A 251192-nucleotide genomic window follows, 5' to 3' on the forward strand; every position below is an offset into this window, starting at 1 on the left:
TAACTTAATTTGGGCTTGATATGTACTCTATAGTTTCAACTTGAACTCACTGTGGTGACCCCGGGATTCATTCAAATCAAAACATCCAAATGAAATGACGACTTCTTCTGTTTTGAACGTATTAACAATTTTATTTACAATATATACAACATCCGGATCATTAAACATACATGAGAAATTTGCTGAAGTTTGGTTACAAGATTCCTTTTACACTCGAAATGGTATGGTTTACTTATTCTTTAAAAACAACAATTATTCAATTACTTCGCAACACTTACTTTTACTGTCAATCATATTTAGCAAGAAAAATATAGTTCTGAAGTTTAGTTCTGCCGATTTAGGAGTTGGTGAAAATACCTGTTCCCCCAGTATTACTCGCCAGGCAGTCTGTCTGTCGCCACTCCCGGGTCCACACTCCCTAATGGTAGCGGTGGGCCTTCGGCACTGCACTACGCCCAGCTCGAGGCTCTGGTACGGCTCACTGCGGCCCTGGTGCCGCGTAACTCTCTGGCTACAGATTGGTGGGGAACGGGGTGGCCATGGTTATTGAAGTTGGTTCCTTGTTTGGAGCGGCTACAGATGGGTGCTGCTATACCGGACTTCAGCTCTACAGGGCTTATGTATTTTGGCACTGACTAATACTATAGTAATTTTTGCCAAACTGGCTCAAACTGATGATCGGTAAACTGAAATTTCACCAATGTATCAGCTACCCTGGATCAAGTCATCGGTCTACACCTCATTTAGCACTCTCACACACTCTCTCTCTGACTTCTCTGGTCTTTAATGAATCTAGATCGTTTTTGCCCATTTCCTATATAAAACATACCAATTGTACATGCGTTTCAGTGTGAATAACCATGGCCTGCATTTTTAAGGTGTTACGTAAGTTGTTCCAGTTTTACAATACCTTGCGCAACGTCTGGTGCGTTGAATGCTCATGAATGCCGTTGAAGGCTTTTGTATGAAACGCGACTGCGCGCGGAAAAGATACCGAGTGCTAATTGGAGGGAAGTTCAATACGTCATTACAACGGGGAAAGTTAACGCGTGAATAGATTGACGTACGCGTAAAAGGAAAATACCAAAAAAAAAAAGAAAAAAAAAAAGAACGGGTTTTGACATACTCTATACCTATTGTTCTTGACAATATAACTTTCCTATGACCTAAGTCTTTGTATACCCTGACGTCTACCCTAGAGTCTAAGGACGACTTCAATCTTCAGCTTAGTGAGTTGTTGCACAATATCCCGGCTGGTGATGGCATCATTCTCCTTGGGGACTTCACTGCCCGCATTGGTTCTGACTGCAGTGCGTGGAAGAATGTGATAGGCCCGCATGGTGTTGGGAAAATGAACGACAATGGTCAACGTCTCCTCGAGCTCTGCGCTTCGTACAACCTATGCATTGCTAACACCTTCTTCGCAGGCTCTGTTCGCTCCAAGGTCACCTGGAAACACCCTCGCTCACAGCACTGGCACCAACTGGACCACATCATTGTCAGGCAGAGACAACTGCGCGATACCACCCACTGCCGCAGCTTGCATTCTGCTGATTGCAATACAGACCATGCCCTTGTTCGCTGTAAGCTTCGTTTACTACCCAAGAAGTTCCATCGTGCAACGCACAGAACATTGCTATTGACACTGTCGCAAATCACGACATCAGTCATGTTACTCAGTTTCAAGAGCTCCTTTCGGGTAATTTCAGCTCAGCACCAATCTCTGCCAACCCTGAAGGTGCTTGGTCTAGGTTCCGTTCAGTAGTCTACAACAGTGCTGTGTCTGCCTTTGGTCGCTGCTCACGAAAACAACCTGACTGGTTCCAGGACAGCATGGTCATACTGCTCCCAGCGCTAGAGAACAAACGGTCAGCCAGAAACAAATGCCGCTTGATCAACACACACTCCTCAAAAGCTGCCTTTCGAGCTGCCAAGAGCACTGTCCAGCGTCTTACTCGAGCAGCTTTGCAATGCTACTGGTTTCACCTGAGTGATCGCATCCAACGTTGTGCCGACTCTGGTGATCTACGCGGCTTGTACCAAGGCATTAGGGAGGCAATTGGTCCTACCCCAAAGAAATCTGCTCCTTTACTGTTGTCCACTGGTGCCATCCTCACAGACCAAACAGCACAGCTTGCCCGGTGGGTAGAGCACTATAGCTCACTTTACAACAGCGATGCTGCAGCCAGTACTTCTGCAATATCTGCCTTACCTCAGCTTCCCACCCTGAAAGAGCTGGACAATTCCATCACCTTGGATGAAGTGAAACATGCCATCAACGGCTTAAAGAACAACAAGGCTCCTGGCACTGATAGCATCCCTCCAGAGGTACTTAAGAAGGGTGGTAATATCTTGGCTGCAGAGCTCCACGCTGTTCTCCTGACCAGCTGGCAATCCCAGTTTATACCACAGGATCTAAAAGATGCAAACACCATAACCCTCTACAAAAACAAGGTAACCGACAAGACTGCAATAACTACAGGGGTATCTCACTGCTGTGCTTAGCTGGGAAGGTTTTTGCTCGAGTGCTGTTACCTCGGCTACAGGTCATTGCCAACAGAATCCTTCCCGAAAGCCAGTGTGGCTTTCGCCCATCCTGCTCCTCTGTTGACATGGTGTTTTCCTTGAGACAACTCCAGGAGAAGTGTGTTTAATAGAGGCGACCTCTGTACACGGTCTTCATCGACTTGACTAAGGCATTTGATAACGTGAGTCGTTCAGGCCTGTTTTCCATCCTAAAGCGCTTGGGCTGTCCAGATAGGCTTTTGTCTATTCTGATGTGTTTTCATGACGACATGCACGCCACAGTACAGTTCAACGGCTCAAGATCTGCTAAATTTACAGTTCGTCGGGGCGTTAAGCAGGGGTGTGTACTTGATCCTACCCTGTTTGGGATCTTTTTCTCAGCACTGCTACACCGTGCATTTCCCGAACCATCTGGTATCTACTTCACACACGCAGCTCCTGGAATTTCTTTGACCTGTCCCGTCTCCGTGCCAGGACAAAGATTCGGCATGTTCTCATCCGGGAACTCCTGTATGCTGACGACGCTGCCATTGTTGTCCACTCAGCAGATGAGCTTCAACATATCTGCAACTCATTTGCCAGTGCTTGCTCGGAGTTTGGCATGGTCATCAGCCTTGGCAAGACAATGGTGTTATCGCAAGGCCCAGGTCCCCCTCCCATGATCACCATCAATGGCACACCTCTGAGCGTGGTCAACAAATTTCAGTATCTGGGTTATACAGTTACCAGCACCAACTCCCTGGATACCGAACTTGACTCCCGAATAGGTAGGGCTGCAACCACCTTTGGCTGTGTTTGTGTTAGGGACAACCGGGCCCTTTCCATCAAGCTGAAGATTCGCATCTACGTGTCCTGTGTGTTGGGTGTGCTACTCTAATGCAGTGAGTCATGGCCGACCTACCGCCGTTAGGAACATCGACTGAACGCGTTCCATTTCCGCTGCCTACGTTCAATTCTTGGAATCTCCTGGCCAGACCGAGTCTCAAACCCTGCCATTCTTGAGCTCACAGGAGTCAACGACATGCTCACATTGCTGTCAGCTCGCCGCCTTCGTTGGTTAGGTCAAGTCTGCAGACAGGAGGACGGTCGACTGCCGAAGGACATCTTCTTTGGGGAGCTGGCTCATGCTTCTCGCCCCCGGGGTCGTCCAAAACTCCGTTACAAGGATGTTCTGAAGCGTGATCTGCGAACCTTCCAAATTCCAGTCACCTCCTGACAGACCGTGGTGCAGGACCGCACTCGTTGGCGATCCGCTGTCCATCTTGGCCGCTCTGCTTTCTCTGCCGCCAATATTGCTGATTGCGAGAATCGTCGTGCAGCTAGACACCGAGCTACATCGTCCTACTCGACGGGATAGGCCACTACTACTACTACTAATATCAGGGAGATTGGAGAAGTGACATGCTCATTATTTAGACATTATTTGCAACTTGAACGTCACGGCTCTGCCAACCACGATTCCATGCACATGATGCATGTGATTCTGTACCGTAGAGTGAGTGTTCTCAGATCTAGAAACACGCAGTAAAGTGACCGACATTTGGGGACTTGTTTTTGAATGAGTTGATTAAGGGAAATTCCCCTGCCCATCATTTAGCCCACGTTCCTCGTAATAGTCGTCATGCATCAGCACCATATTTGGGGAAATATCATCTTATTCATTTTACTGACTTTCCAACCCAGGACTTTGTTATTGAAATCCCTCACGATACTGATCAATAATCACTGAAGGATGCAAGGAGGTAATTTTCTGATGATTACGTTGTCCTATGCAAGAAGTATTGTCTCTGAATTTGATATGATTTTATAATAATGTTTCGACTGAATTCTTAGTAATTCGCAACATGACAGAGATGATTACTTTTGTGTGCTCAAACCCAGTCTCACTTTCTGAAATTGATAGGCGCATTAATAAGGGAATAAATGTGTGCTTCAGAGGTTTTTAGCACTCTGTTTAAGACCACTTAGAGTCTGGGTGCTGATAATTACCCGAGCCGTACGAACAAAAACGTCAAATATTTTGATTACTTTGACTTATGTGCGACGCACATCTAGCGAACAAGTAACGAATTCAGCGCATCCACTCGGATGAGATGCGTATGAGTTGCGTATGCAGTGCGCAAGTTCGCTATTTGTGCGTTTCTCATAAGTTACGAATAAGTTCAATGTACTGCCCGTTCGCAATACGTCGGCATTCGATATGAGTTCGTTCAGTGGGCATAGAGGTCAGCGTATTACCGCGTATGAACGGCTTATCCCCCTTGAACACATAGCGTACTCGTACTGCGCTCGACCGATGCGGGACCGATACGCTGCGTATTTATAACTTATGACCTGCGTAACGTCAATGCGCACCTCATAAGGAATTAGGATACGCAGAAGTGTGAGCAATCTCTGTTCCGAACGAGTAACGTGATAAGTACGGCGATAATACGTAGTCCCATCCTACATTGCACAGTTAGGCCTTAAGCCCCTGTCACACTTTCACGTATCCTAATTCCTTATAAGTTCCTTATCAAAATTTTTCAATACGCAGCCGTACGCTAAAAACGTCGATTTTTAAAAAAATACTTTTGAGTTATGTGCGACGCACATCTAGCGTACAAGTAACGAATTCAGCGCATCCATTGCGTATGAGATTCGTATGAGTTGCGTCAAGTACGCTATCTGCGCGTTTCTCATAAGTTACGAATAAGTACAATGCCCTGCCCGCTCGCAGGACGAGCGGTACTAATTCGTGCTGTATCTTCGCTGCAAGTACGCTATGTATACGGCGGCTCATATGCTGACGGGGTGCGTGCCGGGAAGTCAGCGTTTTACCGCCTATGAACCGCTTACCCCCCACGAACACATGCGGGACAGATGTGCTACATATTTATAACGTATGACCTGCGTAACAGCGTACTTGTTCGCTAGATATGCGTCGCACATTAAAGTCAATGTAATAAAAAAAAAATCGACATTTTGAGCGTACGGCTGCGTATTGAAAATTGTTGATAAGGAACTCATAAGGATTGAGGATACGCAAAAGTGTGACAGGGGCTTTAGCGATAGGTGTACTATTACGTGCATTAAACAACACACGGGACTGCTTTACGTCCCATCCGAAGGACGAAGTAGTTATGGTTAAGTGGCTTGCTTAGAGCACAGGTGTCCGGGCCCGGGCTCGACCCCACTTCCACTGTTGCCTCTGAAACACCAGAGCATGAGCCCGGAGTTCTTGGTGTTATGTTTATCTCCACAGGTTTATCAGAATTTATCAACTTTACAGAAATTCTTAAATTTTAAGTTGGAATTTTCCTTTAGGTTAAATAGCAAAAGGTAAAAGTACCAGTATTTCACTGAATGAATTTGAAGTTTGTCTACAAAGAAGTTTGGCAACACTGCATGAGGAAATTCGGGGTAAACGTTCAAGTGCGCCACGTTAGGGAACACCACTATATGCATATATTTGCAATTGGGGAAGAAAAGAAAAAATTCACCTTCAGTTGGGAAACCGACCCCCTTTTCCTGGTATGCCTGGAGCTAGGCCGCAATCTTGAAATCAAGATGGCGGCCGCGAGTACGACGAGGATCGTTTTTTTAAAGTTGAAATTTCTCATTTCTTCCCAAAGGTAGGTGTATGTGAACCTAACCACCACCATTTGCATTTGCAATTCTCACTGAAGCCTACAGGGGCGCATAAGGCAGTTTGAGGACTGTCTGGGGGTTGAAATCTGATGATTTTGATTGGGGATAATTATGATGAAAATGACTGGAATTTGTTTAATGGTACTCGCAAGAGAGATATGATCCTAGGCCTCTACTTCCGCCTGACCATGTGCAAATGTTAGAAAAGGGGATTTGTAGAGTCCTAGTTACTCGGACTACTGTTATTCAGGGTGAGTCAAACAAACCGAAACCCAAGTGGTGGGACCATTGTTTTAGGGAAGTTCAAAATGTAGGATATGAAAGCCCCATTCATAAACATTCGTTTAGTACAGGAATTATTCAAATCACCCTTTTTTTATGACACAACCACCGTTTTATGGTTCTGTCCACGGATCACAAACAAGAAATCACATAGGGATGTGTGTAAATTGTTTTCGTTTTCTGAAGGAACGCACACCTTTGTTGTGATCCGTGGACAGAACCTTAAAAAGGTGGTTGTGTTTAAAATTCTGTAACTTAAAGGAAGTACATAAGTGATTTGAAGGATTCTTGCACTAAAAGAAAGCTTATGAATTAGGTTTCCATATCCTTGATTTCGAAAGTAAGACATGCCAGAACGTCAATACAACCATGGTCCCAACATTTGTGTTTTGGTTTTCTTTACTCATCCTGTATTACTACAAACAGAATGGTAGTCAATAAATCCATACAGACTATCACATCCCAGGGTTTGCCCACCCCATTAAATGGACCCTTGGTTATAGTCACCATCCAATGAACCGTACTGACACTCAGAGAAAACTAGGCCTTCACTCTTCTCTTTACAATATTTATATTTATTTACACGACTTATCATACACACGATTTATATTCCTTATTAAATTCAGATTAAGGGGCAACTTCCAGTATTTAAATACAATAACAAATATTAGTTACAGCATAGAAAAAAAAGTGTCCGAGTGTCTCTTGTTGTCTCGTGTCCAGCAAATGCTCTATGCCCGTAGCTTTCCCACTTAGCCAGCGGAGTCCACACGGTCCTCTGGTCCCGCCGCTGCGGTCCGGTCTCACTCCTCTGGTCACGGGGACGCAATCCCACAACCAAGATCAAAAGCCCTGAAAACATAGCAATAACAAATTTGTTCGCCAAAATATCCAAACATTTCTGCGTAACAAAATTATGTGTTTGGCCAAATTTCCTCAAACGCAACTAGCACCTTCGTAGGCCAACACTTGTCGTTTTCTTATGCAATATAAGCCTTATTGTATTTTATACAAAATTAATGCAAAGTTCTAAACAATACATTTCACGCTTAATCTTTCCAAAAATCTCATAAAAATTAGTCTCCAGTTATTAAAGTGATATTATGTTCCCCACAAAATGAATAAATTCAGCAAAGTTTAATACAACAATAATTTTGATTTATAGTTTAACTTACAGGAATTGAAGGACTCCTGGCTTATACACTGCTGAATTTTCTGGTTCGTGAACTCTCATTAGTTCAGACTCAATGAGCTCTCAATAGCTCTGCCGCAGGCTGGCTATGCCCTATCTCCCTTGGCTTCTAAGTCTCAAAAAAACTACTTCGAGTCCGGCCACTGCCCTCTACTCTGAATTTCTCTCAGGAAGTCCCTTCTCTTACATTTAGTCATATGCATAAATTAACATGATAAGTTTATTCTGTCCACTCAGACTTCTCATTGCCTATTTAAAATTCACATTGAGTATTACGTAAACCCCATTGGCCAAGGACAAACTAGGTGTGGCTTAATTATTTAAACGTCACAGCCTCAACAAAACATGGTTTGGCTACTAGTAGCTCACCTATCCCCGGAATGTTGGGTATGAGAGCCTCAATAATTGTGTTACCCTCTACATAAAACACATTCCAACTTCCAGTGTACTAGATTCAGGCCACATAAAAATAAATCTTGTTGCTACAACCAATAAAGAGTAAATTCGTTTTATTAAAATAAAGTCACTCTGTGAAGCAGACATTTCACTAATATGTGATGGACTGCTTCGCCCGCCTGTTCTCCAAAGACAAACAGTTCAGAGCTTGAAGTCTCTCCGCATACGTTGTGGTTCCCCTTGCAACCTTCAGACACATCCTACTGACCCTCCTTTGGACTCAATCTAATTTATAAATGTCAGTGGCAGTGTAATTAAGGTGACCAGGCAGGCACTCCGTACTCAAGCACTGGGATTTATAAAGGGATGAAAGGGCCTGCGTTGAAGTACGTACCTCCTGCTAAATTGCTCCCTAATTTTAAAGAATTACGGATCAAACAGGGCAGCTTTCGGGGGAGATATTTTGTTGAGAAAATTAAATTTTAGTTGCCAGTAATTGTCTATCTATCAAAGCTCCAATCCAAGTCCCGTAGTCTTCAGACCTCCACGAAAGTAGAAGGCACAGAGGTGGATTCTAATTCTAGAAGTACATGTGTTATATGTATACATTATGTTCGAACGGCACCCCCTAACCCCAAAGCTAGCGTCAGATGCAATTTTTTTCCCAAGTGCTTGAATTAAATGCAACACACCACTTATTTCTCTTGCAATCCTACATACTGGCCCGTTATTGTGAGTCCCCGCCCCCCCCCTCCCCAACAACAATCATTCCCTTCCCCTATGTTTCAAGTTTCCCATTTTCCCAAATTTATGTACTCACCTAAATTTTCATTTTGTTTTTATATTCCAGTGTTCTTAAAACCACCTGGTGATCTAGGGTGCTATAAAGACAACACTGGCGATCGTGCTCTTGGAGGAAGTGAAAGGAAGGATGAGAGTTCCATGTCTTGGCAGTGGTGCATGTTTTACTGTAAGAATTATGATTATATGGGACTGGAGTTTGGTGACGAATGCTTCTGTGGAGATAATTCTAACTATTACAGGCATGGTGATGGTGAATCTGGCTGCAGTAAGACGTGTGAAGGAAACAGATATGAGGCTTGTGGTGGAGCAGATCGCATTCAAGTCTACAGAGGTAAGACATGAAACAATATTTCCCTCGCCGCTGCTTTGGGGAGGTGCTTTTGCCGCCTGCCTTGCACTTTACGCATTGAGCCCATAGTGACTGTAGGCATATGAGTCATTCAAAAGGAGACTCTTATTATCAGAAGAAGCAGTCGGACTATGGACTAATTCAGTGGTGGCCTAGTGGGAGGAGGAATTTAAAGAGGCCAAAGAGAACAGAGTTAAACGGGACTAGACGAGAGGGGATTCCCATCCCAGCCCCCTCCTTCATTTCCTTTTTTTGTTTAGAAAATTCACTTCAACTTCTATTTCAACGATGCAGTTAAATACTGTTTAAAAAAGACATGCTTGTTAGAATTTACACAATTTTAAATCAACTGTTTACATCCCTCACCATCAATTTTTCTCAATAATTGCAGCAAAAAAAGCTCTGTGCTCCAAGCCTGGTCAACCAAGTCATGGATCATACGACGTATCCAAACCTTACAGTTACGACCTGGGTGACTATGAATATGAGGGTGCTGTTTTACGATATAACTGCCTCAGAGGTTACTATTTTCCTGCCAAGCCCCCAACTGTCACATGTGTGATAGGAAAGACATGGAGCCCTGCCCACAGCACCTGCCGAGGTAAATATGGGAGAGAAAATACATTTTCCACCAATTTTTTGTTGAAATGAAAGTTCAAATATATCCAATGACAAGGATTTATATGTCAGCTATATAGAACAAATATTGAGTGGCTTTAACTTGTGAAGTAAGAGGAGTATTATCGCTCAGTAAAATCTGGACTTTTCCAGTGCACTCGGCTTTGCCTCTTGAGATGAAAAAGACAAGATTTACCTTGCTATAATATTTCTCCCATTTCACTCTGAGCCACTCAATATTTGTATACCAACCGCATCAGTATAATTAACAATATCATTTCAGACACAGTTTGGAATTCAATATTATTTTTTTAGGCATTGGTCAGTAGAAGCAAACTTTTTTCCTTGCCCTATTTTTAAGCAAAAGTTGAACTTGTTTCGAAAATACAATACACAGATTGAAACTATAATTGCCAGATGCATGAAATATCAGTAAACATTCAAACGCATTACAATTACTACAGGTGTATTACTTTAATCATGAATATGACAGTTCTGTAGTCGAGGTACTTATGATGGGTCCCAGGTACGTCATGAGTCTATTCCAAGTAAACCTCAAAGTCAATTCACTAGTCCGGTCACAAGTTAACCCTAAAGGGGCCGGGTTATTTTGACCATCTCTCAGCCAGGGGGGAGGGGCGGATACCGCCCCCCTAAGATCTCGGCCATCGAGTGACGAAAATTTTTGAAACTTGGCACATGCATAGAGCAACTCTTCCTAAACATACCCAAGAAATTTCATGACTATAGGTCAAAGGGTTTTGGAATTATGGCTAATTAATTATTCATATGTACGAATGGCAATTCTGCTCTGTGTACACGACGTATATGCGAAAATTCAGTTGAAAATTCAAATTGTTCGCTACGCGGCAACCCGTGGTCCGAATTTTACTAGTTTTTGGTATCAAAAGATGCGCAAAGCTCGAGGCTAAAAAGTCATAACAACTCGGGTCGCGAAATTCTTTTTTTTAGAGGCTATCACGGAAAATGTTGGGGGGGGGGCGGATTCCGCCCCCGCCCCTTTAGGGTTAATGAGGATAAACAAATTCAAACGAATGCCTTTGTCATAATTCATTTGAATGTCTTATGACTTGACACACTATACAGTTGAAAGAACTAGTCCCATTCTTAATATTTGTTAACCAAAAAGGTAGTATGGAAAAAATGGAATATGTATGCGTGCTGCTCTTCATATAGTTGATAGTTTGGTGTGTGTACTTGTGGCCGTACCAATTCTTGCTGTTATGAAGCTGTCTCGTAATGAACAGAATTCATGGAGAATTCCCATGTGACCTTGTGTTGTGATTTTTTTTGGGCAGCAGCTAATTTTACTGCCTGCAGTGATGTCCTCATTATATTACAAGAAACACATGTTACAAAGGTTTTAATTGGTTAAATCATGCAATCTTTTTCCCCAAGCATGTATACCAATACCACACTGTGATGCTGGTGAGTTGCATTGCACCACTGCCACTGACCAACAATGTGACCGGTGTGATGGAGACTATGGGCCCACCATTGGAGCAGCCTACTCAAGAGTCAATTATGGAAAAGAGTGTAGAAGTAAGTTGAATAAATCAATCAGACCATGTTTATACACAGGAATGCAAACACATTTTCCTTTCAGTAAGTATCACAATATTTTTTAAGTGTGAAGAACTGCATGAGTTCTATTTTGGCTGAGGTTAATGTACTCGGCAAATGAAGCGTACCTCACATGTCAATATACGACATTTACTTTTATAGTTATCGCAATTTTAATATCCACTTTTTTCCTCTTTTTTTATATTTATTTTGCTTTTCCAGGGGGGAGCAAGCGCCCCGCCCCCCCCCCCCTCGCAACGCCCATGCTTTCAGTCAAAATCAAGCAAGTGACTGCTTTCAACAATCAAGAGTTCCCGGCCCATATCAAGCAGGATTCATGACTGGCTGTAATTGTTTATGTTAAACTTCATACCTGTGCCTACACTTTGCCTTGCTTTTTTGTGTTAATTGAATTTGACTATACTACTTGGACTGCTGGTGACCAGCATGTGTAAAAGGCGTGGCAGGGGATCGGAAGAGGATTGAATTTTTGAGGGTCTGTGACTGTTCAGACAGCTGGAGGGTTTTGAGTATACATCACAATAATCAGTGGTACCGCACGGTACCTACAAGAAAGCCACTAGGCAACATTCACGTGTATTTCTAATGTTCATATCTGATTCTGTTAAATTAGAGCAGTGTTCTTGGAGGACTGACAGCAATGCCTGCTACCCAGGCTCCTGCAGAGACGCAAAGTGCACATGCAGCAGTGGATTCTCAGGAACAGACTGCAGAACAAGTGAGTAGAATGCAAATCAATTAATGCATATGAAGACTCTTAATGCAAACTATTAGGAAGACTACTTTATATTAGACCAACAGTGAGGGCATGGTGATACATTTAACTTGTGGGTCTACTATTTACATTGGGCATACCAGAGTTAGTTGTAACGAGTCACTGAATTTTGTGACTCGAGTCGAGTCATTTTAAGGAAGTGACTCGAGTCAAGTTGAGTCATTGGGTCAAGGAGGTCGAGTCGAGTCGAGTCGAGTCAAATTTATGCTCGAGTCAATTCGAGTCACTGGTATTTGAACATCATAGATCTAAGAAATTACACAATGGAAGAAGGAATAAAAGCCACCAGTTTGTTACGGAGATTTAAAGACTGTAAATTATACCAAATATAGACAGCATCTGCTGGACGTTTCTTCCAAAGATCTGCGTTATTAACTAAAAGTGAAACCTCGTTTTTATCTCTATTTGGCTTCGACTCTGGAATAATTTATACGCTGACAATTTCAAAACCAAAGTGCAGCAAATTGAATCTGTTTCTGGTTACATGTTTCTGATTACATTTACAATTTTATGGAGATATATCTAATTATTTTTCAGAACATAAATACATTTGTATCGTAAGTCACAGCAGTGTTTTCCCTGGCTAATGAACTGAGCGAGGTGGTAACAATTCAAGTTGATGATTTATTAATTGATATTTCCTTTTTTGCCAATCTTCACAGCGAGGTGGTGATATTGGCAAACATTGAGCGAGGTGGTCACTGAAAGTAGCGAGGTGGGCCACCTCACGTTTGAATTGGCAGGGGAAACACTGAGTCACAGCAAACTCAATATATTTTTGGACAGTTTTGGGACTCTATTGTTATTAGCCTTCGACTCAGGTCGAGTCTTTTGATGAGGGACTCGAGTCGGGTGGAGTCATTTGCTTGCAGTGACTCGGGTCGATTTGAGTCAGTTACCCGTTGAGACTCAAGTCATAATTTATAACGTTGAGGCATACTGAGATAGGCCTAAGTAGGTATGCCTCCATATTTTTACACTTCAGAAGGAGTGGTTGGAACTAATCACATCAGGATCTCATTCTTTTTCATCTTCTAATAGCCGTGAATAGATCGTGTTCCCGGAACCTATTTTATAAACTGTAAACTGTTGAATAGGATGCTGCCAGACTATGCATTCCAAGCCTCTGTTTCAATTTTTTAAACGTGGCTTAAAAGATACAGTATTATGTTTATAATCAGAAGTTAATTTGAAATTGTGCATCAGAGCAGACTGGTATTAATTTGTAATGAACTTTTATTTCATTGCTTTATTTCTACTCAGAAATGAAGACTTTATACTCGCCTTCAATTTGATATATCCGACTTGTGAATAAAGCTCTTTTGGTTCACGCAAGGTACATTGCCTTTTATTGTAATTTTAATGAATGTCCAAAGAGAAGTTTGGATCTTTGTTGCAGTGTTGTATTACTAGTATTTGGTACACGTACTCGAGTACTACTCGAGAACTTTTTTTTTTTTTTAGAGTACTCGTACTCGTACTCGCACTCGAATGTCAAAGTACTTGTATTTGAAATGACGGTACTCGTAATCGGGCAGCAAAGTACTCGTACTCGACATGGTACACGATCATCAAATTACTCGTAGTCGAATAGCAGTACTCGAAGAAAAAATGACGTATGCACCGTGGCCTTGTTTTATCGATACTTTCAGTTCGAAATGGTTGATTGGCTTGCGGAGAAATCGAAGTTTCCTGAATTTTCTGTGTGCACGTCCGGACGAACACATTTAACAGCTAGCCGTTGTCAGTCAGTGGGTCTGTATATCGGTCTGACTGGGCCCGGGCCAATTACGCACAATGAACTATTTGCCATAATTTATGGCTGTATTCGGAAAAAGAATTAAGTACTCATACTCGTACTGGTACTCAGAAGTACTCGTACTCGTACTCGTACTCGTACTCGTTCTCGTTCTCAGAAGTACAAGTAATCGTACTCGAAAACCTGTACTTGTACTCGGAAGTACTCGGTACTCGGAAAAAAGTGCTGCTTTGAAAACACTGCTTTGTTGCATTTAGCCTATATTTGAAAATAAACATGTGATTAATGGCTAAGACATTTAATATTTATTTCCCACGACATCATGATCAGTGGTCAGCAGTCAAGCACCAGTCTTATCAGAGTACCGTGCTACCCTTCAAGAGGGGACGACAAATTTAGAATCTCCTGCAGTCCAGAACAGTACAGCCACGGTCTACACCAATGTTCACAACTTTGAGAGCTTGATGATCAATTGGATAAGCTCCTACCAACCGACTGGACTTCCAGACCCTTCTGCCGGTGGACATCCGTACATCAAAAAAGTTGGGTTGGGTGTGGTGGAGGCAACAGTTGATGCTGTTGTGAATCGTGAGTTCATCCTCCAAAAAATTACAGTAGAAGTCGTCGTGTGCCAAGGAAAAGGTCGTTAGCAGCCCAGACACGCAAAAAAACCAACACACTTTGGGGATAATCGAGTTGAAACGTTTTGTGCTCCCATTTCTAAATTAAAAAACAATATAAGGCTGAAATTTTCACTTATGAAATTCGTTAAGAATTAAAATAATATCGTGCATTTTTATTTCAAAATATTACTTAATATTGAAGTTATTTAAATGTTTTTGCTAACGACTTTTAACCAGGAACTCCCCCTGCCTTATTCGTGAACGACCTCTGCATTAAACGTATGCTTAAGCGGTGTGATAAATCCTAATGACCTTTTGCGTACCCATGTAAGTGGTATGTTAGCGCACTTGGAACATTTCTTGTTACAATAGCATTACACGCTAACGACCTTTTGCCGGGCAAAACTAATGAACAACTTTGGTACGACTTTTTCACACCGTTAATTACATCAGTATGACGTAGACCTTGGAGACAAATTGTACATCAAATGAGAGATAATTCCATGCTCTACCGATTACCCGAAAATACCTTTTGACCCATTCTCGACCTAACGACTTTCTTCCTTGCAGTGAATCCTCTTTTAATGTAAACCCGAATTGAGCCGGTGTTATCTCTCTTATCTCCAAATTTTATTCCCTTCTGACGGTTTTAAGCACCTGATAAATGCCTACCATGCAGGGACTGCACTCTAAAAAAAGCATTAGTCAGATTTGACCAGAAACCAGTTAAATTTGACTAGCCATTCGGGGTCAGCTGGGTGCAACTGAAAATCAGTCAATCTGACTAGATTTTTCCAGTCAGTATTATTGACTTGGGAAAAATAGTTATGCCAATAACTGAATTTGGAGTCGAACCCAACAACTTTTTCTAGTCATAGTATGAAACTTTGCATGTTTAACTAAATTCCTAGTCAATTTTCAATAACTAGGAAAACCAGTCAATATTTTGACTAAGTTGTTTTTAGAGTGTGATGGTACCGCTTGACGTACTGAACGACTTGCCGGCAAGCCTGAATCAGTCCTCATTGTCCTAAACGAGCCTAGATTTTTCATGAATTAAATATCCAACTTAATATTCGTTTTTGTTCAGTAAGGAAGCCATGTTGTCTTTGTTTTATCATTGAAATTAATGCACAAACAACGGAAATCCTGAATTTGTCGGACTATGCCTGTACATGTAACATGTATGGGGTTTCAAAAAGGGAGCCAGAAGAAGTGAACAGTCCATGTTACACTGGACTCAGTGAAAGATAAACATCGAAGCCTGGTATGAAAAGGCCCAGGGTTTTTAAAAGGGAAAATCACCTCATCCACGCACCCGACGAAGTGTACACAGGTGATTCGGTTACTGTCAGGTACATTCTTTGGAACTGAATGTTGGCCATATTTGTTTTATTTTTATTTCAGTGTGCATACATGACTTAAAGGCAAATTTGGACAACAAAAACCTATTTCAAAACACAATACAATTCTGAAACTTCATATTGTTTTAATTGTTAAAGGTCAACTTCAAGATTGAGCTTTAATTGTGTGCTTTTTACAATTTCTCTCCATACTTGCCCTGAACCATAATCCCCTCTCCTTTATCTAGTGAATAACTAGATTGTAATACTGCACCATTCTATTTCATGCATTAAGGAGGGACATCAATGATATATCAGATCTTATCACAACCCTGCTCACGAACAAGTGGAGTGATTTTTACTCGAGACGACCCTGCTACAGACCTAGTTGTCTGTGAAAACACAAACAACTTGAACTACAATCACTGGACCCCAGCAACTGGAGATGTGTAAGCCATAACTGTTTGTACACTTGTATCTTAGGGGCATGTTTGATAAAACAGCTAAGAGCAACGGGACAAGGCAATTGCCAAGCAACTGGTCCAGGCCAGAGCACACAAAATTCTGTGCAATGGATTCAGACTTATGGCTATTGAATGGAATTCTAGTTATAATCTGGTGTACACAGTAATGTTGTGCATTGGGTTGGGTTGACCAGGCCATACCGACCTGAAACAATATAGATATATACTGTAAACCAAGTCAAAACCGAAACCGTTATGAACTCCCCAAATCCGAGCCGACCCGAAGAAATCATGCAAAAACCGATCTGAACTCACCCTTGTACGCGTGAACATGGTCGTCTCTCAGTTAGCCTTGGTCAATGCTCTCGTCGTTATTCGTCCCGTACGCGGTCAATCGTCGGCATATATCCTCATGCGCTAGCACATGCATGTAAAAATACAGCGCGAACAGCGACCTCACGCGGCCACTATTTTTATGCAAATCAGTTGGAGACGATGTCGAGCCTTGGTTCAATCGTCCATGTGTATTTTTGGGGGTGGTGCTCATTATGTTAATAGCCTTAGCTGACCTTAAATGTCGTTTTCTTATTGGTCGATCGTTGCGTGGAAACTTGCATAGTGAAACGTGGCACCGTACATAATCCATACACGAACACATTGTGTGCATTGATCTCCATATACATATCTGTGTATATGGAGATCAATGATTGTGTGTCTCTGCACACGGCACCAATGCACAAAAACTGTGGTTCCTGTCACGTCCGCAAAAGGCGGAATAGCTGCAAATAATTTGATGACGTCCGGATTTTCCAAGGTGTGATTGGACACTCCTCATATTAGCCCTGCCTACATTATCTGTATTCGCATACCAGGTCGTGCGCTGGAAATCTAGCGCAAAGTAAAGAAAAACATAAGCTTTGGCCGACGATTGAACCAAGGCTCAACATCGTCTCCAAGCAGCTAACATTGTTTGTACATATGACTTTATAAATTTAAAAAAGGTTTGTATCACTTTCTGAACAGCCCTGTGAAGTTTGTCACTGATGATTGAAATGTCATGCAGGCATTCTGATTTGTTTTACTACGCACATGAATAAATTCCTTGAGAAAACGCAAGCCACGATAACGAGAGATGAAGCTCGACTCAAGGAGTGCATATTTTACCTCCAAACTTCTTTGTCTGTTACAGACTGAGATATGATGTATTCACAACCAATGGTGGGTACCTGAAACTCTACGACAGAGACTCCTCCGATACCATCATCACACGCTACTATAATGGACAGACAGTTTCTAGGAGTTCAACTTTCACCTTTGACTTTGATGACCCCTACCACTGTGTGGATGTCGGCAGTGGATGTCGAACCACCATGCTGAATGCAGGGAACGATGTCACCTCACAGGTTAGCCATCTGATACTATTGTGTATACATCGTTTGGATTAGGTAGTGGGTAAATAGGTACATGTAAGACTATAGCTACAGTGTTAATTTTCAAATGACCGTTTAAGTTTTCCAGACTTCTATATCATCACAGGCTACTGTGACAGTCACTTGGCAAGGCTGGGCAGATGATCTCGCTGACATCAAAGAATACGATCTGCTGGTGCGACAGCTGTCAGGTAGCCATGGCAGTGAGATGACAGAAATCTTTGACAGTCCGGCTGTTTATGAAGGAGTAGCTAGCTCTGGGCAGACTGTCACCCTGCCCCATGTTGGTACGTTAAATTTTTGTTGGCTGAGTAGCTGTTATGTGAAAGAATTGACAAGAAACTTTGATTATATGGTATATTTGTTGATGGATTTAACCCATGCAAAGCCCAAAGCAGAGTTGCATCAGCCCAACCTGCCATTCTTTTAGATTAGACCATCTGTTCATGTGATGTTTAGTGTTAACATTTTCTCTGTGAAGATAATTTTACGAGTAACTTCAGCGCTGTGTGACTTTTTACCTCCCATTTAGCTAATGGAAAAGATGTCAAAAAACCTGTCAAATACTTATCAATCAAATTTCATTTGATGTCTCAACAATTGTATTAATGAAGCACGTACTTGAAGGTAGAGTAGATCATTTGTTGTTATCCAAAAAAGTAACTTACCAAATAGCTTGCTTGGTTTAAAGATGTTAATGACACGAAACTCCCTGTGCAATCATTCTTTCTGGCATGCTGTCATTTTGAATAAAATACTGAAAGCAGGTAATGTCCAAAGATGAGTCAAGTGACACATTTCGGGAAATTAAGGTCCATTAGTAGTAGGTTTGTTATTGGGCGAATCTGTGAATGGGTGTGCAAAGTATTGACAGACGCACGCGCATGTGTGGTTGCTATTATTTGTCAGTTAATTTAAGTGCGTGGCATCGCGTAGCTGCAATCAGCTGAATGAGAACATGTTTCCGATGCTGATTTCGTGTGCAATTAGTCAAAATATGACTTGGCAACATTTGAATTGAAATTGAGATCTTGTAGAATATTGTAACCTCGGAATATACAGCATTCACACAGCTAAAACTTCATCCTTTGGTTGTTGAGCACCCGTCTTCAGATTTTGAGCATTTTTGTTGCTTTATTACGAAGCAAATGACCAAAAGCTCTACTCTACCTTTAATCAGCCTAATTGTAATACATGTGCAGGAAAGTTCATGCCTGGTTGATGATAATTTAATGAGAATTCAGATGTATTGGGGTCTTCATTTTTAAGGTTCTTTCAGTTGAAATCCATATGAAGTTACTACCCCGTACTTCGAGTCCAGAATTATAACAGTTTAAAGTCTCAGTGCATAGTGAAGGCGTCACATCAGGTGATTGAGTCCTACTCAAGTGCACCAGTATTGTTAGCTTTTATCCACATATTCTCCAGTAACACTCTTCTCATTCTACATCCACTCTTCTCCACAGGTGTTTACTCCGTCATCCTTACTGCTGTTGACAACGCTGGCAATGTGAAACTCAGCAGGCGTTTTGTCTTCTTTGACGACAATCCCGATGATGTCACTGTGCAGAGCAACGCATCTGTGCGATTACTTTCAGCAAATGAAGAAGCCGACTACGAGTGGTTGATTGACCTCGACTCCAGCGGAGGGATGACATCAGTAGTTCTTGATTGGATGAACAGATTCGTTAATATTCATCACCTGAGTCAGGGATTGCTGAAACCCATAGGGAATTACGTCAGCGCTACTATTGACAGTGGTAATTATTTGTTTTAGGGAAAAAAATGAGAACGAGGTTTTGCGTAAGCGATTTTGATGTATCAGACAATGTCCTGTGTTCATCATAAGAAAAAGATCTTCTAACATTTCCAGTGTTTATCGGTGAGTTTACCATTTCTTCTATGGTGGCTATTGTTACGACAGCTGTAACGATATTTCCAACTGCTATCATTACGGCATTGCAAAAACACCATTGCGAATCTGTATCCCCCGTTTATTGCGAATCTGTATTCCCCATTCATCCAGCGCTGTGGTAGCTCAATTGTTTGAATTTTAGTTTTCTTTACTTTAATGTTTTTAATCAAATCATACTTTTACTTATGGAGATTTCATTTTCTTCTTTGTATTGTAATTATTGGCTTCTGAGGATTTGTAAAAAAAAAAGTAAAAAAAAAAAAAAAATCCATTTTCGGTTGACATATCAGCCAATACAACCCTGACGTTGAATACAATTAGGTCAGGGAACCAGACGGTTGATATAGATTCGCAATGGTGTTATTTCAATGCCGTAGCGATAGCTGTTGAAAATTCTGTAACAGCTGCCGTAACAATAGCCACTGCCAAACATCAGACAGCTTTCCCAATGGAAAGTTATGGTGCAACTGATTTGTTTTTATCAAGTAACCTTTCAGTAGTGTACTCTGAAATAATTAAGACCTAGCACTATGGAGTAAGGATTAGACCTTCAAGAACAGTATAACGATTCTTGATGATTTGTTTGCTCCTAGATTACGACCAGAACTTTGGACTTCGTGGCCGTGCAGCCATCCCCAATGCCCTTGGCGTGACAGAATTCCGCGTCTTTTACGACATTGACCACAGCGGTGGCAGGACCACTGTCAACGTCAGCGACGACAACTCAGACCACTGGAGTAATGAAGCTGCAAACACACAGGCGACCTACGACCTGACCCTAGTGGACGGTGATTCCATTCGGTTCTGGGTTGAGGCTAGGGACCTAGTCGGTCACTTTGTGAGGGACAGCGCGTTGGTGCACGCTGATTCATCCCCGCCTATAATTGAAGACTTCTGGCTGGTACGGGACGGGGAGGTGAATCTAGCCATTCATAACGCAGTTGAATTGCATAAAATGAGGTAAGGATTATTTTTTGTATGCCATTAACAATTGTTGACTGCTGTGATGTGGGATATAGCGCATCAGCGCCCCAAGGGTGTTCAGAAAGTCATATCCCACATCACAGCAGTCAACAATTGTTTTGTTATACCTCTGTCTTGGATTCTTTGGATTTTGATGTAAACATCACGAAAACAAACAGCAGTAAGCACAAAAATCATGACAATCCAACGACTACTCACATGCATGTCTCGTGTTCAAAACAGCTGATCGTCTGCTAGTTCGCTCATGTGTGAATGGTGAAAATCGCATGATATTACGAATCCAAAGCTTTATTTACATTTTGAGTTGATAGACGGATTATTACATTGTTCTCTGCTTCTTCCTTTTTTTTAGTGTTGAGTTCAGGACATACGACATTCACAGCGGTATCAGAACCATTGAATGGCTTCTCTTTGACAACTACACTGGCATAGAAATGGAATATGGGAACCAGACTCTTCCAGATAACGACACTGGGCCACAGATGGTACATGGCCATGGAAAAGTAGCTGCAAGAAAATTGCACACGGTAACTATAGGGCATTTGAGACTGCATTGTTTAAATTTTATCAGCTATTGAGAAACAAAATCCACATTTTCTTTTCAGTATAAAAATACCATGTACTATTCTTTTCGTAGTAAATATTAGACATGTATTTTGCACATATTAGTTTAAGGATTTTAATTCTCATTTAATGCTAGTTTTCAAATATGTATAGTCCAATTATCAAAGTAACTTTACTACGAAGCACTTTTCCAAAAGCATTAGACATTTTGGAGGCGAGCGGCATTTGGGTAGCTAATTCTTAGCAGTGACTTTTGCTTTTCATAGGAGGATTGTGATCCAGTCAGCTGTATGTGTGTCCCAGTCGGTGACTGTTACGCTGTAGACTACGGTTTTAAGCCAACCTTTCACATTGGTACCCATGACTACGATTACTTCATCACTCTGACGGTTACCAACCATGCAAGAATGGTAACCACCCAGACAATCCAGGTAGGCTTGACGTTGATGTTTATTTGTGCAACTATGCCATAGTTATAGTCAAGATATATATATTGCTTTTCATAGGAGGATTGTGATCCAGTCAGCTGTATGTGTGTCCCAGTCGGTGACTGTTACGCTGTAGACTACGGTTTTAAGCCAACCTTTCACATTGGTACCCATGACTAATTAGGAGGCCCCCAACAGAGGATAATAGCTAAGTCGGTAGCTAAGAAAGTCAATTTTGACCCGTGTTCCAGATATATCCACCCACTTAAGATATAATAAAGGGAACAAATGTGTGCTTGGGAGGTATTAAACACTCTTTTGAAGATCCGTTTGAGTCTGGATGGGTGATTATCAGCATCCAGCCTCTGACCGGTCTTAAACAGAGTGTTTAATACCGACCAAGCACATATTTATTCCCATTCATAAATATAGCTTTTCGGTCCAAAAATCAAAATATTTCGGTCCAAAAGTCAAAACAAGTCAAAAATAAAACTTCAACAACTTCACTTCATGTTTTTGGAAACACCCCTCAAGCTAAATAATGGAGTTTCCAGCTTGGGAGTAAAACGTAAAAAAACCTCTTTTTTGGGGGGAGATTTGTGCGTACTACGCGATGTCGCACAGATGCAGCTGTGGCAAGTGCCTTGTGAATTTATGACTATGAAATCTGACTCAGTGGTAATATTTCGCGTGCCTACGTGAGGATTGTGAACGTTCAACCAATAAAACGGTAAAAGGCACTGGTTTTCATAGGAGTCCAAATTTCATGTGACACTGGAAAAGTGTTTTAGACCAGCCAGCCATGTTCTTATCATTTGTTTAAGACCGGCCACGTGCCGGGCTCTTGACCAATGGGAATGGGTAAACTTTCCTAGGTATTGATGAATAAGGGAATAAATATGTGCTCGGTGGGTTTTAAACAAGTACGTTTAAAACCGACTTATGGCCTGATAATGATAATGGCCCGAGCCGAAGGGCGAGGGACATTGTCGGTGACCAGGCCCCATGCCGGTTTTAAACGTACTTTAAAATTATAAATTTGCAACGGCTTTGTTCAACAATTTTACTTTATGTTTTTTAAACACCCCTATTTATAGTATGTGCCTCTCCCGAGTAGTAGTAAAAATCTCTTTATGTGGACATTGGCGCATGCGTGATGGCGCAGAACGCAGTGGTGCCGGTGTATTGTGAATGTAGGCCTCTTATACGGGCTTATTGGTAGTATTGCGCATGCCTACGTAAAGATTGTGAACATTCAACCAATCAAAGAGTAAGAGAGAGACCAGATTTCAGAGGAGCCCAAATTTCATGTCACACCGGAAAGGTGTTTAAAACCAGCCCGCTGGTGTTTCATCAACAGTTTAAAACCGGCCATGTGACAGGCTCTCGACCAATAGGAGTGGTAAACTGTCTTAGGTATTTATGAATATCAATTCCCATACTTCCTAGCAATGCAGATATTCTTATTCCTACTGATTCATGCAGATAACAGTAGACACGTCAGCCCCCCAAGCTGGTGTGGTGCATGATGGGATACGTGGATCCAATGAGGTAGACTTTCAGGAAGGCAATGACCTCTCAGCTCACTGGGAGGGGTTCTTTGACAAGGAGAGCGGGGTCAAGTTCTACCAGTATCTGTTTGATGATTCCTGCTGGACCGGTAATACATCAATCAGCAGTGTCAGAGATTCGGTAGGTTTTGGATTGAGGCTTTCGTTCGTGCCACAGTGTTGTTTTGGTAGTCAGACTGTTGAAGAAATACAGACGTTGAATACGTGACACTATCTGACCTGCTGAGTTCATTACCAACAGAATGAAACGTAGGATTTGCATTTAGGTTGTGCAACCCGACCCGAAAGCGAAACCGACCCGACTTCAGTTTGGGATGGGTGGGTCGGTTTTTCCATCATTTCAGTCGGGTTGGGTCAATTTCGGTTTTACGTTTGCAATTTTGGGGTTGAGTCAGTTCAGCTAAGCCATCTTCTGAAAAACCCAAAATAAACCAACAAAAACTCGAAAAAAAGTTAGATGCAATATTATTGCAGAGTTATTGTGCCCGGTATTACCAACGTCAACCCGCTGTTCAAATTTGCATAATGGTTTGCAGTCTATCACGCACAGTCTATATCCGTTATGAGTCTTCACTGCACCGTACAATATGATTCTTAATACCGAGTGACGATTTTCACCCGAAGCGGGTAAGTTTAGGCACAAAAAAAGCGGACACAGTTGCTCAAGCCAGACATTCGGGGTTCTTTTTCAGGTCGGTTCGGGTCGGCTTTTGCTTGAGTTTTTGTCGGGTCAGGTCGGATTAGGGGAGTTCACATCAGTTCCGGTTCGGATTCGGTTTAAATCTATAATGTTTCGGGTTGGTTTGGCTTGGTCAACCCGACCCGGTGCACAACATTAATATTGGGCTGTTGGGCTGTTGGGCCGAGGCCAAACATATGTTTTGAACACATTTTAGCATGAGATAACTTATTCAAATTTTATAAACTTACCCTGAATCTGTCCAAATTGAAATATATATATATATGTATTTTTTAAACTAAGTCCAAATTGAAGCAAGGATGCAAGTCAGGTGTAAAGGAAAGCAGATGACAATCTCCATTTTTTGATGCAACCACCCTGACATCATTTAGGATTGCTTCTTTACGCCTACTGTAGATGAACAGAACAACCTCCACGCATGCAAGTTGGACAGCGCCCTCACCTGGCCAGTACTACGTCACCGTCATTGCTTACAACCGAGCCCTGGAACCCTCGGAGGCCGTCTGTTCTGACGGTGTCGTCATCGATACCAGCCCTCCTGAGTTGACCCAGATTGCTATCAGCTATGCCCGGATGGGGCCTGGTCTAGCTAAGGATGTTGAGGGTCGGGTGTGGTTCATCAACGAGCATCGCAGGAAGATAGAGCTGATGAATGCATCCAGTGACTGCAGGTAGGGACCAAGGACATAAATCCTGGGTGGGGTGGAGGCCACATTTTGACCGGGGTATGGGCCATTGGATCAACCCTCCGCTCCCAGACTTTTTTGGTGAGAAACAAAAAATGCAGATTTTAAGGTCATGTTCCAACTTTCAAACATTCCAAACGCTCCATGGATCTGTCATTCTGTTGTTCGTACACTGGTACTCTCACGCCTTGACTATCTGCAACTCTATCTCAACCGCCTACAAAAACTCCAAAACAAGGCTGCTTGACTGATCCATCTGAAGCCAAAGTATTTCCATACTTTCCTGCAATCAGTTTTCTCCACCAAGTTTTTAAAATTTAAGAAATGAGAGATGCTCTGCAGTAGTTTTAAAATATAAACACGTACATTTAGCCATATAACTGACATTCTCTACATTACATTAATGTACTTTTTAAAAACAGTGCTAAGGCTGCTGTGGTAGATGATTTGTCTGTTTATCCTGAGATGTCTGGCACCAACGACACCTCAGCAATTCTCCAAGGAGACTTAGACTGCCTCTGGATCTCAGCCGTCCAGCAGAAGTTCTACCTCCCGATCAACAAACACGTACGATTTACAGATACGCTTGACTGGGCTTAGCTGGGCTAAACTGGACTGCAGGGCTTGGTTGGATGGGATGGGCATGGCTAAGTTGGACTGAAATAATCTGGTTGGGGTTAAACTGGGTTGGTCTGGGTCGAGTAGTTGGTCTGGGCTGGGATTGGGTAAGCTAGACTGGGCTGAGATTGGCTGGCATGGGCTAAACTGGGCTTACATGTAGACATGCAGAGGATATTTTATTACTGAAGTAAACTTTTCTGATTCTGTGCTTGATTGTTGTTTTTTTGTCATTAATAACAGGTGATAATTTCTTGGACTGGAGAGGATGAAGAAAGCTCAATCTATGACTTTGAGATCGGTCTGAGCACTGACCCCTCCAATCCGACCCCTGACCTTGTGACCTTCATGTCAACATCGGGTCATGATCACTTTGTGATGTACCATCCTCATATCAGCCATGGAGCTGTGTTCCATCTGGTTCTGAAGGCGATCAACAAGGCTCAGTTATCTACATTCAAGGTGTGTGAAAAATATATTGTGCATAACAGATAACATACAAACCAGATAACTAAATGTCTATGCAGATGGAACATTACGTGATCTATATGGTTCTATTCCCGGTGGGAATGATTTTACTTTCCCCTTTCTAACACTAACTATACATAATAATCATGTCCTTTTGACCATCCTGGCTGTTTTCCTGTTTACTAGGTAATTGGGCCAATTATTGTGGATACCACCCAACCCATGTTTGATGGGCATGTCTCGGTCCATGCGGAGGATGAATACTTGATTGCTGAATGGGGAGATAGTGGCTTCATTGATGATGAGGATACCAGCCTGAGTTACAAAGTTGCCATCGGTGAGTCAATCTTACCTAGATAGTGTTGATTATTAAACCAAATTTTATAAATCAATGAATGGAGCTAGTATATTATTATTTTCATTATTTAGATCTTTCTCTTGATTTGATAAAGAGTTTTTTTGTGCATTCTTTCAGGGAGCAGTCCAGGTGGCACGGAAACTCTTGATTTTCAGTCAGAAAAAGACTACAAAATGGGACCATGTACATCTCTGACATCCTGCGCTGCGTTCTTATTGGCTGACCTAGACTGGCATCTCCATGGTGATCATGAGTATTACGTTACAGTCAGAGCACAGAATGGTGCTGGGTTATCTATGGTGGGGACGTCATCAGTTTATAGACACATCGTGCAGTTACCATCCCTGGGTGTTGTATTGGATGTCGCACCTCCTGGAGAAGGTGCAGTCGTCAACTTGGGGGTATGACTGTGAAGTAGTGTCTTTTAGGTTGTCTCTCATTGTAAACTGACATCATTTGAAAGGAATAAATGCTTGGCCGGTTTTAAACAAGTTAGCCGGTTTTAAACAAGTACGTTTAAAACTCGTTTGGGGCCTGGACGCTGATAATTGCCCGAGCCAAATATGAGGAACATTATTGGGGATCAGGCCCCAAGCTGGTCTTAAACGTACTTGTTTATACCTACCAAGCTAATATTAAATCCCATTCATGAATATCTTTTCGGTCAAAAAGTCACAAATGATAAATTTCCAATGATTTTGTTCAACCATTTTAATTCATGTTTTTTTTAAAAAAAACAGCCCTGTTACGGTACATGTATGTGTCTCTTGGGAGTAGTACTAACAATCTGCTTATATGGACATTGGCGTGCGAGTAGCTTACTGTGCAATGTTGCGTAGAACGCAGAGGTGTCGGTGTAGTGTGAATTTAGGACTCTGTGAAATACAGACACATTGGTGGTATTGCGTATGCCTAAGTGAAGATTGGGACCAGATTTCATAGTAGCAAAATTATCATGTGACATCGGAGAAGTGCTTAAAACAAGCCTGTGCTTTACCAACCGTTTAAAACCACCCACGTGACAGGCTCTCGACCAATAGGAATGGGTAAACTGTCTTAGGTATTTATGAATTAAACATTTAACACATGGCAGATGTTTCTGCTTGTCTGGTTTTGAGATTTTTGTGGCATCGATGACTGTGTACAAGGGCTTCAAAGTACAAACTTGCTTCAAGCATCTTATTAATTCTACTTCTAATTAATTTAGATGGTTAAACCACATTTTGTAATGTGTCTCCGCTTTATATGTTTTTTTTTTATTAAAAGAGTAATATTATTTAGAAATGTACCCACTCCTTTTGTTTGCTTGCTCATAGGTAGCCAGAGATATCGACGTTCAGATGGACACCACAAGCATCTCAGGCCGTTGGTTTGGTTTTGAGCATCCTCATCTTGATATCAACTATGAGATTGCCATCGGATCGGAATATGGTGCTTCTGATGTCAGCGGAGGTTTCATTGATGTCGGCAACGCAACCTCCTATCGATTGGATGGACTGGATCTCACACCACTCACGGTAATAACATGGACTTAAAACAGTTGAAATCATTAAAATGACTTTCCCTTATACTGAGATCTGACTTCATCTTGATAGTTTGTTTTCATCATCTTTGTGGCCATATTTTATTGACAGACCTATTACGTAACCATCCGTGCCAACTCTGAAGCAGGTAGCGTCAACCTTACTTCAGATGGTGTCAAAGTCATTCAGGCGGGTCAGGCACTGGAGGGAGCTGTGGCCAAAGACGGACTGGGCTGTGGTCAAGAAGAAAGTAATGCCTTTCAAATTTCTTAGAAAATACATTATTTAGAATGGTTGAAAGTCATTTACAATTAGTCACTTGTTTTTAAGTTTGAAAGACACCTCTCACGATCGGTGACTGTCTTTTGAACTATCCACCTGGGCTCGCTTGAACATCCTTCTACACTCTTGTCGAACAGTTGCACAGATATTTAAGATTGAAACTTTGATCTCTAGATCTGTCTTTCTTCTCTCTACTCTTTATTCACATTTTCTTTCCTCCTTCTGTGCCATCAGGATTCTCCCATTACTCATCTGTTGCTCATTAACCCTGTCAGGATGACATCACCTACCAGTCCCCAACTTCAGACATCTCAGCTTGTTAGACCCTCCGTCTGGATTTGTCCTTACTCTCTCTTCTTTTGCAGTTTCTTACCACCTCACTGCAGTGTCTGTATCATCAACCTTGTCAGGATGGCATCACCTACCAGGCTTCCACCTCAAGCATCTCAGCTCGTTGGACCATCCCCCGTACTCTCTCTTCATTCACAGTTTCTTGCCTCGTTCTTGCAGTGTCCGTGCAATCAAGATTCTCTTATCACTCATCTGCTGCTCATCAACTCTGTCAGGATGACATGCCCTGCAAATCCTCCACCTCAGACATCTCAGCACATTGGTCGATCCCTCTAGATACCTTCCTTCTCTGTCTTTATTCACAGTTTCTTGCCTCTTTCTTGCAGTGTCTGCACCATCAGGATTTTCTCATCACTCATCCGCTGCTCATCAACCGTGTCAGGAAGACATCACCTACCAGGCCTCCACCTCTGACATCTCAGCTCGTTGGACCATCCCTGAGATGCTGCAGCCCTATGTGACTAACATCATCTGGGCAGTTGAGCAGGAGGTTGAGATTTATTTTGGTAAGCTTAATCTGAAAATTGTTCTACAGAATGTTAATGGTTATCCTTACAAACTGTGGTTCAGAGTCCTTACAAAATCATTTTCAGTCTTTTTTCTATCGGTTTCCATCCAGTCTTCATAGTTACAAACTCAGAGTCTTTTACATTCAATTTATTATTTATAGGTTCCAATATGTAGATTGAAGTGGGATATATGTTGTATCTCTCACAGATGATGAGCAATCTACAACCGTGTGGATCCCAGTGCTCGATGATCAAGATCTCGGCATGGCATTTCATCATGTTGGAGATGGTATAGGGTTGAACAGTGGAGCTCACTACAGATCAAAGGTAGCAGAAACTTCTCCATTTATGGGGGGAAAGGCCCAAGGTATTGTCCGTACAGTGCAAATCTCACTCTAGTCGGTTTCTTTGTTTTAACAGAAAATTCATTCCAAGATATTCCTCTCAAGTTTCCATGCGTACTCTATATGTATGTGACTATAGGTTCAATTCTGCCACGTGAGTGTCTGCTTCCAACCCATCGTCACCGACGGATTCTGGGTATTGTCACAACCTCCCGAGGTCGGTCAGATCACAGTCATTAGCACTGAGACTATGCAAGGAAGGACAGAGCTCCATGTGGTCTTCCATCTATTTGCACATGATTACGTCCGTCATGACGACCCGCGAGAACTGATGGATTTCTATGAGTGGAGCATTGCTGAGGATGGTAGTGATGGAGCACTGCTGAGTCCGTGGATGAGAATCTATGATTTGGTGCTGACTGGAGATGTGGTAAGTGCACAATTGAAGCAGAAAAGAGGGACAGAGTAGAGGGAAAGTACAAGGTGATTCAAAAAGGAGTCCAAATGGCATCCCCTTTTTTTGTGGTTTGCTATCTCCCTTTGTTTCTTTGTTCTCTCATCCACCCTCCCCTGCATCTTTCCACACCTTTCCCACCTAATCCTCCTTTTGTGTTTCTTCTTCCAGCCCTGCATGTTTGTGTGCACCCCCATGTTAATGTATGTACCTCTGTCATTTCTGTTTTAGCCTCTGAAGAAGAACTTGCTAAGTTCGCAACGTCAGGCCACATTAATTTTTAGTTTTCATGGTTATGAGAGTGTTCTGACATGTTTTTTAATATGTGAATTGTCTTTATTTTGCTGAAATATCACCTACGTTTGTGATCTGTGGACAAAATGATAAAACTGTGTTTGTGTTTAAAGTCTATAACTGGAAAAGTACATGAGCGATTTGAATGATTCTTAAATACTTGGGCTTTCATATCCTAGATCTTGAACAGGCTACATGCAGATCTTGTTCAAAAAATAGGAGGCGCCATTTGGGTTTCCTTTTTTTTTTAATCACCTTGTATAACATTAAAGTAAACAAACTTTCTGGACAATTAATGTAATGGTACAATTTGTAATCCGGGATTTATTTGTCTAGGGGGCATTGTGTTTTAGGGTAGGATGGTTGTATACAAAAAATGTTTTGAGAGTAATTAGTTAATTCTTTCTGTAAGAGCTAAGCCATTTAACTTTTGTCTAGTTAAAAGATCATTGGAAAAGTATAGTTTGGTTTTTATGAAAAAAAAATGCTCCTGGCCTTAATGATGAACAGCGCAGAACTTGTGAACTGTTACTTCAATTGAGCATGAAAATTCCCAGTCATTTAAAGACCAATATTTCACACCCTAAGCTTTGAAAAAAATCTTCTTTTTAATCTTGCTGAACAGGCTTGCTTCACAGCATCCCACAGCGGGTTGCTAGACCTAGATATCTGTCTCCGGTTATCAGTGAGGGGCTACAATAAGGCTGGTCTGTCTTCCATCGCCAGCACGGAGATTGTTGACTGTGATGACGTGAAGCTGATCGTCCCCCATACTGTCATTGATGCTGATCGTAAGTTTCTCTTCGAAATTTGAATCAAGGAATCAAGCCCAGGATTCGGCAGAAATTTTCATCTTTGAAATACGGCGGGTTTCTCTCATTGTCTTGATTTCACGGTACTAAGATATGCTGTGCTTAAAGTATCGCACAACAAATGAAAGTGCCAAGAATCACACGAAAGTTTCAGGAAATTATCAGAAGAATGGTTCTGATTAGTGCATAATCAGAATAACATCCATCATGTGCCATATGCATGTGCTAACCAATGCTTGCATACATTGGGTTCCTCCCACATAACTCTCACAATAATCCTGCAATACCTGTTTTTCTGTTCATGCATCGTGTACACAACGAACGCTTCATATTTTTGTCTTGTTTTAAACAGATGAAGTCATCATTGAGCAGAATGCATTGTGGCGGGAACCAGACAAGAATTATATCTCATCTACGTCTTCATTATCAGCAGTCTGGCCTACTCTACGTCATAGGGCCTACACCTGGGCCGCCATTTTGGATACCGGATCCTCTGCATTTGGCAACTTGGACGATGGTCTGCAGTATCCCTGCGATCATCCAAGGGCGAAGGCTTGTGGGGAAACAGGTTGGAAGATTGAGAGTAAAATTGCTGAAACCCTGGAGAAGTAAAAACTATCTTTTGAGGTTTTAATCGGATTTCATTGAAAATTTTATTTGAAAAAGAAGTTTTTGGACAATGAAAAAGTTTGAAAGGATCAATGAGGAAGGGAAAGCGACTTCATCATTGGTAAGGTTAACCCTGCAGATAAAGTCACATCGAGTCCACAAAGAAATGCATTATTACGCAAGCTCAATAGACATTATATACGAAGAAACCAGTTTTGAGTGCGTTCTCAGAATGTATTTCACAAACTTCATAGTAAATTGTTGAATGGGATTGTGCCAGACTATTTTTGTGTTCCAAGCCTCACTTTCATTTTTTAGAATGAAAATTACAATATTAGGACACGTAAATTGTTCATCAGAGCAGACTGGTATTAATTTGTAATGAAGTTTATTTCATTGCTTTCATTTCTATTCCCAAGTTCCAAAAACTTAAGATTTGACCTCGCTTCAATTCAATGTGGCTGACTCGTGAATCAAGCCTATTGGGATTAGGATACAACACACTGTAATGTTGGTTATGGTTTCAACAGATAAAGAATTTGTCAACGTTCGTGATTTGGTCCTACATTATGGCCAGCGCTATCGCATTTGCATCCACGCCGATGAAGTGACATTGGAGCATGAGTTTTGGAATGAGCCACTGCCTGCTGTGTCCAGCTGTAGCGATGGCGTTGTCATAGATACGACCCCACCGACCTCTGGCTCTGTTTGGATTGGGTGGGATCAGCATCAAACTTACCAAGTAAGTTTCTCATTTGTCTGCGTTTTATTAAGCTTTTGGGGTACAAGAAAGGAGAGATTTTCACTATCAGATGCGGTAGTCAGTTGTAAATTGTTTTAGTTGTGGTCATGAAGTGATCTTTTTATTAATTGTAACATTATCTGGTTAACCCCTTCAGGCAACTAGCTAAAACCACAGGTGATTAGTGCACAAACTCTGAACACACTGATCTGATATACCGTCCCCTCTAGAGACGTGCACACAATGGGGAACAAAATATTGTATACGTCTCCACAGGACAATTTCTATAGATGAATACGTTGAAGTGAGATGAATCAATGAAGAACTCAGAGGAGATTATTCTCAGGTTCTGTGCCACTGCAGCTTTATTCATCAGACATAATGTAAGAGTGAGAGCGGGCGAACTGTTCACCTAATGTGCTTGCGCCCATACAAAGTAGTTCTCATGAAGTATCACAACATCCCTCCCCTTTTGAAAGTACAATTTCAGGAATAATTATTGGTGTACACATAAAACTGGAATTTACTTAATTAGCAAGCATTTACATGAAATGTGTAGTGATGGCTTTTCAATTGACAGGCATATGAAACATTGGTGGTCATATCTTACTGACAACTACAACTTTTGTTTCTCTGCAATATGTGGCACACAGTCTTAGTACCTTCTTTTCGAACGGCAACAAATTTAACTTTAGTACTTTTTTTTTTTTTTTCTTCTTCTTTTTTTTTGAACAGTAACAAAGTGAACTTTAGTACTTTCTTTTGAAATTTGACTTTGGTACTTTCTTGCTTTCTTCCTTTTTGAACGGTTAACAAATTTAACTTTAAACAACAATAAGTGTACTGAAACGGGTTTAATAAACATATGAAACTTTGAGTTCTGTTTCAAATCGTGTGGGTTATTTTTTTGTTTCCATATGAAATTAAATGTGAAATATCGTTTCTGAACCAAATTGTTTGAAGTATCTGCTATGTATAATCTGGGTGTGTGATATTATTCAGTGTATCTGGCTGGTTTTCGGATTGTGCGTCCAGATTTTGTTTTGCGAGTGACAGTCGGAGACTTGTTTCGATCTGTGTTGTTTCGGTCTGTTTTGTTTCGGTCTGTTTGTTTCACAGCTTCTGTGTCTAGCTTCTTGTTGGACAGTGGAAGTGATTCATCAGCGAATCGAACTCGTTTGGGCGTAGCCAGGGATTTCATCTGGCTGGGCATCTCACGTAGGTGGGAACGGTTGCGACGTAGTCTGTGTTCATTGGGTGTGGTGACTTCATATGATCTAGGTTCCTTACAGACTGTTGTGACTTCACCAGGCAACCAAGTGTGGTTCTGCTGGTCCAGGATTCGCACTCGTTGGCCAACATAGAGTTGTGGGAGTTCTTTTACTGCTTGTTTGGCATCATGGTCGGTCTTAATCTTTTGTCGTCTTGCCTCTAGCTGGTCTCTGATATCCTTAGCTTTCTGGGGGTTTGCTTGCAGGTGGTTGTTTGGCAAGGTAGTTTTTATCGGTCTGCCGAAGAGAATTTGAAGTCCACAGGGGTTGCACGGAGGTTCAAGAGTGCTATGTCGACATTTTGTCCAGACTTCTGGCATTTCTTGATCACTGACTTGACGGTTCTGACTGAACGTTCCACGAAACCGTTTGAACGTGGATAACGTGGAGACGAAGTTGTGTGCTTGATGCCCCATGTGTCACACATGTCTTCGTAGTGTTTGCCTACGATTTGGGGGCCGTTGTCTGACATAACCTCAGCTGGTGCTCCAAGGAGGCTGAATGTGTGTGAGGTGATGCCAGCAACTGCTGCACTGGTTGTGCTGTTCAACTTGTGAACGACAGGGTACTTCGAATGATAGTCAACTATCAGTAGATAGTTGTCTCCGTGGATTTCAAACAGATCAGTGCCAAGTTTGGTCCAGGGGGTCGAAGGTACTTGATGTGGCTCCAATGGTTCCTTTTGCTGTTTGGGTTGGGATTCCTGGCAGTAGGAACACGCTTTGACAAGTTCATCAATATGGCGATTGATGTTGGGCCAGTAGACCGACTCTCTGGCTAGACGTCTTGTCTTCTCTATACCCATATGGCCTGTATGGAGCTGTTGTAAGATATCCGTCTGAAGTGAGTCTGGAATGATGACCTGTCTTCCTTTGAAGATTATTCCCCAGGAGATACCAAGCTCATCCCTGTATGGCCAGTAGACCCGTAGGTCTCGAGGTAGTTCCTTGACGGAGTCTGGCCAGCCACTGTATATTATCTGACACAGTGCACTTAATACAGGGTCTCTTGCTGTTTCTCTCTGCAGTTGCTCTTGCTTAGACTGCCCAAACTGCACAAGGTCCATGCGCATGGTGTCTTGGCCTTCATAGACATCAAAACTGCCGACCAGTCTGTCTAGGGGTATGTCATCACTCTTTGTCGGGTTTGGCAATCTGCTCAGGGCATCTGATAGCGTCATTGTTTTCCCTGGTCTGTACTGTACGTCAAAGTTGTATCCTTGCACCTTAATTAGCAAGCGTTGCAGACGAGGTGGTGCACTCGAGAGGGGTTTCTTCCAGATCATCTCAAGTGGCTTGTGATCAGTGTGGAGTGTAAACTCTTTCCCCAAGAGATAGCTATGGAACCTGGTGATGCCGAACACTAGGGCTAGTGTTTCTCTCTCTATGTTAGAGTAGTTGGCTTGTGCCGGGGAAAGACTCTTTGACGCAAATGCTATCGGCCTGCTGTTTTGAAGGAGGCAGGCTCCCAGACCCTTCTGTGATGCGTCGACTTCCAGCACAGTGTGTATCTCTGGGTTGTAGTACTGGAGACACGTTTCAGTGGTGATGGAATATTTCAAGGCTTCGAATGCTGCTTGATGGTCATCCTGCCACAGATATGGCACATTCTTCTTCAGGAGATCCCTGAGGGTCGCTGCTTTGTCTGCCAGGTTAGGGATATATGCAGAGACGTATGTGATCAGGCCTAGGAATTTTTGCAGGTCTTCCTTGTCCTGAGGTGTTGGAATGCTGTGGATGTCCTCAATTCTGCCTGGGTCCGGCCTGATGCCGGTGTCGGAGTACAGTGACCCAAAGAAGTTGATTTGGTTGGTCTTGATGTGGCATTTGTTGCTGTTGAAAACTAAGCCTTCACGGCTGGCTGTTTGAAGTAGATTCAGGAGGTTGGCATCGTGTTCTTCCTCAGTACGGCCATATACAGCAACATCGTCAGCAATGCCGACGCATCCTGGAACCTGTTCTATGATGTCGTCCATGCACTGCTGGAAGATGTCTTGGCTGATGGAGAGACCAAATGGAAGGCGCTGGAAACAGTACCGGCCAAATGGCGTTCGAAAGGTGGTCAGCTCTTGGGATTCTTCCTCGAGCTTGACGGCCCAATACCCAGCTTTAGCATCAAGCTTCGAGAAGAATTTGGCTTGAGAAAATGCTGGGTTGAGTTCCTCCAGTGTGGGTATTTTGTGCGGACATCTTTTGAGGCTCTGGTTCAGCCGCTTAGGATCCAGACAGACCCTAAGTGTCCCATCTTGTTTCAAGCTCGTGGTTATCGAACTACACCAGTAGGTGTGATGGGTGACCTTTCTAATTACACCTTGCTGTTCCATCTTTTCGATCTCTATTTTGAGCTTCGGCTTCAGGTGTATGCTACACTTCCTGGGCGCGTCAATGCTCGTTTAGCATCCTCTTTATAATAGATGAATAGTTGCTCTGGCTTTGAAGTTTCCAATTGTGTCAAATTGGTTGGGGTACAACCTCACGAGGTCGTGGACCGACTTGATGGTGTCATGTGACAGATTTTGGGGTTCACCTACTCCTGGTTGTTTGGGTGATGCAGGGGGTTGAGGTGACGATTCAGTGGAGTGGATGGTGACCACTTCAAGCTCGCAGCACATGGGCAGGCCAGCTATGGCTGGTCCAGGGACATCTACGACGTAGAATCTGTTCTTTGTCCACTTCGGTGTAGCGGCATAAAAGCTCAATGCACCCTAGGCATACAATCTCTGTACCGTTGTACGCCGTCAGCTTGGTCTTCACAGGCTGGACGAAAGACTTCCATCGACTTCCATACATCTGTTTGATCGTACGGAGTGGCAACGTGTTTCCTCCGGCTCCAGTGTCAACTTTTGTGATTAGTTGGTGTGTGCCGATGAGGTCGGGGCAAATAACGTCAAGCGTTGTGTATGCCTCCCTGTTGTTGTCTATCGAGCTCATGCAGAGGTTCGAGACAGTAACTGTGTGGAATACTGTTTCATATTCCTCTGAAGCTTCTGCTGAATGGATGGGTTGTTCATCTCTGTTGGTGTCATTTGGCTTCTGCTTGCCGGCATTGGATCGACTTTTGGATCTTGGTCTGCGAGTTGTATTTCCTCGCGATGGGCTGCGGCCACGTCTGGACGGAGATTTGCCCTTGCGTTTACCCTGGCTTTGGGTCTTTCTGCAGAATTTGGCCCAATGGCCCTTGGAACCACATGATTTACATGTGTCCCGGTAGGCATGACACCGTCTTGGTGGGTGGGATAGACCACAGTTGCCACAGGTTCTGCCAGTGGGTCGGAAAGCATGGACAGCTGTATGTGACGCCTCCAACGTCTCAAGGCACTTTTTGCCAGCAAGGATGGCTTCGTACTTCCGTCCCTCTTGTAGCATGTCATCGATGCTAAAACCAATGGGTTTGTCTAGAAGATCTTTCTGGAAAGATTCAGATGTGGTAGACGCAATCACTAATTCGATAATGCGTTCCGTCATTTCCTCTGGTCCGAAGTTACATTCGTGTGCCTTTGCTCGGCATCTGTTGACGAAGTTGTCCAGGGATTCGTCTGGTTTCTGGCGATACCGCATAAGCTCCAGGCGATGTATGCGGAAGTTCACTTTGATGTGTAGCTGCTTCTCGAACAATTCCCATAACTGGTTGGGGATCAGTTGTTCTTCTGCTGACAGGCTTAAAGAATTTATCATTTGAGGCCTCCAGTTCCGACTGCTATTTGTATCTTAACAGCACGCTTGGCAGGATCGGTGATTTCCTGGCCCCTGAAGCTGAGGTCCATCCGTTGTTTAAAAAGCTTAAACTCTTCTGCGATGTCTGTGGCACCCCAGTTTATTTCTGGGAACTTGGCCATGATGCAGGGCTGTGGGATAGAAATCTCTGGGATACAATTCAATATGCTACAGCAAACGAAATTGTAAACAAAAGCAACTGCAATGTAGCTTAAAGGTAAGTGCTACGATTGGTGATCACAATAAATCACAACAATATAATTATTTCAATAATAATTTTGACTATTCAACAATATATTTGTCAAAACACATATTATTGTTCATATTTGAAATGTCCAGAGTTCTTTTGGTGAGCAGTCCTTTCTCCAAGAATGTCCAAACACAGTTTGTCCTGCTTTTCCACAGAAATGAGCGATGTACTGTCAGATTTCCAACTTGACTTGATGTCCCGTACAGGCCTCCGTAGATATGATTGATGCACAGTTCCGGCACTGGCGGATGAATACGGCGAATGTTCACTGTGATGAGCGGGAAGCGCACAGTTCCGGCGATGATGCGGAGTGATAGGGTCAAAGGTCACACTTGACGTAAAGATGCTTGAAGCGGTTCACAGGGCTTGTGATGTTCACGGAACTATTTGTTCATACGCACAGCTACAAGAATGTGTGCACGATAGCGAAACAATGTTTAACAATATGAAGGTGATTCAAAGGTGTACATTGTTACGTGAACTGGCTGGGTGGGGGGGGGGGGGGGCTGATGATCACTCCCGTAGATCAGACTTTTGACAAAGTTATTGTAGTGACTTGCCTTGGTCACGCGATGGTGCGACGGGCTGGTCCCTGACCGGTCGACCGTGTGTACGGGTCGAGTAAGCTCGGTCGAGTCCCGGTGCGGTCGCGTCAAATCGGAACTCGATCAGCTTTCACTCAGCTCCACGAAAAAGACGAAAAAGTCCTCTGTCGCTATGATGCCGATGGTCGACTCGGGGCGAGGGGTTTTCTCTTGTCCGTGCTGTCCATAGCACGGTATAGCGGTCCGTCTCAGCGTTGGCTCGGTGATGGCTTAGGCTTGGCTCAGTCCGGCGATGACTCCGGGCTAGGCTACGCACGCAGCTGAGTTTCAGTTACGTTGCGTGCGGTGTGGAGTGGGCTTGGCGACGGTGGGTGTGCGGCATACAGTGTGTGAAGTGGTGCGCTGAATCTACGCACGCGGCGAGTACACATATGGATATGTACAGTTCACACTGGGGATCACAGCGGAAACGTTGTTGTCGCGGAGACAATTTCTGCTACTTTCCGGTAGTTTTCAGTTACTCTGCTTAGTTGAGAGTGATGGGTGTTCTCTGGCCTTTTTCACCACCGCTGCCACCATGAAGTGAGATGAATCAATGAAGAACTCAGAGGAGATTATTCTCAGGTTCTGTGCCACTGCAGCTTTATTCATCAGACATATTGTAAGAGTGAGCGCGGGCGAACTGTTCACCTAATGTGCTTGCGCGCATACAAAGTAGTGCTCATGAAGTATCACAACATACGTCTCCACAAGAATTTCAATAGATATTAGACAACAAAGAAATGTCTCCACGAGAATACAAATTTCAGTCATACGATACTGTAGCGGGATCCTACTGGGCTCTTGTCCGCCAAGTCCAGCAAAACGCAAGAAAAGGGGACAGACAGACGGGATTTCTAACTCTGAAGGGAGATCTCATTTATTTTGCCAAGCGGACTCTGCGGGCAACTTGCCGCACCGCTACCAGAACTGCAACTGATCAATTCCCATGCACACAATCTGAACAAATGCATACAAATGTAGCAACTTTACCCAACCCTGGAATCCAGCCAAGTTCTTCCTGCGCAATTGAACAAAAGAACCCCACTTAGCCAACCTATTTGTAGAGCCTATTTCCGGAGCGCGCGCCAGCAAGACCCAAAACCAGGTCAGGTGCGCGCCGCCGGAGCCCCTCCGCCGGAGCAGTGCTAGAAAGCAAAGACAACACAAGTGTGCATAGACTGTCCGTTACAATACTTATTGTTCCCTGCTGGTGTTAGGCATTCATCTGGCAATATACCATTAAGGGAATTACAGCTTGAGATTAGAGAGGGCTGGAAATCCTGGTACGGGATCTGGTAACAACCAAAATATATACTTCGGTTTTCTGGTATAAGGCGATCGATTCACGGCATGTAATTTATGTCTGGTTCATGAGGTGATTTTCCCTTTTCAAAACCTGAGCCCTTTTTTTACACGGAGTTTGGATGTTAATCTCTTACTGAGCCCACTGTAGCATTATATCTGGTTAATCTCTAAAGACAATTAGTTACACCCCTGGAGGCCATGCTCTATATGGGTAGGCATTCATACACTAACTCTCTGCAGTTCACGCATGCGAAATTCAGCATTTTTGTTGTTTGTGCATCAATTTAAATGATCGGAAAAAAACAACATGTTTTCATTACTCGACAAAAAAATATATAACGTCGGATATTAAATTGATGAAAAATGTATGTGCGGTTAGGCCTCTGAGAAGAGATCAGTAAGTCTGGTTGAGATCAAAAACCCAAATTTAACTGGCTAGCTGGGGTTTACTGCTACAGGATGATTCACGGCATGTACCCAATTCTTCATTTTTTGGGGTAGTGATCTCTTCCTAACCACTTAATTTGTGAGGTTGGTTCATGAAGGTAACATTCCTATTTTTTTCCTCCGGTCATTTTTCTTTAATCTAGAGTTCTGTGTCTGAGTTAGTTCTTCAGTGGGAGTCCTTTACTGACATTGAGGAACACGGCATGGCACGACATCACTCTGGGATCAAACACTATGAATATGCCATCGGTAGGAGCTGCTTGGTTTTCACAAATCTACAAACTGATCCTTTGGCATTGGATAATGCAATAATCACATTCATCTATAGCACTAGTGGGGTTGATGATTGTGATTATTAAGGGAATAAATATGTGCTTGGCCTGTTTTAAACAAGTCTAAAGATCGGTGTGGGGTATGAACGCTGATAATGTTTATCGGCAACCAGTCCCATGCCGGTCTTAAACGGACTTGTGTTATACCGGCCAAGCACATATTGATTCCCATTCATAAATACCTTTTTGATCAAAAGGTAAAAACAATCATAAATGTTCAACTATTTTGTTCCATTCGAAACTCCCGTTTAGCTGTTTGATGGTATGATCCTCTCACGAGTAGTCGTAACAACTTCTTATATGGAGATTGGCGCGCGTGGTGCATACTGCACAGTGTGGCACGTGGCACATGGCACGTGCTGCATTATGTGGCGCAGAATGCGGCGGTGCCAGTGTAGTGTGAACTTAAGACTCTCCAAATGCGGACTCATTGGTAGTATTGCGCATGCCAAAGTGAAGATTGTGAACGTTCAACCAATACACAGGTAGAAGGGACCAGACTTCATAGGAGTCTTCATAGGAGTCGCATTTCATGTGAAACCGGAGAAGTGTTTAAGACCAGCCAGCCGATGTTTTATCAACCGTTTAAGACCGCCAATCCATGGCTCTCGGCCAATAGGAAAGGTTAAACTGTCTTATAATAGGTATTTATGAATGCATATTAAGAATTATCTATTAAGCAGTGTTATCAAACTTTTACAGCAATTTTGTGAATTCAAATTGTGTTAATTGTCGACTTGTTGATATTTCAGGTTCAGAGCGAGGTGGTGGCGACGTGATTGATTTCACCCGTGTTGGAATCACCGACAGTGTTATAATACACAACATGAGATTACAGAATGGTCATAGTTACTATGCTACCGTTCGAGGTAAGCATCTGACGCAAAAACCAAAAACAAATTACCCACAATTTTATCTCCTTTCTCCTTAATTGCATATCGTGTCAGTTGTTTCCATTACCACAGAGAATAGGATTTCCAAACTGATATGATTTCAATTAATAATTTGTTTCCTACCCAGCGACTGACTTTGTAGGTCTGTCGTCACAAGCAATGTCAGACCCAATCACAATTGATACGTCACCGCCTGTCGTCAGTGCTGATCATACGTTGGACATTGGAGGCAGCTTCATCCGATCTACAACTTCCATCTCAGCAAGGTGTGGTCAACATCCAATCCAAATCTACACACTCATAGGGAAAGATGAAGGAGCACGTAACATCCTAGCAACTTAACTTGCATTTTTTGATAGCAGGGGCCGATTCCACGAAACTGGTCTTATTTAGCGACTCATCTTAGGACTTAAGACGAGTCCCCACTCTAAGATTGATCCTAGCAATCGAAAGCGAAAGCGGAAGCGAACTTTCCCCTATTTTTTTCTTTCTTTCTATGAAATGGGCCCCAGGACACATTTGAGATATGCTAGTTTATAGTACACGGTAAATTTTCAGAAAGAAACAAAACATGAATTCAGAAAAACATCTACTTTGTTGTTGTCAAACACCACTGCTTGAATTGTATTTTCAGGTGGGAGAATGTATTCTCCGACCAGGAGAGTGGTGTAGCGTATTACGAGTGGGCGGTCGGATCACATCCAGGTCATGCAGACATCATGCCATTTACTAGAGAGAGTACAGAGAATGGAGTCAGTGGCGCATCACGACCTTTGCTTCTTCAAGAAGGTCACTCGTATTTTGTTTCAGTCAAGGTAGGCCAGAACCTTCATATAGCAGCAGTGGCTACTTGTTTTGACTCAAATGATACTGTACTGGAGATTTATTTGTCACTATGAGAAACGTGCTAAGGTCTGTCAGAAGGGGGGTCAGGTTGGCGTAGCAGTACTTTCCACGTGTAGAACTGTAATTTCTTGACATTGTTTTCTCTTTACTGGGCCCCATGGGTGACCAGTGGATTCCACTGAATTGGTTACCCAGTTAAAATAAGAAATAAATAAAGGGTTTCAAGTCAAGCCATCTTAAGTTTAGTCACCAGTCAATCGAACATCTTAAGTCGGGTAATTTAGCTTCATACACCATGGGCCAAAGCCTGTAAGGTGCAATCTCGTCTTAACTGTTTAGTGGCAACTTCATTTCTCATTTATAAGCAGTTTTGAACATGTTAATTGATATTTTACAATGTGCACGCCACATCGTTTGCACAAATTAGAAATAATGAGGACTGTTTCCCCAATGTTACTATACCACATGAGGGCGATCGCGATGCATTGCTGCCATTACGTACCAGCCTCGGCTGTAAACGGCGACGCTGTCTGGCTATGCAGAGCACATGCAGAGCATATGCAGAGCATAGTATTCAAATATAACATGGTTTAAGGGTGGACAGTCGATATTGGCTCCCCAAGGTATTGGAAGTTAACAAACTAGTTCCCGAGGCAAAGATACAGATTTTGGCCCATGGTCTATTACAATTGAATAGTAAAAGGCATTACTTTGTCCGTATTCACTACCTATTACTTGTGTCTTGGATTGTAATGACTGGACTTGAACTATGTGATCCACTCATAATCGCTCGATCCTGACAAAGACTCACCTCACCAAGCATTTGGATGGAACTTGAACTCGACAGAGGCTCAAAATGAGACTTGAAGCCTATGACTAAAACAAACCTTCACTGACAGGAACAATATAGGTGATTCGATGGCAGGAAGATTAAATCTTCAGTTTGAAATTATGTCATCCAGGCCATCAATACTGTAGGCCTGATTACAATAAAGAGTTACGGAGCATTCACAGTTGATGCAAGCCCGCCATTGGTCGGCCACGTATTTGACGGAAACCCAGCGAACGCCTCGGCCAATCACAGAGACCGAGACTTCCAGGAGGATCGTACGGTGATCAGGGCATTCTGGGAAGGGTTTCATGATCCTCACAGCGCCATCGTTGGATATTCCTGGAGAGCTGGGATATGTCGAGGGTGTAGTGATATCATACCAGAGCAGCTTGTGGGCTTGAACACTTGTAAGTAAATCTGTTGACGAAAACTGGAACCACTCCGTTTTGTTAACGACATTTATGTTCTTCAAGCAGAGAGAGGCATTGTTCTAAAAAAGGCATAACTTATACGTTTGATTTTTTTTAGATTTCTTTTTGTCAAGCTAAGAAAAGATGATGTGATTTAAACAAAACACTGTAAAATTAACAGATTTTCAAATACTACCTGAAATCAAGCTGTTTTGAAATTGTGATTAAAAAGTGAATTTGTCAAGTATTACTGAGTGTAGCATGGTTCTGCGTTGGTGTGTAGGTGTAGATTTTTTTATGGAATTCCACAATCCCCATTTTATTACCATGACATCCCTCTTTCCATGCAAACAAAGTGTGCTAATTGTCAGTGTTGATCCGATTCACTTTCTAGATGTCACTGCGGAGAACCTGAACCTAGTGCCCGGTCTGATCTACTATGTGACGGTGGCGGCTTGTAATGCTGCCGATCTTTGTACCTCAGTGACCTCTGATGGGGTCATGGTGGATGACTCGCCCCCGGTAGCGGGGAGTGTGTATGACGGCGGTCCTGAGGGTGGAGATATCACCTACCAATCCTCAAGGTGAGTTAATATGGAACGCCAAACGTACCAATTTATGATGTTACCGGGTAAACGTAATATTGTGATGTAGTCAATCTATTATGTGATGTAGTCAATCCATTATGTGATGTCGTCAATCCATTATGTGATGTCGTCAATCTATTATGTGATGTTGTCAATCTATTATGTGATGTAGTCAATGCATTATGTGATGTTGTCGATCCATTATGTGATGTAGTCAATCCATTATGTGATGTCGTCAATCCATTATGTGATGTCGTCAATCTATTATGTGATGTAGTCAATCCATTATGTGATGTAGTCAATCCATTATGTGATGTCGTCAATATATTATGTGATGTCATCAATGCATTATGTGATGTAGTCAATCCATTATGTGATGTAGTCAATCCATTATGTGATGTCGTCAATCTATTATGTGATGTCGTCAATGCATTATGTGATGTAGTCAATCCATTATGTGATGTAGTCAATCCATTATGTGATGTAGTCAGTCCATTATGTGATGTCGTCAATCCATTATGTGATGTAGTCAATCCATTATGTGATGTTGTCGATCCATTATGTGATGTAGTCGATCCATTATGTGATGTAGTCAATCCATTATGTGATGTCATCAATCCATTATGTGATGTAGTCAGTCCATTATGTGATGTCGTCAATCCATTATGTGATGTAGTCAGTCCATTATGTGATGTCGTCAATCCATTATGTGATGTAGTCAATCCATTATGTGATGTAGTCAATCCATTATGTGATGTAGTCAATCCATTATGTGATGTAGTCAATCCATTATGTGATGTAGTCAGTCCATTATGTGATGTCGTCAAAACCATTCGGGAGTTACTGCGTAATGAATTGACAATACCGCATAATAGATTCACTACATCACATAATTCGGGAGCCAGGGTGACCGTTTTAGCTGAATGTCGGCTAAATTTGACAGAATTTTTCGGGCCAAAACGAGTGAAACAGAAAGTTAAGCAGATCGATTTCGTTAAGGAGCAAGCAGAATTTTGTAAAATTAGTAATTTGACGGGAAAATATGGCAGATTAGAAAATATAGCCGATTAGTTTTGAAAAAGCTTCAATTTGAAGCTGCTTGACTGCATACTTATGCCAGGATAGACAAGTGCAGTAAAAAAAAAATCAATTAATTTTTTTAAAGCAAATTTTATATTACTCTTGTTTAAGAAAATTATAAACTGCATGTGAGTATCAGTGTTTATAAATGAATATCGTTTAATAAGGCCAAAAAAAGTCTCCGGTTTCTGGTATGGAGCTTGCCCAAAAAGTGGTGCGGCGACGCAGCTTTTATTTTTTCACTTTTTTTTTTGGCTTCAAATGTCGGCTGATGACTGCAAATGGTGCCCGACTAAACATAAAGCTTATTCTCGATCATAACCCCATCTAAAAACACGTTAAAATTGTGCAGCAGCAGGATTCCAGTCAAACCAGTGAGTTTGGCGGTTTTGAGACATCATCTTTCATTGAAAAAAAACTTTTTCATTTTGCCGACGCGCATGGCTACGGCGACGCGCGCGCATACCAGAAACCGGAGACTTTTTTTTTTGGCCTAATAGATGATTTAGCAGATTTTTGTTAAATCTAGCAGATTTTGAAAGTGCATCTAGCAGAATGCTGCCAGTACCTCACGGTCACCCTGGCATGAACTATATAAAGAGATAGCTCACAGCGTACTGCATTGACCATGATGGGTATACTCACGTGGAAGCATGCAGGCGTGTGCTGCGTTAAAGTTGTGAACATGTGACTCTCGATATCAGACGTAATGTTATCCTAATTATCAGACACATATTACCATGAAGACAGTGTCTGTTTTGATGACACTTCGGTCATTGTTATTAATTATAATAATGGAACACAGAACATGTTTAAATAATCCCTCGATCCCATTGACAAGTACCTAGCACATGTGTCACAGAAAAAAAAGCCAAATCGTGCCCAACAATATTGTTGGTAATTAACTTTTGTGTTGATCTTTTTTTTTTGGCTTAGGCAAACAATATTGGAGGCTTTGATTAAAGTTTTATTCGAAATTCATTAAAGACAAGAGCCTGGGTTAGGGATAATCAGTATATTAAACCAGGCCCCACTAAATTTCCAGGCGCTTTTTCTTTCTTTCTTTAATCTGAATAATATACTTCTATTTTGATGAAAGTTTCTAATCGAAAAGATAAATATGTATACAGAATGTATCTCAATTTGTTAATTGGTATTAAGAATGTTTCATAGCACGACAAGTTTATGACCAGTTACACGGTTAGCGGATTCATAGGTATATTAGTCAAGACAATCTGATATTTTAAAAGGCCTCAATACATACTACGACCACTAAGGTGGGACATAACCAGTTAATTACAGAAGTTGACATATTCAGCATTTTCAATTTGTCTTGTAGGATTACATGATCATAATCAAACATTTACTGATCTATAACCACACTACCTGTTAGTACTTTTCTTGTTCCACTAATTCGTAATCCCATCCCAATTTGCCACCCATCGATAATTCCTGATATAATTCGTTGTCTTTCGCGGCACATGAAAAATTTTAGTCTGTAATGATCTGTGCCGTTCTAAAGCGTATGTCCCCCCCCCCCCCCTCATTCCCCCCTCTGATAGCTTGCAGGCAGTAAGGTTTAACCCCCTGACACACACAAATTATAACAATAATCACCTGGGTTTTTTTTTATAACCGCCTGTCCACAACAATTGGACATAAAAAACCCTGACGGCCCTGACCTCCGACTCCCCTCCCCCCCCCCCGAAAAAAATGCCTGGATCCGCCATCCGCCCTTCTGCTCAGTTGTTTTGAGCATGTGAACCTAATTAGCCTGCCCTTGGATCTCTGTCTCCAACAGATAAACTGGTTCATATAAATCTATCAACAAGCTTAATCTCCTTCCACCATTGTTTTCTTAATTCCCTCTTCTTCTCAGTTACATAACAACTCACTGGATAATTTTTTCGCATGCCTGTCTCAAACAGCGATGCTATAGCTAGCACATCCTCAGCAAGGTCCATCTGGATCTGGTAAAACTATTAAAAATGCCCAACCACCCTAGGGCTCTCTTCATACACTTCCCTGTACCTATATTCTCCATCGTACAGCAAGACGGCTCATTTTCTTGATGAAAACGAAATCATTCCAAAATTGAAGCATACCGGTGCATCATGAATTTATGATAAAGAAATTAACTACAGGGCTCCGAAAGCGCGTCTTCAAAGATCGCCGACCGTATTTATTGCCGTATAATAAAACCTGACTAGACACGACATTTATATAATTTGACGTCGCCGATGATGACATTAATTTTAGCAAAATGTGCTTGGTACTTGTCATTGGGCTCAAGGGATAATTTAAACATGTTCTGTGTTCCATTATTATAATTAATAACAATGACCAAAGTGTCATAAAAACAGACAATGTCTTCATGGTAATATGTGTCTGATAATTAGGATAACATTACGTCTGATATCGAGAGTCACAATGTGCACAACTTTAACACAGCACACGCCTGCGTGCTTCCACGTGAGTATACCCATCATGGTCAATGCAGTACGCTGTGAGCTATCTCTTTATATAGTTCCTGCCAGGGTGACCGTAAGGTACTGGCAGCATTCTGCTAGATGCACTTTCAAAATCTGCTAGATTTAATAAAAATATGCCAAATCACCTATCATTACACGGAATTCATTATAAACACTTATGCTCACATGCAGTTTATAATTTCCTTTATAATTGATTTTTTTTTTACTGCACGTGTCTATCCTGGCATAAGTATTTTACAGTCAGGCAGCTTCAAATTGAAGCTTTTTCAAAAATAATCGGCTATATTTTCAAATCTGCCATATTTTTCCGTCAAATTACTAATTTAAAAAAATTCTGCTTGCTCCTTAAACGAAATCGATCTGCTAGACTTTCTGTTTCACTCGTTTTTTTGTCCCGAAAAATTCTGTCAAATTTAGCCGAAATTCAGCTAAAATGGTCACCCTGGCTCCCGAATTATGTGATGTAGTGAATCTATTATGCGGTGTTGTCAATCCATTACGCAGTAACTCCACGTAAATGGGTTGATGACATCACATAATGGATTGACGACATCACATAATGGATTGACGACATCACATAATGGATTGACTACATCACATAATGAATTGACTATCACATAATGGATTGACGACATCACATAATGGATTGACGACATCACATAATGGATTGACGACATCACATAATGGATTGACTACATCACATAATGAATTGACGGCATCACATAATGGATTGACCACATCACATAATGGATTGACGACATCACATAATGGATTGACTACATCACATAATGAATTGACTACATCACATAATGGAGTGACTACATCACATAATGGATTGACGACATCACATAATGAATTGACTACATCACATAATGAATTGACTACATTACATAATGCATTGACGACATCATCAAATTACGTTTACCCGGTAACATCATAAATTGGTACGTTTGGCGTTCCATAAGTTAATCCCTGAACGTAACACCAAATTATTTATCTGACCACTATTGGGTTGACCATTTACCAAAGTCGGATTTTGTAAAAAAGTAATGAACATAATTAAAATGGCTACATCGTTTTGCCGCGAATCATTGCAGGTGTGTACGTGTCTCAAAGCTCATTCTAATGATACATATTCCCTGCAGGGTCCAGCTCCGAGCTCACTGGTGGGGTTTTCATGACCCTCACTCAGGCCTCTCTCACTACGAATGGCGCGCTGGCACAGCACCAGGAGCTGAAGACATTCTTCCCTCTATGCGCATTGAGCTGTCAGAAGACGCTCTGATATTCCTGTCAGCATCAGACCAGATGCCAAACGACACCGACATGTACGTCACGGTGCGCGCCTATAACCGGCTTGGTATGTGGAGTCAGGCTACATCTAATGGGTTCCGTGTAGACTCTAGTCCACCTGATGTGCTGGAAACACCTGCTGTTGACGAGACACGAGGCATGGCTGTCAACAATACTCAGGTAGGAGTTCTGATCACAGTAGGCTATTTTGCACTTCTTTTTCTACTTCATCATAATCTTAATCCTATATCTGACAAACAGGTACAGATATGTTCTATCCAATGAAGTTGCAACTTGCCAGCTTTTCTTGATCTTGCATCTGAGTAAAACTTCGACATCTTTTATTTTCTCTTTATTTGTCTCAGGTTTTGCGGGATGTGATTCACTTTTCCTGGAAGTTCAATGACCCTGAGAGCGGTATTAAGGACCAGTTTGTATCCGTCAACACACATCATAATGGAGATGTCAATATACCTCCAATAAAGGTAAACACCTTATTAAGAGAAACCAAATTACAATGTAATTTTCAAATTACGGGTGAACAAAATATGATAGTCGTTGCGTTTTTGAAAACAGATTGCGGGGAGTGAGTTGGACCACACCTTCACCAATCTGACATTACATGAAGGCAGTCATTACGTCATCACCGTCGTGGCTTGTAACTTTGCTGGCCTCTGCACACAGGCCAAGACGGAGCCTTTATTGGTAAGTAACATCCAACATCCATACACAACCAAACAACCCCAGTCCTTATGTGGTGTTGATTAACCATAAGTTCAATCAAGGAAACTTTATCAACTTGCGGTTGATTCAAATAACAGTTATCTTTTAGAGCCTGATTTTGTTAATCATGACATAGCTTGCTAGGTTGTCACGACCTCTTCACGCAGCGTTGTGGCTAAATCCCACCGCTCACTTGTGCACCTTTGGGGCGGTCACGTGAGAGCAGATCGTCATAGATGGCGGGCAGGTTGTATCCCGCGTCCATGTTGAGTGTTGGGTTCTGGCCCATAGGTGGCCACGTGAGCGAAGGGATTTTGCCACAACGCTGAATGAAGAGGTCGTGACGACTTCGCAAGCTACGTCATGCTTAACAAAATCAGGCTCTAAAAGATAACTATTATTTCTGTGAAATACACAGCAATGAATCAACCGCAAGTTGATGATTCTATGTCAAAATGACACAGTCCAATATCAGTATCCATGCTGCTGTGTATTACGGTTAGGATCATCAATGTGACCAACCATCTTGGCACTGAGCTGGTCCCCAGTAGCTGATAGTTTCTTTATTAAACTTTGTCATTACTGACGACGCAGTCGCAAATGTTTAAGATTGAATGGAGCAACCATTCATTCAGTAGTAATTTATACATGATTGCAGCTGTTTAGCAAAGTTGTGATGGAGTCAATGAAGTTTGTGACTCGAGTCATTTTAAGGAAGTAACTCGAGTCGAGTCGAGTCATCAGGTAAAGAAGGTCGAGTCAAGTCGAGACGAGTCACAGTGTGTGGTCGAGTGAGTTTAGTCCAGTCAAATTTATTCTCGAGTCAATTAGAGTCACTGATTTTTGAACACCGTCTAATAATTGTATAATGGAAGAAGGAACGCAAGGCCCCAGTTTATTATGAAGATCCAAAAGCTTAGAATATGTTGCATGGTACCCAACAGACAGTTTCTGTTTGACGTTTCTACCAAAGATCTAGGTTACAGTTAACATTACGTGAAACTTTGATTTTATCTGTGTTTGACTTTGGGTCTCGAGTATTTTGTTATGATGACAGCATAAAAACCAAATTGCAACATTTAAAACTTATTCAATTTTTTTTGAAATACATTTTTCTATTTATTTGGAAGCAGGACATAGTTTAGCCGTAGTTATAATTCCATCAAGGGCGTTTACAAAATCTCCCTAAGCTGATACATGAAACCAAGAAAGGGGAAATAAGTTTAAAGCATGGTTCCGGGATTGCAGTTTTTACGTTACATTAGAATACCACAAGGTTGAAGTCCTTGACACGACGTATTTTGTTGCCATAAGCGGCCACACCTTGACTGTGACCGTAAAGTTAAGGCAATTTTTTTTGGCAAAGTTTTGAGACTTGAGTGTAGCTTTCGAGTCGAGTCGAGTCCTCTGATGAGGGGCTCGAGTCCAGTCGGGTCATATGTGCTCGCTATGACTCGAGTCGCCAAAAAAATGTGAGTCGAGTAAGACTTGAGTAGATTCACTGACTCGAGTCTTTACAACGCTGTTTTGAATCGCTGTAAGTGTTCTTTGACTATCTCCGAGTACATTTGTGGTCTAGTCTGAGAGAGCTGCCTCAGTCTATATTCTGAGAAAGCTACATCGGCTTCCGATATCCAAAAGATCAACATCAAGATATGTCTTCTAATATTTAAGATCATGCATGGTCGTGCTCTTCAGTATCTCCGTGTGCTCTTCAGTATCTCCGTGAGCTTATCTCTCTTGATTAAAGCAAACAGGTCGGGTTTTCAGATCTTCTGGATCATACTTGTTTGCAGAACCAAGAACTAGAACTTCCCGCTATGGTCAGCATGCCTTCACCACGGCAGCACCTGCCAATTAGCAAGTCCCTGTTGTGACACTTCCTCAAATAAAATGCCTGGACATCTTCAAAAGAGAACTAAAATCTCATTTACTGCACATGTTACTTCACTTAGACTGGAGAATGACAATTGTTCGTGTGAAGACGCCTTGATTGGGTTTCCAGATTAGTGCGCTATATAAATCTATATACGTGTAAAGGTACCACTAACAGGAGACACGTTATCATAATTTCTTTGCATGATGGGAGACATCAGTCATTAGGGAGACATGAACCTAATGTTACAGCCCCCCTTTAGAGGCACAATTTTATTGTCGCAATTGGGTTATATTTGTTGCTCCTGGTCTAATTAGTTAACATACCGAAATGTTGTGCATATTGTATATGGGGATGTCTCCCAAAAGTCCAATCAAGGGTAATATATTATTATTAAAATTATTATTATTAGTCAAACTGGCTATTCCTTTTTTGGTTGTTGTTTGTTTGTTCGACTACCTCAGGTTGATGGTAGTCCACCGTCTGTTGGGACGTTTGCCGTGGGTACAGAGAGTGCTGCTGACTTGGATCGTCATCATATCATCTGGATTGATCCAACCGAACCAGTAACACCACCTATCACAGACGCAAACCTACAAACCACAGTGAGTCATTTCACAACTTTGACAGTATCCCTCTATATTTGTGTGAATAGCTTTCGTTTGGAACTGTAGTTAGCAACTGTGTATAAGGCAGAATGATGGCTAAGCTTTAATCTGAAGCATTCTGAAACGACCTTAAGTTTTGCAAAATGTTGTTTTCAAAGTTGTGTTTTTTGGCAAGTGACATCGGTGCTTTCCAGTGGATATTGGTGCACTATGAAAATCTGTTATTATAATTTTTTTTTTTTTCTGGTCATCCATTGACCTTTCCATGATCCATTCTCAAACTGCCAATATTGCTTTAATGTGAAGGCCCGAGATACTTGGAATACATATAGTTACATACCCCTTTAAGGCTCAATTCATTTTTGGGCAGTTTAGGAGTGCGTCCACAGTTCATACTTCAAGTCAGCAGAAAATATAATATTTAAAATAATAATAATAATATGGCTCTAATATGTATAGCGCTTTAAACCAAAGATCTCAAAGCGCTTCAAAATTATTTCCCCTGTTCTTCAGGCCGTGAGACCAGTTTCTGCAGCAGCTCCCAGACAAGCACATTCTGGTCTTTGCTTTCACAGCTACCCATTTACACTCCTGGGTGGAGAGAGGGAATCGTAGTAAAGGGTCTTGCCCAAGAACACAAGCACAATGTTCCCCGCCAGGTTTCAAACCCTCGTACCTTGACACACGAGTCAAATACCGTAACCATTGGACCAAAACGCTAATTATTGTTTATATCTCTTGAAACAATGCAGATTAATGGCACCAATTTTACCGACTCAACCAACTTCACTGCCGAGTTTGCTACCACAACTGACTCAACCAACTCTACCGCTGATTTTGACAACACTACCGATTTTGACAACACCACTGATTTTGACAACACCACTGATTCATCAACAAACTCCACCACTGATATTGCCAACACCACTGACTCAATCAGCACCACGACCCAGAGTCCACCAACCACCCCATCGCCCCCACCCTACCACTCTGGCTGGATGACGTGGGTAGAAGACCCCCGCACATCCCTTGGTTCCTTGGCCCTTGCCTGGCTGGGATTTGCTGATGTTCACTCTGGTATCAGCCACTACTTGGTCTCCATCGGACGCACGTATGGCGGCTCGGAACTCACTCTGGTATCTCTACACATTTCGTTATTGTTGAATTCCCCAAAAGGTTGTTTTGTGAAGGACTTGCTGGCATTGGAGCCAAAATCCGAACTATTATTTTTGTTAAGCTTTGTAAATATTTGATAGTTCTAACAATCGTAGTTTCTCTTTTCCAAATCTGAATTCTTTATCCTTTCTGCGATCTTGTCCATGTTAGCCAAAAATAGAAACACAGCTTTATTATAAAACATTCTCAAATTTAATTATAAATTCAGGATAACAGGAGACCGTGTATACTGTTTTCAGCAACAAGGCTTCTCAATTGGGAGTCACTGAGGCGTGACAACACGGATCAACTGGTTTTTGCGAGGTTTAAGGCAGTATTATGCCCTTATCCTGACACACTGTTTGTATCGCAAGCAATAATTTATCTTGAAAGCTTCTTCATCTTTCTTTTTTGGCTGGTATAATCAACATCATCACAATGCCACCATTCCAAACACTAGTTAATTCATTTTTCCCACCTTTTTTAGAGTGGCCCAGTCCGTGTTAATCATAGCTATGACGGCATGTCATTGGATGAGGGCATCGCGCAGACAGCCATCATAACACTAGAGGGCAGTATAACGGATTTAACTCCTCCGTATCTCTACATCTCCATCTGGGCTGTCAATGGGGTAAATTGCTGCTTCATTCCATTCAATCGACAAAACCATAGATCATTTTCAATTTAAATTAAAACCGATTAGTCTAACATTTGATATGGTGGTTGCTGAAACAGTACAGATTAGCCCTGGAAAGTACACATCTAAAAAAAAAATACTTAAAGGGTTCATAAGATGCAGTTTTCTGAGGAACACGTTTTTGCAACTTTCTTCTTCTCTGAAATGTACGAAAACTATTTGACATCCCTTTTTGGTTAATTTTATTCTAAAGTGCACTTCTTTAAACATTTTAAGTTGTCCATGCTTTTCTGGACAAGTGAAGGTGCTGTTGCTGTGATGTCATTTCTGGAAGAAACTGTTCAGTTTAGGTGTTTTCTGTTCACATTGTGAACCCGAAAGTTTGCTCATTGAAAACATTTGTAAGAAAAGTTTGCTCATTGGCTTACTGCCATGTACTAAAACAACAGATCACGAAAGAAAAGAAAATTTATAACAGCAAAATATCCAAAATTCTGGCAACCGTGCTAAAATAGTAACATTTATGTTTCTGACTGAAATGACATCACACTTTTGCTCATGAATATGGAAATTTTCATAAGCATAAAAAGGCACCAAAATACCCTTGAAAATGGCAAAACAAAAATTGAAAGTAAGGTGAATTGGGACAAAACTTTCACCATCCGAAGAATTTTCACAAGTCTCTCATCACACATAAATAGCTTACTTTTCCTCAGCATTCAATTTGGATTTTTTTGTTCACGATTTCTGTCTCACTGTCGTCTTTTTATCCATTCCAGGTCGGTCTACCAAGCACTCGCCATCATTCTACTTTTGAGGCTTCCCCTACTTCACAAAACGAGGGCGCTCTTGTCCTGCTGCGTCGCTGCATGCCTACAACATGCGAAGGCCACTGTGCATGTGCACCCATTCATCAAGGGTGTCTTGTGATTCCGCAATGCACTGATCTAACTTACAGTAAGAACAAAACCTCACTTTATACTAGGAGTTCGTGCAATAATTGTTGCATTCTTTTTGATTGAAATATGTTAAAATATCCTTCAAATCGATTGTTTTCACTAAATTTGGTGAAACTTGCTAGTCAAATTAAATGCATTTGAAGCTTCAAAAGAAAACATTTATTTACGTAGTGGCTATTGATACGGCAGCCGTAACACAATTTTAAATTACTATCGTTGCGCATCTACCAGTATATCACGTGTATTACTGCCATTCGAACCAGAGTGCTTTGGTAGCGTATTTTTATTATCTTTTTTTCCTTCTTTTTGATAGGCCTTGTTTCATTCACTTTGAGGTTTTTAATCAAATCATACTTTTTATTGAAGAAGATTTCATTAACATTTTCTTCTTCGTGATCCGTGGCTTTTGAGGATTTGTTTTAAAAAGGAAATTAAGTCTTTTTCTGAGAATCATTTGGTTGAGAGCGTGGTCCTTAGAGCCGAAGGTCCAGATGTTGAATATTGTCAGGTCAGGGAACCAGACAATAATGATAGCAGTTGAAAATCACGGTACGTCTGCCGTAACAATAGCCAATTTTTTTTATAACCATTTGCCTGTTTCAAATGGGGTTGAGTGATCCAAATATTTGGCAGTATCTTCCAATATTGCTTTTGAGTATATATTTTTCTTACAATTTTTATCAAGATAATTCCAACACTGAGATCGAAGTTCTGGATGTACTGGATCTGATGCCCAATGATATCGATACCATGATTGATATTGATGACACAGCCACTCAGTACATGGCAGCGGCATTCTGGCAAGCCAGTGAGCAGAAAGGACTGGACATCAAGTGGTGAGTTGACTTTTCCAATTTTTCCCAAGCCTGTACCAGGATTTCAACCCTCTCTTAATTATCTCCAGCATAAGGGAGAGTTTGTTACCAGACCAATGCCTAACACCAGCAGAGAACAATGAGTATCACTTAACTGATTTGCAAGGCGTGCCAATTATTCTAAACACATGCGGATTTTCAAGAAATGATAGCCAATGTAATATTTGTGTTTGTCAAGTTATGAAAACATTGAAGTAGTAGGCGAGGGGCAAATCATTCCCCTCTGTTTCGGATTCCAAATCGTCTTCCTCGAAATCGTCATCCTCATCCTGTGTAGATTCAGATCCATGGTTTTCTATTGCCGAATCTTCAGAATTATCCTTGTCAGAATTTTCATATTGTTGATACTCTGCGCGCATGCGCGCGCGACTTTTGATATTATTGTATTTTATTCTACGGTGTTTACTTTAATGTGCTTATTCATTTTTAAAATGTGATTAATCAAAGAATACACATGAGACAAAAAAGAAGAAGAAGCCATTGTGGTAAGAAAATTTAAATCGTTGTCATGTTCCTAATTATTGTCTATGCCGTCATATAGCATAAGTGATGTCATCGCCGCCGTCTTTCTTTAATATTTTAAGAGCTTATTCCATCTATAAATAGATTGCTAACAAGAACGCAGATGTACCTTGACTTCCAGGAGAAGGAGAACACGTTTGCGCACAACTTGTAGCTCCTCTGACATGCGCAGACACTGCCTCCGCTGCCGCCATCTTAATTCAATCGTTGAAGCATTTATTCTATCGATAAATATAACTTAATCCTCAACTTAATCCTCAATCCTCCACACAAAATCCTCAAACTCCCTCCTCAACTTAATCCTCCTCCTCGTCACAGTTCCACAACTCACTCCTCCTCAAAAACCCCTCCTCACAACTCACTCCTCGTCCTCCTCCTCCTCCTCACAAACTGCCTCCTCACAACTCACTCCTCCTTCTCCTTCTCCTCCTCCTCCTCCTCCTTGCAAACCTCCTCAAACGGGGGATGATTTGCCCCTCACCTTCTACTTATTGACTTGTTAAAAATGGTGCATGAACAACGCAACCCCTGAATTGTGGGACTGTACCTAGGTCTTTTTCCATATACGTGCAGTGTGTATGTTTTGTGTATGTATGCATATGTGTGGCAAATTGACCTATCGCGAGTTAGCCGCTTACCTTGGACAACCCTATGGAAATTTGGTACGTAGAGTCCTGTTTGTCTTAGATTTTCAACAATATTTTACAAGCTGTGTTGACGCAATTCGGACGCGATAGGTTTATTGCCTGAAGGAATTAACCAGATAATGTTACAGTGGGTTGGGTAAAAGACAAACAAAGAGGTCCTGGTATTGAAAAAGCCCTGATTCTTAAATGAAAGAACCGAAAAGAGAATTTATCAGTAAACTTTGACAGAAACGTCAAAAATCTTGTCAGTTTTCCATTTTTTTGTTAACACACAATATATGTGACTTGATAGTGTGATCTTGATGCATTTAACACGTTGGTTGTTTTTTCTTTTCTTACAGGTATGAGTGGAGTATTGGTGATGATATGTCTTCAGACTTTGAGCCAACAGGTGTCTTTGATCCAGCCTTAGAAAGAATGTGGTTCGACGTTGGACAGGACAATCATACTATAATCATGCTTGACAAAGGTATTAAGATTGATTGATTCTTGTGCCATGTAAAGTTTGATTTATTTAGTTCCTACATTTGTGTATTTCACCAGGGGGCAAAGGTCGAAGAAATAGAAAAATTCAGTTATAACAAATGTGTTGTAGTAGATTGGCTTCTCTTGAATAAAGTAGCACTATTCAATAAGTAACTGACAAAATTATTGTTGAAAAGCTTGCTTGGTTGGATTAAGGAAAAATGGGGATAGCTCTAATCTCCCTGTGAAATGATTCCTTCCGGCTTGCTGTCATTTTGAAGAAACAATTAAAAGAAGGCTATCAGATGCATCAAGTGACCCAGTTTTGGAAATTTCCGTTGCAGCAGCAGCGTCACATGCATGTAGTTGGCTTGTAATTCGGCGAATCCATAAATGATTTTGCACACAAACGGCGACAAAGCGGTTGCAATTATATTCGTCGGTTCAGTGGGTGACATCGCGTAGCTGCAATCAGCTGAATTAGAATGTATCCCGGACGCTGATTTCGGGGGCAATTGAACTCGAGATGCTAGAATATTGCTTCTCAAAATGTACAGCATTCATCACAGAGCTAAACCTTCATCAGGTTAGTTGTTAAGCACCCCATCTGTAGATTTTGAGCATCTTTGTTGCCTCAAACGAGAAAAATGCACAAATGACAAATGATCTACATTAATTGTACCCTAACACTAAACTATGGGACGGCTTCTCTGTATCTGAAGATGGTTTGCTTTCGGTGTTTCTCCTTATAGATCGAAAGCTTAAAAGAGACTTAACATATCACGTGTTCGTCCGGGCCTGGTATGACGCAACTACATATGCAGTGTTTAGATCAGACGGCATTACACCTGATATCACACCGCCAAAAATATCAACAATCAGAGGCACAAAGGCAGGTTTCAATTTGAAGTTGATTCTATTTCATGCTCTTATGGTTATATTGCAATTCAATGGTCTACTGCTGGCTCTTTCAATAAATGAAAGGTTTGTGCTCTTTCAGACGATTGGGTATCTTCAACGACAGCAAAAACATTATAGTGAGTTTTGAAATATCTGAAATATCTTGGTACCCTTTCCCCTCGATGAGCCCTCAGTAATGTTTCTGTATTTTGTTGCTCTCAGGTGAAAGATCTTGTGAGACCGGATGCAAACAAAGACACTGATTACTTAAAAGATCCTAATGTTGTCTCTTTCTCCTGGGAGGGGGTGTTTAAAGACAATGCAACATCCCACTTCCAGGTTTCTTTAAGTACCTATCCGGGAGGTGAGTTCTTGTTTACTCTGTTTCTTACCGCTTATCCGAAGCTCATTTTTCAAATCTTCATCTTCTTAGAAAACAACACCAGTCTGATTTGCCGTTGTCATGCCAAAAACTGTCCTGTGCCAAATAGTGTCCGCTCATTAGCATACTGCAGTGTCCTTGCGGTCAGCGTTTAAATGTCGTGAATGAAATCATTTTTAATCTCATTAGTGCAGCCCAACACGTAAAGTTATTGTAAGAAATCAATATTCTCGTTAGGTGTTGCACTATGAGCCCAATACCTATTGTTAATGTAAAAAAAATACTGTTACTTCTATTATTCTCACACAAATTGGTTTCTAGAACTGTTTGTCAAAATAAAAACATGTGTGCACTTCAATTGTCAATACATGTATGCACAACCCACTGAAGATGTGCTTTTTTGTAATTACGTCATTATGACATCATCATGGGTCACGTGACGTCCCTTGAAAGAATAATAAATTTAATCTTTGAAATTCAATATAAAATCGACTGTGAGAGACCGGGACTTGTAGTTTGCGGGAATCGTTAAGATAATACGTGATCGAATCGCGTGAACCTTCCTTCCTGTCAAAACCTGAACTGCCTAATAATTTGAAAGTGGAAAAAGATGTGAAATTGCTTTCAACCACGTTAGTTTTTGGCTAGGTTGACCTTCCCAAAAATATTGGTAACGTCATAAAATGTTTGAGCGCGCCCTCTAGCTGCAGGTAAAAAAATGTCAAAAACGCATTTTCAGTTGATGTGTGTAGCGAAATTTGCGATGATCGCTTCAAAATTAATTCGTATGACAAAATTATTCGTAAGACCTGTTCACGAAAACAAATTGATTGTCATCAGACTGGAAGTTAGATGAAAAGACCTCTTTCACTTTACAAATTTCTGACAAATCAACCCTGAAAGAATTTATCGAGATTTGTGCTTTGGTCCCAAACTTCCCCAAGTTTTGTTACAATAAGTTAACTAGAAGATGCCCTGCAGCCCCCTTGAAATTCGAAGTTGACAACGCCACGCCTTAAAACATTCATTGAATGCCACGAACATTTACTGCATGTGTATAACAAATGGGGACCGCTGTGTTAACATAAAACGACCGTTTAATGTTAACTATTGAGCCACATGTAATGGCTGTTTCATAGACCAATGTGTTTTAAGTGTTTACCTGTGTTTTGTACACGTTTATGTGACAACTTATTAACGGAAGTACATTTTTAAATTTTGATGACGTCATACGAGACTCAAAAGTTGGGCTGGCAAAAGCACCCATAATTGGTGGCTTTTTAAAAATTGGGCGCTTTTTTCTTTTAAAACATGCGCATTTGGATTAACGGGGTACGTGTATGGCGAGCAATATTTTGTATTGCGCCAATGGTGTGCGACCTTTCCTTTTAGAGATATGAGCTATTTTTAATTAATGGGTTTTTGTAACGATTGTATTTGATAAGTTTACATTACAGTAGCATACGCGTGCAAATTATGTTTAGACCACGTGATTAATCTTTGAGAATTAATATAAAGTCAGCTTCAGGAGATCTGACTTTTTTACGGGCATCGACTTGCCTTTGAAAATTCTTTAACTGTCATTCTAGACTGTCGGTTAGTTTTTAGCAAATTTTTGTTAATTATGAGAGCCTAACACCATTTATTTTTTCCTTCACAAAGTCTAGTTTGTATTGATGTTCCCAACATTTAAACTCGCATTTAGCTAGCAAAGGCTTTGTGTTTTTGTGTGAGGTCACCTTTTTCGAGAAACGTTCAGGCGTACTTGTGTAGGTAGATTGATATAGTGGTCAATTTACAAATTAGTATCCCCAGCCTGCCAAATAACCGTTTCTCTCACATTTTTGAGCACCACTTGTGCAAGACCAAACATATTTGACAAACAGTATTTATCGATACAAATTAACAAACAGTATATATAATGGACAATATTTGGTATCAACGGGTACACGTAGGCGTTAGTTGCTCGGAACGGACGGTAGTTTGCCAGACCATAGAGCAAGGAGCATGGTCTTCTTTCCATGGCCAGACTCAGTATTTAGCTGTCGGCCGCCATGTATGCATTGCATGGAAATTAACCAAGTAGAGTACTGTGGCGGGAATATCTGTGACCCGATCCGTAGTCCCTTTACCCAGACAACCTAGCTTAGGATCAATACCCCAGCAGCCGGGAATGCAGGCCCGTTTGGATAGAAATATACCGCCCTATACGCGTAGCAGCACACACCCACGCCCCTCAACCTCCAAGATGGACAAGACAAACACTTAAGTACACAACAGTCAATGACCTCAATTACTGATTGATTTATTTGCACAGAATCATGTCATATGATGGACCTCTCGTTAAATTATAATGTTAGCCTCTAATAAGTGATTGGTCTCTGAGCCACTCAATTATCGCTGTAGGGGTAGCCTCGCATTAGCTGCTACGGTAATGCAGTGCTGGGCAGCACGGCGATGCCTGGCTGGGGATAGCCTCTGAATCCCGGGTAAGAACCGTACGCCCCTAGCGTTCCTGTGCGCCTCCACTCTCCCGCCCTCGACCGTTTCCAGTCGCGATCCTTCCGCGAGGCGGCGGGTAGATGAGCGCGCCCTTCCGGCTCCGTCACGTTACAATCGGCAGATCGCTGTATGTCGCTCCGCCTCCAGTAGCCTCCGCGGACTACGTGCCTCCTTATGCCAGCCTGACTCCACCGCACCACCCAGCACGCCGTCAGCGCACTTAATAGCGTGAGCTCTTGTGAGGGCTGTGTTTTTGTCTGCGTCTACATGTACGTCTCTTCTAGCAACTGCCCGCGGCCTCTTATATAGGGGCCCGCAGCCGCTAGCGCGCCCTCTTTAGACTCTGCCGCTATAGTAATTTTCGCCACAGTACCAATTAAGATACGTGCTGCAATGCATGACAGCGCTCGGACACTATTTGGTACCGGTGTCACGGTCTCACTTCTCCGGCGTGCTAGCTTCTCCGGATGGATTCGGCGGACAGTTGAGCACGTTACAGTGCACGTTACACGAGCACGATACATATGCTGATGTGTCCGCTGTGCTTACTTTTCCTCAGGCTGTAATACCAAGCCTATTTATAACACAGTGAGGGACATCCAAGAATGTGTTATGTAACACTTCCCCCATCATTCTGATTTGTGTTCCCAGCGTACGTCATGTTTGTGTGTGTGTGTCGGTGAGCTTGTCTTACATACGCAGTGTGGACTTCCGAACAAAAGACGTCCACATAATGTAGGTAGCAGCGACGACGTGTGGACTTGCCCACGTCCACACTTTGTTTCCCCATTTCTGGAAAACAGGTTTAGAGGCATTTTTGGGTTAGGTTTATCTGTAGCAGAATGAAGAGAAACACTAAAGGGAATCATTGAAAAAAAATTGGGTTGTAAGAGTTTTCACAGTTTGAGAAAAATGAGTTTTTCCACTGGTGTTCCTTAACTACACGAAAAGAAAGGAAAGTCCACACTACGTATGTGAAACAAGCATGTGTGTGGTTGTGTGGGTGTGTGTGCTGGAATTTACTACCTTACGGAGACATGAACACAATAGGGAACAAAAGATTGTATACGTCTCCAGAAGAACATTTCTATAGATGAATACGTCTCCACAAGAATTTCACGAAATAGATATATGGATTTTACTCAAAAACTAGGAATTATCAAGGTAGGTTGATCGGTCGCAAATGGAAGAGTTTTAGAAAAGGGATATTTAGTCCAAATTTCAGCCCAGGAAATTAATTCTGGTTAAAATAAGAGCATTTTGAAACTTCAATTTCAAACTCGAAAACTTTACTACACGAGAACAAAGAAATGTCTCCACAGGAATACAAATTCCAGAATGGGTGTGTTTGTGTGTTCATGGAGGAATAATTAAGAACGAACTCCTTGGTCCGTGTTCCTTGCTCGTTCGTGGCCCATTTTGTCTTTATTTTTGCAACCATACGGCTTAAAATAAATGTGCATTTCAAGTCTTGTTTGGTTATTGGGATTTGTGCGCGCCACGAAACTTCTGGATTCGACTGGTACCCTGTAACCATGCATAAACATATCCTATAATATTACGTGCACTAGTACAACCCCGAAGAACTCAGCTCACAAATAAAGTTGACAAAAAATGTACACCACTGCGCACTTTTGTGCATGCGTGTTGAAGCGAAATTTCCCTTTCGGAGAAGCTAGCATGCCGAAGAAGTGAGACCGTGACATCGGACACTACTTGGCACGTACTACTTTCCAAATAGTGTCCGCGTCTACTGCGCATGCGCAGCGGACACTATTTGGCACAGAACAGTTTTTGGCATGACACCGTTTTTAGATATGTCCTTTGTAATGTTTTAACAGACTATTCTACATGTGTTATACTAGACTGTATGAATCATGCGTCAACACACCATTAACCTTTATCTGTTAATCCTCCGTAGGTGAAGATATTCGCCAATTTGCTGACTTCTTCTTCCCAGTCAGTGTTTCGTCCACACAGTTGACCAGCCTGAACTTACAGAGTGGACTGCGATACTACAGCAATGTACGAGCATTCAACAAAGCTGGTCTGCACACGCTCAGAAGCAGTGACGGTTTCGTGGTGGATACCAGGAGGCCAGATCCAGGCCTGGTCTTTGATGGCATAGGTATGAAGCCTCTTACTTAATTGGCATTGATAGAGAATATACTAGTGCGTGTAATTCGTCCAGTTCATTACTTCAAGTATCATTGGTGGTGTGCTTCTCACTTTTTGTTCCCCCATCTGCTACTCTTTGCCAAGGTCTTACTTTCCCCCTGCTAACTTAGCACAGCTCAAGCAACATGTGAGCTGTGGGCAAAGGTGGGCAAAGGTGGAAATGAGGGCTTGTGGGTATAAGGAAAGGAAATAAAATTGTCCTTATAATACAGTTTGTTGCACTTTAATCGGACATTCTGTTGACAAGTTATGGCTGTTTTAATGGCTGTTTGCATTTATTGACATGTCAACAAAGAGAAAAGAGAAAAAGGCCTTTAAAGTTTCGAGTATATATTCGTGAAAATTCAAGATACCAATTGTTCTTCCTTAAAAACACTTTGATATATTTCACGATTTCTATAACATTTCTTTAAATTATGTGTGGTTGACATATTTAAGATTACATATACATGTATCAATAAATCAGAATATCGAAAAAAAAATCAACCTCGTAGGTTTTTTTTGGCTTTTTTCTCAAAAACAGCCTGTGCCCAGTTCTGTCTAATTTGCCAGAACAGCTCACAAATATCAACAGATACATGTATAGTCCAACTTCAATTTATTTTTGGCTTATAATATAGTCACCACCTCTAGAGGCCAAAGCGTTGTGGTTGGAAGTAACGAACCGAAGACTTCTACCTCTTAACTGTATTCTAGATCTTCACGATGTAGAGTACCAGAACTCCAGCATGGTCATCTCAGCCTCCTGGCATGGCTTTGTGGATCTGGAATCCTACGTAGACCATTATGAGTGGTGCGTTGGACAGACCCCTAGCCCTGAAGATGATGGGGTCCTGCCCTGTACAAGTGTTGGAAATCACCTGTCTGCCTCCAAGACTCTAGCTGTACCTCTCACAAATGGTAAAGTTCAAATTCAATTCAATGTTTTTATAGTCAATTGACAATAAAAAAGAATAAAGCTTGCCACAATTTCTTGTCAACACCATTCAGGTTGTAGTACCGTAGAGAAATCGGTTCTAATTGAAAACATTTGCATCCGTCACGATCCATCAGGGCCTAACAGAGAAATTAGTCTCATTGTGATTGGGGATTTGAACATCCATATTAAAGTTGAGCCTTCCCCAAGCAGGTTCTTTGTGAATGGATTTGAAAATAAATGAAAAGATAGGTGATTCCAAACACATCCCGGTCGAACTCTTCAGTTTCAAGGAACCTTGTACTTCCTTACTTCCAAAAAGTGCAAACTTCTACGATGAGAAGAACAATTCACTGCAGGTGAGGGTGTGCACGCCCTCACCTGCAGTGTATTGCGTTCATTGTTCTTGGAGCACACGCGTGCTCAAAAAACAATGAATGCACTCATACACTCATATGACTCATACACTGTGCCAAAAATGTGTATATATATAAAGTGCTGGAGGGCAGGTTAAAGGGAATATAGGGTCATCTCTGTAGGAGAACTGCAACTGCGTATTTTACGCAATCAAATACCAATTGCGCAGTGTTGAAAATGTTCCAAACACACGCACCTATACTCGAATTGTGTTCGAAATACGACGCAGCTGATGCGCCTTATGGAAGTTGACGCTCAAAATGCCGATGCACCTTGATGGTCTGTATGAAATGACGTCATTTGAACAAGACCTATACAACATTTGCTTTTGCTGTAATTTTTAGGGGAAAAAAACCAAGAAAAATAATCATATTTTCGCAATCTGGTTCCCTGACCCAACTTAAGATGAAACGGAGCAATTTTTAAACGTCAGAGAATTGTAAGGTCAGGGAATCAGTCTTGCTGGCTTGTACCCGAAATTGCGGACTACCTAAATATGATCACTTGGGAGCAGTATTTGATAAAAAGCCAGTTTTTTCCACCGCTGGTCGGCCCACCAGCGTTGAAAATTGATACAAAAATACCAGTTTTCTTGAAAATGTTAGGAAAACACCGGGTGCCGTAATTTTTACAGGATGCTTTAGAATGCCATTCACTAACAGTCCAGTAAGGTTCGTCGTGATAATTTGGTATTTTTTTTTGATATTTGCAAATGTATATTCCCTTTAAGTGGAGAAAACTTGAAACTAGTAAATAGCATCCCTCAATGTTGATTTGAATGCATCGAGGGAAGGTAGGTTGACTGGGTCTATCGTCAAGGAGTTCCAGTCTCTGAAGATTGTCGGAAGAATGAGGAGGAATAGACCTGTGTTCTGCTGTGGGGCATGAGAAACTGTAAACAGTGACCTCTAGTGCTGGATGTACATGTAGCTTTAGTGAGGAAGGAACGCCAGTCTATGTCGACCAAGTTAAAACGAATCTGATGTAGTATCCCTAGACAGCTTCGGAGACGCCTGGACTTGAGTTTATGATTGATTCATGATTGACTTTTCTTTTCAACCCTTACCTCCATGGTGGATTCACCAATGCATACATGTTTCTCCTTTATTTGTCCCTGATCAGGCATCCGGTATTACTCCAAGATCTCAGCTATCGACGCTGCCGGCCTACAGTCTGAATCAGTTTCTTCAGACGGGTTTGTAGTGGACACTTCACCCCCTGAGCCGCTAGAACACATCCATTTAGGGGAGAACTTGATCCAGAATCCATCGTTTGAAGGTAAAGAAGGGGCCCTATTAAAATTAACAATTGGGTGACACCTAGTTATTGGTTATAAAATATTTATCCCAATTTTGTGTGTTCGAAAGATGTTTCATTTCACCTTCGGTTGTTGTGATTTCGTTTGTAGATAACTCAGCATTTAATGCTGAAATCACAGACAAAGTCACAACAACCCAAGGTGAAACTGAAGCAGAAAGTGAAGGAACAGAGTCAACATCAAGAGAATCTACGACAGATTCCATCTATGACAATGTCTCAGATAGCTATCCCACTGCTGCTACTAATTTTGTGACTAACATGCCACCCACCACAGAAGGTATGGATACTGTTGAGGATACACAGCTGCCTGAATGGGATGTTGGATCTGTTAGCCAGGTTTCTGTCATCACATCAGGTAAGAAGATTGCTCAAGATGGACGTTCTTTCTTGTCTCTTCATGGCTCTATCTCCCAAACCTTCAACACAACACTAAGCAGCCACTACCAGGTTGCACTCTTCGCGAGTCACATCGTGTCATCCCACAACCCTTTGCTGAACCAGGAAGGTCGCATTCAGATACCAAGTTTGGATCGGGTTTTCAGGTTGTATGATCGACCAACACACGGTCACTCAGACCAGAGCCTGATGTCTATCCTATGGCATCAGCACAGATTTTACTTCACAGCCAGTGACGATGTCTCAACATTAACAATCTCTTCAGTGGGAGAATCAAATGGAATCTTGTTGGATAACATTCAGGTGAGCAAATCCCTATCCATCTACCCTTTTTGATGATCAACTCTTTTAAAATCGTATCTCTCATAATACTCAAGACACCGTTTTCCTGTGCCACCTCCTGTAATTGATATCACTTGCACATGCACATTTCATGATGAATATTCGATAACCAAACGTTAAATAATCCACATTTTTCCTTTTACAGGTGAAGGAGATAACCACTGGACCGAGTACCGGTGATGGGTCCGTAGAAGTCCATACTCAGTTCATTCACAGCTGGTCGTCAATCCAGGCCAAGTGGCATTTTATTGACCCTGAGAGTCCAATAGTGGACTACAGCTGGGCTATAGGTAGGTTGAATGTTATACTCTCTAGTCAACCATTTAAGCTCATTGTTTCTCCTCACAACAGTATGTCATAATAGTTCCAATGTAAGATGTAATGTAGCTCAACACACTTAGAATCACAAAAGGAAGCATGGCAAATTGACATTTTTCAAAAAGAAATTTTAACACTACAATTTTGTTAGGAACCACGAGAGGTGGCACCCAGCTGCGAATCTTCACGTCTGTAGGTACACAGACAGATGCTATCAACACAGACCTCAACATGGCGCATGGCTCCTATGTCTACATCACTGTGATGGCGAGAAATGCAGCCGACCTCGTCACCATTGCAACCTCTGACCCCATACTGATTGACCTAACGCCACCACTGATTTATTTTGTCTCTGACGGTGGGGATGCGCAAGGTGTGTACATTCCAACACTTTTTCTTCTAGACTGACATATCACATGCACTTTAAAGCAGACCATGTCATATTAGTAGGCAGAAAATAGTTTATAGACTTCAGGCACAAATTAACTCTTAAAAAGTTAGGAAGGAGTTCTGAATGCATAGCTGCAGTAGGTCAGGTTCTCATGTGAAGGCATAAAGGGTTGAGCTTTTTTTTGCTAGTATTTTTGTAAGGTTGGGTCGGGTTGGATTTGGGGTGTTCAGATCGGTTTCGGTTCGGACTCTGTTTTAATGTTTTGGGTCGGTTCGGCCTGGTCAAATTATCCCGACCCGATGCACAACATTTGCTCGCACATGTGCCTCTCCCACTAGTATACCGGTCAGGGGTCACAATCTATCACTGTTCAAACACGGGTCCACAGTTTCCTGGAAGAACATGTTATTCCATTTCTCCCCCTGACAGATGTTGACTTCAGTGCGGATGATTCTTCTCTGATCTTCAGTTGGTCGGCATCTGATCCCGAGAGTGGAATCGATCACTGTGAATGGGCAGTTGGTAAGTTATCTCTCAGTTGAAGTCTACGTGGGTCATTCTTCAGTAAAGCCCCAGTCACACATTTACGTTTTGGAGCTACGGATCTCCACGGTTTGAAATTTGTGATAAACCGTGGGAGTACGTACCATATTTATCCTTATAAGTACATCCATGCTTATCCGTCATCTTCTTCCGGTATTCATGGCGAGGTTGCGGAAGTTTAAAACTGTTGACAATTTCCGTGGTTAAACGTCATGAAAATCAATCCGTAGTGCAACCGGGAGACGTCCGTAGGACAACCGTACTGATTCGTAGTATTACTCGTGGCTATTCGTACATATTTTTGGAGATTTGTATCTCATTTGTGTTAGAAATCTCTACGAATTCACTACGAATGTCCTACAAATATGCCCGGATGTGCTAGGGTTCTGCTAAAGCTGTATTCTTGACTAGTCGTAGGAGAACCTTGGTCATCCGTGGCCCAATCGCTCCAAACTGTAAATGTGTGACTGGGGCTTTTGTGTCTACTTTGGGCCTACTTTTGTGTCTACTTTGAAAAATGTGGAAAAAAACATGAATGTTGAATTAATTCCATGGGATGTGATCATTATGTTGCACGGCAACTATAATCAGCATTCACGGCGCCATCTTTAGAGAAATTTTAACCATTTTATCAACATTCAATTTCAGTGTTGTAGCATAGGAAAAAATGCAAAAGAAATACCAGTCACACCTTTTTTGATGGAAATGACAATATCTGAATGAATGTGGAGCCAAGTAAATTCAAATGAGAGCTTTTAAAGTATAAACATAGAATAATAATCAGTGAATAGAGGGGCTTTTAACATTATAAACCCAATCCATTATCATTCTTATTTTATTACCGTTATCGACTAAAGAAAGTGTCTGTAACGGAGCTGATAAAATAAATATTTAACTCATATAGCGCCACCTACAGTTTGTTTGAAGCATGAATACCACATGTGCTTGGTTTACAAAGTTTACAAAGACCGCAGCACTGCTTCTGTTTGGGTTTTATCAACTATTGATGGCGCTGCATAGGTTTGTGACGGTCATGTCATGTTTCCCTTGACTGTTGCCGTCGTTGGGGGGACCCGAGGTCAGAAGAAACTAAAGTCCTTCTCTATGCTGTTCTGTCAGCGGCCTGCACTAGGAGTTCTGACATGTTCATGTTTGTCCATTCCTTGACATTGTCTGCCCAGCTCTTCCGTTGTCGTCCTCGCCTTCGTCCTCCCTCGACAGTGCCCTGCATGATAGTCTTGCAAAGACTGTTATGCCGCGTGACGTGGCCAAACCACTTAAGCTTCCGTCGCTTCATGGTGCCAAGAAGAGGTTCCTTGGGACCAACAAGACTCTCGGCCTTGTTCCTCACAAACTCATTGGTCTTGTGCTCCAAGTATGAAATGCGGAGCAACTTCCTCAGGCATTTCGTTTCGAATGCCTGAATTCGTCTTTCTGACTCAGCCAGCAGTGTCCATGCCTCACACCCATACAGTAGGGTGGAGAGTACCAGAGATTTGAAGAGCCTGTACTTGGTGGGGAAGCTGATGTTGCTCTTCCATACCCTCTCGAGTCTGGCCATTGCTGCAGTGGCTATTGCAATTCGGGTACAGATTTCTGCTTTGCAGGTGCCATCCTTTGACAGGGTTGCTCCCAAGTATTTGAAGCTGGACACTTCCTTTAACGGTTCACCGTTGATGGTGATGTTAGCACTGGTGTTGTCCAAGCTGTTCACCATAACCTTGGATTTCTCTGTGCTGACTTCCATGCCGTACGCGTTGGCGCTTGCAACCAGTCTGTTCGTCAGGTCTTGCAGTTCGTTGTTGCTGCCCCCATCAGGTCTATGTCGTCTGCAAAATGAAGATTGCAGACGGGCCTGCCACCGATGGAGATGGAGGTGCGATGGTCATGGAGGGTCATCTGCATGATTCTTTCCAGAAAAACATTAAAGAGAACGGGGGAGAGTGAACACCTCTGTCTGACATCAATGGTTGTCTGGAAGAATTCTCCCATTTGGTTGTTCAGAAGAACTGCACAGCTGGAGTGTTTATAGAGGGCCTGGATGACTTGTACAAGAGCTTCTTCGACATTGAAGCTTCTGAGTACATTCCAGAGGCCATCATGCCAAACTCTGTCAAAGGCCTTCTTGAAGTCGATGAAGTTGTGGAAGAGGTCGCGTTGGTGCTGAAGGTGTTTTTCAGTGATTACTCTGCAGTTGAAGATCTGTTCCACTGTACTCCGTCCTGCTCTGAAACCCGCCTGCTCTTCCGACAGTATTTCCTCAGCCTTCGTTTTTAATCCGTTAAAGATGACGCGGAGCATCACCTTGCTGGGGTGGCTGATCAGGCTTATGGTCCTGTATAGTAGTTTTGGCACTGCCTGAGGTTGCCCTTCTTTGGTAGGGGTATCGCTAGCGATTGAGTCCACTCTGTTGATCATCTGGCAGAGAGCTGTTAGGGCCTTTACTGTTTCTTCACCTCCGCTTCTCAGCAGTTCGGAGGGTACGTTGTCCACTCCGGGTGACTTGCCCGCTTTCAGGGCCCGTACTGCTGCTTCTACCTCCTCCTTCATCACTGGTGGACTGTCTTCGCTTTCTGCGGGAGTCTGGTTGGCTTGCAGTATAGAGGCGTCTGGGTGGGATTCGTAGTTGTAAAAGCCACTGCAGTACTCTGTCAACCTCTTTAAGACTTCGTCACTATCTGTCAGTAAATTGCCATCTTTATCATCGATGACAGCTGCTCTCGGCTGGCTAGTCTTGGTCAGGGCTTTGAGAGTGTTATTTGCCTGTTTACTGTTCCCTGCTTTCATCCCTTTCTAAATGGCGTCGCACTGCTCCTCGATCCATTCCTCTTTGGCTGCTCTCATCTTCTTCCTGACCTCTCTGTGTACTTGCTTATGTTGTGCTCTTGCTTGCTCACTTATATGCTTCTGTCCCTTTAGCGCTCTTCTTTTATCGCATAGGTCCAAGAACTCGTTTGTGACCCATGGCTGGATTTTCTGGCGCTTCCTCCCCAGCACCTCTTCGGCTGTTGTAAGTAGAACTTCTTTGATGTCATTGGCGAGGGTGTCTACTTCTATGTCTAGCAGGTTGAGGGCTGCGAATTTCCCTCCCACCTGGGCCTGGAACACCACAGCTATTTCTGGGTCCTTGAATTTCTCCAGGTCAAAGCGGATACGGGGGCTCTTGGGGCGGTGCTTGACTTTTAGCTTCAGCTTGAAGGTCGCCAGCACAAGGTCATGGTCGCTGCCGATGTCAGCGCCGGGGAAAGTTCTCGTTTTCGCCTTGTTAACGCTAGATTTAAAGCGTTGTGGAACCAGTATGAAGTCGATTTGGTTGTGTGTTTGTCCGTTTGGTGAGTGCCATGTAGCAGTTCTAGACAGCTTGTGAGGGTGGAGAGTGTTGGCCAAGGTGAGGCGGTGACTGTTGGCAAACTCTAGCAACCTGAGGCCTCTGTCGTTAGTTTCCCAATGCCAAATCGCCCAACTGTCCCTGTCCAGTTCTCATATGCATGTGGTCCTACTTTGGCGTTCCAGTCTCCTTGTACTATGAGTATGTCTTTCTTTGGGACTTTTGCTATGATGGCATCCAGCTGCTTATAGAACTCCTGAACTTTCTCGTCATCGTAGTCTGAGGTTGGGGCGTACACTTGAATGATGGTCATGTTGTGTGGCCTTGCTGAGATACGGATGGAGATGAGTCTGTTGGAAACGGGAGTACAACTGATGACACTACCGGAGATTTCCTTCCTTACGATGAATGCCACCCCATGTTGGTGTTTCCTTTCCTCTCCCGAGAACCAAATCTTGTGTCCCTCTTCTGTAGCGGTTTCACCAAAGCCAGTCCATCTGACCTAGCAGAGCCCTATGATGTCCCAGCGATAGCGGTTTAGCTCATGGGTCAGCTCATGGATTTTCCCACAGGCATATAGGGTGCGAACGTTCCACGTTCCGATAGTTGTCCCTTTTGTTGGCAACTTTATGAGTTTTGTCACTCCAGTATCCCACTTATCACGCCCATCCTGGAGTGATTCAGTGGGACGCGCGGTCGTTGGTGATCCGGGCCTCGACCGATCCGGCATGGTGATTCTTAGCTTCTTCTTCATCATGTCCTTTCAGTGGGCTTGAGACAGCTCAGCGGCGCCCATCTCCTCTCCGAGCTCCTGACCACCAGCCGGATACCACAAATTACGGTGTGGATCGCCCTCGGTCTGTACACTTGGCCGTTGAGTCCATTTAGAGACCCTTCCGTCCTGGCCGTTGGCTGCTCCGCCGCTCTTCCGCCCTGTGGTGCAGTGTAAACACCACCCCCTCACGTGGTTTAGCCCGCCTGCTGAAGCGGTTTGCCAGGGTGTGGCGCTTGGAGCCATCACGTAGGAGATTTAAGAGCTGGATGAGGACCAGTGACGCCCTTCCATTGTAGGACGGCAGAACGCTATGTTTCAATCTTAAACATATTAGCTCAAGTTGTCTACTAACACTCATTCAAATGGGCCATGTTTTTTTCGACCGTAAAATTGAAAAAAAAAGGACTCTCCATTGCAAACTCTTGGTGGCGCACTGCATTGTGAATCGCAGGAATTGAAAACAAAATGTTTCCTGCTTTTTATTTTCTCCCAGGATCAGAACCTGGACTTGATGACATCCTACCAAGCTCATCGTCTCCTAACGACACTTCCACTGTCACCACCAGCCTGACCCACGCTATGGTTGAAGGCCAGCGACTGTACGTCTCCGTTACATGCTACAATCATGCTGAGAAGTCGTCATGGAAATCATCAGATGGTGTTACCATAGTAACGGTGCCCCCAAGCTCAGCGGGAGCTGTAGTCAATGTCAAGACACTGTCAGAGACTCAGCATGAAACACGTGACGGGTACCAGTCACAGAGGGATGCTCTCCAGGGATCTTGGGATGGATTCATGGATCCATTTGGAATTCAGTCCTATGAGGTAAGTGCAACAATTGTGCAAATAACACCTGTCAGAATAGTTAATGCAAGGCACAGCACAGCACAGCACAGCAAAGTCTTTAAATGCCTACAGATACACAGTACTACTGTGCGTGTTCATCTTTTTAAACCGTGGACAAAAAATACCAGCGAACAAAAGAGAAACAATATCGTCAACGATTCCCAACATACGTCCGCAATTGGGGTCGTGTACAAAACCTATGCGAGTCTTCCTAAAAAGTTAGGGTACAAACAAAAGAGGGACAATAAGACGTCCACGATCGACGGTGAACACACGTTTATGTGTGTATGTATGTATGGCAACATTATTTCCGCTTATTCTTCTGCTTATGTCATGCATTTTGCTGTCTCTACATATTCGTATTTACACATACATGTACTTGCCAATAGAGAGAAGATATCTCAAAATGTTCTGCTTGAGGGCACAAGCAACTTGATCCTCTGCAGGGCAATTCCATGAAAAAGTGGACACGGCTGGAAAGTTGAAACTGTACGAAATTTTCCAAACTACAAGCCTCACAACATCAAATTTGTTGTCAAATAGGGTTAGGGCCATTTAATCGCAAATTTTCAAAACCAGATTTAAAAAAAGTCAAGTTAGACACATTTGACACTTTTAGTTGTTACACTACATTGTATTACATGCTTTGTTAATACCTGTATATTTTGGTACTATATACTTACGTATGTTTACTTTTTGTAAAGCGCTTAGAAACACTGCGTATTAAGAGCTATATAAATGTTAATTATTATTATTAAATTAAAGGGAACAACAAGATCTTTTATTTGAGTTGTGTGCCAATGAAATGGAATGTAGTTAAGTGTGATCTGGGGTAAAAAACCCTCTTTTTTGTGCTAAAATCGTTGATTTTTGGTAGTCAGTTTTGCACCTGGATTTAACATGCAAAATGTGACTGTTATTGAGAGTGTTTGCAGAGAGAAAGGTTCATGTATTTTAAGAAAGAGTTTCATAATGTTGCAGTTCATCAAATTCAGATTTTATGCTGTGTTAGAAACCATGAAGAGGAAGTAACGTGAGTGACGGAACCTCCTCGTAATCTTATGTCACTTGCATCTAAAATACACACTTATTTGAATCAAAATGGGTTTTTATATCTAGCTATGGGTTGAATGAAAGGTAAAATAATGTTACTTCTGTTTTGCAGACTACAGTTTGGGGAGACTTTAATAACAAAATTGTTGGACAATTTTCCATGTTTTTTTTTTGTAACGTGAGTGAAAACCAACGAACAAAACACATGTTTTCAAAAAGTTAATGAATGGATTGAATTTATCTTTCCATTTTTGAGTACCCCTTACCCCAAGGTTGTTGTACGGCTGGTTTGATTCAGCTTGATCAAATACCTTTGAAGCAGTGAGAGGTCAAAGAAGTCTCATGATGGCATATAATTGTAACGTGAGCGACGCTGGAATTGCCCCTCAGACCTTGAGTCACCTGTATGTAAAGTTACGAAATCATTAATTTATCTCAACTCAAATTGTGACTTTTTCTAAGCAAACAGCTGTGCGAGGGATTCTCATAGTGTGTTGGTGTCGTAGACAGTAACAAGGGAGGATGGAAACTGACTCCAATAAATGAGAAGCTGAAATTGATATTCTCTTTACTTATGGCTATTTCCCTTCTTCCCAGTGCTTTCTTAGTGGACCGAACGCATTCACCTCCTGGAGACCGTGTGGATCCACATCAGAGACCCACCTTGATTGGTCAGGTCTTAGCCTGGTTGATGATGCGCCATATAGCCTGTCAGTCAGAGCCGTCAATCATGCTGGTTTAACCAGCCAGGCTATCACAAGCAACTTCACCGTGGAGTCTGCAGAGCCTGTCGTAGGAGGTATGTATCTTTAGCAGTGTTTTTTTGGATTAACTTACTAAATTTGATCAGAATATACATCTGTTAAGTTTATTTTATGGGAAAAAAGGTGGGAGGGGGCTAAATAGACAAAAAAAACACAACCAACCAGACTTGTCCTCCACCCAATTTGAAACCACCCAGTCATAAGGAATTTATGCCCCTAAACTTTATACCTCTTGATTGCTACCCCTTCTAGTTGCAAACATGGTCCGACTGTGAGGTACCATTATTCCCATGTACCATATGCTCATCCCTTCATGGTTAACTTAATTATCCATCCACCCACCTCACGTGACCACTACTTACCTTTTGATTTGCTGTGTGTCTCCTAAATTGATTGATGCTTCTTGACATTTCTTGATTGATGAAACAGCCTCAAGCCTGATCAAATATTTTTGGCGTGGTGAAGGGACGGTTGATCTTTCCTGGGATGGCTTGTACTCCTCCCCTTCCTCCTCCTTGGTCTATGAGGTATCTCTGGGTACCATCCCAGGAGGTAGTGATATCATGCAGTGGGTGGAGACCATGGAGACTGGTATGCGTGTCTCACCGCTGGCTCCCTACACCGACTACCACTTGACGCTGACGGCCATCAGCGCAGCTGGCTTGTCACGGACAGTCAATAAGATCATTAGTGTGTAAAGGATTTACAACGTCAAGATGGAAATGGTGCTTAACTTTGTTATATTGTAGTCCTATATTGTTTGAAAACAAAGTAACACACATGCAAAGTAGAACATTCATTTGAATAATTAATCAAGTTTAAAAGTACACATGTTAGTCTGCTTCACGTAGTTTGCAACTGCTTTTCCCTTGATAAATCTGAGGTGAATTTATTATTCAACATTGTCTTTCTGTCACAGTAATGTGTTCACAGGACATTTGACATTCCCAGCCGTGTAAGAAACATATTCTGGGATCCTGATACAGAGACGGAATATGGCAGACAGACAATTGCAGCCAGGCAAATCAATCCAGTGAGGCACCTAAGACTTTTACAAATTGCCATACTTGTATGCTAAAACCTTTAATTCTCGAATTAAACTTTTCTTTAACTTTTGGGAAAGAAATTGTCTAAAATTTGTAAGCGTCCAATAAAACAGACCTTGCGCTAACTTTATTGCTAGCTAACTGCAGATTTTACTAACCGGTTCAAAGTTTTACTAGCCCGTTTAAAGTTTTACTAGCCCGTATAAATTTTGGGTTTTATTCATTTTTTTTTTCCGCTTTAAGACTAAGTTCTATTTGGCGCACCAATCATGAATTTGGCACTGTAGTAATTAGTGAATTAATAAATCAAAATGACCCTCATTTGGGTTACTGAAATTTGGTAGAAATTGCCACATTTTGCTTAGATAGTGAATTAAGTGTGCCGTGCACGTGACGACAATGAAAACAGTTTTGCATTTTAGAGAGAGTGTTGCTTGTTCAAGACGCGGCTCTACATAGACTTGTTTGTTTGTTTGTTTTATTTCCTTCTGTACTAAAGACCTGTAGATTTAACTACCAAAGTATCAGACACTATCTTAAGTGACTTCGTTTAACTGTAACGCTTTACAGCTGCAGCCAGTTATTGTTGGAAAGGTTGAAAAACGATGTGAACGAGAATACTAGTGTACACATTAATTGTGCGGTACCGGTACCTCGCCGCGCTGCTGCGAGCTCTATACTGTGATAAGCTTTACTACAGCCTACTTTTCGTATGCGGCGCAGCGATCGCGAGTGTATCAAGAACGCATGCCATATCACGCTTTAAGTTGTCTAAATCTATAGCTATAAAGTACCGAAGTGTGCTGCGTATTCTGTTCCACGTGCACAGCTGAAGTGTGTGAAGACATCAGCGCGCAAGTGAACCAGAACAAGCCGACGTCACACTCTATAATACACTTAAAAGCCTTCAAAATTACCTTGCTTGTGTCTGCAGTTGCTGAAGTTAACACACATAGTGATCAAATAAAGGCTATAATTATAAACTAAGCAATGAACTGAGGTTCACGTCTGTGTCATTTGTGTCATTAGTTTCTTTTTGTTTTTTTCATTTAAGTAAATTCAATATTAGGTTTTGCCTGAAAATACTGTATACTATGTGTGTTACCCCCGAAGTGAAAAAAAAATCACACGGGTAGGACTTGAACCAAAGACCTCCTGCTTTCTGGTGCAGACTTCTCACCACTCGACCACCGAACTTACGGGATCAGTTGCCTGGTTCGAAAAAGATGTACATGTAGCATTGGGTACCGCGCTGAATCTATTCATAAGATGGAATTTTGCACTGATGTACACTTTGTTTACATGCATGGGCGTCAATCGGTGAGGGATGAAGCTCGGAAGACGAAATTTGAATTTGGCGTCACATTTCCTACGTTTTTGGTACAATTTTCAAGATATTTTTAAATCTCATGGTCTTCGCGGGGTCTTGGTCTTTGGTCTTTTTAGAAGCAATTGACGCCCTTGTTTACATGTGTGCTTTCTTATGGGAGCCTGCATGGTGGGGACCACGGTTTTGTAGCCCCATAGCAAAGTGTGCAAGTAAACAAAGTGGACGTACAGTGCAGAGGCTAATTGACAAAATGTGGTGTTTGACTCCTAATATCATACATGTACAGTATATACTACACTGTGGTTCGAATGGGGTAATTTGAAACATGCTGGATGGGACCAGGGACAAGTGAGGAACCTAGGACCGGTGGATGATTTGTCGGCGGACCAGTAACAGGGTTGGTACATTCCATGTCATGTTGTGCACAGCAGTGGAAAAAACCGTCTCGTTTTCAATTGCTCGTTTGAGTGTGGTGGACAGAGCCTCAACCATGAATTGCTTGCTGGTCCAACTTTAGGTCCATCGCTCTTGGATGTTCTCTTGCGTTTTCGTCAGGGTAAGGTGGCAGTGTTGGGCGATATTACCGCCATGTTTCACCAAGTCAAACTTCTTCCTGAAGAGCGGCGAATGTTCCGATTTCTTTGGAAAGATGACCAACTTGACAAGTGGGTTGTCTTTGAGTGGATGGTGCTGCCTTTCAGGGCTGCATGCAGTCCCTGCTGTGCAGCATTCGCCCTTCCAAAAGCTGCCAGGGACCGGGTCGAGCAGTATCCACAGGTTCAGTATACAGTAGAGAAAGAGACGTATGTGGACAACCAACTGGCCAGCCGAGATAGCGAACAAGAAGCAACCGAACTTGTTCTTGGCACGCGCAAATGCCTACAAGAAGTAGGATTTCAGATGGTGAAGTATGCCCAAACCACTTCAAGGTCTTCCTGTGGAGGCATGCTCAACTCGTCAGGTGCAGTCATTGTCCCTGGGTCTACAAGAAGGCGATCCGGAACCAGCTCTGGGATTATGTTGGGACTGGAAGACTGATGAGTTGCATCACCCAGCGAAGGTTCCAGACAACCAGGTGCTGACTAAGCGCATCGCTCTCAGGGTCCTTGCCAGTCAGTTTGAACCACTGGGGGATATTGCACCGTTCACTTCAAATTTGTCAAGTTGTCCTCGAAGCCCTGACAGTTGAGATCCGGTACAATCTGATGTGGAGCGACTCAACCACAGTACTCAGCTGGATTCAGTCAGAGTCATGCCGTTTCAAGGTATTTGTTGGAACCCGCATAGCTGAGATACAAACATTGACTGATGACATTGAGTGGCGCTACGTGCGGAGTGAGGACAATCCGGCTGATGATATAACCTGCGGCTTTACCAGTTTGCAAGCTGGGAGAAGGCTCAAGGTGGACTGAGGGCCCAAAGTGGCTTCTGGATCCACAAGAAGAATGGCAGAAAGACAGTGCAAGTGTCTTGGCCCAAACTCGTGTCAACTCATCGGTAGAACAAAAAGAAATAAGGAGTGTCTTCTGTGGACTCACAGTTCCTACTTCAGAGGTAGACGTTGATTTCAAAGCCTTTCCCAGTTGGGGAGAGTTGGTAAGCGCGGTTGGTCAGCAGCGATACGCAGATGACCAGTTGCTCGATGGTACCTTAACTCCAGATCACCGCCGTGAGATCGAGATCTTACTGCTACGACAGGCACAGAAGGACACCTTCAAGGAGGAAGTCACTGCACTTTCATCCAATAGGGAGCTTTCTCGAAATAGTCGTCTGCTGGAATTGGCGCCTGAACTTGACCCAGCTGACAAATTGATCAGAGTTGGAGGTCGGCTCAGAAGGGCAGCCAAAAAACGACTCAATTTCTATTGAGCCTCATCCAGTTGTACTTGACCCACATCATCCTGTGACAAAACTCCTGATAAAGGACGCTGATGCCTGTCTCAGTCATCAAGCTGGAACCGAACAGGTGTTTGCCCATTTGCGACGCCGATTTTGGATCCTGAGGGGACGCAGTGTGGTCAAGGGAATCCTGCATGCTTGTCCCGGATGCCGTCGCTGGCGAGGAACACCCAAGGTCCCACGTTTGGGTGATCTGCCAGAGTGCAAGTTGCGTTTGGGAAAAACCACCTTTCTACTCCCTAGGAATGGACTGTTTTGGGCCCATGAAAGTTAAAATTGGGCGAAGACAGGAAAAAGGGTGGGGTTGCTTTTTAAGTGCATGACCACTCGTGCCGTGCATCTCGATCTTCTCGAGAGCCTTGATGTAGATCACTTCCTGATGGCCTACAGGCGCTTTGCCTCCCGCAGAGGAGTTCCGTTTGAACTTCTAAGTGACTGTGGAACCAACTTCAAGGGGGCCAATGCAGAAGTCGAGCAGACCTTGAAGGCAATGGAACCAGATATTGTCCAGCGACTTGCCAAGTATCAAGTCAAGTTCAAATTCAATCCCCCCAACGCACCCCATTTTGGGGGTACCTGGGAGCGGGAGGTCAGGGCAGCCAAAGGGGCACTGAAGGCTGTACTAGGAGATAGGACAGTAACAAATGCTGTGTTACGTACCGTGCTAGTGGAGGTCGAAGGCATCCTAAATTCAAAACCGCTTGGATACGCTTCATCTGAGATAGCCGACGTGGATCCGGTTACTCCAAATAAGCTCCTGATGAGAAGACGGGATCCAGTGCTGCCAATGGTAGTCTATGACGAGAGCGAACTGAGGGGTCACAGGAGTTGGCGGCACAGCCAAGTGCTAGCCGATCAATTTTGGCGTCACTTCATTAGGTCCTATCTTCCTAGCCTTCAAACCCGCCAGAAGTGGCAAAGGGAAGAGGAGAACGTGTCGGAGGGGGATGTTGTTATGATAGCAGAACCTCAGCTATCAAGGTCGCAGTGGCCAGTGGGTACTGTTACTCAAGTCTTTCCCAGCGAAGACAAGCGAGTAAGGGTGGTCAACGTTCAAGTGAACAACAGAGTCTACAAGCGTCCTGTTGCCCGGCTCATAAAACTAGCCAAGTATGACGAAGGTGATACTTCCAGTTTGACCAAGGTTTTACTCACCCAGATCCCCATTCCCTTTAGGCTCTGTGGCATTAGGAACTGATGAGTGCGTGCGTGAGAGTAGCAAACCTGTTGTTCCGTGTAAACTGCATTTTCCAGTGTTTGAAGTTAACCTAAAAGTTTTGAAGTTTTTGTAATTGCAATACCAGTTTGCAAATTTCTTTTTGAAATTTGGGGGCGGCCATGTTGCAGCTGCACTGCCTCTTGCTTGAGGTCGCGCTTCAGTTTCGTGCATTCGTTTAAGGGCGCACTTTCTGCCCCGACCGCGCGGCTGACTCCACCGCTAAAATTGATTTTTAGGGTTCGAAACCAGCATTTTCATACACAAATAGGGTTTCAGAGATACTCGGTTGGGTTGGGCATTATTCCGTAAATTGTTATTTGACCGAGGGATATAGATTTGGGGGCGTAAATGTACATATTGGAAAAATATTGGGACTTTTAGATGGGCTTTACGGCATGTTTTGATGCAGTCTGTTATTATACAGGTTATTGTAGGGACATGGACTCATCTGATCGCCGTTATTACCTGGTTCTCATTTGTATATTTTGTGTTGTTTCACCTTACTGATAGTCTAGTTTAGGGATGATAATTATGGCAATTACTCTTGATGACCTCATTGTTTATTCTCCCTATATATTTTCCCTTTTAATTAAAGCTCACATTAAATAGGAGGGATAATCACCGAAGCTGTTCGAGGTGTTATCGGGAGGGTGTTTGACTGTTTGTACAACTGCTTACAACTGTTTGTACAACTGTGTTCAACTGTTCATCTGTCTTCAACTACAAATTTCGTTGTTCAACTGTCTTGGCTGTACAACTGTTACCAGATCATCCAGTAAACTATACTGCTAATATAACTCATCTCCGTGCCCACTGGTGCCCATATACCTGTACACTGAATTGTTTGTGCTGGAAAATAAAAGATTAAAGTGAGCAACCATACAAATTGGATTGAGTCTACAACCACCATAGGTCATGACCCTTTCTTTATCGCATGGGCTAGAACAAAGCCAAATTCTTTTCCAGATAAATCAGTTGGAGGTAAAATCTCGTACCGTCAAATCTGGGGAAACGCTAAAATAGGTTCTTCAACAAGGTGTTGTTTGAGAGTCTCAAATGCAGTTCGGCAACTTCACCCCAAATGAATGGCACATCTTTTCTAGTCAAGTTTGTGAGAGGTTCTGCAATCCTACAGTAGTCCTTGATACATTTACGGTAATACCCTACAAATCCAAGAAATGATCTTTCTTCTCCGTGTAGGATAATTTTTGACGACTTTTACTCTGTCAGTATCAGTTTTAATCCCTTCGCTGCTCAGAACCATATGCCCAAATATTTTAATAATTTAAGACCGGAATAACCAAAGGGATAAAAACAGAGTGTAAACCAAATGGAAGTACCTGGAATTCATACAGAGAATCTTGCGTAATGAAGCAAGCCTTGGATTTTTTTCTAGTTCTTTTTGCCAGTATACAGCTGCAAGGTCTAGAGTTCGCTCGTCTTCAACGAGCGTCTATTACATAGACTAGGATTAGCCTGTGGCTAATTGCTTTGGCAAATTCAGGTAGTCGTACATCGTGCGTACTTCGAGCGCAAACCAGTACAGTACGTGCACGCCGTGTGTCCCGTCCACGGGGCTCTCAAAAGTGGTAAATAAGCGCCCTCTTTCGCTGCTGCCCTAATAGTCGCCTCTAGAGGTACTGATGACAACATCAACATACCTCTAGCTAAGGGCTATAAGTAATATTAGAACCATTGGAACCGGACGTTTACGCAACTGGAGTGTTTATATCCAATGGGTATTATGGATGCGCGCGCGTGTGTATGACAAAGTCACTAACGAACCGGATAGGGCTAGGGGCGACCAAAATATACATGCACTCGAGGCTTGGATATAGGGACTAAACCAACCTCGTCCCCAATGCTCACTTCATTTCCAACCGAGTTTCCAATAGTAAGCCCTGGATAGGAAACTTTCTTCCTGTATCCTGATTCGATACCTCAATTGGCTAGTAATGGATTTTTATCGTGTACTTGGTGCTATTATTCACAACGTGCAGTACATGTTTTTGCGAGCATTCGTCCACGCCTTCTCTCGAAAATACTAATTTCCTTTCCAATTTGCTCATATAATATGAAATTTGATGCTGCATGTTGTCTCGATTAGATCGTAACAGTTTAATTTGAAAAATCGTGTTTTCGTAAATCACCCCGTGCTCACGCTGCGACGCATTGACTCTGTTTTTACCCCAGACACCGAATACAAAAACAAACGCTAACGTAACGCATATCCAGGCACAAGACTGTTCCTCATTTGCATACGTGTTCAAAAATCGTCCACATGCAAATGATCCAATACCAGGGTGAGAGAGCAGGTAGTGATGGGTGCGTACTGTTCGACACCCTGGGGACGAGGTTGGGACTATGCTTAGCTCGTACACCCGCCCTGCAAACAGGACGCTGGGATACTCTGATGAATTCATGCTCTGATTGGTTGGATTTTGCGTGACCTGTGACCTGCGCGTCATCACGGTCATGACTCTGCAAGGTTTGAAACAGCCGTTAAGACTAATTAATTACTCTTTTATTCCAGTTCAGAGATGTTTTGTTTTCGTTGAAAAGCGTAATAATGAAGAAAATTCTGTAAAACCTATCTGTACAGTGTTTTAAATTTACAATTCCCAGTATTTCTAGTACAATAAATTTTGTGCATCGTGATCAATTGGAAAACAAATTAAGCGCCCATCCGAAGGGTCAACAATAAGATTCAGTAAAGGTGCAAGTACATAATGCAGAGGCCAGGAGTAAAGCTTTTACACAGCTAACCAACACTGAACAATGGATCGAATTCATCTCATAGCCCAAAGCATTAAAGCTATAGTCCATCATTTGTAATTAGTGCATTTTGTTCGTTTGAAGCAACAAAAGTGTTCAAAATCTAATGAAGGATACTGAACAACTTACTTGATGAAGTTTCAGCTCAGTTTCAGCTTCATATTCCGAGAAAAACAGGTTTCTAGGATCTCAATTTAAAATCGAAAGTTGCTAAATCATGTTTCGAATTGTTTTGAATTGTAGCTTTACGCGAGGTTGCGCACTGATCCAACGAATTATAGCAACCGCGCGCGCTGTGCGTCGTTCCAACTGTGCGTCGTTCCAATGCTTGTGCGCGCTGCGCCGAATAACAAACGAACAACTAATTTAGATTTTCCTACGGTGCTTCTTAAGAAGCACCGTTGCAAATGCCTTCTTTCGTTGATTTCTTCAAAATGAGAGCTTGCCAGAAAGGATAATTTCACAGGGAGTTTAGTCCCCTTACTATCTTTCAACCAGTATGTTTTTCAACAATGATTACGCCGGTTACTTTTTTGGATAGTTGCAAATGATGGACTTGGGCTTTAATACGAATCGACACTCTTTGTTCATTGTATAGACCAATCAAGAAGGCCCCCTTCAATGGTAATAGCATTGTGCTAGCTATTGTTTAGACAATCCTTTACTCTGGGCTGTTACTTTGTACAATAGCGTGCTCAATGGTGTCTCCGTATGAAGGGGGGCTCGTGCCCGGATTTGTCTATACTTGACTAGTTGCGGGAGGGACGTATAGTTTAAGGCGGAGAAACGACTCAAAAGGTGGAGAGACTTTGATTCAAATGGCATTCGAACACAATTTAAGTGGCACGATATGTGACAAAGGAACCGCCTCCCCTCTTTTGTGTTAGTCATTGTGTGACCAGAATCTCAGGAATTATTTTGAGATATCTAGGGTGATGGGGGGGGGGGTATCTAGGGTGATGAAGGTGTACGCCTCTGTCACATATCGTGCTGGGTAAAACATTCGAATCAAAGAATTTTCTTTGTTTCGTCGATTTTCCTTATAGTCAGTTGGCTTATGGTCAAAAATCATCTCCCATTCGCAATAGTGGGTACATTCTTTGAACATTTCAGGCATTAATAATGAAACGCTATACACCCAAATCCACTTGATGCATTTTTTCTACACATAGTAGACTGTTTTCGGGTATTGGTTTTTGAGCCAAAATAAGAATGTGCAATATTGAAAGCCTTTTTTACTCTGACCTTTTGCGGGCGGGGCGTCCATTGCAAAAAAAATATGGCGAAAAAAGCACCAAAGGAGAGTCATTTATCAAGATTGTTTGCAATACATAAAAAACTTGTGTTGATAATGACCTGTTGTAACACAATTTTTGACAAACTTTCTCTTTAAGGGTTGGGGACAACTTTCATAATTTGGGGGTTGGGAAAACAGAAATCACAAGATAATATGGCCTACAAACTTAATCCAAACTTATGCCACTTTTTTTTCTTCTGAATTGTGCCTTAGCAGTATAAGCAGTAAATTAACCTGAAAACTTCCACATTGTATTTCGCTTTTATGCAAGAAGAGGGAGAACATTTAACAATAAAAAAACAGGCAATGATTAAAATCCATTTTGTTTCACTAAAATTAGAAACAAACAAATCCGGCACATAAAAGGGGCACTATAGGATGGATTACAAAGTATTTAAAAATATGAAGGGGAAACAAAACCAGAAAATGAGTAAATTTTAGTAAACAATCAAAATTTGTGTCAATTTCAGTTGTCAAAATGAACAGAGATACCTTTACAGATACCTTTAATTAAAGTAGAATGAACTTTTATTTCACTGATTTCAGACCAAAAACTACATAAAATTGGCCTTTTATGTGAAATCACTCTTTTCGTTATATCGGTTAAAATTCCATGGAAACATTAACGAGCTTTATAGGTTCGCCTATTTATTGTTTAAAACCAAAAAATTGGGTTATTAGATTGTTGTGTTTTTGTTCATATGCAAGGTGTGCCCCGTTGTAGTGAAAAAAAAGTGTGACACGCCCCCAAAGGGAACAAAAGGTTTTTGATTTGACATGTAAACATTCTGTTAACCCCCATTCACTACAATGAATTGAACAAATCGCACCAAGATTGCCTGTTACAGCTAAATTTTCTGTTTACGCCTTTTGCCCCACTTTATTTTAAAGAACAGAGGGTGCTTAACAACTAACCTGAGGAAGTTTTAGCTCAGTAAATGTTGCATATTCCGTGAAAACAATGTTCTAGGATCTCGATTTCAATTCAAAAGTTGCCGAGTCATGTTTTGAATTGCGCCCGAAATCAGCGTCTGTGACATTTTCTCACTCAGCCGTCGTGTCAACCAGTGGTGGATAAAATGACTATACTGGTGGATAAAATGACTATACTGGTGGCTAATTGACTGCTAGTGGAATGGCTATATACTTCGGAAATGATGTCTATTTAAACTTGAACTTCTAGCAATAAAAAGGACTGAGCAATTTCGACTTCCTCTCATCGCAGTGTACAAAATATTGCTTATCCATTCTTCGACGCGATTTGGGCTGGATAAATAATTCAACATACTTCACAAATAAAATGCATGCTCAAGAAAGGAAAGTTTATTATCTACGGTACAGTAAATCTTATACAATTTGGTCAACAATTCAACCGGGTAACATTAATTTTTGTATTCACTTCACATGCAGAGAGCTGTAATGATGTCATCACAAGTCATCCAATTTTAAGTAAGCTATTCAACTGAAATGTGACTAATGCATTGTTTCGGCATTGTTTGTGCCCCGTTATGTATATAAATTGAGGGTAATGGATCTTGATTGCAAGTGAGATCATGCATCCTGTGAAATCATTGCGTCTAAATGCCGTCATCTTTGGGGAAAAGAGGAATTTGCCATCATTTCTGTGCGATGGCTAGAAACCTATGCTTAACATCGAGAAAAAAAAATGAAGAGGCATTTTCAGAGTTCTCCAAAAAAAATATATCTAATGAGTTGAAAATTTTAATAATCTGCTTATTAAGATTCATTGAATTGTTGTTCCTTGAATCGGCAAAAAAACCCCACATTTTTAATTCTGTTTATTATTTCTGACTTGTGAATCACTCCATTACAACTTCTACTTACACATCTGAGTTTCATGAAGCATTAGTTAAAATTTAGTGTAATAGGTTTCTGGAAACAATTCTGAAAAAGGTACTCTCTCATGATTACAAAATCACGGATGATTTGTGCAACGCATTAACTACACAACTAATCGGGATTGAAGTGATTAGTTAACAACCATACGATTTTGTGTGTCTTTATAGTTAAAAAAAAACCTGATAATTTTCAGTATACAGTTTGTGAACAGATAATTGGAGGCCAAAGTCCGCAGAAATCCAAGCATTGCTGCCAAGGTGCTTCATTGTCTGGTAATCTGAATCAGTGTGATTTCATTGTATTTACTTTTATATTTTGCTATTTGGCTATTTTATTTATTCACTTGACTGTGTTTACAATAGTGCATCAGATAATGTTTCCAGTCTTATCACTAGCGCAGTAATATGGGTTGGCTTGTGTTATCATTTCGCTTTAATTTATGATTAAAAAAAAACCAGTTAGTGAATAGATTAATATATATTAACAGGTATTTTAGCTTTTTAATCAAATTCAAACGTTTTTAAAACCACTAATTTTGCATATCACGGAAAATACTTATATCCATCAGAAAATGCTAATATTTTAAAGCCAAATGCACTTCTAATCTCTTTTAATAAACAGCTACTGACTAGGTTCTGGGTAAAATCGGAAGCAAAGATAAAAAAAACAATTAAAAAGCAGGGAAAAAGCATTCCATTCCATGATTCTTTGTCTGGTGTGTAACTCTGTTGCAAGGCAAACCTTTGATTTTGTAGGGCTTTCTTCACATGCTCTTCTCAAACTTGGCAAACTGACATTGCAAATTTCTGACTGGATAGCAAATTTAAAGTCATGTGGGTTTTGGATTTGTTTTTATATCATCAAGTACATTACTTTGACACACAAACTACTCTCACTATTATGTTTGGTATTTAAGCAAAGTATTATAGTATAGTCTCATTGAGTTTCCTGTTACATACTCCATGATGAACGGAATTCAAGATGTTTCATTGTCCACAAGATCACAGTATAAAAAATATGCTACCACACTTGCTTTCATCAACATTTGGGATTTCAGATGAATGATCAGAAGTTTTGTGGAGGGATTAATTCATACTGTAATAAAAGTTGTTCTGTTTTTAGGTTTGCCAATGGACAAAAATTACCAAGAGAGCATATAGGCATACAGATGGTGAATTTGCTGACTCGTTTACACCACCGAGTCGTCGATTTCCCTAAGTAGGTCAGTGTAGCTGTCGTGTGTGGAGCTCATACCGGATTGCACGGAAGGCTGTGGAGAAAACACAGTTGCAACATTTACTTCCAGTTTAAATAATTTTAACAACAGTTCTGATGTTCACCATTTGAAGCAGAAAATGCTGGGCACCATTCATCCAAATGCAGCTTCAATCATTTTGACAATAGTTAAATTCATGAAATGTCATCATAATGCAATATATACAATTCTTGTCATTTGAATAAAAACATAATTTGTTTTTGATCTTTTTTTTTACTTACAACCCAAGGTTTTCCATATAAATTGTTTCAATAAACACAGTGTTACTTTGAAGTTAAAAGACTTAATAGAGATACCAAGTTTATTGCAAGTGGGTGGTCCCAAGCGTGGTTGAGTTCGCACCGGAGCTGAAACAATCTCATGTTTTCACCGTTGCCCCGGTGCCACCTCAAAATTCTCTCTAGTGTGAAAAAGCCTTACAGGCACTTAGGATCATTGGCCTTTTTATGCATTATTTGTATGTTTGAAGCAACACAATTGACCAAAATCTGCAAAAGGGTGCATTACAACTAACCTGTTGAACTTATATCTCAGTTGAAAATACAAATTTGAAAAAAACCCTAAAACTCTTATGCACAGTTTGTGGGGTCTCATAACTGGATTCCATCGCCAACATGTGTAAAACACGGTTCTGATGCTAGGGTGCTGGTAATTGAAAATATAATGGTTAAAGTTTGAACTCTCACTTAAATCATATTGGCAACAAACAGAAAATTGAGGTTACTGAGGTATCTGGGCCATCTTCCTTTGTAATCTATTGGTTGAGTTTCAGTTAACGATTGCTAAGCTCAATCATGACGTTTTAAAGTCATTTTGTCAACATTAAAAAAAAATTAATTCCTATCCTTGTCAGGATTTTTAAAGCCCTTTACTCAAGGTTAACAAGCCAGGGGATTTTGTTAATTCGAAAAGTGTGTTTTCACTTGCCAAGTAAAGGTACTTACCCTTTTCTTTTGTCCGACATCATCCTCGTTGCAGGAGAATGGAGACTTCGGCAAATCCAGCATCTCCTCCTCTTCACCAGCCTCAACATCCTTCTGACTCGGCTCGTCCCATTTGGCAGCTTCTTTGGATGTTATGCCCTTGCAAGCAGAACTGGCATCATCCTGGAGACTTCCCCAGCTCTGAGAAGACAAGATTGGGTCAGCCCACTTATCAGCAAAGGCAGGGCTCTCAGAGGGACCAGGGACATCAGGTGTGGAAGTCCCAGCAGGACTTTCGCCTTCTAAAGGGGAAGCTGCTCCAGCTACAAGAGAAGCATCTTCAACAGCGTTGGAACGCCTGAGGCCAGACCAAGGCCTTTTGGCTGCCTTTTTACTGGACTTCTTGGAAGAAGTGCTATCAGAACTTGCAGACTTGGGCCTCTCTTGGGGTGATGAGCTTGCTGCATTGCTGGTACTAGGCTGGTCCTCGTCATCACTACCGGCATCTTTGAACTCACCAGTGCCGACAGCAAACATGGAAGCATCAACAGCAAGATTGGAGGCGCTGCCATCATGAGGCTCAGCCATTGCCTTCCATCTGTGTGTCAAATTGTTAACACTTTTTGAGGAACTCAACTTCTCAATTTGGGGTTATCATTTTGTTTTAATCAGCCTATGAAGTAATCTCAGAGTGGAATTGCACAATTTAATTCATTTTATGCCTACAGTGTCGGATCTATGGGGAGGGGGTTTAAGGGGGTCTAAAGCACCCTCTCGGGCCACATATAAGTAAAGTTGTGCAGAACAACACGTTTTGTCAGCTAAACCCTCTCTTGATTTAAACCTGGATCTGTCACTGACTCATACATTACATGACCCAAACTGTGAAGATGAGTCACGAAGCTAACTGTTTAGGAGTCACAACATAAACTTTTCCATTTTGTCCCTCTGATAAACATAATCACTAGCATTAAGTATTTTACTTTATTTGTTTACGTTTTTTGCGTATTGCTTACTTTTTGGTGTGATGCCTCTTGTACACAATGAAAACCACAGCAGCAATGATGAACAGGATAAGAAGACTGCACACCACACCAAGGGCTACCTTAGCTCTACAGAAGTATAAAAGAAAGACAGTGACGAATACGAGTCTCAATGACTAATGTGTTATGTGACTAAATAATGCAGAAATATCAAACGGTATTGAATACTGACGTCCAATGCAGGTCGTCGCACACTGGGTCAGTCAACGGACACGCACACGCAAATCCATCGAGGTGATCGTAGCAGACGTATGGGTATTCACACGGTGTGGACTGACACTCATCGTAATCAGTCTGGCAGATGTCGCCCACCCAGCCGGGCTGACAGGCACAGAAGTAGGACTCAAAGCTGCTGCTTCTTGCTGGGGAGGTACAATTAGGGTCTTCAGTAGGACCTGTAAAAAAATAATAATAATGATGAATTTATTAACATATGTATTTACCATTATTGACGCTTAATCATTAAGCTCATTGGGCCAAAGAAACATTCCATAGACAACCTCAACTCCCTGAGGGAGTATACAGCTGGATGCTGCCATTTTTGTGCAAAGCAGCTGAAATCAACCACAATAACCATTTTTACCCTCACAGGTACCCATTAATTACTGGGTGGAGAGAAGCAATGAGTGACAAAGTGCCTTTGCCAAGAACACACACACACCATAACCCCAGGCAAGACTGGAACCCATATCCTGCAGATTTTCCCGCAGACTATGAGTTCAATGCTCCTTACCAGATGGAAGGGGGACAAACATGTTCATTATTTTGTGCAAAAGCTAAACATCTTCACGATAACAAAAGTTCTCAATAGAACATTACTCCAATGAAAAGAAGGAAATGTGATAGTGTCTTCTTACCTTTAAACTCAGTGATAGTCTACTGCTAGTTTTGTTTCCAATAGAGAATGTTACTAGTTTGTTTTTTTAACGATCCTTTCAAGCTCTTGCCCGTTGATGTCCAATTGGGCATTAGTTTGGTAAGCAACCCACCTCTGCAGGTGCCTTCATGGATGCAAGGGTTGGTAAGCACGGCAATCTGTACCTCCAGTAGCTGAGACATGGCTCCAGACAGGTCCTCCGCCAAGACAAGGAAACTATCCCTGCCGTGGTAGTTAGGGTTTGGAGCATACGTGTACGTTGATGTTGTCCAACTCATGTCCTCCTGGAAGCGACAAACATCACAGTGAAATGTAAGGGGCTAGTTGAATACTTTCAAGGGTTCTTGACTCAGAAAAAATACAAATAAAGCTTATAATAATGTGTCTTTACTTACCCCGTCATGCGGTACCTTAAGTTCACAAGGGATGCTTGGCTCTTCGCTGTCAACAGAAGGCTCACTGCAGTTCTGGGTTGAGGGTACTTCTTCCGACTGGTGTGTCTCTTCCAGGGTTCCATACGATGGAGGCTGAGTTACAATGGTCAGGTTATCGTTGATGTCAGGGTCATAGGCTCCAAGCACAAGCGTCAGATCCTTGTAGGCGACGTTGGACCCGGTGTTCTGCTCAACTATCAGCTGCCACAAAGACAAAGCAAAACAAATACCATCTGAAAAATTGCAACAGTCTTTCACAAAACACAATTCATGACACATTTACCCATATTGAGTGCTATTTTATATAACGTTTATAGTTAAGATGGTTGAGGTAATGGTTATGCTTTTGCTATTGGTTTTTTTATGGATATCGTTATGGTTTTATAGTTATATGATCATGCTTTGCATATAGTTATTGTTGATTGACTATCCAGTGCATTCTACCCATTTCCAACAATATTTATGGATACGGTTATGGTTTTATGGTTATATGATCATGCCTTGCATATAGATATGATATAGTTATTGTTAATAAACTTACCAATGCATTCCGCCCATTTCCAACAATGCTCCCATCCTGTGCACTGAACAAGGTCGGGTTATCATTTACAGGTTTGACTTCAATAGAAATGTTGACAGTGGTAGACAGGGGCGCTATCTCAGCAAAGGTCTGAACTTCTCTCACTGAGAAAAAGAATGAGAAGCATGTAAAAATAACTTGACTTGCAAAATGGATAAGATTAAGGATACTTTGTATAGCCCATCGTCCCCCACTAGTCCTGCAGTCTCCTGAAGCCGAACAAAATATACCGTCGTGTTACAAAATGGCTCTTTCTAGAATCACACCCAGTCAAAAATGAGATTTAAGTAAACGATGCTACCGCAAATAACCTTACATCTTTAGACGTTCCACCATGCAAACCTTCAAGTTTAAGATGGAGGTAATTGCGATATGTATAAGAGTCAGCTTCGACTTTTTAAACATTGCTCGTTTGTTTTTATACTGTGGCGCTATTTTTGCTGTTCTCACAGCATAACCTTATGCATATATTTTGCAAATACAACTCTAAGAGAAAAGGGACCAAAGCATGGGCGTTGCCAGGATTTTTTTCAAGAGGGGGGCAAATTTATTTTTTGCATTTCTTAACATATTCTCGATTTATCAGTTTTAGAGGGGGGAAGGGACATTCCCCCCCCCAACTCATTAAATTTACACCACTTTGTCTTCGCGCCTCTTTTTCTTTTCTTTTTTCTCTTTTCTTCTTCTTCTTCTTCTTTTTTTTTGCTTTTCCGGGAGGGGGGGGGGGGGGGAGCAAAAGCCCCCGTTGCCCCCCCACCCCCTCCCTCGCGACGCCCATGGACCTAAGGTGGGTACTTAAGAGAAACAGTATACCGACCGGCACTAAACGTACCTAATTAAAATAGAGTATGTCCAATCCAACCCCAAAACCTTAACCATTCACAACCAAAACCGCCCACAGTCTGGTATTGAATATTTACTGAAGTCTCACCAGTGATTTGCAGGGTGGCGGTGCCCTGACAATCCAGACACGGTGTGAAGCTCAGTACTCCATCCTCAGTGATATTAGCTTCTCCTCTCAGGTCTCCAATCTGTTCAACCTCAAAAGCAAGGATGTCATCCTCGGGGTCGCTTACTAGAAGTGTGTAGACCAAAGTACCTGCAGAACAAAAAGGTATATGGATCCACAAAGTACTGGCAACGAAGCTCATTTTCACTGTACAAAGGAGTGTTCATGTATATAATTAATCAGGAAAGAATTATGCTATTATTTACAGGTAAAGTAGATCACTTGTCATTTGTGCATTTGTTTTTGATTGAAGCAACAAACATGCTCAAAACCTAAAGAGGGGTGCTTAACAGCTAAACCTGATGATGTTTTAGCTCTGTGATTGCTGTATATTCCGAGAAAACAATATTCCAGGTTTTGGTTTCAAAAGTTGCCGAGTCATATTCACTCCACGATGTCAGGCACTCAAAACAGCCGAATAGCAGCAAATGCGCACGCATGTGCGTTGTCTCAATGCTTGCAGGTACCTCACACAGACTCGCCCAGTTACAAACCGACTACCAACGGATATTTCCAAATATGTGTCACTTGACACATCTTAAGAAATGACATTCATTGATCATTTTCTTCAAAATGACAGCTTGCCACAAGGCATAATTTCACAGGGAGTTTAGTGTCATTACTAGTTTTCAACCAAGTAACTTTTTTAGCTATAAATCTGGGCAATTACTTTTGGGATATAGTTGCCAATGATCTACTCTACCTTTAAAGGCTACGCATATAGACAAACCTTGGTCCTCATTCATGTAGAAGTATTCAGGCAGATCTGAGATTTCCGGCGGGTTATTTGGGATGGCGGTAGTGACCTGAGCCAGTGCAAAATGGGTCTCACGGCTGAAGAAGGGTGGGTCTGATCCGTGGCGCCGCTTGCGTGTCACCTCTAAGGGTGATGAGGCTGATGGAGACCTCGTAGAACAAACCTAAGAAGAACACACATTGGTTTGTCACATAGAAAGTCCAAATAGTAAATGAACTTAAAGTTTCTTGAAACTTCCATGAACAAATTTTCTTATTTAGTGTTTTCTGCAATTTCTTCATTTTCGATAATAACAGCACTCAAAATCCCAAAAAGAATATTTAAATTCCGGCCTGTTTAAGTTTTAGCCAAGTACAGTTTTCGAGGAAACAGTGCAAAACTAAGCACAACTTTATGATCACAAAACACGATTTTGTCCAGAGCACTCTTCCAAAAATCTGTGAATTAACTGATCATTGGAAATTACCTGCAAACCTACATTCTCGATTTCTTCTAAATGACAGCAAGCCGGATGGAATCATTTCACAGGGAGTTTAACCAGTGCGATCTTTAATCCAGGAAACCATTTGGATAATAATCCGGTCGGTTAGTTTTGGGAAAAATGCAAATGATCTTTATGTCTTGAATGGACTTACCTCAACATTGACCTGTGCTCCATCATCAGCGTAAGTTATCCGATCCACATCACTGCATGTCTTGGCTGCATCTCGCCATTCAGAATTATCTGTGCAAAAAGATTGACAGAAAAACTTGACAATTGTTTTATTCCAATTTGGGATATGACACTTTTCTGTTCATCCATTTGAAATTCTTGGGACACTTAGTTTCAATAGTTACAATACAGTAGTTTCTTACCAACATCCCAGTAAATTAGTCTATGCTTTGTGTCTGTCCAGTTGCCCAGTGAGCTGAGCGTGAGATTGATGACCATGGGTCCACGCAGCTCTGTCTGCCCAAGACTGGTGATGTAGAATGTTGGTTCATAGACAAAGCGTACCCTACAGAGTGCAGCAAGAAAACAATAAGTCATTTATTTACTGCAGTGCTATGTGCGCAAATGTTAAGAACAGGTCAAATTAAAAGTGAAACATTGTGCTCTTTCTGTCTTTAGGAGACTGCACAACTACTGGAGTCACTTGCAAGGAAGTCAGGTTGGTGCCGTGGTTACTTTCCTCGCCTTCCACTGCTCTGGCCCGGTTCGATTCTTGCCCTGGCCACGTTTGGATTGGGTTTTCATTCCCTATCTGATTCCGTGGGTTTTCTCCAGAATAATATTCTTGGGTTTTCCTCCCACTTCTAAAACTGTAATTTCTGCTCATTGTCTTCTCTCTACAGGGTTTATTCAGGCTTGCGAGCTACAGTGCCCAGGTCACTTTTAAGGAATCCTTGGTTTCATTACCAGCAAGAAATAAAAATAGTATAATAAACAAATAAATTTAAATGGGAACATGGACGGTCACTGGAACAGGACTTTCAAATGGTCCAGTGTACATTATAAACTCAGACGAATCAATTATCAAAAAATGATGTATTTGTAAATGATGGATTTGTAAATGATGGATTTGTAAATGATGGATTTGTAAATGTCTCAGAGTAAATATTCAATTTTCTTTGCCCAAGTAGTTTGACAGGTTTGTTCAAACTGGAATGCAGACCAGTTCCACATATTAATTTGAATGTACTGATTTCACAAAATCAGTAAACAAAAGCCCCTAATCAACAGTAATAAAGATAGAGAGAGAGATAGATATTGGATACTTGAATGTCTTGTAATTTTGTGCAGAGCACTTCCACAAAGACGAAACAGGATTGTGCACATTCAGATCATTGTGTGTACTCAACGCTTAAACGGCCGGTTAATATTTCAGACAAACGTGCATGCGACTTTGTGATGTCAAAGTAAGGTTATTGTGTTTCAAATCCTTAAAAACTTAACACATTTCATTCCACTGTAATTTTGCTTGACTTCAACTTCACTTCACATCCACATTCATGTGGAATCTGAACTGGCTCTTAGTGTGTGTGTGAATCATTTGCAAGCATGCACTATGGCCTCCACTAATTGCTCTATAGCAAGTAATTACACGGTACTATTTACCACTCCTGCACATTTTTCACTTATTGTATTCTGTAAACAGAATAAAAAACTGACTGTGAGCGATCCGGGAACGACATGATTCTAATAGGTACCAAAATGGTGTTTATCGCGTTTTTGAAAGGAACTCTTCAAATGCAATGAAGTGGGTAGTCAGACCAACCTGTGCCTAAGCAATCTTGATGTGTACTGGATGGTGTTCAGGGGATTAGTGATGTAGGGTGTATACTCGAGGGGAGCGTCCGATGTGAATTCCTGGTTGGTTCTATCGGCATCCAGCATGCCTAGGATGAGTGAACCGCCCTGCGGCAGACCTGCAATACACAAGTAAAGTTTGGAGTTTTGTCAGTCAATTGTTCAGCAGTCCGGTAGGATTATGTGCACAAATACTTGCTCAATAGTTAAAAAGGCAGACTGATGGGGGGGGGGGACCATAGGGACACTCGAATGCACTGCTGATGGCGTCTGATGCTCATACTCGACAGCGGCGTAGCCAGGGTTCTCATCCTGGGGGGAGGGGGGGGGGGAGCGAGTGGGGTAGAGGGGGCTTTATGTAACAGTGTGTGTGGGGGGGGGGGGCAACTCAATATCATCCTTGCTGAAAGGTTGACAGGCTTTTTTTCACTGGACACCCGGCCTTCCTATAATAAAAAAGGGGGGGGGGACTTGGGACTTGACACCATCTTACGTTGGGGCACTCTCCAAAACAAATGGTCAATGTCAGACAATACGTGGTGATATTCGCTTTCCAAGGAACATTGAAATAAACAGCTTATCGCGAAAAACATGGTTTTCGTGACAAATAAACAGAAGACATGAAACACACGCACTTAATATATATGTTAAACCCGCCAAGAGCTTTAAAAGCCAATCGAAGTCCCAGTTAACCAAACAAAATCAGCCTGCAAACAGCATGTATTCTTGTACAGGAAGGCTGCGGTTTTTCGTTACTAACACCACGAACTGACACCCGGTGGTCCCCGAGTTTTCTTGGTTCTCTTTACAAACTGATATGCAAGCCAAGAGTCGTCATTTTTGTTTTCCAGACTTAAATAAAACCTGTCTTAATTATTCAATTTCTAATTAACTAAGCACCAGTTCAAGTCAACATTGCCTTTTACCAGTTAACAGGTTTTTACATTAAATAACTCAATAAACCCGTGGATGGAGTAAAATCGCGTCAAACCTTTCAAAGCGTTTTCTTCGAGCTGTATTTCCACCACAGTGTAAGCTTGCGTGTCAGTTCAAACAAAAATAATCATATGCAAAACTTCACGAAGTGCACGCACACACCACGTGCGTGTTAGTTCATGAAAACAGTGCCGATATGTGCACATGCAGGATGGTTTGTTAGGAAAGCAGCCCCAACAGAATGCTCCAATAATTGGACAAGAACGTTTCAAGTTCCGAGACATTGAAGTCAAAGATCCCTTGTATTACCTGAGATCCACAGAGCACATACCAAGACCCTCTACAGAATCACTAAATTGTCTCACAGCCATGCCTAGTGAAAACTATCAATGCACTAAAAGTCAACATCTCTGTGGCTATACAGTACCTAATACTAACCACTTTTCAAAAACAAGAGGTTACCTGTCAAACTTTTCCCTCAGGTTTGCAGCAGCCGATTTCACAAAACTGTCAGCAATGGCATAGGTCTACTTGCGCCACTATTCATTGCACAAGCTGCGCAACACTTCACGCTGCGCAATATTAATAAGCGTAAGTCCCAGGCAAGGCATAAGTTATGCATTGTTTCATGAAATCGGCTGCTGATGTCTTGATGAGGCAAATGCACATCATTGTTATCTTACATCACTTGGTTGCATCTGCCTCCTTTTGTAGCCACAAGGAAATCAAAGTGGTAACAATGTACTCTTCTTTGTCTCATTTGACTTGTTATAACTTAGGTTGTATTTTGTATTGGATATCACATGATTTGTACCTACCTCCCTTTGTAGCCACAGTGAAATCAAAGTGGTTGCCTATATCCCCCTTTTTCCCATTCTGGCTTGTTGGTGATTTCAGGACGAGGTCGGTACCATTGGATGATGTCATCATCATATCACCGTCCTCTATTGGATAAGTCACAGAAAGCAATACATAAAATTGTAAATTGCGGCCTTATACCAGCAGGATTCAAGTTGCCAGAACAAGTTATCAATTAAACGGGTCAACCTTGTCTAGCTCCAGTCTGAAAGTCTAACGGTTTTAGGGCCATGCTGGTTCATCGTACTGCTCTATTTCTCATCCTGGACGATGATATACTGACCCAGTATAGTGCTTGTTCCTGCTGGTGTTGTCACACAGAGTTTGGCCGCATTGCACACTTTCATCCAAGAGTACAGACTCCTGCACATTAAAAAGAGAAATAATGGGAATGAAATCAAAAGGTATTATTTCAAAGACGGCAGTTATTAATTTTAGCCATGGTTAAGATGGTTCAATATTTTATAAGTCTACAAAAGACCCACTCCATCCCGAAGAACAATGTAATGCAAAAATCAAATAAATTTACACACTGCCTGTATACACTTACTTGCCAGGTTCCATGTTGAACTTTGGTGGGATGTCAATTATCTGGGTGGTGTCCTTGGGTATCTGGAAGTCATCCAGGTTGTATCTCTCCTCCCGGTCCCCGGCTCGTATGATAATCAATCCGTTCTCGATGGCCACAGAGCCAGAGGAGTTGCCAACCACCATGCAGGGAATGATGTCATCTAGGAGGTCTGCAGAGCTACTCACGCAGTACTCTGGGGATGGAAGGGGCATAGAAGAACACAGTTAATCAAATGGATCTCTAGGATAATCGGACTGGTTAAGCTAGCCTGCTGAGACTGCGGTATTGCAATCTGCCTCTCAATGTGCACAACTAATTTGTATTCAAATGTCCACATTCCAGGATTGCCTTCCCATGGGTGTGCCAGATGAATGATGGCAACTGTATTCAAGTGTTTATTATATGTCTCTCTGTTAACGGTGATTGAGTACTTGTGCATGCAGCCAATACACATGGTTTGAGGAGATACATTGCTAATTACTGATCCCCAGGTTTTGATGATTTGTCTCAAAGTGGGCAAGAACGTAAAATGGTTGTCAATCGCCGTTAAAAAAGTAACCAAAAATAATAAATCACTGTGAAGCAAACATAAAGCAGAGCAACACATCTTGCAAAAGTCCTACCATAACGAGCCACAGATTTATCCTTGGATTTAGACCAGGAGGTCCCAGTCTTGGTTGGGTCGGGGCTCTTCTCCACATCGGGTGGGTAAACTTCCTCCTCAAACTTCTCGCTGAACATGGAGGTGGTGTTAACGTCATCTGCAGCAGGCTGTTCCAGCAGAACAGTTACACCTGAGAAAGCAGACATGCATGGCATATTCAAATCCCCATTTTCGTATTAAATGAACACGAGAACGGGGTTGCGAATGATGAGAACCAACACGCGAACGATGTTCGCGAACAAAATTTGCACTACCCACTAAATTGGGGAGTAGATGGAGAACGTTAAGAACAAAGATGGCGGACTTGGTCCCATACCGCAACTTGTGTTAAGTTTTGTGCATAAAATAATGACTCATCTAGTGCAGGAGCAGTCTAAGTGATAAAAAAAATTGCACGTGATAGTATAGTGGGCTTGTTTTTGCCAATTTTTATTACTGTTCCGGGATGTAATGTATTTTTGTGAGATCATCAATTTTCCTTCTTTTCATTTGGAGTTTTATGCTATCTTAAAACTTCGCCCAGATGCACTCGACACGCACTTTGCTTTGGCGTTCCCAATCGGCAACCCGAGAACAATGTTCGCAGGTCACTCGAGAACAGGGTTTTGTGCGCCCACAATGTTCAAGTCACATATTGTGCATAGTGTTATGTCTTTTTCATGTTGTCTGTTTGTTTGTCTGTATGTCAGCCTGTCTTTATTTACCATCACACCGTCATGCAACTGGGAATTTAAACAAAATGAGGAAACCGCAAATCCCACAAGACTTTGTACAGTAATTTTCAATTTGTAAGCAATACATGAAAAGTAAAAAAACAGGGAAATCAGCAGATCCAAGAAAAAGTTGCACACTTGATCACATTCTTCGATGGTTTCCAAGCCTGCTCCATGTAGCCTTCACAGTCACATAGTATGTAGTTTTGAGGTTCAGTAATCCTGTCAGATCATTATCATGTTGCCTGTCTGTGTGCATGTCAGTCTATCTCTGCTTACCATCATATTATTCCATGGTTTCCAAGCCTGCTCTATTGATAGCCTTCAGAGTCACATAGTAAGTTATTGATGTGATGCAGTAATCCTGTCAGATCTGTCATGTTGTCTGTCTGTTTGTCTGTCTGTCAGTCTTTCTCTACCTACCATCACATTCAACTATGGTTTCCAAGCCTGCTCCATTGATAGCCTTCAGAGTCGCATAGTATGTAGTGTTGTGATGCAGTAACCCCGTCAGATCAATGCTAGTAGCTGTCTGGTTCAACCCAACGTTGACAAAGTCTTGCAGGTCTGTGGTCCCTCTGGAGGTTCCTATGGCCCAGTAATGCTCCTGAAAGTCAAAGTTTTCCATTGCTGGTTGACACGTCATTTATTTCCTAATCTTCATAACTGTTCACAATTTGTTCTGTGCTTACTCACAGATCTCACAGGGAAAACTATTGAGCATATTGTGTTGCAGTGGCCGGTCATACTAACGAACACACATACATACTGTTGGCCTTCCAAGCCTCTTTTTAATTTTTTCATTTATATGCAATCTCTCACGATTGACTTGTTAAAAACACCATTTCTACATTTTTGGGCATTTGGTAATAACTTTCGTTAGTATCCCTTTAATTGGTCAATTAATTTTGAATCGTCATGGAGAAACTCAGATTTTTCCAAACCATGAATGAACCTTTATTTGACCTTTTGCAACTCCACAGATCATCTCATGTGGCAACACATACAGACAGGCCAATGTTGTTGTACGTTTCACTGTAATCTAAAGTCATGGAGTGTTCTTTGTCTTGAACGACAAAGGCATTTCCAGTATCACGGATATTAATAAACTGACAATTATTTGTACTCACAGCTCAGTGAAAAAGCCTGAAAATGCAGGTAAAGAAATGCAGTGTCTTCGACAGAGCATAGCATAACATTTTCTTAAATGATTCAGAGCAAATGAACAAGAACTTCTAGTCTGTAATCTCATCGACCATTACTAGGTGATGGATGTAAACACCTTTAAAAACACGCACACATTTTCAGGGTTCTTTTCACTGAGACTCTATACATTACAAAGATCGGTGATACGCTGGAATTGCCTGCACTTAAATAATTGAATTATTAGTGAGTTATGAAGTTGTCCATTTGGAAAATACGCACCTCCAACTACATCAATAGTTTAATACCATATCAATGTGCTACCAAACTTGGGACATATTATACTGATCAACAGAGAATAAAATTTGGCACCTTTATGCCACTTTCTATGTCCAGGAAGCTCCACAAGACTTGAATGATAGAGGCCGAGGACTGGAATGATGTGGGCTCAAACTCATTGAAGCTGGGATCAGTGTAGAAAAATATGTCTAGATATGCTGGGGTGTCGTCGACGTAGAAACCATTGGAGGAGGCTATCACTGATTTGCCATTGCCTAAGTAAGATTGGACTGTCAAACAAAAACACATCAAAATATACTTTTCAGTAAAAGATACAGTAATAACAAGAGTAATACACCTTCGTGTGATGCCCCTCATCTTTGGCTCAGGCCATTATCAGCATCCAGGCCCCTAGCCGGTTTTAAACGTACTTGTTTAAAACCGGCCTGGTACATATGTATTCCCTTCATCAACAACCACTCCCTCAGCTTATCTAATACCTGCAATTTCTCAGCAATCAAATTGACTGCAATCAGTAAGTAAGATTTGTTGCTCTCATTTTTATTGAGCCCACCTGTCAAGAAAAATGGATACTCTTGTCCCTCTTCCCTAGGAGCAGGTGTAGTTGCATTGGTGTTGTTATCAGAGCTGGTCCAATTCAGGAGTTCCAGCCTGGGCAGAGTGAGGTTGGTGAGTGTGAATGTGATGGGTACAGTGTCCATGGAACATGAGGGATCACACTGGTAACGATCGCAGGGATTGATACAGGGGACACATGGCTTTGCCACCTGTACAACATAAGAGACAGAAAAGGAGACTGTATGTCAAGATTCATCTTCTGGTTTGTGATTTTTTTCAAACACAAACCACAAAAGGAAGTAAGCAAAACCAAAAAAAAAAAAAATGTGCAATAAAAAGACAACTTTTCTGCTAACCGTTAAGCAGTGCTATGCAATTGGGCCCTGGTTTATACTTCGCATGAATGCAAATGCAAAGTGAAAATGGTGTCCGGAAACATTGGCCACGAAATTCGCTGGAGTTGAAACGCATTCAACTTTGCAAATTAGAACTCGGAGAACAGGCATGCAACTGGAATGTTTCCAAACAAATATAGGCAATTCTCAAAGCTTTGCAAAAGTATATGCAGTATTTAATGATTCTTAATGTTGTTGGTATGAATGAAAAACGAGGAAATCAGCTGATCCGAGGAAAAGTCGCATGCATGTGAGTACTTTCCGTGACATCACAAATTTGCGTTTTTGTTCGCTATCACATCAAGTATGATCAAGCATAATAAAAGGCATTACAGACAATCATGACACCACTTCCCTCGAAAAGAAATATTTTGAAATAAACCTGCTCAAACTCTATGAAGTGGCATTAATTTGGGCTTTTGGTTTGTTTATCAACAGTGCATGACCAGCCTCACCTCTTCAAATGCCACGATATCGGTAGCCCCTGCTTCAGAGCCAACACCTGCAAAGTAGCGCGAGACAGGACTGGTTCCAGCTCTGAATGGTGCCCCGTAACGACACAGCTTGCTCTGATCAGGAGGCATCCTATATCCAAAGAAAAAGACAGAGTATATAATGAGCGGCATGGTTATGCATATTCTATGATACAATTAACCTGCAAAGAGCAAAAGAGGTTTTCCAACATGGAAAATCAAACACGATAATTCTGTGGTGTACCATTAAGTGACAAAAACCAAGTGACAGATTATGTATGGACTTTGTACATATGATATTTGTGGTGTGGCAACTATCTGCGATGCGTCACCTAGTGGTGCAGCAGAAAAATTATGACACCAATTGAAAAGAAACACATTAGACATACCTCATATTTCTGAGCGTTGCAGAGACAGACGGAGGATTGAAGGGGTCGTGTAGCTCAGCGACGTAGCTGTCTCGATTGAAGACATGAATGATGAGCTTAGTGGATGAGGACAGGACCGTTATGCCAGTCAATGAGGACAGCAGCTTACCGTCAACATAAACTTCAAAGGACCACTCATCCTGTGACAAAGAGAAGGTGAAATGATTAGGGAAAGGAGTCTCCTTTTTTAGAAACTCCTCAACTGAGCTCAGAACCACTGCTCAAAATCAATGCTATCTCCCATAAAAATTAAGAGCAGCAATAGTTGTGATCAAGAAAATGTTATAATTAACTTTTAATATTTATCTACCTCCTCAGCATCGAAGGGCATAACCTTGAAGTTGATGGCATAATGACGTTCCTCCACTGAGGGGTCGAAGTCTAGATCTACGACGCTGGACGACATCGACCACTCATCCTTGAAGTAACGGCACCACAATACTGCCTGCGATGCGTTGCCATCTGGCAAAAGAAATTCATGAAAATATTTTATAATATCAAACTTTATACAAAATAATGATAAGCTGGAGACTTCTTGGGTAGATGTGACCACAGGAATATGTTGGACTGGCATTCATCTATCTGTTTACAGTCCGTCTGTCCCAAACTACTCGGTTCAATGCCAGATTGGCATTGATCTGTAGACATTTCAGGTCATTGTTGATGTTGTCAATCCATCTTTTCTTTGGACGGCCACTTTAGATAGTTGCCAGCGATCTGGAATTTGAGAACATTCCAGATCGCTGTTCTTCCTTAAAACATTTGTCCTTGTTCCTACGCTTGAGGTGACCAAACCAGGCAACAATCACCTCGTCAACTTATGAATATAAATCAATAGACTGCTGGGACAGTTTAGGGCACCCCAGTGAGTAATATGCAAGGAGGGTTTAAGCGTAATAGCGAATAAAGGGTTTTCACAGAACGTTTGCATACACTGTATTTGTTCATGGATTACAGATGTTACAGTCTTGGGGTTAAAGGATTAGGACGTGCTGGGCTGGTATGGAGAAATGAGCAGCCACATTCCCACTGAAATATCCCATCCGATAGCAAGGCGTCTCAACATTAGCCTCTCCTAACGAAATCCTACTGGCTCCTCGTGCCAACCCCATTTTGACTGAATGACAGAGGGTGCAAGCGTGTTCCTGGCGCTATGACCAGGCGCTCCGGATAGATGGAGCTCGTTAGCCGTGGCTGGTAGTCAATCTAGGAGAAAGACAACTTTGATTTCAAACCTGGGCAGGTGGAGCTCGTTAGCCTTGGTTGGCAGTCCGCCTAGGAGAAGGACAACTCTGATTCCAAATCCGGGTAGGTGGAACTCGTAAGCCTCGTTTGGCAATCTGCCTAGGAGAAGGTAAACTCCGATGCAAAACCCATGTGGAGCCAACGTGTTGGCGACCTCCAAATAACCTGAATTCTCGGCAAGGCACTGCAGCGCTGTGACAGCCGGCCGTCTTGGATCTCATTGCCATCGGATTAACTGTTTGCACGCATCAAGATAGTAGGCTACGGAGTGTGCGCCCGTTCCGCCACTTCAAACATCATTTGCACAAGTTACCACATCGCCTTCATATATTGGAGTGGAAGGCTCATCAAAAGTCCTGCGGCGATGGATTCACGAACGAGTGGGGCAGGCTCAGACCAGTTGGAAGCCTCTAGTTCGTATCTGCACGTAGGCGGGCTCGGAAAGATGGTCGTCCGAAACTGGGACGGAACAGCAGTTTCCTTCGGCAGCTACTGAGTCGACTGAGCAGGCCTGTTCAGGATCCGTGCTGCTCACCTCATACGAGGAGGGGCCTAGCATAGGTGGCCTAAAAATCGCCATTTCCTCCTTCTCCGGGTGGATTGCCGCATTCACCGGAGTGTCTCGTCATGCGGTCGAAATACAAAAGGAAATAAGGACAAAGATATTAAGATGAAGGCTCTAAATGTTGCTACTTGGAACGTTAGCACAATCATCAACAACCCTAACAACAGTCGACCCGAGCGTCGCACCGCTTTGGTCACCGCTGGACTGCGCCGATACAATACCGACATCGTCGCCCTCAGCCAAACCCAATTCTCCTACGAAGGCTCACTTACGGAAGTCGGCGAAGGCTACACGTTCTTTTGGAAGGGCCGCCCAGCCGGCTCCCCATGCATCCACGACGTCAGTTTAACCATCCGCACTCCGCTGTCTTTGTCATTGCCTGAATCGCTTCGAATCCCACTTGTGGAAGGCCGTTTTGTCACCTTGCTCAGCACATACGTACCGACTCTTGTCTCAACTGACGAGGACAAGGCTCTATTCTATGACGCCCTCCGATCCGCTCTACCGACTGACAAAGTTTTGCTACTCGGCGACTTCAACGCCAGAGTTGGTACTAACTACCATGTCTGGCAAGGCATCATCGGGCAGCACAGCATTGGAAATGCCAATAATAACGGCTTTGCTTGCTTGAGCTGTGTTCCGAATTCGGGCTTGCCATCACCAATTTGATGCTCCAGCTCAAGGACCGGTACAAAACGTCATGGTAGTCTAGAGGCTAGACGTTGTTATTGTTTGTACGCGATAGCCCGCCGCGCCGCCGCTATAACCGGCCGCCGCTCGAAGGCGCTATCACGACCAACCAATATCGCCCACGATAGAACAACATCTAGACCACTTGCTATTGGTTGTGTCATGCGCACGCACCTGTTTAGCCTAATATATGCAGCTTGCATTTAAAAAAAAATCCTGGTAACTCCGAAGCAAACTCTCAAATTTCTTCAAGTGGGTTAAAAGCTGCAGCAAGACTTTTGTGCAATTTCATTGGTTAGCTTTTTTGTTTGTGTGGTATGTCTGGGACTGAAAATGGACCGTATATTGCCTGCAGAAGTGGCGCATGCGCACTAATTTCCCCCATTTTTCAGGGGGAGATTTTAGCAAGTAGTCTAGACGTTGTTCTGACGGGTTTGTGATCGATATTGGTTGGTCTGATAGCGCCCTCGCGCGGCGGCCGGTTATCCCGACGGGCTATCGCGTACAAACAATAACAACGTCTAGCCTCTAGACTAACGTCATGGATGCACCTGCGATCAAAACACTGGACGTGATCATCACCAGGGCTATGCGTGGCGCGCATGCGTATACTTCCTCCCATCCGCAAGCAGAAGTCCCAGAAAAGACTCAACGTTCGCGTTGTGCAGTCCTTGCCAGCCCGTCGTGATCTTAAATGACTGTTGCAGGAACACCTGGACAACCTCCCCGAAGCTGTCGACACCCCGCTGGACACTCCGGACCTTACTACCCAATGGGAGTCTCTCGCAACTCCAATCACCTCGGCTGAAGAAGCTGCCCTCGAAGTCGCTAAAACATCACCGGGATTGGTTCGACGACAACTCGGCCGAAATCCGCTGGCTCCTCCACGAGAAGAACGTTAAACGCGAGCTACGTGTCATGCGGGAAAATCAAGGACACGCGGACGCAAATAACAGCCAGTCCTTTTATTGCACAGCCTTGAAAGGTCTTCACGGACCGATCGTGAACTTGTTTTGTCCCATGAAAGATAGCACCGGAACGACGACCATCAAAGACCGCAGTGGTATCCTGGCGCGATGGGCTGAATTCTTTAACGACCTGCTGAACCGAAGGAACCCCACTGATGCATCGTACCTGGACAATCTGCCTACATTTTCGGCCATTGATTGCCTTGACGATACGCTCTCGTTTGAAGAAGTTCGAAAAGCGGGCAATGGCTTGAAATCAAACAAGGCATCTGGCGTCGATCGCATCCCGGCTGAGGTCCTCAGCCGTCCCCTTCTGCGACTGCACAGCTTCATCCACTCAGTCTTGGCTGCTTAGTGCGTGCCTCAACAGTGGACAGACGCCAAGGCCGTCCCCATCTTTAAGGGCAAGGGCGATCGAGCTGACAGCCGCGGCATCTCCCTGCTTTCAGTCGCCGGCAAAGTCTTGGCCCGTCTGATTCTTGCTTCGCCTTCTTCTGCATGTCGCGGACGTCGTCCTGCCTGAGTCACAGTGCGGCTTCCGACACAACCAAGGCACAGTCGACATGGTCTTCGTGGCTCGGCTTATCCAGGAGAACTGTCGTGAGCAACGTCGAGACTTCTATGCCGCCTTCGTTGACCTCATCAAGGCATTAGACACCATCAACCGAGAGAAGTCCTTAAGAAGTTAGTGGGAAGTCCTTAAGAAGTTAGGATGTTCGCCAGTTTTCTTAGCCATCATTAAGGCGCGTGTTGTGTATGGAGGCGCGGAATCAGATTTCTTTCCTGTCCAAGTCGGAGTCAAGCAAGGTTGTGTACTAGACCTGTAATCTTCAACCTCTTCATGGCCGCAGTCACCCTGTACTCGCGTGGCCCCACTAAACTGGATGATGGACTTTCCGTGCGCTATCGTCTGGACGGAAGCCACTTCAACCTCCGCAGTCTTCAAGCCCCAACACATTTTCGAACTCCAGTACGCCGATGACACAGCTCTTGTTAGTTATCTCCCGGCTGGACTACAGAGGCTACTGGATGGCATGGTTGACGCATATGGCCGTGCTGGTCTTGTCATCAACACAACAAAGACCGAAGTTCTGCAGCAGCTCCCAACACCGAACGCCAGCCTGCACAATTTTTTACGTTTGCAACACTGAACTCGCGAACGTCGACCAGTTCACCTACCTCGGCTCTGTGCTGAACAACAGCCATGACCTTACTGACGATATTCAGCTGCCTCCGCTGCTTTTGGACGGCTTTCTCGACGGATGTCTTCCATAGGAACCTGTCTATGAAAAACAACGTGGCGGTCTACAACGCTGAGTGCATCTCGACGCTACTTTATGGTTGCGAAGCCTTGGTCCTCTACCGACGCCATGCTAAGATGCTGGAGTGGTTTCACATCTCCTGCCTTCAACGCATTCTAGGGCTTCGCTGGTGGAACAAGGTGCCGCATGTGGAAATTCGCTGGCGAGCTGGGAGCTCGACCCTATAAGCAACGGTAGCTGTACGTCAACTCCGCTGGGTCGGTCATGTTATCATCGAAGGGGTTAACAGGAAGCATATCCCAGCTGTGTTGACCTTTATCGACTTCAGGAAGGCGTTCGAATCGATCCACCGAGGGAAGCTCTTGGAAATTCTGCAAGCCTACGGAACCCCAGCACGCATAGTTCAGGCAATCAGCGATGTGTATGCTAACACTTCTGCCAGGGTGCTGACCAGTGGCGTCACCAGACTTTTCAGTCTGGGGGGGGGGGGCACAGGGGGGGGGGCACCAGCATTTGATGGGGGGCGCTTAGGTGGATACGGATCGCCGTCCTGGGGGAGGGGTCTAAGTGGAGGGGGTTCCCCCCTCCCCTTTGGAAAATTTTCGCATACGGAGGATGGGCTAGATGCAAAATGGTGCCACATTTGATGCTAAATTCGATCTGAAGATATCTCCAGAAATTGCTATTTAACCAACTCAGATGATGGGAGTTGAATATAACAAAATATATATATATTTTTTTTACCAACCCAAATCTCAGATGGGGGGGGGGGGGGGGGCACTCGGGGGGGCACTAGGTTTTCCAGGGGGGGGGGGGCACGTGCCCCCCCTGGCCCCCCCTTGGCGACGCCACTGGTGCTGACCCCAGATGGCGAGTCAGACATCTTCGAGCTCATGGCTGGTGTGCTGCAGGGTGATACTCTTGTGCCCTATTTATTTGTCATCGCCCTAGACTACGCTCTGAGGTAAAGGCAAAGCAGACGCAAAGCTGACGGGTGAGTGCTGTTGTAGAGACCGACTTCGACTTTACAGATGACATCGCTCTGGTCTCGGATTCTGTGCAAAAGGCACAAGCTCTGCTTCACAGCGTGGACCGAGAGTGCAAAAAGATTGCCCTGCAGATCAACACTTCGACACATCGACACTTGGGATGTGAAAACCTACAAATGGGAACCTACAAATGGAGTAGCCTCTCGAGGTGGGCAGACGCTAACCTACATGGACCAGCTGCGTCGTGATACTGGGCTAACCTGTGCAGTTGAGATCAGGACGGCCATGGGAGACCGTGATGTGTGGCGTGCTTTTATTGCAGTCCGACGAGAGTCGACTTGATGATGATGGTGTTATCAGAATGCCAGCGAACCGGCTCCCGCGTTGCATGCTGTATGGTGAACTCACCCAGGGCCAGCGTTCTGTCGGTGGTCAGTTCAAACGCTACAAAGACCATGTGAAGGCAACGCTGAAGAAGCTGTGATCTTTGCACCTCCTGGGCCTGCTCACAGGTGCCCTGTTTGCGGGAGCGGATGTCTGTCACTCATCAGACTTCGTAGCCATCTAAGAACCCATTAAAGAAGGTGACGTGGTGTGGTCTTCTGCATCAGAAGTACTATGTTACAGTCTCAAACTGAACTAAAAATAAAGTGGTAGAAAAACAGTTTTTCAAGGGTTCAACATGCTCATTGTGCTCAAGTCTGGAGAGCAATAATCCACAGTCACAGGCCAATCAACCTACTTGGAGAGAGTTGGAAGCCGCATGCTCTCTGCTGAATCCATCTCCCCTTGTCCTCGTCAGAGACACCGTCTCCGTCTTCGTCGGGTGTCTCAATAGACCAGGGAGTATAAGCCTCTGTCGTGAATAGTGCCTGGGCCGCTTCGGTTGTGATAACCTCTTTAACAGTAGGAACGGCATAGGTTGCGTTATAGTCCTCAGTGACACCCAGGAAGTCTGCACAATCGCACATCGGGCAGGCAGACTGTGAAAAGAAATGTAGGCGATAAGAGCAAATCAGAATTCTATTTGCAGTGCAAATTGTTTTGGGTTGTTAGGCGGCTTTGCAAAAAGGTGAAACCGTGCTTTAACCGAAGTGATCGCGGTTTTTCCAAGCCTTTACGAGCCAAAGATCGACCTCATCTGCCTACTTTAAATATCAATGCAAGTGACTAAGACAAGGTTCCGTGGTTATTGATATACATGCAGAATGCAGTGAGCGCAGTCATATATTAGCGGTGAATGCAGTCTGCTCCACAGTGGTTAAGCTGTCGACTGCAACCATTACGGTTACAGGCTCAAGCGTTTTATTTTAACCCCTTATCACTAATCAATTAAAATCTGAATCAATTAAGTCACACATTCCACTAAAAGAGTCCACTAAAAGAGACTTTTAACTAATTTATTTCAATATTCCAAATCAAAAGCAGCATATTGCTCTCCTCATCGAATCGACTGTGGACAACAAGCGATGAACAAAATAACAAAACTAACCAAACTGACCAGGTGTCTGGTTGTTTTGTACTTACCTGGTTGAGAGGCTTGACAAAGCAGCACTGACATATCCCTTCTTGCCAGTTCTCTCGTCCACCAAAGTCATATTCCCCAATGACTCCATCCGGGCCATCCCAGAAGAGAATGCTGGTCACACTGTGCAGGTCAGGTGAGGCAGCTTTCAGGTCAAACTACAAATCAAAATGACACTATACTTGTTAAAACAAGTTTGTTTTTCAATACAGATGTAATTAAAGCTACCTAAATTCTAAACATAACCAACATAACCTTCGAACCCCCTCAAAACCAATTGTTTAAAAAGTTAGTTTAAATCCGTTTGAAAATTTTGCGAACTCTTTATAGAATTCCCTGAAAATTACTTTATAACCTCAACTTCCTGGAAAGAAATCACTGGATTGACATCACTACATAACATTCATTGAATGGGAATAACCAGAAAGAATTATTGGACAAAATTTTTTTGGGTCTAAATATCTCTGAGGCATCAATTGATAGTAATCGACCGACAGAAATAACTGGTTAGAAATGGCTGAATACAAACAACAACAGTGAAACGACGCTATACCGAACACCGCTACACTGAACATTTGGCTATACGAAACATCGTCCTCAGCTCCCGATTTTTATGTACAAAATGTACCGAACACTGTTGTTGAAAAATGCCAACAGAAGAGTGACAATTGGCTATTATATTCCCCGAGAATTAGAAGGGGATAGCTACCCGTTGCTGTAGCTAGTAAACCCCCAAATTGTGTAATTACATGATTTAATAGTTAGCACGTGTTCAAAGTCGTCTTTCAATAACTACCAGGGCGTGCAGGGTGAAGTTCTGAAGGGCGCTATTTATTGAAACGGGAGTACCAGTGCATCGGCAGCTTTATATCGAATGATTGCTATTATGAACAATTTCTGTGGATCTCATGATGTTCGTTATAGCGGCGTTACACTGTTTTAGGTAAATCACCAGATAAAACCAACTGAATTAAAGTCACTTGAGAGAAATAACTGCAAAAAATTCACCTGACAGAAATCATATTAAATCACTGGATAGAAATAACCTATTCATACACAGAATATAAATCAGAAGACATTTAACAATTGTTGACTGCTGTGATGTGGCATATGACGTTTTAAACGCAAGAGGAGTAAACAGCTGTGCCCCCTGAGAGGGATAAAAACGTCATATCCAACATCACAGCAGTCAATAATTGTTGAGTTATATCACACCAATAAGTCAAAATGAAAAACGGTATGCAAGAAAAAAATCACTAGTGGTGTAACATTCGTTAACTGCGACCTTTACTGCCAAACATGAGACTGAGCGGTTGCAGTTATTAGTTGTGAGTTGCGCGGGCAGGCCCTTCATGCTCATCATGCAGGTAAAGGTAATTTATTTGCAGTGCAGTGTATATGAAGTAAACAGTCACATTTATGGACTGGACACGTGGCCGTTCTAGACCTATGAAATTACAGTATCGAAGACACGATATAACAATGATATGTCTTTTATTTTTTTACACTTGATCTAGTGAGTAGAGGACTGACCTCATATTCTGAGCTCCTGACAATCTGTGCATTGGTGACGTATGCTCCCGACAGCATACGAGGCCCTTGAGTGTCTCGCTCCATCTTCACTGTCAAGCTCTCCTCGGATGCAAAGATCTGGGCAGAAAAGAAAACGTTGTAAATTGAGCAAAGAAATATGACTTAAGCACATAACTATCCTCCAAAATATCCAGGAAAAGATCTGGGCAGGAAAGGAAACATTTTGTAAATTAAGCAAAGAAATGTGACTTCAGAAGTAAATTCTCAAATTCTCATTTGGTAATGACACATTTCTTGACTGTTGTCTTGAATTTTGCACGATTTAACCATCATTAAAAAACATGGGCTTGGTCTCCACAGTCAAAGGGAACACTGCCTCAGCACTGCAGTGAACTAAGTCATGACATGGATCATCAACTCTAGAGACGGAAGGATGGCTACCTACCTACCGATACCTACAAAAAGCCCAATGATGATGCGATACTAAAATACACCAACACTGTTATTCATCAGTTGTTTAGCATGAACTGTTTGATAAAAATTAGTATTCATTTTGCAGTGTCTTTGTTTGGAAGAATAGATAGTGAAACAATTAGCAGACAGTTCTGTCAGCCTACCTGTTGTGACAGGAGGCGGACTACTGTGTGGCCTAGTGGTAATCAGGGTTACCACTTATGATCAGCGGGTCAGGTGTTCAATCCAGGTGATGGCCATATCGCATATCCAGGTTGTGTCCTTGGGCAAGCCACTTCACCCCACTTGCCTCACTCCACCCGAGATTATAAATAGGTACTCGCATTAGCTTGTGAGTAACCTGTGATGGACTGGCATCCCATCAAGGGGGAATAGAAATATTCTCAGTAGTAAACGTTTGATCACACTGAGACTGGAGATGAACGCTGGCCTGATGGGTCATATTGGCATGCAACACACTTGACTTGACTCACCTGCTGTGACTCGTACTCCAGGTCCCACTTGTCCCAGTTCATGTTCCAGAGTCCCTTGAAGTCCAACGCTGACCACTGTGAATCAGTGAAGGGAATGTCTCTCAGTGGACAGGGTGGGCCCATTGGGTTGGGCAAGTGTAGGATTGTGCCTGTCAAAAACAAGTAAAAAATAATGTGAATGATAGATTTTAAGTTTTGGATTAGCTTCCACTGTCTCTTTTACTCCAATAGCCCCTCAATATTTCCATTTACCAGCAACTTGGGTTCTGTCTCCGCTGTCAGTGATGTCCATCTTGAAGTCCATTCCATCAACCACCAGTCCTGCAGTCGGTTCAGACGAGTCAACAAAGATGGGTCCCACTTGGGTCTCGATACTATCTCCTGCCTGGTTGACGGCTAACAACTGGACAAAGTAAGGATGGTTCATCTGAAAAAGAAAAGCAGATTTAGAAGTCGAATTAAATAGGGTAAAAATAGTCACTCTAATCAAAATGCTTCTTTAAAAAAGTCTTGAGCGATTTTAAAATTAAAATAAAATTTATCCTATATTCTTTTTTTACAAAACCCATAACAATTTTATAAACAGATATGCGAAAATGTAATGTCTAAGATCCAAATTGTAAAAACTTTCAATATCCCATTCCCAGTACAGAACTGTTCAGTAGCGTAGCAAGAAATGTTTCAAAGGGTGTGTTGCGACTTTAATATTATTACATGAGCGCCACCATGCGCGCCAATGCAGCGAACCGACATAGCACCCGCGGGAATCGGAAGGCGTTGGGCTGGTTACGGATGATGAGCAAGCTTATTTCCTGTTTAAACCCAGTTTTCATGTTTATTGTGAACTGTTAAGCCTGTGATTTTCCCAGTTATGTATCACTAGTTATTGGTTGTACTGTTTGAATCCACATATGTTAAGATTTCAAGTGTTTGGGATGGGCGAAAATAGGCCACGCCACACGAGGTGTCGGAAATAGGCTCCTCTTTTTCAAGTTTATTACCATGATGATTCAGATGTTTAATAGTTTACCCTCAGTTTATGTTTCTCCGTATCATTGTATTTTCCAGAACGATCTCAACCATGATCAGTCTCTCCACCGGCCTAATTTCCCCCACTTATTATGCCATGACTGAGGATGAAGGGGCATTTGAAATAAAACAGGGTTGCCAGTGCTCACAAAACACAAAACCTTTTTTCCTTTTCCACACAATTTTTTCCTTTTCAGGGTGGGTATTTTCCACGAAATGTCCATATGTCGGATCGCCATGTTGGTGGTTTTAACCACGTCCGTAAGTGGGCCATGTGTAGAGAGTGCATTAAGCACACTGATCACAAGCGCTGCTCAGTATGGGCTCCGTGTGGTAACAAAAGAGGGCGCTCTATTACCACTTTTGAAAGCCCCTTGGACCGGGACACCGCGTGCGCGTACTGTACTGATTTGCGCGCGACGTACGCACAACGTATTTATCCTGAATGTGCACAAAGCTAAGCCATGACGTCTTCGCACAAATACGTTCGAATTTAACTTGCGTTGGTCTCCCACACTAATCCCCGCCCTCAATAACTTTGAATAATTCGAAATACCCAGTGGATAGACCACGAACCAGTCTAGGTCTCCCCCAACGCTCCTTTTCTGGCCGTTGACGGGGTACTTTTGCACGGAGCCAATACCCAATCCTTTCCCATTATTATTATTTTTTGCGGGGAGGGTCATGGAGGTAAAGGGTTTCAACCCCCAGAATCCCACGTCGCTATGCCACTGGAACTATTGACAAAATTCAAACCTTGAAGATGACTACCATGTGACCAAAAATAGCACCACAGTTGAAATATTTTTATGGCATTGCTAACATTTTCTGCCTAGGAGACTCAACAATACAAATCTCATTCCACCAAACAATCAGCATGGCTAGGAGGTGAGGTCCGTTTCAGGTTAACACACTTTTCCGACTAAAAGTTTAGACAATTTCTCTGCTAACATTTCAGCAACACATTGAATTTAGCCTCTGTTCTTTGTGATACCTACTGGTTGGCAAGGACATTGGACATTAACCCTTGCACTCTGACAGGCTGTTGACTTTACAAGCAAAATGTGCAAATATTGTAGTGTTTTGGATAGTGTAGCAAAGCAAGGGTTGGTCACTAGTATTGTTCACGATTCACTATTTCTCAAACTTCTTACCTGTAGGTTCAAGTCCACATATGTAAAATCTCCAATATCCGGGCCGAGTACCAACCAGTCCTGGCCAGGTATCGGCATCGTGTTGTTGTCGTCTTCGACATCACATGACGCAGCTTGCGCGAGACGTATGTTGAATGATTTGATTCCACTCTCATCATCCCTGTAATCCTCCCATACCAATGGGATTGACTCGATGCTGTCTGTGTATGTCACAGGCTGCAGGGGGTGAAAGAAATGGAGGAGTTACAATGCTCTGATGAGTGTACGATGTGAGTGGAAGACTGGTCCACCACACAGCCATACCAATGGGATTGACTCGATGCTGTCTGTGTATGTCACAGGCTGCAGGGAGTGACAGAAATGGAGGAGTTACAATGCTCTGATGAGTGTACAATGTGAGTAGAAGACTGGTCTAGCACACAGCCATACCAATGGGATTGACTCGATGCTGTCTGTGTATGTCACAGGCTGCAGGGAGTGACAGAAATGGAGGAGTTACAATGCTCTGTTGAGTGTACAATGTGAGTAGAAGACTGGTCCAGCACACAGTCATACCAATGGGATTGACTCGATGCTGGCCGTGTATTTCACAGGCTGCAGGGGTGAAAGAAATGGAGGAGTTAAAATGCTCTAATGTGAGTGGAAGACTGGTCTGGCACACAGCCAACCCTAACTGGAAGTGGTTAGATCAATGGAGAAACAACTGGTAGAGAAGTTATGAAGGTTTTTACTCAGTGCACAGAAACAAAGACGAACGAAAAGTTGTGATGTCACAGGAAGTATGTACTGCAAATACATGTACGGTCTGGTTCAGTTGCAAATGCAAAATGCAGTTATACAAATGTATGACATCATGGCAAGTACTGCTCATTTGTATAAGAGGTGATACATATAAGGTGTGAATACAAAAACAAATGTGGGTTTGAAACAATTACGCAAGTATTTGCAGTGTGAGAACACATAAACAGCTGTCTCATACTCAGTGCAAATGCCAACATAAATGTAAATGTGTGACGTCTCAAAATCTATTTGCATAATGAAGTTGCAAAAGTGACTATTCTATATATATTATATTAGTAACTTTGCTATTAATTTTTTTAAATGCGAATTTGGTTCACAACTGTGTAAAGTATGAACCAGCCCTTAATACCGTCCTGACAGTCCTCAGTAAGTTTGAGTGAGGACTATGGTTAGTAAGTGGTTAACCATAATTTAACTATTAAACTTTATTGAAATGCGGGATGGTTGAACTAATCTAGTCGACTATTTGGAACCAGTGCTGAGGGCATGGTTTAATAGCTGGTTACCAATAGCTGCATGCATTGTAATGTAATACAAATTTTTCTCACACAGAAATAAAAAAGAGACTTACACTGTTCGGACAAGCACTCACCATGTCATAGAACAGTCCGGCACGCAGTCGACCCTCAACAGGTGGAGTGATATCCACAGAGAAGTAACTGGAAGAGGAGTTACACTGACCTGCTTCATTCATCCCTGAAAGTAAGGAAATGGGTAACGACGTCACAATCAGATTACTGCATGGGCACATGTCTGCAGTATTTGGCACTGATTACAACTTGAAAGAACACTTTTCAAAATTATCATTCACAAGTGGACGCATTATTATTTATTTAGTACAACTTTGACTTTGACCCTCTTTATTTTTTCTCCTCATCCTTATCACCTAGTAGCTGTGGAAAGTTGCATGACGTCCATGCCTTTGGACGCAGGTGCTGGGCCACGGTTTCAAGCCTCTGGATGCATCAAGAAAGTGTGTGAGAGACTCCCTTTGATATGAATTTTTGAAGGAAACATTCGCGCCAGAAGAACAGTATGATTTGAAGGCAGACTTGCCAACAAATACAGAAAAAAGTCGAAGATATTTCGACTTCTGTGGTTAAATGACTAACCCCTAGCTAGCGTATTCACTGAGCTTCAAAGGACCACCTAGTGTGCACATTACTGTGTTCTTTTCCCGCAATCTGTGACCCGAGGCGTACCAGGTGCGCTCATCACGAAGGCTTTACCGCCCCACAATTACAAGGACTTTCATGAGTGCGCGAAGGTTCATGCGCAATCTCGTTGACACAGAGCTTCACATATAGACATTACTAACTTCATGGCCGTAACTGAAAAGCCAAAGCTGAACATCCCTGGTAAAGTGGACGATGCCATCCAGCGAACTGTTGCTGAAAACAGACAAAAACTCAGTCCAAAATATCTTCCTTGATATTATGCGTGAATAATGACTTGCCTGTAAGGGGGAAAAGCAGCACGTCCGAAAATTTCAGAGACCTCCTCAATTTTAGGATCAACTCTAGCGACGCAGTGCTGAAAGCACATTTGGAAAACTCCCCAGACAATGCCAAATACGTTTCACCGCAAATTCTGGACGAATTACTCAAATGTTGCGAAGACACCGTAAGAGCCGATATAATGGTGGCAGTGAACCAATCTAGCGGTTTTGCGATCTTGGCCGATGAGACGGCAGACATATCGGGTACAGAGCTAGCCGTCACTCGGAGTACAATTCATTAACCAAAGTTAGTGAAAAAGCAGTCATTAGGAGGAAATGTCTTGGATTCACACCCCTGAGGGCGATGGATGCCCAAACTATAGCTGATGCCATCGTATAGACTAGTGTCAAGTTCGGCCAGAAGATGAAAAATCTCAAAGGGCTGCTCAACCATGGCTAAGATAGACAGCGACGTGCAGACGTGCGTAAAGCTGCCATTGTGCACTGAACCTTGTGGTAAACGATCTCACTTCAGTCTCAGACCTCAGGAATGTCATCGGAACTGTCAAAGCGGTCATAAAATTCTTCTGCGACATTCCAAGGAGAAGGAAGCAAGTGCCTAACCTTCCACTCTTCTGTGAGACAAGGTGGATTGCAAAGTATAAGAGCATCCGAATATTCGCTGAAAATTTCGTATCAATAGTGAGGGCTTTGAAAAACGAATCAGGAATTACGCGCCAGACAGCGCATCAGTTGCTCTGCACCTCAACAACGGCCAATTTCCTGGTGTCACTAAGGATCATGGTGAGATAATCAGCGTTGCTTGAACCCATTACCGAAGCCCTCCAGGCAGTGAATGTCGACTTGCTTGGAGTGCAGAAGAGTATCCATACATTACTAAATGCTCTGCGTTCCCATCTCAGTGAGTCTGAGCAAGTATTCACGAAGGAAATAATGCCTGTAGTCAAACAAACGGAAGAAAGAACTGTCGATCGACCTTTCTTTGCCAAAGCGATATGTGACCGGCGGCTGTTTTGGTCCGACCCGACTCAAACTTGTTCGAGGATTACTACAGGAAGTCTTCATCCTCTACCTTGACTCGATACTCTAAAGCCTTCAAACCCGATTCTGTGAGGACAAACCGCACTTCAGTTTATTTGCTCTCTATCCAGCTCAATTGTCCAAGTACGACCGTACAGAGATGATTACATTGCTTAGTAAGATCAATTCGATTTACAAGATTGACAATTGAGAATCCAAGGTACTACTTACATGGTATGATCTTTGCCGGGAAGGTGTAAAAGAGTGCCAGAATCAAGACATATGCCATCTGTCCTTGATTGTGCTGAAGTGAAGTATCTGTCAGCTGTCCCCAATAAGGCCCTTGCATTCGAAGCTATACATTGCCTACTACTACATGCATCTTTCAACGGTCATTCAGTACGTTGAGGAGGTCGAAGAAATGGCTAGGTCAACAATGAAGAACGACCGCCTCAGCAGCCTTAATAGTGTTCTCAGCATTCATCTAGTGATGAAAGTGACTTCCAATGAAGTTGCACTCGCACAGACGGTAATAAATGAAGTTGGAAAGACCCTCTTCGGTTACAGTTTGTGTTTAAATCGAAGTTACAAGAGTGAAGTGTTCAACAGCTACCTGCATATAATTTCGTGGTTTCTTTGAGAAGGTGGTCAGTGTCGAGACTTGCGGGCAAGGGAAGGGCCGTAAAATTTGAAAAAAAAAGCGGGGTTTAGTGCTCCCCTCCCCCTTGCGACGCCCATGCCAGCAGATTTTTAAAATTCTGATTAACATATTATTCTGATATTGCACTTAATAGTTTCAGTGTGTCCAACAATTGAAATTTGGCTGTTTGAGATTGCTTTTGCAATATGACTGTTTGTCGCTTACCCACAACGGTGACATAGTATGATCCTTCCTGCGTCAGATTCAGGCCCTTGACCTCCACAAAGGTGTACTTGCCAACAAAATACATGGGCTTCTCACTGAAGGTAGCCTGGGACTGCGCCGTCCCCAACAGCATATCCAGGCAGTCCATGTCTTCAGGCGGGATGGAGGAAGGGGAGGGTTTGCCCAGGCCGACGTAATAGAGCAGGATGGGAAAGGTGGACTCAAATTTGTTCCACTGGAGTTGCACCTCAGTCAGGGAATTCACAAATTCTGGGATTTCAACCTCAGTCACTATAGGTGGCAAAAGATATAACGACAAAATATGACATTAAGTTGATAATACCAATGCAGACAGAATAAATTCCTAACCAAACAATACAACAGATTATACATCAACTCAGCTTGGAAACAGGCCTTCGACCGAATATGGACAACCCCAGCAGCCAATGGCGTCATTGGAAACACTGCATATTGATTGGGAACATTTTGTTATTGAGATGTGAGAACTAGAATGAGTTCTTATTTACCGATGACTTTGCTGTCCACACCAACGTTGATCCCAGTTGATGTCACCTCTGCCGTGGAGAAACTAGCGCTGTGTCCCCTGACCGTCACGTAGTACGTAGAGTCTAGGGCTTTGATGTCAAGATTTGTAAAGGTGATCGTTGTGTTCTGACCGACGTAGGTGAAGGGCACTGTGTTGTCTCTGGTCTTGGGGTAGCGACGGTCGGTACCAACGGCTGCCTCATAGTAATCCACAGTTTGCTGGGTGGTTTGGTCTTTGGTTACTTCTTCATTGCCTAATGTTGGGAACAGCAAAGAGATGTTAGTACGTTTCAGCAGTGTTGAACACAAGACAATGGTCAGATATGAGTCCAAACACCATCGTGAACATGTTTGGTTAAGATATAATATTTTTCGTTGAATACTTTTGTAGGCTAAATACAGTCACTATGACAGTCAGACTCACTTTCAGTTATCATGAAACTGAGTGATGACATATTAGCCACACAATTACTATAGAATAACGTCACCTTTAGATTGTCGTTTCCCATTCAACATTTTGAATGATCACTTTATATGGCCTTGATTGTCTTCACACAAAATGGTACCAATTTGAAAAGTCGTGCACAAAGCAAGTGGGCTAGCTGTCCTGGTGTTTTTCTTTGTCAGCAAATCACTCAAGTTGAGGGAGATTGTTCCTGGCAATTTTTTTTTAAAATAACTTTGGAACTTTAAACTTAACAAAAGTGGACCCCAAATGGAGTACCTTCACTGTTAGAGGGTTTTAATGGAATACTTTAAATTAATGCTTTCATTCTGTGGAAGACAAGGTAATAAGTCCAGCAAACCTGTATGCTCCACGGATTCCTTGGGTTGTGTCCCCTCTCCAAAGCCCTTCCAGCTTGCCGATATGCTATCAGTCTCCTTCTGGTAAGTCAGATCAAAGCCCACTAGGAGGCCATCATAGACCTGGCCAGGTATCAAGGGATCACGCTTGACTGTGATTCCATCAGATCGGACCGTGACGGCCAGGCCCAGGGCGTTGGTAGCCCGCACGACGGAGTAGTAGGTCTCATCATCTAGCATTTTGACGTCAGTATTGGAGTCTGATGTCAGATCTGTTGTGTATAAGGAAAGTCAAAGTCAGAAAGAACCGGAAGTAAACTAACTGAGTTAACTGACACAATATTCTTGACTGGGTTTATGAGATTAACAAGTTGCATAGGGGTTAGCAACCATCATGGATTTGCCAATAGAGATCTCTTACATCAACAAGAAGTGGCAAATTCAAATGGTATAGTCACCATATTAATCCTTAACAAATGTCATAAAATAAATGAAGAGAAGAAGAGGTCTGTGACACATGGTCAGTGGGGTACTGTGGTCCAATGGTTACGGTGTTCGACTCGTGTGCAGTGGTACTTGGGTCGAATCCTGACCGTGGGAAATTGGTGCCTGTGCTCTTGAGCAAGGCACTTCACCATTATTGCTTCGTCCTTTGGATGGGACAAAGGCCGTTGGTCCCGTGTGTTGTGTACTGTACGTTAAAGAGCCCAGTATCACTTATCGCTAAGAGAAGGGGTTTGCCCCGGTGATTCTGGCAGTTGCCGAAATATGGGCTGCAGCACCTTGTAAACCCTTATAAGGTGCAACATAATGGGTCTAATTTTTCGCATAGACCTGTCTTTATTAATATACATAATTTCCAGCGCCTTGAGTACTTAATTCGTGATAGATATTTGGGCTATATAAGACTCCAGTATTATTATCTGAGGGTCAGGGGTTTAAATCCATTTACTGATCATAGGTTGTGTTCTAGGGCAAGACATTTCAACCCCCAACCCTTAAATACAACTCTCTCCAACAAGGAGTGTAAATGGGACCGAAAGTAGCTGGGGAGTAACGTCCTGCAATGGACTAGCATGCCATCCAGGGAAATGGAAATATTCTCAGTCATTTCATGCCACTAAAACCGGAGATAAACACGGGCCAAAATGGTTGTAAAGCTGTGTGTGCATTCAGTGCTCTTTTGACAAACATTAAACAATGTCTGATGAGCACCTCAACTTGTGTACCAAACACGTGAGAGTGGTACTGCCTATTCCAATTGTGTTTGACAGACTAAATTAGTCTTCACTTTGAGCAAAAATCAAAAGGAAAGTGATTGAATATGAATAAACTTTTGAAATACCTCCAACATCAGTCAGTGGCTGAATTTCTTGCTCATCGATTCTATAGATGGCCCACTCGTACTTCTTCATTGGACACGGATCCCCGCTGAAATCCCAGGATGCACTCATCTCATGCAGCGAGGTCTGGAAGTCTGAGTCTTCTAAGTCTACATTGGTGATTCCATCTTTGACTTGGAATGGTCTGAGAGGTTGAAGTCCAGCACTGAACCGGCTGACGTAGATGCCATTAGATACCGCAGTGCTGGTCAGGCCAGCTTCGTTGTAGCCTCTTACTGTAGCGTAGACCCTACGGATGCTACTCAGATCAATGTTGGTAATGAGCTCTGACGTCTGGTCCTTGGACACCTCGTAGAAAGGTTTGATCTGAGACCCTGCTGGCGTCGTGCCCAGGGCAACCTCATACTTGGTGATCTTGGTGTCTTCATCGGTGAACGGTTGCCACAGAATCTGCAGCTGGCCAAGCGATTCCAGACACTCTCCGTCCAAGCTCAAGCATTCCTCATCGTTTGTACAGGCCCAATCTGGCAGGTCAATAGGATCACTGAAATTGTATCTGTACACACCAGACAGCTCCACTACAAGGCCGTATGATGGAGGTGTATCATCAATCTCAATAGGACCAGAGAATGCCATTGTGCTTTGGTTGAGAGCATTGAAGGCTTCCACTGTGACATAGTATACCTTGTTGTGGATCAGAGTCAGATCTGTCATTAACAAAGTTACATTTCAGCAATTAACTTATGGACTTAAGTATGGGCACTATGTTTAACAACCCCCTCAATGGCGATAAAGACAGAATTTGACAGATTCTCGACAGCCTTTTACAAGGGGTGCGTTCCAATCAAGCAAACGTTGTAAATGTTTGCAATCATTTTGCCCATAGCCAGCGGGAAATAGTTGACTACATTTGCGTCGTATAGTGGAACGCATCCCAACTGCTAACATAAACAGAAAACTTTGTACACAGTTTGATATTAAATTTAGTCTTACAGAATTTGTGCCATCAATCAAGGAGTGGAGGCAACAATTTACCCTGTATTTTTCATGCATGGAGGAGTCCATTACTGACAACAGTAGGCCTACTGGGTTTGAATATGCATGCATGCATGACCATAAAACATTGCCACACGATACCTAATTACTTCACATAGATTTTTATTGTATAAAGTACCCCCTCCACAGTTACAAACTGGAGAGACAGTTTCATAATAAGTCCAGTCACAAGTTTTTTTCACAATTCCTATCATAAGTCTTATTACAGGCCCTTTCACAAGTCCAGTCACAAGTCCAGTCAAATTCCTTTCACAAGTCCTATCACAAGTCATATCACAAGTCCTATCACAAGTCCAGTCACAAGTCCTTTCACAAGTCCTTTCACAAGTCCTATTATAAGTCCTACTACCGGTCCTTTCACAAGTCCAGTCACAAGTCCAGTCACAAGTCCAGTCACAAGTCCTTTCACAAGTCCTTTCACAAGTCCTTTCACAAGTCCTTTCATAAGTCCTACTACCGGTCCTTTCACAAGTCCAGTCACAAGTCCAGTCACAAGTCCTTTTACAAGTCCTTTCACAAGTCATATCATAAGTCCTATAACAGGTTCTTTCACAAGTTAATAAGTCACAAGTCCAGTCACAAGTGCTTTCACAAGTTTTATTACAAGTCATATCACAAGTCCAGTCACAAGTCCTTTCACAAGACAAGTCACAAGTCCTTTCATAAGTCCAGTCACAAGCAACTGGATGAACAATGACAAAGGAATGCTCTTGAAACAGTTCATTTGAATGGCCAGTGACTTGACTTCAGACTGGAGGACTTGTGATGGACTTGCAAGGACTTGTGATGGACTCAACTACAACACAGCTGCCAAGCAGCCTGTTGGTTGAACACTGATAAAACATTACACAACGGTGACTTCACGTAATAAGACTCAAATTCTCTTCTGAATGCAGGCTAAGGCAGCGTCCAAATCACTTGGCTCATCTGGTAAATACACACGCATTTATGGAAGCAGCTGCAGCCACTGCCCATGGACTATTGTGTTATTCCAAACCATTGCCAAATAATGTCGACGCGGCCTATAATAAATAATTATTAAAACAACCTTTGATGTTGTAGTGAGATAGACGCCCGGGCAGGTCACCGGATAGAAAGACATCTTCAAGACCCTGTGCTGTGCCAACAGACATACGGTAGTGGCCAATGCCCGACTCGGCATCCAGAAAATCAGACCAGCTACACAACAGAGCACTGTTGGCATGGATGAAGGCAGGGCACTGGACCTAGGAAGAAATCCAACAGACAAAAATGTCAAAACTGAGTCTGTGGATAGCTCCACCTGTAGACAAGACTCTCTTGTTAAAGTCTCCTTATATGCAGATGGAGGAGGAAGTTTACTCTTATCAACTAAATTACCCTGCTGGTTTCAGTGTAGGAAAGGGTGAAGAAACCGCTACAAATAATTTTCTCTACTGCTTACAGGCCAGTTATAAAAGGAAATTATAAAATGATCGTCATTTGGCAATGACGATCTGCAACATGCATATACATACCTGACCAACACTAGGCGGCGTGTTGTCAGCAGTCATACTTGTGGTATAAACAGTCCGCTTTAGCCCAACGCTGTTGATTGCGCGTACAGTGAGAATATTGGGCAGCCCTGGAGACAAAAAACAAGGGTGGTTCAGTCTCAAGTAAAGTCATATACAAGTTAGTTTATTGTGACAAAGGCATTCCTTCATTCCCGTTTTGACCTTAATTGTTTTGGATTTGTGATGTGACCTGGGGTTTTATCAGACCTATGATGTCTGTGCACAAGTGCCCCCTCAACGGTTACAAAGACGGACCACTGGGGTAAATTTGATCGTACGCCCCGTGCTCAAACAAATTCTCACTTGGTTTGTGCACATTTGGATTAAAATGAGTCGTGCATACTTCACGTAGTATACACACAAACCACTACGTGCACGCGGAGGCATGACAAACATGTCAGAAATTAATTTGGTAGTTAAATAACAAGAAATCCCCACTCTGTCGTACCATACCTATATCTGTAGGAGTTATCAGCGCTAATGGAATGTAGGATTTGTTGCTTGGTGTGACTGGATACACATCGCTTCCTCCTGGGTACTGGCCCATGGAGAAATAGGTAGCAGTAATATCACTCTCTCCATCTGTGGCATCCCATGTGCCATCGATGGAGTCTGTGTTGGGTTGATACAGGCCTATACCGCCAAGACTCTGCTAATTAAACAGAATATTATTCTATAGTCAGTTACGTTGCCAGGTTTACGCAGAGATGAAACTGTTGTACAGGAATGAAAATTGGAAATCTATGTTTGACTCTGGGCCGTGCATACATTTACTTAGTGCCCAATTTCTGGACACCATCTACCGTTTTGTTTTCCTTTTTTGATCCAAACTAAATTTTACAATTCTAAATATGTTCAATATTTCCTCAATAAAAAGTCTGAATTACGGTTAGAGTCTTTTCTTACTTGAGAAAGTCGAGGAAATACTCCAGGCATGGTCCATCACTATTTAAGACAAGTGCACAATTCAAATCAAACAGCTTCACTAACGTACATGGAAAAAAATCGACTTTATCGTCTTTTTTTTTCCAACAACCGGTCAATGAAATTTGTCTTTCACGATCTTTTCACCATCCCCAGATTCATCATCATGATTTTTAAAGCACTGCATTTTGTACAACTAAAACTGAAACCTCCAAAAATAAAGCACCGTTTCGGAATTCACTGCAATTGAACTCCACGTGCAACATGAAGCTCTGTACGTAGTTTCAGACATGTCATAGCTATGATCATAGGTTAATGCTTAAACTTATTTCCAGCTGTATACTACTCCATCTGGGCTCACTGATATTTGTCTACAATTCAATCTGTGTGCTGACGACTGGTAGAACAGATGAAAATTGCACTCGCAGTACAGATTTCGCTCCGCCATTTTCATAAAATTTTGTTGAAATGTAGTTTTAACAATCAGATTTTGCGGGGAAAAGATCGTCAGAAAAATCGAAACGTTGGAAATTAATTTGAAGTCAGATTTACGATAAAAATAGGAAAGTTTCATCTCTGTTTATGGACCAATATGGATGCAGATGTAGATTTTGTGAACTGAGGTCAGCACTTTAAAGTACTTCAAATTATCAGTAAACTCTTAAGAGGCAAAGTCTTTGTCTGCTGTTAACATATAGTGTAATTCGACGAACAAAATTAGAAGCCATTTTAGAGGTGGTGCCATGCTCACAGGCCTGCCGCACGCATTATTAAATACAAGGGGCGCGTGCATCTTGGTAACACTGTTAACTGGTAACGGAGTGTGTGTGTGTACTACCTGAGCATGACGCGCGCAAGCCCGCGCCATAGAAAAGGTCTGTCACCGAATTAGTCTATATTGATAAGTATATTCATTTTGCTTATTTAGGTATAAAATAACAAAGACAATGAAGCTTTTAAAACTTGTTTGGTAGTATTACGCAGATATGTCAGAAACTTACTATAACTCAATTGTCATTCTATAAGATTTGGTGCTTTTTAGTTGTTAGAAGAGAAGAAAATCATTATTAGAAATGGTAATGTCTCATTTTATCAAATCGTCAACGACACCACAAAGTGGCACCTCAGTTGACTTCAGTGTGCGCTATGAGCGCGTATTTTTCAGAACCTAGTGATTTTCGTTTTCACAAAAACACTCATGTACACTGTGCGCTACTCGGTACTCTTTCGTTTTCACAAAGTAACACTCGTCTTTATTTCACCTGGGTTAAAAGGCTTTTTTAAAAAAATGTTCTGCAATCCCAGATGAAAATTAATCAATCACATTCCTGTCAAACGATATAAACAGAGATTTATCCAAATAGTTCTGTTACATCGGAAATCGTTCGCGCCAGTGTCCGATGTGCAAGCGCACACTTAAGTGTTACTTCGTGAAACAAAATTTTGTCATGTAGCGGTTTTCACGCAGTAACACTGTAGTGGTCTTGGGTGCTACTTCATGGTGTCTGTGACGAAATAATTAGAAAACATAAAAGACATAAATTATATGTTTATACCTGATTGACCTGCCGCATCAAGTGAGCAGCTCAGATTAGGTATGACAGTTTCATACTCTAAATACTCTTTCATATCTCTAAATGTGTATCAACTATTGGCAAAATTATCCTCAAATTACAGCATTATGTTATTGTCTAGGCCGCACCAGGAGCGTTCAGTGAAAGACAGTATCTACTCACCAGGTCCACGCTTGCATCATACTGGCCCAGGTCAGTGATCATAATCTCTGGTGGAGTGATGTCCACTGTGAAGCCACTGGATGTGGATTCTAAGACATTGTCTGCATTGGTGATGGCTCGTAGTGTGCTGTAGTAAGTCACTCCGTGCTGGAGGGGCAGAGGGGACAGGGCTTTACCCTTGGCAGCCAATCCTAAGCAAACGAAAATTAGAAAACAAGAAAATGTTAGTTAAAATGAATTTCACATAGCTGCGAAGCACAGTACTAATGTGATAAGGAAACATTTTGTGTAGTGAAAATGAACAATCTTGTTGCTTCGGACTGGTTCTTAGCTTAGCACTTTTCTTGCAACTTTTTCAAACATTTTAAAGCTAGTACGTAGCATGAAATTTTTCATTGGAAGGGGGGGGGGGGCTTTACCAAAATTGCCCATCAATTTAAGATTGTTGGACAGTTTCAACCCTGTCTGCATTCAGTGTGCCACTGCAAGCGGGGCGTATGCAGAGAGCGTATAATGCAGCGCAGTTGATCTTTATGTGTTGTCCTTGAGCGTATATCTTTTGTTGAAAATGGTCCTCAATCGTGCGTTTGTGTGCTTACTCTATGGAACAGTGTTCTATTACAGGGACTAAGGGAAACACAATGGCTTGTCCTCGAGAGTTACGTAGCACTTGTTTATGGTGTAAATCGTCGATGCAACATCATCGATGAATTAAGGACAGGAGCCACACCAGGAACTCCTCGGTTAGAAAACATGTACAAAACCAATGAGAGCTGTTACAAAAAAAGTTGGAATATAAACGAAGGAAAAGGGAAGAGAAACAAAAGAAAATCCTTGTTTTACTCCATAAACAAACGTACACGTGCCCGACTGTCGCACGCACAGCAGCGTGTCGAAACCGAAATTATTGATTACGCAGTTTTCACGAACTGAAAGCTTACAGCGCGTGCGCATCAGTTCGTGAAAACGGTGAACAAATTTACTACTGGACTTACCTGGTTCACCTTCATCACCGCCGGGTACTATGCCATCTGAGGTCAAAGGTTGTATATCTTCACCCCCAGGGGTTGTACCCACTGCCCATTCATAGTGAGATATGCCATGCATCTCACTCTGTATTGGAAGACAGTAATAATGTACAGGGAAACTGTTCAATTATTATTCTCTGAGGTCGAATTCACGCTCAGCACGTAAGCTAGTTGGGTCAAGAGGCTTGATGGATGATAGTGGAGCACGCACTGTCACGTAAATTCGTTCCACGTTCAGTTGGAAGTAGTGCACCATCTTACAGCATGGTTAGACCAGCTCGCCTGAGAGCATCTTGGGAAGCCTGCAGAAGTGGTTAATAACAGTTTCTTTCTTTTCTTCCTAGGCTTTCCTAGGGAAACCATCAGCAATTGCAAAATGATCATTAAGACCGGTTTATAGTCGTTCGTGCGATGATGAAATCCCACGCTTATGGTCGCTGCAGGCATGCAGTAGGCCTGCACCGAGCCTTCCCGCGACGGTTGTAAACATACGTGACACTGGCGAAAAATTCAACTGCGAAGAGTGGAGATCAGGCATCGCTTATCATAAATGCAACGCAGTGATACCTCCTTCCCCCACCCCCCGCCCCCCGCGATGATTGAAAACAGTTATTTGTACACCAACTCTTTAATTTACATAAAACTTCCATGCCCCCATTGCTGCATGTTTCCCAAGACATTAGTAAGAGAAAATTACATTGTCAAAAACAGTTGTGCAGGCTCTAGCTGCAACAATCACTATTGCTTACTGACGTCTTTGGCCAAGACCACATGAAAGCCAAAAGTGAATTCCTGACATAAGGCAAGAATTTGTGTGGGTTTTATTGTTTGAATGTTTCTAACAGAAACTACACATAAAAGTCCACACTACCTCAAAGTCATCAAACCAGACAGTGACGGTAGTTCTCTCTTGCTGTGCATCCACATCTTCTAGCATGGTTGGACCATCAGTCACGTACCCTGTTGCAAAGGCAATAAGGAATGGAAATAGTGGAGCTTCGAGTATCCAATGAAAATATCTTAACTGTGTAAAACAGAGATCTCTGTCTAATTGCTTGAAGTGCTCATACGGCACACGTGGAAAGGTTTAGCTCACTACAGATAGGATTGAAATCTACAGATGTGATTAGAATCAGTGTTTATCACATTCATAGAATCAGTGTTTTTCACGTGTTATGACGTCAAATGCGATACGCATTCGCATTCATGTAAGGTATGAACCAGCCTTAACTTCATAAGAACTCACCTGTCTGATCTTCTTCCACCACTCTGATTGGTGAGGAGCTGATGACGTCACTGAAAGCCCCTGCACCGTTCAGACTCTTGACACACACGTAGTAGTGTATTTCTTCATAAGAACCCCCTTTCTGATTCCATCTTATAACCCCCTGTCTCATCTTCCTCCACCACTTTAATTGGTGAGGAGCAGATGACGTCACTGAATGCCCCTGCACCGTTCTGACTCTTAACATACAGGTAGTAGTGTATTACTTCATAAGAACCTACCTGTCTGATCTTCCTCCACCACTCTAATTGGTTAGGAGCTGATGACGTCACTGAAAGCCCCTGCACCGTTCTGACTTTTGACACACACACGTAGTAGTGTATTACCTCATAAGAACCACTTGTCTGATCTTCCTCCACCACTCTAATTGGTGAGGAGCAGATGACGTCACTGAATGCCCCTGCACCGTTATGACTCTTGACACACACGTAGTAGTGTATTTCTTCATAAGAACCCACTTGTCTGATCTTCCTCCACCACACTGATTGGTGAGGAGCAGAGGACGTTACCGAAAGCCCCTGCACCGTTTTGACTGTTGACACACACGTAGTAGTGTATTACTTCATTATAACCCACATATCTAATCTTCCTCCACCACTCCGATTGGTGAGGAGCAGATGACGTCACTGAATGCCACTGCACCGTTCTGACTCTTGACATACAGGTAGTAGTGTATTACTTCGTAAGAACCCACCTGTCTGATCTTCCTCCACCACTCTGATCGGTGAGGAGCAGATGACGTCACTGAATGCCCCTGCACCGTTCTGACCCTTGACCTACACGTAGTAGTGTATTACTTCATAAGAACCCACCTGCCTGATCTTCTGCCACCACTCTGATCGGTGAGGAGCAGATGACGTCACTGAATGCCCCTGCACCGTTCTGACTCTTGACACACACGTAGTAGACCGGCCGACAATCCAGGGTGAATCCCTCATCACTACATGTTGATGGGTCGGTCAGTTGGAGATTCAGGTCTGATAGGATACCATCTCTCTTGGGGCCCAGGGAGGTGTAAGATTGGATTTGTTCAGAATCTAAAGAAACAATTTAAGAAATATGCATTTAATACTCATTGATACTGTTTATATTCATCAGATCCTTCTCTGCACCCACGCTTCAATTTGCTATTTTTTTTTGGTGCCACAAGTTTAGATTTTGACATTTTGATGAGCTACAGACTATCAGTGTGCATGGCAGCTGTAGACAAAAAGTGCTGGTCTCTGATTCGGTCAAAATCTGAAATTTTAACAGGTGATTTCACACGATTCCAGCAACAAAAATGGAGGCCATACACTGCTGACTCTCTCTGTGTCTCCTACAGCTACATTCATTGTTTTCGGCACAGCTGTATACATGGACAGCAGGACAAAGAGAGAACAACATATCATTTATTTTGTCCTCAGTCAAATATCATTTGTTGAGAACGATCCTCAAACGTATGTGTGTGATTAGACTATGAGTGTTTATTACAGGAACAAGGGGAAACACAATGCCTTGTCCTCGAACGTTATGGTAAAGTACGGATGGGCGGGCATACACTGCATACACACACACCGGCCCGAGGACTGACTGACCAAGGGTGAACAAAAGACTATTGACCTCGCTCGTTCATGTTTTGTTGAAAACGGTGCTCGATCGGGTGTTTATGTGCTTAGTCTACGGGAGGGTGTTATATTACAGGGGCAAAGGAAAGACAATGGCTTGTCCTCGAAAGTTATGTAAAACACGAACATGTGTGAATGTTTGTGCGTGTAGGCCCTAGGTTAATTTTCGGCCGATTGAAAACCATTAGCTGTCAAATGTCATCACTCTTTCAACAAAATGCTATCTAATCGGATTGTGTTTTTCTATTTGAAATATACCTCATGCATTGCAGGTTTCGTAGAGGGTATTCTTTGTTAATTAAATCTAATAAACAATAAACCAACAACGGGTTTACTTATGCCCTCTGACTCTGCCTTTACACATAAGGTCGACATTAAAATAACAGTCTCTGTTTTGAGACATTAATTCGTAATGTTATACTGACATGGAGCAGTTCCCACTGCCACCCAATAGCTCTTGATGCCACTCTGTCCATCTACAGCCAGCCACGAGGCCTGGATGGTGCTGCGACTGTTCTGATACAAATATCCATTGATGACTTCTTCACCCTCCCCGTCCAGATTGCCTCCGCGGACATATCTCATCTATAACAGAAATTATAATCACTTTCAGGTACTTTTTCCACTGAAGTTCTTATCCATACAAACATTCTCTGAAGCTTAACAGTGAATGCTTTGTGACAAACAAAAACAAATACCCCTCTTCCAAAAAGCAAGAAAACTAAAGAAAAAGCTATGTCCTGCACATTACCTATTGATGGAGCAATTTTAGAATTGGCACGATAATGCAGAGCATTACATGTGACATGTATTATAATGGAAACAATATGAAATGTGTCCCTCATGTTCTAATGTTTCAACTACTGGTACCATTTCAAGAAAAACATTTAATGTCAAAAGTTACTTAAAATGATTCATTAGGACAAGAATATAACCGAAAGGGTTTGGGTTGGGAAAGTTTGTAGAAATGGGATTTTGGGAGGATATTTCTTTGACAAATCATTTATCAATGGATATATGGTTGTCCACGTTTTGTTCGCTTTTTACTTTTTTAAGTAATGACAACTGTTTTGTGAGCGTGTGTTATTGGGGGATTAGGTTTTTTTTATGTAGATTAAGGTATTGCTTGTAGACTGTTTTGTATTTTATTTGGTTACTGTTACTGGCTGGTCTGGCTTTTATCAGTTTTTCCAAATTAAAGTAATTTTTGCTTTTATTGTAGATTACATAGGCTAATATTTTCTGTTTAATTGGCTTTTGTGACTATATTAATTCATTTCTTTGTGGTCCCTTACTTTTACTTGGATACGCCTTTTAGTAACATTAAGGGAATAAATGTGTGCTTGGGAGGTTTTGTTAAACACTATGTTTAAGATTGGTTGGAGTCTGGAATGCTGTTAATTACCCTAAGCAAAACCGAGGGTAATTATCAGCATTCTGTTCAACAATTTTACTTTCTGTTTTTTGTAAGATGTTAACAACTTTTGTTAAGGAGATTGGCGCGCACATCGCGTGTACTGCGCAATGACACGCAGATGCAGTTGTGGGGAGTGCGTTGTGAATTTAGGACTATGAAATACTGTTTCACCGTAGTATTGCGCATGCCTACATTAGGATTGTAAACGTTCAACCAATAAAACGGTAAAGGCACTGGATGTCATAGGAGTCAACATTTCCTGTGACACTGGAAAAGTGTTTAACACCAGCCATGTCTTTATCATCCGTTTAAGACATGCCACGTGACTGACTTTCGACCAATGGAAATGGGTAAACTGTCTAAGGTATTTATGATTTTTTATTAACATCTCTCTCATTTATATTTAAACTGTTATTGGCCTTTGTAGCTTTAAAATTGTATCTCTGTGAAGCGCCTTTAACTTCTCTTAGGCAGACTTTGGCGCTAAATAAATTGTTATTATTATTATTTGTTTATGAGAATGTCTCCCGAAGTTAACATTTTCGGCAAAAACAATATCTCTTTCTAATATCAAAATATCATTCACAGCTTGATTGCATATTACTCATACAATACAAACAATAAGGACGAACTCCAGGGAAAAGTAATGTAATGGAAGAAAACAGAAGAAGGATGCCGCATTAACTCACTACCGGAGGAGTAGGATCCACCCTGATACCACTGGTCTCGTGAGAGGCTGCCAGTTTAGCCTGGTTCTTTGCCTTTACATGTGTGATGTAGATAGACCCGCTGCGCAATGCCAGACCGGTCTGTGTGTGGGACTTGGCATTGGCATCCGATATTAATTCAAAGCTGTTGGGGTTTGAGTCTGAAAAAGAGGAGAACACAGTTTGAGTAACTATACTTAACACATAATACATCTTTATTTTAAGACTTCCCTTTGGTTGCTTTATAAACATCCTGTATATACTGCTAGCTGATTTCTATAATCTTACCTGCAGGGAAGATCTTGATTTTGTTGCCTTGTCGCATCTCGTACATGGCCAACTCAAAGGATTCAATGTCAGACTCATCATCAAAGTAGTCCCAATGCACAGAGAGACTGTCGAAATTTGACTGCATGTAAAACAAGACGTATAAGACATAATTGCTGTCACTGTTTAATTCCTTATTAGACAGCGAGACAGTTCATCCTAAACACCAGCCTCCGTCACATTTCATGTACTTAAAACTCGGGCAAATATTATAGGATTCAAACACTTCCACAATTACATTCTTAGGAACATCCATACTCCGACTTGCAAAGAGGATGTTAACTCACCTGGAATCTCCTGAGGTTCTCAGCATGGGAGGAGTCAGGTTTACCAATAACCCACTACTCATCTGAGTATTAATGTGATTCAGGCAATGACCTAAGACCTTAGATGGCGTTCACTTACCTGGAAGTCAGCATCTTCACCCACCACAAGCCCATCTCCTAGTGTTCTCAGCATCGGAGGGGTCAGGTCTACCAAGAACCCATCCGTCGCAGTATCAATGCGATTCATTGCCTGGTTGATGGTGCGTAGGTTGACATAGACCTGGTCCTTGTGGTGGAGATGGAAGTGATGCCACTCAATGGAGGATGTCTCGCTGCCTACTGCCTCTGCCTCGTGGATAACCTCAAACTCATCGGTGTCATTGGAGCTAAATATTTCAAATGAAACAGAATATTCATAATAAAGAATTTACGACTATTGTATTACACTAACCAATGTACTTCATGTTATCAAATCAAATGAACAAAACTCTGCATATCAACTACATTAGTTTGGGTTATTTGAGTCAATCAGTTCCATAACCATGCAGGCAATATAAGATTGTGCAAGCAAAAGTATTCAGTCAAAATTTCAAACAATTTGTCTTCACCTGCCATCATGCTTGCGATAGACTGTAACCTGGTAGTCGTCGATACCAGAGTCAGGATCAGAGAATCCTTGCCACTGAGCCTCCACAGTGGCTGGCATTGAGGAGAATTCTAAATCAGTAGGTCCAGGCAGCAGGCCGTCATAGACACTGCCTTGTAGCGGTGGAGTCAGATCCACAGTCACTGAGGAGATAGAAGATATCAAAATATCAATACATGTATATGATCCAAATTAAAATGAATGGAGAGAATCCTAGATCGATACGTCCTGGTAGCAGGCCGTCATAGACACTGCCTTGTAGCGGTGGAGTCAGACCCACAGTCACTGAGAAGATAGAAGATATCATTTTCTCAGCAACCCAAAGTGCTATTTTCATGACTTTTTCAGTAGTTGAAAGGAAAAAGCTCTCAGCTTTACTCTGATACCCAAAACATAAAAATCCACCAATCCCTTTTTTTAAAGGCTAATGTTTTAGGGTTGCATTTTTCCTGGGTCACCCTGTATAATACTGATAATGGATTTGGCAATTAAAACAAAACTATAGTCATGACAGCAACAATTTTCATGGTGACTATTTTGAAATTATTCACAGTGATTACTATGCTTGTTTAATATTATACTATGCTTGTTGCAATTACTATGCTTGTAATAAAATAACAAGTCAAGCGGAAGGCAGAAGTTCCAAAAGATATCTCTAGTCACACACACATTTAATAAAATGTCACTAAATACCTCCATCTGAAGAAGCCGACACGTTGAGTTTATCATATCCACCATGGAAGGCTACCAGCGTTGAGTAATACGTCTCCCCGTGCTGTAGGGTCACATAGCCAGAGCAGGCGCTGTGCTCATGACGAGACACTTTGACAAAGTCCACCACGTTACTCAGGCCAGGCTGGGTCCCCACTGCCCAGAGGTAGGAGAAGATCCCGGACTCGGGGTCATACCAATTGTGCCAGTTGGCACAAATCTAACCATTACAAAGCAGGGTAAAATGAAAATTTGAAAGAACTTAACAAATATACCCAATCAAATTGAAAGCTATATTCAAATTATACAAATTTACCATTCAGTTTACCATTCAGTTTTATCAATGTCTTGTGAGCAACTTAAGTTTATGCTGACACTTTTGTCAGGAAACTTCTCTTTCATAGAATCCAATACCGGTGTTGTACAGCAACAGCACTTCTTAAAAGCCACTTTTTCCTCTCTTTATCGGGCTGAAATTATATAATTGTGTATAAACACCACACATCGAATATCATCTTTGAATTATAATCAGGTTTTTTAAATCGTTCGATTTTTAATTTGTGAAGTATAAAGATACTAGCTCTCTGTGCTTGCAATATCAGTTCTGGCCACTGTTGTCACTTAATCTTTTTTGGCCAGATTAAAGGGAATATACAACATTTGCAAACATCAAAAAATTAAAACTACCAAGTTTTTACGAAATACCTTACTAGGATGTTGGTAAATGACAGTCTAAAGCATCCTGTAAAATTATGGCACCTGGTATCAAGTCATTTTCAAGAAAATTGTATTTTTGTATACATTTCCAACGGTGGTCGGCCGACCACCGTTGGAAAAACCTAACTATTTTTTAACTACTGCTCCAACTTTACACTTTTTTCAGTCCAAATTTTGTTTGCTATTGGTTACATGTTCATGAACGGGTGCAGGCCAGCTAGACTGGTTCCCTTACCTTACAATTTTCCGGCATTTATAAATTGATCCATTTTATCTTTAGTGGAGTCAAGGAACCAGACTACTTGAACATTTTTGTTTTTCTTGGTTTTTCCAGCATTTTCGAACACAAAACTTCAAACATGTCAGTGTAACAATATTTGATCTATTATACTAACCCCTCAAATAGTTCATTTCTGAAAATTACAGCAAAAGCCAATGATGTACATTCCCTTTAAGGCCGTGTCCGAAACGGGCTTCCAGAGCTATAAATACGTGTATTGTCAACACATCCCCGCGTTTTTCTATTGGGCGCAGACCAAGACCTTTCTCTAGACAGCTGATTCGGATGCAACCTAAGTGTTTGTGCCTAATTACTTCTAGGTACAGGGCCAAAAATGCTACTCATAAGACCACTACAGGAGGCATATAACTCTCTGCGCAAAATGAGCCAATATAATAATGATCAGTGAGAAAGCAGGCAGCCATATCGCCTCCAATCTCACAGTGCATTGTTTAATCCTGTCTAATGTCGGCAATTGACTCCATAGTCGAGGCGTAAATGATTTCACTTCTCAACACACTTAAAAACCCATGTATCATGAGCTCATATAAAACATACAATTTTGAGGACACTTTTAGAGCTCACCTCATTCCTGTCCTTGGTAAAGACCAGATCTCGCCCGGCATAGGGTCCATCAAACAGGTCGCCAGCGATGGGTGGACTGTCATCAACTAGAATGGGCTCATCCGCGTGAATGATAGTTCTTAGGTCAACTGTGAAATAGGATGAAAATGGGCAACAGATAATCCTTCTGTAGACACCGGGCAGCTGTTAAAAAGGAGTTTGCATAATTTGTGTTTGTATGGTTCCTTTTTTGCAAACAATTTGGGTTTTTGTTTTCACCGATCTTTGATATCACCATTTGCCAAAATCAGTTAAGGTTTTTGATATACAACTTCCAAAAGACCAATCTCTATTACCGATCATTGATATCACCATTTGCCAAAATCAGTTAAGGTTTTTGATATACAACTTCCAAAAGACCAATCTCTATTTACCGTTGTTGACTGCTCTGACTTTAGCCCAGCAGGGTATGCCGTTGGGTATCTTGAAGTCCATGAAGAGCTGTTCAGCCAAGACGTGAGCCTCCCAATCACGCAGTGACTTATCCCTTGTTGTCTTGCCTGCTGCTAGGTGATACTCAAACAGATGGGACTCAGGATCGCTGGGCATTATCAAAAAGGAAATCGACGAAAAGGGGAATTAAGTTTGAATAAAATTCGAACGGATTACATGTGTGTGTGCATCTATACACAGAAATATACTTGTTAAAGGCCAGTTCATACTTCATGCGAAAGCGAATGTGATGCGAATTTGACGTCACGAAGCATTTGCTCCGAAATTCGACAGAGTTGAAATGTGTTCAATTTTTGCAAATTTGCAGCACGAAAACTTGCCCTAATGACAGAAATTTGCCGTTGCGTTCACTTTTTAGCCGAGTGCGAACCGGCTTTTAGGCATAAAGAGGCAATCCTTAGATACAAACTTGTGGACTTTTAAAACGTTCGTCTATGACAAGATGGTGCATGCCTAATACCTCCTCCTGACATCACAACTTGTGACAACAGTGACCAAAATTGTAATGGAGTCAATCACCAGTCAATTCACAGATCAGTTCACAAGTCAGGTCAGAAATATCAAGAGAAGAATAACGACAAAGGAGTGCCTTTGTCACAGTTCATCTATTAGCTTGTGAGTTGACTAGGGACTTGATGACTAGTCATTGACATGTGATGACTCATGGTTTATTTGTGATTGCTCGATTAAAACTCTACTCTGTCAGTGAGTTTTGAGAGAATTTGAAAACCCACATACGTTTGTGAGCAACTCATTGCTGCCTGGAAACTTGTGAGAAAACAGGTCTCCTCAGATGGGACGTGAACCCTACACCTTATACACAGTCATTCAGATGTGGTTGAGTCACTTGCACTAGTAAATTGCAGGTCATGAGTTCGAGTCCAAAATATGGAAGGTTGTCATTTTTTCACATGCTCTAGCTATCCTGAAAATTAGTGCTTGATAAAAATTTCACGAGGGTTTTACAGCATACGATCAGTGAAGACAAATAATTCAAATTTGGAAACTGTGGCAGTATGTTGTACGCAAATGATGAAAACACAAACATACTATTGCCAAATAAAATCTGATTGCTTACGTTGCGTTGACCTGCATTCCAATTCTACCGATGGACGAGTCGTAAGTGATGCGATCCATGCTGTAAATGATGGGTGGAGTATTGTCAACAATCAGAGGGGTGCTGTGACACACAGAGAGAGCCATAGGACCGCCAAACTCTACTTTGTTGAGCGCACGCACGGTGATTAAGTATGCATCATCTAATGATATCAAACGACAAAAAAATAATTGCATTTATACACAATTCCAATGATCTCATTAAATCTCATTCATAAATACCTAAGGCAGTTTACCCATTCCTTTTTAGTCAAGAGTCCATCACGTGGCCGGTCTTAAACGGTCGATTAAACACCGGCTGGCTGGTCTTAAAACACTTTCCCAGAGTCGCATGAAATATGGACTCCTATGAAATCCGATCCATTTTAGCCGTTTATTGGTTGAAAGTTCACAACCCTCAATAGGCATGCACAATACTAACAATTAGTCCGTGTCTCATAGTCCTAAATTGACCATTACACCGGCACAGCCGCGTTCTGTTCTAGGAGCTATTTACAACAATTCGTAAACTCGTTTCGGGTCGCGTCATTACAATGTATCATCATCCAGACACCAAAATGGGTCTTAAAACAAAGTGCTTAAAACCGAGCCAAGGACATTTTTATTCCCTTATTATATAGTTATTCAAGTACACAGATCTTAAATCAAATTAGGTTTTGCCCTTCGCCGACGTTTTTAAACACTGTATACTCCGTGTGTTACCTCCCGAGGGAAAGTTGGAAAAAATCACTAATTTATATCACCCCAGCGCAAAAATTCCATCTTATAATACAAAGATCTTGTCATCAACAACGTTTAACGACTATAAATCACCTCTGTACCAAGTTTCACTGTAAATTCCTACGGCTTATTTCATGAAACAGTGCGTAACTTACAACATTTTTTCAATTCCAATTTATTTTCAATTTATTTTTACATCATGCCAGCATAAAATTCTAGTTCTCGGTTTGCACATAAAAACTCAAATACCATGGTTGGGGAAATTATTTCACTGTACCACTCAAAGCAGTTGATAGTTGTATACTATCATGGTCAATTAAACAGTGCTTAATTCTTTGACATTGATGAAAATTTTTCTGGCAGATTGAAATTGACAACCAGACCCTGGTGGGTCTTCTCTGAGTAATCATGCATGGGTATCAAAATAGAACACTCAGTGAAACCCCTTGGGGAAATAGTTTCACAATACCACTCAAAGCGGTCAATAGTAGTATACTATCATGGTCAATCAAACAATGCACCATACACTGAGTAATACCATTAATGATGATTTAACCGACATATTGAGATTTACAAGCAGACCCTTATGTGTCCCACTCTGACTCATCAAACAGATGAGCGTGGGGATTAATAAAGAACACTCAATGGACGCCCTTGGGAAATAGTTTCACTAAAATTTCACCCAAAGTTGTCAATAGTTGGATATTATAACACACCTATTGCTGGTTCTTTGTCCTGGTTGGCTGAAACACGGTCACGTGTGGTTCACCAACATAGGTTAGTACATGAAATTTGCATCAGCGTGTACTAGATTTGCGCGTCAAGACACAGCGCGCGTAATTTCCGGAGTATAGTGCCAGATCGGGCACTACACTCAAAGGTTTTTGATTGGTTACAGCGCCTTCTGAAGTTTGCCAATCTCCATAGGATACAAACACTGAACAGCAACTCGAAACAAGTAGCGGATGTAAGAGTGGGTCCACTCTGACTCATCAGGGCATCAACAAAGAACACTAAACGAACCTCCTGGAGGAAATAGTTTCACCGTACCACTCAAAGCGGTCAATAGTTGCATACTATCATGGTCAATGCAATCAACATCTGTGAGAGTGATATGTCAACTACCTCCTCCAGGAAGTTTGCATATGCAGATGATCTTGCCCTTGCTTACCAGGGAGCAAACCTTGAGGATATCAGCACAGTAGTCATTCAAGGTCTAAAGGGATGGAGGAGTACCTCACTTTTTGCAGATATTGTCCAAATCCATTTCAGACAACTGTCACTGCGTTTCACCTCAACAACCGGCTCGACAATGCAAAGCACCAAGAGTCCTTTTGTGGCAAGCAACTGAAGAATGACGAATTCACAAAGTACCTCGGAGTTACCCCAGATCGCAGCTTCGCCTATCGAGAACATCTGAGGAGGGTGGCTGATGAACTGAAAGCAAGGGTCAACATCATTAGGGAACTTGCAGGCTACAGCTTGGGATCCAGTGCACGCACCCTTTGTACTTCTAGCTTAGCCCTAGTCTACTCAACAGCCGAGTTTTGCTCAAAAGCTTGGGCTAACAGCTGCAACGCAAAACGAGTCGACACTGTCGTTAACTCTGCAATGCGGGTCATCACAGGGACGCTGAAGTCACCTCCTTTGCAGTGGCTCCCTGTCCTCTCTCACATTGCCCCTCCCAACATACGGAGAAGAGAGAGGATGTTGAAGGATTTATGCACAATCGAGGCCATAACCCTAACCTTCCCATCCATGCTGATTTGGAAAACCTGTCCAACATGCGCCTGAAGTCCCGCAAGCCCTTTTGGTCTTCAGTCGAATCCCTGGATGACTTTGATCCTAAGACTGAGTGGCGCAGACTCTGAGCAGATGCGAACACCAACAATGGAGAGATCATCACAGATCCCACAGTAAAATAACCCGGATTTGACCTCCATCGCAAGCAATGGCTAACCCTGGACAGAATCTGCACCCTCCATACAAGAACAGCCTATCACCTGCATAAGTGGGGGATGACAGAGAGCCCTGCTTGTGACTGTGGACATCCAGACCAGACCATCCAGCACATTGTGATTGACTGCCCACCGAGGCTTTTTCCCGGCTTTAAAGTCATCCACACCGTAACTGATGATACCATGGCCTTGATATCTACCCCTGACCTACAACTGTAGGCTGTACACTCCAAACGAAAGAAGAAGCAGAAAGCAGTCAATACTATCCTGATAAGTTAAACAATGCATAATACTTTGGTGATTGATGACGAATTACCTGGCAGATTGACATTGACAACTAGTCCCTCGTGGGTCCACTCTGACTCATCAAACAGATGAGCATGAGGATCAATGTGCATGCTGACATCATCCTCACAGACAGCATAACCAATGGACCAGGTGTAGCCGTAGATACCAGTCTCGTTGTCATGGAAACCATCCCAGTTGGCTGCAATAAAACATTTGTATAATCACTTTTAATATTTAAAAAGCACGGGATAACTCGAATAAAACTTTATTGATGATTTACAAACAGGCTGATAGAGAATCATCATGTTTCTCTATATTCTATTATTGCAGTATCTTGGTCCCGAGAATACTGGGTTAAAGACCATGATCGTCAAAGTAGGACTATCAGAGATGTGGCACAATCACCGAACTCTTGATCCTCCACCATGCAAAGCTTATAACACGTCTCATTACAACTGATGAAATCAAGCACACGTAGGTTTTGAATTTATGCAGGAGTGTTGCAACGAGTAAACAAGAGACAAAAACCTGAAAAAAACTGAGATCGCTATTAGGTCCACCCCTTTTTCCTATATCAGGCCCCGCCCACCCCTTACCTGCCATGAAGGTATTGCTTCTGGTATACAGCATATCCACTAGTTCCTCATAGCCATTAAATACTGTCATAGAGCCAGAACCATCAGTAATATACCTGAGGGGAGCATTGAAAGAAATAGAAACATTGTGGATGATATCAGAGACAATTTCGCCATTGACCAATATTGATAAATTCATAAGACAGTTTACCCATTCCAATTGGCCGAGAGCCCATCACATGACCGGTCTTAAACGGATGATAAAGACATGGCTGGCTGGTCTTAAACACTTTTTTTCAGTGTCACATGAAATTTTGACTCCTATGAAATCCAATGCCTTTTACCGTTTTATTAGTTAAACGTTCACAATCTTCACGTAGGCATGCCGAATAACTTCAGTGAGTCAGTATTTCATACTCCTAAATTCAAAACGCACTTGCCACAGCTGCATCTACACGACATCGCACGCAACAATATTCCATAAAAGGAGTGACTAACCTCCTACTCGACAGCTGCACATTCTATCACATAGCTAGAGGGGGGTTCGGAAAACAATAAGTGAAACTGTTGAACAAAATCAGTTTCGACTTGTTATGACAAGTTTGGACCGAAAAGTTTAGGTTTTTTTGACCGAACAGATATTTTTTGAATGGGAATAAATATGTGTTTGGTCGGTATTAAATACTATGTTTAAGACCAGTTGAAGTTTGGATGCTGATAATTACCCTTGTCTTTGCCTCGGGTAAAGAATAGCATCCAGATTCCAACCGGTCTTAAACATAGAACGATTTCAGATATCCTGACATGAGACAATCCACTGACATGGTAATTAAGGGTCTTTTGCACAGAAGGGATAACTCTTTTGGTTTTGCTGTAACTAGTACAACTATATTTTATTGAACAATTTGCAATTGAGAACCATGAATTCCAATCTTTATGAATTACTGAATCTCATTAAGTGGACTTCTTTGTATTACAATGTAAGAAGTCGCTGAAAAATCAATAAAACCAAAGTGCTCGGGCACAGGCCAGGCAGTTTCGGGCACAACAGTGAGCAATAGACAGGGCTGTTTTGGGTGCTACAGTGAATAGTAGGCAGGGCTGTTTCAGGTGCTAAAGTGAGTAATAGGCAGGACAGTTTTAGGCACTATAGTGAGTGATAGACAGGGCGGTTTCGGGCACTACAGAGAGTCATAGACAGGGCAGTTTCAGGCGATACAAGTGAGTATTATACGGGGCAGTTTCGGGCACTACAATGAGTAATAGGCAGGGCTGTTTCGGGCGCTACAGATAGTCATAGACAGGGCAGTTTCAGGCGATACAAGTGAGTGATATACGGGGCAGTTTCGGGCGCTACAAGTGAGTGATATACGGGGCAGTTTCGTAAGCTACATTGAGTAATAAACAGGGCTGCTTTGGGCGCTACAGTGAGTAATAGGCAGGGCACTTTCGGACGCAACAGTGAGTAGTACGCAGGGCGGTTTCAGGCACTACAGTGAGTAATAGGCAGGGCGGTTTCAGGCGCAACAGTGAGTTATAGACAGGGCGGTTTCGGGCGCTACAGTGTGTAATAGACAGGGCGGTTTCAGCCACTACAGTGAGTAATAGACAGGGGGTTTCAGGCGCAACAGTGAGTTATAGACAGGGCGGTTTCGGGCGCTACAGTGAGTAATACGCAGGGCAGTTTCGGGCACTACAGTGAGTGATAGGCAGGGCGGTTTCGGGCACTACAGTGATTAATAGGCAGGGCACTTTCGGGCACTACAGTGAGTAATAGGCAGGGCGGTTTCAGGCACTGCAGTGAGTACTAGACAGGGCGGTTTCGGGCGCTACAGTGAGTAATACGCAGGGCAGTTTCGGGCACTACAGTGAGTAATAGGCAGGGCGGTTTCGGGCACTACAGTGAGTAATAGACAGGGCGATTTCGGGCGCTTCAGTGGGTAATACGCAGGGCAGTTTTAGGCGCTACAGTGACTAAATTATGTCACCAGTTGTGTGTGGAGCTGATAAATTTAGACGTCACAACAATTCTGAACCTGGTCGCAATTTTCATGTGTTTTTTCTCATAATTGTTAATGATGAACAATTACAGCACACTTTAGAAGCACACCTTTTCCCCAAGTAGGTATATTAGTTCATGCACATTTTAGCAATGAGAAATTTTACAAAGGAGCTAGCATCACATGCAATTGTGGTTTTACAGGCAGTACTAAATGCAGAAAATCAATTATATTCTTCTAGTGCCTTGAGTACCTATACTCCGATACAGATACAGATACAGATACATATACATATATGCTGTGGTTTGTATACCGATGGTTATCTAGCGGTGTGTCTTCAATGCATCGTCTCTCCCATTCTTCTGGTGTGAACTCCACACAGGCTTCGCGCACCACCTCATCCCTGGTCCCATTCACGATCAGCCCCGGCTCCGGTGTTGTGAAGTCCGCTATGATGCCAACGGATGAAATGATGTTCTCATACGCCACGTAGTTCAGGAGCTCTATGTTGAAGTAGTAGAGGTTGTTGTGGACGAGCTGGAGGGATTCGTGGTTGAACTCTATAGCGTGGCCCACACCCAGGCGCTCATAATGGGTGAAGAGTCCGGACTGAAACGCAAGGTCAAAATATAACACCGTTTCATTCAATCTGTGTAGGAAATGCTGTGTGGTTACTGTTGATTAGTAAATAATGGCACTCCCTTAAAACTGATGGCATAGGTGTACCAGATTGTGTAAAAAACACTTTCAGTATTGTTTACATTTTCACTGCAAGAGAGCACAGTTGCACATACAGCAAGGATGTAGTCCAGTCCATCACAAGCCCCTGCAAGTCCATAAAAAATCCTCTATTCAAATGAGCTTTGACAAAGGCATGCCTTAGTTATTGTTCATCCACTGTTTCTTGTGACTTTACTTGTAATTTACTTGTGACTGCATGGACTTAATTTGCCATGGACTTGTGACAGAATCAAGTATACCCTACTGTACAGCTTGGTTCATACGTGCTGCAAACGCAGAAGCTAATGAAAATTTATGACTCCACAGCAAGTGTTCATGTGGCAATTCACAAAAGTGTATGTTTTAACTCTGGCAAAGTTTGATGCAAATTGTCTAAAGTCGTTTGGCATTCATAAACCTGAGGTATAAACCTGCCTTAATTTGCATTACACTCGCAAGTTCATTTAAACTCTGAATATCGCGTTGTTAACAAGTTTTCTTTTTTTTTGCAAAGGAAGGGACTGGCCTCGAAGTCCACTTTCATTCTGTTGACTGAGATGAGTAAATTGTTTTACAGCTGACCTCATGAACTTCGACCCCATGGCCCTCAATCTCCTCCAGCAGTTCACAGGTGAAGAACCGATAGTCGTAGTTGATACTCAGACATTTGCTTTCTGGGAGGGCCAGGCAGTCCCGTGCACATAAGTCGGGGTTGGGACGGGTGAAGGTCGATGTTGGCTTGGAGATGAGGCGGCCTTTCTTGGCGCTGGTGAAGTATTTCAGATCACGGGCTATTTAAAAAAAAGAACAGCGAAGAAATACTGTAGTATTTAACACCAAGAACCCAGAAATTATTCTACAGGCTGTGTCAGTACTATTTCATGTGGTGAAGAACGAAATCTTGGTAACACATTAATATATTTTAATGTTATGCTAGTCCCTTTCTCCTGTTTAAATTTTAGCGCTAATGGTTCCTGAATGCTATAGTGTTATTGTATGTAAGTGTATTTATGGGCTTTCATTCTATTTTAATTTGTTTGAAACTTAGTTGCTATTGTGATATGCTTGTGAATTATTATTGTAACAATTTATTCCCCAGGTTTTTAAAGTTTTTAGTAATTTTTATTGAGTGTATAAGTGCCTTGAGTGTCACTTTGGCAGATTTGGCGCTAATAAGATAATTATTATCGTTTTTATTAATTAGTAATAGTTTTATACATCAAAGCTGACATATGTTATGATAAGGAAGATATTTATGGACAATAAATGACATTTGTACATTGCGTTCACGACCGATTTCCAATGTGCATCTGCCACTTGGTGGAAATGGTGCAAAGGCCCTTTTTTGGCTACCTTTTCATTTTCACTGTTGACGGAATACTGACTATATTTGCGAAGTCGCCATAACTACCTTCTATCATTGTATACACCATTAATAAATACCTTAGACAGTTTACGCATTCCTATTGGTCGAGAGCCCGTCAATTGGCCGGTCTTAAACGGATGATAAAGACATGGCTAGCTGGTTTTAAACACTTTTTCAGTGCCACATGAAATTTGGACTCTCATGAAATCCGGTGCCTTTTAACGTTTCATTGGTTGCACGTTCACATACCTCACGTATGCATGCGCAATACTTCACGTGAATCAGTATTTCATGGTCCAAAATTTACACTACACCAGCCCAGCTGCGTTTTGCGCGACATCGCGCAGTACGCGTAACGCTCACGCCAATGTCCTTATAAGGGAACGAGTTGTCAGAGGGGTGTTTCGTAAAACATGAAGTAAAATTGTTGTAAATGGTTGGCAACGTCTATCCGAGTTGAGGATTTTGTACCATCTCTCTATACTTACCCGATGTTCCAATTTCATCCCTCTCTGTGAGATCGATGATATTCCACGGCACAATCTGATCGCCCCAGATTTCTGGGCCGAAACCGACGCCTTCCTTCTGCATCAAGATGACGGAATCGTCGTACACCACGGCCGCGGCGCGGAGTATGTACGGGTGACTGGTGGAGGTGAAGTCTGGCGTGATGCGACCCGTCGGCAGGGTGACGTCAAAGGTCGGCAGGATGCAGGTAGCAGTGGCATAACCTCCCTCATTGTTCATGGCGTGAACGGTGAAGTAGAGAGGATGCCCCCCTAGCAGAATCTATTAACATTAATAATGATATGTGCATTAAGGAGAATATTAGAAAACTTGGTGAAAACTGGTTGGCAAACCCTGACTCCTAGATATCACCGTAACTTTATAAAAATGCCTTCTTTCTGAGATCTTGACTTTTGTTCAGGTAACAACATTAGTTCGATTAAACTAAATCACAAGCATTGTGGAATATGTATACAAACCAAAAAATGGGCATGCAGGGCCAATGGCCAAATCTACAATGGATTTTATATGGTGTGACAACCAATACAAGACAACTTTCAGTTCAAATCACTGCCTCAAAGTCAGGGTTGCTTTTTGGTTTAAATGAAGTCAATCTAAACCGCAAAAAATATTTCAGGCTTGATAATAGTCTGATAGCAGGGAGTGAGCAAAAGCTCACTTTTGCGGTGACAGAATTACTATCAAGCAATAAAGGCATACTGCTTACTTGTGAAATGATGGCTGAGGGTCCACCAAACTCTGTCTTAGTGAGCACATCGCTGCCTCCTGGTGCTGTGCCGACCTGGTAGAAGAACGTGACTATGCTCTTGTCATCAGCTGCGACCATCTCTAGCTGGAAGGCTGGCTCTGTGTAGTCTAGCCCAGGAACCTGCTCAATGCCGCAGTTGTTCCCTCCTGCACTTCTGGCTTCAACGTCCTTTTGATAAAAAAAAGTATTAAAAGATTATTTACCATAAGTAAGCATAAAATGATTAGCCTAAAATCATTACACAATTGATCTTTACCCGATCTATCTGCTCACTGTTTCCAACAGTTGCATATTCAAACCAATATATTTGCTTGCCGTGAAAGGTAGAATATACCATTTGCAGCTATCCAAAAAGTAACCGACAAAATTATTGTTGAAAAGCTTACTTGTTTTGAAGAGAGTAATATGGCACCGAACTCTCTGTGAAATTATTCTTTCTGGCAAAATGTCATTTTGAAGAAAACCAAAAAAGGAGGCCATTTCCAAATATACATCTAATGACACGTATTTGGAAATTTCTGTTTTTAACTCGGGGAAGCAAAACGGGTGCGTGCAGGCGTGCAGGCGTGCAGGCAACACACACGTGCACAGTTGCTAGTATTCGTTGGTTCAGTGCGTGAGATCATGTAGCTGCAATCGACTGAATAAGAACGTGTCCCGGATCTTGATTTTTGGCGCAATTCAAAGCTTGACTGAGGAACTTTTGAATTGAAATTGAGATCCTAGAATATTGTTTTCTCATAATACACAGCATTCACTGAGCTAAAACTTCATCGGGGTAGTTGTCGAGCATTCTTCTTTAGATTTTGAGAGCTTTTGTTGCTTCAAACGAAAAATACGCACAAATGACAAATGATATACTATACCTTTAAAAGTTAAAGTCCAGGGCTACAAAGGCGGATGGTAGAAGAGGCCACGATGTAAGAAACAATGTAACAATTAAAACATATCCAAATCAGTACATCATCTTTGCTGTAAGGCCCCACTCAGCAAGGGCAGCTAACAAGGACTTTGCATATTGCATTGAACTTTTCAATGGTGTTGGGACATTCACTCGAGTAACCAAAATACCATGCAAGTGTGCTGCCATTTTGTAAGCCTGTGCACATAAAGGTTGGTTGTCCTCTGAAGGCAGATTAATATTTGGTGCCGTAACAGATAACCTAATGAGATTAATTTGTCATGTCCTAGCATCATACCCACTGTGAATTTTTGCACCAGTAAAACTATGGCAAATTATGCTGGAAGTCAAATTCACTTTCCATTTGGATTTTGATACAGTCTGAAAGGGCCTTATCATTGGCAATTCTAGGCCCTTTTTTGTCCTGAAAAAGTGCAAAATGTAGTTCCTTGCATTTTTGAACTTACATTTTTGAACTTACACATAAGCATACAGGCTTGCCTTAAGCACTTGTTATATTGCACTTCACGGTATATTTAGTCCTTAATGAATCCATTAAAACCAGAGTACTGGGGCGGTTTGGAGCGGTATAATGAGTCACAGGCGGGGCTCTTTGGGGCTGGACAGGGACCGATGGGTTAATAAGATTACCTCAAAATTGTGAAACTTTTAAGCATTTCAGTTGTATCAGAAGATTACCAAATTTAAATATTATAAAACTTTAGTCACACTGTTACCTGAGAGGAATATTCTGAGATCTCTGGTGGTGATCGGTCATGATTCTTGGTCTGTTTGTGGAATATGGTTTCGCCAATTGATGGGGTTTGGTAGCGCCACAAGTCCCGCTCATAAAAGGTGAAGTGTCCAATAAAGAAGTTAAATGTCACTATGCCTTTGAGGACAAGGGTGAGTGGGACCATTTCTATTTCCAATTTTAATCTACAAAAGAGAAAGAAAATAAAGAAATAAATAGATTTCAATAAAGAATAATAGTATGAAGGCGCATCAGTTTTCAATATAAGGGGAAAATGGTGTGGGAGAGTAGTTTTTAAAGGAAAAAAATGTTTCATAGAACTACAAGAGACAGTATACATTTAATGTAAAAACAACACTGGCCACAACTTATGGTCATGGTCAATGACCCCTACATGGGAGGTCCCCCTCATCCTGTTTCCAACTTCTCTCCTTCATGAGTCACGGAAACACATGGACAATTCATCGGGGCCATTTCCATGAAATACGTTTGTATTGTTGTTATGTGTCTGAAACGGGTTTATATTGTGAAGGCAAGTGAGGTCACCTTCATTCCGATTCAAGCTCTTTATTTCATTGAATTTGGTAATAGTTTTGCCTTTTCTTTTTACTAACTTTGTATCCCGTGTTATGAGTATTCTCTTCTTTCTTTCTTTTTTTAGATGTAGTTACAATATAGACTCAAGTGTAAGTGGTTTGGCTTCGTAAAATTTTCTTAATTCGATTTGGTCCGGCCTGGTTGCTTTAGAATAAATGGTTTTCCATTAATGGACCCCAAACAGCTTGACTGTTTGTCTCCTTATTTTATGTGGTTCATTATCAGCAACCAGGGAAAGATTTCATGAAACTCTTTTTGTCTATCGACTCATCTTAGGACTTAAGAAAACTCCCCCTTCTAAGATAGATCTTTGCTAAGACGCGTCTTAAGACGGATTTCAATAAACCCATCTTAGGCAAGACATCACGTACAGCTACCCATTTGGTGACTGTTTGGTGTTTCATGTTTTAACTGCTTGACGAAACAGTCGTTGAAAAAGAAAGTCCGATAAATTTCACACGCAAGGTAATTCTACATAATACACAAGATGTAGTAGAGTCATTATTGCTTAGTTTATTGAGATCAAGGGTTTATCTGAATAAAATTAAAATATAGTAAGCACAAGCGGTTTTCTGACATCAGGTAACATTTTATTGGAGATATCAATCAAAAAAGTAAAGTTAATCTAACAACTAGTGTAGGGCAGTGGTGGGGACGGGGGGGGGGGGGGACTTGACCTCCTGTGACACTCGAGGACACTTACTCTCTCCTTTTCCCTTTTTATTATTATTTTAGAGGAAAAGAAGATGAGTAGTATCAATCTAAAAACAACCGCCTTCCCTCCATTGGTTTGGAAAAAAGAAAAAAGAACAAACAAAACAAACAAAAAACAAAAAACAAAAAACAAAAAACAAAAATCAAAAAACAAAAAACAAAAAAAAAAAAAACAAAAAACAAAAAAAACCAAAAAAACCCCCAAAAAACAACAACAACGAAAAAAAAACAAAACAAAAAACAAAAAACAACACACCCACAGACTTTACACTTCAAAATGCCTTACCCAACAACCAATGGGAACTTCGAGAAGAATATCTCCGCTGTTATGGGGAAGGAAGTTTTGAGCAACTGTACCTCGAGTTCCATTCCTCCACAAATTATCAAAAGACATATTGAAACTCCGGCTTTTGCATATGCCCCAACTGTTGGTACCACCGCACCCTGTGAAGTGAAGCATGAGACTTTCTATTATCTTCAGTAATACTACTACTACTATTAATAGTACTTATTTAACCCTTACTCTCTACTGTCATTAATTCAGTAGTGGACCAAGTCCGCCCAATTCCATCACTGACCCTGCTTTACATAATGCTTCAGGTCCAAATCGTGAGTTGGAACCCGTTCAAGTGTAAAAGCAGTATTTGAAACAAGGTGGTTCTCCAACCAAGCATCACGCAGAAATCCACCACGAGACCAACACTTCTATAGGTGGATTTTGATGGACTTTGGTACAGATGGCTTGTCTGCCAAATCCCCCCGCCCCCCCCCCCCCCCCCGAAGCGGAGATGGATTTCTATGGAGTCGAGAAAATTAGGATTAAGGCACAAGTTACAGGACAGCCAATGTGACAGCCAACGACGGAAGCATTATTTGCATTGCATAACTGAAGAAGTCAACATCCACTTTACCACTAGCGACAGAAACTCACATCTGTTTCATTTGTTTTTTGTTTACAATGCTTTTAAGTCAATTTTTGTTTCTGTACATAATGTTTTTTTTATTTTTGATTGTGAACAATGAAGAGCAGATTAGCTACGATAGTTATACAAGGAGTATGAGGTTGAAAGGTAACCTCTGCACTGTGTTTTCTGCTCTGAACCATGATGACTTTCAAGGTGGCTCTAAGTTTTGCAAAACAGAACAGGTTTATACACACTTCAAATGACAAGGGATCTGAAAATCAGTGTGGGATTTTTATCAGTCACAAAAGATGATGGTGGTAAGCAGCACATGATTAAATGTAGTTTGTTGACAAGTCATGAGTTAAAACCTGTTCCAGTGTAAAAGCAGTATTTTAAGGGAAGGTGGTTCTCCAACCACGCGTCTCGCCTGCTTTCACGATTATCTTTAAAGAGTTACTAAATTTAAAATGGGACCAATTTTACATTTTTAGCATATTGAACAACTTGACCACAGCTGACCTTTGACCTCGGTATGCAAACTTTGAAGGTTTCCATGTTGCATCTATGACCCAAGTTTGGTTCCAATTGGACTTCAACTTTTCAAATGAGACCAATTTTACATTTTCAGAATATTTCACAACTTGACCTCAGATGACCATTGACATGATAACCATTATGAAGGTTCCCAAGTTGCATCTGTGATTGAAGTCTGGGTCCGATAGGACCTCAACCTTTGGAATGAGACCAATTTTACGAAACTTTTACCAAATATCACATAAACACATACTACATACTACACAGACATAGTGATTGCATAGTCTCTAATTTGCCGGACAAAGTTCAGGCGAGACAAAAAGTGTGTATTTTACCGTGGCATGCATTGAAACAAAGTAGACAGACAGTGGTATCTTTATTTCACAGAAACCACCAGCTTCAACATCTGAAACAAAAATAAACAATATTGTTTTCTCTCAAAATAATGCACTTTACAGTGTTTCATTGAGACTCAAATCACTGCCAATGCTCATTGGAAAGGTTTTTCAAGCAAACGTATAAAGTTATCCAATGACATAACTACAGGGGGAGGGGTCATGGGGGGTCCCCAAGTGCCCCCTAGAAGTTTAAACCCTAATCTAATATGCCATTGCAGTTAGTGTGCTGGATATATCATCAGTTTGTGTGGTCTTGTGATGTCATACGCAACTCACTATCTGCTACGGATATATCGTGCGCTGCCCGTCAGTGTGAAACGTACAGTAAATTGGCAATATTCATCCTCTTTTCTGATAATTGAATTGGGGAGATTTTATTAAAATAGGATTTTTTTTTTTAAAATTGGTGCCATTTTAAAAAATTTTTCAAAGCAGGATTAGTCGTAGATACAAAGCTTTCACCGGAGGCAGTAAACTTTTTTTTTATTGAATACAGTTCCGATGACTAGGCATATGCGTATGCTACACAATGTGAAACAACGGAGTGGTCGATAACGTACCAGTATACATAGCTAAATGTATGTGTACTGTATCCGTTTGGATGCGAAACCTCTCTTAAATTCCCATCTTGGCCACCATTTCTATGATTTGAGTCATAGGCAAGGGCACTTTGATCACATTAACATCAATTACATTGAGCAGCGCAGCGTGCACTAAATTGTCCAAACCAACAGTTGTTATACAGTAAAGGAAGAATGACCTCTTCTTCATTACAATGAGCCTGAGCATGAGTCCGTATGATGACATATGAGACAGATGATTGCATATATAAATAGGGCTGAGAAAAGAAAATAGTCAATGTGGATGGTACTCACGGAACATTAAGAATATAACGTAAGCAAGCATGGTACTGTATGACTTCTTGAAAAACACGAGTTTTCTTTTCGGGAAGGTAATCTGGCCGCTCAGTTCAATATCAAACTGCTGGAAGGCATCCTCTGCAATGCCTTCAGTGACTACGTCAATCTGTTCTTCTGTCTGATAGTGAGAAAAATATAAGAACTAAATCAGCAATCTCAACTGATAGGGTTGCCTTGAGTTGAGTATCCATGGGGCGTGCATAGGAGTTTTGTTACCACATCAGTGATTTTGTTCCGTTGCCAAAATTTGTTTTTATAGTTCTTTCTAGGGGTGGCAATTCTAGGGGTGACAAACAAAAACACCAATTCTTGTTCAGTAGTTGTGGGGACACACACTTGTCGCTTCCAGGTATTAGTGGGGACTGAAAACGCTATGGGGACAGCACAAAGTCCCCATAACTCGGTCCTCATTTGTCTAACAATAAAAAACTTCCCAATAACGCAGCGAAGGCCTACCTACAGGTTTTTTTCACCCATTGCGTATGTTCACCTAGAATGTTCTAAGGAGCTTAATATATAGCACTGGCAACCAAAATGTATCTTACTCTGCTATCTTACTATAGTCTGGTAACTGCATGTATAAAAAGGTATAATAACTTTGACCTGGAGTCATTGCTACAGGTAAAATCCCACCTCATTTCTAAACTACAAACAAACTATTGTGAATAAAATGCAACTCACAAAGGTTCTGTAAAGAGAGCGTAGATCCTTCATTAGTTGAACGACAACGAATGGGTCGATGTTCTGAAGATCCAGCATTGCTTCTAACTCCCCAATGGTCATGTTGGCAATGCGCTTTTCGAGAGCACCAAGACCCTTCGCTGTTAGACATCAAACAATCAAAGGCACATTGTTTTAAGGCCAAAAATAACATTTAAAAAAACAACAACAACATAAAATTGTCAAATTGATTTCAATCAGCTAATTGTAGTAAGTGAATAATAGTATTAAGCATCCGGTGAAATCATAGGAATTTTGAATATCTTTGAATATACCACATCCAATAATAGGTGTGAGCCAGCTATTGAAGTTATGCGTATGCTCTGTTAGATACATGTTGGGTTTTTTCACATTCGGTACCCAGGTAATTGCTTTGTGACCTATGGATTATATGCACGACAGATCCATATTGTGCAATGTAAACTAGACAGTCACAGTAGGGCTTACTTTTACATGAAGTAACCAAGAATTCTTTAACAAATGACATCATGGTCACTGTCCTGTGTATGGTTGTCATAACCATGCCAACACGGCAATGGGTTTTGGCTTTGCAGTTGTTGCGATCCATCACAGCTTTAAAGGCTTGCCTACTACATAATGCATGCCGTGCTATTTGAATTTTTTATTACAATGGTGACGCTCACTTTCCGGCACCCAGATATAAGCCAGGCACCTGGGTCAGCGAGAGACCTATATATGAAACACAAATCCTCACTGGTTCTAATACTGCCTCAAACCTACTTCATTCAAAATTCATTCCATAAACAGCTTACGTGTTAATCCTCCACCGATGATGATGTTTCCTTGCCATGTACCACTGACAGTGTTTGGTGCCAGGCTAAGGTCAAATAAACTAGCTCCTCCTGCAACAAATCAAGGTGCCTTAGACGGTTTGGAAAAAAACACCCAATCACCGTCTTGAGTCTAGTTATGTAGGAGCACGTCTACCAGTCCTTCTATAAATGAACTGTTTTTTTTATGCTTGTGATAGCCCGTTCCTGCCATCTGAATTGCAATTGTTTGTTTCAAACTCACCATTTATAATGACACATGAAGGGTTGTTTAACCTCTGCATTAATAAGGGAATAAATGTGTGCTTGTTGGCCGGTCTTAAACAAGTACGTTTAAAACCGGATCAGGGGAATGGACGCTGATAATGGCCCGAGTCGAAGGCGAGGGACATTTTCGGTGAACATGCCACACAGCTGGTCTTAAATAAACTACCGGCCAAGCACATTTTTATTCCCATTCATAATAACCTTTGAGTAAAAAAGTCAAAACAAGTGAAAAATATAAAGTTTCCAACCTTTTACTTCTTCTTGTAACACCCCTCTAGCATGAAAGGTTCTTGACCAATAGAAATGGATAAACTGTCCCAGGTATGCATGAATTGGCCTTATTGATAGACAAAATCTACAAAGGTTAAAAAAGCAAGACAAGTCCACTTGATACGCCACCTGCATATTTTTTATACTGTTTTGGAACTGATGTCTTACAAAAATACTTTGGCTGCCATCGGTGCACAGCAACAAATTAATGCCGCGTTAATCCTATGCATGGCGTAACTGAGTCATGTTCATCAATCACTAAGCAGGTCGTCATCTTCCAGCATTACCTGAAATCCCTGTTGGAGCGAGTGGAGCGCCCCTTCTCTTTCTCCTTGTTACTGGAGTTTGATCTTCATTATCGAAGACAAGAAGACCCATGGAGCGACGGCTTGCTGTGCCTGATTCAGGAATCCCTACAAGAGCAAGCACACAACTCCATTCAATTTCGCCTGGAACATGTTTGTGGTTTCAAATCCAAGGTGTCAACATTCATTCGTTAGTATGGGTTTATAATCAGTTTTGCATCGTTGTCATAATTTGCGAGTCCTTTTTCAATATATCTTTACAGGTTCGGACTACACCATCAAATCGACGCAGACATAAGGGATGGGGATGGGGCCTCCCACTCCTTAAAATATTCCACTTTGTTTGCCCACTTTTGGATTCCTATCACAGACATGTAAGTTCCATGCCCTCCCCATAGGCGAAGCCAGCAGAGGGGTAAGGGGGCATTTACCCACCCACTATTTTGTAAACACTGCCTCTAACCATTAAAATGCCCTTTTTTGACTAGCGCTTACCCCCCAATATTTTGTAAAGAGTGTTTTTTTTTTCAAGTGTCTTTTTTTTCTGAACAAGTGCCGTTTTAAAAAGAATGTGTACCCTTTTTGTGCATAGGCACGGAAAAAAAAACATTTCAGCACGGAGGTACAAATGCCATTTTCAAGAAATGTTTACCCTCCTAATAAAAATGATATTGCTACTCTATTGCTCCCCATCTTGTACTCAGTTTCACAAGTGCTCTTCTGCCATATATGGCTTGAATGGCAAAGTTGTGTCAATTCACAAGCCCCCGTAAGTCACAACAAGTCACTCACAATTAAGTCCTCCAGTCTTAATTCATAGAGCAATTTATCACTTTCAAAAAACGGTGACAATATTCCTTACTCATATTTGTATGCCATTGTTACTGTTGACCTTATTTGTGATTTGGCTCGTGACAGACTTCGTGATTCTCTTGTGATTAGACTTGAGAATGACTTGTGACTTGACTTGTGACATGACTTGTAATTGACTAGTGACCTGACTTGTGACTTACTAGTGATCTGACTTGTGACTAATTATTAATTAGATTTGTGACTGAATAGTGATTAGACTTGTGACTGCAAAGTGATTTGACTTGTGACTGAATAGTGATTTGCCTTGTGACTGATTAATAATCTGAATTGTGACTAGTTAGTGATTATACTTACGACTTAATAGTGATCTGGCTCGTGACCTTTTGGTGATTTGACTTATGACTGACTATTTAATTTACTTGTGACTGCCTAGTGATTTGACTTGTGACTGATTACTGATTTGACTTGTGAATAAATAGTGATTCGATTGACAAGTGATTTGACTTGTGACTGACTAGTGGTTTGACCTGTGACTGACTAGTGATTTGACTTGTGACTGAATATTGATTTGAATTACTAGTGATTTGACTTGTGACTGACTAGTGATTTTAGTTTTGAATAACTTGTGATTGAAAAAAAGACTAACTTTTGACCACTTTCTCCGGCTGCAGCTTTGTCATGACGTTATCCTCAGATGAGTACAAGGTGGTTATTTTTCTTGTGACTGACAAGTGATTTGACTTGTGACTAACAATTGATTTAACTTGTGAATTACTAGTGATTTTACTTGTGACTGACTCGTAATCTGACTTGAGACTACCTACTGATTAAACTTATGACTTACTAGTGATTTGACTTGTGACTGACTATTGATTTGAATATTTGTCATTTGACTTTTGACTAACTATTGATTTTACTTTAACTGACTAGTGATTTGACCTGTGACAGACTACTCATTTGTCTTGTGACTGACTAGTGATTTGACTTACTAGTGATTTTACTTGTTTACTGACTAATGATTTGATTTGTGACTGACTAGTAATTTGAGTTGTGAATGACTTGTGATTGAAAAAAAGACTGACTCACTGGGCTTGACCACTTTCTCCGGCTGCAACTTTGTCATGACGTTATCCTCAGCTGAATACGATGTTGAGTTTCCAATAAGAATATTCTTAAAGTAGGCCCTGGCCTTGTCTATAGGATTATCTGTCACGTCATCCATGCTGTCCATTCCCTCCGCAGACTCACTTGTACTATGGGGGTGGAATCATAGACAAAATGGCAATAAGAATGGTATCGGAATGCACTATGAAACAATTTCATGTAAGGCAAATGTGCTTTGGATATGCTACTGAAATTAACCTTCGGAGCAGCTTAGCAAAAAAAAAAAATCACACGGAGTGGTCACGTGGAGAATTGTATCACCACATGTGTTTCTGGGTCAATAACCCCGCATGCCTGTACATGCACAAGATATAGGTCAATCACATCGTCAGGGATTGTTTACAACCTGTCTTAGCTCTGGGCGGTATGAGGGGTTGACACAAAGAGATCGGCGGCACGAAGGGGTTGGCCGCCATTTTCTCTAATTACTGCTCAAAGGCATGAGCTGCCATCTTGGCTTCTGTCTTTCAACACTCCTTACTCCGGAGTGGCTAGGGTCTGGCCAATCGGAGTCTACAGGCTTGTGGTGTATAGTAGGGGTGAGGATTACATGGAAGCTTGGCCTAATTTGCCAATTGAAAAAAATTGCCCATATTTGGAAAATGAGGATTATAAAACTACCCTCGGGCTGCTCGAAAACTGTAGTGATCATATGCCACAGGGAGCATACCAAAGTCAAGAAACTGACATTACTACAATGTGATATACACAATGCTGCCACAATCAATACCTTATATGTTATTGCAACACTATACATATAGAGTGGTGGGATGGGAGAAAAATGAAAAACTCCACAAAATAATCAGCACAGAGTTTGAGGGTCGCTGTGGGCCCCAGAGCAACATAAGGTCTATGGTATATGTTTGTATTTGCCTAAAGGCACGCCTTATAATACCATTTTATTATATAAACTTTCATATGTAAACCTAACGATACATCTTCGTAATTACGCCTCAGCTTCAAAGAGTAAGGTTTGTGGGAGGCATTTGATGGTTGTGAAAATCATATGGTAACCATTCAAAAATGGTCCACTCACAGGTCGTCCACGCTTCTTCTCTTCCTCCTTGTGCTGCTGCCTCCACCTTGCTGATCAGCACAATGTGATCCTGAGAACATTGCATCTCTGAGGATGACAATGGGTTCATCACACACACCATGCCAGCACAAGCTGATGTCTAGATCCACGTCATAGATAGTATTGTGGGGACGCTCCACGTCATACCTGCAAGGAATAAGAGTCTGTTATGGGGAAAAAATATGATCCAGGACCAGTGGTCAACAAGTATACAAATACTACAGCTATGTTCGATGAACACAACAAAGGGCTTTTTTGGCAGTATGATTTTTTAAATGAATGTATGGCTTGTTTTGCATGAGCACTGTAATGAGGGATTTAATCAATAAAATGCCCCGATGTACTTGCCGTTTGGGGGAATCGTTGTAGTTCTGAAGATAAATGGCTCGTCGTGACCTGATTTTAATTTTTACTTTTTTTAAGCGTTGTTCTCTGTGTAATATATTTCAAAATAAGCATCTATGTAACTGTTTTGTACAACTGTAATTACACACACATATCTTTCACGTCAAGGAAATTATTTCATAATTCTATAAAACGTTGATTTGTTTGTTCCTACAACGTGAAACGACACATCGTTAATAAATGACGTCATTGTGGCGAATTCATACACATTCCTTGATATCTTCGTATAGAGGCATATAGAGTTTCAACCCAATATCTCTACACATAGGTCTTATTAATTCAATTGAATTACGTAAAAAACACAAATTGTGACACTCTGATCTGTAATCCATATATGTATAATTGAAATCAGTAAACTGAGCATAATAATTATCATGTGAGAAATTCAGATACTATTAGAGTTTGTAGGAACAGACACACGGTGTTGGGTTATGATCGATATGATGGAAAGACAAACGTTCATAGGCACATGTATGTTTTCTTTTTAAGCCATTGCAGTATTATGACCCATACACCACCTTTAATACCGTTCGACAAATTTGCAAGAATAGGATCCCGTCAATTGAAAAAAAGCACACTTGACATTTTATAATGAAGATAATTCATTCATTTCCCAAAAGAAAGCAAAATCAAGTCTCTGTCCGTCGTCAGGAGAGCAAACTGTCGAAAACGTTTAGTTCGCCCCGGTTCGTCTCAGAGTAACTCACAAAAGAGATTTGTCAATGGTTCAATCGTTAATCTTTATGCAACCTTCAACATTCAAACCTTCAAATCTTATAGCAGTATTACTTTGGGATGTATCCTGCGTCCAATGTTAAAATTGAACCACTTAATCATTTGATATATCAAACAGTCTGTTTTCGAAGAACAGAGCACACTGTTCAAAACATGAATTCATGCATTTCCTCTCAGAATACCACGCAGTTACATTAGTACGCGCAGCTACTGCAAATCCTCGACCAACTGATCTAATATATCGGTTTTGCTCGCTGAAGCACCATTTCAAACAGACCACTTTTGGCTAACCATAGGCAAAGGGTTAACTCGGGATATGGATAAAGGATACAGACTGCTTGACATGATTGACCTTACCTGATTTTCAAATCTCCTAGCTTTTTCTCAAAGGAATGAGCTGTGGCAAATAAAAAAAGGATTTTATAAATATTAACAAATGAAAACAGTATGTTGTTCTTAACATTAAACATTTCTGAATTGGTCTGTAATCCTTGATATATATTTTCTTGCAAATGTGTTTTGGAAATGTGAACATGCACAAAATACTCACTCATACCATTGAATTTGTCTGAGTGAACTCTCTTTGTTTGGTTGTCTAACTGAATGTTTTAATCAAAATTGTATTCGTTTTGGAGATTAAATACGAGTAAAATTACCATGGCTTGAAATTTGTCCAATGAAATTCATACACTTAGCTAACATTAGTTTCATTCTTGAAAAGACTGAAGTTGATAACACAGTTTTGATGACACGGTCAATTCTAAATTCCAGCGCTTCTTACACTGCAATAATTGTATGCTGAGCATCTCCATGTGACTCCATTTCTCAAAGCCAAATGAGAAGGTGCGAGTGCAGGGGTCCAGCGTCATCCAGACTGAGAATGACCTCTGAACTACGCCCAGGTCAAGGTTCAAGCAGCAACCCACCCCGAGACAGGACTGGTCCAGGGAGCAGTACTGGGCGATGGAGGATGGAAGAGAGAGGGAACTGCAGCCTGACGGGAAAAAAATCGTAACTCTTAGCTTTACAAATTTTACTGATATTAACATGAGGCATACCTAACCCAACCCTATATTCCCTTCGTCTAAGACCTGGTCTCAAACAGAGTAGTAGCTGAGTCAAGAATAAGCCATGCACAAGTCTAATCACACACCATTGAGTAACAAGCAACAGGAGATGAACATAATTGCCAAGGTAACATCTTTACATTGGCGTAGTGCCTTTGGAAAATAACTAACATCACGTTTCGTGATTGACATGTGATTCACTCATAATCATGACTTCCCTAAAACATCAGTTGCACTTGAAACTGCAGGACACTTCGTCTTCACCATGCCTTCACAATAGCATTTTAACGCATGAACTACAGGTACTACTACTCGATCCCACGACGGTCTGCTTTCTAGTGCAGACGTCTTACCACTCGAGCTGCCGGGATCGGTTGGCTGGTTTGAATCGGACGTAGCAGCGGGTACCGCAATTAAACTATTCATGAAACTAACACTGTATATTCAGTGTGTTACCCCCTGAGTGAAAAAAAGGAGAAAAATCACTCAGGTCTTTTTTTCTTTCTAGCTTTCACTCGGGAACGGGCCGGTATACATACTGAGGATACAATGTTAATACGTCGATAAAGGGCAAAACCTTATAATAAATTTGCATTATCCCGAAGCAGATTCCATTTTATAAATAACTGCAGATGCTGCGGGCAGCCATCCCGATTATAGGGTTTAGAGAACAAACTAGCTAAAGAAAGGAGTAGCTTTAAATAAATTAAATTGATTGTTTAATGAAAGTATTCTCCCATGCCTGTGTTTGATGGTGTGATCTGCTCTGGTGGACCGCTGCAGGGTTGAGGCAGCAGAACATCAGTGCTGACACCGAGACGGTTCACCACCAGGCCACTAGCATCGTCACCACTGTCACCAACTGAGGAGCAAGCACAAGGCGACAGACAACTCAGACAAAAAACCCTTTTGTTTGAATGTAGAGTGCTGGAACAAGCATTCAGCTAAAACTGGTGTACATTATCTGTTATTTGTTTTGATTAATTTAAATATTTAATGAAATCAAGCTTTTCTCATTACAGTGTTTTCCAGAAAAAGTGGGCCCGGATAACTCAGCGGCCATATCGATCTAAAAAATTTTGTGAGACTTAATTGTGGTTTTTTTTTTAATGCTGTTGATGTTGTAATCGCCTGTGGAAAACAGTAACTGAATTAATTGAAGACTTTTTAAGCCATGACTAGGAACGTAAGAGCTCCATAAAATCGAAATTTGCATTTGTTACGGCCTTAGCTTGTTTTTGTGCTGGTAAATTAGTGCAGAGAGGGAGACCACGAACCTGTCACGCACAAAAACATTTCACATGCAAACAAGAAAAGTCTATGTCTATATTTCATAACACATTTATATTGTAATGTTCATAAATAAAATCTTATGCTGACAAAAATTAGATATTGCCCCTTGAACATATTTCATTAATAATCATTAATTTTTTTTTGCAATTCCGCACAACGAAAGTTCCAAAAAAGCACAGGATCTGTACAATGAAATGTAATGTCGATGTTGACGTGACAATGTGTCAATTGTTATTTTAAGAGCCCTTACGTTTCTAGTCATATCTTGAAAAGTGTTAAATCAACTCAGTTTATTTCTTCACAGACAATAAACAACATCAACAGCATTGAACAACAAAAATACCCTGCAGCTCTTTACTTGTAGCTTGTTTGGCTTGGTGCTTATTCGACATGGAAGCCAACATTATCGAAAAACAAATACAAAATTTAGTTTGACGTGAACATATATATATTTTTTTAGATATGGCCGTAAATTTATCTGAGCCCCCTTTTTGGGGACAAACTGTATAATAAGTAAATTCATTGGGTTGATCATATCTTTTGTATTTAAAGATGCAGTGCATTATTTCCAGCTATCCGAAAAGTAACTGACGTTATTATTGTTGAAAAATATACTTGATTAAAAGATAGTAACGGGACTAAACTCAATGTTAAATTTATTCTTTCTGGCATGCTGTCATTTTGAAGAAATCAACGATAGAAGGCCATTCCAACGACGTGTCTAAAGACGCATCGTCCATCCCTGGTGGTTCTCATGGTTAACTTTCAAACTGCTCCGTTTTTAATATTTTAATAGCTTCTTTGCACAACCACCTTGATTTTTTTGTAGAATGTGAGTATCGATACTTTTTTTTATTTAGTAGGCCCTTTACAAATCATGTCCCCGGTATTTATGCCCTGTTGGTTATGCTCTAAGTGCTCTAAGTGCTTACTGATTTAATTTGTTTTCTTCAAATAACCGCTTATAATTAATTACTTTAAGTAGCAAGAAACAACTTTTTTTAAAGACCTGCTCAAAGTGTCTGCCTTTTTGGAACTGCTAAATGTTGTGTTTCAAATCCTGTTTGAGTCTTGGTTATATACACACAACTTACCCGAGTCTTGAACCCACTCCAAAGAACCGTTGGAATGACAGAATGGTATCGGTGCTGTGAAGTCCTGAAGGATGACAATGTCAGGAGCGCAGACTCCAGCGATGCAGAGTTGCAGGGAGAGGGAGAGGAGGAAGTTACGGTTGTCTGTGGTCTTGTCGACGGTGAAGGTGAGTAAGACCACATCACTCAGTCTTTCCCTTGTCACTTTGCCCCACTTGTAACTGCAATAAAGACCAATTCACAATAACTGTAACTTTCTACGAGTTAATTTAGTACTTCAACGGTGCCATGTTGGCCTTTCATCATTACGCGCTTGTCATATCACTTACATTATAATAGGCAGTCATCATCAAACTCATTTTGTTTTCACTTATCTTTAATTGAGGACTTCTCTCTCGTCAAAAGTCAAAAATAACATAGCACGACCCTCAACTTTTGATTTAAAGCAATATTCATAAATACCTAAGACAGTTTACCCATTCCTATTGGTTGAGAGCCCGGCACGTGGCCAGTTTTATGAAATGTGGACTCCTGTGTAATCTTCTGTCTTTTACCGTTTTATTGGTTGAACGTTCACAATCATCTTGTAGGCATGTGCAACACTACCAGAGAGTCAGTATTTCTTAGTCCTAAAATCACAATGCACTGTTACAATTGCGTTCTCCACCACATCGCGCAGTACACGCACGCCAATCTCCACATAAGGAGTTGTTTTTTGACTTCCTCGCGAGAGGGATATACCATAATATAGCTAGAGTCATAATATAGCTAAAGCATGAAGTAAAATTGTTGAAACAAATCATTGGAAATTAAAAAATTGTGACATGTTTTGAATTTTGGACCGTAAAGTTTTGATTTTTTTTTTACCGAAAAGATATTGATGAATGGTAATAAACATGTGCTGAGCCGGTTTCAATCACTAAATTTAAGGCCAGTTGGAGTCTGGATACTGATAATTACCCTCACCTTCAGTTCGGGTTATTATTAGCATCCAGACTCCAACTTGTCTTTAACATAGTATTTGAAATCGGCCAAGCACACATTTATTCTCTTATTAGCCACTCTGGACAAAAGCTTGCACAGTGCATCCTCCATCACTGGGGAGCATCTTAGAGCCCGCAGCAACTGTGTACCGAGATCGGTATTAACTCTTTCTCCGTTTTCATTGAAGGGTCCTCAAGAGTCAGCCATACCTCAAAAGAGTGACATTGTAACTCCAGTTCTCAAATCCAACGCTCAGTTTGAAATCACAGGGGTCAACAATCAGCCAGGCCCTCAGGGTGCGACTGATGATGCCGAGGTCTACTGCTAGACAACACTCCATCCCTAGGCAGGTATCCGCATAGTGACATACACCTCCCGATGGAAGTGTGGGCTGAGAGGGGAGATGTGGACACGCTACGGAAAAAAGCAAGAAAAAGTGGTGATACTAACAAATAAGAAGAGTTATTAGAATACCAGATTTCATTCTGTAATGTTTATGTTCGCAGTAGGCTGAATAAATTTACACAACTGTATCATGAGCCGTGCTCTAACTGAAGTAAATGTGTAAAACGAAATGATTTTTGAACTTTTTTTGACATCTTCAGAGAAGTATACATATAGATGACAATGGGGGAAAGTGAAAAACTGTACAAAAAAATAGATATAGGATTAAACAGTCACCGAGGGTCCCACAGCAACATAGGGTTTATGAATATGATTGTTTATTTCATATTAAATGGCATGGTCAATGTGGTCATTGAGTATTGCATATTACTAGCCAAAATATCTGCAAAATGACAAGCTACCTAAAGTTTATATCGAGTCAAAGTCAATTCCTAATATTGTGTTTCTATCATATAATGACAATTCATAAATACCTCAGACAGTTTAGCCATTCCTATTGGTCGAGAGCCCGTCACGTGGCCGGTATTAAACGGATGATAAAGACATGGCTAGCTGGTCTTAAACACTTTTCCAGTGTCACAATAAAATGTGGACTCCTAAAAATCCAGTGCCTCTTATCGTTTAATTGGTTGAACGTTCACAATCCTCACGTAGGCATGCGCAACACTACCAGGGAGTTAGAATTTTATAGTTCTAAATTCAAAACGCAACGCGCCAGGTGCGTTCTGCGCGACATCGCATAGAACATGATACGCGCGCGTCAATCTCCATAAAAGGGTTGTTTTCATCTTACTCGCCAGCTGAACACTCCATTATTTTGCAGGAGGGATGATTCAAAAAGCATAAAGTGAATTTGTTGAACAAAATCGGGATGTTTTGAACGAATTATATGATTTTTTTTTACCGAAAAGGTATTTATGAATGGGAATAAATATGTACTCCGTCGGTATTTATCACTCTGTTTAATACCACTTAGAGTCTGGATGCTGATAATTACCCTCGCCTCCGGCTCGGGTAATTATCAGCACCCAGACTCTAAGTGGTATTAAACAGAGTGATAAAAACCTCCGGAGCACACATTTATTCCCTTATTAATTCCACACTCAAACCCCAGAAAAATAAAAGTAAATTCTTACACGTAAAGTGAAGATAACTTGTAACTAACAATATCTTCAGAAATATTTTCTTTGCAAAGTTTTATAATCAGAACATGGTGCTCTTTAAGCGTCCGCAAATTATTTATCACTTAAGCACAAGTTATGAGAACAATTCTGGACAAAATGTGCCATCGTAACTTGATCAGCTGTCACACCCACAGCAGACTGTCCCTACCTCCAGACTGGCCAGGCTGTATCACAGGTGGGCAAGGTGAGGCCGAGACTAGACGAGATGGTAAGCCAAGAGCCTGAGCTACAGCCTCGAATCCAGCATCCAGGCTTCCCAACTGAGAAATGGAGGTTATACCTAGCAGTGATCAAAACAAAGTAGCATCTTGTCAAGTGGCTGACAAGAATGAGAAGAGATTAAACATATGACATCTGCATAGGTTTTCCTTTCATGCAAACTAAGGCCAGTTTATACGTGAAAGCGAATTTATGCAAAGTGTTAACATTCGTTCACAATCCTCACTATCGTTCACAATAGTTTCCATTCCGGTAAATTTTGCAGCGAGTGTTTCGTGACTCCAAACTCACTTTGCGTACACATTCGCACTAAGTATGAACTGATCGTACATTCAAGTCCCAGCAGGATATCCTACTCATAGACAGAATGACAAGGGCGTGAGCAGAAACAAACAAGCAGACACAGAAGCTTGGATAGAAGGGAACGGTTTCCTTTAAACGTAAATTTAGATTTAGCAGTCACACCTGGCAAATTTTTCCAGGAAATGGTTCCGTTTGGGTAGCACATAGGAAGAGGAGATACCGCACCATCTAAGATCATTAATTGTCCGGTGCAATGACCATCGATGCAGGCTTCTATGGACAGACTGACTGATATATGACCATCCATTAGAGCCAGTGTGTATCTGCATTATAGAAAAACAAGCAAGAAGTGCTGGTGTACACACATCAATATTAGCAGAAATTTAGCAATGTTAAGCAATCAACAAATAACGCTGAAAGAATAGTCCAAATATAAGTCACAATAATAAAAATGTTTTGTGTGTTTATCAGTTCATTTAATTTAAACGCTGATATAGTCAAGTATTACACTGCAGACCTATCCCATAATGAATACATTTTCTTAGGATATTTATTTAAATGCCAATTCACACTTGATGATCAATAATAAACAAGACATTGATTTTACCCAAGTGTCGCAAGGTTGCCAATGGTGATATCTTGACTGGTATCGAAGTCCAGGTGTGAGAGGGATTGACTGTACTGCCAGTTGCCAAACTGTAGCGTCAGCTGGCCCAGGCATGGATCTATCTCCATAGAGGCACTGAATGAGTGATTCAGCGGTCCAAGGTTCACATCCAGGCAGCAATGCATGCCAAAGCAAGTGTTGAGGATGCCACAGTGAGCCATGGAGGTCAAGTTACTAGCCAGCTGCATGCTGGGACAATCTGGAATAAAATATGCAGAAATTATAAGTCCTAATTCATGAAGCCTGTGTGGCAACGCATACCAAAACAAATTACAATCTGAACTTACTGTCATAAGACTGGGGTCCACTGGGGTTGACACACGGTAGATCACTAAAGAAGTCTGGGTCGATGCCAAGCCGTGATAGGAGGGCCAGCGTTGCTCCCTGGATGACCTGTCCCGATAGAGTTTCTACGAAACCATCAGCTGGATTGAAGTATTAAATGGGATCGTAAGTTTGGGTAAGGCGGCTGTTGAAATGTGAAGGTTATTGTATGGACTTTTTTATCAAGTGCCCCCAAAGTTGACAAATGTGAAAGAAACACTTGCAGGGGCGGATCCAGGAATTTTTGCGGGGGGGGGGGGGTGAGTGTCAGGCCCGTCAGATTTGTTTATGTCCGATTGTTGCAGACAGGCTGAATGTCATATTTTATTATTATTACTGTAATTGTTACAATTTTTTTATTGGAGGGGGAGGGTGAGAGCAGGAGAGGGTTTCCACCCCCAAAACCCCCCATCTGGATCCGCGCCAGACTTGAATCCCATTTCTACTCTGTGCCCAAGTGAAGACACTATGAGTTTGTGCGCATTCAAACCAAGTTTATTTTTTGTGCTTAACTGCCGCTTTTGCACGAAAGTAGCAACATTTTTGGGTTGTTGTTTTATTTCACAATGAAGCTTTTGTGAGTTATCACACATATTCATCAGCTGCTCCTGCACTGAAGAGTGTTAGTTCTAGGGACTCAGCATGAAGACAACTTTGAAATGGGCTGGCATAGGCTTGGCTTGGCTGGGTTGGTAAATCAAAGTGCAATAAGTTACAGCAGCGGCTTAGGAACCTGAATTCATTCCATGTGGACAATACCATTTTACAAATGTTTTACAAATCTGCCTTGCAAAGTATTATTACATACTGTCTTATATGTGTATTTGGAAACATGCAAGCACTGGATCGGTCTAAACTGGATAGGGTAGTTAAGCAAACGAACAAAATAATTGGTACTGATCAATCAATGGTTGACAACATGTATAAGTCTCTGATGCTGAACAAGATTGAAATGATTATGTCAGATGAAACTCAGCCTTTGTATGAAAAATTCACTAGAGCGGAGGATTAGAACTAAGCAGCATGCCAGTACATTTGTCCCTTCAGCTGTTCAGATTTTTAGCGTGCAGTTGGAGCAATGATGATTATTATGTTTAATACAAGATTTACAGAGATTAACACAGGATTTAAATTGTACCCACATGGAATTTTTAAGGGGGCTTTTGTAGGTTTTGTGCAGTATTTTTTATCTTTTAACACAATTGATGAGACTGAAATAGTGAATTTGAAGGGTCCCTATAATTACACGAACATCTGTTCGAATAGTTATAACACAGACTTTTAATTTGTAATCACATGGAATTTTAAACAGGCCTTTTGTTTTATGTTATGCGCAGTATTTTATCTGTACTGAATTTTAAAAACTTTCTATTTCTCTCTTCTGAGTGAAGTACATGTATTGTGATCTGTGTGAAATATTATTTATTATTTGTAATTTTGTAAGTGTTCATTTTTGTGTTTAATTGTAATTTCCCGTCAGGGATAATAAAGTCAATTTGAATTGAATTGAATTGAATTGTATTGGCTTGGCTGGGTTGTATCGAGTTCGTGTTGGAAATACAGAGCGCAGACAAAATATTACATGATGGAATTTTGGGCAGATGCTATTTCAAATATTTGGTTTTACCTTTGCCCTTCACTGACATATTTTGTAAGCTCTGCATATTTGTCGGAGGATCTGTGATTTTGTTGGAGCTTAGTTGGATTAATCTTGAGCTTCACTTTTCATGTGTAAGGTTAAGGGGGTTGGGTGGGTTCAACTCACCAGAGAGGGTGTAGCTGCTGAAGCCTGGGTTACAGATGGGAATGGGGATGTTATGCTCTATGTTGATGTCAGTGCACAGTCCATCGACGCAGTATTCAAGGGTCATGCTGATATCAAACTCTTTGGTGTCGTTCCATTGATCAATAGAATATCTGTCAAATGTACCCGTGAAACAGTCTGTCATCAACTAGAGTAAGTCAAGTGTTATAAACAATGAGAAAGGATAGCATAGTGGCAATTTGTGCATCTACATATTGCATCTCATATTGAAATGTAACAACTTTAATACCACATTTCAAAAGTCATTTTGTTAAATTGTACCTATTCAAATAATGAATTGATTAACTTATGTACTACGCTTTCCAGTTATAAATCCATTAGTGTTTTGAAAGAAATATCTGTTAATAATATTTTGGTAAGTTAATAAGACGAAGGGGATGTTATGCTCTATGTTGATGTCAGTGCACAGTCCATCTACGCAGTATTCAAGGGTCATGCTGATCTCAAACTCTTTGGTGTCGTTCCATTTATCAATAGAATATCTGTCAAATGTACACGTGAAACAGTCTGTCATCAACTAGAGTAAGTCAAGTGTTATAAACAATGGGAAAGGATAGCATAGTGGCAATTTGTGCATCTACATATTGCATCTCATATTGAAATGTAACAACTTTAATACCACATTTCAAAAGTCATTTTGTTAAATTGTACCTATTCAAATAATGAATTGATTAACTTATGTACTACGCTTTCCAGTTATAAATCCATTAGTTTTTTGAAAGAAATATCTGTTAATAATATTTTGGTAAGTTAATAAGACGAAGTGTCAAAGAATATACATTAGGTGCACTCAATATTCAATAATACTGATAAAGGTACCTCAAGTTCATTCCAGAAGACATGGACTCCGTCATTTCCTCTCCTACAACAGGTAAAATAAAAGGATTCTAAGAGTAGAAATTGTATTTTTTATACAATGATTTGCTTTCTGTTTGTTCAATGAATTAAAAATTATGTTTACCCTGTTATATTGAACAAAACTGACCTGACTTGACTATCTACTGACATTTGGAAAGTGTCATTCTTCCAATCAAAAGAAAATTATATATTTGTTAAATACTCCTGTGCAAGTACATCATCCCTTCATAAAGTGTAACCTTGTCTGATTTCAAAGCTTCTTCCTCTTTCCAATTGATCTTTTTAGTCTTATTGTGTACGCATGACTGTATCAATACCCGTCCCAACCCCTGTCAACCCTTTTGATTTCTCTTTTTCAGCTGGAAAAAAGCGTGTAAGTCTCGCCAGTCCAAGTTTACTTTTCATGTGAAAGTCCTGGTACCAAACACTAAAAAAAGTAAAGTCACAGACTCCCGTGATCGATTGAACGGAAGTTGAGGTCAACAAACTTAATTTGATAACAGTCATCATTTTTAAACATTTTCAATATGTTGTAAATCATAATGCTTTCTTTATTTTACAAATGTGCATTTATTGCCCTGGATTGGATGGGCCCGATCAGGACGCGAACTAAATGTAGAAAAATAGGATGCCACACACGATGTTCATCCTATACATGGTGTCCTGATGTGCTGTATTCTCGTAAAATCTCGCAGGTATTTGAGGTCAACTTACACGCTCTATTCGAAGGCTGTCCAGCTACCTGACCATTTTACACAGACTCTATCTCTCCGCCAGCAATATGAAGCTCTTACCCCACTGATAGCTGAAGACGGACCCATGGAAGGACCACTTCTCCAGACCCAACGAGAAGGTGAAGTCACAGGGGTCAAACTTGAACCACGCCGTGGCCGAGACATCAGCTATCTTCAGGTCCAGGTCCAGGCAGCATCGCAGCTCTGTGCAGGTCTCACCAATCACGGTGCAGTTACCTAGGATAGTTGTGGAACTTGCACAGACATCTGGAGAGATAGACACCAACATATATTGGTGAAGATGGTATAGTAATTCACAACAGTAACACATTATCGGTTTAAGCAGAGACTTAGGATATTTATACTATATTAACCTTATTTTCGTAACAGAAAATGAATGTAAGAAACATCAGCAGCATAGCAAGAAATTTGTCGTAGGGTGTTGTGGTGTTTGACTTAATAAAACATTTTGCCGTTATATTGTGTCTTTTTCAAAATGATGTTTTCGGCCAAAACTAATCCCGTTGTTTAGTGGTTAAATTCCTATTTTCCATTTGTATTTACGATCTGAATCACATAACAAACTTTTTTAAACTCACCTTGTCTGTGATAGGTGCATGCCTTTCCTGTTAGGAAGCTGCCCAGATTTAGATGACGCAGGGCTGCATCTATGGCAAACTGACCGATATTACCACCGAGGTAATCCAAAAAGCCTGATACAGTGCCGTCACCTGTACAGTGAACAGAAACCCACAAAAATCAAATAAAAAAAAGATCATTCCAGGATTTCCTTGCCACTCTTGATACCCCAAAAAATGTTCGATCATTTTCTCAGAGCAAGTTGCAATTGCTGCGACTACATACACAGAACATCAAAAATTAACAAAAATTAAACAGTTCCAATTCATGTTTTCTATAAGAGATCTATTTGGCGAAAACTATGCCTGATGTGGCAGTAATTCATGCACTGCAACTACCAAATTAGGGGAAACTAGGGTGATCGACCCCAGGTCAAAAAAACAGAGGAAAATCTGTTTGTTGTGATGCAAAAACAAGAAAGTTTAAGACATACCTGGCAGAGTGAAAGACGTCTCCTTGTTGCACAGTGGTATTGGGAAATGGCTGCCCTCCAATATGGTAACTGTGTTACATTCTCCATCCATGCAGAGGACTAGGGACAGGTCTACCTCAAACTGCTTGTCTTCGGCGATCTTAGCTACGCGCCATCTTCAAGATACAAATGTAGTTGATAACCGAGTCAAAACATTATATTACTGGAATCTTATGGCACGGTTGCCCAGTGATTTTCAAATTGCATTCTCAGGCTCACAGGGTGGTCAGGTTTGGCGGACAAGATGGGTTATTTACTTCTTTTTTTGTTCACTTAGGATCTGGCCAGTGACATTGGCAGTGACTAGATTGTTGAGCCAGTTTCACTTGCACTGCGCGCATACCAACATGTTCAATATAATAAACAATACAGTGATGATGCTCAATTGCTAAGCACAGCACAGTACATCTTGTGTACGTTTACGATGTCGTACACATTATTGTTTCATAACCTAAAGATGAAGTTCTGCTTTGCAAGGATTGTCACTGAGTGTGGAACATATAACTGTCAACAGTATGTTTCCCAAAATGGACACTCGATTATGGGATTGATTACACAAGCAATACCAATTATGGGTCATGGTCACTGTTCATACCTGACTCTCAGGACGCTGTTCACAACTTCCTCCATAACATCGCCCAGTGGGTAATGGAACAAGGTGACACTACGTTCCCACTTCTCAAAGCCCACAGACAGGGTGTAGTTGCAGGGGTCTAGGATGACCCAGGCATTGACCCTGCGAGTCGTTATCTTCAAGTTCATCTCCAGACAGCATATGATGCCCAAGCAGGTGTCGCCGCTGACAGTGCAAGAGAGGAAGTCGGGGAGCTGGGTGACGTCAACGGCTGGACAGGCTAGGGAGGAAGAGAATCAATGAGACATTTTAAAAATGACAATGCAGGGCTTTGAACTGGTGACAGTGCGATAGAGGAAGTCGGGCTGCTGGGTGCCACCAACTGCAGGATGACATTAGAAAGAAAAGAATAAATGACAATGGAGCGAATACAGAGGTTGGTATTGGTGATACTGCAAGAGAGGAATCCAGGCTGCTTGGTGACAACAGGAAGGACAACCTTCGAAAGAAAAGAATCAATGAAAATTGTGACGATACAGATATTGGAATTGGTGACAGTGCAAGAGGGGAAGACAGGAAACTTTGTACCAACTGCAAGGTTAACCTTAGAGAAAAAAGAATCATGACAAGTATTGACAGTGATGCAGAGATTTATTGACCGGACGTTAAAGAGAAAGAATCAATGACAGATATTGACAGTATCAGTGGCAAGACAGAGATTTTTCTTTGTGACAGTGCAACAGAGGTAGTTAGGAAGCTGAGTGACACCAATGACAGGACAATATTAGAGAGGAAGAATATATGACAGATATTGACAGTGACAGTGGCAATGCATAGATTTGTCTTGGTGACAGTGCAACAGAAGAAGTGAAAAAGCTGAGTGACACTGATGACAGGACAACTTGGGACAAAACAGAATCAATGACTGCTAATGACTGTGACGGTTGGAATGCAGAGATTTGTCTTGGTGACAGTGCAACCGAGGAAGTCCGAAAACTAGGTGACAACAATGGCAGGACAATATCAGAGAGAAAGAATCTACGATAGAAATCGACAGTGACAGTGGAAATGCAGAGATTTGTCTAGGTGACAGTGTAAGAGAGGAGGTCTGAAAGCTGAGTGACACCAATGACAGGACAACTTGAGAGAGAAAAGAATCAATGAAAGATATTGACAGTGACAGAGGCAATGCAGAGAATTGTCTTGGTGACAGTGCAACAGAGGTAGTCAGGTAGCTGAGTGACACCAATGACATAATCTAGAGGATAATATTAGAGAAGAAGAATGTATGACAGATATTGACAGTGAGAGTAGCAATGCAGAGATTTGTCTTGGTGACAGTGCGTGAGAGGAAGTCAGGAAGCTAAATGACACTGATGACAGGACAACTTGAGAAAAGAACAGAATCAATGACAATTATTGACAGTGAAAGCCACAATGCAGAGATATTCAAATTGGTGACAGTACAATGACATGGAACACAATTATTGACAAGGACAGAAGTCAGTGTCTTTGTAAGGGAAGGCGATGAATTAAATGACATGAACAGCTTGCCATCATCATGAGAGGTGGACAAACGGTGAACAAATTTAGCTCAGAGAGTACAGAAAACAGGGGTGTTTTAATACTGAAGAGAACTTCACCATGAGAATAGCAATGATAGTAACAATGACTTTGACAGGAAAAATATTGCCCGACAACCTGATAACAAGAAAACCAACAATAGTACCTCACCCAAGGAAAAAAAACTTCAGCATTGTAATTTTCCTAGTCTTTGCGCAAACGAACATATTTAAGAACAAAGATGCTGGTTTTTTTTGTAATAACTAGGAACCCACGCATTTTCTATATTACATAAATAAATGAAGTGTTTAAAAACAAGGTGAAAATTGTCCACGATTACGAAACTCTAAGAACAAGTGGTCCGCGGACCGCATGTGTCGCCCTTTCCAGCGGTCGATCCTGAGAATTATATTTTGTGTTTTGAAAAAAGTCAAATTTTACACACTTTTAAACAACTACCTAAAATTACCCCTAGATGACATTTGACAGCCAATGTTGGAAGAATGTGATGAGCCCCCACCTAAGGAACACTTCATCCAAGTTACATAAAATCCACCAAATTCTGTAGACAAAGAAACATTTGAAGCTATTCGAACAGTGACCTCCAATGACCTCTACGTGACCTATGACCTCTGGACATTTTTTAATCTGATAGAGAATTGTGTCTTTCCACCCATGGGTCACTGCCTCCAAGTTTCATCAAAATTTATACTCTTTTTTTTAAGAACAAACTTAACCTAAACTTCTGCGAATTGCATCATAATAGACCCCATGTGACCGTTGACCTGAAATATATTCCACATTATCTTCGGTATTTAGTGAACCTTGTGTCCAAGCTTCTTGGAATTCTTGCGAATACTTTGGCAATGAGAGTAATTTGAAAAACTTTAAAATAATTTTTAACATATAGACATATTTTATGGACTATGGTTAATCGACAACGGTGATATATACGGACATACAGATTGGTAAACATCTGTAAATGTTTCCCGACACAATCGTTGGGGCAAAACAAAACAGTATAAAGCCCGAATCATACTCGGCGCAAAAGCGAAAGCGAACGCAAATTTGTGACCTCCTGGCAAGTATTCCCCCTGCGAATTCGTTAAAGTGGAACTTATATTAACTCGGGCGAATTTCGCAGCGAATGTTTCATGACGTCAAATTTGCTTCGCATTCGCATTCGCAAGAAGTATGAACCGGGCTTAACAGCTGTTTCTAATCTTCACTTTTCGCTTGATTAATTTATTAAGTTGTGTTTAAGTACACAAACCCTGTCGAAGCTGACTTTGTTTGGCAAGGAGAGGGTAGAATTCTAAAAAGTAGCAAATTGGCATTTATTGCATCTTGGAAATAAACTCTTTCCAGTAAAATATTAACTTACTACTCCTCAGTGTCCCTGGTGTTCCCATTTCACATGGACTGGTGTGGAGATATTCCTGTTGAACAAAAATGAAATAAACGACGTTCCATGTAATTGAATAATTTCATGGCAAATGTCTTTCATATTGAAGTAAATGTTCAGTACATGTGTTGATTGCAGTGCTGATAAAGGTAAATTCCGAAATTCAATAGTTTTTCCAAAGCCTCATCCGATCCAGGGGAAATTTAAAGAGCGTTAAAAGTTGCAGTTAGCACTAGCAAAATTAGTCAAACTCTGGTATATATATTCTCACTCCTATACATTATGCCCTTGCTTATTTTGCAATTTTTATAACTACAAAAACGTCTGGAGATGGCTGAACCATCTTGCAAGAAAAAAAAACAGAAATAAGTTTGTATTTTCGAGCAAAACACAAGATAAAATAATAAAGCCTTACGTCTGTGGCTAATCCTGCTTTGACAAATGGCACATATGTATGCTTAGCAATTCATCTCCCTTCAATATGTCAAATTTGACAAAAATTTACAATTTTCTATGTGTTTCACACTGACATGTAAAGCGTTACACATCAGTGCCACGTACACACGTACACAGTTGCGTATGACGTCGCAAGACCACAGTGATTACCTATCTGGAGCACTAACCATAATGTTCACTTGCGAAAGCTCTCTCTACTGTCCGTTTCCAACAGGACAAAATTATTTCTAAGGAAATAAATAGATCAATTATGAAACATTGAATTCACTCACACTCAGGCCAAACTTCTCCAGCACCAGATCAATGGCAGAGTTTCCGATGCGACCGCCGAGCTCTCGTATGAATCCCTCAACTGTGCCATCACCAGGCAAGGTGAATGATGTGGCATTAAAGTTGCACAGGGGTATAGGAACCCAGACATGGTCTAGTACTGGGGTCATGGTGCAGATGTCGTCAATGCACAACATCAGGTTCAGCGTTACAGAGAAGACTTTCTGTGCTGTAAGCTTGTCAACGGAATAACTGTCAATAAAAAAAAAATCCAAACTTTTATATTAGGTTTTGCCCTTCGACGACGCATTTTATAAACGCTGTATACTCAGTGTTGTCTGAGGTCCTGTGAGAAAAAAATGACCTCGAACTAATGACCTGCTGCTTACTCGTGCAGACGTCTTACCACTCGACCACGAGCTTGCCGGGGTCTGCTGGCTGGTTCGAGGCTGATGATGTGCAACTAAACTATTTATAGAATAGGATATGTGCTGGGGAGATTTAAATTATATTGGAGTTTTGCCCTTCACCGATGTATTTTATAAACAATTAAACTCAGTATCGTATGATGGCCTGTGAGACAAATTCACAAGCTTACTCGGGTGGAACTCGAACCCCTAACCTCCCGCATGTAGACTAGAGCAGAAGTCTTACCACTTAAATCAATATATCTATGTCTGAGTATGAAAAACTGATACCCAATAATTAATAGCCAAAATGATTTCAATCTTGGATGAAATGACATATCACATACTGCATGTCCGGAAAAAAATGTTTAGAATCATTTTCAAATTCTACATTTTAAGTAAAAATGATAGGAATGATGATTGCCAATTAAAGCAACTCTGTATGAAAGACTTTTTGAAAGGAGACACACCTTAATTGCATTGCATTCCCGAGTTCCGTTGTCTCCACCTTCCCCCATGTGTAGCTGAAGAGGGTGATGTTCAGTTCCCAGTTCTCAAAGGCCACATACAGCTGGAAGTTGCAAAGGTCGACTTGAATCTTTGCGCTCAGCATGAGTTCAGTGATGACAAAGTCCAGATGGATGCAGCATTGGATGCCGAGGCAGCGATCATCGATTGAGCATTGGACAACATTCTCCAGGAAGGGTAAGGAGATCGTAGGGCAGTCTTTTTGAAAAAAAAACCCGGCAATGATAAGCTCAACATATATTTAAGATAAAAAGAGGAGTGTCATTGTGCTTGTTTCGCCTTAAACCTCCATCGGGACATGGTTTAGACCTTAAAAGGACTTGATATGAAGTTTATAATGAAACATAGCAAAACCAAAGAGGCATAAAAACACCCTTGAAAATGACAACACAAATATTTTTTTAAAAACACAATTGGAAAGAAAGTTAATTCAAAGGATTACATTGAAAAGTTATATTACATGGGCCCCTAAAAAGCAGAGTACAGTGTATATCATTTGGTGCTATCCAAAAAGTAACTGCCGAAATTATTGTTACCAAGCATACTATTTAAAGAGAGTAATGACATGAAACTCCCTTTGAACTTATCCTCTCTGGCATGCTGTCATTTTGAAGAAAACAATAAAAGAAGATGTTTGTAAAGACGAATTTTTGAAAATTCCCGTTAGTGGTTCAAGCGTTAGTAGAGTGCGCGCAAGCGTTGACACAACCGTTGGCGGTTGCTTCGACAGTTCAACGCTTGACATCGTGTTGCTGCAATCGGCTGATTGAGATCGTGTCCCGGACGCTGATTTCGGGCGCAATTCAAACATCACTTTTTCACTCCCAAATGCTGGAGGTTGTATAGTCACTCAAACTATATCATCAGTATTGTTTATAAACTTACTACACTCTGAAAGAACAGATAAAAGAAAATAATGTACTTACGATTACTAGTTGCCACTGCCAGTGGTAACTCGCAAGTCTCCCCAGTTATGATATCCTACAACAGCAAAAATATTCAGCATACCCATGCCTCATTATTTCGGGAAGTAATTATGTCAAGTTGTAAGGTTCATGGCAATTTAAGTAAGAGAAATGTTGCAGGCGAAGTATGAAGGCATGGAAGATAGTGGGATTGGCCCCAGGAAGGTTTCAGAATGACTTTGCAATTTGTAGATGCTTTTTCTTCTTTTTACAAGATTCAACAACTTGAATACTCCTAACATTTTCAATTCATAACAGCTTAGGGAAAGTACTAATGGTTGACATGATAACGCTATCAAACAGATCTTCTACCTCAATATTTAACTTTTTCAGGACCAGCTGGATGGCTGCCTGTCCCACATTGTTTCCCAGCTCCTTCAGGAAACCTTTGACCGAGCCATCCCCAGGCAAGGCCAGGGAGAAGTTAGCATTACACAGAGGTATGGGGATTCTCTGGTCTGCCATGATGGGGAAGTCTGTGGTAATGCCATCGATGAGGAGAAAGAAGGTCAGATCCACTTTGTATTCCTTGGTGGTGTCAAGTTTGTCGATGGAAAACCTGGACAAATCAAAGAAAAAAGTTTAAACTCATCCACAATTACTTTTCCGTAAGTTAGCTATCTTTATGAATGGTGCTTTGTTAAACATTTGGCTACAGACTCTGAAAAGGAACTGTAGATGGGGACTCACCTCTTGTGGGAGCCAGCGTGCATGTGGGCACTGCTTGGTGAATGTATGGGTTGGGAGTACATACAACTATCTTTTTACCGCAATTGACAATACAAGGGAGTTGAGCTGCAGCAATGACATATAAAACCGCTACATGACAAATTTTGGTTTCACGAAGTAACACCCAATTTTGCGCACATCGGACACTGGCGCAGGTGATTTTTGTTTTCACAAAGTTACTACACTGTTGCGGAAATATCGTTTGGATAAACGTTTTAAAACGTTTGACAGGAATGTAATTTATCTGTATTCTTAAAAGAAAGAAACTGCTTCATGAGTATAAAGGTACATAAGATCATTTCGCTTTGGCGCATTTTCTTTCGTATGAAAAACAAAAGTGCTCATAATCTTAAGTTGGGAAATTCATACAAACTAGCCTGTTGAACTTTTAGCTCCGTAAAACAGAGAAAACATTTTGCACATATTTTTGGGTCTAGTATTGGATTTTGCTGCTCATCTCCACAAGCATCCAACTGTAAACCTTTTTTCAAAGCTAGTTTTCGGAAAGAATGTTGTATCCTGACGCCACTTTATTAGCATATATTATCTCAATGAAGGTCAATCATTTCAAAAATGTTGAACAGACATGAATCTGGAACTGATGAGGAACATTTAAAAATTCGTTAAAAAAATACCTTGAAAATGCACTCAATTCTCCATATAATTTGTACACAATGTAAGAAGTACAGTGGCGTTAGCATACTACATTCTTTCCCATTTTTTTTTCAAAACAATGCCATTTCAGGAGGAATAATTTCCTAGGCTATTTGATACCAGTCCTGACTTCACTTTGAGCAAGGTTTCTTTCATTAAATCGGTAGGTACTTTTCCAAGTAATTCTAAATGATCCTTGGCTTTTATTCGATAGACTGTAATGTTACTTTTGAACTTACTTCACATCCAGCGCATCTCCAATCATGAAACTTTCCATCACTCCCCACTCGTAGGAAAATAGTGAGACGTTGAAGAACCACAACTCTAGCCCGACAGACAGTGTATAGTCACAGGGGTCGATGATAAACCAGGCCTTGGAGCTGATCTGAGTCACCTTTAAGTCTAGATTCAGACAGCAGTGGAGACTTGTGCAACGGCTGCCGATACGGCAAGACAACTGGGGAGGGGTGGTTGGAAACTGCACGGGACAACCTTGAATGGAATAACAGTTTGCTATTACCTTTTGTGAACAAACTTGATCATTTGATCGATTGGTCTTAACTGGATCATTTCGATAAACAATATTAGATTATGCGGGATATCATGTTGAACAAACCGGAAAAACCCTAAATTTTGCTGTGTAAACATATGAATGTGACTTACCGTCGTTACCAGCCGGCGATGCTGGAGGCAGACTGCAGGGATTCCTGGACAGATAGTTCTAAGAATAAAAACAAATACAACATAAGTAAAAGCACTGACACTAATCCATAGCTGCCTCCATCCATGGCTTTGTGTTGCAGTGTAGAATGTTTGCTATAACTCCATCTGCATGCTGAACAAAGCAGACTGCAATGGCAACTCCAGGATCTGAACTGTCGTAGGTCTCATCCGTGAATAGCTCAAGATAGGTTGTGCGGCATAGGGAGAGAATTGCGCATTTTGTGATAAAAGCGTGAAGCTTGGCATGTGAGCACTTCATAACATGAAATTTTTTTAGATCTTATCTGACCCCTGGTCACTTTTGAGGAGTCACTGACCTTTGAATACTCTATTTATACATAAATATTGTTCTTGAAAACATCGCTTTCCTACGACCTAGAAGTCCATGTATAGTCTTCGTACAATGTTAATATTGATAAAATGCCGGAAAATTTCACAAATGACCTCTAATGACCTTCCAGAGGTCAATGACCTTTGTATTAAATGCACTAACTCTGTTTATGGTTATTTATGCAATTTACCATTTGAACCCCATCTTTTTCGAGACCAAAGTCATAATGTTTAGTGGCTCATGCTATGAAAAGAATTTTCTGATGGCCTTCGTGGGGGTCAATGAACTTTGCGTATAGTATTTATAGATTATAAGAAGATTAACTATTCAAAACACCACTCTTTTATTACCCATATATTAATGTTGGGTATTCTTGCCACGATATGAATTTTCAGATATGCAGGCATTTCACATTTGACCTCTGATGACATGTGCGAAGCCAATGAACTTTGTATCCTCTGATTGCCGGTATTTATTATGTTTAATCTTCCAAATGCCACTTTTTCATGACCGAAGTCTAATTAGCACAAAAGGTGTGCATTTAAATAATTATTCTAGCATATCATGAAGTCATGACCACTGATCTAAATGTTTCTTTTTGTAAGGGCAGACGCAATTGCAACAGAATATAAGAGGCGCATCGGACAAGCACCACTCTCTAACAGTGACCATTGGGCTTGGTAAAAAGGTTAAAATTGTGGTTATCAAAGCCCATCTGGACACAGCGGGGTGTAATAGGTACACAAGAGTGAATTTTGCTTGACATGTATACATTTTCCATTATAAAACAAAACCACAGATTTCTATTCCAATTTCATCATATTGCGTTTGCCAATCAAACTAGTAGCCTCGAGGTCAGAGGTCACCTCAAAATCGTTTGTGGGGTCTGAATTTATAACATGACTGTAAATTAATAGGTGCAATATCGTTATTTGGCAACATTGAGTCGTGGGTCAAGAAAATTGCCTGTTGATGAATAAATAAGATAAATAGCAGCACATAGTTCATTGACCTCTCCAAGGGAATCACTACGTAAAATATGATGTCCCAACATGGCGCAAAGACGTAAGTGTTTGACTTGGGTCATGAAAAAGTGGCATTTACAATTTTGTAAAACTTAAAAATATCCACAGCTAGGCTATGGTTTACAAAAGTCGTGACCTCTCGTAAGGTCACCACAGGTTGAAAATGAAAGGCCTATATATAAAAATTCTCTTCATAGCATGAACACCTTTTATTTCGGCATGAATCGTGAAAGAAAGATGGGATTTAAAGAATAAATCGTACAACTATCCAAAAGTCATTGACCTCTCAAAGGTCACTAGAGGTCAGATATGAATTCTTCCCACATCTGGTCATTATTTTCCTTGCATGAAGACCCATTTCGTAGACTTAAGTCATAGGAAAGTGAAGTTTTGAAGAACAAAAGTTATGAGTATGTAAAGTTCATTGACCTCTCAAAGGTCACCAGAGTTCAATATGAAATGCCTCCATATCTGAAGATTTTCTTTTCATAATCTCATATGATACAGAAGGCACTCTGTATAGGGACCATTATAATGGTACACGTATGAAATAGTACACGTACGGGATACGTAAAACCAGCTAGATGCATCACCATTTCATGTGATTATTTCACGAAACCCGCATGCATATATATAAGATAGCATTTTGATTTGAAATGCACATTGCCTATAGTATGCCAGAAATAACTACGCATAAATGGTGATTTCACAAGCAAGTTTTTCTGAGCCGCATACATATCCAGTACACATACCATTTTTCTTGGTCCCTAGTGATAACATGTCCACAGGCACTTCCGAGCCATGTTTATGGCAGTTTCTTATGTGAACTTGAACTTCGATATTGAATTAGGGCTTCTAGTTTTCTTTTCTCTTTTTCCTCTTTTTCTTTTCGAAGGGGGAGATAAACTTGGGGAGCTCTACCTCCAACTTCCCCACTAAGGTACGCTAATGTCGGAGGTTAACTATAGCTGAATAGTAATATTTGAGGCTTTGCATGGTGGAGGTACTAAATAATGAAAGGTTTGCAGAAACACCATGTGCAAATAATTTCTCAACTAAGAGAATGGTTCTGAAAAGAACCAGAGGTATTAACACGACGTTCCGGTCAGTATGCTCTGAACGTCGGATGAATACCTCTGGTTCTTTTCAGAACCATTCTCTTAGTTGAGAAATTGTTCGCACATGGTGTTTCCGCAAACCTTTCATTATTTGAATACATGTACACTGTTTGTGTGATTGATTGAATGAATGGATTGAGTGACCGAATCACGGCTTGCTCATCTACCTTGAGGTTGAGATAGTCCAGCACCAGGTCTATAGCTTCATCCGTGACTTCATCTCCCAAGTAATCCAGGTAGTCACCGATGGTGCCATTGCCAGGTAGGGTGAAGGTGGCATTGGGGTTGCAGATCGGTATGGGTACATGAGCTGCCTGCAGCAGGTTGATTGGTCGACAGGTGCCGTCTATGCATAGGGTTACTGACAGGTCAATAAGGAACTCCTTCTGCTCACTCAGCTTGTCAACATTGTATCTGTGCACAAATATATGAGCAAATGTGATTCAAAGTGTTCATGTAACTGTTCCATGATCCATCTCAATCACTGACAGATAGAACTGGCCATTCTTGCCCAAGAGTACAAATGATTTCGTATGCACGTTCCCTGACCAGTCTAAGACCCCCTTTTTGTCTCAAAGCAGTTTTCAGTGAACAAACTGTGTTGTTCTAATTTTAAACAGGATATTTTAAGAAACTAAGCTACACCACCGCTTAATTATAAAACAAAGTAAATCTCCACAAAAATGTTGATCATTACTGACTTATTTTATTGGTGTTTATGAACTCTCCATTAACTTAGTGAAATCAACTGAGTGGAATTTCTCCCATCCAACATAGGAATCCTAGTGTGCATACGTACGCTATGTAGACAGAATCACTGATATCCAGCACTTTATCCACTCCCCAGTCGTATTCAAAGAGCGTGAGATTCTTGGACCAGGACCCCAGCCCGACAGACAGCTGGAATTCACAGGGGTCTAGGAGGGCGTAAGCGGTGGTGGACAGCTGAGTGAAGACCAGGTCAAGGGAGGCGCAGCATGTCAGGCCCAGGCAGCGGTCATCCACTGTGCAGGTCAGGAAGTTGTTTGGAGGTGGCACTCTCAGAATTGGACATTCTGTTGTGGACAGTGGAAGAATTGGTTGCAGATTAACATTTCTGGTATGCTATAATTAAGACATTTAATCGTCAAATACGATTTATAATTCTCAAGGCTATAAGTGGGCTTTCACATTTTGCCGGAAATTTGAAGCATATATTAAAGGAAAAGGATACAAACATTGACGTTGCCAATGCTATATACAATTTCAAAAAGCCTGAAACCAGGCAACTGCAGGATGATTTAAATTTTTGAACTTTTTCAAACAGATCCTTTGCACCGAAACCATCTCTGAGCTGTGTGCTTTTTATCCACATGGTTATGCGTTCATTGTTAATTTATTTATTATAATAAAAGATGCCCTCAATGATAGCTGCTGAAAGCAAATTAGATTCAACCTTGTAACAAAATTACCAAAACACTTTTCACATTCATTAGCATGGATATGGTAAAAAATGATGAAAACAATCACAGTTTCGGTTGTCACTAAAGTATACAAGTGATCTGCAGATGTATGTTTGTGTATGTTTTGTGTTCAAAGTCAAATTTGTGAATTTATTTTAAGACGACCTCTAATGACCCTAAATGACCTTTGACCTTCAATTTCCGAAGGGTTGTGATGAACCCCCACCCAGGGATCACTCCATCCAAGTGACATTTAAATCCATCAAATTCTGTAGACAAGGAAACATTTGAGTATTTGAATAAATGACCGTTATTGACCCCTATATGACCTTTGAACTTAGTAACCCAATAGAGAATTGTGTCTTCCCACCCAAGGGCTACTGCATCTAAGTTTCATCAAAATCCATGAAAGCATGTAGAAGTTTTACATTTTTTTTTCAAAACTGATAACATTCCCTCCTCCACAATTCCATTGTGATTGTTTCAAATTCTAGTGTCGATGTTATTATATGCAGAATGCTGGCAGGATAATCATCAACTATCCGCTCCGTTCACAAGTACCCCGTCAACGGCAAAGAATGTACAGTTGGGGGTGACCACCCGACGCCATCTTGCCTGACTGCAATTTTGCCGCGACGCGCGGCCATACCACTTCGTGTTCATAGTACAAATCACCTGGTGTACGTGCGTCACACACAAGGAACTGTGCGCGTCGACCAGCTAAATGTCCCACCCATGAGACGTCGTTGCTAGTTCAAAGGGCACCCTCTTTCGTTGGCGCACGAAGCCCATAGGAGGCGTGCCCAAACTCAACGCTTCTTTGAGACGGCTGTTATGTCTATCTTTACAGCAATGAATGAACTTACTGTTTTCACTTGGCGCAAGTACCTCCATATCGCACTGCTGGTTACTAACATATTGCTGAAAAACAGTCAAAATATAGAGAATTAAAAACAAGCGTCACTTTAAGCAGTATCATAGTTATTCAGAAAATCTGACCATGAAATGTAGAAGGATTTTTTTTCGCCGGAACAGCATAGCTGCTTAATTCAAGCAAGTATTTTTCTCCATGCTGCCAAATTTTGTCACATTTCAGAGACTACTAACAGTGTCTGCAAAGCGGACATTAACTTCATGAACAGAAGTGCCAGTGAACTTCCTTGCAACACTGACAATTTATTGAAAGCTTCTTCCCAGCAGCTGATACTGATTGTGGCGTATTCTACAATTTGTTTTGTTAATGCATGTAGGTCATTCTAGGTTCCAAAGTGTGACATTTGTCTTGCCCTGTTAACTTGCCACTTTGTTTTTTTTCCATTCAAGTATCATAAAGATTGACTTCAAACAATTTCTTAATATTTAGGTAGGTATTTTGCTATTCATAATCACTCTTGAAGGACGACTACATCAAGGAGAGCATCAGAGTTGTGAAAGCATATATGTCAGATATAACAGGGACAGGAAAACAAGGGACAAAGACCCCAAATTTACAGTATGACCATTTGCATAAAGTATTAATTGACCTCAATTAAAACAAATGAATAATACAGCGGAATTTCTGTAACCTACCTGGATTCCGAGTTTTCGGAGACCAGCCTGGATAGCCAACTCCCCGACATTCCCGTCGAGCTCCCGGGCAAGACCTGCAAAGCTGCCATCCCCAGGCAGCTCAAAGGAAGCATTGAGATTACAGACTGGGATAGGTACCAGGGAATCCTGAAGGACTGGTGTGGTTGTACAGTCACTGTCGATGCAGATGGCGATGTCCAAAGTGATCTGGAAGGATTCCTGGGCATCTAACTTGTCAATGGTCAGACTGAAATGACAGAAAAGAAGAGTTCTTGACATATTATTGCACAATAGTGAATAAATTCTACTTCATTACATGTAGGTAAGTAGTTTGTGCACTACATTATATAACCAGGAGGTGGGACTAAAGAGTCTGTGATGGGGCGTACATCTGTACGCGATAAACAAAGTACGAGTACGAAGTACGCGAAGTACAAAAGCAAGCATTAATAACTTTGTACCGTAAGTCATCACAAATATATTTTCGCACAGTTTTAGGACTTGAGTGTCATTAGCCTTTGACTCAAGTCGAGTCGAGTCTTGATGAGGGACTCGAGTCGAGTCGAGTTGAGTGAATAACCTGTTGGGACTCGAGTCAACGTAGTCACCAAAATTTGTGATGGGAGTCAAAATGTTTGAATGTATGATGTTAAAAATATGACTCTTTTCTGTTTTGTGATCTCACAAAAAGTGACAAAATGTTTTTGCCTAATACAAAAAAGAAAATTAAGGAATAATAACAAAAACTGTTTGTATAAAGTAATAAAAACAGGTCTAAATACAGGTCTACATGACTTGATGGTCCCATAAAGTCAGATAAAAAGTTTCATTGAATAATGATTGTCGAGCTCAGATTATTTGTAATCAAACAACTATGAATAAGCAAAGGACAGATTATGAAGATTTGGCGAAATCAACAATTGCCCAACTCTTGTGTGATCAACTCTTGTGTGATAAACTTTGACTGCTAAAAAAATGTTTCGTCCCTTTATGAACACAGCGACTTTTAATGGGTCTCTTAATTGGGAATACTATTTGACTTTGTTCCTTGTTTTCATAATTAACTACTCTGAGTAAAACATCTGACACTTTTAATATTATGTGCTGGTAACACAAAAGATAATATGATGATTAGACATTCGGATATTCACATAAACTGTGATGCTTAAATGCTGATTAAAAAATTTACACGACTACAAAAATTGACGATGAAAGCAAGGTTTTAAGGAGTGTGAAAAATACCTCAAAGTTATAGGATCTCCAATGGTGATTTCTTCCAGCTGGCCCCACTGATAGGACAAGATTTGCAGATCCAGACTCCAGCTGCCTAGACTGAACGACAGCTGATAGTTACAAGGATCAAAGATGAAGGAGACCTGGGTACTGATGGGACGGATCCCCGGGATGGGAAGCTCCAGACAGCAATCGAACCCTAGACACTTCTCCGGGAGGGTGCAGATCAGGTTTTGGGGCAGGTGGGGAAGCTTGACATCTCTGGGGCAAACTAGCGAGGGAAATGAAATATGCTGTCAATGTCAAACAATGTGTTCAGAAAAAATAAAAGCTTTTTAAAGGGTCTAACTGTAAAATCAAATAAAACCTATCAATTTGGTTGAGGGCAAAACCGCTGCTATTTCCATGGTGGAAAGCATTGTTATGTGCAGCAAAGATGCAACAGCTTCGAATGTTTTAATGAGACCTACCTTATGGGGTACTAACATAATAGGCAACAATGGTACCTCACAAGTCAGCCTTTGTAAAACAAGACCACTGAAGAGAAATTCTTAACAAGACGGATAAAGGGAGAACAATGCAAGTACCCCATGAATCCCATCTACTTCACTGTGTGCACGCATGAGTATGTAAACACCGGCAATCATGGACCTAGAACAGAAGGGTTAGGGCACAAAATACATCCACGATTGACCGATAGTCCACGATTGAAAAAAACCCACTGACAGCTGTTGCGAAAAAGTTAAGGGCCCAAACAAAGGAATGAGGATTATGGACTATAGGGGGTCTACGATTGCTGGAGTTTACAAAGATGGCTGCGTGTGAGAGAGCATCACTTGGAAAAAGCTAGCTGAATGAATTACTATTAAGATTGGTGATCACCTTCCTTTACATAAAAGTTTGGTCCTTTCCAACATCCAATTACAATGATTCTTACATTTTTCATTAGACAAGAACTTCCCCCAACAATAGATTTTGTAAAGAATATAATAAGGTTAGGCGATTTTTATTTATGATGAATTGAAGAGACGTTGGTCTACTGGAAGCTGAGACTTAACACACGAAATGGTGATAAATTATGATAAAATTATGATTTGTTTAATAAAAAGTACGGACCCTCTTTCCTTTAAATATAATACATCGGTTGGAAAGAAAATGATGTTTTTTTTCTTAATTATATTCGTTTTATAAAATTAGAATGTTGTTCCTCTTTTCAACGTTGAACAACTGTTGTTCCCATAGCAGATATGTCAATAACTGCATGGACACTTGAAAAGGGATGCTAAGAAATTGAAATGCTAACATGCATCTCTGGAACAATAATGAGTAGTTATAAAACAATAAATGAACAGTAGTTAAAAGAAAAGGAAAAGTTCCATATAAATGAACCCATGGCAGGGAATTAGTCTCACTATTAGGGAAAGTGGACTCAGAGGATCGGGGGGGGGGGGAAATGATCAGGATAAAAACTCTTGTGAGGCGAACAATACCTAGGCAGTGGCGTATATCCAGAGGGGGGGGGGGGGCAAAGGGGGCACTCTGCCTCCCTGGTGGCTTTTTTAACAACATTGTTTTGTGCAGCATTGTTTTAATAAATGGATACAGAGTTTTAACATCAATTCCCAAAAGAAAACCCGCTAAAAACCATGACAATGCACCTTGAAAATGGGGATATTAGCTTGGTGGTTTGTTTGGTATGCTCATTGTGATTTTTGGCAAGGTATGCACCCCCGCAGTTGGAAAATAGCTTTTTGGCTGATGTCACTCTCTTTTTTTCAAATGGCAGCCAAAACATGCTTGTTTTCACATACAATTAATCCGGATCAAGCATATTGGCGGCCATTTTGAAAAATAAATAAATAAAAGTGATAACACCCAAAAAACTGCCACTGCTCACATTACAAAGTTATCACACATTTTCCAATTCTAGATGTGTATAACTTGCCCAAAATCAGTATGAACATTGATCTTTTCGTTCATTTCATACCGGTGGCCCAATTTTTGGACCGAAGCTGATAGCCTAACTGACTTACTTCTGTTCCAACCATTCTGAGTTACTTGTGGACGGACACATGGTTCATGGCTGATGTATTCCTGGAAAGGAATGAGAGTTGTTTTAATCTTAGTCTTATTCAGAAAATGATATTTTTTTCAACCTTTTAATCAGTTCTACAAGTTCCTCAGTCATTAACATGCTTTTGAAATGATTTGCAGCGATAGACAGAAAAGCTTATTTGTACCACTTCTGATTAATGCTCAATTGTTTTTATACAAATTGTTTTGACGTAATATGTCAATTGACTGTGTTCGATTAGCTCATCCTGGTGGACTCGGGTTAGCCCCATGTCTTTTGACTAACCCCGACGTCATTCTCGGGGCTAACCCAGGTCAGCCACCACAGACCCTGCTCATAAAGCAGAGTTGGTGGAAATACATCACACGTATGTGTTGCTCATGCTAACAAATAAATAAATACTGCGGCCAGTCAGTGGAAAAGGTCAGGTGGAGCATAAAACCTACTTTATTGGAAGTGCAAAATTAATTATTTATTGATCTCATTGCGACCTTCGAGGCCTTAATTCCAGCCCAACGTTGTTACTTTTTGCGATTGACGGAAAAGCAGTGAATCTTCAAGTAAATCTCATTCCGAAACGGGCGTTTTGTCGATGGGTATGACCACGGATACGGATGCAGTGAGGATTTTGATCGTTTGAGCATTTGGTCAGCCTGGCTGTCGTGGCTAACTCGTCTACGTTTAGTCGATCCATGGAGCTATAAGGTCGATCCGTGTGATGTGCAACTGGAACACACCCCATGTAATTCAGTACATTCAGTACAAGACTTACAGACAGTCCTAGATGCTCCAAAATTGCATCCACGGCAGATTCAGCAGCATTCGGACCCACCATCTCCAGGAAGCCCTTGATAGTTCCATCCCCTGTGGAATAAAATTCATTTTTAAAATTGTCTCCCCTGGTAGGATATGTAAAAATCTAATGACAAGAGTTTGTATCGAATTGGTTAACCATAGCTATTTACTTGTAAGCCCTAAATGCTTTGGACATTTATTAAGTATGATAATCTGGTTATAACAAATTTTACATAATTTTCAATCCTTTTCTAAAAAAAAGAAGACGGGAAGCGGGGCAGCCCTTCAAGTTTCTAATAAATAAACTATTCTAAGATTATCGAATGATGCAGATAGATGCAGTATTTAGCAAGTTCAGGCCGAGTATAGGGTTAATCAGCGGACCACAGGGCACGGTTGTATCATTATATGCACAGTAGGGATCCCGGCTTTGACTAGAGACATAGTAAGCACGTTGTTATTAGTGCGCAGGCGAAAGCTATACGTCACAAATCAACAACTAGTCGACTTCTCACCGGAGCGTGCTCAATCATGCGACCAACAAATTAAAATGGTAATCAAGATAAGCACTGTAGGTTGATAAAGGTGATTGAGGTTTTATATAAAGGCTCATGTGGTCACCGTTTTGACGAAGTAACAAATCTGCGCACACAGTTGCAAAACCAAGTTTTGAGAAATTAACATTTGAAGTTTGTCAGCAAATCGCGCTTTTGTATTGTATTTCTCCCCGAAATTCAAAAATATATAACTGATGCAATAGCCCAGTAGTAAAATTGCCCCCGCAAAATATCATGCTTTCATTCAATCATGTTTAATGTAGGAGACACTATTTCTCACCTCGTCAAAACAAACATTCTACTTCATCACACATGATGTAGCATATGTTTGTACACAGCGCTCGCTCATGTAAAATGTATGATAATGCAGATTCGTCACTTGTCAAAATGCAAACTGTAGAGGCTACAAAAATCCAAATATAGCACACGTGTACAATCAGTAAGACTCAGTGACAAATAGAGATTCCTCACGTCGTCAAATAAAGATGACGATATGAGGATCAAAAAAGTTCACATGAACCATACAGTTCAGAGGTCATGATGAACCTTTACTAGGTATTGACCCTAACCCTACAAACCTGCATTATACTGATTCAAAAATACACAAGATATGACCACACAAAAAATCCTAAATAAGGTCAGTTTTCAACAAGGTATACTGCTGAAATACAAGGAACCTGTAGCAGTAAATTTACCAGGAAGAGAGAATGTAGCATTCTCGTTGCAGAGTGGTATCGGCACTCTGGTCTTCTTGAGGATGTCAATAGAGGGCGAGTCACAGTCTGAGTCTGGCAGGCACAGGGACAGTGCTAGGTCCAATACAAACACCTCGTCCTCAGTCAGCTTGTCAATGGTGTAGATCAGGGTCAAAGCTTTGCCAATCTTCAACTCTTCCTGAGTACCTAGGTTCAATAAAAAAGAAGCTTTGCCATCGATTTCAACTTACTTAAATCTGTTAAATGTGACAACACTTTTGAATTTGGTCAACAGTTGAAGAAACACATAATCTGTATTGATAATTCCCCACGGTAAGACAATTCATCGTCGTTTTCAAAAAGGGACCTAAGCATCGTACTTGACCATTCTGACATGCTTCCGTAGGCAAAACATCATTAATATGCAAATTGCATTAATGATGCCAGGGGCAGGTTTCTGGAGAATTGCATTAAGCATTTTAACAAAAAGACGTGACAATGCCTGTTCCTTGAACACGTACAAACGTATTGCACGAAAAGGCGTAAAAAAGTCCACTGAGAGTTTCATATTCATGAATGGACAGACATCTTTGTTACATTCTCAGCTTCACGTATACAAGGAAGGATCTCATTATTAAACCGCCGGTGATAATAGCAGTACCGCTTCTTTTGAGCGGCAACGCTATGGGTTCATTGCCTCCGACGTGTAAATGAGAGTTTAAACTTGTTAAGTAACTGAATAATGCATGAGGTCAAACCCCATGCTGGGAAGTCATTAACACTCCGTCAGTAGATGAAAGAAATACATATTTCTATTGACCAGTGGGTTTTATTGTGCCCCCTCCATGACCTCATACAAAAGAGTTAGACACGGGCCGTGGCGGGTTCACGCTTCATCGGTTAATCAAAGAAACTCTTATTTCAAACATGTGCGTCCTTGCATATGGAAAACACATTGAATAGAAGGGTGCATATGCAGAAAAAATTTGGATTTTTGTTTTCACGAAAGGGTATCGACTTCTTTACTAATTAGTTTTGGCTAATTAACAAATTTAATTATAATTACTAGGTTCACATAAAAGTTTACTTTTCTAAGAATCATTTGGAGGTTTCCTTTATTTACTGCATAAAGTTGTTGCCAATATTAGTAAATTTAAAATAGGAGAAACTTCTCTTGCGATTATCTCGAAAATGCCTTTTTTTTCAAAATCCACATGCACTTTGTGAAAACAGTGGCGAACTGATCAGCAAACTGTAATGTGCTCACCCCAGTGGTAGTCAAATATGGTGAACGTCAAGGACCACGTTCCAAATCCAAAGGACAGCGTGAACTCACAGGGGTCTAGGATAAACCACATGTTGACTGACAAGACAGTGATTTCTAGATCCAGTTCGGTGCAGCATCGCACACCGAGGCAGCGATGTGCTAACTCACAGGTCACTCCACTGGGCAGTGATGGCAGGCTGACATCAGTGCATACTGGGTGAAAATTCAAACATTTGAACGAAGAAACTATTGTAATACCCAAGTCAGGGTAGGAACTAGGCATAATGTTGTACACGTATTTCAAAGTTAATAAACTTAATTGAATGATGTGAAATAAAGTAATTAGCAATCCTTCATCCTACATGCAAATACACTGAGCAAACAATCTGGTGGGGAGTTCTCAACAACAAATTAGCTTATAATGACTAATTATCAACCAGCAACCAAAAAGCTAGGACAAGCCAGTGCAGCTCAGCCAGTAATCAGGCTACAAAAAACCTACTCAGGCTGGTTTGCTGAAGTGAAGCATATTTAGTAGACATAAAACTCATTTCCAAGGACCAATGTTGTAGTTGAGTCTATTCAAAGTCCTCCCAAGTCAAGTCAAAGCCAACCACAAGCAGCGGTGAGTCAGTGTCCTCATCCTAGGGGCGAGTGGGGGATGGATGTTACAATAGCAGGAGCCCAATTTCATCCACGCTAAAAGGTAGACAGGTTTTTTTGTAATGGACGCCCGACCTCCAAAAAAATCAAATACTGTGGGAGGGGGAGGGGGAGGGGGTTTTGACACCTTTCTTCCCATGGGGACGCTGTTCAAAACCAATATCATGGTCAATGTCAGGCAAAAGCTATGACTTTTCGCTTTCCACGGGATTTTAAAATAAACAGCCAGTCACCAAAAACAGGAACAATACACAAATATTGTGGAAAAGGCACTTTATGTTCATTTTGCTAATCATGGTAACTGATAGGACTATGATTTTCTCCGGTTGCCGAATTTCTGGGAAGGGGGGCCGACTGGGGGGCGCCGATTTTTTTATGAGAGCGCACCCCCACCCTCTTGGCAAAATTAAACGTATGTCAACACACAAAACTGTCGATCCTAGATTGACGAGGTCATCATGCCGCAGCTTGCAAACTTGTGGACGGAGTAACTGACCCTTGCCTGGCTGTGCGCGAATCCAGTAGAACTTTTAAACTGGACGAGTTTTGCTTTCCAGTGCTTACACCGTTTCATTGTGCTATATAATTGACTTTACCAAACGAAGCCAAACCAGACGTTGCGTTTTTTTAGGCACGATGTCTCGCAAGATGAGTAACTTTCAGGTGAGATTGGAAAAGTGAACAACTTTCGGCGCATATTAAGATTGTATAGTATTCAGATCTGCAGATTCAGTATTTGATATCAAATGGCAGAATCAAAACCAGATAACAATAAAGTCGGCTTTGAGACCAATATTAGGAGGGACACACAGTACCCCTGGTGGGGCAAGGTTGTATGGATTAACGGCCTTGCTTCGGTTGCCATGGCCCCCTTGGTTGTTAAAATGCCATCCCGCATCACAAACGTAAATCATTGGGATATTCTGCAACAAACTAATTCACTACATTGTACCTTTGATATTACTAGTCAGAGGGCTTAGGCGGACAGGCTAAATACCCCCTGTTCACTTACCGGGAGCCGCTTTCAATTGAGCCCCTCTTTTATCGGCTCCCGCTTGAAAAGAAAGCGGGTGACCTGTTTCTACAAACCGTCCCACGGTTGGCACTCCCGGCTCCCGCTACAAATAACCATGATTTTTATAACAATGAATCCTGCGGTTTCATACCCATCAGTGGCGGCTTCTACTCACCGTCCGCAAAGACCTGGTACATTGCTAATCCTCTGAACTTTTGTCTGCCCTAAACATACAAGCCCCACTGCAAACCGTCACCATGCACGGCTGTACCGTGTGTGTTCATGCGTGGACCGTCTCCCGCTTTGGCTTGAAGGGTCCCACACTTCCTCAATAACAATACCGTCCCACGGTAAATGAACAGGGGGTATTTAGCCCGCCCGCCTTAGCGAACATAAGTGATAATGTGTTGCATTGGTTGCCGTGCTTTGCAGTAAACAGTCAGTTTTAGACTAGACACGTGACCATGATAGATCAATGAAATTACAGCATCCAAGAAACAATATCGTCGTGTCCATGCAACATGATTGTATCTCCTTTCAATGGCGTGTGACGTCATATGCTTGAAAAGCGAGTTCGCAATGTCAAAAGGCTTAATCTTGCTTAAAATAACCCGGATGTACACACAAAGTAAATGGACGTCGCGATACGCACGATACGACCTTGTTGCACGGAGCGTAATTGTGCGAGATACGACTTTGTTGCACAGAAGCAAAGATATAATAATATACATTATTTAGTCCAACTACCAAACCATTCAGATGTTTCAATCCAGACCTTACCTTCTTCATCTGGTCCTATCAGCGCTGTCGCATCGCAAGCTCCGTCATTAATCTTATCCCTTAGCCCGATGTACTCCAGTAAGATGTTGATTGCTTGCTGTCCAGCACCCTTGCCGACTTGAGTCACAAAATCTCTCAGAGTGTCTCCACCTAAACAAACAATTGTTACAGTGAGATGTGTATGGACGGAGGAGCTACAGGCCCGATGACACTATTAGAAAAATTTGCAAACCACAAACCACTGACATAGTGCCAGTCGTCAAATGTTGCAATATCACATACTTAACAAGTAAAGCTATGTTTGATTAAGCACTTCGCACCGGGATTATTTTTGCCGAAAATGTTGACTTTCACAAAAGGCAAAATTTTCCAACCAACTTCTGATACATCCAAACGTCACTAGTACTGATTTAAAAAGAGTCATTTTGTCATTTCAACAGTATTTGTACGATATTTCTCATATGTTTGAATACTCCGAGGTGCGCACTGGAGTGTAAATTGTCGCACAATAGGTCATGAATAACGGCCAATTCAAGATCAACACAAGGTCTGCCTCCACAGACCTTATTGACTCTGTGTGTTACGAAACGCACGAAGGATTAGCGTGTTTAGACGTCGAGGCAATCTTGATGTTTTAACCCATCAACCGTGCCTGTGTATAAAAACAGCCAGTGCGTGTTATCGCGCCCTCCGACGCGAACTGATAAATTTAGTGTGAGGTGCATTTTAGTTCAGGCCCCCCACCCCACCCCACCCCCCCCCCCCCCCACCCCACCCCACCCAAACAAACCTTCAAGTTTAATTGTTAAGCTTTAGCATTTAAAATTGGGATAATAGTGTTTCAAACAGCTACATAAGACCTGCCACATGACGGGCTCTCGACCAATAGGTATTCATAAACTGTCTCAGGCATTTTTTGAATAACTTCTCAGTAAACAAACAGTTGGCTAAACAGATATGTAACAAAATCGTACCAGGTAAGGAGACTGAAAAGTTGGAATTGCAGAATGGAATGGGAACCCTGTAGTCCTTGATGATGTCCACATCAAAGATGCAATCATCGGCACTCTCACAGATAGACGCCCCAAAGTCTACCTCAAAAACCTTCTCATCGTCCAGTTTGTTGATGGAGTAGCTCAGGGTGATAGGACCAATGATCTGCTGCTCTAGTCGGCCTGGGTAATATGCAGAAAGGCTGGTAATCATACCTAAAACTTGTAACGCATCATTCGCTTGTGCCAGAAGAGTGCAACCCATTCAAGCAATCAGGTTTGGATTTTCTGTCAGGATTTGGAGGAGGTTGACCAACAATGGAGAAAAGAAGATATCTAAATTGTGTTCTTGCGAAGCATTTACTAATCGATGAAAATCAGGGTGTCTACATGCAAAATATGGTATCATTTCACAATATACATTTCCTCTCTGGCTGAATACACGTTTGGGATTGGTTCAACAGTTCATCTCTTGATCCATTGTATTGAATTCACTCTGAAAAGCTTAAAAATGGAAATTGGGCTATTAGCCACAAGTGCCATTGAACCGCGTGAGCTCAGATGCTTAGTGTGTTTCCTCTAAATTTCTGAACGTATGCTGCCACATCTGGAACACATTGAGAAAAAAAAAAACATTGCACGTAGCATGAAACGCCAAATGGGCCTCATACCTTGGTTTTGTAGTTGAGTTTATGGTGGAAATTGTAAATGGAATAAAAACAAATGACTCACCCCATTCGTAGCTCAGCAGCAACTTCTTGTACTGCAAGTGCTGAAAGGCAACGTACAAAGTGAAATCACAGGTATCTACTTCCAAAAAGGTATTGAACGAGCGGCGGAATTTCTTGTCCTCTATGTTGAGTTCCAGACAGCAGTCCATACGGAGGCAGTTCTCACTCAGGGAGCAATAGGCCACCTTGGCCAGCTCCGGGGGGAATGCTGGCAGTGTGAAGAACCGACAAGCTGCAGCAATGAAATGAAGAAGGTTTATGCGTGTTCAGTCCCACTGATAAATGGCACCCATCAGGCAATTATAAAGCCACAACATGCTGACCATGCAATTTGGAAATGCAATGACATTAACCACCCCAAAGTGCCCTGCCTGTAACTCCTTAATTATGTGGTTAACGACAGTACTGCCATTGTAGTATATTTTCAAATAGTGTTTAATTACTCCGTCAAGTTTCCTATTGAGATATAGCTAAAAAGCATCGTGGACACCCCTTTAATCCTGGTTGAACTTTTGACCCTGAATTTATGAGGCAAAGATCAGTCCCAGGCCAACTCTCATATGATTTGTATTGTCCAGCTCCAACCACAAGGTTTGTGAAGTATAGCTGCTTTTATCGCAAGGCCATCAATCATCTTGCCATTATATAGGCCCATAACAGTCTTGAGCCGGGAAAGAGGTTGTCCTCATCCTTAATATGAATATATTTAGCTGTATGTAGTCTCAAGCTTTTGTGGTGGTGGTGGTTGGGGGGGGGGGCGACCAGTAAAAAACCAAAGAGATAAAACTTTATAAACTTTTATTCACAGGGGTTACAGAATTTTGAACACAAACACCATGATACAGTTCTGTTCAAGGATCACAAAAAAAGGTTAGTGTTCGTTCAGCAAAACGAAAACAATTCACATGCATCCCTCAGAGAATTGTTTTCGTTTTGCTAAAAGAACACTTACTTGTTGTGATCCGTGGATAGAACTTTAAAACGGTGTTTGTGTTCAACATTTCGTAACTTGAAAAGTACACAAGTGATTTGAATGATTCTTGTTTTAAAAGAAATCTAACTAAGCTTACATATCCTAGATTTTGAGAGTGCTACAGGCAAAACTTCATTCAAAAATGGTCCTGCCATTTGTGTTTGTTTTGTTTTTACTCACCCCTGTATAGTACAAGTATTAATGGTCCATATGAATGTGATCGGGAATACGACAATTATTTTGGTAGCGGAAGCCTAAGGTTTTTTACTTAAAACAAGGCTTGAAGAGGCTGCCTCTTACAATGAAAAAGGGACAGATAAATCAATCATAAACAACAGTAAGCATATCAAAAGCAAACGCAAAGCCCTGTATCTTAAATTAGAAAAAGAAACACTTTCAAAGAAGATAGCCAAAAATAACTTTAGGTTTGCACTTACTGTACATTATATTACAGAATCAAACTAAATAATGCACGAGGATTCCCTATCTCCAATTCAATTTTTAAGGGGCTTAAACTCTGGTGTGATATGCTATGCTGGCAAGTGCTGGCAAAACCACGTGTTGCATGGGGACGGGGGGGACGTGTCAATTAATTTGCCATAAACCTTTGAGACTTTTCCACTTACTTCTATCATCATGAGATAGCCTGTCTTCCATTTCCATTCTAGTTCCTGTGATATTCAGCTGTCTCTCCTCCAATGTGGCAATCAGCTGGGCTTTACTCAAACTGGCTGGGGTTGGACAGGGCTCCTTACCGTTTAAGAGTTCCTAAAAGTGATATGCAATGCTGACATTGAGCTTATCATATTAGGGTTTGTTTTTTGTATAAATTTACTGATATTTAATTATCTGTGATGATTTCAATTATTTAAGACACTGTGCAGCCAGGCCAAGTTTTATGAAAGTGATCAAAGGATCATGTGTAGGATTTACGCAACAAATTGCGTAAATCCTACACATGGCGTAAGTAAGGCGAGCCATCAGATAACAGACCGTTCGGGTACCGGGTCCGGTATGCTAATTTCTTTCACCCCAATCGGTACGAAGCCAGAATTAGAAGCCACCCGGTCACTGAAGCGTGACGCCCCAATCGGTCCAAACTGGTGGCTCAGGGTTTCACAATAGGCAACATAAACTGAAGTCTGGCCATTGTTGGAGGATTATTCGGCCCGCTGGGATTACCAGCGGCAACTTCTATGAAGCTCATCACAGTCATTGTTGCCTACTGGAGGATTAGCGCGTCGCAAATTGGTTCCTTTGTGATGAGCCAGAGCCATGGTGCAGAAGCCTGGTGGAGTTAATCCAGGCCGATCGGTTCCATGCAAGGTCCCAATCCCTTCAACATACTGGGCGGGCTCAACCCCGAACGGTCCGGGGAGGGATTCTAATTTGAGGGCTCGCCTAACGCACTGTTTCGTAAAATCGGCTGCTGCTGCAAATGACGTGATTAACACTCATCACTTTGCCTGACTACAGTTTGCATAATTTCGCATCATTGCTTGTGATCGGGGTAATGTGGTGTCAACCTACTTTTGATATGCCAAGCTCATCCACAACATAGCTCAATGCAGCTTCTGTGTCTGCCTTCAGTATCTCTTCTGGAGTTGATTGGATTATTTTCTTCAGGACAGCACGGGAGAAATACTCTTCAAGGTCAACTGAAATATAAGACCAAGAAATTATGAAGGGTTGTGGGACGAAGTTTGTTATTTCATCTTAGAGTTTAGTGGTCCCATGGAACTGTCATGACTCGTCACCGTTTTGACGAACTGTGCACACAGCCCGGCAAACCTGAGTTTTGAGAAAATCGCGTTTGAAGTTGGTCGGTTTTTCAAATCGCAGGTTTCGCGTACATTTCTACACCAAGAATTTAAAAAATATATAACTGATGCAATGGCCCAGTAGTTAAAGGGCCAAAATATTATCTCTGCTTTCATAAAATCATGTTTAATTAGGAGACATTTAATTACTAAAGATATTTGTCACTTCGTCAAAAACGGAATTTCTACTTCGTCACAAAAATGTAGCATTATTATGTTTGCACACAGCGTGTGCGCGTTTCTAAATTTACACTTGTCAGTTCATCAAAACGCAAATCGTGGAGGCTACATAAATCTAAATATAGCACACTTGTAAAATCAATGAAACTATGTGACGAACAGAGATTCGTCACTGAGATGACATATGACTTCAGCATTCATTATTCAGATTGCAGAGCTAGGCTTACTGTTTGGCCATGAGAAGGTCCTATCGGGATGGCATGTAGGTAAGAGGATGGCAGTATCCTTCAGTACATCGATGAATGCCAAGCACTCAGCATCTCCCGTTGTCGGGCAGAAACCGACAGCCATACTGACAAGTAGTTGAGCCTTGCTCTTCTCAATGCCATATCTAATGGAACAAATGTACCATCATGTGGAAGTGATGGTTATGCAGCTCAAAATTAGAAAACATGTAGAACATGAAAATAAACATGAATGTAAATAGTAGTTGTGTGCAGAACATGTACAGGCACTGAAATAAAGTTGCACATAATTTGAAGGTCAGAATCTAGATATAAATGCTAATCAGGTTAACTCTTGGAAATAAAGATCTTCTGCATAGGTCAACTGCTATTTAATGAACCTCTTCATTGAAAATATTCTTGTTATGACACTAAACAGTAGTCAAGTGGAAGTTGCAAATTACGAGTATACAATCATCTGGGGGGCAAACGAGGCAAATTCAATTAGGCTTTAACGAAGCATTCAAATTGTACAATATCTACCTGAGATGCATTTCCATGTCATCAACGAATGGAATGTCAAAGGGCACCGGCACTTCCAATTCTGTGCCTGGGAAGGAACATTGATATCAATGTCGACAACATATATTAGGCAGTCATTACAAAAGCAAATCAACATGTAGTGTGAAAACCAAAATTTGTAACTTACATTCAACGAGCTTTCCCCTTTGGTCAGGCCCTATAAACTAAACTTACCAAATTCAGCATCCAGGATCTCAATGGTGTAGTTCCAAGAGTTGATACCGAGTACAAACTGGAACTCACAAGGGTCAAAGCGCATGAACGCTTTGAAGGACAGAGACACCATGAAGAGTTTGACGTTCATACAGCACTCCACGCCCAGGCAGCTCTCATCTATCTTACAATACACATTCTTGGGCAGAGAGATTTGAAGTAGGGGACAGCCTACAAAATAATAAAAGTTGTACACATTTTCTGAATGATATTATCAGTTGTTCATTCCTTTGCTCAACACTGTCAACTTACTTTTGAATAGACCTTAGAAACAATGACGTCATGCTTTGTTTACATGTGCGCTTTCCTATGGGAGCTTGGTGGCTCTCGTCCCCACCTGGCTCCCACATGATAGTGCACCTCCGTAAACAAAGCATGACATTATTATGACGTATGAGTACATCAGAGTTTTCAAGCTGTGGAAATAATATTCAGTCATTATATACTGAGTGAATGTATTTTCAGCAACATTTTCAATCATGGGCCAAATTTCATGGAAAGAATTGCAGAACAGAAGCAAATAAATTCAGGCAGGAATAGTAAACATGCTTTCAGTTTAATCTTCCATTATCAGAAGTCTGACTATGATGCAACGGCGTCGATGTAAAGACTCATTACAAACATCAGAACTCACAGACATCCTTAAGGACCAACCCACTCAGACTACAGAGCAAGGATGCGTCCTTGCTTTGTGCTCAGTCATCATTGGGGGGAGGGGACCATGCAGCAGCTTAGAAGTTTGGAAAGTGGAGGGGCTTAATTGGCTGGACACCATCGGGCTATTATAGAAGGCACTGTTCTAAGATATATACGTATGAACCTTTTTCTTTTTATATACACCGTAAAAAATAAAAGAAAATCGACATTCATTGGAAGGGTCATAATAACGAATCTGATCGTCTGATGATAACGTCATTTATACAGACCTTTGGAGAATGTACCTACATTTTGATACCCCGTTTGCTACCAAACACTGTAAATCGTTCAAGATTGACAATGGTTTATGAACATTGACACAGTTTGAAAACTTGCAAATTTAAAAATTACGCAAGGAGAAATAGCTAAGCGCAAACACGCATTCCAATAACTGGCCCCTACCGACTGCACAGTGTCTGAACAAAGCGCGGGTAATTCAATTTTGCGTGCTCCCATGCATACAGGTACTATGCAATCAATATTCCCTGCCGTTCGTTTCGGGCAGTGTTATATTGTCACGCAGCAATTTCCACTCGCTTACTCTTCAAATTGGCAACTTTTCAAATTGCATCATGTTTCATAAACCGTTGTCAATCTTGGACGATTTACAGTCTTATCAAAACTGGGTATCAAAATTATGTAGCTAACAACATTCTCCGAAGGTCTGTATAATTGAGGTTATCACAAACGATCAGATTAAAATTATGACCCCTCCAATGAGGGTTGACTTTTTTTTGGGGGGGGGGGTTACCTTATATTTACAAGTTTGGTGAAAAGCGATGCGTGCAAGTACAATCTTACAACTACAACACCCTTTTTAAAAATACAGTACAGCTTTGGCTAAATTAGGCTAAATATATATGCGCTTGGATACATTTTTGAGGGAACAACGAATCAGTACTCCTCCCGGCCCTCCTAATTTTCCCCCACCACCCCCTCCCCCCGGATCATTGCCCAAGCTTTTGATCCACAGGATGTTTTTATCGTTGGATTATGGTCTTCTTCCTGTGAGCTGAGACCACATTGCTGAATCTCCATCCTAAATTGTTATGATGAGTCACTGAGTATGATACAATACTCATCACAGAAAACTTTATAATATCACAAACGCAAGGAGCGTGCTGCTCAGACTATAAACACTTACGATTCTCAGGTTGTTTGTATCGCTGTATCAAGGTCTTTTTATCTCCCTGTGAGCTGAGACTACGCCGCTGGAGTTCAATCCTTAATTATCATGAGTCATTGACAATAATACAACGCTCATTACAGACAACTAGAGACACAGGACAAGAACTGCCCTGTTCAGACTAAACACTTACGATCCTCAGGTTGTTTGTATCGCTGTATCAACGTCTTCCTATCTCCCTGTGAGCTGAGACCACGCTGTTGGAGTTCAATCCTCAAGGAATCAGTCGTCAAAGACTCAGGTAGGACACACGGTTTATCACTCACCAGTTTCTAGTGTTGAGGAAATGCAAATCAAATTGACATGAGAATCACTTTTTCAAATTTGTTTTTTTTTCCCAAATAATTCTGCTGTAAACAAAAGCTGATTCCATCATAATTATGACGAGTGGAAATTAACACATCTCTTTGCATACAATGAGTGCATCTGTTAACTCAATTGACACCGATAGATAAGGAGCTCAAACATTACAACGCATTACCTAAATTCGATGTTGTTGATGAAATGAAATCTGTATGCAAAGAGTTAGGTAAACACCTATCACCTGCAACCACAATTAGAAACAGCACAAACACTGGTTCATTGGACATTGCCTTACCAACATGTCTGCATAATTATTAGCTCACGCAGGTCGACTCCGGTTAGCCCTGTGGCGTTCGATTAGCTCTATTCTGTTCGATTAGCTTTGACATCATTCTCGGGGCTCACCAGGGTCAGTCACCACAGACCTTGCTCGTGGAGCGGAGTCAGTTATGAAAATACGCTACACGCATGCATTGTTTAGTTTCAAAAAGCAAACAAATGTGGCGGCAACAGCGGAAAAGATCAAAATTTGGACCCCAAAATCAACTTTATTTAGAGTCTAAGCATAATTTGTAATAAGCTCATTGCGAATTTAAAGGCCGCTAATTCCAGACCAACGTTGTCACTTTTGCGACGGAGGAAGGAATAACACACAGTCCGAAAAGGGGATTTTGTCAATGGCTTCGGCCATGGCTACTGACGTAATGTGAGAATCAGGATGGCCTGCGCATGAGTGTTCCGTTAGCCCAGCTGTCGTGATGGGTAACCTGTCTGCCTTTTAATACCCAAGTCGATCTGAGTGAGCTACTCGAACGCACTCACCGTGTTGTTGAATCGTTTGTCACACTATTCAGTCACATTTCCTGTAAATTGCATTTCTCTCAATATTTTCCTGCCAATGTTTCCCTCTGTACTTAATTTTGAAACAAAGCAACTTTACCCAAGTGGTCAAGTACTAGACAGTTATAGTACTAGTTATCACTTTGCATTTGGATTGAGTTTTTGAAACTAACTAGTTATCATAACAAGCTTGAACCGAAATATCGGATTGGTGTTCATGCATGAGTCATGTTGTGCCATTTAATTTATTGAAAGAGTAGTGTTTCAGTAAAAAATCAGCTTTTTGACCCAGTGACCCCACAATTACGTTTGCCCCCAGTTTGTTCATTGAGGCTGGGCTACTGATACTTTTATTTAAAAATGGTTGAAATCGGTCGAAATATGTAGGAGCAATATACAATGTCAAAATTATTTTGCCACTAACTATAATGGACTATAAACTATAATGGACTATAAATGGACTATAAACTGAGATACATAATGATTTGCTGAGCTGCTATCCCGCAGCTTAAAACATTAAGGACAGTTTAGGTAAGGCCAGGAGGTGGCCTTATCAGTCACCAATCTCCAAAAAAGAGGATGAATTAAGGTTGGACTTACAACAATGGTCTTGACAATAGTTAGCAAGGCGTCTGATGTTTCGTCCAGTTCAAGCTTACGTGCAAACGCCAGGATGGATCCAATCTTCAAGTTCCTCAGAGTGAAACTCTTGAAAGGCGACCCAGAGCCAGTTTTTGTCTCGGGGAGGTTGAGTGCTTCCTTGGTAATTTCCTTATTCTCTGTAAATGGGTGGGGGGGGGGGTGCGGATAACACAATAATTGTTTGGAAGGGTTCGTTGCCATAAATTCAACATCAATACATACCCGTCTTCCAAACTATGGTCACAGTGATGACACAAATAATTATGTGTCACCATATTTGAAAGTATAAGGTATTCTCTTTAGGACGATCACATAATGTAACGCATGTTCAAGGAATTATTCCTTGCTTCTATAATAGCTCTGCCTATCCATCATTTATACTGACTTTTTGTTCTCAACTCTATTTGATATTTTACTTTTTATGGATATATATGTTAACAACACCATTTCCTCTCAGATTACAAGAAAAGCATCATTTTAATACGTGCAGACAACGTGTAGATTATCATTACAGTTATGGCTATTCTAAGCAGATGAACATCAAAAACCGAAGCCGTAGTCACACAATCCAGATTCTAACAGGGCCACATGCAGTAACATTATAGTTTCAGAAGCAATGAAGTTGCTGTCTGATTGAGGTCGGGTTGCTTGTCTTTCCATGAGACTTACCCGGTGATACAGCATTATCTAGGGAGGATGGCCGTCTGGGGGGTTTGTTGCTGTCACTAGGCTTCTCAGTGTTAGTACTGGGAGGTGGTTTGCGATTGGGACTGGTGTCAATCTCCTTTCCTTTCTTATATCCCCGATTTAGCAAAGAACCTGCCTTAACTGTCTTTGCCTGCATAGAGTTACAAGAAATATTTGAATATATCTTTTTGTTTAATGTTTTTCACTTTGGCGGCCTTGTAGAAGAAAAAAAAACTTTTTGCAGACATTTGTCATGAGAAAAGTGGAAAAACACAAACGATTGCAAAATTGCAAATGATCACACCTTGTTCAAATAATCATCCTTCCAAAATGAAACTGACTAAAAACTGCTGCAACTCTGTCGATGCTTTATACTTGCTACTTGTTTAACAATTCTGGACTTCAAGCTTTAAGCTTCATCATTTAAGTTAAAGTTTATTAATGTGATTAAACAAGCTCTATGCATATTCCAGCAGTAAACAGTGACGGCGTACAATGTACTTCTTGTACAATGTAATCAATGTTACAAAATCTGACAACGCTGCACAACTGTCCAATGTTTAAAAGAAAAAATAACAGTGTTGTAGTACTCGTACTCGACTACTTTTTGGAGCACTCGTACTCGTACTTGTACTCGAATGTCAAAGTACTCGTACTCAAAATGACGGTACTCATACTTGGGCAGCAAAGTACTCGTACTCGACATGTCGAAATTGTATTCGATCATCAAAGTACTCGTACTCGAATAGCAGTACTCAGGGGGAAATGGTATAGCTTGACTATATATACCACGGCCTTATTTTATCGATACTTTCAGTTTGAAATGGCTGATTGGCTTGTGGTGAAATCGAGGTTTGCACGTCCGGACAAACACATTAAGCAGCTAGCCGTGAGTGGCATGGGCGTCGCCAGGATTTGTTCTAGAGGGGGGCAAAAAAAAAAATTTGGCCAAAAATGCTTGCATTTCTCAACATATTCTCGATTTATCAGTTTTAGAGGGGGGGGGCAGGGACATGTTGGCCCCCCCCCCCCCCCCCCCCACTCATTAAATTTACACCACTTTGCCTTCGCGCCTCTTTTTCTTCTTTTTTTTCTCTTTTTTTTTCTTCTTCTTCTTCTCCTTTTTTTTGTTGCTTTTCCAGGGGGGGGGGGGCAAGTGACCCCCCTTGCCCCCTTTTCGCTACGCCCATGGTGAGTGGGTCTGTATATTGGTCTGACTGGGCCTGGGCCAATTACGCACAATTAACCATTTGCCGTATGGCCGTATTCGGGAAATACAAGTACTCGTACTGGTACTAGTACTCAGAAGTACAGTACTCATACTCGTGCTCTTACTCGAAATTAAGAACATTCGTACTCGGAGACCTGTTCTGGTACTCGGAGGTACAAGTACTCGAACTCGTACTCGGCAACCTAAGTACTCGGCAGTACTTGGTATACTCTTGTACTCGGAGGTACAAGTACTCGTACTCGTACTCGGCAACCTAAGTACTCGGCAGTACTTAATACTCGGAAAAAAGTACTCGACTACAACACTAAAAAATAATGTGAAGAGTCACATTCAAAACGTGCAACTCTTTCACTTTTTTCAATGTTGGTAAATATGGTAAAATGTTTTTTAAATATGGTAAAAGCCTATATGACCTCACACGTACCAGCCAGACCAGCTTGTAATCGTCACATTTTTGTTCCCACTGGGGTATCTTCAGCGGCCTCTTGGCCAGATAGTTGGTCGGGTCCACGTAGCCTTCTTTGGCCGCGTCGTCGGCCGGCGTGGGATCGTCATTTAGGCTGCTGTCCAGGATAGAAGCCAGGCGATTGGGCTTGACCTTCTTCATGGAAAAGTGGATGAAGTTTGGCGGTGCGCAGGAGGTGGAGCGGATCACTTTGCCAATCTTCCTGCCGGCTATGACCTGGATGGGAAAAGGTAAGGATTTTGAATATACACAAGTCTAAGCACGACAAACAGATGCTGCTTTGTCAAGGCACATCTTCCTGAAATCGCCGACATTTTTATGTTTTAGATCGTTCACTTGTCCTGTTGAGAGGCAACTAACCTTGTGTCACTTTTCCTCAGAAAAGACAAACAACACGGTGTGTTTACCTCTGACGCGACGGACATTTTGTGGCATATGCATACATATTTCCAGCCGTACATATAAGTCTCCTTCATGCTCTCAGCTTCTGTGTCCATGTCAGATGATTCAATGTATGAGTAGTGTGTAAAAGTAGTGTGTGTGACACATATTTAGAGAGTTCAATTTTGTGCAACCATACCCCTAATACCAATACACTCAGTGTTGTTTCTCGCACGTACGCAGAATGCAATGCGCTGATGAAACATATGCCACTGGAATTACGAGTGGCATGTGTGACTGGCATCACGAGGATGGTTGTACGGACGGTTTTATCCTTCTTTTTAATGTTCTAGTCCAATAAACACCATTTTGTTGAAAATTCGTGTTGTAGTCCAATTGATTGCTTGGCAGGACGTAGTATACATTTAAGTCGGATTCATACTTGGAGCAAAAGTAACTTTCGATTGCAATTTGCTTCAGGGCAAATATTGCTGCTGTAAATGTACAAAAAATAAAAACATTTCAACTCTGTCAAATTTCACAATGAATATGTTGTGATGTCAAATTTGCTTGTCATTTGCATCCGCATGATGTACAAACCATCCTTTACTTGGTTTGACAGGATTGTGAAGTAGCATCATTTTTTTCTTTAAATAGTTAGTTTTGATAATACTGCTCAGTGACTACAGGCTAAATGAATGTACCTTGATACAACTCACAAATTATATGATTAAACATTTTCAAATAAAAAGTCTTTTATCTGCACTTACCGTAGTTTGGTTGATATGTCAGGTGATTTTTTTCCAATCTTAGTACGTGTCGTTACTTAAATGTAAAACTGTTCAAAGTTGATGCGGCCATGTGAGGCACTTACTGTACTACCAATTCAGCCTGAAACTGTAGCGTTTTCAGATTATCAATTTTTAATTATCAATATGTCTTAATATTTAGTTATTCATTACACTTTAATTATCAATCTTCCTTTTGAAGTTTTTAATGAGAATTCCTGTATAACGATGAATTCTGCTAAATGCATTACTCATTTTCCTTGTTAACACATACACCCACAGTGTGTTTATATGCAACGTGTACATAGTCCCTATTGTTTTAGACAGAGTAAGTGACCTTCACTGCCCTCACACAAGTCACTGGTCATTTAATTGACATTGAAAGTTCATCAGTATAAACAAGTGTTCCTTGATCATTGTTGTAAGGTTCTATCATTCAAAGTCATCTTTTTGAGAATGAAAAAACAGACATGACTAAGTTTTTCCGTTCATTGTACTCGTTCATTCGATTCAATCTACAATTCAATAGTCAGTGTAATTCATTCCTCTCATCCAGTCAGTTCTTCCAGTTCTCTTTGTCTCAGTTCCCTTTAATCAGTTTGGTTATTTGTATATTAAATATTGTTGTGAAATATACAGTCATGGTAAACACAGTCCTCAGCCAAATAATTATGTATCGACTTATCCATTCCCCAACAAAACAAAAATATCCAATTACCACCAAACTAGTGTACACTCACAGTTTCTCCCTTGGTAGTAGAGAGTGTCCCGTTGGGCTTAATGTTGTCAATGTAGATCTTGATGTTGCGGAAGGCCCCACCGCCGGCCAGCAGGGTCACCTGGTTGGGTTTGCCTGCACTCTTGAAAAGGAGGCCTGAAAATGGTGCAACAAGCTGCAGAAGAAACAAGCTAAGCAAGAGTCCATCATTTTAATGTTAACGGAGGGTTTACAACTGCAGATTTAATGGTGATTCTTTATTTTCAAAGTTGAGAAACAGCTGTGATATGCTGAAGTATGAGGAAAAAAAGACCTGGCAATTCTGTATCTCTCAGAAGTTGCTACAAAAATAAAAATCCCTGCTTTTCGTCCTCTCATACCCACACACAAATTGTATTAGCTCTTTTCTTCAGAATGCCTTTATGGGACAAATATAAACCATGCTTTTTGTTTTACTGAACCGCAGGAGATATTGTACATTTTGTAAGAGACAAAGACTTCTGACTACAACTCATGGTCAGTGTTGGACAATGGCCCCACACAAGAGGACCCCACATCGTGTTTACAACATTTTTCATTTCAGAACAGATAGGCAATTTATTAGAGCCAATTCCATGAAATAAATTTGTTCTGTTCACATAAGAGAAAAAAGGTCAAATATATATTTGTGTCTATTCATATATACCTTTTAGGTATTTAACAAAAAAAGTTTTCGGTCCAAAAATCAAAACAAGTCAAACATTATAAATTTCCAACAATTTTGTTCAACAATATTACTTCATGTTTTTCGGGACACCCCTCTAGGTATATTATGATATGTCTCTCTCGCGTCGTCATAAACAACTCCTTATATGGCGCGCGTCACGCGTATTGCACGATGAGGCACAGAACGCAGCTTTTTCGGACTATGAAATACTGACTGAGTATTGCTCATGCATACGCGAGGATTTCAAACATTCAACCAATAAAAACGGTTACGTGAAAGGCACCAGATTGCATTGGAGTCAACATTTTATGTGACTCTAGAAAAGAATTTGAGACTAGCCAGCCGGACCTTATCAACCATTTAAAACCAGCCACATGACAGGCTCTCAACCAATAGGAATGGGTTAAGTGTTTTATATGTATTTATGAATGTCCAATAACGTGGTTTAAATTGTTAGGGCAGGTGAATTCAATATCATTCTGAATTGCGGATTAGCAGCTCTGACGTCAAATTTTTTTCCCACCCTCCCTAGCTGTCTCCCTATGTCTTGTGTAAAACTTGATGCAAGTGTAATTAACTTTCAATCCACTTTCTACCCTCAGTTTTGTTTATTAGTAAAAGTGTGGTTTGGCCTTGTATAATTTCTTAATTAAATTTGGTCCGGCCTAGTAGCCTTAGAATATATTGCTCTCCATCAACTTACCCAACACAGCTTGACTATTAGCCTCTTTACTCTTGTGGTTCATCAAACTTCTCCTTAAAAGCCATCGGCAGATTAACGACTGTATACACTAAAACTATTTGCTTCACAATCTTTTGGTCAAAAAGAGGAGATAATGATTGCCACTAATTTTGCTCTTGGTGAGCGCCGGGCATGGTTTCGGTTAGTTTGTAGATTTTTAACCGAGGACATCAGCAGTGATTGGGAACTATAGGTTTGGACGCAGTCTCGAGTCGGGTCTCGAGTCCATTCTTTTTACTCATGACTCAGCTCCGACTCCTGGCTTTTTCAATAGGCCAGGCTCAGACTGGACTAGTGGCTGAATCAGACTACCTGTCGGACTCATGTCATGTTTAAACCTGTTAAAAAGTTAATATTGTTTTAAAAACGGTCCCCCGTCTGTTGTCAGATCGAATTTTAATTCTTGCCTGAATTGTTTTTCTTTCAGATACCTTACTAGGCTGTAAAATAATCGCAAGAGGTCGATTCGACAGTCCTTTTATTCTCAGTGTACTCATGCACGCACGTGTTCTGCAACAAAAACCCTCTTAAAAATTTGAATTCAGACTTGAGCCAGACTCGGTCAAAAATGGACTCGGACTTGGCATGGACTTGAGCCTTCGTGGACTCAGCTCAGCTCAGACGAGGTGGACACGACTACATCACGGGACATAAGGCATAAGAGTTAAGGCTACTCAGAGGACTCCTAAACTTACAGCCATTTCGTTCTTTTAGAACACAGCAGCGAAATTATCACGATTTAGTGATTCATATTTCAGGCCCTGAAACCAGAAATTAAGTCCTCTTTGCATACCCATTTTCCTTGTTGAATCTCCAGATCTACACCCTTGTCTGCAAAATGTCCGTTGGAGTCGGTTGGGTAGAAGCCCCCCGATGCACAACCCCTGCGGCCTGCAGGTTCACGGAATTTCCTAGGGAAGCTCTTGTGGGTCTTGGGTCCAAAGAGTTTCATGATGAGAGTTTGAGACTCCTGATATCTGAAGAGACAATTGCCAATCAAAGTAAGTTTAACACTATGCCTAAATGTATTTGCTTTTTCCTACATGTTTCCTAACTCAATGGAAAAACCCTACCCCTAGAACTATTGGGCTCCGCACAAGCTGAGCCCCATATAGATGACTTGCATTCATGTGGTAGGCCTACTACTACTACTTCTACTACACGTCTGCAAGACAGAAAACAACAACTCGATACTGGCACAGTGCTCAAAAACCGCGGTACAATTTGCCTCTAAACTCCATCTGGTACTTCTTAACATACTCACGTTCCTTGTGCATAACAAGGGGTTAATCGGTCTCGATTTTGCAAAACAATAATGAAAAAAATAATCCCCTTTCCGTTCTGTAGCGATCGACATGTAGAAGCTACATGCACATTCAAAGATCGGCTGCGCTTGATTTTTGCATGGCTAGCATCAGACGGGCCAATCACGGGGCGCCTCCTTAGTACCTCGCGATTCGTGATCTCTATTTGTAATTCAGGAGGCTTAAATAGTAATTTGTGGCAATTTTTAGGGTGAAATCTGACGATTTTTTGGGAGTCGTTAGATGAATGAAAGACGATGGTGGCCATGAATGTGCGTGTTGCCTGGACTTGTGGTCACACACTTCACTTCAGATATTTAATTTTTGATCGGAAGTCTTACTATCAAGTATCTTGTTTCTAACTTTTCCCGTCTCACCCTCTCCCTTTTTCTCTGGTTTTTTTTTAAGGTCGAGGTCACTTTGCGCAAAGTCATTAAGCTCACAATTTCAGCAAACCCGCGTGAATCTTTAGTCCGCTTTGTATATATCTGGGCCACTTCTTCGAATATTTAATATCACGTTTACTCAAATGGCTGTGTATTTTTGTAATTCTTGTGAGACTGTGCTACAAACTTACTGAACAAACTATTAAAACCACTGAAGATATGTTTGATTCTCCTGTTCAACATGTCGCTTTCATTTGTGTGTCTTTGAACTGAGGAGAATCCAAAGGATGTCGGAGATTAAAATTGAATGGAGGCCATCTTGAAATATACAAATTAAAAAATATAAAGCCCCTCCCGCTCCCTTTTCCCCTCAAAAACATGGATGTTAAACATGTTTTTTTTCACACTTGGCCTTAAAATGAGGATGAATACAATCTTTGGATCACTCACGAATTCTTCAGTGTCAGATACGCCTGCTTAATATTCCCAATGGTATTGACGACAACATCGTACAAGTCAAAGAAAAGTGCCAGCAAATCTGTAATGGGTTCTATCGGACCTATCAGCTCTGAAATGATTGACTTGATCTCATCAGCGATCCGTCTTCTCAGTGTGTTCTGTAGGATGAGATGAAAACAATAAATGTCATGACTCATGAGAATCCCAAATTACATAACAATATGACAGATAATAGACCTTAGTTTTTACTATCACTACATCTTTTCGTATGCAAAATTGAGAGCACAGGAAGTGAAAAGTACTAAGAACTTATGCATTAATTTTAGTATACATTCATGGGCTAAATGCCACCAGCAGCGTAGCCAGGGTTCTCATCCTGTAGGTGGGTGTGTGGAGGTGGGGCTTGAGGTTATAATAGAGGGGCGACCAAAAATTTTAACTGTGCTGAAGTAGACAGGTTTTTTTCACCGGACACCAGAGCTCCCTGCTCCTTGGTTTGTCAAAACACTGTACACACACAGCTGCACTGCACTGAAAAAGTATTATTAGCACTACATGCGTATGCTGATTGCTTTCATAGATATGTAACTGATCTCTGCTGTGATGCCATTCCCTGGCATTTTGTACACCCAAGGAACGCACAAGACACTCCAGGCAAAGCTGAACATGCCACCGAACCACAAGCATCTAATAGTCTCTCATTTTATGTGCGACTTTAATCATCACACAAGCCTATGTATTCTAATTTGATTTCTGATACTTTGCATTTGGTATGGGCTTCTCGCATGGTCAATGTTCCAACACGTCAGAGAAGTAAAAGTAGCTATACACGGCACACGCACATATGTGACGGAGGTATTTTCTCCCTACTGGTACTTGACAACCGACCAGTACTTAATACCTCCCCATGCTTCCTATCTTCGCCTCAAACCATGTTGTATTTGTGTAACACAAAAGGGGATATTTGTCCCCCCCCCCCTTTTTTCGTCACCTAATAAAATTTGCTCCTCTAGTTGATTATATATCTTAGAAAAGCTGAATCAATGTCTCCAAATTTGAAAGTTATGTTTAAATGATGATCTTTTGCTAAAAAAAAGGGTTAAAGTGGTCAGAAATTGTCTTAAATCAGAGCATTTAATGTTTTGATCAAGGTATGTCCCCCCCCCCCGCTTTTAAGAAGAGATGGACGCCCTTGTACTACAATTTCACACTGTTGAGCTATGTTTAACAGATAATGCCCACTAATTAATTCAATTCAATAGTATTTATTTCCATCAAAAGCAAGGTAAAAGAACCAATAGGCTATGTAAAGATTGACGCATCATTATAAAAAGCTAAAGCTTATGTCTTAACACATAAATGCAAAACTGACAAATAATTCTGATAATTTAGAATAACTAAAAGAAAGACCGAAAATGGACTAGTACAAACCAACACAAACAACTAGGACAGACTGATGACCAAACACACAGCAGGGTAGATACATACTACCAGGAAAGAAAGGGCAGAAAGCTGATCATGACGGAAAAGGAGAAAGAGAAAGATGCTTTGCTAAATATTGGGACAAAAGATGTTTCTTGAAACTGACTTTAAATTTGCCTAGAGAGGACTGAGATTCTATAGACAGATCAAGTCAATTCCGCAGTAAACATCTCACCGAGTCAACAGCACCACCAGTCAGCTTCTTGATGGGATCTGAGGAGTCTGCGATCTCATCCACCCAGATGGCAAGGTCCCTTGTGATGTTGCCCAGGTGTTCTCTCAGCTCTTTGAGCATATCACCGATGACCTTGGGCAGATCAAACCAGTAGGGCCTCTGACCTGTGAAGCAGGGAGTAGTGGACACAATCAAATCGGTACATCTTAACGCTGTAATGAGAACCATTACTGAAGGCACATTCCCTGACCTCAGCCTCTGTTTTTTTTGTGGGGGAGGGGCGTCATCAACATCTGAATTGGAACTGTTTATCTCTGACTTGGGTATGAAAGCATAGTGTTCATTAAAATCCACGAGAATTGCAATCTAGAGGTTACAGTGGAACTGCAATGTGGTAGGCTCAAACACTACTTCAGTCAATTTCTTTAAAACATTTACTGTAATGCACCTAGGCAGTTCAATTCAATCTGTTCCCTTTGCGTTGTTAATTGTAAAAAATGTCTCATCTTGAGCTTAGGTCCTCAGCACTTCATCAAGGTTTTCAAGGGATTCATTTTCCGTGTTTCGTTCACATTACTTCTAGCTGTTAGTTCATGTTTCCCTGTCTTTCCTGGGAACAACTCCATCGTTCTGCTATTCTTGGTGTCATCCAGTTGTTCAACGGAGCCCTTTCTCCGTAACCAACCTCTAATATATGGTGAGCGTGCAAATGTCATGCGACCCCATGCACCAGCCAATCGGAGTCGACTTTAGAAACTGTGACATCATTTCGATGAGAAATATGGACTTAGCTGTTATTGGTCAATTTGGCACTAAAGATCCGACAAAAGGAACCCACTGAATGGCCAGAATCTCGAGTTCAAGACACAGTCTTGTTTTGCATAATATATCGCTGAATTTGCCCGCACATCAAAGACTCTTGCTGTGCAAGGCGATATTCCATAGACCTACTATTCTGCATGAGCTAATAAACATTTGAAAATTGTTTAATCTCAATATGACTTTTTAAAACTGCTTTACGGTTTGAGACCTGTAAATCGACTCCCATAGACCTCAGTAATAATAACGCACACTTCCAAAAAATATTCAAAATACTCACAACTCTTCAAGGTGTTTAAGACACCCATCAAAGCTTATTTCATTATCTTTCATTTTCCTTTCACTTTTTGTTTAATTAGCTGATGAATTTTGCAAGAAAATTCCATCTAAATATAATGACCCCGAAAAATTGTCCTGTGGCCCATCGCCATTTAAAAAAAAATGACACCTGCGCTCCATTGCAAAAAGAGCAAATTTAGGGCCGAATTTCAGGCGAATTTCACAGAAACACGAGCTCATACTCCTGTGCATGTCTCCCGCCCGTCTTTTTTACAAACTTTCAAGTTCATTGCTAACAAAAAGCTGTAATAGCAAATAATTTGAGGGCACGCAAATTGTGATTTGGCTCGCATAGGCAATTTTGGGGCTATTTACAGGTGGCACCCTTACCTTCCTTGAAATTGGCTTTGTCAACCTCGATCTTGGCCTCAAGAATGGCCCCAACAGCTATTTTGATGCTGAGAGGGAAGGATTATAAATAAAGAATTATAATGACCACAAGAAATTATTTTACAGATCCTTTTTTAGTACATCTTTAGGAGAAGCTTTTTTTAAGAGGTTTTAGACTTCTTTGAAGACTCTGAAAGACACCATAATACGACAAAGTTGCATAATAAATGTTGTTTAATCTTTGAATATATGTGGAAACCTGACATCTAACATAGCTCTTCATTTTGTGCTAACAGAGCCTCAGTCTATTTCACAGAGACCGCTAAGCAGTCAGCACAGTGAGAGCAACCTTAAGCACCGAGGAAAAATGTGCTTAAGTCAGTGACGTAACAATAGACAACTCCATACACGCTCAATCATTAGCACATCCACACCACGAAATAGTGCTATAGGCAGCGGCATGCTTTTCTGCTATAGCAAGTACAACTCTTCTGCTAACTGGCAGGGACATGAAATTGGGCCCCGTGTACTATGTAACCTTTGTTTTGTCCCTGTTAAGTTGACAAAGCACTCACTTGATGATTCCTTTGAAGATATCCCCAATGGCTTTCAAGGGTGACTTCAGTAAATCTCCGATGGTATCTGAGATGGACTTGATGGAATCCCAGATCTGCTCGGCTGCCCAGGGCAAGGTGACTGTGATTGCCTCATTGACAGCCTGCACACCCACACACACATGTTTACGTAACATACCTAGCATAAACATTTCTTTGTTTTCGTTTAGTTAAGAAAAACCCATGAAAAACAAATCATTTTACTCACACTTGTGAAAACTCTTTCAACACACATTTCCATGATTTTTCTTCATTTTACTACAAATAAACTTAACCTGCCTTTAATGCCTAAACCTGTCTTCAAGAGAGGGGGGAAACATTGTGCAGACGTAGGCAAGTCCACACGACGTCGCTGCTACATGGTCTATGTGGACATTTTTCGTTTGGAATTCCATACAAAGTGAATGTAATGCTTGTACACACACCAAAGTGTGTATTTGCCTACAATTGGGGCCCCCTGTGTTTCCGTTTTTTGTTTGTACCCAACGTTTTTAGAAAGACCTGCCATTTTTTTTAAAATTTATCCATATTGGGGACGACTCGGGAATTGGGGACCCTATTGTCCTCCATTGTTCAACGTAACCTATGGAATGCAGAAACAAACTCACGCAAACAATCCAGAATTTGTCATGAATAAAACACTGACTCTAATGTTTGAGATGACGTTTTACATTGATATTGCATTGGCAGAAATTCTCAATATGCAATGTATCTGAACATTTATATCAAACAGCAGTAGATCAGTTTACAATGCAGTCCTGTGTGAATTTAAAGATCCTTACACTGTATGCTAACGTATAACATTACTCAATCTGTTACATTCCAGTTGCAAACATGCAATGTAATATAAATGTATAACAGGGGCAAACAGAAAATAAGCTTCGGACCTGGTAAAACTCCATGACATCTGTCTTAATGTCACTGAATATTTGAGCAGCCTTGTTGACTACTTTGATAACTCCACCGAAAGAAGGAGGAAGCTGATCTGGGTCGAACTTGGACAGTCGGGCCACTGCGTTTGCAGACAAAAATCTTACATTCTGTGCAAAGAGAGAATTCAAAGTAGGGGGGAAAAACCAATGGAAAAATTGAGTCAGGAGCACAACCAGTGATTGGTATAAATCTACATTTCTTTCTTGATTTTTATTTATATATTATAGGTTGTCCCGGCCAATTTCCTGCAATGTTCATTCACTTTTGAAAATCAGTCATTCGTTTTCGTCTGAATTTGAATGCACGTCTTTGATCCCATTTCAATTCAACAATTAAGAGTTCAATCGTTTTCATTGACTGTGCATTCGGTTTTGAGAAACAGAGGGCCAATTACGTTACCTGTGCATTCATTTAGGCAAGCGTACCTTTTTTAAATTGATTGACGGTTAATGAAAAAGAAACCCTTAATTGTATCTGTTGCCGATAGCATTAAACTTAAACTGAAAAAAAGAATGGTGAATGTTTGAAATGTCCTAGTAAAAGCGATCAAGAAGTCTTGTAAACGAATCTGAATGAACATAAACGAAAGATGGTGCTCAATCACTTAATTGATTCGACTAAACTAAAATGGAATCGAATTCTCAGGTGGCGAAAAATAAATGTGTGTAAGAAGAGATTCTAAAATTCAGACGAAAACGAATGACCGATTTTTAGAAGTGAAAGTACATTTTAGAAAATTTGCCAGGAAAACCTATATTAATTGACCAAACAACAAATGAAAGTCTTTCGACTTATTTCCATTGTGGTCCTACCGTGCCTTGGAAGGGGATGAGGTTGGAAATTGCACCAGTGTGCGGAAAGCCCAGAATAACATTGAGGGACTAAAAAAACCAATCACCATGTTAGCCCAGATGGGTTCAAACCCGGATTACAAGAGTAGAAGGCAAGGAAAGTGCCACCAAGCCAATATGATGCTGCTCTCCTGCATTCAGCACCATCTTTTAACCCTCGCAGCAGCCACGGGGTGATAACATTTTCCAAATATGGGCATATTTTTTTTAATGGGCCAATTAGGCCAAGCTTCCATGTAATCCTCACCCACTGATCTCTATGGAGATCAGTGTCCTCACCCCTATTATACACCACAAGCCTGAAGACTGCCATTGACCAGACCCTAGCCACTCCGGAGTAAGGAGTGTTGAAAGACAGAAGCCAAGATGGCGCCTTATGCCTTTGTGCAGGAATTGGAGATCTTAGTGGCCAACCTCTAAGTGCCGCCGATCCCTCTGTGTCAACCCCTCGTGCCGCTCAGACAGGTTGTAAACAATTCGTGGCCATGTGAATGACCTATATCTTGTGCATGTACAGGCATGTCAGGGTTATTGACCTATAAGCACATGTGGTGATACAATTTTCGACTTGGTTCCACCGCGTAAATTTTTACTAGATCCCAAGTATTGACTCAAGAATAATGGATAGCCGGATATAAACGGACATACAAATTCTAAGGTAACATAAAATGGTCATCTAAGTCTTTTCTGGAACTCCAATTCACCATCTATGGGGATTAAAATTGCTCTTGGCTTGCAGGAGGGACATAAAAAAACTGGGTGGTGGTGTAAATCTCCGTGTGGGTCCACCGCGAAAATGTATTGATCTCCCGGCTCTAAGGGTTATGATAACTGTGCAATAATATTTTGACAGCTTTGATTTGTTTGTTTTCATTTTGGTGAATAGGAGGAGGGTTTAAACCAACTGACCACTTGATCCTGCTTCATGTGACGTCTGGGACCAGGCCAAACCATGCATTTTATTGCATCTTTTCATGTATAACTCGGGGACAAAAATTTGACATTCTTTTCTTGATTCTTTTGTTTTCCTTTTTACCATCCCAAGATTTATTGTTAATTTCTGAGCAGAAATGTAGTTGTGTATATTGCAACAAAATTTGACATGTATTACTTTCCCAACTGCACCTTTAAACTACAGTAGATATTGCATTTGCTACAGTAATTTATAGTAGTCACGCATTTCATATTTTCATAAGTCAGATAAATTAAGGTATCAAAAAGTATTATAGAGCTTAGCATTGTTACATACTTTTCCAACTTAACCTACTTCAAACCGTACAGCTCGACAGTATGTGGGCTACAGCCAAACCACAAATGGAACTCGATCTCATCGTAGCCTTTATTGTTCGCTCCAAATAGTGTTGGGTATAAAATTCCTTGTCCCACACACCTCTGCACTTCATGTTTAAAGACACACTGTATTCATATTCTCAATCTTGAAATTCCTTAAGCATTTTGTTAGCCAGCCCCATCAACGGGCCCCAGAAAGCCCATGTAGAAAACGTATACACGTTGCCACTTTCGTAAATCCGATCGACTTCAGACCTGTCACATACTTACACATACCAGCCACAGATGGTTCTAGAAGAATTGTGTCATCATGACGTCATCACGTGTCATGTGACGTCGTCATAAAAGTGCACTTTCAAGGCCCTATATCTATTTCTATAACTACGAGGCCGATCCACTGAAACTTGGTATGTAGACAAAGCGGGATGTGATATAGATGAAAATGGAGGTGACGTTATGATGACGTCATCATGTGGATATTTTGAGATTTTAATTTTTTTCAGCTTATCTCCATATCTCCTGAACTAAATATGCTACAATCACAATTATTTTTTTATTAGATTCGGTAGGCCATAGATATATGAACACAATTTCGAAAAATGTAATTTTCTTCAAACACATATGTTCGATCGTTATGAAACTTGGTGGGTGGGTAGGTATTGATAATTCAATGTAGTATTCTAAATCTGAAGTGGCGTCATGATGACGTCAGCAACTGATTTAGTTTTATTAATTTATAAAGTTTTAATATTTGTTTTCTTATTGCAAAAATTGACATGACATGCAATTAGATTGACTTGAAACTAGGTACACACCAAGATCATTAGCGTGTTGAATACGTCACCGAGCCATTTGTAAACATCCAAAACAGCTGATGTTTGTCCACAAACACATTTGTAGTTATTTAATTATTCATGGTTCTCCCTGAATAATTATTTTATAAGCAAAAAAATCATAACATTTCAAATATTTCTATTTTCTGATATTGCATATGAATTGTCACTTTGTCAGTTATGTTGTTGTGTTGGCCGTGATCAACCTACACGAGATCTCCCAACTGGCGGTCGGCCTCTTTCGGTTCGCGTTACATTATTATCAGATAAAATCCACGTACTGGCTCTCAGACATGATGAATGTAGGGACCATATAAGTATGATGAGTACATTGTTGGAAGCACTTACACCAATTCGTCCTGGGATGCCCTCCAGAGTCTGCTCAAAATTATCAAACAGCATGCTGACCTTGATGTCGCCGTTGAAGAGATCCACGATAGTGTTTACACTTTTCACAATCTTACCGACTACTTTATAAATGACGAGATCATACAAATTGGCCAGGTCACTCAGACGTTTTACCCCAAATTCCTGAAAAATAGATAACAAGTAGATTTAAAAAAAAAATTCGGACACTTAATTATCATACAGAGTCCATCAAGTATAAAACTTATGGTTTCTTTCAGTGGTGGATCTAGGTGGGTGCGGAGAGGCGCGCCCACCCCCACCAGTCATCAAATTTTCCTCAGATAGGGCCTTTTTTCACTTGTGAGAGCCCTTTCGCCCACCGGCACAGCCTCAGCCCCCCCCCCTCCCACTCCCGGCAGTCACCTTTCTGGATCCACCCTTGTATTTATACACAATCATATGTACAATAGTTTTTCTCCAAAGTTTGTAACTAGGTTAGTCTCCGAAATTGGTAGCTAGGTTTGAAAATTGGAAAAATGTTGCAAGCAATGAAGCAGTAATAATTTAACTGTTATTTGGCAATCTGGCAAAGAACAAAAACATGTCTTTAAGATTCTTCTTGTTTGCCTATTCATGGGCCTGAGTATATTGCAATGTCAAGCCTTGCATGCAGCCACTATTACGCCCACACAGCCTTACACAGGCATAGAAGTGGGGCACTTCCTTTGTTCTCGTGTACTAAAATTTTGCATTGTCGCACACTAATGTCAAATGCTCTTATTTTAACCAGAATTAATTTCCTGGGCTAAAATTCGGACTTAATATCCCTTTTCTAAAACTCTTACATTTGCGAGAAATCAACCCACCTTGTAAATTTTTTTGAATAAAATGCATCAATCTATTTCGTGAAAAACTTGTAGGGTACCAAAACGGTACCCCGCAAGTCGGTGGGCATTCCTTGTGGGGTACCTCCCATTGTTCCGGTACCCCATAAGGCAGTGTTTGTACACGCGCATGCACACACATGCAGCAAGCCTCACTGACACTGGCTACAACACTGCTGAATATCCTGGGGGAAGAGCAAGATCAATCCACACTTGAAGTTCACCTTTTAATAATGAATTACCAACTACATGTATCACTAAGATCACATAGCAATAACGTTAAGGGAATGTACATCATTGACTTTTGCTGTAATTTTCAGAAATGAACTATTTGAGGGGTTAGTATAATAGATCAAATATTGTTTAACTGACATGTTTGAAGTTTCGTGTTCGAAAATGCTTGAAAAACCAAGAAAAACAAAAATGTTTTAGTAGTCTGGTTCCCTGACTCCACTAAAGATAAAATGGATCAATTTATAGATGTCGGAAAATTGTAAGGTAAGGGAACCAGTCTAGCTTGCCTGCACCCGTTCATGAACATGTAACCAATAGCAAACAATATGTGGACTGAAAAAAATTGTAAATTTGGAGCAGTAGTTGAAAAATAGTTAGGTTTTTCCAACGGTGGTCGGCCGACCACCGTTGGAAATGTATACAAAAATACTATTTTTTTGATAATGACTTGACACCAGGTGCCATAATTTTACAGGATGCTTTAGACTGTCATTTACCAACATCCTAGTAAGGTATTTCGTAAAAACTTGGTAGTTTTATTTTTCGATGTTTGCAAATGTTGTTTATTCCCTTTAAAATAAATCCTTTCTGATCTAAATCTGAAATTGAAAGTCTTGATTCACTTCACCTGGAAAATATTGAGGTTGTACTTAATTTTTCCACCGAAGCAGAAGCGGGCACGAGCAATATCCAGTTGCGTATTCACAAGTCCAATCAGTATAGTGGCATATGCCTCATCATGAATATCCACAATAAGATGGCCACTCAGTGGAGCTGTCAGATGGAAATATAAAGCAGTTAACTTACTTATTTGGTGCATGTAAAAAATATAGCAGGAGAAGACAAATCATGCATAGAGGGTACATGTCTACACATTCTGTTGGATCATAAGATCACAAAATCGCCTCTTGAAACTAAATCTACAAAAAGGGGTATGCCAGATGAAACCTTTATCAGGAAGCTGCTTTGATAACAACCCACATCAAGCAGTTTAGAGAACATGAATGACTTCATATTATTTTTAATCCATATTTCAATGAGTTGGGTGAGTAAACATAGCAAACCTCTACTCTCAATGCTGAAATTGCTTGTAAGTACTACTCATACACCCCCTCAAAACCATGTTGTATTTGTTTTATTAGTAATGTGACTTTTGTCTGTTTTGTTTAACTCCAATGGTGGCACTTGCTGACTGAGATCGCTTCTTCCTCAGCACAAAAAAACATATGTGAATGCCAATTTGTCATGTCATAGCAAGTTTTCGCACTGCAAATTGACAAAAGTTCAACGCATTTCAACTCCAGCGAGCACAGAAATGTTTTGTGACATCAAATTTGCTTGAACCGGCCTGAGGAGAATGAGAGAAGGGCCAAAGTTGCTTCAATTTGTTGTAACGTCTAAGAAACAGTGCTACACAATAGCACAGAACAGTAAAGATGATGATAATTATGATGCTTCAGATTTATGTGACATAATTAACCCATTCTTACCTGTGTCAATGTCCAATTCGTTCCTGATGGTAAGACCAAACTCTGCTCCAGCTGTGGTGCTGCCAATAAGCTTCTTCCACTCTACGGAAGGACTGGCCAGCTTAAACTGGATGCCCTCAAAGAAACCGCGTCGCACACGGTGCCTGGAAGGCACGCTGGCTACCTCGGTGGCCGCTACTTCTTGTGAAGAATTCAGTCCAGATACACTGAGGAAGAATTGATCACTCATGGAATTGGACATTAACATGATCCTGCCTGGCCTGGCAGCGGTGGTTTTATTTGCAGCGCACATCGTCAATGGATCATTATTATTCAGCTAATTCGATGTTTATTCATAAGAAAATAACAGTGAAGTCACACCATTGCTATCCATCAGTCAATCATGTACATGAAAGCATTTTAAAGAACGGCTTTCGTCGAGCTGCCACAATAGCCTAGTGGAAAGTGGAGTTAACTATGGATCACAAAATCTGTGGTTCGAGCCCATGCCTATTTTCATCAAATATTTTTTTGTTGGTTGGGATAGGCTTAACTGAAGGGAAAACACTACGAGAACCTTAGTGTCTTCCATCCATACATACAGCCGAGTGGTTGCGACGGGCAATTTCTAAAGGTTACGTAACACTTTATTTTGAATGAAACTACATGTACACAGACATGTTCACCCAGTCGGGCAAAATTTTTGAAAATTAATTTCTCCCGTCTGAATACCGTATCTTCATTCAACTTTTAGGGCTAATTTACTTAGTAAAGATCCAAATATGTGCTAAAAATCGGTGTGATATGTTCATTACTTTTCGTTGAAATTGGAAAAATAGGCCTGGCTACGGGCATTTCTGAAAGTTGTAATACTAGCGTTTGCAATATCTGTCGAGCTTGCCCCATTATGGGTGCGGTGACGCGGCTTTTTTTTTCTTCATTTTTTTTCTTCAAATGTCGGCTGATGACTGCAAATGGTGCCAAACAAAATTTAGTGCAAAATATATGGGAGTCCAGAGAGGCCACATAAAGCTTACATTCGATCGTAACCCCACCTAAAAACATGTTAAATTTGTGCAGCAGCAGGATTTCAGTCGAACCAGTGAGTTTGGCGGTTTTTAGACATCATCTTACATTAAAAAATAACATTTCGACGACGCGCGCTCATGGCTACGGCGACTCCCTCGCATACCAGAAGCCGGAGACTTTTTTTTTTGCCTTATGGTGTGCAGAAAAGTTTGCATAAAAGCCTCCTTCACGAGTAGTTAATTAATAAATATCACCCTTTTTGCCGGCTTCCATTGGTCGATACCGAGACCCACGCCAAGTCATGCCGAGTTACGCTAATGAATATGCTAATTGGCGATCGTCTTTGTGTTGCCGGGCCGAAATCGCGCAACATAGCGCCTACGACGCTGTAGGATCTTTGCTGACCTTTGTTGGTCGGCAGAAAAACCTCGTCGAAATTTTTCTTGGAGATAGCTTAAGGTGTTACATAAACATATTAAGCTGAAATTCGTAATAAACTTAGATGATATAAGTGTTCAACTACTCCAGCAATAACAAGTTGAGTAGATTAATATAAATTGAAATAAAAACTTAAATTTTGGGAATTTTCTGAACGATTTCTTCCAGACTTGAAGATCAGCTTTACCAGTAACTAGTATTGACGTTTCAGCATCGATGACAGTTATTCTTTTCAATGACATGAAGTTAAGAATTTCTTCCTCCGTTATTATTTAACATTTCAATTATACTGAACATATTTTCTGAGAAAAACAATTTTTAAAAAGCCATGTTTTTTTAGGGGGTTTACGAATTTCACTGCTCTGTTACAGCGTCTAAGTACGTATTCAGATTAGCTTTGCTGACAACGGGCCACGCTTCGCCTTCGCAACCATATGGCTGCATAGTGATAAATATCCATGTTACGGTGCGTGGTGTGATGGATACGATGTATGCTTCAACAAAATACGCGGCCTGGCAGACATAATGAATGTAACAATTTATACTCACTTGCTTATTAAAGAGGAAGGAGAGACGCTACTTATCTGCAACCTTACTACAGTACTTTCTACTTTAAAATGGCGGCAAAATTTCTTTTCTCCAGCAAATACAATATGACAATCCTTTTATCCTCTGTATTGTCATAACAATTGTATTTGTCAGGCTACAGTTTGTGTATTCAAAAAGAACTTCAACTCACCCCTCGGGAATGACAAACTGGGTGATGTTTTGCTTGCCGCCATTTGGGTGAATCTTGTAGGACAGCGACGCCTCATATCTCACGTGCTCATCCTCAGTTTCATCCAGGGCAGTTTTCAGCATAATCTCTGCTGCCTGTACACACGAGATTTGATCAAATAAATAAAACCTAACTATCAAATGTCATCAACCACAGTGGTTGTTATGTCTTATAAAGGTCACTCACAAGTCGCAAGCTGCAACAAATGAGCTACGACAAGGCATTTCTTTGTCATTGTGCTCCCACCTTAATTGTAATTTGACTTGTAAAGGACTTGACTATACGGCACTGACATCTACTATTGTACAAGTGCAGCAGTAGATCAAACAACAGAAACAAGTTTTGGGGCATAATTATATTCAAGACTTCAAGTGCAACGTCCATGCCTGCAATGTTTATATCATATTCTTTTTCAAATATTTAAATGATCTTTGAATGCACTGTGTATGACATCAAACTGGAAAAAATTCATATTGAGAACCTACTTTTTCCTCACAGGCAACTTTCCTAATTTGTTTTGTTTTGGAGTCAGACTTATCAATGACTGATGATTCATGTTGAATGTTTTTGCCAGTGAATAAACGTTTTGTTTACCTTGTCGTTATGGTAGTCTCTCATGGAATGTAAACCAGCCCTTTTCAGCATTGGATGAGTAGCGCTGTGGTTGGTATAGCTCTGGATGTGAGGGAAGGAGCGATGGAGCCCAGCATTGCCGAGGGATTCAATCAAAGCCACCGTGTCGTGGTGAAACTCCTCTTGCTCATCCTCAGTCAGTGATGTCAAGGTCTTCTCATATCCCCAGGGATCTGGTGTTAAGACATGGGTCATTCTATAAATTTGGGGCCACTTAGTTTTCCTGTCCCTGTTACATCTTATTCTGTCATTATATAATCTATATGCACTTCTTAATGCAGTCGTCCACCAAGAGTAATTATGAATAGCAAACTACTTTCCCAACTAATAAAAAAAATCATTTCAAATCATTCTTAATGATACTTGAATGACAAACCACAAAGAACCAACATCTCACGGACTGGAAAATTATCACACTTTGGCCCCTAACTTTATAAAACGACCTGTATAGTTTTATAAGCACTGTCCGAGAACTTCGAAAAAAAATGTCACTTGCTCAGGTGGGTTCGAACCCACAAACTTCCATTCACTTGTGCAGATGCCATTATAAATTTACCTAAATTGCCCTACAAGCCCTCACCCTGTAAGCCTGCAGCCACTTCCACAGACGCGTGTGCTACGGCTTGAGATTAAACACGAATTGGATGTGGCTGCCAGCAGCCACTTCAATAGACTCGTGTGTAATTTCAAGCCATAGCCAAGTCATTCTGACGCAGCCTAAGCCGGCCTCAGGTCGACCTTGCGACGACACAGATCAGTTGGCGACTGACTTTGCAGGATCAAGCTGCGCCTGAGCTTTGACCGTCGGGAACATCTCAGTCGGCGATTTTTTGGCGACCTGAGTGTAATTACTGTGACGATATTAACACGATCGGCATCAGCCGGCGCTCAAAAAAAATGAACAGTCGCAAGAGTAGACAAATTTCAACATCTGCGACGTGTTCCGCGACAATCACACAATTTCTCAGTTTTGTGACCTGAGCATAATTGTTGTGCTGGATGCCGACGGTTCCGTCGTGGCGCAAGCAAATCGTGGGTCGACCTGAGGCCGGCTTTATTCACATAAGAACAAGTCCTAGTTTGAAACTTTACTTCTCCATTATGTAAAATCCAACCAAATTCGGTTAAATTAGGAAATGCCACAAATATAATATTTGGAAATGAAGACTCCATGCTTTTTTATGCTACAGAGATTTTTTTTTTTTAAATATCACATACATATGCATCGTATCCAAATTTATTGACTTCCCTGAATAACAAGACCTGCAATTTACACAAACACACTAACATTTACTATACATATTTATATGTAAACTGAGATCATCCTTATAGTGCTCAGAATTACAGGTTTATGAACATACCGACAAATTAGAGATTATCATATAAACTGAAATAAACATCACATATTAAATTAATGATGACAGAACTTAGGGCTTACCGTGAACACCCAGTTTGTCTTCTATTCTAATGACAATTGATTCTGCCTGATGTTTGTATCCAGCCTTCCATCGGTGACCAGCTAAAGCGCCGAGCGCCAGCACAGCAACTCGCTGTATCTCTGGGTCCCGCAAAGGTTCTAAAAACAATCGAGCAACAGTTGCAGATCAGACAGCAGTTGTAAATATGATTTACAACTTTTCGGTTTGTTATTGGTGGCGCTGTTTACACGGGGGAGATTTAGTCAGCTGCAAAACCAGTGTGTGCAAGCGGGCCTAGGAATCACGTGTGGGCAGATGCCGTCCAGATCTCGAATCAAGGGGATCGTGAAAGGCTGGCTCCGGGAAACCCCAGGCTCAACATTTCTAGTTACGGTGAGTTCACTGATATTGTGTGTTCATTGTTCTTAAGAAAGAATAACAAGCCAAGAAACTTGAATGTTTGTGTCATTGTCTCTTATTATTTTATCTGTCCGTTCGTGGAATAAAAATTAAGCCCCATAAGCAGGCTAAAATATTACAACAAAAGTATACATGTTTGTCTGTTGTCTCTCTCTGTGTGTTTGTCTGTCTGTCTGATTTGTATGCCTCATCATTTCACAGTATTTCTTTAATTAGTTATTATATAAAGGTATCTATATACAAGCTTTGGCTTACGGAATATGCATCCATGTATGTATGTGCTGGCAATTGTATATTTCCTTATAATTATATTGTTATTTCTTGTATTTTTAAATTGTGCTGTGCAGAATGGAAATAAATGTGACCTGAACTGAACTGTACTGAAATTAATAACATTTCAGACAAATATGTGTGGTTATCAAATAATTATTTCCCGGGAGGTCCCTGGCCCCTTCAGTTACTTAATTTAAATTTGTGTTGGTTGACAGAACTCACCTGGAAATTTTCCGGGCTGGAAGACAATATCTTCAACAGTCTCTAGATAATGCTACAAATACAATCAAAAGTGAAATTAACAGAAAAATATATAGTGATTCACAAATGAAAAGATTACACTGCCCATTACCACCATCCAATAGCGGAGTTGGGGGTGGGGGGGGGGGGTTTGCTTACAGGGGTTGCAAACCCCCCACCACCACCACCATTCAGCTGCTGACTGATGTTATGGTACTAGTAAAATGGGGCAAAAAATAATAAATGGAAGCTATGGAAAGTTCCTAAATTTATTCTGAAATTGCCTTAGAGTGCAGGAGAAAGAAAACGAATTGTAGATTACAATATTTTCCATGGGAGGTTGAATCCTCGCCCCCCCCCCCCATAGCCTTTTGCACACCTGTACCCATTCCCCACATTTCTGAAAGCTACTGAGATCTTGTTGCCTCTGCCATCAGAGAAATTGAAAAAGAAACAAAATGCCTGGAAGGAGACCTCGTCTAACCTCTGATATGGTGTGTGAGAAGCCGGCAGAGGTCATCAGAAGTCTATTTACAAGCTCCATGTTCGGTTTTGGAGACAGGAGAATAAGATCCGTGAGGAGTGACTGGGGGCTATCAGACAGCATTGAGACGAGGGCATCCATCATGTGCAGTCTGTCCTGCTTGTCACGGACACGTCTGACAAGAAGGAAAGTTAGGAATCCGGATTCACAACATACGATCCAGAAACTATTAACCTTCTTGACAAAAATATATCAAAGGAAGGTAGTCTAACTGGGCTGATGATAGCTGTTAATTAGGTAGAATATAGGAAAGGGGAGTGCATGACAAAATGGACTCCTAGCAGTACATGCTCAAGGTAATTACAAAGAGAAATTTCGGGGAGATCACTGGGAGTCCACTGAGAGACTCATTAATGCATTGCAGATGACGAATGACTCTACGCCCATAATGCGCATATATACCAGTGCAAGCTAGGGGGCCCGTCCCTCCCAAGGAACTCTGACAAGCGGTCAAGAGGTGTCAAATACAGACCTACCATGTATCATGCATCTGGCGTGTGTTGATCTCACACATCTCAGATTTCATTCACACGCCGGACAGTTGTAATCACACGCCTAACACTAAATTGTTCCAGAAAAATATTTTGGGGGTTGTTTTTAGGACCAAAAACATTTGCGTTCGATTCTGTGTGAAGATCATAATAGCCAGCGCCGTCGCTGAGGTAATGGTAATGGTTATGTTCAGCGCTACACCCCTGCAACTTGCAGGTGTACAGTACGCATATGCGCATGATGTGTAATGATTCCTGCTGACATGCCACTGTAATGTAACGCGGCCCCTTACATGGAACAGTTTTATTGTTCGCCTCTTTATAGTGCCTTTCTGAAGAGCAAGTGAAATTTCATCAATTCCCTTTCATTCATTTTGAGTTGACGTACCCATTACAAATTAAAAGAAATGTTATTTGGAGTAATTATCAGAATTTTTGGTCCACCGATGAACCCTTCCAAAATAATTTGCTGACAAATTTCAGTTTGGTACAGAAGGGGAGAAAATGACGCCTCATCAGAATTTGTCAAATTTAAAGAAATTCTTATTAACTTGGGATTTTACGAGATTTGTTCAAGTGAGCAACATAAGGGAACACTCGGTCAATTTTGTGACCAAGTTGTTGCCCGCTAGCACTGTCACAAGCCCAGCTTTTGTTTGATTTTGGCAGTCCATGTGAGTACACCATTTTTTCTACCATCAACTCCCTCCCATAGCTACTAGATAAGATTGAACGAAAAATGTGTGAAAACTTTACATCTCAGACAAACAAAATCTAATTTTAATGAGCAATATCCATGACAGATGAGGAAAAAATTCAAACTATATTATATATTATCTACGCGATTATCAATTTTGAATTAACTGTATACTTATTTTGGGACGATTCCTATTTTAAATTGTTCCGCGAATCTTTTATGTGTGATGGGATCAGGGGTTGGGGAGGGGAGGGAATTAACTTGTTGAATAAAATACCTGGACAGTGGGAACTTATACATGGGTGAAACAAGCTCACTCAGCTGTCTGTCAGGAACAGACAGCAAGGTTTGCACCAGAGCCCGGAAACACTTGGTGTGATCATTGGAACCTGTTAATAAAAAAATCAACCCACTTATGACATTTGAATCAAAATGGGTAAACAAATTAAACGTCATGATGTCATGATAAAATGAAAACAATATTACCATCAAAACTAGTTGGAAAACTAGTTGTCCCCATTAATTAACGAGTATTTATCCGAAACGTGACAACACCGGTATGCCCTCTCCTGGCTGCCCAAAGTCAGTTTTGATGGCTGTTACGTAGTTAAACACAAGTTAAGAATACAATACAGCAAAAAAAAAAAAAAAACAGTTTCATAATAATGTGCAAATTCTTTCCTTTGTTCAAATGGATATATCACGTTTTGGAAATAAACCTAACCAAAAAGTATTTGTTTGAGCATCATGGTACAGTATCAGTTAACTAAGATTAAGATTAACAGTAGCATCGTGTGACAAATCTCTTTTGTGAGTTTCTGAAAAGAACCGGGGGAAACTCAACGTGTCGGGCAGTGTGCTCTGCCCGTCTTTCGGACATGCAGCATACTGTCCAAAACGTTGAGTTTTTCCCCGTTCTTTTTAGAACCTCACAAGCTCACAAGCGAGATTTGTCACATGGGGCTATCTTTATATTATTGCTATCTTCCTCATGCCAGAATGCAAACATTAAAATCATATCTGACATCTGTGAAGAATCGAATGTTTCAAAGCATCACATTTTTAAGAAAAGAACTCATCGTAAACATCCCTGAGACCTGAATTGAAGCAACAACAAAGACATAAGAGTTTGGGAATTGGGATCTAGTCGATATGTGCTCTTTCCAGAGGCCACAGACCCAAATTCCCATGCACATTTGTCAACAGTATCGTCGCATATCTGACGAAGTGACGAATCGGTCATTTTGGAGTTTTTTTTATTAATTGAGTTTTATGGTTAAAAATATTCGAATTTTCAGATTTTTAGGTTTTTATTTCATGAAAACACTTCATTTTTGTTGTTCCGAAACCCACTAAGTGACGAATCGGCACATATCGGAAAAACTTTGTCTTGCGAACTGACGAATAAATTATTCGACGCTTGGTCATATCAGAACAGCGCGCATCCAGTATCTGACGAAGTGACGAATAACCAGTTATTCATTGGTTACGCACACACCCGTCTTAATAATTGAATGGCGTATGAGGGAACCAGGGATCTTCTGTTTCGCGCGCTTTCCGTCAGCTTTCAAAACAAACTAACGGCGCTGCAACATTATAATGATGACTAAAAAGAGATAACCGTTACTACTTCACCTTTATGTAATTTTGTGTATGTAGAGTTGTAATCCTAAAATGAACGGAGTACAAAATGTACTAGGCTAGGACTGCGCGACGGACAGGCTTATACAGACTGGGATTCATTTAAAACGTGCGATATACTTTCCTTCAAAACCGGCGTTTTATAGGAATTCCACAAAAGGTCTACTGCATTTCAAGAAAATCTCGAAAACGGTCCCCTTTAAGTGGCTAATATGAGCTGAAAACCTCATTTTAATCAGCCCATACTGAAATGAAGTGCCTCCTAGGGGTTGAAAATTAGGATATTTTTTTTTAAAAACGTGCCGTCCACTTTCTTTCATAAACGGCGTTTCATAGGAAAGCATTATTACTGCATTTCGACGGAGTCCATTTAAGCGGCTACTTAAAGCAAAATACATAATTGGAATAAACCAATACTGAAATGAAGTGCACCCTAGAAGGTGAAAATAGGATTATTAAATAAAAATATTATTTATTCAAAACATATGCGGTACACTTTCTTTAAAAACTGCGTTCAATGGGAGACCCGAAATACTGCATTTCGAGATATTCTCGAAAATGGAACCCCTTTAAGTGGCTAATTTGAGCATAAAACCTCATGGGAAAAAGCCCACAATGAAAATAAAGAGTGCCCAGGAAGGTGATACTTCGGATGATGACATAAAACTATGTTTTATTTGTAGATTTTCTTTCAAAGACGGCATTTTTAAGGAAACCCAAAACACTGCATTTCGAGATATTCTCGAAAACGGAGCCTCTTTAAGTGGCTAATTAGAACAGAAAAACCTCATTGAATGAGCCTATACTGAAATAACGTGTGCCCTAGCTGGTGAGTGATGATTAGGATAATGAAATAAAAATATAAATTATTTCAACGTGTGCGGTACACTTTCTTTCAAAGACGACGTTTTATAGGATACCCAAAATTCTTTTCGAGATACAGGTTTTGTATTCTCGAAAACGGAGCCCTTTAAGCGTCTAATGAAAGCAGAATGCCTAAGGATAACAAGCCGTTACTGAGATTATTGTACCCTAGAAGACAATAATTATGGGATTTTGAGACAAAACTGATTGTTTTTAAAACAATTGCTGTCTTATATGAATGAATGAATGAATGAATAAATAGTGTTGTTCGTTGTTAGTTCGCCTTCACAGTTTTGTGTTCCTACTATTTTGTTGCGTCCATTCGAGATATTTTCCTTTTTAATAACTTTTTTATTAGGCTACTGTATATTATTAAAACATTATAGCAAGTACTTGGATTTGAACGTGGGGTTTAAGTGTTACCATATTTTTTCCTAAAAAGAAAATAGAAAATGTTTGTAAAACAAACACATTTCTTTGAAAATGCGCGTAGTGTTGTAAAGAAGTGACGAATATGCAATGGATTTGTGATGCAAAAACGCGCGCACAGTCAAAATGTTATCCTACAAAGTGACGAATAAGATATTTCTACGTGGCGAATAAGCACAATGACGTTTAAATTTATCTCGCGAAGTGACGAATAAGTTTCACAGCAAAAATTAGACAAACCTTTAGTCTTACGAGTAAAAACAAATGAATAGATATATTTTAACAATCAAATAACTACCTTGAATAAATTAAGATTACAAAAGGGGAAAGTAGCATCGAAAAGGGACACGTAAAATGTGTTCAACTTTAAACGCGTTTTTCTCAGAATTGCGTTTACGCGTAATCGCGCGTATTCGTCGGTTCGTCAGATATGCGACGGTATATTCCAATGATTTGCACTGATTTTCAAATCAGATCTTACCAATCCTACTTAGATAAGATTCTTGACCATCTGTATCTGATGGACCCAGGTTGTTATAACAATGTGCAAGGGTACTACCTTTCAACTGTGCTGTCCTCATACAGGTCAAGTTTCCTGCGATGAATTGCTTCAGTTCCGTTGTGTTGAAGTTAAGGTGTCTGTCTGGTGTCTTAGAAAAGAAAAAGAATTTAAACACTCAGCATTTTACAACAATAACAATACATTACTTGAATGGGCAAGGAATGTTTGATTATTGATGAATAATACTGGCTACAAGTAGTTAGTAGCAAACCGTCCAAAAATGTGGGATTCTAAATACTGCGTATGAGAGTCTCAAAACGTAAGATATAAAACATGCAATACAAGAAAATAGACTGGCACAAAGTCCAGAGCAGAATTAAAATGATCACAAGTTTTAGCTGTTTCCCTTACCATAATGACGTGTATTGAGTCAGTGAAAATATCCTCATTATCCGGTGGCCCTGAAGGTGACCGATAGTATGCTTCTCGGGCGAAGATCAGCTGCCCTTCAGAAACAGTCCGCATCTCAGGAAATTCTGAACAATTAAGAGGAAGTCATGTTTGAATGCTGTTTTAGGCTATGTCATCATTTGTGCATGCTGTTTAGGGTTATGCATCGGAACCGGGTACCCGAGTACCCGACTGTTGATGTCAGGAATCAGTTCCGGATTATGGGATCGCGGGTACCTGTAACCATAGAGAAAGGACAAAGAAGGAGTCGCAACTCTTGGTTGACTTTAATTTTGACCATTAACATTCCAATCCCCCGGGAATGTCCATAGCTAAAGCACTGTGACCACTAGCCTGGATCATTCATTGCATCACTGCGAATGGCCTTTAAACACGATGACCATCGCAGCCTTTTTAGTTGGTAACCAACAACGTCCCTATATGCTGCATAATAAGTCATGTCACGTTGTTGCTCTTTAAACAAAAAAACTATTTACGGCAAGATAGCTTTTAACAAATGAGCAGTTGTAAGATGTGAATTATACATTCAAGTTAACGATATGCAGTTGTTGGTCCTTGGAAGCGCTGTACGTTCCTGTTATTTGAAGATGAACTTTTTTTCCGATAAGTTATCATGTCTTTTCGAAAATTTAATTGAAAAACAGCATTTATGAAATATAATATTTTGGGAAAATTCCTAAGTTTTCTCACTTGGGCATTTTGTTCGTCATGAAATGTTTTTTTTTTCAGTTATGTTGACGGTTGACCACATTGTTATACCCAGTGTTAGCAAACTCCGAACAAACACTTTCAAAATCATTCATTTTTGGCGATGTATGACAACTACGCACGCGTATTACCATGGTGCTATCCACAAAGCAATGCAAACTCTTCCTTCTAGCGTTATTGAACATGGATCTCTATTGTGTAATGTGTGTCGCCATATTGTGTCGCCAGGTGCTTTCTATTGTTGCTTTCGAGCGCGGCGATGATCCTATAACACTTTGAAGTACTAGAGTTGTGACTCCCTCTGTGTCCTTTCTCTATGCTGTAACCAACTTTAAAACTAACTTAGTAATATCTCAATGAAAAAGGCAATGAAAAGAAAAGAAGGTTGTGAATGTCATTTCAGTGTGGGGAATTTTCAAAATGAAAGCCAGGCTAGGTAAGGGGGGATAGTTCTCTTTTATGACGCTTGCGGAAGTTGCAGTTTTCATCATAAATCTACAAAGCTCGGTCTACAGGTTTTTTTTCAATCGGTTGCCCGTTTCCCGTATATGCACACCACTAATGTTGTCGACATCTGATAAAAAGTGAGACACAAATGGTACCTGTCAATATTAACTTACGACCAACATTTGTTTTTCTTCAAATAACAAATATGTGGATGATAACAAAACAGTCTAGAAAGAATTTATGAAGATTAACACAAAACATAACTAAATATAAAGTTATAGTGTAAAATACTATATATTGAATATGTTATCACCAATATCTTCTCCTTTTTCTTCTTCAGTCCTGTGAACGCCATGCTGAAACCTGTAGAGTTAGACATTGTCAAACAAAATTGTTCAGCGTCCCATCACTCTGCGTTTGTTACAAAGATAAGCGCAAATCTATATTTGGGTATTGTGACAGACCAATTAATTAATAATACAGGTGTAGCTTCTGGATAGGGTCTAGGGACAAATACATGGGCTTCATTAATTTCAATGAGCCGAACGGGGAAAGTTTTGTCTTCTTGAAAAATAGAAATAAAATATAAAAACACATATAGGAGATTGAAATCTCAATCTTACCCCGGTGCGGACTCCCTTGGTGCGTCATAATGCTCCATTATCTTCACCATTGTTGGCAGTTGCATCCCCTTGTGATAGTGGATCTCCTAAAGTTACAGAGACAAGATCAGTCGAACCAGTACATGTCAGATTCACATTTTTTGTCAAAACAATTCTGTGCAATTTGATAAATAATGTATTGCTACTATCCTCTCAATTACTGTTTTTATAAGCGTGCCAATGAAATGTCCTACAGATTATACACATCTCGAATATTCCCGTTTGAAAAAAAAAAACAATTTTGTATCCCTCACCTTTTGGTGTTTGGATTTGCCGTAAGGTATTGGGTGAGTGCGTCTAGTCTTAGTGAAGACAATAATGCCATCATTGCCCGGTGCCATCTGAGCCGTGTAGGACGACTCGTGGTGACCCTCGTGACCCGTCTCATTGCAGTCGTAGCTCCAGCCGCTTTCCTTCAACTATTGAAATGTAGCACAAATAACATCCCCTTGTTAACATCCCCCTGTAAAATCACGAAAATCTGTCCACAACTTTTTAGGTTATCTTGTCAACAGACACACCAACCAACGCCGATGAAAACATAACCTCCTTGGAGGAGGTAATAATTACAAAATGGTGTCTAATTACGTTTAAACTTGCAAAAAGTAATATTTAACACTAAATTTGAAGCTCGTCAATAGAGGTTTGGCAACACTTCTTCAGAAAAGTCGTGGGGGGGGGGGGGGGTTGAAGCGTGTCACGTTAGGGACTCCACTATTGACCAATCCGAGATGTACATTTTTTGTACAGAGTGCACGGCGTGTTCAGAACTTTACAGAGCGCACGTGAGATGGACGCTCAGGCACGGGGAACGTCCAAGCAATGGCGAACAAAACCGTTACGTTAATTTCAAAAACAGGACGGATGTATACCTTTCCATCGGGGGGATGTTGCAGATTACTCGCCAACAAGCTGGCCAGACCTTTCTTTATCATTATCACCTCTTTGTCCTCATCACTTGGGTAGTACACCTGACCGATCGCTCCATTCTCGCTGATGTCGAATGAAAACCTGCCAGAGTTCGAATTGATAATTAAAAACAATGGAAATCGGTCATTAATGTTTGTCTGAATTTGAGAATCGCTCTGAACACGCGTTTCATTTTCGCTGCCAGAGCATTCGATTCCATTTTAGTTCAATCAACTGAGTGATTAGGCAGCAGATTTTGCAGATTCGGTCACAAGACTTCTTTTTTCGCTTTTAGAGGGCGATTTCAAAAATTCACTATTCTTTTTCACTCGTACTTTAATGCCATCGGCACCAGACACAATTAGGGGTTTCTTTTTCATTAACCGTCAATCGAATTAGCGAAATCTGAAATTGATTTAGAAAAGGTATGCTTGCGTAAAAGAATGCACATGTAACGTAATTGGCCGTCTGTTTCTCAAAACCGAATACACAGACAACGAAAACGATTGAACTTTCGCTGAAGTTAAATGGGATTGAAGACGTGCATTTAAATTCAGACGAGAACGAATGACCGCTTTTTAGTAGTGAATGAACATTTCATGAAATTGGCCTGGAAAACCTATATTATATTGACGTGTGTGGTGAGAGCTAACATGTGGTGAGCGCACTGTTCAACTTAAGAACATGCCATACATCATCGGTAAGCATCCATGTAATTAGAAGTATAAACCAACCCAAGCACGCTACTGAACAGTCACAAGAGGCCCCTTTCGATGGCGAACGAATTTTGTCAGCTTTTGTTCACGGCAAGACCTCCTTGACGGATTATCTTATCAATAGTTGGCTCAATGCCTTCGCCATTGAAGGGGGCCTCCGTGCAAAGAACATTGTGCAAAGAAAACCCTCTTGATTTCTGTACCTCCCACTTTTCGGACTCCATTGACGTACAGACGAATACCGGCACGTAATCACTGAACACTCACAAGGCCCCCTTCAACAGAGAAACCATTCTACAATGGTACAAGGGTAGTGTACAAAGCAACGGCCCCATGACGGATTATCTGAACAATAGCTAGCACAATGCTTTCACCATTAAAGGGGGCCTTTTTGATAGCTCGCTCGGATTAGTCTGAATGCAAAAGAGGGACCCCCAACTCTCCTACTTTCCACGCTTCAAGTTATTATAAAATGATCTATAAGCCCGTCTCCCGCTGCACACAATATTGCTCAAAGTTGGAGGCGGCTAAAGTTCCTATTCTCAAATTGCCTTAGAATGCAGGAGAAAGCATCGTAGATTTCAAATTTTTCAATGTCTCTTCTACACGTTTTTTCCCTCCATGGAAAACCAGGCAACAAAGCAGTGTTTAGCATGAGTGTCATCCAAATTGAGACCTAAGGAAAAAGCGTATAATATACAGCACCAGCGCCAGCAAACTCTACCATATTATGGTAGAGTTTGCTGGTGCCAAGGGTCGTGGGTCTCACCAGCCCCGTACTACTGTGTGCCTGGAGTGACAACTAATTAGATACATGTACATGTATATCGGTACTCCTATGAATATCCGGGTCTGAATTGGTGGGTATTTAGGAACACAAGTAAAATGGATCATTGACAACTCACCATTCATTAAAGTCTCTCTCCTCACTCAGAGGAACTGAAAATGAAAAAGGTATTTGAACATCATTTACAACCAGGGCAAAATAGCTTAGGTGTATTGGTTGCAATTCGTATTCAAAAGAAAATTGTGCAAAGAAAACCCTCTTGATTTCCGTACTTCCCACTTTCCGAACTCCATTGATCTTATGACACACAGACGAATCCCGGCAAGTAATCACTGAACATTCACAGATTCGTCTGTACGTCAACGCGTAACAGACGTAAAGTCTGTTACGCGTTGCCATGAACTGTAGCGTCATGCTTTGCATGTGCACAATATCTTTATTTTATGATTATACGAATAAATGATAACCCCATTTTTTTGCAAATCTATTTCAAGTTCGCAAATCTAGGCAACATGAAGGCCGGTAAACAGAAGAAGCATTTTGACATGATTGATCATCACGATAAAAGATGGCAGATAAATGACGAATTCCGCCAAAGGCCCAAGTCGAAAATACAAAGGCCAGACAATTGTTCCTCTAACGCTCACCCTTTTTCTGACGAGAGAAAAAAGAAAAGAAAAAAAAAACCCAGTTAGTATCCATTATTAGCTACAACGGGTCTCCATTGCTTCTCTCCACACGGGTGGGTACCTGTGAGGGCAGATATGATTGATTTTAGCTGCTTTGCGCCGAAATGGCAGCATTGAGCTGTGCACAATATTTTCATTATATAAATGATAACCCCATTTGTTTGCAAATCTATTTCAAGTTCGCAGATCCAGGCTGCATGTAGGCCGGTAAACAGAAGAAGTATTTTGACATGATTGATCATCACGATAAAAGATGGAAAATAAATGACGAATTCCGCCTAAGGTCCAAGTTTTTTTGTTGAGGAAAAAATAATAAGAAACAAAAAACAGTTAGTAACCATTACTAGCTACATCGGGTCTCCATTGCTTCTCTCCGTGGGTACCTGTGAGGGCAGAGATGGTTGATTTTAGCTGCTTTGCGCCGAAACGGCAGCATTGAGTTGTACGCTCCCCAGGGAGCTGAGATTGACTTTGAAATGTTTTCATTGACGCAATGAGTAGCCAGGTAATAATGATGTAGCGCTTTGAGCACCTGGTGGATACGTGCGCTTTATAAATACACACTATTATTGTAGGTTTTCCCGGCCAATTTCCTAAAATGTTCATTCACCTCTAATCATCGGTGACCGTCATTCATTTTCGTCTGAATTTGAGACTCGCTCTGAACACGCGTTTTGTTTTCGCGACCAGAGCATTCGATTCCATTTCAGTTCAATCCAATCAATTAAGTGATTGAGCAGCACCTTTTGTTTATGCCCATTCAGATCCGTTTACAAGACTTCTTTTCACTTTTAGAGGGTGATTTCAAACATTCACCATTCTATTTCACTTTTAGTTTAATGCCATTGGCACCAGATACAATTAGGGGTTTCTTTTTCATTTACCGTCAATCAAATTAGCTATACCTGAAGTCAATTTGGAAAAGGTATGCTTGGGTACATGAATGCACCGCTAACGTAAAACCGAATGCACGGACAATGCAAACGATTGAACTTTCGTTGAATTGAAATGGATTAAAGGCGTGCACTCAAATTCAGACGAAAACGAATGACCGATTTTCAGAAGTGAATTAACATTTCAGGAAATTGGCCGGGAAAACCGATTTGCCTATTAAGGGGGAAAAATGCCCATGCACCAACCTCGTTCTAGTGATTTAGTTTCAACATCGAGACGAAAGTAGACCCTGGTAAGGAAACGTGCTTAGCTCTATTCCGATTGGATCCCGTAATCGGCCCTACTAAATCACCGATATATGACGTGTTTTCACGTTCATTGTGAATTGTTACGTCCAATCCTCATCAAAAACAATCTTCTATTACATTTTGCACTTTCTTATTGTCATATTTAGTGTGCTGCAAGTTGGATGGGTACGATTATAACATTAACCTTGAGGGGAAAAAACATGTCAGCCGCTGGCTATAATAGGCCCAATGTTATGACACAGGTACAACGGGGGCCAAATTTAATAAATGGAATGCTATAGTTCCTAAATTTATTCTCATATTGCCTTAGAATGAAGGAAAAAGCAAAGATTTCCGATTCTGCTTTGGCACGCCTTCGCTTCCCCCTTAATATCAACCCCGTCTGTTTCCTGATAGCTATGATCCGGTCGCCCCTGGTTTACCAGTCACGCAACGACAACTTGATTCTGTCTGTGCGCTGGACACCGCAAACAACAACTAACACCGATTTAAAACATATCATGGTGCCAGACTATTCCGCTTCTAGTTGTAACGTGCAAAGTGATTATTGAACATGCAAGTGCTCCAGTAGGTCTACGTACCAGTATCAGGGGCTAGTGAAAGCGTACTGGTCGACGCCGTGGGGACGAGTTTGCCAATGCACTGCATGTGCTCGATCAGAATGCTTGCTATTACCCACGTGCGCATAAATCATAATTCAACCGAAAACTGGACTATTTTGCAGAGAACGACACGCTTTACATATTTTGTTGCACTTTAGTAATAATTTTCCACGCAATTGTGCACAAAGCAGCAACTCTAGGTGACATTTTAAAAGAATACGCAAGACTGGTCATGTGCAGATGATACATTTACCTAGCTGCTCATCGCTGGTTGCTGCCGCGGTGTGAACCCGGAGGTAAATCTCTTGTTGATCACCGTGAGACCTCACCAAAATGAAACCGATCTGAAGCACAAAAAATGAACCAAATCGTTACACATTGCCACAAATGTATTACATAATGATATTACAATGATATTCCTCAACATATACATGCCATCGGTTAAAAACAGTCCAATTTAGCGACCGCTGCTGTTAAATAAAATCCCCCTTTATCGGGTTGAGGAATAGCCTCTGGAGCCGTAGGCCTACTGAACTTTGCGGTGGTTACGTGTTTTGGCCTGTGTTGTCCAGCGTACAATCTTTTTCGTTGAGTGGTTGCAAAGACGACTCAGAGCCAAGAAGTGGGATAATCACACCTTGTTCTAATACTTTCAAAAAAGCCAGGGAAGATCCAGGTTTGGACCAACAGGTTAATCTGCCAAGAAAGAGAGAGAGAGAGAGAGAGAAAGGGGGAGAGGGGGGGGGGTGGCAAGCATTGGCTAGGCTTTTCTGCACAATTTTCTTATTTAGGCGGCCTAAGGGGGGTTGGTTACAGACCTCCAAAACCCCGCCTGTAGATCCACTACTGAAATATACATGTATTTTACAAGCTTAATTGAATTTAAGGAAGAAAGAAATTGCAAAGTAAACTGTTTTGACCTAATTCTTAAGGGCTTGATTTTTTTTTAAGCTGTACTCAAGTTCAAGTCAATCACAACTAAATAGAGTCAATCACAAGTTACGTCACAAAACAGTGAAGTTCAATTAACGCAGTTTAATTCGAATAGTCTATCACTTTGACAATTGACTGACCGAACGACTTGTGATTGGCTCGTGATAATTTCTTGCGATGAAATACTTTTGTTGACACACATTTTGTGATATGCGGTTTAAGTACCTTGGATTTCACCTGAATTGTCCGAACCTCCTTCAGCTCCGTGGAAGACTGGTAGGTGTAGATGTACTCGGTGTCCGGTTTGAACCGGATGAAACTGGCCGGGACTGGATCGATCGAGCCGGCAATGACGGCGACGACCAGTATGACCCCAAGCAGGGTGGATGTACCCGACCGGGGATAAGGTCTACGTGAGTCGGTCACGGCCATCTCGGAAAATCAGGGCCGAACCGTGAGACTGCGATAGCCCGGGTGCCCGGTAGAATAGAAAAATATTTTACCTAAAAAGATAAAATATTACGGATATTTTTGGAAAATAAAAAAGATTGTGTGGAAACTCATAGGTGTAGTTTAATTGGTTCTTTTATCAATTACTTTAAGGCGGTTCATCCGTGCGGTGCCTATAAATTGAATTGATTTTCCGTCGAGGAATTTTGGAGGAAACCGTGCTTAAAAATTCAAAAAATTCCGGTTTAGTATTGTATTAAAACACCACGGAAACATAATCTGTCAATTTGCACACATTTTAAAGTCTCTATATGCCTATACAATAATGTCAATAGTACTACAGACACATATCCGGTTAATCCGCCCCCACCCCCTCAACCTTGTTTCGCGATCCGAGCTGTTCTGACCTTTTAGCCTCGAGCCTTGCCCATCTTTTAATACAAAATACATTTAAAAAATCGCGCTGTGAAAACTGAATTTACCCATTTACGTTGTGTTTGAAGAGCAGAATTATCATTCGTGGGTATGTTCATAATTTTCGTCACTCAATGGCCGATATTTTAGGGGGGTGCGGAATTCCACCCCCCCCCCCCCCTCCCCCGGCTGAGAGACGGTCAAAATAGCCCGGCCCTTTTAGGGTTAATAGAGAATAAGATTCACGAGAAAAAAAATAAGAAACAATTAACCCAAAGCATACACTCCATAATATACGACAACAATATCTGCTTCCACCCTTGGGGCAAGGTGTTGTGTCGCTCATAATTAATATCAGACTCGGACGGCCAACGCCCCCGTCAACTGTCCTGATGAGGCACGGGAAAGTTTATTTTAAATGTTCAAAGTGGCTTCAGTTTCGTAAGCTTCAGTTTCTCTTGTAAATACAATATTAAAGGTTGTACTGTACACCGTTGTTGTATTAGATACGATACATTTTGGTGGCGGATTGCCCAAATGTAGTTTCATTTGTTTTTGTTTTTAAAAGTATCAATCCGTCAATGTCTATGGAAGTCGACACTGAAAAACCCTGAACAATGTCGGCCACTAAATATGATTTAGCCTCTTCTACACTGTAAAAAGGTTGGGTAAAATACTGTTGGGCAATGTAATTTATCCTACATTGGTATGAAACTACTTCATATTGGGTTGAATTGGGTAAAAACTGTCAAACTATTGGGAAGAATTTGCCCAAGAGTATAGGCAGTTGATAATTTGACCAGCAGTGGTCAAATCATCAATCCAGTTTGTCCAACTTTTTTACAGTGTATAAACTACACTGTTCAGGTATCTTAAGGAGGATGTAGACGAATTTATTTCTAGATTTAAGACTTTGGCTCCAAAAGATTGAGCAGATGTTAAGAGTAACTCTGACTGTGTTGAAATGAATTTGAGTTCTTAAAGTATGATTGATGTGAAATTTGTTGAAGCCCTTATTGATACCGGTGCTTCTATTAATCTCATCGATTATGACTGGCTTTAAAAACATCTGCCTGCCAAACCAGCGCACTATTTAATCGAAAAACCACGTTTGATGAGTGCTACAACGAAAACACAAATAATATGTTTTAGACATTACAGGGTTTATTACGTTGCCAGTTATGTGTGACATAGAATTCCATGTTGTGTGTAGCATTACCTCACAAAATTATAATCTTAGTACGCATTTTCTAATTGAAGTGCTAACATAGACTGCAGATCACGTACACTATGACTTACTAAGAAAAACCAGTTGCGTGTTGTCAAGAAGCAAACAACCGCACCACGCTCTCAGCGCAGTTTGTGTAAAAGTTTCAAATCAACTTCCTGTAAACACTGTTGGTTAATCATGCCTTGTTATTAGGTCGACATGTAGCACGCACTGCAAGTCATGTTAAAATGTCAAATGGTCATGCAAATGTATTGGTTATGAATTATTTTTCTAAAGATCCCGTTACTTTGTATCCATGTACCAAACTGGGATCGTTCAGTTTAATTGACCCCTGTGAATTAGTACAATTGCCAACAATAGATCTTAAGGAATATGAGCACACGTTTCAGAAATTAAACCTTCTTCTGACACCAACAATCCATTTTTGAATCCAGCTTGTTCTGATAGAACAGTGAATTTTGGGAAACAGACAGAAGAAATTCTCTCCTAACTTTAGTTGAATACGGATCACATGTCCAATTCAGAAACAGCTGTGATAACTCAGCTAATATCAGATTATTCTGGCATTTTCTAAGTTGATGGAAGACCTAGAGGCTGATATGCAGGAGTTAAACACACTATTAGCACAGGAGATTGCCCTCAATTAAGTCTCGGCCCTATAGACAACCACCCCACATCCAACAGGAACTACAAAAACAAGTCAAAAAGAGTGTGTTGGACCAAGGCATTATAAGAGAACCTACTAGCCCATGGAGTTTCCCAGTCTGTATGGTACAAAAGAAGAAAAAGCAAGGCTCATACCGCTTTTGTATTGATTTTTGTTAAGCAATAATTATAAGGTCAGTATAATGGATAATAATCCATAACTGAACATAGGCCTAATTATCTGATGTACTTGATATCCTAGGCATCATGAAACCACAATTTTTTTTTAACTCTAGACCTTGCAGCTGGATAGTGGCAAAAAGAACAAGAAGAATCATCCAAATCAAAGGCTTGCTTCATTACGCAAGATTATCTGTATGAATTCCAGTTACTTCCATTTGGTTTACACTATGCCACTGCCACATTCCAAAAGGCTATGCTAGAAGTGTTGAGAGGTCTAAATTGGAAATCAGTGCTGTGATCGAGATGATGTAATAATCTTCCTAAATACATTTTCCAAAACATTTGCATCATTCGAAATGTTTTTTTTTTATCAATTGGGTTACTCCGGTCTTAAATTACAGCCCACAAAAGCGTGTTTTTGCCCATAAAAAGATAAAATATTTGGGCATATGGTTCTGAGCAGCGAAGGGATTTAAACTGAACCTGACAAGGTAAAAGTTGTCAAAAATTATCCTACACTGAAGATAGTTTCAGAAGTGAGATCATTGGATTTGTAGGGTATTACCGTAAATGTATCAAGGACTACTGTAGGATTGCAGAACCTCTCACTAACTTGACTAGAAAAGATGTGCCATTCATTTGGAGTGAAAGTTGCCAAACTGCATATGAGACTCTCAAACAACACCTGGTTGAACCACCTATTTTAGGGTTTCCCCAGATTTGACGGTACGAAATTGTACCTTCAAACTGATATATCTGGCAAGAACTTGGCTTTGTTCTAGCCCATGCGATAAAGAAAGGGTCATTACCTATGGTGGTAGAGCATTATAATGCAGAACACAACTACACTTATACTGAATTAGAGGCTCTTGCAGTTGTCGATGGTTTGAAAAGAAATATACGCAGTATCTCCAGGGAGTACAATTTTCTGTATACATTGTGTATAGTTACCGACCATTGTGCATGAAAGTGGTTTTATTGGACAGTAATCATGCTACGCCTATGTGGTAGATTAGCACATTGGGCACTTAAGTTGCAGTCATATATCTTTTTAAGTTGTACACGTCAAACGCAGAAATTGTCATGGAGACACTAAGGACATTTTGTCACTCGCAAAGTGGGAATCTGGGTACATTCGGAATTTGCCCAGGGCAAAGTGGGAATTCCAACACTGAGCAGCAAATTGGGAAGGTTGTCTTTATGTACCATTAACATCAATATTAAACTTTTTATAAAATCATCTGTGACCGTTTACACTTCGTAGCTAGAGGGAGGTATTGAAATATTTATCAGCTTTGTTCCTTTATTGGCCTACCAAACTACAGAACATGGGCAAGGTGGGAATTACGGGCAACTGTGATTTTATTTGCTAAGTGCTGTTCAAAGCATCCATTGGTATCATTCCCACATTGCCCCACTATTGAATCTGGTTCAAGTGGGAATTTCCGTACATTTTGATGTAATTTGTTATAGATAAGGGCTGTTCAAAGTACCCGTCAAAGTAACAATCACACATTGCCCTACTACTGAACCTGGGTAAAGTGGGAATTACGGGCAATTGTGATGTTTGCTATACATGAGGGCTGTTCAAAGTACCCATTGGTAATACTCCCTCGTTGCCTAACTACAGACTCCAGGCAAAGTGGGATTACGGGGAATTGTGATGTGTTCAAGTACCCATGGGTAAATTCCACACCCCTTTACCTATACAAAGTGCATCAAATTAACGCATGTATACAAGTGTGATAAATATATCAGAAAGTCAGACTGAGTTTGAGCACGCATAACTAATCATAAATAAATCACGATATTATCATAGAATCTCATCGAATACAAAGACAATAGTTCTTGCCTAGGACAAGATTAGTATAAAACAATTACCTCCTTGCATTGTTTAGTTCTTATAAGTCGTAACTATCAGCAAATTTCAGGAGCAAAATGGTAAAATCAGTGTCAAAAGGTTGGCTACCATGAGGTTGTATATATGTGCGTTATTCGTTTGTTTGTTGTTAAGCAGTGTACTCCACTGTACTTCAACAGACTCTAAGGTTTCTTAGAGTACACATCAACACGCTGAAATGTACCCGGTGGTGGGAGATTGACCACCAAGTGAATGGTTGGCAGTGAGAACTTCTGACGATTTAGGGTCATGAGGTTGTCCACTGACAGGGGTCCACCATTGACGATTGCTGCAGACTCGCACATAAGAGTCCTCAAGGATTCGTCATCAAGTAGCGTCCCTTGCTGCTCCACAAGGGCGTTGATTACTCTTCTCACTGATCTTATTTGTCTCCCCCAAACACCTCCTGGGCAAAGTGCTAAAGGAGCATTCATCTTTGCTGAAGGGTAGTCACATTCCTTTCCCTCAAGGAAGTTTGAACCTTGGTCTGGTCAATTTCTTCCGGAACTCAAGTTCCGATGATGTTGGTGCCTTGGTCCGATCTCAGTAGTCTTACTGACCCGCCCACTGCTGTGAAGCGACGCAGAGCATTGATGAAGGAGTCCGCGGTGGGGAAGTCGGCCACTTTGATATGGATTGCCCTTGATGCCATGCAGGTGAATAACACCCCATACCGTTTCATTCCCTTTCTAACTTCCTTTATCAGGTTTTTTTCTGATTTAAATCAGATTTTTTTGATTTTTTTTTACTTTCAAAATATTTATATGTCTAAACATGTGTCTAAGTCTCCCCATGCACCCTCACACTCATCACAAAGGAGTTTACAGGTTCCTATAATACCCATCATCCACCAAACTAAATAAATTGATATATGCTTTTGAAAAAAATTGTATTGAATCAGTGATTTAAAAAAAAAATCACTTGATTTCTTCTACATGCAGTCTACGTCATTGGTTCAATGGTACATTATTACTGAAGACACTTTAAAGGAGCATTGCTTGATTGATACAGCTGAGATACCTTGTGTGTGGAGATGAATGAAGACTTGATTTATGGTACCTGTACATGGTATACTGTACTAAAAAATATGACAGTTCTCCATGGGCATGTTGATTTCATAAAAATGCTTCTAATTTCAAAACCGGAGGCACTGATCCTTGTGTAACTTATAGTGTTTGATTGATGGTCCAAGGTGGAGAACAGAAATCAGGCCTTTCACCTTTAAAGGGTTTATATAAATCTCAATCTAAATTTGTAGGGAAAAACGTTAGAAATAAGACTATCAACTTGAGACTTCTAATACACCTTTTGGTTCATGTAAGCCTACACCAGCACAGTTGATTCACAATATTACTGTAAACAGATCAAGGAATGATTAAAGCAAACGTGAGTGTGCTCTCTATAAAATTAAAAACTTTGAAAAAAAACCTTTTAAACTCAGATCTTGACTTTATCAAAACAATGATTTTGTGTAATTATGCAAAACCTAAATTGAGTCGATGGTGATGAAGAAGGGGTGTTTGAATGTGTTAACAACATCTTACACTTTGTAATTAAGTGGAATCAGTTGATTTAAATGATTAAAATGACCCTCATAATTTGATTTTTCCAAAAATAGGATTTTTACAAACAAGTGATTTAAATCAGTGATTTTTATAAAAAAAAAAAATTGATTGAAATTGCGATTTAATTCAGTGATTTAAATCAACGTGATTAAAATCAGTCAACCTTGTCCTTTATGGTCCATGGGCCAAAGTAATCAGTGCCACAGTAGGTTAAAGGCGGTCCAGGCTGGAGTCTATCTTCGGTGAGATTGACCATTTTCTGCTCTCCAGGTTTGGTATACAATCTGCGACACTTGGTGCATCGATGGATACGACTGGCCACAGCTGAACTGCAGCCGACTATCCAGAAGCCATTAGATTGTATAGCCTGTGTTGTCAAGCCTCGACCTTGGTGGGCGACGTGCCGATGAAAGTACCAAACCGGACTATCATCTCATCAGTGACGTGGTGTTTGCGAGGAAGAATTGCGTGATGCTTGAAGCCGAACGATGTTTCTGCTTTCTGGTTGCGCTCACCATCTATAAAGGGATCGAGTCTAAAAATGGAGCAGATCTTCGGGGTACAATTCCGTTTCCTCGCTGTTTGTCTATCAATGTCAGTGCTTTTCACTTAGAGGTTTGAAAGAGCCTGCAATTCTCGAGGAAATGATTCCTTCTGTGTGAGTTTGAGTATCTGAATCTCATTATGTAGAGAAACATTCCTGGTCGGGGATGGGTGCCATCCTTTGGTTATCATTCTGGGTTACCTCTGAAAATATTGTCTCAGTAAAGTTTCTTGAAGTATATACAGGTGGCAATGCCTCGCTTAGCTTGACGCCAGTCTGAAAAGACTTGCGTCAATGAAAGTCTGAAAAGACTGGCGTCTGAAAAGACTGGCGTCAATGGCATTGTGGGACACTATTCCACCACACATCCGGGATGCTGCTGTAATCTGTCCCCTTCCGACTTTTCTCCGCCAACTTAAAGACATTTGCTTAAATCCTGACTAATTTTAAATTACTTTGAATCTACCCGTATTGACCAAGGAGCAAGCAATTATGGAAATTTAATTAGTCTTCCTCTCCCTGCCTGCTCGTGTCTTGTAGATTTTTTCAGTGTTCCTGTTTTACTACGTTTGGGATGACATGATTTCGAGCCACAGTAAGTTTACTTGTGTTGTCCCTGACCTGCAAAGTATTGTGATTTTTGGTGTTTTACTTGAGTTTTTTTTTGATGTCCCTTCCACTGATTGACCACTCTTACTTTGCATGCTATCCTCATACATTCATCCTTTTATCATTCATGTTTTTACCAAAGTTCACTATATATGCTCATCTAGTTGCCCTGCTGTCATCGTCTTTGTTGTACATGTATATAGTTCTTTTGTCGGTATTGTCTTGTTATTTTTGTATTTCTATAGTTTTGGATTTTTCTGTACATGTATTCTTGTTTTTGTGCTGTTGAGGTCGAATAAATAATAATAAAAAATTAACAGTGGACTCGGTTTTGATCGTCATCCTGCCTAAGATATACACTGTGCGTATAGCCAATAGTACTGGCGTCTAAAAAGTGACAACGTCTTGACACCATGTTTCCAAAGGAGTGCTGGTAGCATCGGGGTATTATCAGCTTTTCGTGGCGAGGAAGGCTTCCTCTCCAATACTCCCAGCGTGACCTAATCTCGTCTTCTAGTGGTGAATCACAGTTGACTTGATTTTTGCCTAGACATTGTTAGATTCTACCCTGGAATTGGACACCATTTTGTGTGAAGGTGGAACCCGCCTCGCGTCCCGTTGGACGAATTGGGCTGCCTGTTCTCGGCAATTATTCATGTAGTCCTCTGGAATGAACCCCAAGCCAAAGTTGGCACATCTTGGGGATGATACAGCCCCAAAGAAGTGTACTCCCATTCTCTACTCCAAAGGATCAGAATTGAATCATCAATGAATGCAATGAGATTTTGCCGGAATTTGCACAGTGTGCCAACAAGGTTTTTGATCAAATCTAGCCCCTGGAACAGATGGCCGTTTTAAGACACCCCCTTGAATGTTGCGCTTCAGTCCTAGACCACGCAGATCTTTCGTGGCTTTTTGGGGATGATAGATGCCGTGGTGGGGAATGAACCACAACCGGCCTTGGTCTTGTTACTGCTGCAATCTCTAACTGGCACTCGTTCTGCATGGCCCTTATTAATGATATCACCTACAAAAATGAGTTGTAGTCATCATAGAACCCTGGATTCTTCCTGAATCCGCCACTTGAGATAGTTCAAGCGATGTAGGCCCAGGGACTTGTTGTCTGGAGGATCTGGGTTGCTCTCTCAATCAGCTCGAGCATGAACCAATTAGCGCAACATGAAAGCTCTTGTTTTTTTTGTTTTTTTAATCATTGCCTCTAAATACTTTTAAAAAGTTTTAAGGACATCATAATCTTCGAAAATTCAATCGGAAACAAATTAAACATTAGAAAATCTTGGTGATAGACCTACTATTTTTAACATTTTGATGTCAAATGCATACTGCCAAATAGTGTGCCAGATGCAATAACCACGGAAAACAGTGATTTAAAGCGTGTTTTCTCAAACATCTTAAATTGTACAATGTCATGGCTTTATTTTAAATTCACACTGTTCATAGTTGTGGCTACATTGAGCGCTTGGGCTACATTAAATGCAGGGTTTAGTGGTTTGAGCTAGCTACATTCAGGTCTCTGACCGTAGGTGCCGTACAGACTAGTGTATTATCCTTTTCAACTTTTTTCTTTTGTACGATGATCAAATGAGGGCTTCAACGTCGGAATTTCCCCTAGATTGGCAAAACAATTGGTCACAGAGACTCCCGTCCGGGATCAGTATCACGACAATAATGGGCCCATCAGCAGACTTACCTTGTTCAATCGAATGCAGCCGTTTGGGTGTACCGTCAGCAGCAGCCGAATGCCTCATTCGTTGTGGGCCAAGCTCAGTTCGTAGATTGGGCAGGACACATTCGACATGATACCTGGACATAACCTGTAAATGCCTGCCAAACACTGGGCCTGTAGTTTTGCTTTTAAGCGCATGGGTATCGTATGTACACGCGTCACAAAGTTCACTCAAAGTAATCAGGGGCCTAACTAACACTTTGATGTTTGCACGATCTATGTGCCAGGAAGCGATTATCTATCTATATAGCAACAGGGTTTGTGTGTACTTAGCCACTGGAGCTGCAAAACAAGTTCTCGAACATTTATTTGGAACAAAAATTCAAATCATAAATAAGTAAAAAAAAAAAAAAATGCTCAAAATGAAAATAAACTCGTGTTTAAATCTGGAAAAAAATGTGGTGAAGAAATCGTCACCGTTTTCACAAACAGCCACATACCATATATATATGACGTTGATTTTGAAGAAAAATGTTTTCGAGATAATCGCAAAAGAAGTTTCTTATATTTTAAAACTGCAAGAAATACTACTGAATTTTTACATTGCCCGGTAATAAGACTACTAATGCAGTAGTTAATTGGTGTAGATTAATTAGCAAGGATATGTGGCAAATTAAGGTTTCCGACATATTGGCCCTTTCTGTTGAACGTGTATTTCCATAGGCGCGCGTGAGTACGCGCGAATAGCTGAAAATGTAACCAAGATATGTGGCTATCGTAAAAACGGAAATCACATTTGACCTACTTTTACGTATTCCCGATGCACAGTAGCATACACGAGTCCTGTTTATTACGTCACGATTTACTGTGTTTTGTTTGCTGCCCGCAACGACGACTTTTACACAGTTGCACGTTCGGGTCGAAACTGGACCTGAAAAACAGCTCTCAAAAGTACCGTTTGTACTCATTTCATGACAGAAACAATAGTCGTTTTTATTTCATCACACCTTAGGCTACATATACCCACAAAATGACGGAAATGTCTTCGAGCATTCCACAACCTCTTTAAAATGAGCCATAAAATGCGTAAAATGAGCAATGAAATGAGTAAATGAGTTAAATGAGCAATGAAATGAGCAAAATGAGTAATGAAATAAGTAAATGAGGAATGAAATGAGAAAAATGAGCAATGAAATGAGTAAATGAGTAAAATAAGCAAAGCAATGAGCAAAATGAGCAAAGAAATGAGTCAAATGAGCAATGAAATGTGTAAATGAGCAATGAAATCAGCAACATAAGTAAAATGAGCTATGAAATGAGTAAATTAGTAAATGAGCAATCAAATCAGCAAAATGAGTAAAATGAGCAATAAAATGAGTGAAATGAGCAATTAATGGGCACAATGAGTAAAATGAACAATGAAACACGCACAGTCACACACACACCCACACACACGGCAAATCCTCGGAAGCGTAGCAAAACACGACTGTGCAGACGGACAAGGGAGAAACAGTATGCCCCTTCGGCTTCGGCGGCGGGGATTAAAAACTTAACTAGGCAATAGTTTTCGGCAATGTTGTCGAAAACGTATGGTAATACTTTCTCAAAAATGTTATTGACTTACAAAATGTGAATGATAGGATGATTGAGTGTCTTTGTAATTATACACTTACACTTACACTTAAGGTATGATGGGAATAGAATAGGCTTAAGCCTTTAAGACCCCATATCCTTTTTGGCTCCAGTAGGAATCTAGCTTATTCTTGATGAGGTTGATTGACTTGGAATCCACAACATGTGCTGGGAGACTATTCCACTCGTTGACTATTCGGAGAAAGAAAAAAATTCTTCCTGCAGTTCAGTCCCTTCTTTAGTTCTGGCTTGAACAATTTGTGACTGTGACCCCTGAGCTGATTTGAATTCAGGTCATACATTAAAAAAATAGAAACCAATGACACAAACGACACATACTTGAACTTCAGATCATTGCTTAGTTTATAATTATAGCCTTTATTTGATCACCATGTGCGTTAACTTCAGCTACTACAGGCATATAGCAAGGTCATTTTGGTGCCCCCGAGTGTCGAAACTCCCGTCCCCTCCCCAATTGTTTTTACCGACGTCGGTACTTTAATGCGCTCAACACGCTGTCAAAAGTCAAAAAAAAATATATATATATCATTCAGGATGTGCATCAAATTATCAAAGCCGGCTGGTGTGACACAATAAAGGGCATGTCTTGGAATTTTTTTTAAAGAGGCTCTAAAGCGTTTCATAGAGTACCGAAGTGTGACGTCGGATTGTTCAATCATTCAATCAATCAATCAACTTTGACTTTATTACCACATAAAAAAGAAGCAAAGCTTGTTGAGTAGCGATCCCCAGTTACAATCATGTAGAATACATGTTTACAAAAGAATTAAATACACAAACAACACATAACATTAGTAATGAAAATAGGTATGACATAATTAAGAAATCAGCAGCCTAACCAG

The 251192-nt window shown here is 41.2% G+C and overlaps 2 protein-coding genes across 2 annotated transcripts; one reads left to right on the plus strand and one right to left on the minus strand.

Annotated features, from left to right (window-relative positions):
* The first annotated feature begins 8948 nt into the window (after positions 1-8948).
* Positions 8949-76231, plus strand: LOC119723898. Its single transcript, XM_038194801.1, has 53 exons — positions 8949-9161; positions 9571-9780; positions 11217-11360; positions 12016-12120; positions 14267-14524; positions 16198-16351; positions 17556-17769; positions 17903-18083; positions 19263-19556; positions 20305-20671; positions 21048-21222; positions 21526-21690; positions 23173-23379; positions 24355-24629; positions 25067-25211; positions 25506-25724; positions 25917-26067; positions 26206-26489; positions 27405-27605; positions 27723-27861; positions 28571-28750; positions 28962-29080; positions 29237-29527; positions 30471-30636; positions 31010-31225; positions 31797-32008; positions 39725-39830; positions 40666-40782; positions 40934-41072; positions 41441-41621; positions 42615-42891; positions 43289-43478; positions 48199-48526; positions 48712-48831; positions 48923-49051; positions 51410-51550; positions 52306-52689; positions 53196-53339; positions 54125-54302; positions 54990-55140; positions 56690-56817; positions 57566-57705; positions 57936-58077; positions 62519-62725; positions 63472-63675; positions 65231-65386; positions 65703-66127; positions 66312-66456; positions 66636-66857; positions 67305-67397; positions 72015-72346; positions 74018-74219; positions 74614-76231. Exons 1-53 carry the CDS (start codon positions 8969-8971, stop codon positions 74880-74882), a joined length of 10515 nt encoding a protein of 3504 aa, XP_038050729.1. The 5' UTR covers positions 8949-8968; the 3' UTR covers positions 74883-76231.
* An 8815-nt stretch (positions 76232-85046) lies between these two features.
* LOC119724047 lies at positions 85047-239901 on the minus strand. The gene is made up of 132 exons (XM_038194969.1): positions 239695-239901; positions 238790-238880; positions 236162-236195; positions 234504-234642; positions 233886-234050; positions 233593-233678; positions 233283-233332; positions 231755-231879; positions 231401-231491; positions 228185-228296; positions 226660-226834; positions 226158-226209; positions 225263-225400; positions 223786-223997; positions 223153-223286; positions 220968-221173; positions 220106-220251; positions 218360-218542; positions 214992-215144; positions 214066-214208; positions 213491-213558; positions 212003-212166; positions 210337-210503; positions 208990-209173; positions 206771-206923; positions 204820-205077; positions 203147-203315; positions 202436-202614; positions 200826-200964; positions 198772-198981; positions 198559-198625; positions 198019-198182; positions 197322-197449; positions 196418-196559; positions 194820-195050; positions 194070-194270; positions 193096-193245; positions 190638-190850; positions 189371-189577; positions 188096-188187; positions 187283-187343; positions 185259-185520; positions 184017-184263; positions 183314-183368; positions 181805-182060; positions 181173-181419; positions 178472-178529; positions 178048-178300; positions 176738-176984; positions 176393-176441; positions 175403-175658; positions 174528-174777; positions 173779-173833; positions 170853-171111; positions 170219-170373; positions 169746-169877; positions 169207-169413; positions 168374-168416; positions 167495-167646; positions 165693-165830; positions 165346-165604; positions 164901-165061; positions 164365-164496; positions 162837-163041; positions 161644-161864; positions 159999-160118; positions 158971-159183; positions 158547-158586; positions 157011-157196; positions 155897-156063; positions 153980-154105; positions 153138-153227; positions 152326-152465; positions 151600-151762; positions 150662-150732; positions 149174-149331; positions 147560-147761; positions 145880-146089; positions 145134-145434; positions 143862-144070; positions 142873-143168; positions 140581-140675; positions 140013-140183; positions 136981-137161; positions 135824-135990; positions 135411-135538; positions 133811-134048; positions 133080-133260; positions 132611-132857; positions 132167-132287; positions 131861-132039; positions 130180-130339; positions 128960-129184; positions 127734-127822; positions 126830-126947; positions 125835-126025; positions 123628-123826; positions 123136-123242; positions 122688-122865; positions 120586-121290; positions 119243-119512; positions 118418-118690; positions 117891-118181; positions 115139-115242; positions 113746-113961; positions 111815-111989; positions 111563-111711; positions 110616-110732; positions 109085-109240; positions 108300-108540; positions 102149-102300; positions 101800-101978; positions 101393-101522; positions 100538-100751; positions 100057-100253; positions 98965-99148; positions 97788-97958; positions 97144-97357; positions 96877-96956; positions 96554-96679; positions 94768-94918; positions 93365-93507; positions 93145-93233; positions 92483-92672; positions 91675-91842; positions 90705-90847; positions 90125-90364; positions 89842-90013; positions 89025-89247; positions 88826-88921; positions 87831-88407; positions 85047-86880 (listed from the first exon to the last, which is right to left on the minus strand). Exons 1-132 carry the CDS (start codon positions 239899-239901, stop codon positions 86800-86802), a joined length of 22572 nt encoding a protein of 7523 aa, XP_038050897.1. The 3' UTR covers positions 85047-86799.
* Positions 239902-251192: the final 11291 nt, after the last annotated feature.

The sequence above is a fragment of the Patiria miniata genome, unplaced genomic scaffold (assembly GCF_015706575.1).
Source record: "Patiria miniata isolate m_02_andy unplaced genomic scaffold, ASM1570657v1 HiC_scaffold_17, whole genome shotgun sequence".
Classification (NCBI taxonomy): Eukaryota; Metazoa; Echinodermata; class Asteroidea; order Valvatida; family Asterinidae; genus Patiria; species Patiria miniata.

Excerpts from the sequence above, each read along its gene's own strand:
- LOC119723898 (XM_038194801.1), top strand. The coding sequence starts at position 8,969 with ATGTCTTGGCAGTGGTGCATGTTTTACTGTAAGAATTATGATTATATG. Across the intron at positions 29,528-30,470 it reads TGGTGCTGACTGGAGATGTG|GCTTGCTTCACAGCATCCCA; the intron begins GTAAGTGCACAA and ends CTTGCTGAACAG. Across the intron at positions 65,387-65,702 it reads CCAGAATCCATCGTTTGAAG|AAGGTATGGATACTGTTGAG; the intron begins GTAAAGAAGGGG and ends CACCCACCACAG.
- LOC119724047 (XM_038194969.1), bottom strand. The coding sequence starts at position 239,901 with ATGGCCGTGACCGACTCACGTAGACCTTATCCCCGGTCGGGTACATCC. Across the intron at positions 198,183-198,558 it reads GACATGGAAATGCATCTCAG|ATATGGCATTGAGAAGAGCA; the intron begins GTAGATATTGTA and ends TTGTTCCATTAG. Across the intron at positions 173,834-174,527 it reads TGGAGAAGTTTGGCCTGAGT|GAATATCTCCACACCAGTCC; the intron begins GTGAGTGAATTC and ends TTTGTTCAACAG.